At 40.9% G+C, this 221,917-nt stretch overlaps 1 protein-coding gene across 1 annotated transcript; it reads left to right on the forward strand.

Moving 5' to 3' along the window:
- The first annotated feature begins 2,752 nt into the window (after nucleotides 1-2,752).
- Nucleotides 2,753-122,951, forward strand: arhgef10la (Rho guanine nucleotide exchange factor (GEF) 10-like a). The gene is made up of 27 exons (XM_073468882.1): nucleotides 2,753-2,897; nucleotides 12,854-13,147; nucleotides 14,988-15,015; nucleotides 24,108-24,271; nucleotides 26,396-26,491; nucleotides 26,581-26,708; nucleotides 27,985-28,080; nucleotides 28,815-28,923; nucleotides 30,048-30,148; nucleotides 30,614-30,691; nucleotides 32,097-32,276; nucleotides 33,415-33,531; nucleotides 39,662-39,754; nucleotides 40,672-40,842; nucleotides 42,850-42,995; nucleotides 43,880-44,052; nucleotides 46,924-47,039; nucleotides 48,249-48,376; nucleotides 63,903-64,003; nucleotides 75,359-75,480; nucleotides 95,651-95,737; nucleotides 100,613-100,827; nucleotides 101,715-101,872; nucleotides 104,158-104,300; nucleotides 113,044-113,215; nucleotides 117,178-117,300; nucleotides 117,881-122,951. The coding sequence occupies exons 2-27, from the start codon at nucleotides 12,859-12,861 to the stop codon at nucleotides 118,429-118,431; spliced, it is 3,885 nt and encodes a 1,294-aa protein (XP_073324983.1). The 5' UTR covers nucleotides 2,753-2,897; nucleotides 12,854-12,858; the 3' UTR covers nucleotides 118,432-122,951.
- Nucleotides 122,952-221,917: the final 98,966 nt, after the last annotated feature.

Raw genomic sequence — 221,917 nt, forward strand, 5'->3', positions numbered from 1 at the left:
ATTCTCCCTTTCACACACACATTCATACACTCGTGGCAGAGGCTATCCCGCAAGATGCCACCTGCTCATCAGGAGCAATAACCATTCATACCCACACTTACCCACATGCATCGATGAAAGAACCACCAGCAAGAATTTGGGATTGACTGCAGGGGTCTGGGATCGAACCACCGACATGTACATTTAGTATATCTCTACATATTTGTAATACATTTTATTATGTGTTTTACCTGGGCATGAGACAATTTTGTAGACAAATGAAGTTAAAGAAAATTGAAGGTCATAGGCAGCTGTTGTGTCACTAAGGATAAAGTGACTTCATTGTTTTTGATTAAAGCTGCTGTTAAGTGATTTTTTATAAATTAAAATAAGTGTTAAATAGCTCTATATTCCAACAGTAACCCATGTTCAGTGTTTGATCAGTAACCGATGTCTCTCCTCGTCGTGCTCATGCGGTAAAAGAGAACATTTCTGGTAGTGATATCTATGGTTCATTGCCAGACCAATTTACTGCTTTCCAAAAACTGGTGCCTACATTACCCACAATGCAGCTTAGCCACTGAGTGACATCGCTGGAGAAAATGTATGCAATTACATGCAGCTTCCTCTGGAGCCACAAAAGGCTTTATACTGCTCTCTGCACATACTGTATGCAGTAGACCTGTAAACACAATTTAATCAAAGAATAAATTATGTGTAAAATTGGTGGAGTTGCCCTTTAAGTGATTGATGGAGCCTGTAGCTTGCTGTTCTGTCCGTCCTCCAGAAGACGCCCATTAATAAGTTTGACCGACAGAGGCGCGAAGGAACCAAATATGCGACTCAGTGAGAAAAACTTGCAGGCGAGCACCGGCTGATGAAATAATACCGTAGAAATAATTAATACATTTTCAAATGTGCGGCCCGAAGCAATAAAACAACCCCGAAGCAGAAGCAGAGTTAAACAGACAAACAGAACATTTCTCCTGGCTCAGCATCTTTCAGGCAGTGAGGGATACTTTCTTTTGCTTTTATTGCTATTTTTGCATCAGTGAAACCTGCAATTTAAGATAATGTAATCCTATCATTATACTTCTTTTCAAGTTGGAAACCAGAGTGCTTATTTAATGTTTTTCGGTACAATGTGGGCTCATTTACAGATAAAACTATAGACACAGTTTACACAGTCACCAAAAAGACGAATGCTTAAAGTTTGAGCTGTTTTTCCATTCAGCATAATTATTCCAGGTTTCTTTCATTATACTCAGACTTTTATTGTATTTTCTCAGAGTTCTCAACAGTTGTATTATTTCCTGAACAATATTTATCATACAGTGTATGATATATGATACGTTATGTAGCATAATGTATGTGTTGAATGAATGAATGAACACTGGTATTGTGGACTTCTATGCCCCCTGTGCCATGATCCTATCATTTCTGTCTCTTTTTATTTGTGTTTATGTGTTTTCTGTTGTCTCCTGCTCTCTTTCCTTCCTGTGTTGTTGACTTCCCGTGCTCCTCCCCAGCCTGCTTTCCCACCACACCTGTCTTACATCAGCTTTTGTCAACCCTGCTCTTCCCAGTGATCCTCCCAGCCCGTTAGCTCTTTTGTCTAGTCCAGTCATCAGTTCAGCCTTTGTTGAGTCATCTAAGTTAACCTGTTCCCTCTGCATCTGGGTCCACCTTCTGCTCTCAGTGTGACACCCTGCCCCTTATATCATATTGTAGAGCTGCAACGATTAGTGAAACTGAATCGTTTAATACCAAACATTTGCTCATTCCAGCTTCCTAAATGTGAAGATATGCTGCTTTTCTTTGTCGTTTCTGACAGTAAATGAAGAGTCTTTGGACAAAATAATGAATTTGAAGACATCACTTTGGGCGCTCTGACCGTGATTAGAATATTTTAAAATCTTTTGACATTTCGTCGTCTGAACAGTCGATCAACTAATCATGCAGATGATCTAAAATGAAAATAATTGTTACTTACGGCTGTATCACATTGTGCTGTGCGTGTGTTGTGTGTGAGTACAATGTATCTCCAGAGATTTAAATAGATTGGATTAAAACTGAAGGCTAAAAACTCTAATGCTGCCAGGTGCTTCTCACACACTGACAACAAACATTTTCATTAAAGCTAAATTCCTTTTTTTTCATACCAAATACTTAACATTTTATCAAATATATCACATGTATTGCTCAATTTGGTTTGGCCGCCTACCTCAAATCTCCTTTGTGTAAATAACCACAAATCTCAGCCAATAATGATAAACTCATACAGCTGACAGTTTGAACAGCCTCACACGGAAGTACTCTGACAGCATTGCCCCTAATTCCTTTTGTCCGGCCCACTTGTCCTGAAAAACCTGCCCTGATTGGTACAAACACAAACCCATAAGCTTCCCATTGGCCGCATGCTTGACTTTGCCACTCTGCTATTGGCCGGTTGTGTGTGAGAGCCCTCAGCCTGCTTTGTGCTGCTCGTCTGGGCAGCAGCAGGGGTCTGGATAGTGGGAGGAGGGAGGAAAGCAAAGAAAGGACAAAATGAGACCGGAGGGGCTGAGGGGGTGAAAGGACCCATCCAAAAAAAGAGAGGGACAGAGAGGGGAGATAGCGGGAGGAACACAACCACAGAGCCGAGAGAGGAAAAGGGGAGGGAGCAAGGGAGGGTTACCTCATCTAGAGCTGCTAGTGAACACGGTGCAGGAGAGAAGTTGTGGGAAAGTAAACAGCAGAGGAGAATTCCAATCTGCTTGCAGCCACTTGCAGCCCTCGCAGGAGACCATAAAGATGAGTGTGCTGGACCCGGCAGTGTGGTAAAAAAACTGTGAGTTTATGGGAGGTTACCAGGATTAAAGGTTCACCAGGGAGTGCCTGAAGCTTCTCGGAGGACACATCACTGAGAGGACGAGGAGGTGAGAGGCATATATATTACTGGAAACACTCTTTTCTTCCTTTCATTCTGTCTCTCCTCTTTCCTCCCTCCTCACTCTCAGCATGGTTAGCATGTTGCAAGGGCAGCAGCTTTGTCCAAAGGGGCTATTGATGGAGTGGAGATGGGGGGTGGGTGTGCTGGTTTGTGCCTCTCCGTCTCAGTCCAACAGCTATAGGGGCAGCTGAGAGGACAAGGGAAGGTGGAGGAGGAGGAGGAGAGGATGGGAATGGCAGATACCCGTGTGGCTCTTTGGCAGAGTACACACCATCACGGACGATTAAACCTGATTCGGAGAGCCGGCCGGAGCTACAGTGCATGAGGCCTTGTTATGATAGCAGCAGTTCCTGAGACAGGCACCAGGAAGGATGAGTGAGAGATTGGCGGCTCATTCCAGGCCCACACCTCTGGCCGGCTGCTATTCAGCAGCACTGCCCTGCTCTTCCACAGCCTCGGGCTATAATAAGAGATTCCCTGGCCCTGGCCCGGCCTTAACCATTCCAGTTTGACGGTTGCTTCCCGGAGTACAATAGCCCCTCCCTGGATGGATTTCACACTGCTTCTATACCCTGAGCAGAATAGAGAGGGGGAGACAGGGAGGAAAGGGGTGAGGGGGGTGCAAAGGGACCTCTGACCAAGTAATTTGCATTTTGAGCTAGGGCACTGTTTCAGCCCCACTTGCCGGATGTCCAAGTGCCTTTTTTTCCAAAGAAACTCCATGGACTCACTGTATCAGATTTTTTTCTCCTCAGTCACAGTCCAGCACTTCCAACAGACATTAACAATCCATGCATGCAGGCCTGAAGCCACCACAAAGACCTCACTATCAATGGGAACTTTCTCCTTTTGCCACACATTCACCCATGAAAACTTCTCTGCACTCACGCAATCATATGTACACATGCACGGCCTTGGTGCTCAACTACACACAATCAGTCACTTGATAGTGGTGACACGCCTGTCAAATGTTTCCCGGTACTGTATTACTCACTGACTTCTTTCCTGTGCGATAATCAGATAATTGACAGGATGGATGACTTCAGTGATGTTTGCAAGTTGAGACTTACCTGCTGTATGTTGTTGTGACACTCGCAACTCGTCACCAGAACATGACTCGTCGTATGTCTTTGAAACTCTTCCAGTCCAAGACCAAACACACTGGTTAGAGGGGTGACGCATAAGCACCGCCTAACATCTTGAGCTTGATCTTACATTTTATCGTTTTTAACTTGGCCAATATTAAAAGCGTTGTGTGTGCTACGTGTGCTGTAAGAAGTGCCGGGCCCAAACACATCTATTTATAGGGAGGTTACCAGTGTAAAACATCTGACACAGTGGTCAACATTTCTTCATTATCACTAACTCCATGACCTGCTGTATACAGCCGATGCTGTGCCAGAGGTTGGAATCTCCCAGAATTTCCTAGTTTCCTAGTCTCTTTGGCAAGTGAACCCTCAGCAGTGCAGCCTCCTCGCATATATGAACGAAACAGAGGAGGGAAAACAACATGAGGTCACAGACGTCATTATACGTTTTGTGTTACGGCACATGAAACGTATCTATATATTCCATTCACTAGCCTCATAGAAATACATCCTAGCATCTCCCCATGGGTGCTGCCATAGTTGTGTGACATCAGACGACTGCTCCCATGCGAGTTTACAAGTAGGGATTCTGGTGTCCCATTGTACTTTTCCTCGTAGGAGGTTATAAATATTTAAGTTCTGAGTTGTCTGGAACGCAGCATTTGAGTCCTGCTTCACACATACGCTCAGTGGACTTAACTTACTTAACCATCAAGCACACAATGCTACAAACATTTACACATTGAAGCTGCTCCTTAACGTCTTCTACACAACACAGAAACAGCACTGAACATGCTGCGCAGCGAGAAAGTTATTGTCAGTTCAATAAAAGTCACCTGGTCAGCTGACTGATTCAAAACACCACGTCAAACATTAAACTCTCTTTCCACTATCATTTGTACCCTTCTGCTGGCTGGGAAATACAGTAAAACAATCTTTACAGCCTGTTTCTACAGGTCTGACTTGGCTAGATGCCTGTTTTCTAGCAATCTTCTGACTTTATAACACTCTGAACACAAATTAGATCACCTACAAGACACAGTTGAATGCTATTAAAACTGCTGTAAGTGTTATTTTCTCATTAAAATAAGTGTTAAATAGCTCTATATTCAAACAGTAATCACTGTTATAGTGTTTGGTCAGTAACCCATGTCGCTCCCTCCCCCGCTCATGCAGTAAAAGAGAAAATAAATTATCTGGTATCCCTACCCACTTTATCCAATCAGGACAGAGAACTACATAAAGCGTTGGTAATGTCTTTTTGGGGAAGGCGCAGAGAGCAGGATCCTCCTCTACACCGGCGATGGTGTAGAGGAGTGAACCCCCGGTGACGGCTTATACCACCAAACAGGCCAAGCAATGAAAAATGCTTGAAGAAAAGAAAGAGGCAAAGAGAGCTGCCTTGGAAAATAGGAAGGAGTCGTGCAAGTGTGGCGACTTAGAGATGAGGGAGGGGGTTGGCTAACTGCAAAATGGACAGGAAGTTCACTTATAGCGGTTTTAACGGAACTGAAAAAGTAGCTAACTAACATTTAATGGACTTTACTAAATCAAAACAGCCGCTAGTGCTAACTGTTCACACTGTGAATTACCCAAGCTAATCGGTAACGCCAACTGCTAGCATGATTCACTTATAGTTCCAGCACATACACACGTCCTGGCCCCTCGTGTACATTCAAATTCCCATTGCGTCCAAACCAGTGTCGATAAGACAGTTCTTACCTTTGCACCTCTGAACGTCACCTTGTTCAGTGAAAGCGATGCGTGTTGGCAGCTAACCTCCGAGCTCCCTTTGCTGATGTTTTAGGCTGCCGTCCTAGCACTAGGGCTGCATCTGACATTTATTTTCATTATTCAGTGTTCTATTAAATTCCAGAAAAAGATGAAAAATGTCAGTAAGTGTTTACCAAAGCACAAGATGACGTCTTCAGTTGTCTTGTTTTGACTACAACACAAAGATATTCAGTTTACCTTCAAACAAGAATAAAGAAACCAGAACACATTCACATTTAGAAAGCTGGCATCAGAGAGTTTTGACTTGTTTCTTGAAATTACTCAAACTAATTAATAGATTATCAGAATAGCTGCATATTAATTCAATAGTTGACAACTGATAGATTCATCGTTGCAGATCTGTCCGTGTCTACAAACACATATCTTTATTTGCTTGCAGTGTCTGTGTTATGAAATGCTTTAGTGTTTTTGCTCCATATCCTGTTGAAACCCCTCGTGGACCACACGACACTTCCCGAAGAATAACTGAACACTTTGATTCAGGAGTATATTTTCATTTGTGATATCTGATTTGACTGACACATCAAAAGTTAACACGACGAATGATGCCAAAGGCAACAACCGAAAGTGGGAATCCAAGTGTTTGGTTTCCAAAAACTGAGTTGTTAGAATGTTTACAACAGACATTTTAGATCTAGTTCAAATAACTACTGGTGTTCTGTACTCTGTGGTCTCAGGTGTAGTTCTTGTTGTGATAGTGTTGTAAATATTGCAAGAACAAGCTGGATTTGGTAGAGGAGGAAGCTGAAGTCTTCTCAGCACTCAAAAAAACCTTCATCCGGGAAATAGATTCACCCCAATGTGAACTTTCATCCTCACCTTTACTATTTCTACTACGCACAAGCAACGACTCTATAGTACCGAATCATCACACAAACTACAGTCAATACTTCAAAAGTGAATGTCGGCAAAATATTCTGTCTTTCTGGTGAAATCTGACAGTTATTGAGCTATGAGTACACACTGGAGTCTGTGAAAGTGAGGCTGTCTATTAAAAGATTTCTGATGAAAACGATAAAATGTATGTAAACAAACAGAAAAAAACATCATCTATATCAGGAATGTCACTGATTTTGCACGTAAAGGTGACTTCATGTATTGTGAGGACAGCTAAGCCTGTGAAAACAGCTGTGTCGAGTCCTGTGTAGCTCTGGAGAAGCTGTGTCATGTCTGAGAAAATAACCATAATGACATCTCGGCCTGGGCATGGAACTTGGAAATGTGGAATTTGAAAGGCACGGGCAGGAAGTGTCTCACTACAGGGCTGAGGTTTTTAAAGTCTGACATCCCCAGATAAAATCAAGATCCCCCAACGTCCTTCGGGATCTGCATCATACTGTGGGCTATGACTTTTTTTTAGCCTATCTTTGTTGACATTTTGGCAAATTGGCACCATTGGGACCATGGTAAACCCTCCTGATGAAGGTCCAGAGGGGACGCTGTGAAGCTGAGAAGAAGCAGTGTGTGGGACCTTCTTTTCTTATAATTGCTACCATTAAAAGTCTGACAAATTAGCTATTAGCAGTTCTTGCTTGCAATGTATCAATGGATGTAATGAGAACTATCAATCCAATCGCAAGAATGAATGTTTTGAATTTCTTTATGTTGCAATATTACTTTTCTTTATGGTTATCTGCTTAAACTGGTTAGGTTTCGGCACAAAAACACTTGGTTATGGTTTGGAAAGATCATGTTTTGGTTTAAAATGCCTTTTTCTGTCAACACAAAAGTAACTGGAAATTGTCCCGATGTCTCCTTAATAATATCCATGCTCCCTTGTCAAAACTATCCCATGGTTTCACACATATGTTGAAATGCAGTCTTGAACTACAGTCACTGTCTGGGCAGCCTTCTCTCCTGTACCTCCGCCACCATCCCCTCCATCTCCTGATGAAAACCTCAGATCATAAACATAAAATATATAATTTAAACGTGAATTGACATGTTTTGTATAAATGTGAACATATCAGGGGCTCGCAAAAGCGTTAACTGCCAGCGATTCCTCCTATCCAGCACCTAGGCTGCAACCATCACTGGATTACTTTGATGGTGAAGAAAACTTGAAAGAGTAATGAGATCAAGATGGCGCCCAGCAGCTGGCAGCCTGTTGGAGCATCAACTGAATTGCCTCCGCAGGGCATCAATCAAGGTTTATCTTATTCTTTTCTCAGGCAAGTTAGGCGGCAAATCCAGAAATTCAGAGACACTGACACAAAGAAGTAATTATTGAGAAGTCGGCATTGATCAGCTTCCCAGTCAAGCCTCTGCAGATACGGCAGTCACTTTGTGTTACAGGATTTAGTTATTTTAAGCTTGTCATAGGCTGTAACGTGTCAAAATTACTCCAAAAAAATGACTTTGTACCGACTAATCTGGGCATATATTTATTTCACTGGTTTCACACGTCTGTTCCTTGATCAAATACAGCATTGTCTGGTCAACACATTCAGGACATTCTTATCTCTGTTCAGTATTTGTACACGGCAGCAAACACACACACAGGAGTCCAGTATGCTATTGTGCTGTGAGCACAAATGCCAGATGGGAGGTGGTGGTTACTCTCACTGTGTCCTTGAATTATGTGACACCACCAGCACATCACTGCTGTTGTGAAATGACATTACTGGTGCTGATCTCTACAGCAGAGGGCATGTGAAGGCCAGACCGGCTCCTAAACGAATATCATCCCTGAACGTCTTAGCAGTGGCAACACGACGGCAAACCTGGGGGAAAGGCAGGAATGAGACTACCTCAAATATGCATAGATAACCCTCTTACCATGTTGTGTTTACAGTGTGATATGATATTCCACATGGCCTTTGGCGCGCAGTCGTCAGAAATTCATTTTAAGTGAAATTTAAAATATTCATAATGTTCATGATATATAATGCAGTAGGCTTAGATTCTTCTGTGCTGTGAAATCACTGGTAGGGCAACGTAATGTTTCAGCGAATCCATGAAATCCACAAATGTCTGTGAAGAGCCTCCCACTCAGATTGTTATGTCTTTTGACAGCCAAAGAAAGACATATCCCGTCTGTTCTCAAGGAGCTGTTTGCAGTTCCTAAATTGGCAGAGTCACATTCGTATCTCTTGATAGGAAGTCCTCAGGGAAGCTGGAGACGGAAGGAGCGCCAGAGGCAGAATCGTCTCCGCCTGGCACTGTTTGTTGTTGTCAATGGACCGCTGGTCTCTCATTGTCTGCTGAGTGTTTGTGTGCCATTTTCTGCTGAGGAAAAGCCTTAAGTAGCGGTGACTCTCAGTGACTTTCTGTTACATTTTCAAATGCTGTTGATTCAGCCGTCACCAGCTGCTGTTTACTGCAATTGTCTATTGATATACCCGACTGCGACTGACCAATGGCTGTCTGCAGTGGGTCAAACACAGCACTCTGTAAAGCAGCAGCTAGAACTGAATATGCAGCAACTCAATCTTTGAATAGACTTACTGATCAGAAAACTTTTTTGTTTTTAAACCCTGTATTTCATTGCTGAAAGCAGATTACACATCACGACTGCTTTAGGGAAATGATTCACATTACTGTACAATAGGGAGCTGAGATTGACTCATCTGCTCTATTTAAAACAGCACATAATGTAACTTTGAAGCTTTTGAGTCAGAATAAACACTGCAAATGAGTGACCCGGTGCGCCGCGGATCACCCATGAAAAGTGTACACGTACCTCACTTTCCTCACACAACATCCCTCTACTCATTACCACATTTGGTACACAGCGGGAGAGTTTTCAGAGCTCTATGTAGGTCAGGGACAGGGTGTGTAGGAGTTGGTTTCATCTCTATTCTGTGATGTATCTTATTTTCCCCTCAAGAATAGCTTTCACACTGCACCACTCCCGGGGCTCTTTATTTTTCTAAGCTGGAGTTTGTTTGATGGCTTGTCCAAATGCCTTCCCTCAAAGAAAGTTGCTCAGCATACCTGTCATTTTGATTCTGAGGAGAGCCTTTCGAGAGAAAATCTTTGGGGTTTTTTGTCTCAACGCTTGCAAGCTGAACTTTTTTTCAAGGCGCCAGCCGTTAATTGCAATAAAGTGAAGATTTATTCAGTTATTCCAGTGAATGATCATGAATGGTTGTTCACTCAGCGTGGCTTTCATCCGTGGAGGTATAGCGGCAATAACTTTCAATTAAGTCTTACTCTTTCTATAACTTTCATTCAAAGAGGATGCTGCTTTCTTTTGACAAAATCCTCCATTTATTAAGTTATACAAGCCATACCATAGACTGCACAGCCATGGCCTAATGACCTGTGAGCTAATCAGTACTGCAGTGACGAATAAAGAAACAATGCTTTCTTAGACTCACCAGAAGTTTTTCCCTCCACAAAGGAGTCTTTGTTGATTTGACCAATGAGTAGGCCGACTGGAAAAACTGTGTTTGTGGTACAAAGGCTGCTGTGGCATATCATACTTGTAAACAGGCAGGGAGATGAGCTCAGAAAGCAGCGTTTCCCTCACATAACTTTGGTATTCACTGTCATTTAAAGACTTCTTTAGCACGCATGGTGGTGACTCCGAATTCTTAGCTATTACTGTTCCTGGACCACAGTGCTAACAAACATCACGTCAGCTGTCAGAACGCTGTAGTAAAAGATAATGAGAACCACAACCGACATCATGACAGCGCTTGTATCCAGGTTAGACAATAAGTGCTGACAATGAATTTTACAATCCGCAAGCAGCGTGTTTCAGGGCTGTACACCCCCCGCCCAGCCGGCCCACGTTCAGCTCCCTGTGCTCCATGCTGTCATTTTCCCAGAGGAGCTCGACAAACTGCCCTATCAAGCTCAAGAATGTTGGAAGCAGTTCTCTGCTCATCAAAATGCAAAGCAGATGCTGGGTTCAGGAGCGGTGCACTAACATGTACAGAAACAGTCTGTACGTCATAGAAAATCCCCCTGCTTTGTGAAATAATGCAACAATTACTGCATGCGGCAATTTAGTACCTCCAGGGCATGTGTGTCATGGAAAATGTACATCTTATTTTGACAATATGCTAACAACAAATCCAATTTCCATGATTACAGCTGACAATTTACACGCCCAGTTTTTTGTTGAGGAAGTACTGTGGGTCCAACGTCACTGTAAAACACACTGTGTGTTTGCAAATGCTGTATGTGTCGATAATCTTTCATTAAAGGGTAACTTCCAATGCTTGGGGAGTACTACTGCCTGTGTGAAAAAAAGTAGTAACAAGTCTTTTATTGTTATAGAGGAAGCTGCATGTAATCTGATACATTACCACCAATGATGTCACTCAGTTGCCTTGTGGGTAACTATTGCAGTGCCTGGTCAAAACATGCTGTTCGGCACAGATTATTTGGTAAATTGCAGGGTTTACAGACCCAGTCTTAAGCCTTAAACTACCCTGATAATATCAATCATGCTTGATATTTATGATTTAAAATCTGGATGATTTCCGAGCCAGACCACAACAACCAATGAGAGTGGAATCCCGGAGCAGCTGACAATGCTGCCAAAAAATATTCTAGCCCATTAGCCCTCGAAGCTAACATTAGCTAGCATATTACTGTTGACAGAAACTTAAAATCTCCCCTCCAATTCTTGCTGAAGAACAGAAAGCACGTGTTGACAGCATCTCCCCACTCACCCAGACAGGTTTAACTGGTGGCACCAGCTGATCTCCTTTTTGTTTATGTCTGCTTACCCATGAGATGAGCCCAGCTTCAGTCTGTAGAGGAATGAAGATAGAGCGCTGAAGCCCCGGCCACGCTGCTGCGTTCACACTGGACGTTTCAGGTGTCCAAATTGCACCTAATTCAACACTGCACTTTCTTAGGCCCTTGACAACAAACCTCAAAAGTGTGAAGAAGATCGGATGAACAGTTCTTGAGATATGTGAAGGACAGACGGACAGACAGACAGATACTTGTTGCTTTTTAGTTAGATGTGGGCGCCAGGTTTTGAAAATCATTCAACTGCAATGCTCACCAGAGATATCACCTTTTACATTCTGACAGTCTTCTTTCTTTTTAAAACCTGGCACCTTTATTGCTCACAATGCAACTTAGCCACCGTATGACAACACTGGAGGCAACTGGAGCCACAACAGACTTGATACAACCTTTTTTAACATATGCAGTGGTACTTCCTAAGACTTGTAAACACACTTTAACTTTGTAAATATGGCAGTTACTCTTTGATTTCTAATTAATTCCTAAAATGTATTGTCTGCCGTCATAACTGTTTCCATTGATAAGACAAGATTGAAATTAGCCTCTTAGATAATTGAGGTCTGTAAATGTTAGGGAACATGTTTTCATCAGTGAGTGTGTGGATATCTTAATTAATCTGCCACTAAGCCTCCCCAGACTCTTTGATTTAACTAACAGTCTTTCCAACGGCCATATGTCATGTTTACAGTGGTAGGATTACACTCTGTTTCTCTCTCCGTGCTCCACATATATGGAGCATTCGTTAAGTGCACATTACTTCAGTTGTATTTCATGTTTAGCAGTCAAACAGTTTGAAAAAGTTGCTAAATTTAGGGTGTTTTTATGCACTGCGAGGAAAAAAAACATAACACACTGTCTGCAGTCTCAACTTTAAGTTGTGAACACACTGCAGGGTTAAGAGTTCATTTCAGTCCAGTTCGCTGTTATTTAGTAGAGCACTGATTTCAATCAAGATATTTTGCGTGAGACTGTTTTTGCTAAGCAGCTTTGCAATGTTTATGAAGACCAGAGAACATTCCAATCCAGAGTCCATTTACCTTTGTCCGCCCTCATCCAAATAATACCTATCATATAAACGGTCCTGATGTCAGTACTCTGGAAATAGCACATTGAGGTGCAAGCTGTAACTCAAGAGTTCATATTAAGTGCAGCCTCTTATCAGATGCAGTAGAAAAGACTTCAGTGTGGATTAAAGCAATATTTTGAGGTATTGCAAATCCCTGGAGAAAGAATAAACATTATCTTGTTATATTGTTATTAAATTTATTATTAGAAGATAAGTGTGTCTTTTTCAAGACACCAAAATCCGGGACAAAGTATCTACAACTGAACTGTGTCTCTTTTTCAGGGATTATGTCTACTGTGATGCCTCAGCCACCGCCAAAGGAGGACGAAGAGGAGGAGGATGAAGAGCAAGGGGAAGAGTTCACATTTGAGGACACGGATGAGGAGAAACTTCAGGAGGACAGTAAAGGGATCAACTCTGATGCTATTGGATCCGTCCAGGTGTCCAAAAAGGAAGGCAGTGAGACATCAGACACGGTGTCAAAAACAGACATGGACAGCACACAACTGAAAACATCGCCTCCTGCTGGACAGGAGGGCGCTGACAATAAGCATGGGGCTTCGATTTCTACATCAGGTAACACGTTTTCAGGTTTATTTTTTTAAACTGGTGCTGAATCAGTTGTTCTTGTTCTGGGTCAGCTGTTCAGGACAATCTGAAAGTGACAAATTTGAACTGATATTCAGGCAGTGGGAGATGTGGTTATACCAATCCCATATGGTGTTACTGTGAACTACTGAAGGTAAAACTACATAATTAATATCAGGATGTATTTTTAAAGAGCAATTTACTCGACATATTTCACAAATTACTCATTACTTAGCCTACTGTTTGAAAAGTAGTAGTAGAAGTAGTAGTTTAAGTTAACTAAAAACTGTTAACAAACATAAAAAAACGTTTCATAAACATCTGCAACGTTACAGCTGCCACCCAAATAATGTTTATAGATGAACTACATAATCATTTACAAAGTATTGTAAACATTAGTTACAACTTTTCAATAAACAATAGCTAAATAAATGTGTTATAAACATTTGTGCCTCAACCAGAAGTAACATTAGCTATCCATTATGCAAGTCTTATTTCTAATATTATGTTATTACACACATCATATTTGTTGTAATATCAGATCATGATTTGTGATGATTAGTAACTAAAATGAAAGTAAAAAGTAAGATAAAGTAGAGTGGAGGAGAAGTAAGTTATAAAGTAGCATGAAACCGAAAAACTGGCAAAAATACAAGAGAATATCCTTCAACTTTAATGTGCACAAAGATGGAAGATGTCAATACACATGCAGTAAAATGTCTCAGGCCCATCTGGCAAATAAGGGAATATTGTGCACCTGGAAATTGAATAAAAGTACAGTGCATAAGTAAAAGGTTATTCTCTAACATTGCTGATAGGCATGAACAGTTTGAGACTATCTGGCTTTAATTAGTGTAACTTAAAGCATTTTGTTTATTGTAGAGTCACCACATAGTGATTAAAGTTTCTGTACCATAACCAAAACCCACTGACATCAAACTGTTCCTGGGAGTAAAACTACATATTGACTGTACAATAATCGGTCTCCGATAACAACAGTTTGGCTCTAATTTGTACATTTTATGTTTCTTCTTTCGTAAAATGTAATCTGATCAGTTTTCTTAAAGCCGTGCTCTGCCTGAGTGACTTCAGTCAGTTGTATTTGGTTTTAATCTCTACTTAACAGGATTTGAATTTTGCCTCAGGCAGACAGGCATAGAAGAGCACAGTTAACTTTCCCCTTAATTGGATGAAGTTATGTAGATATAAGTATGATATATTTACTACCTGGCAAACGTCGCCAAACAGCCCCGGTAATTACACGCCCAGATAAAGAGGGAGATTTAGGTCTCGGAGAAGTTCTGTTGGACAAAGTGAAGCGATTAGTGTTTAATTAAAAAGCTTTTTCACCAAGTCTGTGTGTGGTAATCCGTTAAGTGGGCTGAGGGGATGCATAAGGGAATTCTGGGCGTTGATAATAGTGTGTGGTGGGGGTCTGTTATATAATCGAGGGTTGAGAGCTGCTGAGACTCGGATGCCTCCCTCAGCAGATGACATGAGTTTACACGGTGGGGATCCACGTGGGTTCACCAGCACCTTTGTTGTTTTTACCTTTGCTGTGAAAATACATTACAACCGTGCAAATCAGTTTCTAGTTGTTACACCATCTGCCTAATTATCTCGACGTGATGTGAGCAAGTGTGATTAAGATCTTGAAGGTGACTTTTGAAAAGTTGTACTGTACACAAGAAGTTAAGAGAGAATAAGTTATTACAACACAAAGTCAAACTGTCTTTTTCGAAAGTTATATTCGTCACTTTCCAAGTAAGTTCTTCCTTTGCTTTGGAATAGTTTGTTTCACGGTTGCTGTTTTTCTTTCTTTTGACAGATGTTCCAGTTAATGACTCACCCAGCTGGTAAGTTTCCTCTGATTCCTATCACTGTACGGGGGAAAATTACGAAAGGGCGGTGGAGGAAAATTCAACATCACATCACATCAGTGTTGTGTCATTATGTCTGAGATAATGTCATGCTTACACTCCATCCGAACACACCGCCACAGTGGGTTTGAGATAGATGTGATGTTACGCCGCATCTATTTGTACAACTCGTAGGTGCCAGATGGCATGTCACACATTCGCACTGACAAGGGATAATGTCAAGTATAAAGTGATGTTGCTGATTCAATTCTAGAGGGAAATCAAAGGATTGACTAATTCATGATGATGCCTCCAGTACGATATCATTAGCTTTGTTTAGACTTTGTTATGCAGTGTTAGGATGAATTTTTTTCACTTCAGCTTCCATCAGTTTAACTCACATTTTTCCATTAACACTAGTGATATGTAGCCATGCAAAAAATGTTGTATTTTCTGCTTAAAGTGACACCCCAAAATCAAAAACACATATTTTTCCTCTCCCTGTAGTGCTGTTTATCCATCCAGATTGTTTTGGTGTGAGTTGCCGAGGCAGAGAGATGTGAGAGATCTGTCTTCTCTCTAATATAATGGCACTAGATGGCAGTCGGCCTGTGGTGCTCAAACCGCCCCAAAAAATACATTTGAAAAACTCAACAGCAATGTCTCTGCCTTCTATGTGGTGATACGGTTGCCAGGTCTTGTCTGGTAGAGAAAAAATTGTTCCTACAAGAAACTGCTCACAACAAGGTCTCTGGATTATCTTGAATAACTGGCTCATGAGTGTCCTCTAGTTCCATTTTATTCAAAGAAGTCCGACATCTCTATGACTAATATCTCCATAACTCAGCAACTAACACCAAGACCATCTAGATAGATAAATAACACCACAAGTAAGAGGATATATATTTATTTCCTCTGCTAAACCAAAACAGTGGAGGTAAACAGAAATCTGTGATCCTTAAAGCACCGAAGCATGACATTGGACATTCAATCTTTTTCACAGCAAACATTTAGAGTTTTAATTGCAGGAAAATAACACAAGTGTAACTAATAACATCGATGGCTTAATTCAGTTAAGTGTCTGTATATATAAGCCATTCCAGTATGCCAGCGTGCAGTAGAGTTGCTGTGACATGTGAAGATGATCGAAGAAAAGGCCTAGAACTCATATCGACAGGTGAAATAGTCCAAATATAAACTAATAATAGTGATGTGGGAATGGATTATCGTCTGGGAGATTGTTTTTGAAAGGACATGTTTGTCTTGAGAATTTCAAATGTCATCTTTCAGTGCTTTGGGTAGTAGAAATTACATTTTATTCATCTTAAATGTACAATCCAGATTTCAAAAATTCATGACGCTGCTGTAAAAAACAGTGATAAAACACTACTAATCAAATGAAAACAGTACATATACAATACATTGAATGTTTTACCACATCAACTTCACTGATTTTTGTAAATATGTGCTTATTCTGAATTTGATGCCAGCAACACCTTTAAAGAAGTTGGGACAGGGGAAATGAAAAGGAAGTTGTCGAAGCTCAAAAAACACCTGATTGGAACATTTCACAGGTAAACAGGTTCATTGGGGACAGGTGGTAATGTCATGATTGGGTATGAAAGGGGCATCCTTGAAAGGCTCAGTCGTTCACAAGCAAGGATGAGACGAGGTTCGCCACCTTGTGAAACACGTGATTTTGTCTGCAAATGAATGATTGCATTCTGTTTTCATTTATGTTTTACACAGCATTACATTTAAAAAAAAAAGTTGGGGGTTGAATTTGTATGGTGATGAAAGTTAAAGCCCTGCACACTTACCAAAAGCCCACACAGGTGATGTAAAGCATTCAGCTGATTAGCCCTTCTCTCACGACTGTGTTGGCGTTATGAGTGACAACTCTCTCCCTCTCCTGTTGGCTTTGCTGCACTAGTCAGGGTGGGACAAATTGCACCTTTATCATTGTGTGTAGAACATAAATGGAGTCTGGTGACCTCACATAATTCTCAGCACAGGTCCGCCTACCTGAGTCTAATCAGCTAGGATAAGTGAAAACACCTGTGTGGGTGTTCAGCGCCTTTAAGATGTAGATGTCTCAAAGACCTTGGCACATCAAACTGAAAACAGGCTGCATGAGGGTTAAATGTATGTTATTGTCTTGTTGCCTTTGAGTGAAATAGCTTTTGAAACTTGTGGAACTTATTAATGAGCACTTCTACATTCCAGCTAATCATAATAGGCTTTATTATTCATAATGTTTGTTGAACTGCAGTCTCAGAATACATTTATAGATGAGTAGGTGTACTGGATGAATGAAATGGCCCCGGCCCTGCTGCAGTCAGACCGCATCTTTCATACAATCAAGAAGGCAGTTTGCTTAAAGGCCTCAGCGCAGTACTAATAATAATGTGAGTTTATTGATTCCTCTGAGGCAACTGTCTTTTTGCCTGCCCGCCTCCACAGGGAGGTCGGCAGTCAAAGTCACCTACAGAGCAGCAGCCCTGTAGCAGACAGACAGAGTCGGACAGAGTTTTTTCTGAAGGATACTTTCGCTTGCTATCAGTGAATTTGAAAGACAGCCTTCCAATTTAATGCCCTAAGCAATCAAAATCCCATCAGTCGATATGAATTAAAGTGAAATAAACACTGAAAAATCGTGTCTAGCTTTATACAGCGGTATTATACTGTGTAAAAAGCCAATTAGAGTAATTTATTAAAAACATTTCCGTCTTACAACTGATGAATATGTGTTTTAAGGTGTATCAAACAGAGCAAAAATGAAGATTGCTTAATTCTAATTATTGCAATAACTCCATGAGACCTGATTTACTGAAGTGCTGATTTAATCACTATTTACGAACAAGTCAAAGATTGTTTTAATTCAGCTGCAACCCTGAAAATTAAAACAGAGTTACCTCCTATTCTCTCCTCGGATGCCAGTTTCAAAAAAGGTTGGAACTGTGCTACACCTGTCTGCAGGACGTTCATGATCGCTTCTCCAAAGAAAGTGAATATTATATGGAGAACGAGCTGCATCATTTCTCCCAGAATTAGATGGAAATTTCTGAGCTTTTGGACCGCTAATGAAGGCATCAACCAATCATGTTCTGTGCCATGTCACAACTAGAGAAATGGTGGACGAGTTGATATGAATATCCTTGATTGTTCCCTGCACAGACATATATGTGGGATTTACCGACAGGGAACCGAAGCAGTTACAACCTGTGCTCTCTTCAAATGCACCAGACTACTTTGATCAAAACAGTAATTTTACCTTGCAGAATATGGGAGTTGCTGGTCTGCCGCTGCCTCGATGGCTTTGTTTGTTTCATAACTTTGGTGTTTCAATCACATGATTGGTTGATCATTCGTGGTGTGGTTCTGCAAGAAATGATGTTGCTTTTTCACTGTGTAATATTTGCCTTCTGTGTGAAAGTATTCATGACAAAAATGAAACGAATGGTTATATGGTGATATTGTTATTAATCCCTTTTTTCACCATGTCTTGCCCTTAACATTTAAAATAGAGAATATTAGAAATGACATATGTATATACAGAGTAAAGTAGAAAGTATATATATGTATATATTAAAAAAAGGTTAAGTACCTTTATAAGAGTTGCCAATGAGTTGCCAATGTCACCGACCATTGTAATGTTTCACTGTGGACAGTTCAGTAGACATTGCCCAACCCTAATATATGCTACTTTTTTTTTTACATGTCCTGATTTTCTGCAACGTTCTCAGCTCAAACCAAACATAAAAGATATTTTCAAACACTCTTTGGTTTAGATCTTGTCAGAACCATCCCTCTCCAGCCTCTCATGCAGGGGCCCTTTTTTTCCGCGAGGCCCCCCACCTGCGCTTCTATAGGAAGTGTGCTGAGAAACCTCTACTGAGGGTTTAGATTCCTGTGGGCTTTCCTGTGTTGAAAAGAGGTGCCTGTACTTGCGTACAGGTGTGAGATTGTGTATACGTGTATTTGTCTGCTGTGCGAGTATGTGTGTGTGCATGAAAGACTGCGTATGTGTGTGCTTAGGTGCATTTGTGTGTGTTTGTGTGTGTGCAGCAGAGTCGCAGTGAGGTCTTGGCAATTTCTCATGCAGGGAGATTTCTGCTGAGTGCACATTTCCACTTTGGTTTAGTCAATAGTCGGCCTTTTAAAGAAGAGCTATCAATAGCATTTTCCGCCATCAAGGTGTTAAGACTGTCAGCACATCCAGCACATCTGTCAGCAGTTTTAGAATAATATTGCCAAAATTACTTTGCGATTGTTATTGCAAAGAAATATGTGTTTTTTTTGGTAACACTGCAATGACAGCACATCAGCGCGTTACAGCTATTAGGCTCAAGGCAGCATTTCTCTCCTGTGAGTTTGATTTGTGCTCCAGTGTTTGATGCCACCGCTTACTTCACTTTACCACTTGACAGATAGTTTTCATTAAGTGCGTCGCCTGGAACCCCAGCAATGAAAAGATTGACACAAAAGATACCATGACAACGTGGCTTGTGTGTGTCTTCTTTTTTGTGTACACAGACCTCTAACCTTAGAGAATAAAACTTTACTTCAGCTGTTTGGATTGAGTTCACCTTTTCCGCCTTTTTGCAGCCTTGCAGAACTTCACACTTTTGCCCTTGTGAAGAAAGTTACTTAATGTAGCCTCCAGAACACATTTATTTTTCACAGCCACTCACTGTTAAGACCCTTTCACCCTGTTGTACTTGCCTCAGTTGGATGTACTGTGAAGGCAAAAAAAAAAAGGTGATACTGTAAAAGCAATAAAAACAAACTTGTGTATGCAATTAAAACAAGAAGCCACGAGCCAAATGATTTGAGAGCTACCTAATTGGAGTCGGTCACGTACGGAGCAACTTCGGGCTGTAACAACTGGTGCATCGTGGGAATCGTTCGATGTTAGGAGTGGGCAGTTGTTTGTATGAGGAGATTTATGACCTGAGGACAAACAGAGCTCCATCAGTATGGTCGGCACAATGCTTGCGCAGTTATAAAGAACAGCTATGCTCGAGAGGGACCAGGGGGCAAAACAGGGAACGCTACGGCAGGTAGTGCTGCCCTGGCACAGTAGCTGAAGGGAATGAAAACAGATGGAAGTGTGAGATTTGCATTCAGGCAGCTTCTGCTTTAGGCTGTGCTCTGCCTCAGGCTGTGTCATTTGCATTGAAAAATGATTCCTGCTTCTCTCCTTGAGCTATATGACTCACTAGGGCTTATGGGCACAGATAAGTTGCAAAGGGGTATGCAAAGATACGCCGGGATCGATAGCTACACTGCTCGAATCACTCACAGCTGACATGAACGCATACAGTCAGGCAGAGGAGCAGTATACCGCTATTGTTCTGCCGCCATTCGTTTTCCACACAAGCAATTTTAATGACAAGGGATCAGTTTATCGTAAGCAATGCTTTGACAAGTAGCGCTTTATTTTGTTTTCGTGTGGGTTGAGATCATTTTTGTTCTTTAGATTGAGACGAATGATTCAGCATCATAGAGAATGCGGCAGAGTCATATTTTATAGTCTTTTTGCGGCTTGACAACGCTGCGAAGCCAAATGGCGACTATCAGTAGCTCTATGATATGACGTGTTGGCAGAGCATTACTGTACATCTATTTCCAGATATGTGGTGGGCATTTATAGCACAACGGGGAGAGCACGACACACACACAGCCAGAAATAGGACTGTATTTATATAATGCTTTATATAATTTATTTACAATGCTATACTTGCACTTGGTCATAATTGCATACGAGGGATCAATCAATTAATCAATTAGTCTAGACTGTACTCTTTAATTAATTTATTTACAGAGACCCAACATTTCCCCCCATGAACTTATCTTATATATATCGATTAAACGCTTCCCTCACTAGTCGACCACAGACATACTAGTCGGTTAAAACATGGATCTGTTACTAATTTTAAGATACTGGTTAACTGTTGGAAGGTGTTACGTAGCCACCTGCCACCTGTCATGTTGTTGCCTTGTTTTGGAGGATAATAATAATAATACACAATTTAGCAGCTTTCAAAATAGGTTATTTGGTTATTGAAGAATATGATCAACAGTTTCAAATGGCTCTGACAATATTTATGCAATATTATTTGGACTTTGTTTAATATTGTGCACAATTGAAACTGTTTTCTGAGTGTTGTATTAATTTAAGACAAGCCAACGATTGTAATTATAAACTTCTGTCTAAACATCAGGGAAATTAGTAGAAAGGAACTTTGGTCACACTTTATTTAAGTGGTTTCTTTGAGTCAAATTAGACAAAAACTAGACAAAAATTTGACAATAAGCAAATCCAGTTTTACCCTAATTATAAACCATGTATCTAAATCACACTCTAATTAATTATCCCCCTTTTAGATATGTCATACTTAGACACTATTATAACGAGTTATACTCTAATTAGAAACCAAACAGGAGATCCTACTACACAATTATGCACTATTCTACAAGATCATGCAATTGAAAATCAAATACAATGCCATATCCGATCCAAGATATATTAATTAGAGGCTATTTTGCTTTTTCTACATTATTCTCATGAATCCTGTCGATCACTATTCTGCCTATAGTAACACAGATGCTACAAACTATCTACTATCATTATTTGTAATCCTTGTCTGCTGTGGGCATGCTTTCCTTTCTTTCTGACTCGTAACACAGAGTTCACCTGGCACTGTGGCCTACAAGGGAAGATAATGGTTTGCAAGATTGTCAAATGCAGATAATTTTCTTCCGTTTCCACTTTGATGTAAAGTAAGAGTCTGCGAGGCTGCCTCCTGAACAGCTCCAAATTACAGTATTTTGTGCACAGTACTTTCCTGGCATGTCTTGTTTGCCTACGACTTGCCCGTCAGTCTGAGTGGCTGCTGCTGCTGCTGCTGCTGCTGGCTTTGCAAGCGTTGCTGAGGTGTTTAGCAGAGGGACAGATTTAATTAGTGTAGATGGGATTCTCCTACAAGCTGTGTCCTGTCATATTATCAGTCATGTGGGGGAGGACAATCCCTAACTGGCAGCATCAACACAGGCTATGTGATAGCTGTGTCAACAAGATTTTCCCCTGTGATGTCAGAGTCAGTTTTTAATAGCTGGTTCAGGGCATGTTTTCACTCAGAAAGCCAGCGGTGATTTTGGTAAGCCTGCAGGCATGACAGATAATGATTTGACAGTGCTCAGGGGCAAGTTAAGTAACTCAAGTGACAGGCAGTAGGCGTGATTATATATATATTTTTTAAACATATGCGGCTTTGCAATAGGTCTCCTGAATAAATTGATCAACACAACTTCTTCACACACAACTTCACCTCACACACAGCTGAATTGTCAATATTTAGTCATTTAGTTGTTTTGACAAATGTCAGAAATAATGACATAAAATAATCCACTGTATAATCCTGAATACTTTACTACTGTCAGTGCTACTGAAGATCCTGTGTGGGTGGAAAAGTGAAGCATGCATACAAGAAATCAAATAGGAAAATAAAGAAAGCACTTAAAAGAACCTCTCATTCCACCAACGCTGAGCAGCTCTCCATATGTGTTATTTGGTGATGAAAATGTTTATAAATCTTTATCTGTACTCAGATCTTGTACCAAAGTAGATACAGCAATACCACAGTGTAAAAATACTCTGTCAGGCTTTAAACTTTTTACCTAAGTCAAAAGTCAAATATACTTAAGTTACCAAAAGTAATATTATTCATTATGCAGAATGATGTATTTCAGAATAATGTATATTATATTATTGGATTATAATTATCGATGCATTAATGTGCTCATCACTTTAATGTTGACGCAGGTAAAGGTGGTTTAACTGCTTTATTTAGTTGATCCGGTGGGCGGTGTTTGAATTTCCCCTCGGGACTCAAATAAAGTTTTATCTTAATCTATAATGTTAAACACATCCTCACACAGAAGGACTGAACAGGTCGACTGCCACAAAGAAAAACCTCACCACGGCACGGCCGTTGCTATCTGTAAAATACCTGTTACTTCTGATACTTCAGCTACAAACGTGCCTACATTGTGTACGTAATAACATATGTAATTTCACACTGGACACCAACAGCATGATTCCTGGATGAAAGTCCTGTACTTGTTTAACTTCACTGTCCACTCAGACCTCCTCCTTATGTGTACTTTGTCGCTCTTTATACGACACTGTAATAATTACCACGGCCACAGAGGTCGCCACCTAACATGAAGCGTAATATTGCTCGAAATAAGCTGCTCTCATAGGCGACCTGTATGATTGTTTTCTGATGAGGATAGGCTAACTCAGTTACATTGTAATCAAGTTGTTGATTACATTTTGTTTTATTAAACTAAATCTGCAAAGTAACTACAGTTGTCAAATAAATGTATTGGAGTGAAAAGTACAATATTTGTCCCTGAATTCTAGCCGACTAAAGTATAAAGTAGCAAAAAATGGAAATACTCAAGTAAAGTTCCTTTAAGATTGTACTTAAGTTCAATACTTGAGTAAATGTATTTACTGACTGAAGTCTTGGATCCATACTGTGAATAGTAACTCTTAGTATAATTCTATCTAAAGATATTATTATGGTTTAACAATTATGTGAATGAGAAGTGGTACAAAGAAAAAGCACCCAAACATGCTCGAAAGACACATTATTCAATATACAAGATATCCATCTCAGATGACTGTTACTTCCTCCACAGACTGAATTGTCATGGAAAAATCACTTTCCTCCAAAGGTCTTTGAAATCTGTTGTTGTGTTTATCTCTGCAGTCAAATAAACAGACGTACAAAGGGAGAGAAAACACTGTGGTGGAAGTAAAAAGGCACAGCTGCCCATGTGAAAAAAAAAATAGTGGTCATACTTCCTCAAAAAATATCACAATGATTTGACAGCAGCAGTATGTGCTCTGTCAGCCTTCAGGGAGTGTGCTTTTGAATGCTTGGATAGCAAAGAACTATTTCAACCCCCACCTCCAATCCACCCTGCCTCCCCTTCCTCTCACTGAAATTAACTTGTAATGAGGCACCAGGCACTCAGTGTTGGTTTAACTGTGCTAACACTTTTGTACCTTGCAGGGTCTCAGCAGCAGCAGCCGAGCGCGGTAACTCAGCTCCTTGTGTGGGAAAGGAGCTCCAAGGGCTTCCTGTGGGGCCGTCAGCTGTGGAGACGCCGGCTAATTCAGGAGACCACGGCAAAGAAATCGTCAAGGAAAGCTCCGGCTCCAGGGACACCTCTGAAGGTACAGAACTAAATTATATTGACAGGGAAGTGATGCACCTTATATTGTAGATCAAGGGTTCAATTTCAGACCAAAAAGATTAAACCTGAGCTTGCCTTGGGATTCAGCCTCATTCCACCTCTGTATTATAGTGTTCACATCGCGGACAGATCTGTAAGAAAACCAATTGGGCCTCCAGAGTTGCGTAAACACCCCGTGGACCACACCATAATGACACAGGCAATACAAATTGTGTACAAGTATTTTGTTAGTACTGCACATTGCATCTCTTGACCTTGATCAAAGGTGGCAAGAACACCATATTACAGGCCGACGGTCATCTTACGGTTCATTGATTCCTACGGTGAAAGAGGCCAGACACACATATGTATAGACACGTGCACGTGTACAAGCGGCACACACTCCGTTCAAACACACGGCGACACAATATGCACACATATCTCGCGCGCACATATTCTCTGCCATGATTTGATTTCCACACAGACATGACATGAATCCAATTAATTCAGGATGAGGATCAATAGAGAACCATTTCCATGAGGGAAAATTGCTTTTGGATTTCGACTCAGTCAGCAGTGCTGCCGTTATTTGAAGGTGGCTCAGAAATGAGAGATGCAAAGGAGCCCTGCTATGCTGCCATTTTTTTACATCCCACCCTCTTGATGTGTTTTCTCACACGGGCCTCTTCTATCATCTCGAACGTGTACAGTCAATTTTAACTGATTGAATAGTAAATTATACTAAATCTCTCCTAGTTATCTAAATTATAAAGCAAGTTAAATGAATACTACTGTTCGACTGATTCTAATGAGAAGTCTGTTAAAATACCACATTTGGGTTTTTTTTGCATTTGGTACTTTTTACTTTCCTTTTTCAAACACCAGACTCCAGGAAACACTTTGCATATGCATGAACCTGCTGTGAAGTGCATAAATGTTTATTCTGTAAACAGACTGTGTTTTCATTTGACCATTGGATAATTATGAATAATTATTTCCTGTTTGTAGAACAGAACATGTCCCTTCGCTCCGCAGTTGTGGTCTTGACACGTTGTGATTGGATTACCTGACATTTATTTGAAAATACTTTGCCATGTTTCTTTCTTTTCACATTTTTAGCAACTAGGACATACTCATAACAACAGTGTATTTTTTTTTGATTGCCTGCAGTGTCATTGTGTTGCTGTAGAGAAAAGTTAAATAAAAGTAAGAAAACACAGTGAGGAACTTCTGGTTTACCGCGTTTGAAATAACAAGGCATGTTCCCAAGAGGCCCAGCCACTTTGCAGATATGCTGATAGTCAGACTGATAGCCCAAATCCAGTTGTTTTCTTCTCTATTCTGAATCCTTTCTGAATGCACAAGCGTAGGAAATGCGAGCGAGATATAAAGAACATTTGTGTAGCTAATCCTCTTTTGTAGAAAAACAGTTGCTCTTTGTTCATCTCCTGGATTCTGTCCAAGGTTATTTCGAATTTTAGACTGAACTCTGCTGAATAATCCATGCCAGAATACACATCTCCAATCAGATTAATTGAAAACAGTGATTGTTGCTGTTCGGGGCTTAGGAGAAAGTGTTGCAGACAAATCACAGTTTAAAACCAAATCAATAAAGCTCACTGAGCTAAATTAGGCTGAAACACTTTGAAAGCAGTTAATGACAAATCCTGCCAAGCGTGAAGATAGAATGGGTCAATAGCTCAAACGAGCTGGATACAATCATGTTGCGTCACATGGACAAAGCCATAATGGCAACATGTACAAGTGATGTGCCAGATCTCCCCGAGGATGAAGACCTTTAAATGCAAATGATACAATAAGTATGTAAATATTCAAAGGCAGTGTAAATTGTAGAAGGCTTTAAGATCCGGCGTCTTTTATCTATTCTGCGTTGCCAAAAGGTTTCAGGCGATGTAGTTTGGAGCTGTGTGTGTCTGTCTGTGTGTGTGTGCATGTCTTTGAGTGTGTTATTTTTTGGGGGGAGAAATGTAAATGAATGATTTAACAACAGGAGGTGCAGCTATCAAACAGAGAGGGAGGGGGAAAAAAAGATAGAAGACAGGAAGCACTCTTTTTCCCCTTTTTAAAAACAATCTAAATTTACTTTGATGGTTTCCTTTGCCAGCTGTACGTGCGGCTGAAGCCGAGCCACAGGCGGCGGACGCTTCAGAGGTGATCTACGATGACGTTCCTTGCGAGGACCCCCTCTCTCCTGATGACGGTCAGTAGCTGTGACAGAATCCGTCTGATCTGGATGTCTGTCCGCTCTACTAGAGCTTCTGATGTGTGATGTTTTCTTTTGTAAAGCAGATATGATATATGAGGATGTTCAGAGAGACAGTGGCCCTGTGGAAGCTGACAACGGATGGAGCTCCAGTGAGTTTGAAAGCTACGACGAGCAGTCCGATAACGAGACCAAAGTACCAACGAAGAGCAAGGTAGTTTTGGTGTGTGTGTGTGTGTGTGTGTGTGTGTCAATGCATGCCTAATGCGTGTCTTTATCTCACACAGAACATCCCCTCTGTTCATTTTATATAGCACCAGGGCCAGGTTGTTTTGGTTGCTTTCCAACACTTAAAAAATAATCAAGAGGAATATTTCATCCCCTGCTCCTCTAGCGCAGTCGTCTTTATTAATGTATAGAAGTGGAAGGAAACTATAAAGAACATGAAAAGTGTGTAACAGGCTGTCGAGGCTGTATACTTTCATTGTGCGTTGAAAGTAAACACCAGGCTTTTTTTCTATGTGAAAAGCCTCAGATCTCTTTGCCTCTTCTCTGCCAAGGATGCTGTTCATCAGTGTTGTGCTGCTTGGCTACACAGTGTCGGCCTTCCACATGATGGCACTGTGTGCACATTCACACTGTGCTGCATTTCCTTAATGCTTCACCAGCCTTTGGCGTGCATGCACCGTTGCAGGTATAAAGAAACTTTGGAGTCATACTAATAAAATAATAAAGTATTTTGCTGAGTTGAATCATTATTAATGTATAGATTTATACCTACCTTTACATATTTTTACATATCAGAGGTGTCTGTATGGGTGTAATCTCATTGTAATCCAAGAAAATCTTGGGATAAATCAATGCTTTGAGACCGAAGAGGGAGGAAAAAAAGTTTTTTGCGTCGGGAGTGAAAATTAGTTGCTCAGGTAATCACAGGAAGGTGCGGTGTGAAAAATCCGCCACAGTTCTCTCGGCACGCTTGTCCCAGGCCAGTGAACAAAAGAAAAGGATCCAGCCTCACTGGTTGAACGGTTAATGAAGAAACCTTGACTATTAGGGTTCGGTAACACTTTTCGGCTAGCGAAGCCTTCATCAAAAACACATTGTTTTTAATTAGTCTCGCCCGATTAACTTTTCACCAAGTGTACCTGAAGTTCTCCCCTTCCCAGTTCACTGCTTAATTCGAGCAGCTTGTGGGAGCTGTGACAGAATTTGCTTCTTTAATATTTTGCCCTAAACTGCCTGCACCCCTTCCCCCATCCCTCTATAAATCAAGTGTCCATTAATCTAATACAGCATAACCCCTTTGACCAAAGCAGTGCTTCACTCTCTATGCTTGTGATTAATTCCCGATGTTTCGTAGCTTGTTTTGCCTTGATCACTTTGCCTCCATTCCCTTTTTCTATTTCCTCTCCCCTACATTTACCTCCTCTCGTGGCTTAACGTGACGTGCCCCCCATGCCTCGCCTGTCCCTGTCCAACACCTGTAGCTCTCGCCTGAAGTGCGTCGGCTGAGGGATCGCTGTGCCAAGACCAAACGTGAGCTGGCCATGAGGCTGTCTGGCAAACACAACTATGACATCAAGGTACACCTCCAGCAGCAAAGTGAACAACACAGCCATATCACACTGTTTCTTCGCAGAGCTCAAATGACTCTGCTCGATGTTTGCTATTAGAATTGATGATCACCCAGAGCTGAAATGTGCTGTGTTATAGTCTCAGCTGACTCACAGGCTTTGCTGACTCTCTGCACCATCCTTCCCAGCTTTCCCTTGGACTTTGCTTTGAGAATGTCTGTCGGCCTCTCTTTCTCTCTCCCTGCCTGTTTTAATATCAAGATGCATTTATGGGACACATGAATTATTAAATAATATTCTGCGTATTTACTTCCATCAACACCAGTGCAGCTCGCCCCCAATTAATGACCTACTTTCCTGAAGTAGCATCATTTAAAAATACTACCACCCTGGGTGTATTCTCGGCCTGTGGAGTCTGGTTGCAGCCCCTCTGTGATGCTCAGGGTGGAGTTTGTGGTCAACCGAATTCTCCCACACTGAGCTCTGCAGCCCTTTTACTCTGATGTGGAGCTCACTCTGTTACCATAATCTCTCCATGATATGCTCATAGACTCTCTGATTAGAGGCTGTACAGCGACCCACAGGGAGTCGCAGATGGTGAGATTCATGATGAGCACACTGAGCGACACTTCTCTCCCTCTCTCTCTCCCGAGGAGCACCGTAGGTTATCGAATCTCCGCAGCATGGCACTTCCCTCGCGCTCTAACGCACCTTCGTTGTTTCTGTGTGCTTCTTCCAACCAGGTTCAGCAGCTCATGAAGGCGGCGAGGAGCGGAACAAAGGATGGGCTTGAAAAGACCAAAATAGCCGTGATGCGAAAAGTTTCCTTCCTGCAGAGAAAAGATCAATTGGGTAAAGCAGAGGAGTCTGAAAAAGTTTGTAAATGTTGGTCAGCTGGCTTTTTTAGATGAAAGTTATTCTATTTTTAGGTGCTAGTATTGGGTATGGAGTTTGGGTTTTTTAAACTACAGCTAACCCTTTGAATTATAGGCAGGTTCCTAAGCTAGCCAAGCCAAAGTAGTGTTTGAGGCAGATAGAGTACAAAGTCTTACTTTTTCTTTATACAAATCCCTTCGGGGAGAAATGAAAGCACTGTGAAAGAGAAAGATCTCACTGATTGTAACTATAATAAATAAAACAGACGGGCTTTCTCAGTTTTAAGACGGACGATGTGGTTCGAGTCAAGTTTTTGATGTGTGAGAAAGAGAGGGATGAAGCAACTCATGTGGCACCATATATAGGTTGAGTTATAGGAACCCCCTGCTGAACAATAGAGGGAGATTAGCATCCATTAATGGAGTATCGAGCAGCTCCATAAACCATAGATACCAGACCCACGCCTCAAACAAATCTGCGAGCCATCACAAAGAGGTAAAGAGGACAGTGCTGCTATTTTTAGGTGTTGATCGAGGGAAATCTGCACGGTATTATATTTCTTTTCCACCAATCCTCTGTTATCATTCCAAAGTCTTTAATTGGAACGGTGGAAGCTTCTGGTATCTTATGTCTTTATGGTTACAGCTGAACTGGGGATTTTTTTTTATTTGAGACTGTCGAATGTCTTTTGTGCCAATTCAGAGATGAGAATGTGTTGGATCGTGTTTTTGCAGACACACTTCTGTGTACCTCCTTTACTCCTACAGAGATACAGTATTGTTTTGAAATGTTTAGTTTTTTCTTCACGAAGGCCTCGCTGCTTCTCTCTTTCTTTCACTCCTTCCTCCATCGCTCTGTCTCTCTCTCTGTCTTTTTTTCAGAGTATAGAAGTCTTTTCGTATTTTGAGGTAATATACTTGTGTGTGTCGCAGTGTGTCTCCAGCTGCAGCGAGATCTGAAGGCTGCCTTTCTGTTGTTCCCTTTCTATCTCTACCGCACACACACACAAACACGCACAGACACACACACAAACACAGTTAGACACACACGCTTGTTTTAACCTTTCTGTATCTTTCCCTTCCATTTCCGAATGTCTGCAGAAGAGGAGGATGATGCAGGATACCTGGATGTGGCTATGTCGGAAGAGAGGCATCCTCCCCCGCAGCTGAGCCCCATGCCAGAGGGGCTGACCAGCCACCAGGTGCACCCGACAGTTTTTTTGCAAACATTTTGTTCTTATTTCTGTGGCTCGCAAATGTAGAAACACGCACTCTACTTAAAATCTTGCATTTAAGTGAACATAGTCTTTACCAAATAGCCTTGAGATAAAGCTCTAGGCTGTCATGTTAAAACTTCTTTTGTTATTTCAGTCGGTTTATACATCTCTTTGCTTTATTCTTTTTATCCTGTTTGGAGAAGCAGTGTGTTTTATAACGGCTCGAACAGCGGCTTTCACGTCATAGGAAGTTCAATGACTCAGCCCTCCGATGGAGGCCTTGTTCAAACAGACATACTCCTCTTTGAGTCTTTTTCCTCCTGTGACAAACACATGATTATAGTGCAATCCATCAGCCTGCGCTGTACTTAACTGTGAGCATACCGCACACTGCAGCCCCATCATGTCCTCTTAGTGCGACATTTCCTGACTGGTCTGTTGTCTGCACAGGTTGTCAGACGCCATATCCTCGGCTCCATCATTCAGAGCGAGCGGAGCTACCTGGAGTCTCTCAGGAGAATCCTGCAGGTGAGCTGTTTAGTCCCTGTTGTCTTCCTCTGCCACATGCAATATCTTCACCATTTAGCTGTTATGAATTACACTGGAAAGAGAAGCGGTGATATCCATCAAATTACCGAGGTGTCTGAGCATAAATAATCCTGATGAAACAGCCATCCTCGTTTCTGTTGCATTGTGCTGATGCTAAGACAGAGGGACGTTCGGGCTGGCGCAGGATGGGGTGCAGCCTCTCCTCTTTAATATCTCTTTAGTGGGGAAAAGGAGACTTGTTATCTCCTCATCACAGTAGAATAAGAGGAGTGCCTACTGAAATGGAATCAGCAGCAATCAATGACTGCGTTATACACTGCAAGATCCTTCACTGTCAAGATACAATGCGCTACCTTTGTTGTCGAGTGACATGATTGCGGGCGATACTTTGGGAGGTTTAGCTCTTTTGAAATCGCTCTTGGTATTCAGATAGTCCAGCCAAGTGGTAAATGCAGTGTCTCCAGACAGATAACATAAAAAGATGAAAGGCTAAAAGCACAATTAGACATTGAGGGTTGTAGCTTTCATTATTGCTGTAAAACAGATTTCACAGTTGTTCATGTTTTGCTGCCTGCTCATGTTCCCTCTGTCGATGACTCATTTGCTGTGAGGGATTTTGTGGATATAAAATGAACGAAACAGCAGAAGAAATTACCTCCACTGTTGCACAGATAGTTTGATTTTATTAAAGACATTTTTATCGGACAGAGTGAGGTGAAAAGGAAGACGGGAAGAGGGGGGGAGCGAAAGGGGCACGACGTGCAACGAACTGGCAAACGCTGCACTTGTATGGCATGTGCTCCCAAAAATGTGTGTTCATCGTTAATATTTGCCTTGTACACAATAATATGTATTCTTAGGGTTAGGGTTAGGGTTAGGGTTAGGTTAGCATTCAGACTCAAAGAAGTCATGTTTACTGACTTCCTCAAAGAATATTGCCCGCAAAGAATCTGTCAACTCATTTCTGTAGGCTATGTTAATATCCCCATGAGTGCTGACTGAAGAATCAATCAACGCCTTTTTCACCATGTTGTTCTTGCATCTGTAACTCTGCTGGGAGCTGTTTTTTTTGCCATTATTATTCTGGCTTTCATGATTACAAGTCACCTTGCGTTCTGAACATGTTTGCTCATGGCAAATGCTGTTTTATGGGTGAATCCGTTGGCTCGATGTGCTTCCAGGCATAATGACTACATTTCCTAGTTTTACTCGATTCATAGGATATCCGTCTGCTTCCCCTCAGTTGTCTTTTTATGCTGCTGAGAAGAAGAGAAGCTTAAGGCGGGCGGACTGCTGATTCATCTTAAGCACCCACCCACGCACACATACATAAGCACATATCAACAACAATAAAAAACCCAATTTTCTCTCACAATCTCACCAGGAATACCACAGACCGCTGATGGAAGCTGATCCACGCATCCTGAGTCCAAGGAAGATCCGGCCTATATTTTACCGAATCAGGGAGATCACACAGTGCCACTCCATGTTCCAGATTGCATTGGCGTCACGTGTGGCTGAATGGGACAGCAGTGAGAAAATCGGAGACTTATTTGTTGCATCGGTTAGTGTGCGTGCATGCGCATGTTTTTGGGACGATTCTTCGTATTTTTTGCGAAATAGAAAATGTAAACTGGAGGATGATTTGATGCCTTATATATGTGTGAGTGTTTGTGTGTGTGTGCATTGTTTGTTTGTTTCTGTCGCAATGAATTATAATACAATCAAAGGATTGCATTCTGGGTAAATGTACTCATATTTTTTTTTGGCATTTCCATCTAAAATGCTTCGCATGCTATCTCTGCTACCAGAATTATAATGAGCTACAGGTTTTTAGAGCAAACAGGGATAGTTTACCCCAAACATGAAATCAATTACAGTTGTGATGAATATCTCCACTGCGTTCACTGATCTCCAGGAGGCGTGTTTACAAATTTTGGCCCCAGAATAATAGTGTTCAGTAAGAGTATTCTTTTGTGAGTTTCTGCAATGTGCTCATCCATAAGGCCTGCTCATTATTTGCCTATTAGAGGGGCTTATTCGACCCTCTCCTCCTCTGCTGGCCATTATAGTGTTGTTCCATTCATATCCTCAGACCTACCAGCAAATAAGGCCACACTAGAAAAGGAAAGGGTTGGGACTGTGTACTCTTCATCTGAGAGTGTATCTCTACCTGCGGGGCTTGTAGTAATATCTGAGAGGCAGGGTCCTGAAGGAGGCTGCGAGCAAAGAGGGTTAATACCTTCATGCCATTTGCTAATTCCCCACCGCTCCTCAGACTGCCGCTGTCGGCTGCCCGGTGTGGATTTAATTGAGGAGAGAGAACAAATGTCTACCGCACAACAGACACACCCCCTCCCACGCACACACACTCTTTCACACACCGCCACCTCATTCCTCTTTCCCAACCTCTTAAATGGCTCGTGAAGGGTGTTGCGGTAGCCGTGCTAGTAAACAAACCAATTTTTTTAAGTACTATACTTAAATGGCCATTTTCTAGCCTCTCTTTACATTGAAATTACCCATGGGTTGCCCTGCAAAGTGGATGGTTAGCCAGACATTGAAGATGTCAAAAGAAATTACACAACAGTGTTTTGTGGATGCTGTCGTAAAGACGGAATAACAACACGACAGAGCACGCCCTTTTAGTGTAGGGCTTTCGTTACTAATTCAGATAAGTATTCCCGTTTCTGTTTCCACAGTTTTCCAAGTCCATGGTGCTGGATGTATACAGTGATTACGTGAACAACTTCACCAATGCCATGGCTCTCATTAAAAAGGCGTGCATGTCCAAGCCAGCTTTCCTGGAATTCCTAAAGGTGAGTTTCAACTCATGAAGTACAGTCAACCCAATATCCAGAATAAATGTTGGGCAATGGAATTTTTTGCAAACCACAGATATGCTGAAACATGTCTTTAGGTTAAATTTTCATGTTTAATGTTCATGACAGTGCTGGGCTTACGGTCTGGTTAGGTTTAAGCAAATAAGCCACTTGGTTAGGGTTAGGAAAATATCACGATTTGGCTTAAAATACCCAGTTTTGTCACCACAAACATGGCCGGAAGTAGGAACCAGTGTCTCATTAAAGATGTCCAGTGGTTTCACATACATCAGTATGTCAGCTCACATACAGTACATGTAATGTGAACGTGATATGAACACATGCTGTACAAATGTTGATATGATGTGTATGTTACTTTAAAATATATAATTATCTGTGGTTTGCAGAAACCAGAGATTTATTTTATTCTGACGTCTGGGCACAATATAGCTTTTATAAATGTTTTCTTAATTCTCAAATAAAAGTTGCTCATTTGTGTTAGCACCTCTGTTTTGTTTTCCTGTGTCGTGTTCAGCAGATGGTGAATCTAGCAAAGCCCCAAAGCTTAAGGCTTTAATAATGCATACTTCTCAGGTTTCCAAAGAGACAAACAGATAATTCATTGTGTTAACAGGTGGTTATTTATGCAAAAAACAGTCATTTACATTGGGTTAATGGATGTTATGAAAGTGTGTCCTGACTTTGTGAAATTGTGTTGTCTACCATCAGTATTATACACTTAAGGCTGCAATTAGATTGAAGTGCTGTATAAGCCACTGTGCTATTTTTAACTCTGGAAATGTACAAAGTTGTCCAGGTAGTGAACATGAATCGGATTAACATGTCCTGTATTCATGTTGTTATCACATAATTATTCTCAGAATCTGGCAATGTTTTCTATGTTCTCTATGCATTTGAAACTCCTTTAAGTGTATCTTGAAAAGCTCCTATGAGATTTATAATGAAACAAGGAGAAATCTACAAATGAATTAAAACCTCAACTAGAATAAAATCTGATTTGCAACAAAAAGAAAATGGAAATTACAAAACATCTGTGAAACAAAAGTGGAAATTGGACATCTTTCCACCACCCGACAATCAAGATGTGTTCTTCTGTTTACTTAATCTTTCAGATATTAATTTGGGATCATGAACAAGGAAAAATAGTGCCAGTGTGTGCATGGAGGGTGCCAAGCAATTATTTAAATGTGCTGAGTTTAACAATTCCCTGCGCGCCTAGCAGTCATGCATGAGTATGACCTGGATCATTGAGCTGTAATGCTGATTTACAGAACCAGATCACACAGCTGACAGCCCTGCATGTTACTCCAGATAACATGTGTCCCTTTCTCTTTGTTGAAAGGCTCCTCTCTCTGTTGAAGCTCTCACTGGCAATGTGAAGACAAACCAAATAATAAATTGGCTAGACACAGACTGGAAAATACACTGAATCAATGACAGACTTCATTACGTTGCTTTTAAAATATCGGTTGGGTGCACTGACTGCATGCACATTTGCACACCAGGGTATTTTATAGGTAGGGACTATATAATACAGAGATGGGACACAGTTTGCAGATATTAAAATGTAAAATGAGAGCTGCGTTTGTAGAGAAGCATCTCCGTGAGCTCAGTGTAAATCAGCTGTTTTTTGATATATTGGAATTTTTAAAGGTTAGAAAATTGATTCTCATTTTGTGGATAAATGTTACAAGTAAACCAGCAACATTTGTTAATTGTGTTCACAGAAAAAAGTAATGAAGGATAAATTGGACCAGACATGGGATTTCTGAATTATTGTGTACAATTAGGTTATTATTATTGATGTACGTCCAGTCTAGTGTAGTGGAGCATTATCCAGTTCACCGGATGCAGAAGCAGCTTGGATGACAGGACTTGCTATTGGACTTGCTGGAGGTGTCATCGGGCCTTTTCTATGGTAATTCACTTCAGCTGTGAGGGGAAATGTCCACTTGACAGGTCCAATGACATATAAAGTCTGGTCCTTTTCCCCTTTTTCTTGACATCAAACCTACGTGTCAAGTATTTTAACCCAAAATTAGCATAAGGGACAGCTCCATCAGTTCCAGGATACCGGTAAAGGCTGAGGCCTCTTGCTATGCAGTTAACGTTGCCTGGCAACAAATGCAGGTTTTCTCAGTCGGGTCGGTGACACTGCTGCAAATGTATTGTAAAGAACAAAGTGAAGTGTTCCCGATTTGGTATATCGCATCTAGATGTATGACGTTTGCATCGTACAGTGAGAATTGGTTACAACCCCTCTAAATATATGAAAAATGTTGACTAACAAAGTCACTCTGTGCTGTGTTAAGAAAAAAAAAAGAAAAATCACAGAGCCCCTGCTCTGTTGCACACAGGTTTCAACCACTAATGGGATCTTTAAAGCTCAACCACTTTCCTCCACAGAGCAGCAGACTGAAATTTGCAGCTACCTCCTCAGCCAGTCAGGGCTGATCTTTTCCAATGGTACTAGAATCCACTTTCATTAAGTAACTAAAAGGAAAACATGACATTGAGACAACTTACTTGGTGGTGAAGGAGAACCACTTCTCCAACTTGTGCTTTGTGGTGCTGCCCCACCTGCTGAAGTGTGGCTGATCCTCATTCTGAGCATGCCACTGCCTGCGTCCAGGGGGCTCTTGGATGCTTGGACTGCAGGCTGCCCACCTCATACTCAGAAGACAGCTGTTCGGACTAAAGGTTCACCAATAATTAATCTTTAAAGCTGGAATAATAAAGATTTGAGCTTAAAAGAAGGCCAAATATACAAAAGCACAGCAGTTTGTGATGTTTCCAGTCACAATGCTTTCTATTGCTTCTCTGTAAAAAGCTTTTGAGAACTTGACACTGGAATTTAACCTTCTTAAGTTTCCTGAAGAGTCTTTTCAGTGCTTTTTTTATACCAGGCTGGGGATATGTGCAGACCATGACAGGCTGCTCTGTAATGTTGATTCCCAGAAGCCCAAAATTGTTCACCTGCTCCATAAATAAATACATCTGGATAAATAAACATCAAATTGAAAGTAATAAATACATAAATCAGTGATGTAGGTCCCAGTGTGACAAGGGGAAGCCGCACAGCAATTGTCCACTGGTGGAGCCAAGAGTACTGATAGTTTATGAAACAATCGGTGAGCCCTAGTAAGGGCAACAATGGTGCAGACATCCCTGCATCAGTTTCTTTCACCAGCAAACTCAAGCATACTCTCCAGATGACAATAAGGTGTCATCCCTCTCTCGACAGAAGAGGTGTTCATGTGTCCAAAACTTTTGTCTCAACCTGAAATGGATACTTGGAAAACCTGGCATGCATAAAAAAAAAGACGCCAAGTCTGTCATCGGCTTGCTTGATCTCCCACCAGTGAACAAGCAGCTGCAGTTAAAAAACAGAAGGAGCGTAATTTTTCCTGCACTCCACAATTCACTTATGCGTCTTGCCTCAAGAAACTCATTTTTCTCCCTGTGATGATCATAACAAACCATGAGTTGATAGATAGTCCGCTCTGATCCATTCTGGTATCAGACACAAAGATCCAAGACCTGTGGCGATACAACAGGACTCCACCTAACCTGATTACAATGAATATAATTTGGACATACCCTGACTCAGGGTTTGATTGCTAAGAACTGAGTGCACCAGTAATTTGTCCTTCTTCAGAGCTTCCTCGGCGCTCATGTGAGCACCCTCGCTGGTCTATGGCACCTGTACATATTCCATTTTAACCCCAAGCTGCTGGCTGGTTATATCAGATAACCTGCCACTCCTTTCTTCCTCTGTGGAGAAATAGTGACAGCTTGGAGTTACCGATACATACTGCTGGTGACTTTCTCTACATGGTGGGAGTCCGACACCACCACCTCAAAAAGACAAATGATCCCTCTGTTGGTCCAGGCTCCAAAGTCTGATGGAAACATGACTGAGGTTGGTGATTATGACAGACAAGAGCTCTCTATCAACTGAGAAAATTCAGGTCATGTCCTGAGAGATCAGTCAGGTGAACTACAGCTGAATTCATATCATCTCCGGTAGTGTTACAGTGTTAGACACCATCTGTGTTAGATTTGACTGAACATGAATGCCTTCCAAAAAAAAAGGGACAAGAGAACTTCTCCTTAAAACCCTTCTCACCGACAAATGCCTCTCTACCTGACACCACTCAAGCATTTTCAGTGCATGAAGCAGGAAATCTCCCTCTCCACTGACCTGGTCAGGTGTGGTAAAAGATTTCACTTGGTGCTCCTCAAACTTTTGATAGCATCCACTCCGGGTTCACCTTTGGTTTTCAAGGTTCCCTGTAAAAAGTTATGTACTGTATCCATCCAGTTGCTGAACACTTTATCTGGCGGATAAGAGTAGCATCTTTGAGATTACTGCCTTCCTACCCTCACCTGTGATTTAATGGTTAGGTGGCTGCTGACTACTGAGCACTGGTGTCTCCTTATAGTGACTGTGTATATGATGTCTTCCACTTGATGTTGGTGTTTGCACTGTACTTAGCAAGGCTAACACTTTGTGATCTTGGGCTGACCCAGACCAAAGAGAAACGGGTGAAATCTTAGGGTGTCAATCAAAAACACAGTTCTTTGGTCCTGCTGTAGGACACATCCTCAAATTACTCGTATAAAGTCTTAGCTACCAACGACAGGCTGTGTCAGAAATTTAGGGCCCCTGACACACCAGGCTAGCTGTCTGCCATTGGACAATGTCGGGGGCCATCAGTGAGCGTCTGTGGCCCAGTTTTTGGACTGTGTCCCACACCATTGACACTAGTTGGCCCTTGTCATCAGCTTTTCGGCCGACTGAGCATATTGAATCGGTGGCGGTGGCTCTGATTGGCTCTTCAGCTAAGCAAATACATGCAGGAGTGGCGCCTGTGGCTGTAGTCTTTGTGGTGTGTTAAAATTTTTGGCTGAGACCAAGGTGATGGGAGGTGACACAACGATTCTTTGATGTCACTGTGTTGGAGTCCGGGCTCGAAGGACCAAAGATCCACAATGGTTCTGCTGTGACCAACGATTTAAAACCAACCAGTTGGAATACAGCATGAAATGATGCAGAATTCAATAAAAGTCGAGTGTTATCCTGCTAATTCTATCAAGGAAGATTGATTTTATTGCACAGTGTAAAGACACTTTTAATTCTGTTGACTGAAGAACAGATTTAAAATAATGTTTCTGGTCAGTTTGGGTGTGGCGGAGTGGTTCTTCCTAGTGAAATCCCTAGGTTTTGCCTGCTGGTGTGTCAAGCTGTTCAGCAGAGCTCAGAACAGGTTTTCATTTTGTGTCATCTCCTTCAAAAATGGTGGAACATTTTAAAATGAGAGTTCAGTACCAAGAAAACAAATGGTTTAAAATGCATCAATCTCATTTGATAATACTCTGTGTATGATGGCCAGTGACTGAATCCTCTGAGTCCTCTTTATTTATTTCATTCAGCTGGAAACATCAGATATTCTCAGATAATTGTGAATCTAATTTCAATATTAAAGGCTGGGAAGGCAAAAAAAAAATTAGGCTGGATCATGGTATTACAATTACCAATCTTTATTCTAATATCAGAATATCAATATCAATACATTTTTTTGTTATTGTACATGTGTGTACATGAAGTAATTGATATTCAGTTCTAGTGTACATGAAGGGAAAAACGTATTATTAGAGTAAAAAGGCGACAGATTATATGTTAACTACTGCACTTTGTAACAAATGATGTCAGTCTCAGCAACCCGTTTTCTCTATTTTTCTTATTTCTGTCTGACAGATCTTACATTTACCATCACACCATCTATTAAATGTGGCCAGTGACTTGCCTTTTTTCTACTGAAACAGACTTGACACGGCAATGTAAAACGATATCTTCTCCTGACCTACGCCCACAGCAATACATTAGACATAACACACTCAAACAATCTCCTCTTTCATCCTCTCATATGACGAAGAGACCTTGATTTTCATACCTTATTCTCCCACTCACACGCCTACACATGGTCTATAGAGATTTCTGACAAGCTGCATTTAAAGTAGGAATAGCATAGTTTCCTCTTAGTAGTCATTTTGTGCAAGAATATTTTTCCAACTTAATCTTTTTTTATCTTCATGTTTCCAGAAGAAGCAGGCGTCTAGTGTTGACCGCATCACCCTGTATGGCCTGATGGTTAAGCCCATCCAACGATTCCCGCAGTTCATTTTGCTCCTGCAGGTATGAAATATTTGCAAAGTGCTAGTCATTTCATTTGTTTTAATGATTTCCATCAAGTCATACTAGCTAAAACACTTCCAATATGAGAAACTGGAGTGGCATTAAAGATTCAGCAACACAGACACGAATAAAGATCCAAAGCCGCAAGGCCACACAATTGATTATGGATTTTAACTAAAGCACAAGTTGTACCTCACATACTTTTATACTGGGGTTAGATACTGGGCCAGAGCTTGAAAAGTAGCTAGCCACATCAGTTTTTCATACTGCTGGCTTCACATCCAGACTTCCACTCTCTATTCCGAGCAAAGATTTGGTTTTGAGCTTGACTTGCTGGATCTGCAGTAGCTCATTTCATCCCTCAGTAGGCATTGATTATCCATGAATTCAAAAAGATAAGTTATGAATGTGAATCAGGCATTTTCTTCCAGACTAAACTCACTATTCCAAAGAGGAAGTGTATGTTTTAAATCATACATTACAGGGAGCCAGAGCTCAAGGCACTGGGGGTACATCTCAGATGCATATCAAGACAACACCAAGCTTTCACTTGGTCAGAGATGCAGGACAAATATAGACATGCAAGCCGCACGTCCTACAAGTAGACAGTCTCTGATTATTTGGATACATTGTAAGTCGATGAGCTTTACAAAGTTTACATAACTCGTGAAAAGTCAGCGTGCTCACAGTTACCTAAATCCTCTGAAATCTGTGACAGTGACACACCTGAACGCAAGGAGAGTATTTGACCCAGATTTGAACTTTTCAAAGCGAAGACAACTCTCCTAACCAGAGCACATTAAGTTGTTACAATTCAGCATACTGCAGGAAACGGAGGAAAGTTTTGAATCATACCCAGAGAGTGGTTTTTAACTTGCACTGCCTTTACCAAAAACTTTCCTTGTGACCTTTTCTAGGACATGCTTAAGAATACACCGAAGGGCCACGTGGACCGTCTGCCCCTGCAGCTAGCTCTGACAGAGCTGGAGATGCTGGCTGAGAAGCTGAATGAACAGAAACGAGTAGCTGACCAGATTGCAGAGACTCAACAACTAGCCCGCAGCGTCAGTGATCGCCTGCTCAGTAAGGTGACTGGATGCACATGCACTCCCCCGTGCACATGTACGCGCCCTTGCACACGCACATATGCCCCAATCAAATCAACTGTGAGCCAGCCTCTGAGCCCTCTGTGTTGTTATCACTGTGTGCCAAACACCTATAAATTAAACTAGTATATGGCAATTGCTTATATCACTTTCCCACACATTAATCTGGGGAGGCATTTTTATTTAGAGAAATTATCTCCTAGAAATGATGCCCATTATCATCCCTAAACAGTACCAAATGCAATGGCAGAGGCGTTGCCTCTCCATTACCACACTGAAATTACAGTCCTGCCGCTGCAAATCTGAACAAATGCTGCTCTGAATAAGAAGAATTAGGGGGTAAATGAGACATTTAATTGGAAGCTGTAAGAGAGCTATCTCTTTCACCCTGTCGCTCTTCCTCTCCCTCTCCACTCTACCTCCCGTCTATCCCCCTCTTGCACTCCCTTGCTTACTCTCTTACTCCACTTATACACTCTTCTTCTCTTTCTCTAGTGTGACTGCATCTTCCTCTGTCTTCCTCTCTCTCGCCCTCCCCCCTCTCTTTATTTCTCTCTATCAGCCGTTGCTTTCCAGGACTGTGAGATGAGCTGATTCGGCCAATCTCCTCCACTCCACACAGAATTCCATTTGCAGCGGTGACACTGCAGAATTCCAATAGGAAACAGTCTCCTCTATTGCCCCCATAACCATCCAATGAAATATTCATTCTTTGTCTCAAAGTATCTAAGTCGCCGGAATAGGACAGATAACAATGTGAGTGAGAATGGGTTTCGTACACATTCACACACACACTCACACACACACACACACACACGCACCACACGTGGATGGTGCAATGCCCTCTGTGCCTACTGATGCTTGAAGACTTTAAGGGTGTATTCTTATGGCAGCCCACCTCTTGAGGGAGCTGTACAGTTTTGTGGTCATCAAAAGGCAGTCTCACTCGGACTAATGACGCATTTTGTGTGCTATCTGTGCCTCAGCCGAAAAGCAGCTACAGATTGCCCGCAGATAGGACATCCTACTCTCTGAAATATGGTCAGACGTGTTACTGCAGTGTGTGTCGTATAATGGACACAGCAGAGAGATCTATTATTCGCTGAAAATTGTGCCTTTTCTTCAAACACAAACATCAAAGTATCAGGATGTGAACTCCATGTTTGGACTCAGACAGCAGCTTGCGGTATAGTGGCTTCACTGAAATTGCAATGTGCCCAGCTTTGATTGGCGCAGTATGCATAAAACTAAAAGTATTGATTTAGCAGTCATAAAAGAAGCTGGACCAGAGTGATAAAAAAAAAAAAAGCTTTCTGGTGCTATTTCCCTTTGCCAAACATATGGATGACTGGAAAGCACAGCGTGTGCCAACATAGTGTAGCATAAATTGCATCTGTTATTGGATTCTTTAACTGTGTCTGTGTGTGTGTGTGTATGTGGGTGCATGTGTGTAAAGGTGTTCGTGCAGCAAACTGTTTATACATTTACTGTATATCCATGTGTAGTTGCCTAGTTGTGGCGGAGAGGATTGTGTGTCCCAGCGTTCATAAGCCAGTTTGGACTCTGCGCTAGTGTAGTGGCGTGGTGGATAGCATGGAACAGACAAAAAGACAGAGTGATCTGAAGCATGCGTTGGATTATTTATTTATTTAAAAAAAAGTTTCTGGCAGCTCCTGCAGCCTCGGTACGTTGACGAGAGACTCCTCTCATCATTGTAAACATGTGCGCAAGGCAAATGTGTATTCCCCTCTCGCTAAGTTTGCTGCATGAACAGGCTTGAGATGTGTGTGTGTGTGTGCCTGTGTGTGTGTGTATACATATGCCCACATTAAGCGACCTTCAGCAGCATGAATGTGTTGCTAATCCCTGATGAGACATCTGTTCCTCCAAGCCTGACTTCTGTGTCCTCCAGGCACTGAACTCTGGAGGACTGGCCCCTTTGTGATGCTGTCTCCTCCGCCTCTGATCTGATTGCTGTGTCCCTTTTAGCAACTCAACTCGGAGCAGGGGTCACTGGTCCTTTGTGAGACGCTTATTGAGACTGTGTATGGCGAGCGGGGACAAGTCCTGAAGTCGAAGGAGAGAAAGGTCTTCCTCTTTGATGATGTGCTCATCTGTGCCAACATAAATGTCAAGTAAGTCCCGAATGTAGAACAAGTTGAACGAAAATGCCCTTGCATTCAGAAATACTTTGCTAATGCGTTCATAATTTGTAGTTCTAGCATGAAGTTCTGTGCAAGTTTTGAAAGGGGAGTCTGCTAAACTGCACAGTTTGGAGAAATAGCTATTAGGTGGCACAGGGCTCTAATGTGATGCCCTAGGTTTTGCAAGGATATTTTGGCAAACTGCATAGGAAAGAGAAATAGCTGCTAGGGGTTTTGAGCACTATCTGGAGTTGCAGGAGCTTTATCAGCTTTAAACAAATGGTAGAATGCCTAACTACAGCTACAGGAGTCCTAGATTACTGACATAAAACATTTTTTGGTTTCTTTCCAATTTATCTTATGTGACAGCACCATTGATCACATCTCTCTCTCTCTCTCCTTGCCCCTCTCCCTCCTCCGCTCTCTCTCTTTCTCGCTCTCTCTGTCGAGAAGTAAACGGGAAAGGGATTTTGCACATTTTGCAAAGCTCCTGTCAAAGATGTCGCTTAAAGCCCTCTTCTTCAGCCTTCAAAGTAATTATCACTCTACGTCTCATTCAACTCAAGTGTCCCGAAGTTGACTTTGTCTGCCCTCCAGGATCTTGACAAACCGATCACAATGTTGATTGTCTGCGTGATTACAGGAATACATGAATAGCAATGAACTCCTCCTCACAGCCAGGGGTAGCGTTTTGGCGGGAAACATGGGTGATCATACAGATTCTAATTCCCACTCTCCGAGTCTTCTTCGTGACATTTCAAAGAGCGTCCCCTCCTATGGAGTGCAGGGTGCAGTGCTGTAAGGGAGGGAATTTCTCTCAGGTTGTTTTCCTTCTAAACTCTCAGATCTAATTTTTTTTTTCTTATCTCCACCAGAGGGCCTCCGGATATCAGCAGCCTGGTCCCTATCGGCCCCAAATACACCATGAAGTGGAGCGCCCCCTTACAGCAGGTGCAAGTCGTCGAGGTGGGGCAGGAGGGCTCTCAAAGCAAAGACACCCTCTTCCAACAGAGCGGAGCCAAGCGGCCGGGTAGTGTCTGCACTTCAGGTAAAAACAAAACAAATGTGAACCACTCCTATCTCATTCCTTTCCCCCATGTGTCATCCTCTAGTTAATCTCATCACTTGGACTGACTTTTAGTCTCAGCCCCTTACCCTGACTCAGCAAGGCTAATCTGTTTCTGTTCTCAAGTGTCCCGCAGAGGGCTGGAGATGCATCTGCGCTGCTTGTCACTCTGATTGAGGATGTGTTTGTGAGGAGGATAGTGATGACGGTCACTTGTTCCCATCTGCCTAGGGTGTTTTATCTTGGAGAGAGATGTGGGGGCAGAGAGCCCCCTGCTGCAGCATCCCTATAGTCTCATTTCACTCTCTGATAGACCACAAACACATCTAGAGTGGAGTCATCAATCTGCAAAGATTATTCCCTCCCTTTCTAGGCCCAATTAGAGAGCCAGTAGCAGTAGATAGGGATCTGTGGTTGAAACACTAGTTCTCCCACCACCCCTCACTAAACTCTGGTGTATACAGAGCTTGACGAGATCCCTGATAAATGCACCATGGGAAAAGGGAGATACAAAGCCTTATCAGGATGTAATGGTACAGGCTTTTTAAAGTTGCAGCTCCATGACTTAAATATTAATGGTGCCGTCTTCAGAGCTACCCGTGTCATGCTCGGCAAGCAGCGACTGTTTTGAGAGCTGGTTTGGATTCTCACTGGATTAAGTTCTCACTTTTGGCTCAGGTGGTGTATACTCACAACTTTGCTGCAAGGTTCTGGGAACATTTAAGGTGAGCTCTCAATGCGGCTTCCTCTCCTTGTTTTCTCGCGCCTAACAGAGGAGGCTGGATTCTGTCTCTGGCATTGTCTCTTTTCTTTTTCGCCGTTTCGACACGGTGCGGTCACCTTAATCACGTCTATCCAGAAACCTCCCGGAACATCTGTGGGGCCAATCCCCAAATTTTCATTCAGACAGGCTGTCCCATCTATTTATAGTTTCATCCCCTGTGATGTCATTCAGTGGTGTCTAGTCTAAATCCTGCGCTCCCTCAACGTGGCTCAAAATGGAGTCATTTTTCATCTTCTGCAGACCCTGGCGCCCCTCTTTATTGAAGAAAGCTGGCCTTTAGGGAAATGCATGCCCGTCTTTCTTACTCTCCCTCTTTGTCTCTTCTTATGTCTCTGTCAGGCTGTCTCCCTCTCAGTCTGATCAGCACACAGAAGTCCCACCGATGTATCTGTGTTTTTTTTTTTAATGCAGTGTTCCAGTTGTTTACCCTCACGCCGTCTCACCTCCTTCTGCCCTCGTCATACATCCCTTATTGCTGCTTATCTTTTGACCTGCTGCCAGGAGAGCAGTTTGCTGTCAGAAGTGTACCAGTGGGCTTTGGCTGCAGATCAGACAAGGGTTTTGATGCAGGTGTGGAAGCTGCATTGTCTTTAAATCCACTGGCTAGCGTCACTGGCACGGCAGCTGAGTGCTAGATTGCTGACTTATTCCATAGAAAGCAGGGATGGACCCCTCCGGGCTCTGGCCTTCCACACCAGTGAGCTACGTGCCTGGCGGCCGGTGTGGATGGCCGTGTCTGAGTGTGAAAACCATATCCTGCCTCACCAACGGGATTACGCTGGATTACAACTCAGCACATTCACCTCTCGGGCTGTAGCCAACAGCAGGCCCCAGAGGACTCAACGAACCTGTACAGGGGACTAGGCAATCCCTCCGGAGAGGACAGGAAGACATTGTTCTTGCAGCTTGCAGCCCTTTTATATTCAGATGTCTCACCTATTGATTTCCTTGCACAGATGACAGATGTCACTGGCTGCTTGTGACAAAGATCCCATTAAACCCCAGAAGCTACAATGGAGCTCTTTAAATGAACAATCCCAGCCCACCCCTCTCTTCTCCCCCCACTCCCGTTCCCCTTATGGGCTTCACTCTCACTCCGTTTATGCACGTGGATAGACAAAGGGTGTCAGGTCTCCTCGGAGCAGCATGCCTCACTAAGCCCGCCTACTGGCTCAGCTCTTCTGCTACTTTTCTATGTGGCAGCGGTGACAGTGCGGGACAGCTCTGTAGCAAAATCTACCTGCAGAATTTAATTAGGCAGTTCTCATAGAGGCTGCTGCTGGGAAGATGTGGGCCAGGGGAGCTAGGACGGAGGATGGCAGACAGGAGGAGACACAGCTATCGATTGCCGGCAGTAGGAGAGAGAGACTTTGAAGGTAGCGGGCTTCAAATCGATGCCGAATTTTGCGTCTAATGAGACACCTGCATTCCTTTTGGCCAGCAAAAGGGCATCATAGCTCCAAATAACAGTTTCTCCATCTGATTGTTTTTACTCATAAATTCACTCTCTGTAGTTCAACAAATAATGAAGATCGATCCATCCACACATCGAGCCTCTTTTATTAGTGCCACTAGAGTTTCAGCAAAAGCAACTTTTCTCTTTCTGCACTTTCACTTCTTCTCAGAGGCAAGGTCATTGTTTTCTCCGGGTGTGGATAACACTGTCTGCATCAGGGTAGTTGGTCCATATGCCATGTACTGTATGTATTTTGTCTTGTCTTGTCCTGTTCTGTCTTATCCATTGTTAACATTGTCTCCTTTTATTGATTAGCTGGTTGGCAGAAGATTAATTGCCAATCAATCTAGTCACTTGTGAAGTAAAAATTTCGAACATTCACTTCTCAAAAATGAGATTTCTCCAATTTATTCCAGTGTATATTGAATATCTCTGGGTTTTCGAGTGTTGGTCATACAAAATAAGCAATTAAAAACATGACCTCGAGCTTTTCATCCTATTTTCCATTCTTCTTTGACAATTTAGAGACTAGTTCTGGGCTCGTCCTTGTTCTTTTGGATAGAATTATGCAATATGTTGTTGACAAACCCTTTGCGTGTTGCCCACCTCTTAGGTAAAGCGATCCTGGGGCCGCCACGGCTCTACCAGGAGCTGCAGGAGCTCCAACATGACCTTTCCGTCGTGGAAGAAGTCACTCTCCTCGTGGGCACGCTGCAGGGGATGTACCAGGTACATGTCGCTTCATGTTACACTTTTCGTTGTGGCCGGATTGTCTCACGGGGAAAATGTTCATCACACAACATATATAATGCAACAAAGTCAGCCAAAAGGCATAGGTTTTCTCAGTCCAGCTGAGTCTACAGCCCAAACCACTGAAGTCACAGTTTGTTACATTTATCCCACCACTCTCAGGGTTTTCTTGAAATGCCTTAGTTCAAATTGGCCACGGACTGACCTTCAAACATGGTATTCTCCCCTCCAAAGACAGTATCACGGATTATTCATAAGCCAGTTTTCTCAAGATACAATATGTGCATTTATAATGTATGAAATATGGGATGTACTCTGTAAACTGCAGCTTACCTTACGATAGCTCTTAAACCCTGAGAACACTCCAAAGACTCACAGAGGCAGCAGAGACAGAACTGAAGTATGTACAGTTAATTTAAATTACTTATTTCAGTGCAAACGAAGAGATCAAGTTCGGATTGGAACACGAATAATCATTTGGGGAAATCTCTTTCTGCTATTCCTTTTGTAAAAGCATGAAGTCTCCCATCTATCTCCTCATCAACTGTGCCACAGTGGTGGGTATGAGATGTTCCCTCTGATATACCAGACAGAAGTGTCAGATTTTCCATGTTGCAAAAGAAAAAAACAGCAGCACCCCTCCTGTAGCGTTAAAATCAGGACACTTCCCAGTAGTCTGCCGCTAACACATTAAAAGTACCATACACTGCATAACACAGTCAGGGAGGTATACTCCAGCAATCACGAAGAGCCTCTCAGGCTAATGGTGGCACCTTTGCCTCCCTGCACTTAATGAGCACAATGTCCTCAGGAGGAGTGATATTAGGCTGGCAGTAAATGACTTATTTTCACTTTCCGCCCAGTTATAATATTGTCCACCGAACAAATAGACGAAATACTTCTGCACAGCTCATTGACTTCAGAAAATTGATTTGATTCTATTTGACTTGAGGGACTAGGGTTTACAGTAAAACGGATGCTGGTGTTGAAGTAAATTCACTGTTACATTTTAGGGGATAAAATGCCATAACCATGTGGCTTCGAATGATGAACTGCAGTTTTCTGTGAATGGATGTGTGGAAGAATATCAATGCTTCAGCCCCAACTACAGTATAACTCTGTGGTCAGTATGCATGAAATGCTACAGCTGAGAAACAAGTTTTAACTCTGTGCCTTTTTCCATCAAAGAACCTGAACACCACTGTGGCGCAGGACTGGTGTCTGGCTTTGCAGAGGCTTATTCGTATCAAAGAAGAACAGATCCAGAGTGCGAACAAATGTCGCTTACGCCTGCAGGTGCCTGGCAGGCCAGACAAGTGAGTAGTATCTCACATACAAATGTGCTCTAAGTGAAATGTAAAATGACCACAACAGCAACAGTAAAGACTAGAAATACATCAACGGGAACACAAAGGGTTTTCCTATGTTAGTAACTGATTTTAAAAGAACAAACAGGCAGAACCAGGCTGTCATATACACCACTAAAACATAGCTCTTGTATACAGTATACCCCCTTTTTTTATATCTTCCAGGAAGGTGATGTTTTTGGTTTGGTTTGTTTGTCTGGTATCAGCAGGATTATGGAAAAACTATTGGCCCAATTGTCATGAAATTTGGTGGAAGTGTATAGCAAATTCCATACATCTTAAAATCCAATAGATGGTTTTAAAGCTCAGTCGTGTCAAAACATATATAACTGTAGGAAAACGATGACTCCATATCACATTTCACATACATTCATTACAAGTAACGATGAAATTTAGGCGTAGCCGACACATGTAGCTGCTCAAACTTCATATACATTCATACGGTAAGCAAGTGTTATGGAGCATTCGGGTGACAAAAGTATTTCCTCAACCTAAGGTGTGGCTACAGACACCAAAAAAGGTTTTTTTCTAAATGCAAATTTAATTCCGATTCTTGATTTCTTAAAATGTCTTCCTTGTTGTTTGCATGTTTTTGATGAGACGCTGTCTGTATGTGAAGTATGTGAAACTACATTTTGACCTAATTCCAACACTTTTGAAATTGAATCCAGCAGTGTTGTCTCAATACTAGACTTCATAACTTCGATACAATACCTCAAGAAATATTTGATACCATTTTTGATACCACGAGGAAAAATCTGACACAGCATTGTGGGCATAAGATTTTCAGATGTTTATAACAAGGCTGTGACATGACAGCGAGATACAGCTTTTCTTTCCTTAGCCAGCAGAAGAGAGCGCTTTTTTTTATTATGACATTTTTTTCTTTTACATATGAAAACAAACCTCCCGCGGACGGCCCCCTAGTGGCCGGGAGGGATTTTTGTTTACATGATCCTGTTTAAATCAATCTAAAATAAAAAAAACAATAGCTAGCACATTCATTTGAGTGATTAAGTATTAAAATAGTTTCAATCATTCAGAATCGATATGTATCAATATTTTGATATTTTTGACATCACTAATATGCAGTAGGGGCGAGCGAGTACACCACTACCTGTATCTGTTCATCCAACGAAATTATTTGGATCGATACCTGTACTTGGGTGGGGTTTGTGGGTGGAGCTTCAATCTGAAGTGGGAGGGGTTTACTAGAAATTATAATATGCCTGAAATAGCGATATGTGTTGAGCAGAGCAGCTGCTACTGTATGTTTTATTATGTAAGAGAAAGCTATTTACAGAACAGCCCCAGAAGTGAACTTCAGCTCAATGTTTTTGATGACAAGAATAAGAGAACTATTTACAGAAGAAGCTTTTTATAAACTTGACTAAATAAACATCAGTCACCCAATGAGGATTTTCCTTCATCATGAGTACAGATATTGACATGTTGAGTACTTGAATGACACTAGTTCTTGTAAACCCTAATATCCAGACACATATATTGGTAGCACTTGCAGATTTGCTGATCATAGAAGAGTGGCCCATTAGACTTGGCAGAGGTATGTGCTCTCTGGGTACCCTTCTAGCAGTTTTCCCCTTTAGATAGTTGGCTAAATGAGTAACACTGGTTGTGGTCACATATATGCACTTAGATCCCTGGGCCAACTGGACACCCTGACTTTTTTTTGCAAATTAGAGGCAAGAACAGTTTATTCTGTCGCGAGTGGGTAATTACCTGACTCAAATAATTCATTTCCTTCAGTACTTGGATGGAATAATGAATAGCCTCCACAAAATGTTCCGTTAGTGGGATTTAATCAAAACACTTTCTGCTTCATCCTTTACCTAACATTGGACCTTTGTGCATGACTTTTCTGAATTACTTTATGTCTACACTGTCTGTGCTAAAAAAAGCCAAATATTAAGCATTTGGCATAGTAGCATATGCTTCTACACTCGAGCTATAATCCATCTCCTTGTATCTGTAGAAATGTTTTATTACATCAGTCCAAATGCAAAACAGCAGTTCTGTTGCTGAGCAGGTATTTAATCACAGCGGGTTAGCTTGTTATACTAAAGATGTTAAAAGTGGTTTTCTTAACATGTCAGAGTGGATCCAGTTGGGTGGAGTGACTTCTCAATGACTGAACGCCTACTCAGGGAAGAACAAAGATGGCAAGGAGCGAAACATATGAGTAGCTTAGAGTACTGCACAGGAACTGGGACTAGCAAATAATGGCAGATTATAATGGATCCCATTTCGTGGCTTCTGGTGGGGATAGGATAAGAAAGAGGCAGGAGGGGGGGAAAAATAGAAAGATTGCGATAAAGAAACCAGAGCCCTGCTGAGAGACACTAAGCAGGAGAAGGAGAGGAAGAAAGAAAGAGTGAGAGTGATGATCGACCTCCCCCATGAAAGACTTGGCTCGGTGCCGGCAGGGCAGCGGCAGTCAGAAGAGTGGGTCTAATGCTTCAGAGCCAGGGAGAATCTAACTGTGCCAAGCCAAGCTAAAGTGACAGCTTGAGCAGCGGAGTTGTGCAGATCAGTTCTCCCACATCTCCCAGCTTCCTCGTCGGCTGTCACACCAGGCCTGCAGGGCCAATCTGCTTACTCAGATGTTTGGTGGAGCCAGATGTCATGCTTACAAGAGAGTCCCCGAATTCCCCTTCAAGGGGTACCCTATTTGCTGAGTTCTTGTGATAACGTCATTAGCAACCATACTGACAAGGAGATTTCCCACCCCTACATATGTCCAAACTGTAGATTTGTATTTAAAACTTAAATAATTTAGGGCAGGACCTGCAATGAAGGAGTGCTTGGAGATGGCCACAGAGTTTTTATAGAGATAAGCTGAGAGAAAAAGAGCCAATCCTGGTTGTGTGATAGCAATCTAATTGAGGCTGGGCCTCGGTGTCAGGTGGCTGGACCGGCTCAAGCCTTAGGGCTGGGGTGACAGGTGGCACAGCGGGTGCCCAAACCATTCTGACACTACCCAGGGTGCATCAGTGGCAGATTGCAGGGGAGGGCAGCGGGCAAACTGGCTTTGTGTCTCTCAGAAACACAAACACATCCTTGCAATCGCACACACTCAAACATTGGTTTTCCCCAGTTGCTCTTTTCCATTTTGTAACTGAAATCTACAGGACAAAATGGTGCTTCCGAAGTCTGTGTGTGCGTGTTACATGTATTCACGTGTGCTTTTCTTACAAATGCACCAGCTCATAAGCAAGCATGCGTCGCAGACAAAGTGACGCACACAAACAGGAACAGAAACACACACTCGCGCGCAGAGCTGAGCCTTTGCTCTGCTGGTGAGTGAGTGAGCGAGTGCAGCAGGGACCCCTTGTACTGAGTTGGTCCCCTCCTGTCTGGCCGCAAGCGACTCTCTGCAGTCAGGCAGCACATCACAGCCTCCACACTGCAAACAGACTGAGTACGTGGAGAGAATCCTGACTGCTGCCTCAAAGGCACCAGCCTACGTGTGACAGCAGTTCATTAACATCCTTTTTTACTGCGTCTGCTGGAGCAACCACAGGCATAGATACAGGAGCCATACTGGCAAGCGATAGATACAGAGTTCAAATTTCATACTTTAACCAAATGTGTTTGTTGCTTCATTCTCCATTCCCACTAGTGGACATGAAGGAAAAGTATTGTAAGCCTGAAGCCTCTTTTTTTATGGCTCCTTTCACGGTGGGGGTGCGGGCTACCTGCAAGGCGAACGGCAAACCTTACATTCTCAGTCATATGACTGATTGAGGCTCAATCTGTTGTTCATCCTGGCTGAGAGTCTTGTCCAAACAGACGAGCTCCCACAGAGGCTCTGGAGAGGCCTTTGACCTTATCTCAGTGTATCGACAGCAGAGGGGGTTCTCTGATTGTTCCATGTGGAAGGAGAGGTGTGCTGTGGATAGGTGCATGGTTGAATCCCATTTAAAGGGTTGTGTAACCAAATTACAGAAAAAGATCATTTCTTACTTCCCCTTCGTGGCATCTTGGCTCATAATTTTAGTTTTGACACTTTTGACACAGACTGCTCTCACAGAGATTGACTCATCTAATCAAACTTGTGAACAGGGTGGAGTGTTTCTACAGTATAGCATCTGTCTCATCCTGTGTTTTCAGCCTTATTTATCCAGGGACAGTGTGCTTTTTTCTCCTTATCTTCACATTCACACATATAGACACATTCACACCTGGAAGCGACCAAGAATAACCACACCCGCCCCACGTTTAGCCGATTACCGGGTGCAGTGTGTCTGGAGCTGAAGGACACTTTAGGCACATTTTTTGATCAACTTAAGTGAAAAAGTTTATGGAGCTGCTTGAGTGGTCGAGACAAATTGAGGAAGTGTGCTCCTTAGCTCATAACTTAGGAGGTATTTTATCTAATCTTCAAGTACTGTTTGCATTAGATCCATTTTAATATATACTCAGCTTGCACCCTTTGTACTTAATGAGATTTCAGATCAAACTTGAATTTTCATGCTGTGGTAATGCAAGTCTTTGATGCCACATATTTTGAATTGGGTTTTTTTTTCAAAAGCTGTCCAAATCAAATAAAGCTGAAGCAATAAATGCTGCAAATCCACTATATTGTAACTGAAACCACACGTAGATATCGGCTGTCAGTTCTGCTCGACTCAGTCGTTGAACGGGATAAATGTGAGTCGCTGCATGAACTTTTCTTAATGTGAGCAGAAGAGAAATCCCACGCCAACACCAGGTCGAGGCCCTCTGGTAGCCATTTTCAGTATAAACACTACAGGGAGCACTTAAAATGGCATATAAATTCATGCAAGGTCTGGTATAATTCTATGGTTTAGCAGAGACGTGTATGTTACAAAAGGTGCAGACCTTCGTCTTGTATAAATGGTGACAACCAGGTATTTACTTGCGAACAACAGTATGAAAGGTCAAACCGGACTGAATACGTGTTCATTATCTCGAGTCATACACGGGAATAATGTGTTAAAGTGCTATTAGTGACTCCTTCAATGGCAGCATGTGGCAGCATATAGTTAGTTATCTGGAGGGGGCACTGATTGGAAACAACTGTCGAGTGTTCAGAAGAACCAAGAACCTTTAAGTCACAGTATGATTTTCAGAATATAGTAAATGCATTCCCTCTTCCACTTTTCACCTCACTTTACTCACACAAACAACCAGTGTGCTGACAGTGACTGTGTGTATGTGTTTATGTGCTCAGACTACACTGATCGATCACACATATTCACAGAAACTCCAGATGTTTTTCTTATCTTAAAGCTTAATTTTCTCTCTCTGTCTGTTTGTATAGACAGTGTAAATAGCGGACGGAGTGTCCCGGTCTGAAAAGTGAACTCAATGCAGGCGTGCTTTAATCCTGCATTCTTTTTAATGGCCAGCAGGGGGCGTCTCCACGACTTCAAAGTGAAAGAAAGAAAAGGAGAAAATGGCCCTACTTCTCCCTTGATTTATTACCTCAGTAAACAGTTTCCAAATGAGTCTACGGTCTCAATCGATGGTTTCAAGGTAAATTAAGGTCCCATTTAGAGTAAAATAGATTATAACGCATGGTATGCTTTAGAGCGGGGCTACCTTGTGATTGACATCTTGCTACCATAGCACATCCCTGGGATCACAGTCAGATCCAACAGTATATATAGGCAAAGTCCCTCCCCTTCCGATGGACCATCATGGGGCCTTATTTCAGAAAAAAATATGTACAGCAGTTAGCGTTTAGTTTGTCATAAAACAGTTGTCATAACCTTTTAGAGCCATTTCCCGCTAATTTTCAATATGGACAGACTTTTTTAATATGTTTTTAATAGTTATCTGTGACTAAGTGGCGGCCATGTTGGTGTTGGTGTCGTACATAGTGTGAGACGATGTAGTTCACAGGGTGGTTTCACACGTAACTAAATGGTACTTTCCTATCTTTTTCGACAAACTATGACTTTCTTGACTCGCAAAATATTCTTTCAGTTTGACCAACATATGTGTAATTAATGGCACCATTCAAATGGGATCAAGAGATTTTCTCTCACAATTAACCACCATACATGTTTTCTGAAAAAGGTCCCTTTGGGGATACAAGACAGGGAAGGGGTTTACATTTGTCGTGAACCCACTTTAAGTCCATTTCTTTTCATATATTTCTGTCACTGATTGTCAAATCCATCCAGAACTAGATCAACACACTCTTGTAAAGACTCTGAACCATGTCCTTTGACTTGTCTCGCTATTTGCAGAGCAGACTTAGTCTCGGACTGTTTATTTCTCTGGAGAGTGGAGGTGAACTGAAGGATGGGTGCATGACAGGTTGCCACTCAGCACTCACTCCTACATCTGTCCCGTCCTTGTGCATTAGTGTCACACGTGTGCTTCGGCACTGACCTGCTCCCATAAATCAGCCGGGCCGGCTCCTCGCTTCGCTCTCTCGCCCCTTCTCTGCCCTCTCTCCTCTCCCCTCCCTTTTTTTGACTCTCCTTACCTCTCAGCTCTCCTCATCTCTCCTCTGCCAGCGTACCCTAGACTAGTTCTCCATTCTGGCAGTGCACCACACCTGCACTGCGGCTGTCAATCAGCGGGCAGGAGGGAAGAGTCGGAGACTGCGCTCAGTTTAGCATGTTTGAGGCCGTGTGGGCATGAAGTGTTGCCTGAGGAATCCAACCAAGTGAGTAGTTGTATTCTCGTCACACTCCGTCTCCCCTTCTGTCTTCGGCAAATTGCCTCTGCTATATTTAAGCAGCGAATGGTATGAATTACACCTCCTTGTGAAAGCTCTACTTTTTCAACATGTCAAGGAAGTTTGAGGTCTTACTTACTTTATTCTGTTCCTGTCTGCAATCTCTCTCTCTCTTTTTCATTCTCTTTGTGTGTATGTGTCTCTCAGCCATTTTCTTCCCTCCTCTATGAAATGAAAATGAATTTGCAGCGGGCAGCGGCAGGTATGACAGAAGCTGCGCGCTGTTCTCCACTCTATTACCTTCTAATGATGTCTGAATGTGAAATTGTCTTCCTTACGTGTGCCTGAGACCCCAACAGCCCCCCATCCATTCCCCCTGTCTTCCCTCGTGCTCTCTTGCCAGTCCTGTTCTATGTCTCATCGCCTCAGAATCACTGTGAAATAATTGTGCAGGTGACTGAAGCAGGGCCATTATTTTGGAAAGCTGCTTAGTGCTTTAAAAAGATGTCTCATCCTTGGCCAGACAGCTTTCTTGTAGTTCCAATAAAGCCTGATCAATCCAGACAACAGAGCGACCCTGTCAATGGATAGACACCAGCTGAGTCATTGCAAACTCAGGGCCGATGCTTCCAGTCTGACTTTTAGACACCTCAGCATTAACAAGGTCTTTTATTTTAGTTGACAGGAGAGGGGGGCTAATATGTAAACACAGGCGTGGCTCGTGGTTTAACAAGCTGACGGAAATTTGACTGAATAGTAAAGACTTGGGAACTTCAGCTGGGAGAAGAGTTTGTGTGTTTTTTGAACCTTGCATGTAGCACAGGAGTACGTATACAGTACAGTTTATAAAGAGCCATTTGACGGCTTAAAGCATTGACTGTATATGAAGCTGGACGTATCTGCCGTTCCCATCTCGCGCTGGTGACATTATTTGGCGCCAGACTCTGGACAGTTGTGATTGGAGGTTGGAGCTTTCAAGTCTGATGTCTCACCCCTTTTTATAGCATCAAATAACTAAATAATAACAAAACATCAACTTGATAAGAAAATGACAGAAAGCACCACAGGGGCGGCCAGTAATGTAGGCTTGATAAGGCTAAGCCTTCCCTAAATGTACTGCTTTAGACTATTGTTCATATAAAGTGATGTGCGGATCGTAAAATAAGATTCTGATTATTAGCGAATGGGATGTGGATGGGTAAAATAATACATATTTAATGAGGAAAATATTAACTCCATTACCAGCAGCAGAACTGATGCGATGCATCCCCTGTGCGCATTTATGAATTAACGAGGCACAGAAGCTTAACTTCATTGATTATTGACATCCCTTGACAGACAGGCAGATCACATCAGTCAAAATCTAATGTTAATTAATGTTCTTCTCCAAAAAGCACAGATAGTCCAGATTCATAAAATCCTCCTGATAAATCTGGAGCTCTAAGCCTATTTGTATCAGAAAATAATAGTTTATTCTGGACAATCGCTGGAAGACGGCCCTTTTACGTGATTGGCCACCGGATCGTGACGTCGGCCTTTCCCCAAAAGTTGAGTCGGCTTCAACTTTTCTGCCGCAGCCGGCTGCGTTATTTTTCCGGAGCCCCCTGCAGCCAGCACCGCCGCAGCCAAAATAGACTGCCCTCATTAAGATGAATGGGAAAACCTGCGTTTTCACTGCACCTCCTGATCCAATGTGAATGCAGCCTAAGGGTACATGTGTAGTTACAGCACTGCCCACAGTAGTGAAATGGCAGAGGAGATCCGTTGATAAAGAGACGGATAAACAGACATCACTTGGTTCAGTTTCTTAGCCCGCTTGCGTTAAGTGGTTGTAAATAGAGCTCTGGGCATGGTGGTAATCCACAGACAGAAGGGAAATGACAGGAAAGTGAAGGGATCGTTAGAGAGAGAGAGAGAGAGAGACATAAAGAGATTACTGCAAACTGTAAAAAGCTGTTTTTACACGCCTCCCCAGTTGATTTTGAGCGGTTATTGCGAATGCTCCGATTAACAACAAATTAACAGCTTGTTTATGATGACGGTTTAGTCATGAACATTATACTAACATTATCGGTCTGTGGTTGTTGAAACAAGTATGATCAATCACCATTTATTTGCGTGTAGTATATGACCTACACTACAGCCGGCCACCAGGGGGTGATCAGGATGTTTTGGCTTTGTCGTCCATTTCTGTACACAGTCAGTGATTGTAAGCTATGGTTCTCAGTTGAGCCATGAAAGAGATAATCCACATGAAAAGTTTTTTTCTTGGGAGAGAGACCTTGATTTTCGGTATTGACATTGGTATTGACTTAAAGTGTGTTTTTAATTAGCTGAAGAAACTATCTGAAATCACTCTCGTAAGCACTACCCATGGTTATCTCTTGGTCATTTCCATGTTTTGATTCCCTTGGGATATTCAGGTGAGTTTGATTTTGGTTGTAAGGCGCTATGATGGCTGGTTTGTCACCGGGGTTATGACTGAACTCTTTGTCTCATGGAATCATACCCATTGTGTTTCATAGCATGTTTTTATATGCTGTTAAATTCAGCAGCATGTCTGTCTTTGGACAACTTCCTGCTATCACCAGATAAAAACACAACAGCTTGAATGATCAGATGACAGAGTGGTAAAAGTTACACGGTAAATGTGTCAAACCAGGAAAACATCACAGTCGCACTTTTTGTGGGCACAATACTGGATGAGAAACTTGAAACTGATTCTGACACGTCGGCACACATGCTGAGATACATGAAAAGAATAATCATTTTTGGGCTATCTTTGTGTAGAAAAACACTGTTTAGCTCATAATGTGCTCACAAATCTTAGCTCACAGCATGATTCATGACAGGCCTCCAGCGCCTGTTTGGCACTGTGAAGCAAGACATGATCCAACACGATCAAAATCTGTCTCAAACACTTGAGTGTTTAAGTTTGGAGCGTCATGAAGGATGAGACTAAAAACACCGTTTGACTAACTTGTATTTGTTTTCCGTACACTGCTTCCTGCTTTGTAGTCCAGTTCTAGCTAAATACACATCAGCTCATGAAGGGAAAGACCAGTGAAACTGATGTCTGTTGTCTTCACATGTGTGTCTAAATAACACAAATTTGATGTAAGAACCCATTTGATAAAAACCCAATTTGAAATAATAACTGAATAATAATCAGTTCAAACATTAAAGTCATTCACTTGGCTTTGAAATAATTGCCTTGACAGAACTAGAGAGAAAGGAAGTAGCAAAGGGGCCACTGCCCCTCACTTTACAGCCCTGGCCCATATTCATTTTAACAAGCTGATCTGTGTCACCCAGCTCTAGTGCAGCTGTTTTCGCCTTTTCTGTCCGTCTCTCTGTTTGTCTATGGACAGATTTTTGTCAGCACGATAGCGTCACAGCTATGCAAGATGCAATCACGAAACTTTACAGGTGTGTAGTTGAGATAAAAATAAAGGGGTGTGGACCATAAGTACTGAATCCTCATGTAATAATGTCGTAATGACTACTGACTACTGAGTAGTCATAGTGAACATGTTTACGGGCGTGGCGGCTGCTGTGATCCCATCACAAGATGCTCATTTAGCAACACTCATACGTTTTCTGTTTCAACAGTTCAATAACGGAGGATAATACATTTTATTTTAGGTACTTTAATACAGTCTCTACTGGCACCGATTTCTTGCCCAAGAAATGTTACATTTTGTTGTAAGGCACGAAAAGACAAACTGACCAAATGTATATAGATTTTACAGTGATCCGCCGTTTATATCGCTCAAGAAGCCGGGATCAGAATCAGTCCAATGCAAATACTGTTTAAATAATTAGCTTAGATGATATTAAGTACAGTGTTTGTGACTTTTCATACATGACGACAAGTGGAAAAAAACAATGTCTTCTTTTTTCTTGTCTGTCGGTCGGCTGCCTGTGGCTGGTGCTGTGTGCACATTGAAATCATGGCCGCGAAAAGAAAGTAGTTTTCTCTCACTGAAAAATGTAGTCTCCTCGAAGCCTACAACTGCCAAATACAAGCCAACAAGATGCAGCAGCGAACACTCGTGTTCCTCAGGCTACCCTGTGTGGTCTACTCACACAACGAGAAGAAGTCGATGTAGACAGAAAACTAATGTGCACGGAGAAAGAACTACAGTAATATTTTATATTCAGGACAGTCATATAGTGTATTTGGATTATACACAGGACAGTAATTTAATTCGAACAGTAATATGAGAAGTGTTTGAAGCAGCTGTTTTGTATTTTGTAACAGTCGTAAATTTCAGTAAGAGGCGCAGCTGTCCCTTTCATTACTTTGTTTTCATGTAATAAATATACAAATGTCAATTAGATGTTTATCTGCATGAGAAATGAAAAAAAATGCTCATAATAATCATCTGTTCATGGTAATCAATGTGACCCAGCTTCCACTGTATTTCTGCATTACCATCTGCAATCTTGTTTTAGTCAGAAGCAAATTAAATTCAGTGTTTAGTTTTGCTTTAATAGAAGTGTCTTTGGCTAATTAGCCGTGCGTTGTGTAAATCTACATAGAAATCACAAAGTCATATGCACTTTTTCACACCTGAGAGAAAATGACAACATATGAACCACTTATCAAAATCTCTCTAAATTAGCATATGGGGATGCAGGCAAAATGCAAATTCCAGTAAAAAGATGTGTGATCTGACACGTTTCAAAGCCTTCAGCAAACTAAATTCACATGATTTACATTGAAGAGGGAGAAAGGACATTTTTCAACTTTGTTTAGCTTTGAATTATGCGTTTATAATGGAAATACATGCATAGATCAGTAGACACAACATCTGTCTCTTGAGAACTTTTGGTAAATGATTCTGTTTTCATTTATTAAACTTTTCATTTATTTATGAACAGTAATCAACTTTTTTTTTTCCTTTGGTTTACTGGGATGTGTGTGTATTTGGAGGGTTAAAGGAGTGTTTCACCAAAAAGCCACATTTTGAATATCAAAAGCTCACCCCCTGCAGGCTTGAAAGGTGCCTATGAAAAGTTTGCAGAGGAAGGCAGGTGTAGTCAGCTTCAATTCATGACTTCTACAATGGATGCCAATGGTGACCCAGTTTCATGGTGAAAAAAAAAAAAAGATTCATGGAAACTCTCCATACCATTCGTGCAGAATAATGCTTCTCCTCTGTCCATTTGTATGTTCGGCATGTGTGCTTGTATAAGATGAAAGGTCTTTTTCAAGAAAGGCCAAGCAAATTGATATACACTACACAAAAAACAGCATAAACGATGTCCAGTTAATTGTTAAGTAAATTTGTCAAGCAATGGTTTGGATAATACACAGCTTCCACATGTCACTTCCATTATAAGGCTTGCTTTTAAGTTGTTTTTTTTTGGGAAGCACTGTAGAGTCAATCATTTCAACAGTTGCGTAACCCTACAAAGTTCAACCAGACACTCAACCTTGAGCGGGTAAGCCATTATGACACACGGTTGAGGGATTTCTCTCATTACATAACTTCACCCATACATTCACATCGTCTGTTTCTTTCTCTCTCTGTCTCTCTCTCTCTCTCTCACACACAAACACATCTAAGACCTGGTCTCCACTCGACTGTTTCCGAGCTTGAATTGGCACCAAATACCCCTCACTGATTATAGCCTGTACTGGTCGTGCCTGATCCCAGCCGATCCCACACATTAGCGGCACTTTGAGCGTCGAGGCTCACCTAGAAGCAATTTACTGTGACCGGGCTGTGTGGTCATTGCCCTGGATGTTGCCGTGCAGGCTGAAATCATAAAGCCGCAGCTTACAGGACTGAACCGCTGTAAAACTACAAGCAGGCAAGCAGCTGTTCTGACAGAAAAAAAAAATCTTGATGTATTAAACTTAAAGTCCCATGAAATGAAAAATTTCTCTTCCTTGTTGGCTTGTTGGTGCCCTGTTCCCTTGACTGTATTGTTCTGCTTTCTTTTTTTATGTAGCACATCTGCAGTATGTCAGAAATGTTTCTATAAACCAAAATCCTACACTTTTCATGCTATTTTGTGATGTCAACCTCCTTCTAGTAAATTCAGCCTGATGTTCAGGATACTGTTAGAGGTGATGGATAAGCTGTGTCCAAGTCGTCCTCCACGGCTACCGCCAATGTACATTTGGCATTTTAACCTGCCTACATTTGATCTCTGATAGACAAAAACACACTTACACCCACAAACATCTGGCTTTTGTCTTTTAAGGTGAAAGGATACAGTTAGGATTCAATCCTGAGACTTTTGCCACTTGTCAGGTGTGATGCTATGAGAAGGAGTTAAGGATCGCTCAGTCTTCAAAAGTTTTAAACTGCAAGTTTTTAACTTTTTTCTTTTGTAGTATATCTTCATCCTGTATCAGGTATGTGGGAATGCATGGATCATCGTTGTTTTCGTTTTTATCTAAGGTCATAACTGCTTGTTGTGTTTGCACTGGAAGAGAATCAACTGCATGCAGCACTCTTTTGCATTTGGAGGTCCACTTATTGAATGCCCATCTGCTGTCTTCTTGTGGGGATGGAGGTCTTAAGTATTTGTACCAACCTTTATTTTAGTACAGGTAAATAATTTGAAGAAACAGCACAGGCTGAAAATCAATCCAGATCCAGAACTGTAATAATTGTATTTCGAGGATGTACTTGGATGTTTAGCTATGACCTTTACAGTATCGTAGAAAGGGTACTCCACCATTTCTATTATTGCACTCCTCGAGCATTGTTGGATTTTAATGATTGACTGTTTTTAAAAGGAGCTTAAAATCAAAGCTGCAGAACCAGAGAAACAGTCTTCCTTGTCAAAACCTGCCGTCTAAATCACCCACAATGCGACTCGACCTCTGACAGTTCAGCTTCATTTTCGGATGTGCCCACGTTGCCTGAAGTAACATCACATCAGGCAACTTTGCGCAGCTCCCTCTGGAGCAACAAAAGGCTTCATGCAACTTTTTTTAAAATATGCAGTAGTACTCCTCCAGACCTGTAAATAAACTTTGATGTGTGAAATCCCCTTTTGCAGTGTGGTGAAGGTGGCTCTGTGTCATTATATACTGTCTGGTATAAGTTATAGTTTGCAACAGCACCTATGTTTTGAAGGAAATGTTTTAGTGGTTGGATTACATTACATTTGAGCATAACGACGACATGTAAAATCATGTTTGTTAATTGATTTTCAATTTATAGTTGATTATAGTTGAAATGTTTATTAACAACCTTATTACTATAATTTGTTTTTCCAACAAAATATCCAATCTCTTTTAAATACACTATCTGCTTGTACAGCGTTATTGTTCTAATTGTTTTTGCCACAAACAGGCTGAGGTTGTTATTCTGTTTGACAACATTACAGAAATGATTCCCGTAGAGACGAACTTTTCTGTTAAATAATAAGATCCTTTTTGTAACCAGAAACACAAGTCTCAAGGAGAAGTCTCGCTCTGAAATCTAAAACGTGTGTCAGAGTTGGAGAGAGGAATTTGGAGTTGACCGAGAGGAACTGCCAGCAAGAATTTAATTCCAAACTCACGGCTGAACTATTTAACTGATATTGACAATCTAGATGAGGCAACAATTGTAACAACTGGTCTCTTGAGATGTCAGAGCGTGACTTGTGTTTCTGGTTATATAAAGGATTTCAGACTTTGACAAAAGGTCGGTTTGAGTTGCCCCAAAGGATTTAACTGCAGCCGTTGCAGCTGTGTTGCGGCTGCCAGCTGAGGTGATCTACTGTACCGAGTCCAAAACTTTTGCAAAGTATGAATCATTACCGTACCCAAACATGTAAATATAGGGCTTAGGCTTAAAAATACTTAATTCCCCTTCAAGTTTAAGGAAAGGTGGTGGTGATTCAAATCTACAGTGACTTGAGCACTACCAACCTCTTTTTTCCCAAAACCATGATAATTTCTTTGCCTCAACTCAAGGTGATGTTGTTGCCAAACCTGACCACAGGATGTGAACTCTGGTCTCTGGTGTCCTGTGCTTCGTATTCCTGCCCTCCACTCCGACCACCTCCCTAAAACCAGAATGTGGTACATAAATGAAACACTAGAGCCCGACCAATATGCAATTTTGAGGGCCAATGTTGACACCCTTATTAGGGTGGGAAAAAAATCTGATATCGACACATATTTTTTGCAGTGATTCCTCAATTGTAGTTATTAAACACTTGTGACAAAGATATCTGATGGAGGCAGGATGTTTTACAAATTTACCAATAAACTTCCATCGTCTAAAATGACATGAGTGCACTGAAATGTGAAGTTAAATCATTTTAAATAACCCCACGCATGTTTTTCTGCATTATGTTTGGTAAAAATGAAAAGATTTCATATTGGGCAACATCGAAATAAGGTTGTCTGTGAACAGAGCGAACTATCTTCTTTGGAACATAAAAGTGAAAACACTTCTGTGATGCACTGTGTTAAGGTAATTTACAGGAGCCAGAGTTGTAAAAAAAGACGCCTGCACACACAGAGACACAATCACACAACCACGAATGATCAACATGGGTTCATAAACATAAACGGGGCTCCTGTGTTTCTTTCTTTCTACTAAAGAGAGTGCATTTTATTTCAAAGCTTTACTGTCATTACACAATACAGGATTTCGCAAGGAACTGTGGTCTGTTTGAGTGTCAAATCCTAGTGAATAACAGGATCACAATTTCAGCCCTTTAGCAACATAAACTCACCTATCGAATGATTAAATGAAACAAAACAAGACCGAACCAGCTATAGTGTTTATATTCTGTGTTGTTCACTGAAGACTTTGTGTCTGTGTTTCCCTCCAGGTCAGGGCGTCCTGTCAGCTTCATGGTGGTCCTCAACACTCCAAACCCCCTTAGTAAGATCTCCTGGGTAAACCGTCTGCACTTGGCCAAGATTGCACTACGTAAGCACAAACACACACACACACACACACAAACTTACACACACACACACTGGCACACACAGGCATGCAGACACAGAAAGGATTACTATGTCATTTTTTATTTAAACAGGATGATGTAATGCAATGAAATGTAATAACAATGTTTTAAGTCAGAGGCACAGACACACCAACAGTGTTTGCTTCACTTTCTGTCAGCTAAGCACACAACTGGTGTTACCACTTATATAATCAGCGGAGAAAAAAAACGAGACGCTCAACTGGGTCATCACAAGTTGACGTGCTGATTAACGAGGCAAACTGTTTGAGCAATGTTAAATTAATAACCTCCGTTCTGGAATACCGTCTATTTATTGTGAAAACAAACATTACTCGGCATTCAGGAGAGATTATGGTGCCATGTGAGGACTTTAGTTACGTACTAGGTCTTGAAAAAGCTATTTGAACTCCTTTAATTAAACTGTCCATTACCAGTCATTGCTAAAGCTAAGTCACCCGCTTTCCAATTCTGGATATCTCATTGACTGTGGAGGCTCAGCAGTGGTCAGTGTTCATGAAGGAAAAGAATGGCCAGACCCTCCCCAGCAGGGAGCAGCACAGTTCTTTTTTATCTTCCTAACCTCTTTCCTCCAACCCTCGCCTCGCCTCGCCTCGCCTCGCCTCTGCCCAGGCCTAAGCCTACTATGCAGTCCGACCACGCTGTCGCATAGGAGGTCTTCCTCTCTGGGCTTCATCAATGCGTGCTGTCATCCAGTGGCAAAAACAGAGACGGGACTACTGAGGACATTAATCTGCTTATTTGGCCATGATGGCACGCATATTCAACCCACTCACCACCCCAGTCCTCTTTACCCATCCTTTCCTATTCCCTGCGTCGCCTTGAGCGCTCTTCCTTGTCACACACACTTTATTCTGGGCTTGTTGTGCATGCAGTATGTCTCTCAACACTGCACTTGTGCGTTGCTCCAATCATAATGTTGAGGCTTCTTACATCCCAGCGGCCATTGCTGTGAGCGTCAGCATGGACACGTTCAAGGTTTCCGACAAAGTTATCGGTAGATAAAAGGACACTCCATTAAATGTCTTGTACAGAAGAGTGGGCTGAGATACCGCCGATGACTGAGATATATTTTTCAATTTTTTGAAGCCTAAGCATAGCCCTGAGACGATCAATAACACAGGTTTGGTGCAGGTCAAGAGGTTTTCATTTCACAGAAGTTTTCTATTTTTCTGCATCTTGAGGTTCTCCATATTTGCACATTACAAAAAAAAAAGGAAGAACACACAAGGACACACTGGATTCTTCTCCTGTGCTGCTGGCCTACCTTTCACAGTGGGGGTATGGGTGTGCATGAAGCACACAGTACATCTGTAGACTCTCCAGTAGAGCTTGCTGTATATATGGCTTGTGTCAGAGTGGCATCAAAAACATCAGGCTGAGCGCGAAGGATGCTGTGGCTGCAGTGAAGCGCAGCATCCCCAGCCTTCCCTTGTTGCTCACACCTTTATCAGCAACACAGCAGGCGTACTGATGAGGACAGTGGCATAGTTATAGCATGCAGCTCTCCTCCCCTGTGGCTGCTGTGCGGACATGGGTGATATTCAAAGCCAAATCATGCAAGTTATCCGTAGCTGTCATACGGACCAGGAGCTGCCAAGCTGCAATAATGTTTATGGAGACCATGAATTTCAAGTACGAGCCGAGGAGGATAAAATGAACAGAGGAGGGTCGAAAGTATGTCATTCTTTTTTTTACCTGGCATTCACTTTGAAAGAAAACATCAAATAAACATTTATTGAATTTTTTTCGCCCTCTTAGGATCTTACACCTACAGAAAACACACCCTGAACACCCTGAAGACAAGGGATAAAATGCTATCAAAATGGAAATATTGCTCAGTGCTTTCACACTCATATTGAGTGACTCTGTAATGGCACACCTGTCAGCACCAATCTGTCTTTGTCATGCTATCCTACTGCCTTGTAGCCTCGAGCGCAATGTCGCGGACATGATACTCCTGCGTGTTAAATCTTTCCCTTTCTTTGACTTAGAGAGAAGTTTCAGATCCGTCCACCAATCAGGGGAAATTGACACATCTAAAGGCTGTGAGGTTTTAGGCCTTCAGCCAACGCTGCTGTCCAGAGGGAGTTACAATAAGACCAACAGTAAAATAAGCTTCGATTCCTTCCATCAGCAGCATGACAAGCAGCCAAGTGTAAGGAGTACAAGCTTCGAAGTGCAAGGGAAAGTAATAAAATAGCAGAGCAAAGACATGAAATAAAATAAGAACCAGAGAGACGCACAGAACAGGGATCTTAGGGCATGTGGAATAAAGGGGGAGGCGATAGATTACAGAGAAACCCCCACTGCAGTCAAGACATTAAACAATTAGATGTTTTTTTTTATATATATCAAGCTCAAAACTCAGATTTGTGCAGAGAAGCTGCACAGAGGGAAAAAAAAGACCATCTTTATTATGAGTCCTTTATTGAAATGATTGACTGCAAGTGTTGATACAATTTTACGGTGCTTTCTTTACGCCTGATCATTTATTTACAAAGATGAGAATTTCTAGTAAGCTTTGTATGTTTTCGCACACTGATATACACATGAGACTTTAAACTTCTTGACAGTGTTCTGCTCTTCAGATGACGATTATAAATCTGCAGCAATACCTGACACATAATTATATATTATGTGTCACGTATTGCTGCAGCTAACTAAACGGAGATAGTACTGATTGGAATGCAACTTTGATTCGCAAAGAAAGAAAAAGAAGGTTGTGCTCTATTGCACTGCTTTTTCTTTTTTCAAGGCAATCGTCAAAGGCCCTTTCACTTTTACCTTCCTCATGAATGGCTTACAGGAATTCATATATGTATTCATAGTTGACAGCCCAAACGACGTCAATCCTTTATTGCGATCTCAAGTAGCCTCACAAACTGAGGTTAGTGGAAATGTTTATTGTGGATGCTAATAGGAGCGGGGAATTTAGTCAAGGTGAGGACACAAAAGTTATGTGTGTATGAAAAAAGTGTGGACTGAATGCAGACTGTCAGGAACATCCACCACGTTTTCTTTACCTTCCTACCCTGGAACCAGACACATTGGCGAGCTCATGTTTCATTTGCTCTGGCAGATGCTTCTGGCCACCCTCCATTCAAACAGTTTTCCCTCTGCCCTGATTTGTGCTGGGCCAAACATAACCATTTATCTAATATAGAGCGGGTTTGATGTGATGACCGGTGGAGCAGCGTCACAGATTTGAACGATCACACGTCACAATTTGGCTGCTCTGGTTGGTTGTAGGTTCGTCCAATCAGCAGGTTTGACGAAACTCAGATCGAACTGTTAAACTGGGCAGTGCTGATCAGTTTTTTTGTTTTGTTTTGTTTTTCTTTATTTCAAAGAGAAATGGACAAATGATCAGTCAAACCAGTTCAGACAGTTCAAACTAAAATATAGAGAGAATATGGAAAAAATTTTATAAAATAATAATTTTGCTCACAGAAGACTTTGGGCGTTGGTGACTTCTTCAGACAAAATTATGCTGAGTAAATTTTAGCTGATTTTTTAAAATTTTTTGTTTGTTACAAGTTTAAGAGACCCACAGTAACAATCACTTGAAATTAAAAGTAGCTTGAAGGATGAGGTTGAATCAAAACATTTAGCTGCCTAAATATGAAATTTCCCCTAAAAATTCCCCTAAATTGTTATTTTCACTCTCAAAATAAGTGATAACATTTCTCCCCTCAGTGATAATGTGTTGCTTTGCATAGTAATACAGTATGAGCTCGGCAGTACTGATCCAATGAAACAGAGACAGATTCTCATATTCTATTTAGCTGTAATTTGAGAACGTTTCTGACCAGGCCGCCGATTTTCTTCCTGCTAGAAGAACGACGGAGATCCACCCGAAGTTGCATGTGTCACTCAGCGCTTTGTCACACGTCGTTGCTCTGATTGTTTTTGTTCTGTCAAATTGGAGCCGGAGGCATTTTGCTCTGCGGCAGTTGATAACACCTCTTGGAAAATCGAAAATGAATTGAGAGGTTTGAGAGTAATATGCATTTGGCTTTAACTTTTCCACTTTTTAATGTGAAAATGCAACTATGTCATTGTTTTTTAATTACCAGCACATTTAAATTACAGAATGTAAATTAACTGCGTGATGAATGTAATATGTTTTGCCCTGTCTGTCACAATCTAGTCTTAAATGTTTAACATCGAGATGAATCATTTTGTAAGTTCTCTCATATTTAAAATGTGACATTAACATATTAGAATATGTGAATAACTGAGCTGTGATTTTTAAAGACATAAAGATCTACATAATCCCAAGTTATAGGCTGCTGCGTCTACAGTAGATCCCGTATGAAAGTCAGGACCACACATGCACAGCAGCTCTGTGACGTGCTGGTACTCGTCGAGTCGCTCATTTAAAAATAAATGGTAGAGATGAGGGCGGGTTGATGGATTTCATCGGATCCCATGGGGAAATAGATCAGCACCAACCTGGTCATGATGACAATTACATGTTAATTGTATTACACCCACACTTTGCCTTCCCATTTAACCAAATGTAATTACAATAAGCGAGTTGTTGATTTAATTTCACGGATGGTGTATTGTCACCGAGGCTTCCTCGTCATTGCGGGCGGAGGCAGGCCTGCCCTGTGCTCAGGGGAGACCTACAGTTGAATCAGCATTTCAAACGCGCCGAACCATGAGCTTGTTTAGTTTGAAATGGGTGCCGCGCTCTGAAATGTTCCTCAATGGTGGACACCACAAACAGCTAATGTTCTCATGCATGATTTAGTGAGTGATTAGACATCACAAAACCCATTTTCCCAGACCCATCGTCACACCAGTGTTTATCCTGTTACCTCCATTTAGAGGAAGCACAACAGTATCCCACTGCTGTTGCCTTGCCTGCGCCATGTGTGAATATCAGTGGCTTCCAGAGACACTCCTGAGTGCTGTATTAAATCAGCATTAAATCAGTATTGCCTATTAACAATGCCTTGTTAATGCTATGATGTGTTCTCCGTACCTGTTCGCACTCTGAGCATTTCCATAAAGTTTTGCAGCCCATATTTTGTGGTGGCCTTTTAAAAAGGTTCAACTGGAGAAGGTAGTGTTGCAGCTGCTCTGGTAGTCAGGCTATACATGATATAATATGGCAGCCAAGCTCAATGAGACACATTTCCAGTAAACAGCATTTGTCACTTTGTGAGTGCATGTGGTGTAGTTATGAGGCCTTGAAATAGAAAGTGAGAATTACCCCATGGTGGTGCTGCACCAGGAGCCCCGGGGTCCATTAATAACCTGGTGTTCCACTGCATCTTTTATGCCTCTGAGTGGCCCCACTGTTTCTGAAGGGTCTTCGTGAAATAGCCAGAAGCATTGCCTAATTAATGGACTTTCTCACTGCAGAATTAATTGCTTCCTACCATGCAGTCCCAGCCCTTTCAGACAGGGTTAAGGCTGCAGACTTTGATGGCCCTCACAAGAAGAACAAGAAACCGTCAAATCATGAGAGATTGCTGCTGAGGCTTCGGAGACAGAAGCAGAGGAATGAATGTGGGCAAAGTGAGGAAGATGTTGAGGGTGTGTGGGAGTGTGTGTTTATGTGTGTGTGTAAAAGGGGGAGAACGGGAGTGGTTTGCGAGGGAGGGGGGTGAAAGGATGATTGAGACAAGCAATCAGTCCCACTGCAGGGAACAGAGGGCAGGCAGGGGGCTGATGCCTGTGGTTACACTGCTAAGTGTGTCGGTCTCTCGCTTTTTCCCTCGCACGCGGATCAATAGATGAGTGGAGTGCGGCTTGGAGGTTCTGGCACACACTCTGACACGCCTTCTTAATCCACTGTGTGATAACCTGTGCCATGCCGATGTATACCGCACAGGAGATGAGCGACGGGAGAATGCAAAATTCACCCTGCTGCACGGGCTCCAGGGCAGACTGCGAGGGCTTTACTTTCATTAGCCCAGGGATTCAGATTGCTTGGTTGCTGTGGTAACGGATTTCTTTGCATCTGTTCAAAGAAACACGAGCTATACCACATGTGTTACTGTTGTCTGTTTGGTTTTGTGCTGTTAACGTATGTCTGTTCAACAAAGAAGCCGGAAAGATTCCCTTTTAATAACATTTTTTAATATAAACATTCAATAGAAGCCTCCCACTCTCAGAAAAAAGACGTTCGCTCCGTATGTGCTGGAAGGATTTTTCCCTCAGCCCGAAAATTAATCTGTCAGACAGCTAAGATTATCGCCCTATCTCTCTGTGCTCAAACATGGGAAATGTTTATGATAAGTAAACATTATCACAGATTTAATTAACAGATCCCACACTCGCATTGATCCATGGGAAATATCAATTGCACTGGTGTATTTAATTAGTTTATATCTTTGCCCTTTGTGTCACTGGGGTTGATAGAGCGCCATGCTCTGCAAATTAATCTTCATCAGCAGAAGACTTGAAACAAAAGCATGATTGGAATAAAGAAATTGAGAAACTGAACCTCCCTACTTAGTATTCCGACCCTACACCTTCACAGATGATGTTGTTATATTTAGTTATTGTACAGTAGCTGAGCCTGAGTACACAGCAGATAGACCTGACTTTAACCTTTAGCTTGTGGAATGTCATTATTGATAGCGATTGCCTCTAATTTACACTGTAGACGAATAAATTGCAGCAAAGTGGATCATTTTGTTGTCAAAACATTAAAAGTGATGTTGCCATGATGTTCTAAATATGACTATAAAGAGCCATAAATGTTAAATTGCTATCAAAAAATGTAGCTTTGACTGTAAGAAGACCTTAAATTGTGGTGGACATGGATGCAGAACTTGACTCAGATAAGTACCAACTGGACTCACTGTTTGTTCAGGTAAATTGCAATACTATCATGGGGGACTGTTAAGCATTTTAGAGGTCCGGCGTGGAGGATTTAGGGGGAATAATATTCATAATTATGTTTTCATTCGTGTGTAATCACCTGAAACTAAGCCGTAGTCCACACATACGCAGGTATTTTTGGAAATAAAAAGAAAATATCCGTCCAGTTGAGCGTTCAAGCACCGTTTCAGAAATGAGCTCCGTCCATAAAACACGCCATATCCCATGGCCAGTCACATACATAAGGCATATGTGTGCCATTTGAAACAGTAAGCAGATTGTAAACTCTGGTCAGCTGCTTAGCTACAGAAAATACCTTGAACGAGGCAGTGACTGCTCTTCACAGACTCTTCAAGGACAACCTGTCAGCAAAACATTGTAAGCACCCGGGTTTGTCTATTGTATTATCAATGTCTGTTTGTGTCTTTCTAAATATAACGTTACACAACATAACATCCATTCCGTCACCCTACAAATGTGTGTCTGAGTCATTGTTTCCAAAAATCTCTGTTTCTGCCCTTCCAGACGTAAACAACAGAGATTCACCCTGGAAGGAATTCTCTTTTGAAAAAGTCTGTTTTCAGCCACCTAAAGTGATTCGTACGTGTGTACGAAGGATCAAAACACATAGAAAAAGCTTTAAGAAGTACCTGTGTACGTGTGGAGAGGGCTTAAGAAATGTGTTGTCAATACCTCCGAATGAATTTTGTACAGCCGTGTCTCTGCAGTGGACCAGAATGGACAAACTAGTGAGGGCCTTTCTCGTTTTTAGTCACTGCCCTTGGAAGGGGAAGGTGAGATGAGATGTATTCGGTTGGTTGCAATCTGAACCTCACTGCAAGTCTGCACGTCTGTTCAATCAGGCTCAAGTGAAACTTCCCAGGTGAGCTCATGGTCCAGCCAGGTGTGTGTGTTTGTGTGTGTGTGTGTGTGTGATCGTTTGACCTTTAACAGTGAAATGACATTTCTGACTCCTGCATGTTTTCTGTTACTCTCTTCAGCTGTTTGCAGCACACTTGTTTTGCTGTAGAGAATAATATGATAAGGTTGTCCCCAGGTCTACAGTGAACTCAGGTGATGAACATGAGTCCTGTTTCTGGTACAACTCACTGTTATAAATGTTAAAAAGTGTGGGAACCAGACTTCACTGTTGCCTTGTGCCTCCTGTTTGTCAATTTAATGCAGTATAAACGACTTATAGATTGCTTCAGTGAAGATACAGTCACCTGTTACCTTTGACACCAGCCTGAAGCAATTTTAAGAACAGACACTTGTGGAAAATGTTTTTTAATTCTGTGAAATCTGAATATTTTGTGATTGTCTCCTGACAATGTTTTTGTATGAGGGTGTAGAGACGTGGAGAATATATTATCTGTGCTGTTGTTCTGTTTTTAGGGAATCTACTTTGTCAAAATGTCTCGGCAAGTGTTCAGATTTAATTTTCTCCAGCTCTTCTGTCATGAAGCTCTATCACGTTTGTTTTTTATCCGTTAAAGATGTTTATCTACACGCTGAAAATATGTGCATATTGTTTATTTTGCTTTGCTGTTTTCCTGCAGGCGGACTTTATATTGAAACAGGTACTTATGAATGAAATTAGGACTATATGCCACACTGCAGGCAGTGAAGACTGTTATTTATGTAGGTGTGTGTTTGTGTGTGTGTGTGTGTCATATCACTGCTTTCTTGGCAGAACTAGGCCTCATCATCCGGAGTACGTTTTGCAGTCCTCTGTATGTGGAAATTCATACTCCAAGCCTTTTTCATTTGACTAATTGACGGCCGACATGCAAAATAACCAGTTCATTGTATTGCCAGAAATATAACTTATGGTTTTGATTTTTATTTTATCCGACTTGCCGGCATTAGTGGCTTGGCTGCAGCCTGCTGCCTGTGTCGACAAACTTCCGCTTTTTGACACTAATTGGTATATATTGGGAGCCACAGTAAATCCCATGTCCCAGGCCCCTACTTGTAATTACCATTAGGGGGCTGACATGAAGCTTTTTTTCAATCTTTTAGTCGGTAAGTCCTATTTATGGTAAATTCAATATGATGTGAATAGGCAGAAATCAGAGGACAGTGTAACAGGAGAGACAAAGAATAAAACATGTACAGTTTTCTCTCCTGTCTTTCATTTTCTAGAATTAAAGAATGATGTATTATAGTGACTTTGACCCTAAAACTTGACTAAATGAAATAAATATTAAGATATTTTTAGGGTTATTTTCTACAATTTGTGACCAGCCAGACAAAAACAAAACAAACCGAGGCGGGAATGCAGTGTAGGAGTGTTATGTTTTCATGTGTTTAGGTTGGAATTATATTGTAAATGAAGAAGTCGAAATGTGTGTGTAGTCGTGTGCGTGTGTGTGGGTGGGTGGGTGTGTGTGTGTGCCTGTAGAGTCGAGTGGCCTCCGTGTCGGTTTTTTGGTGCCGTTTTCAATTTAAGTCTGTGCTTGTCATTTGTTCACCGTTATTCATCATCATTACGCCGTGGCAAAGACTGAAGGTTAAGGCTAATTTGTGTTCTCTCACATTCACTTTCTCTCTCTGTCCTTCTCCATGTATCCCGGTCCGTCTCTTAAATCAGTATCCAGATCCATTTTTACTGACTGACAAATTCAGCAGGAGAAGCCAGCATACCAAGACCGAACATTATTTATGCTAATCTAATAATTAGCTGAAGAAAGTTGATGATTACTCTGGGGTAGAGGAAACCACTGGACCTGCTGCCCCACCCCGCGGCAATCTGCCCTCAATTAAAGTCTTTTAATATGTGACCTCACACCTCTTTGTATCCTGGCAGGGGCTCGCTGAGGGATAGACAGCCCGCAGACAAACCCCCCCCACCTGAAAAAATGAATTATTAAAGAACACTCTACAACTTGAGATGACTGTAAATATAAATGACTGAATGATTTAAACTCTAATTATAATTATCTAGCCCATTCGTCGCAGTCACCTTGTTCAAAGCAGTCACTTTGGATGTACAAGAGGTCAAAACTATACAAAAAATTAGCAATATCTTGTATCTTTGATATAAAGCATCATCAGATTAAGGTTTCCTTAAAAAATGACTTGTGAAAAACGTAAACTGACAGTTTATTTCAGTTTATATACATGAAGCATAATTTGAAACATGTAATTTACCCTCTATTGTCAGTATTTTCGCAAAATGACATGAAATCTGTCCACTACAACGTACACATTTCACGTTTATTAAGACATTTCTTGACCCTGGAGGTATGTATCCATGCAGATTTGTCTCCTGGTGGGAAAACAATGTGTGTGAATGAAACTCTTTGTCGCAGTGCTCAAAAGATCAAAAGACAAAATATGAAAAACCGACACAGATGCAGTGCAAAAGCCAGTGATTTATGTAAAGACACAACACACTCCAAAGCTATTCATTCCCGTCCTTCATCATTTTCACAGCTTCTTGCTCCGTATAAACATGTTTTGTTTGTTCTAAACATTTCATTCAGATGCATTCATGCTTGAGGGTGCACTTAAGAGTAAAATGTATATCTTTTTTTTAAAACACAAGGTTATACCTTTTTTCCCCATTTCTCTTTAGAGGGGTGAGTAGGTAATGGAAAAAGGGTAATATCAGGCATCAGTGAAGTATCTTTGTGGCCAAAACAGACATATAAAATGTTCCAACCTTGCTGCTGTGTGTCAGTGCAAGCTCATATAACTGGGCCTTAATTGCACCCATCCCTGTTTGCTACAGAAAGAGGGAGCAAAAAGTACTCTAACAAACAAACCCTTCAATCCACTTCAGCTAGTCAGTCTGATGTATTTTGCCTTGGAGGAAAACTACACATATAAAGTGTTGCTTATTCCAACGTAACATATGCAAACAAACCAGGAAGCAAATTTTAGCAAGCTGTTAAATTTCATGCACAATTTAGTTTCTGTAAATTGAAATTTATGATTACAAAATTGCATAATGGGAGCACTTTGGCAGATTTGCCCGGCGCCTTGTCAGAGGTGCACCTGTTGTAAGGCTCAGAGATGTGAGTGCCGAGATGGCGCATACACCAGGCAAATCCATTATTATAACTCAAGCATTTTTCCTGCTGGGACTGACTCTCACTGCTGATTAAGTGCGGGTTTAATCACTGTTGAGACCCTGTGTTGGCAGTAGGCTACCTGGCCTCCCCTCCTACAACAGGGAATAAGCCTCTGGCTGATTATAACATTCTCATGCTAATAACACCATTCAAATTACATACCTGAGGTGGTGAAATGTATTTCTGATTAATTTGCATGGTTTTGACATAGCTTGAAGGAGAGTTTACAGCTGGGCTCAACTGTGGGGGTGAGATGCAGGCTGTCAATAAGCACAACAGCAAAACAAGTTGATAAACCACAGCGACATTAGGTCAGCACCCACCTTTTAGAAAAACACTCAAACAAGTCTCTCTTTTTTTTTTTTTTTCTATCAGGAGAGGAGAACTCACCAGGATGGTTATGGGGAGAGGACGAAGGAAAGACGATGGCCCCGCTTTGGTGTCCGCTGCTCGCCAGTCACATGCCTGTCTTTGCCACGAAGTCACCTGAGAGAAAGGTAAATAAGCCGCGACCGTTACATGAGCATTTCTTGATGAAATCAGTGCAATACTTAAAAAGCACTAGCTTCTTTTTTTACTCCTCACACTTCACAGACACTCTCTCACATAAGAAGGGAGACGTTAAAGGACTCATTCACTATAGATGATCAATGCAAAACAGCTAGTATAGTTTACTGTATATGTCAGTAAACACCAGAAGACTATACCTGGGCCTAGCGCTAATAGGAAATACAGTTACTGTTCAGCCTACTTGCAAAGAAAAAAATCCTTTATTGAATTAATGGACATGCCTTAATAAATGATTTTTAACTATATCAGAGTGCCTCAGACCTTCAGCCTACAGGTACCATGGACTTTCTTTGCAAGTAACGTGGACAGTCACCTGATACTTCATCGCTGCATCAATCCATTTCTTAATCCTGCAGCACTTGCCTTATTTTATTTTTATTTTTTTCCATTTTCTTCTATATACCTGGGCCTAGGTTTGGCCATATGGATACATTCAAGGCAATCAGAGTATATCATTTGTATCGCGGAGTTGCAATGTTGTTATATATTCTAATACAGTAATTCTTCTGTAAATTCAATAGAGAAACCACTTATATAAAAAACAACTAGGAAGGAATGTTTGTAAATAATGCAGCAAGTAAAATACTTAATCACCTTAATTCAAAAATCATGTACATTTGTTATAGCAGAAAGTAATCCTGCTGATTAACTTGTAAGAAATTTTAGGGGTACATATCTCACCGTAACTGGTATGGCAACACCTCTTATACACTGTAATCAGATTCCTGACCTTTTTGAAGTGAAGTCAATTTTTTTACATTTACGGTGTAGTTGACAAGTTCAAAACACTATCTGGTCCCAGCTTAGAAGAAAACCAACGCGTAATAAATTGAATGCAAAACCAAACACCGACTGCAAATAATCAAGATAAATTTATATATAAAAAATGTAAACATAAAATAAACTGTACGTTGACTCATGACTGATAGTGTGCCTTTCAGTGTTGAAGCACTACTGAAGGATTCGGTATAACCGTTTGAAGGAATTCTGCCTCTCAGTACTCTCGCTATGATCAGTGTCCTTCAGATGTATGCACAACATTAAAAGTAATATATCACTAATAATAACCGGTGAAGTATTTAAGAATAAACAAATGGATGACATTTTCAATTGGATAATCTTCCTGTTGCTGTCAGTTTAAGGTTTCAGATAATTGCGTCTCACTGAGCTCATTATCTGTACTCAAACTGCTAAGATTTGACGTGTTCATTGTTTATAAACTGGCAGTGTTTATACTCAGGAGGCAAAGTGCCTCCTTTTGGATTAATCTGTCAAAGCAATTTGACTTTCACTGACGATAACTTCTCCTCTGAAGGGGCCATTAGTCCATAGTGGAGGTGAAATCTTTATTTTAATGACGCTTTGGTTGAAAGGGATCAAAGTGCCATTTAACACAGTCCTTTCCCATTCAAAGCTATCAAAGCCCGCTTGCTTCGCCCTAACAGCTAAAAATACATTGTCTCAGTGATGATCTCACTCAAAAATACCTACACTAGTGGAATTACAAGGTGACATGAGAGCACCCCCTCAAGATGCTGGCTGAAGGCTTTCGATCAATACAAGCTGTTAAGACCTAGAAGCCTCCAATAGATCAAATGGTCAGCACAGGTGAGGGATAGACTAAAAGGGTTTCAGAAGTCAGTGGAAATGGTACAAAATCAATTTGCAGGGGCTGAAAGATGATATTTCCGAGCACATTTTCTAACACTATAATGTGGTTACGGGTCTTACTGAGCAAGGTGTGTGATGGGGGTAGCCAAATTACCATGGCCACCAGGGGAGGATGTTATAAAGTGATCATGCAATTATCTTAATGGGTGTAGGACACCCAAGCATAAATCAATGTTCCAACATTAGATTAAGACCCATACACCAACTCATAGTCTGTTAGCCATGCGGTCGAGAGAGGAAGGTGAGTCGAAAAAAACAGCAGCTGGAAGTGCGGAAATTGTAGCTTTGACACGGTGGGCAGGGCCGGTGGGGGGGCGGGGTATTTCCCAAAAGACTTTGCAGACGTTCTGGAGTATTCTGCAAAAGTGTGTTACACCTGGCTGGAAGTGGAGCCAAGTCAATTAATATATTTTGAGCCAGTGGGACCTTGCAGTCTCTGAGGGTCTCCTCATATTCTCCAAACAAATGAAGCACCTGAGCCCGCCAGTGAAGGGCATGGCGGCCATGTCAGTGAGGGATGTGGTCTACCACGAAATTGTTTGGCTTTTTTGTCTTCTGGAAACTCATCATGTGACTTTGCTGTAAAGAGCTGTGATAGTCGCTCTTGTTATTATGGCTAATGTGAGATTGTGGCAAGGGGAAATGTTTGGCTTGCATTGCTGTGTGTCCATGTGTGTTTTCCTGCTTATATGTATGTGCTTTAGTTGCATATTTCTCCGTATTTGTTTGACTATATACTGCAGTTGGGAATTTCTGTGCATCACAAAAATGGGTATTTGATAGGAATGGGGGCCTGGGTATCAGAAAGCTGAAGAGGTAAGCAGTAGTATTTCTTTCCCTTTTTTGACTAAAGAGAAGGTAGCATTAAATAGAGTGACTTTAAGTCCTTCATGCAGAGCAGACTGTGATTAGGGGCTTAACTCAGCAGCAGCCCCCCTCTCCCTCTCTGTGTCTCCATCTTCGCCTCAGCCACTGCCTTTGGGACACACACGCCTCTCTGTGCCAAAGCTCCGCAGCATCTCTTTCTCCAGCTCTTGCAGCTTCTCTTGGCAGTCTGAGTTACAGTGAGTAGAAAGGATGAAGAAAAGGAGGCAAAAAAAGAAATCCCAGATTAAAAGAGATGTGGCCGAAGGGGCCGAAGCCATTTCCTGCAGAAAATAAAGTTCTAAAGCAGCGTAGCATGAACAACACGCACAGGTCACCTAAGGGAGCTCAACCCACTGCTGGCTGCGTGCCGCTCTGTGCGCCCCGGTCCACTCGGTGGGAGCTGTGGAGGGCTACTGGGCGAACTCGTTAGGCACCGGAGATAAACCTTATCACAAGTCTGCTGAGTGAGAACAGCGGGGGCAGACTGAGTCCTCTCAATTTATCTCTTTCACTTTCTCCCCCGCTCTCTCTTTCTCTCTCTCTCTCTCTCTCTCTGCCACACACACACACACTCACAGAATCAGGTGCTATCTTGGTGAATAGACAAACCACATTCTGATGGTCCTTGTGTTTAAAGAGTCCGTGCACGCTCCTTTACGGTGCCCTCTCTGCCATCCTGAAAGATGAAACAGAGCAAGTTTGGCAGGTGGCCCAAAGGGAGGGTGTGAGGTAGTTGGGTTAAGGGATTAATAGGGGATACTATAGCAGAAAGGGTAACAGCTGAACCGTATCTCTATACAGTAAAGTCAGCTGTGAAATGGAAACGATAAATACCATTTTCTGCACAAGTGGCATGTTGATGTCGCATGATGTTGATGTGAGCAGGATTGATGCCTTTAATTGCTCAGAATTTGACTGAATCATTGACTGAAACGTTTTAACCATTTCGATCACTGGACAACCGTTTAAAATATTTCCTCAAGGATAAACGACAAACATTAACTCCACATATCTTTAATTTACTGGGTTATAAAAATTCAAATTAATACATTTGGGTTTTGTCACCTTGGGCTCTGCTCATCTGTGATGGATGTTTTATAGACTAACTAGGGTTGCAGCGATATACCAGTTTTAAGGTGTACAGTGTTATGAAATCTGTCGGTTATCATTATGTGTGCATTTGCTTATATGCGGTATTGAATTCTACTATATTAGTGGCGTAAAAATATATTTATTTAAAGATTCAAGCAAGTTTCATATCTGTCAGGACATGGCATTTTGTGACATTATAATAAAGTATATGTTTAACCAAAAAAAACCCTCTGGTTTAGTTCTGTTAAGGGCCACTGTAACTTCTACTCCGACTACTAGGTTTGCTATTGTACCGTAAGAATCTCACGCCGTTGCAACCCTACTTACTTAATTTTGACAATGCGCATTTCTACTAACCAGGGATATGTTGAAACTTTACATTCGACATGTTTAAACTTTGAGGTTCTTCATTTTCGTTTTCATATCGTGACAAAGCTGTGCTTATTGTCTGTTAGGCTTCAGCACAAAAACCAGTTGGTGAGAAAAGGAAATCATGAATTTTGATCTTGACGAAGGCCAGAGGGCTGAAACATTATCTAATTAAAGAAAACTGCGTGTGGAGTGTGAAATACTTTTTTCACTTTCTAGAGTGAGGAAAAGATCATAATTTGGCTTAGGTGGCTCTGTTGCCACTAACATGACTGTTAAATGTCCCGACATCTCCTCAAAAACATCCAATGATCTTGTGCGTACAAATGTTAAATCAGTGGTCTCTTGCTTGCCATCTCGACTAGCCGTCACGCCACAAACACACCGTCGCCCTCCTGACATGAAAGTCAGCTCGAATACATGTAATTTAACATCATGTGACACACTGTAGACATTTTGACATCTTATATATGAAGCCGTGAAACTTAAAACATATCCCTGGTTTGCAGAAACTTATGTATAAGTAGTTAGTTGCAGACCTAAATTAAACACCCGGTATTGTATTTTGTATGTCAACTCACTGTCCATAGTAGAAAAATAGAAGAATAATATTTACTTTTTCCACTAAAAGCTCTAGGCGTTTTGTCATCTTGGATTGAAACTGCAGACAATGCAGTTATCTAGAACTCAACAGCATCCACTGTTTCTTTCATCTCCCTGTTTGACTGTATGAGCCTAACAGAGTCTCAGCTGTTTCTCTCAGTTCTGTGGCTGTGTTAGTCTGAAGCCTGGAGACCAGTAATGGATGTATTTATGAAACCCAATAACCTGACAGCTGAGCAAGCTGTAAAACAACATTTGATGGCGTCACCTAGTGCATTGGGAACTGAAGGGCTTAAATTATGTGCCTCTCTCTGTCTAGGACACATATTTTCCTGTGTGCTATATTTCTTTAAAAGTGTTCATTCAGCAATACGAAGAAGAAGATCAATGCGGGGGTTCTGTCCCCGATCTAAACAGTCTCAAAGAGGTGCATGTGCATACTGTACGTGCTGTATTTTACAGTGAGGGGGACAGGAATCCCTTGGCCGCATAATGATTCACAAACGCCTCATATCTCCTCCAGTAGGAAAGCACCTCTTCCTCTGCAACTCTAAAAGGTTCTTAAAGATCCGAGGCTACAAAGACTTTTGAAATAGTAAAGGAACATGTTTCCAGACTCCAGTTTATGAGGCATTAGGCTAGGACAGGGTTGAGGATGGCTGCTATGCCAGAGCTCTTATAATACCTTGGGGGATTTCATCATGTATGCTTTGAAGTGCGGAATGACAAACTGGAAAAGGGTTTGGGCTGCATCAGGGTTAGCTTCCTTTCTCTTTTTCTGAGAGGATTAGCTTCTGTGTCTCAGCTCAGAAAAACCGCAAAGCCTGGCCACATCTCAGCCTAATACACTCAGGAAGTTTACACAGATCACACAGATCACCATAATTATTTATTTATGTACTTAGGGAGGTCTTTTTTTTCCCCATTTTTGGAGTGGCTGTGATTCGTTCTTAAAATCCATTAAACACGTTATAGGTCATTTCTGTCTTTGTCATCTGGTGAAATCACTCTGGGGTCTGTGCTTGTTTACTGGACTAGCGGGGGCTGTCGGGGTCATGTTGTGCATGTCCCCCTCGTTCGCTGTGCCATCCATCTTCCCTGCTGATGGAGTGATAAGAGAACCTCACTGTGCATTCAGCCGCCACATGAAAGTGAGCGCATGTACAGAAAATTAGCTGGTTTGAGTGCCAAACGCTGCATTCATAGTAGTCTGCTGAGTGACTGATTTACGGAACATAACGACTCAAAGCTCTTACAGCAAAGATGAAGGAAGGGCAACAATACAGATGAGATATATCTGATGAAATATGGATTAAATGGTAAAAGGACAGTGTGAAAAGGTGGCCTTCTCCTGATGCAACACCTTGATGATTTATTTCCTCTCCCTCCTCCAGCCAGTATTTTTATTCTAATTTTTTTTGAGGCAAAGTCATCAAGTTTACACCTTACGCAATGCTTCTCCCTTTGTTTTTCTTGAAGGTCGTTCGCTACCTTTCAGAGTAGCAGATATCAGCCACCTCTCTGATTTGTCGAGAATAGACGCAATAGCATGGATTAAAAGCTCGTTCTTACCACGAATCCACCGGGGTGTAGCAGCTCCCTTTCTAACTCTGCAGTAATATCCTTCTGGCAAACAGAAAAACACAAACAGCGGGATGGTGCATGTGCTTGAGACTGTTTGGAGAGTGCACGCAGTTCTCTCTCAGACCCTGTCCTCATCAAGATTAGTTTTCTTTGCTTACTAGAGAGTTTGGATAATCTACAGCATGAAGGCTTTTCTGTGACTATCAGGGTCAAATGAATCGTGATGATGACCAGCACTGCTGACTGTGCTATGCTCTGTTTCTACCATTTGGCTGTTTTGGCTCCATCATCATTTCCGCAAATGATGCTCAAATCTCTTGCCAGTGTGCCATTAGAGGCTACCCACCAGCTTCTTAATTTAGGGGACATGTTTTCTACTTTGCTTCGATTTAAATCCACAAAGTATGAGTTTATAGAAAGGAGTTTTTTCACAATGTTTGATTTCTGTTGCACGGCTGGCATTTTAGATTTTGGAGACTTCCTTTCATAGCAATAGATCCTCATCAAACATCAAACAAGTTTTCAGGAAGTTTTCAGGAATTGAGGCAGAATCTGATGTGGCGTTGTTAAAAAAAAGTCAATATCGATACTTTGACTTCAAAGCTGGTTCCTGAACAATATTTTTTTCGATCACCAATTTTAGGAAATCCGTTTTAACAAAAGATTGCATAACACACAAACATGGTGAGCCCAGTCTGTGACTGTAACTCAGTGTTTTTCCTGCATGCGTCAAGACAGCCAGTCAGCTGCACTATTCAATCTTGGCACAACAAGTATGCTGGATGCCTATTGGCTCACTGATGCTGATGAGATTAACTCCTGAGGTATTGAAATTTGGTATCGAATGAGAAGAAATCTTTCGATGCTCGATAGTATATGCCATAAGAGTATTGAATTTCGATACCCAGCCACAGTGGCATCCTCTACCAAAATCGACAGGTGCTGCCTCCAATATAAATTCATAAATACTTACATGCTAACACATCATGTCCTTTGTTTCTCTGCAGAGATGTATTTACTATGGAATTCAGCATAACATATCTCTTGATTAATTTTTATCTGATAAACTGTGTTTATGTCTGTGTTCAGACAAAAGTAACTAACCTCAAATCTAGTTGTAAGTTATGGAGCCGCTCAAAGAAGCTATTCAAACATCCCCGGTTCTCTCCACTGCAGCTCATCCCCTGAGTTCAGAGGGGGCAGACAAGCTTTTGGCATGCAGAATCAGAGAATGCAGGGGAAAGTGTCAATCTAATTTCTCTGTGTGAAGCTGGATCACAGCAGACCTGTCGCCGGAGCTGATACGGCATGGCCCTGCTGGTCAGCGCGGCTCAGCTCAGGAAAACCCAACTCCAGACACACCAAACCTGTCACTGTCACAAATACAGGGCGCAGTGACAGCACACAAGCTCTGACTGCTTAACACTCGCGATCAAAGAGGACCTCTCGCTGAGGTCAGGGCAGAAGTCAAACTTTGGCATTCGCCGAGTACAACTCTGAGGGAGTTGTGACAGTTTCCAACATCTTGGCTAATGTACCAGGAGTGTGCAGAGGTCAGGCTTTCTTCTTTGTAGATCTGGATCTGTGCTATGTGCTCTGCCAGGGCAAAGCAGCATCAGCAGCCAGGTTTATTGAACTCAAGTGATGGTTAGAAGATATTTTAAGCAAAAGGCAGCAACTGTTAGCTGTGCCGCCTCTCTTTGCAATAAATTCAAGTCCTTTGTCAGCCACAGACATCTTAAGCAGATGTTAAGACCAAAGATACAAATTGTTCAGATCTTTTTAGATATGTTTTTTTGTTAATAGTAGATGATGTTGTACATGAGAGCATAAGAGTTACACTTTGAACGGCTGCCATGCTTGCCAACAGTACAGTCCTTTTCTCTGTGGGACTTATTGGCTAGGACAGCAGAACTGATTGTGCTGGCAGCACAGTAGGCAGCAAGGTTGCTGCTGTGTGTGTATTGAAATGAAGAGAGTTGTATTGAAATAAATAGTGCAAACACCCAAGAGGCTGTGTTAGCATCAGCATGCTAATATAGTCATGTCATCATTACATCCTGTGTACCTAAGCTGTTAATTAATTTACCAAAAAGCCGGGTTGGGGACGGTGAAAAGGATTTGTTGCTGTAATGACAGGATCAAGGTGGTTTTACAACTGCCGAGCCTGGTTTTCACAGTCAAGTGTACTAAACACATCAATTTACTGGATGCAAGTTCAGTCTTGTTTTTGTAATTTACATGGTAATTACATAGTAGTTACATGCTCACACATAAGCCTGGCTTCCATCGTATGCACTTCCTTTTTCCCTCATTACTCTCCTTACCAATAGAGGGCAGCGCAGTGCCTGTGTATATATATTTATATATATATATGAACAGGGTAGACACACCCACCTCTTGACAGCGAGGTCATTCACAAAGGGCCTGACTGTTGCTGTGACAGTTAACATACTAATTACAGGGAATCATAGACACTCTAGCAATGCCTCAGAGTGGAGTCCTCCTTCTCTGGCCCTGGGTTTCTGTTCACTCTGTACTTGTCAAGATAGCATGCAGGAACAAATTATGTACCCAGAAGGGAAATCCTGCAGATCTGCTAAATGTGCTAATTCGGTCACATTCTTCCTCCGTGATTATACATCAATGTGTAGAGGACGATAGGCAAATACTGCATCAATTCAAAAGGAGAGGGAAGAAAGCCTTCTCTCTCCTTTGATTTCCTATTGTGCCAAAGCAATCCTGTGTGCTGCAGTGATATGTTCTCTCCTTATTCTCTCTTCTGCTAATTAGTCTTCCTGCTACTTGCTTTCAAGACATGGACGACCACCGCTCCGAACGCTGCCGAGTTTATTGTTGTTGATAAGATGATACGAGATTTAAGGACAGGCCGTCGTTACCTTTTGCTGTCTTTTAAAATAAAAAAAAAAAGTGTTTTTCACACGCTGAATGTTGGAACTTGTAAGTTGACTTCATCTTTGCTTTTTCAGTTCTGCTACGAAACGCCAACTCTTGGGTTGTTCTGTACAAGACAATTAAATCATAGCTAGAAAATAACACATTTCAAACAATATCAAAATACCAGCTTGAAACGAAGGGCCTAAAGTGCGGTTGTTGAACAACCAGATTAGTATTTGTGAAACAGTTGTTTGTTGTTTCTATGTCTGTCTTATGTTATGCCAAACAGGCCACCATAGAATTTGGATCCAAGCATTGTAAGGGGCAGATTCAAATTTGGGAGGTGCTCCTTGATGTGCAGAGCTTCCTTGGCAAAAGTAACTGCACCCACCACATGGCTCAGACTGAGTTGTGTCAGTTTGTGTCTTTGAGGTGGGTAAAGATCCGCCCTGTGCGGATGTCTCCTGTCCCTGGCAAAAAGGGAAGGGAAGATGGAGGAAGTGATTGACTACACAGAGAAGTTTTGGCCCGGAGTCCTTTTTTGAACCCATTAATGCAGGGGCAGTACACTGCTTTCATCCAGAGTTGGAACTGCCATGGCCGCAGGAGTCAGCGGTGTGTGGGGATCTGTGCGTGTGCGTGTGTGTGAAGAGGGGGCATAGCGACACAGCGAATTTGCATCACATTTGTTGGGCGTGTTGCAATCGTTCAGCTAGGAGCGGTGAAGGACACGAGGAAGAAAATCTCAGTCGAGTCATGAATATGAGTTTGTGATGTCCTACCAATGTCAGGCTGTGGCTCTGAGCAGTGATATGCAAAACCGCTCTCCAACTTCATTCCACTTATTGCTGATATGATCTGTGGCATAGCCAGAGGAGACAGGGAATCGTTACTGTACAGACAGTGGTTATTAAATTGAGGGGAAATGTCCTGAGCCGGTTTTAATAATAAGCTGATAGCCATATGGTTTTGCCGCAAGTCCCGAACACCTCTACAGGACCTGAAACGTGCCCATCAAGAGTTAAAAATCGGACTGTCTACTCAGCCCTCTCGCGCAGATGGTTTAATCTTATTGTCTTCAAATGACTTTGAATATTCCGAACGTAACGCGGGCCTGCGAGCACAGCAGGTGGTTGGCCCTTTGATCTCTGCTTGTAGATGCTGGTGGAATTTAAATCACAGGGTGACATCCGGCTCATGAAATCATAACATGAACAGCAAGTTTCAACTTTGATCTTGTTGTCATTTTGTATTTGGTTCATTAGAGAGGATGATGTATTGGAAAACAGATAATGAGCAAACAACATTTTGCTGTGCCCGTATGGCTGTGTGAGACTGTGGGTGTACACGAACAATGTGTGTATAAGGGCTTATATAGCATACTTGACTCCGTATATACACTCATTTTCCAGCTGCAGGATCATTTCGGAGGATGTGTTGCATTGCATTATACAGACAGGTGTTTCTGTGGCTCAGTCTACCCCTCATATGGGGCTTTTCCACACACGTGCTGGCTTGGCTTGAAGTCTGTGCATCGGCCCATTGCGGCAGGGATTTGCATGTCCATTACAACGGGGCTACCCGGTTGAATGTGTCTCTTTAACTAATGATGAGCTTGTCTTGAGTTGAAAAGGTTTTAAAGTATCGGACTCATCTGTAACTGTGATTAGTGATCAAAGGTGCATCCGTAAATACTCTTCCCATTTGCATTATTAGCTAGAAAATAGCCGCTAACAAAGCACTGCAAATCCGATGATAAACACATTTAATTTCCTATATTATTCCCTATTTAAAAGCTCGTGTTAGGTTTTCATCAGCAGAAACTTAAAACAACTCCTTTGCAGCTGAAAGCGAAGATGATGAAACGGTAAAATAAAGCTGATATCTGAAAGTACAAACAGGGACGCAGGAGAGAAACTAAACTTCAAACCACAGAGTGTCAGTTAGACGCTACAAAAGTACTGAGAGCTGAACACACAGAGACTTTTAAAAAAAACACCCTTCTTTGGTCTCCCGTGCACGCATAAGTTGAGTCTCACAACACATGCTCGTTAAAGGGGGAGAAGGGAGCCGATAAGGCCACAGTTGTGAGATGTCAGCGTGTCCCTCTCGGGGCTGCCAATGGAACAACCTCAATTGATAAACGGGATGGACAAAATAATCACCTACCACCAGCTCCAAATTGACCATAATCAACACCTGAATGAGAGTACGACAGAACTTTTGTAATAGATTACAAAGCCAGGTGTATTAAACTGGCAGCTGAATGTATAAGTATTGAGTGCCCACGTTACTTATAAAGTCATTCTGCATGCTATGATCTATGAAAAAGCCTTTGAGTTCTAATCAAGATCTATTTTTTTATTTCCCTTTTATCCATAAAAGGCCAACATGTTCTCTCTCCCACTTAGTCAAATACAGTATGGCAGCTTGGTCAGTGGCCTTAAGCTTCAAACTAAGATGCTCTACCTGCCCTTATAGAGCTAGTTTTGCATGTGAAGAGCTCTGCGGTCATATTTGCAATAATACGTAATGTGCAATGTCCGGTTAGACTTTCAAAATAAAGCTTGCGAACAACCAGTTCACGGTTTGGTTAGGTTTAGTCACAAAAACTAGCTTAGCTTTAAGAAAAGATCATTCTTTGGGTTGAAAATTACTGCGCTCAGTCGATGTAAGTTACGTAAGTTATGTAACGTAACTTGCATCATGTATGTATGTTAACTTTCTCACATAACATAACCTAAAAACAAATCGCCTCTGATTCTTGGTCACAAATGGAACGCAAATCCCTTGGAAGGAAAGTCCTTTGTATCACCGATCCGACTTCCCCAACCCAGTATATGTTTGTCAGTGGCAAAGACAAACCCGGTTAAAAAAGTATGAGACTGCCCTAATTGCCCAAAGTGTATACACTGTATTGTAGCCTCAGTATTTCCCACCTTACAACAAAACAGTTTTTGCATGTTCACTGCTTCTTGCTAAAAAAAGCCTTAATTGAATGTGCTGCCTTTGATAGACGACAGAAATTACCTTTCATGCACACTTCACCTGTCAGTCACGGTGCAAAGTAATGATGATGCAAGTGTGTGAAACCCTAATTTATTACTTAATGTAGAGCAATCACTCCCAACCTTTTTCACATGTGAACACTTAAAAATCACAGCCCTGAAATTGGTAAGACTCAGATTGGGAACAGCTTCTAGGTGTGTCATTTAAGCATAGTTTAGTCCGCTGTTAAGGTCTCATTTTAGGGCACTTAGCTTTTATTTCAGAGTCAGGTGTATTAACTCCGTAATCCTGGTAAAACTGTTGTATGCTTTTACCTTAAGCAGATGAAAACTCATGTCCCTGGCGGTCCTCCTCCTCCTTTTCAGTTACTCCGGTCTGTCATCCTAATTGAACTGATGCTAAATGTCACCTTCTTCTTTTGTTCCTTTCAGATCTCACCAACGGTTTTTCAGTTTTTACATAAATCTTTTTGTGCTCCAGTTGCATTGATTTTTCTTGACATTTCAGTGCCTTTAAGACAATGTATATAAATTATTTCTTCAGCTAGAATTTCTAAGTCGTTTGGGGAGAAATCCATAAGAAATCAAAGACGAAAAGTAGTAATTAGATCTCATATGATAGCAGTTTATGATAGCAGTTTACATAAAAGGTCAAATAAACCAAACGTGATTAACAAACTCAGAGCCCATTTATGTTTTAGCAATGAGGAAACGCCACTCTCCATCAGAGCTTGCCTTCTTGATAAACTGAGCAGCAACTGTGCAAAATCTCTCATGTTAGTACCTTGTTTAGTGTGCATTACCTGTAGCAGTGCACTGGATGTAAGTAATTTCAGGTTGACTGGCAATTCGCTCGGTGGGCCATCTTGCCTGTAGCCTTAGACAGAGGGGCTGCAGTGGGGAGAGAGCGCCAGCACCAGTCAATTACCAGTTAATAAACAGTGGAAGTTTTCTATTAGTGCTTGTTAGTGCGTGTAAAAGATTGTTGGTATGTGGAATTGGGGGAAGGCACTGTGACTATGGAATTAGAAAAAAATACAGCCATATTTTCCCTCCCTGGGTCTAATATACATCACCCGTTTCTCTGTGCGCGTTCCGTTTATGGAGATAATATTTGTGATTTGATTTTCAGCAGGCCATACAGTGCAATATATAGCATTTGCAAACTCATTTTTTCTTTTGAACAGCCCAGAAATGTGTGTGCTCAGGAGTTTCACCTAATGCAGTTCTTCATAAGTGGCTACAGAGCAGTTCTTCCAATAAAGAGAATCCATTACATAAGCATGGTGGAGGCCAAACAATGCAACGCTGGCTGCACTGTGTCTTGTCATTGATAACATTATAGCCCTCTGGTGGATGTGATGCATGGACCCTCTTTGGAGAGCGGTTGTCACAAATCGGATGCGCGGTAAATCCCCCATATATATATATCTGAGAGCAGATTTCACAGTGCTTACAGAGGAATATTGCTGTAAGGGAAAAACAGTGCACCTGAGTAGCCTTGAGAAGTAAAACAACATTAATTGGATTTGGGGAAGTCATCTTTACCAAGGGGACAGCGCACTGACAGCCTGACAGCAAAGAGCATGAATCATTAAAACCCAACTCTGTCATAGTACGCTGCTACCAATAACCGCTGCACCGCCGCATTTGTTGACATACAGAGCCAGGAGCTGTGTGTAACTAGGCAAAAAATTTTCACAGTCACAATAAATGGTCCCATCCATTCTATCCTGCAGGAATGGCTGTAATTACACACATTTTACATTTGTCATACAGAAAAGCAATGGATGCTCCTCTACTAACTATTGCCACCTGGAGCCAGCATATGGGCTGGCGCCCTCTTGGGGTAATGGGTGGGGCGGACTCTCTGTCGACCATTGGGTCATTGGTAACCAGCAGCTGGGAGGCCGCCCTCTCATCACATCAACAAATCTCGCTTTAATTAGCTCACCTGCCCGTTTCCTCCCTTTTCCTCCCCACGCTCCCCGAAGTCCTCCCATCAAACCCCCCCTCAGCCGACTCACCTTCCTCTCTCATCCTGCCTCCACCACCTGGGAATAGCTTCAGCCTCTCAACTTCATACCTACACCTCTGCAAACACACACACACACACACACACACACACACACACACACACACACACACACACACACACACACACACAGACCGTGCTATAAACGAGACTGACAATTGACTTCGAGAAAGCTCGGATCTCATTGATTTTTAAATGGTGCCTCACTGATACCTTATTAGCATTGGGATCACCACTGATATGGTCATTGCTGCAGACCCACATGTCTTTTGTGCCTGTCGATATAATTTGCACATTCACAGGTGGAGATGATCTCACAAGCTTTGTTGTTATGCTCACCCGGGTTCTTTCCATTGGCTGTTTAAAGAAGTTCAATAAGTGGACCAGTGGTTTACTGTATTGATCATAGTCACTGTCTGCACTTTAATGGGAACACAGTCTATCCTCACCTCGGTATCCTTGTGTGCTTCAAGGCCCGTGAGCCTTTTCTCATATAAGATGTTTTATTACAAATTGAAAATATGCCTCATTCTAATTATTGCATGATTGTGTGGATTTAAATGATTATCCTATACAGAAAGTGCTTGTTAATGTTTTAGGCATAATAGGATGTCGTTAGCAAACAGCTAATTACTTAAAGAAATATTCCAAAATGAGATTTCCTCTTTATAACAGCAGTCATTTTACAAAAGTAGACCTCAAATTTTTCAAATGGCTGATGTCTCATTAAGGAACACGCCTCTCCATTTACACATCAGCTCTTTCTCCGAATGATCCCAGTGCACATTCCTGCCTTTGAATACCTTATGAAGCTGTGATGCGACTGCTCTGATAGAGTGGATAGATCCCACTCGTATTGCCAGACCGACTCTGGAGAGTGCTAACATACAAAGCAATCTAGGCCTTGAAGATTGGCCCACGATGCTCGCCGGTCTCAGGTGGCTGATAAAATCCAACCACCATCGAACAACCAGCAAGGACCGTTATAGTGCTCCAGTCCCTCCGGCCCAACCGCCACTCTCTCTCTCTTAACCACAAGGCTTCCATATGGACACCTATTATGGCTGCCACTTAATTACCTATCAAAAAACATTTCACTGCACTTGACGGAGGGCTAGAAGGAGTGGAGAGGGAGGGAGGAAAAAACACAGGCATAAAAAAGAGTGAAAGACGGGAAAGAGAAATGGGAAAGTCGGACTGAGAGATTGATTGAGAGAGGACTAGCCATGCATCTGCGTAGTGAATTTGAATGGATGGGGACAGACACGGGGGGGGAGTGGGGGAATAGCCTTGCGGTGCAGATGGGGTGAGCAGTGATCTGGCCGGCATCCTGTTTTTTGTCTCGTGTTTACAAACCCACACAACAAGAGAGAAAAGGGGGAGGGTCCTGGCCAGGGGAGGCGATAAATTACCTGTGATTGATGCTTGCCGCCGTGGAGGACGACAGTTAAAGACGTGCAGTGCTCATCGCTGACCCTCTCTTCACTCCCCCCCTCCCCTACTCTCACCCGCTCCCAGCCTCTCCACCACCACCCCAACAACTCACAATTAGCTGTTCTGTCCGTCACATGGCCCACCCTTAGCGGTCATACACCAAAATGATAATCATTTTCTACCAGACGGAGCGCTGGTTAGAAGAGCAGCTCTCACCACAGGGGGTTTGATGCATTGGCCACAGGCTCTATGCTGTAAATGTCACCCTCCATCATTCCCTGTCAGGCAAACAAATCTGCTCTTTTTTTATTGATAATAAAAAGTCTGACTTAGTCTGCCTCGGTTCAGGACTTCAGTCTTCTGGACCCATATGAGCGGACAGCACGTCAACTTAAATAAGTAGAAGTGAAGGTAGCTCCAGAACTAGGCACATGAACAGATCTAATTACATGACATTAGGAACTGTGTACGGCCAACTGAAACTAGGCCAAAACCCTAATGCTTGCCTCCAATAATAACTGAAACATCAGACATTATTTTTAGGGTTTGTCTTTTGATCTTGGCACTGGTCATAGAAAATAGTTCATAATATAACACTTGCAGGTTATATACTAATATGAGCGCTGTCTGTCGTTTGTGTATATCGTCGTTCTTTAACATTCAACATATAAATTGTCCTCAGTTGTTTTGGACTCTGAGAATAGAACATACATACATACATACAAACAACCCAGATCCCAAAATCCTTGGGACGTTGTGGTTCTTGTCGCTTTGCATGTTGCAGAAATCAAGTTAAGAATGAGTATATAGTTACAAAGAACAATCAAGTTTATCAGTTCATACATTAAACATACATTGTACTGTATTCGGTTGAATAAGTCATTGCACTCTGTGTTTATTTACATTATACACAGATTCATAATTATTTTGGAATCGGGGTTGGAACATTACAATCACAGAAGACAGTATTCAAGGCCCGTCAATGTACATCTGATCTGGGACTGGCACTTGTTCCATGTAGTATTACGACACTGCAGAGCACTCATAATCACAGACGTAGGAGACAAAAGAATGTGTTCACTCGCCCCAAAAGACCAAAGGCAGCGTGGAAATAACTTCTTTGTTTTGTATTTTTGCAGACAAATTCAGTCTTTCCAGGATAACAGATGGTCTGTCATTACACCCAAGAATTTGCATGAAAATACCTGCTTGTTTTATTTCATTATGGATAACAATAGGAACGTTATGAGGGACAGATTGTGAAACAAATAAAACTTCTCCCATTTTCTTTGTGGTAATCTGAAGAGCATTATTATTGTTACTCGACCACCTTGGTGCAGCCCAGGGCTTCCTGACTTACTTAAACACACAATATGTCATTTCTGCTGCAAGGTGTCTTCCAATCAAAACAATAAACACAAAAGAAGGTGTGAAGTAGCGTGGGATCATGGGAGTTGTTGTCTTTATTGTCGCTGGTGATGATGATTAACTGATGAGGTAACGTGTGAAAGTTTTATTCACATTACACTTCGTCACGTTCACCAACTTCCTCAGTCTCTGAATTATCGTCTGATGTTTCCCCAGAAGTTGCCAGGCGACCGAATGAAACACACGGTTAGATGAATAAAAATGACAGTTGAAACGTTGTTGGATGAAATTCGGAATAAAGTAAGTGCACTTCTTGACGAAAGATAGAACAAAAGGTCCTCATTTTAATGTGGAAATGTTACATAAAAGTATAACAGAGATATTAGAGGGAGAAAAGAGAAAAGAATACTAATGAATCAAACGGGGATTCAGTTCCCGCTGGACCATTTTTGACACCAAAATGTCTGCTATACTGTTTTAAAGCCAAGGAATAATCTTAAAGGGGGCTCTTGCATAGGTGTTGGGTTTGTCTAAATCTTATAGATCTTTTGTTTTGTTGTACTAACACAATACTGAGGTAAGGCCTACTGGTCTGAAACCCTTATGTTTTTTTGGACGTGGGATTTTCAGGTAATGGTTGTTAAAAGATGTGCAGAGTTTTCCATGACAGAGGGACAGTTTGTGTGAGCTGAAGCCTGAAAGGTTGTTTGCCATACTGCAGTTAGAAAAGTGCTGCATTCACCAGCCCAGCAGCTTTCTCGATATTTGTTGTGCTCCTAACATCTTCACAGTTCTGTGTGGGGCTGCAGGTGTAACAGTTTTAAGTTTCCTTTGTGCTTAACAGAAGTATCTAGTCATTCAGATCTCGTGAAGAAAATGTTTAGATCATTGGCAAAATGAAAATTCATAATGTTCAATGTTCACAATAGGATGAGGAGATTAAATTCCTGTCAGAGTTTTCACATTTTTGAGGTTATTGGCTTTAAAGTCGACCTGCTTGCTATTGATTTTTGATTTGGTCAGCGCCAAACAAACATGTTTGCTTATATCTGAAGAACAAGATTTGTACAATGCTGTTTTGTCACACATTTAACCTTTATCAAAACAATGCAGCTTCTGTGATTTGGATATCACACTCACCCATATTACCATTTGATAGTAATAATTGTGCAGCCCTACTTTAAAGGCATCTTCCAGAAGCTGTCTGTGTGCCAGTTTTGATTCCATCATTCTGATTTTCATCTCTATTTCTGTCTATTTAAGTGATCCAGAATCTTTGTTTCTTAAAGCCACTTTCTTTGCATTTATAACTTTGTTATGTCCCTTGTCACACATGATTTATTATTTGAATATATTCTAATCTCCTTTGTGGGTTACAGTCAGCGTTACACAAAAAGTTAATGTAAGCTTTTGTGACAGTAGTCATTTTATCCAGTGAACCCTCCTGGACGATTTCCCAATTTGGCATTTTTTATCCCACTGACATTCGTCTTTGTCATTATCACTTTATTTTCTGGTTTACTTCTCTTGAGTGTTGTCTCATATACTAGGATCATGTGCACTTACTTAAATTAGTTAATACAGTATGCTGCTCCACTGCAAATACAGTATTTTATTTGCCAAGTTCTTTGTGACAAATAAATATACAGCTGCTGTATGTATTGTATATTTATTCTTTTGCACAGCAGCGTGCAGCGTGTTGGCTGCTGTCCCCCTCCTCCTCTCCTACACATCTCTCTTCATCACTACAGCTATCCCTTCCTGACCCGCTGCTTCAGTTGCCACAACAGCAGCACTGGTTGGAAATATTTGAAACAAAAAAAATTGAATAGGTAATCACACTGGTTGGACTGTTCAGCTTTCACACGTGTGTTTTCTAGCTATTCTGTTCTGCTAATACTTCTGGTGCAGACAGTCCTTGAGCCCTTTTGAGTCTTAAAAAATATTTGATAATTCAGCGAGTTATTAACATTAACATTGCTCAGCTGTGTTCTTAATAATCTAAAAATCAAAATTTTTGGTGGTCAGTGTTGAAATTGTGGCAGGCAGCCACAAGTAAATCAATGTAGGGGAAACACTGAGCATCTTTAACATTTGCAAACACTCGTCCAGGATATTGTTTTTGTTGTGGCTCTGAACATACTGTACGAGCCCAGGTAACGAAGTCCAGAGGGACACTGGTTCAAGGCCACTTGTGAAGCTTTGCCGTCGGGGTGCGTGTTTACAACACACAGCAAAATCAATCCAAATTCTCCTGGAAAATCCCACATTTGATCACAGATCTTAAATTTTACAGCATCATAGATCAATGGACGCAAGTACGGCCTTCCCTAGTTTTCCCCAAGTCTGCATCACTGTCTGCTTACACAAGGTTGAATCCAGGGACTTCAAAAAAAGAGCCGGGCATTGTAGATTGTAGCCAGCTCTCTGTGAAGCATGACAAAGATGCCGTACCAAATCTGCGATAGTACCTTGTGTGTGTCTGTATAATACCCACTTTGTTGCTAAATGAGCCTACGTTTGTAAGAACAATAGATGGAAGGGATGGCTGATTGAATCTTTGCCGTAGGCGTTTCCGAGTGCTCCCCTCCATCCTAGTTTCTTTCTCCTGTTAGTTCTGATCAGCTCCTGGGGGATGTTATTCAACATCTAACGGTAGAAGTGGCTTAATATCATCTCATGAGTCAGCTTGGGTTGCAGCTTCAGCAAAGTCACTCGCCGTGACTCCTCGCAATGCCTGTGCATGTTGCCACTCAGCTGTGCTGTTGGAAGTTGCTCTGACAGACACGGTCCGCAGAGGCCAATGATTTACAGAATCAGGAGCAGTAGTTCTCAGGACACTCATTCTCTTCTTACAGATGCGTCGAGTTAGACACGACCGAAAGACACGCAAACAAAAAGATGTAACGTGTGAGCAGCTGATGCTTCAAATCAGTGTTTTCCTACGCTTACATTTACAGTGTGTGATAATGCAGTCCTTGCAGATGGAAGAGGCGAGGCACTCTATTGTTTGCAAGAATTTTGATTTAACTTGTATCCTTGTGAAAAGGGACCAGCCAGGGCAAGAAGATATTTTTGAGACTACATCAAAAGAAAAAAGAAAAAAGATAAGGTTGCAGTATTGAGCCATGATGCATCTAAAATCAATATTCATTTTGTCTCTTGTAGCTTGAAGCTGCCCTCCACAATCCTGTTCACTGCGCATTGTTGGGCTTCTCTGCTGCGAGCACCTCCTTACCTCAAGGCTACCTCTGGGTAAGTGATCTGTTGCTTATACACACGCCTGCATGCATTCATATACTGTACACACACCCACACACTCAATTGAATGCTAAATAACTAGAAATAATAATAAATGACAAGGCAAAATAATGCATATTTTACAGTTGCTGATAGCTTCGCTTTTAACACAATAACCATAGCCATTTAAATGTCCCTGCTACCATATTCTCTCATTCATTCATTCAAAGAAAAGAAGAAGAAAAAAATGTATCTCAAGGCTAAAAATGGGACATGCACCATTTCTCTCTGCAAAATGTCGCCAGGAAACTGTGAATTAATACAGTGTAAAGGCTAGTGGTAGGTAACTGCTGCAGAGTGTTTTATGATGAGTGGGGCAAATTGTGCCGCCAGACCAGCACATCACAATCCCCGGACTTGTGGGAGTTTAGCTGGATCTGGAAAGGGGAGGGTGGGATTCAGAGAAAAAAAAATGATGCAAAGAATCTGCTATTAATCTTTAAGTTTCAATTTTTGTTCCCCCGTCCTTTTTGGAGATGGTGGGCCATTTATCAGGTAATCCTCTTTAAACCCAAAAGGTGCCTAAATCAAGTGTAGGCGCTTCAAGACACAGAGTGCGGCTCAGTGTCTGAGACTTAATTGCTTGTGCGATGCTATTCTAAAGAGGACTGGATGCTCGGATGGGGAAAAGGAGATATTGTGGAGCTGGCATTCAGGGCACTGAGATATCAGTGGTTGACCCTCAATTTCTCTGTGAGCACATACTATTACAGATGACTGTAATGTCCCTGACCTTGGCCTCCCACACCTTTTGGAGGAATAAAGGTAGCTTTTCCACATGCTGCGTGGTTAACTGGTACAGAATAAGTGTAGTGTAGCTAGTGAACACAAGACTGAAGTGCTGCATTAAAAGGTTTAAGTCCCTTATGCCCACATGCATTCATGCACAATAGGGCCATTAACAGCTGCTACGGAGGTTATATATGGTGGTGAAGTTCATTCATTTTTAAAGCATAGCAGCAAGGCATGCACCGAAGACCTCAGACCGAGTCAAGTCTCACGTCATTCAACAGGAATTCAAGTCACATCTCAGGTCAAGTCTCAGAGTCCAGGAGAGCAAATCATACGGCTCAATATAAATGGTCAAGATCAAGTCTTTCTGGTCTCTGAATGCTGATGATAACAGTAACATGGCTTCTAAACATGTTCATGTCCTTTAAATTAAAGGATAAGTGCACCCAAAAATGAAAATGATTTGTAGTTCACAAAATGCTTCTGGAGCTTCACTGTAAACAGTTTTGCAGCATTCTCCTAAACAACTGAAGTAGATGGGGACTCGCTTAAAACGTAAAAAAAAACACCAAAAAACAAAAGAAATGGCCTTAATACAACTCGTCTGGTGTAATCCAAAGCCAAGAGATGCCACATAGATTTGAAAAGACATTGTTTACACCCTTTTTAAGTTGATCTGTCCACTGTAGCTGCTAAGCTAAAAGGGTTAGCGCATACCCCATCTGAAGTGGGTGCACACGCTCGACCATGCATCTAGGGTGTAAACAATGTCTTATCCTTCAATATGCCTTGTTATGTACGTGACCATCTGAGGCTTTCTCATTTATTTAGTTTTGTTCCAGGATTATACCAGGTGAAAACTTACTAGAAAGTTTTCCATATCAAAGTCAGATCTTCAGGGAGTCGAGTCTTACGTACGTCAAGCTGAAGTTAAATTTCAAGTCACATTTTTGTGACATGCCTGACTTCAGTCCAAGTGATGTTTTCTTGGCAGTAATTTTCAAGAAATAGGTTTGCCTCAAAAGAAAAAAGAGTTTGGATCTGAATCTTTGGGAAAGAAAATGTCAGACGTTTCACTGTGATGGAGCATTGCTCAGTAAACAATGAAAATTCACCTCTTGATTGAATTATAATTGCATTTTTGGCTTTGGAGGCAGTCACAGTGGATATTTGGAATAAACTGGGGTACACTTATTGCATTTCAATAACTTGGAGATTTCTGCCTGTAGAAACCGAAGGGCTGTAGCGCCTTTATGGTGAATTCCATATATGAGGAAGTCTTCAAAGATATCCAGCAAAGAGGTCTTTCACTTAAAGGTCGAGTGTCTCGGACTTATTGCGGCGATGTTGAAGATTGCAACCAATTAAACACCCATTTCCTCTCCGACGGTGGCTGCTAAAAACGAGAAAGTCCCTCTCTAGAGCTAGTGTTTGATTTGTCCATTCTGGGCTGCTGTATTTAACAGCAGTTCAACATGGCATACTGCGTGGAAGAGCATCCTTCCCTCTGCAGATAAAAAAGGCTAATCCAAAGGTAACAAAAACACAATTCTTGGTTTCAGGCGATAATAAACTAATGATGTGATTATGATTATAAAAATGTCAGCAACCTTTTTCATTGTGAATGGAATTAAATTCTACAGAGTGAATTTTCTTCGCAGTGCCAGCCAAATCAGAAATTCTGGACCGACCTCACTAACAGAAAAAGGGGCACCTTGAGTTACTGAGCACATCTGACCTTCCTCCAGCACAGTCAGTGTTACATACTGTACAATGCAACATGTCAACAAAGCAAAAACAAACTGGTATCCACTGAAAAAATAATAGTGAAGGCCTGCGGATCCAGCAAGAATAATTAGTGGCTGAGCGTTCCCGCCCCCAGTTGGTTCTACCTCCCTGGCAGGCTTGTCAAATAAGGGATGACACTAATCATGTTAACGTGAGATGGGCTATGGGGATTTCTGTGTGCTTTGATCAGAGTAATGACATTGTGTCTAATCAGCCTGATACCCCAGTGTTTCCCTGTTTGCCTTCACCTTCTTTGTTCCACTTTCTCCAGCATCCTGCTACTACTAACGCTGCCATTACGCGTCTCCACTTATGTGCATATTCAGGAGGTTAGAAATTCATAGCAAATGTCAGGGATGGGAAATTTAAAATGCAGCCGTTTTGGAGTACATCAACAATCTGGTGACCCATGGTTTTGGCTGCTTAATGTGGCGAATGCAATTGAGCAGAGTGTGCTATCATGACCATTCTCCCACGCTTCCTCACTGCATCCAGAGCAATCTAATTATTGCTGGCAGAGCATTTACTGTTTGGGAAGTTTTTGTTTCTCCCGAGCTGAGCAGAGGAATCTGTCCAGGGCACGACTCCAGATATCTATTTCTCTAAATAAGTAGTGATGACTTTGTCAGGACACAGTATTTGCACTGGATATCGGGCGGGGAGAGAGAGGGAGAGAGAGAGAGAGAGAGAGAGAGGGGGACTGGGTGTAATTGAAAAGAGGAAGGGAATGTATTCATTGATGTGGATCGTGGTGATGGTGGTGTGTGTAGTTGTTTGTTAGGTACGGATGGACATGTGAATCTATAAATTATAAAGGAGTCTGGGCGAGGGGGGGCCTTGCCTCTGGTTCTGGTTACACAGATTCACTTGAAGCCGTCTTTTTTCGTGCTCCTCGCTGCAAGATAAGTCCCTGTCTTTTTTTTTTCCACCCTGTGCAACAGACCATTATTTGTTCTGGCTCATTCTCAAGAGCCCACAGGATCGCTCCTGTCCAGATTCTGCACGCTGATACAAATCAAACAAATGATTGCATGCAAATAAGGGTGAGTGTGGAGGAGAAGAGCTAAAGACTATATTTAGCTCGTGTCACATTCGCACGATGTGATTCATACAGAGAATAAATCTTCGGTGTCTAGCAGCGAGCAGCCGTGCTTCTTTTTTCGAGGAGGACGTTGTGTTTTGTCTGGACATCCACCGGGGCCTCACACAGGAGTAATGAATGAAATTGTGTTGAAAACCTACAGCGACACTTTAATTGTTTGGGAATGGAGGCAATGCCACCCTAATTGGAATTGTATCTGAAATAGGTTGGAGGGCTCCTGCTGTCTTCGTTTACTCGGCATTGGCTTTGACAGGCTTACATAAAGGCCAATGTGAATATGCTACAGAGGAAATGAAGACACTCAGACTTTGGGGTGTGTGTCGCTTCGGGGAGCTTGTTATGAGTAGTGGACCTTTGTTGATATCATCTAAGGCTGGTTTCTTGTTTGTTTACTGCGTGTTTTTTGGTTTTTTTTATAATGATTTGTGTTCTCTCTCTCTTCGAAAAGGTACAGACCACGAACACTGAATTGTAGAAACTTCCAATCAATTCAAATTGAGCCACCGAAAGCTCCCGGATTTCAAAGGCTCTCTTTGAATGCTTGTGTTCGAGTCTTTATTTGTACTGAGAGCTGCAGCTTAAAGTTCTTAGTGTGACCTTGGACATGTTAACATCAGATGTCAGCGTAATGAATAGAAAATTATTATATTTTCATTTTATCGTGAACTGACTCCCTCAATAGATCAGTCACTTGATCTCGTAAACTCATAATAAAAACCCCCTCATTGTTAAGCAACACGGAGTCTTTCAGAAACTTACGAGAGCCTCTCTGTTCTTTCAATGATGAAAAGATCGCAGGGGTTTAAGGATTGTTTGATGTTCTCGAGATGACATTGTGAATCCATTACATAATGTGTTTAAAATTCCAAGTGATATTCAAAAAAAAAAAGAGAGCAGTTGCTACAAACGACAAGGTCTGAAAGGATAATTGATTTGAACTTTTTTGAAATCTAAATTGCTGACAGGTAGAGAATGTTTAACCAAAGGCACATTATCCACTGGCCTCCACAATTTGATTAAGACACTGAACACACTGCAGGCACGATTTAAGCTAGACCGGCGTGGTTCTGCTCTCTGCTCTTCCTATCTCTTTTTTTCTTCTGTTTCAGCAGAATAGTTTATTACCCATGGCATTATGATTCAGTCCATTGGTACAGCTTAACATGGGGTCTTGACCTTTTCTCAACCGTGTTTTTTTCTCCCTACAGGTGGCTGGCGGAGGAGACGGCTCTCAGGGGCAGATAGAAATATTTTCCCTCAACAGACCCATGCCAAGAGCTGTAAAGAGCCTGCAGGTCGGCGCCGCCGTCCGATGTCTGGAGTATGTGCCAGAACCCTCTCCGAGTGAAGAAGTGGAAGCCGGAGTTCACAAGGCCCCCTCAGGGATCGGCGCCAACATTTGTGTTGGATCAGACGACGGGCGGTGAGAGACTGATATCACAGAAAACAGAGATGAACTACAAACAAGCCTTTGTGTTGAAATAGAATGATGTAAAATTATGAAATGAGATTTAACACACAAGTGTAAAGGTAAAAAGAGCAGAATGCTTCTCTTCTGTAGTGATATAATATCCTGTATTATCCTCTGTTACGGTCCCTTGAGATCACTTGCAGTATAGATTTGCTTGTCAATATTTCATCAAAGCAGGAAATCAGAGTTGATACCCTAACGCAGCATCAATACTGCTACTGCTGCAAAGATCACTGTTTCATTTTCAAATCCAATAAACCTTCTGATCCCCACTGTGTGTAACAGAGGATAGGTTTAATCTCGGTCTGCTGCCATAGTTCAGTGAATACGTTCTTCTGTTTGATTGTTTTTTTTTTCAAACTGAGAATATTCTTGGTTTTAAGATTCAGCTTTATGTTGCCGCTTTTCTGTAATTTTCATTTGTGGCAGTGTTTAGTCATTGCTATAAGAACCAGAATCATACGTCAGCAGTTTTTTTTTTTTATGCTGACTCATTCCCTTGTGGTGTTAGTGTCTGTCCAGGGAAACCGAAAGAAAGAAAAACGTAGAGTAAAATAAAAAAAAACAATTTCAGCATTTCAGCACACTCGAAGGACTGTCAGCCTCTTCTCAAACGGAGAGAAACAAACAGCGATGTGCATTTGTCATTCTGAAGAAGACAATAAGATGCAGCAAAGTTCAGATGGCATTTCAAACATGAGAAAGATAGAGTGGTTGCACATACACAATGCTTTGCTCCAAAGTGCACTGTTAAATCAAACTGCATGAAAACGAGGCACTCTGTCATTTCAAATGACACTCATTTATCATGCCGGCTTGTGCTGCTTTTGTTCTTCCAGCGTACTGGTCTACGGCAGTGTGGACACCGCAGCACAATGCCTATTGACCCTCCAGAACCCAGAGGGCTGCCCTGTGCTGTGCCTGAAGCACTCCTCTCGCTTCCTGTTTGCAGGCCTGCGGAACGGAACCATGATGGTTTATGGAAGAAGTAGCAGGGGTAAGGTCCCTCCAAGGTTGCTTTGTTTCCAGACGGATGGCTGTAGTTTCTGTTGCAGTTCTCAATGTGAGGTCTGTCGGGGAAGTGAAATGTACAAATGTCCCCGGTGCTTTTTTAAATCTCATGTCAGAAGAATATATGATGAAAGATGAAGTCACAGCTAATTCAAAATGCAAAACATATTTGTGATGACATCGACGACATTCTCTAAATACTATTTTCATAAACATGTAGCTACAGTAAATGAGGCATGTCATTGCTATTGTGTGCGAATTCCAGCCTTTACTGCGTTTCTACCAATTCAATACAAACACAATTAGACAAACAGGGTGCATTCATGTCACAGTAACATACATTTCTAATTCTGACATGAGGCTATCCAGTGTCTCATTCCCTTTTACTTTTGTAGATAGAAACCTGCATGCCAGCTACTCTCCTAATGAGATGTTATGTTAAATGGACTGAGACATCTTTTATCGTTAATTTCTAATGGCTGATGTTAATCAACAAAATATTTTTTCCTACAGTGAAATAATTAGTACAAATGAGTTTTACTGTTTTCATGCATTATAAATTTCTAAAACAGCTCTGTGGTAAACATCTTTTGTGTTCAATATCAGTGTTAAGTGTCATGTGTGACACATTTTTCAGGAAACCCATTTTCAGACCGAGAGTATTTGTAAAATTCAATTAATTTCAGACTGCCTTTCAAACTGCTGCCTTCGAATCACTTTCCCTTAATGCTATACCTTTCCATTCCTACTGATTTTCACACCCGCTGTAAGTATGAAAATAACACTTCGCCATGTGGTAGATGGCATGCCATGTTTAGTCAGGCAACGCACAAGGCCAGGGGGGGCTTAACATCATCACAGCAGTCGTATGCAGGCTTCACAGCCAGCGGGAGCACAATAGCTCTATCACCAGGCTTCTTCTTACCTGGCCACAGTATGTCAACGTGCTTGCCTTCCTCCTGTGCTCCTCTCTCCTCCCAAGCAGAAAGGATGATTAATTACACCAAGCTGCTGCATGCCGATTAAATATTACTATTCATGCTTTGTATATAAAAAAAAGGACAGGAGAAAAGCTCTGGAGGGTGCCGGGGAATGTTTGTGGATTCGGCACATCTGTTAAAGATTTATGCCCTTGACTAGTGTGCTACTGTCTAAAAACAAGTCTGCAGCAGCCAGGAAATGCCAAGGCTTCAGTCGAGACTTGTATCAAAAAGGGTTTAAATGCTCCAAACACATTGTTGCTCAGTGAGTAATGTGCTCCAGCTATCCTCACCGAGATATGCACATCATGTCAACTTGCAATGAAAATATTCTGCAAAACGAGGCAGAGAAGTTTGGTTTAGTGTGACAAGTCGGGGCCCCTCTGTGTTAAAGAGGGAGAAGCTTTGGTGTGGCCTTGCTTAGCGTGAGGGGCCGGAGGGACATTTACAAGAGTGAATTTTGAAAAGGTGGAAAAATGACCTTTATAACATGCCAAGCAATTAACCTGTGGAAGGCAGAAGGCATTGTAAAGCTATTCTGCTATGAAAGCCAGAAATAAACAACTCAAAATGTTAATTAAATGGCTGGGTGCACTCCCTTCCCTAATTTTGCTTCATTAACGCATAGCAAAGGAAATGCTTATGCAATTCACTTTATAATGTGCTTCTGTGGTAGCTGCAACGTGTGCCCCGTGATTAAAGCTCAGAGAATAAAGGTCTGCTTCATTTTCACACTGATGAAGCAAAATGGGAGTGCAAGACAGAGAGAGAGAGAACTGATGATAAAGTAGTTGGAAAGTGGATTAAAGCGTACACCGCTTATTAGCATGTGGGAGGCAGGGATGAAAACATCGCGCTGCACAGTGTGTGACGATTCAAATGGAAGTTCACAGTCGTTATTTAGTCAACCTGTGGTATATATTCTCTCACATGGCGTTTTTTTTTTATTAGAGTGAAAGAAAATGAGCCTTCACTGTGAGCCTTCTTCACTGATGCTTAGTAATTGCTCAGCAGTGTTAGATGGCTTTAGGAGTACTTTTAAAGTAAACACCAAGCTAACTTGCTGTGGTACAAGTGGGAAGAATTGAATTTAATTGCTTCGCTCAATGTGTTCAAATCGAAGCAGGGCATGTGTTCAGAGATTATTAATATAACTGTAGGCTTGCTGTGATAATAGCCATTGATTTGAAGGGTTTTTCTTACGTCCTTTTGATTTCTTGGTTGTAGTTTTTTTTTAGCAGTGCATCGTGTTTTTGTTCACAGTTATTTTTTTCCCTTTTTTTTCTCCCAGATGACCTCTGGGACCCTGACTCCTGCAGATGTGTAAGCCTGGGCTCAGAACCAGTGCGAACACTGTTGGTGTTAGATGACTCAGTGTGGGCGAGCTGTGGGAACTCGGTCACAGTCATGGACATCTCCAGTCTCACCACTCAGGTAAATAACTAAGTCATTGCTGGGCACATAATGTTGCACTTTACCTTTTACTAAAAAAAGAAACGGATATCGACTTTTCATGAAATCATCAAACGGCTACCATGTGGGAAAGTTCTGAACATTGTGCATTGTTTATTCCGATATTCCTTCCAAACACTTTGTACTTTCATCTACAACTTAAATACGCTGCTATTTTTGCTTATTGTGATGTTTTTTCTTGGAGAAATCTTCAAATGCTCAGTATGCTCACAACTACACAATACACTTTTTTATCAAAACTACAAAATATATTCAAATTGCTCAGAACTACTATTTCCCTCAATCTCTCTCTGACAGCTGTCAACCTGCCTTTCTGCTCCCTTCCTCCCACTCACTGGGGTGCGTTTACACCTCGTATTGCAACGTACATCCAGTGACATCATGACGTCATCATGCACATACAATCTAATTAAGCGGAAGATGAAAAAAGAATGAATGTTCTAGCTATTGATTTTTTATTTTAGATCAGGTCGAACAGGATCATGTGAACAACATTTCCTGCGGCCACTTTGAGGTAATCTTTTGGTGCCCAGGACCGTTTTTTCACCATATGTCACTTGACATGGTGACGTTTTTTGCATTGTTTATTTTCTTTGTCTCTATACTAGATTATGGGAGACGTTTGTGTACGTAAGGAAGTCTAAAAAATTAATAAAAGATAGTAATTTAGGTGGTCATGTCATATGGCATACATAGCAAGATGTCATATTACAAAATATTACATCCAAGCACCCATCCATCCATTTTCTGGGTCAGGGCAGCAGGCAAAGAGCAGGGAAGCATTTCTGAAGTCCCCAAACTGGACACTCTCATCCTGGTGGCTGCGCCTTGAGATCCTATCCATGAACATCATAAACAGACTGTGACAAGGGACAACCCCGGCGGAGCCCAACACCCATAAAACGTTTTTGACTTCCTGCCGAGAACAGTGTTTCACTCTGGTTATATAAGGACTGCATGGCCTGCAGCAAGGGCCTCAATACCTCATACTATCACTGTACCCACACAGGAATCCCTAAGGGAATGTAAGCAAACAAAACACATGTAGACTTGACGGGCAAACTCTCATGACTCCCACAATAAATGCATGGATAAAGAGCTGGTTCACTGTTCCATGACCAGGGTGGAATCTGCATTGCTTTTACAGAGAGGCTTAAAAACTGTCCCCTACTTCTACAACATTGAAAAGCTTATCAGTCGAGACAGCTCAACCTACCATATCTCAGGGTGGCTCTCATCCACATCTGGCGTCTTGCCTCTAAGGAGCATCTTAACTACCACAGAGACCTCTGTCCAGGGATATGGGTATGGTTTCATCTTCAGACTGTGCCTCCTCCACAGAGGACATGTTTGTCAAGTTCGGGAGTTCCTTAGAGTGCCGTTTCCACTGCTCAGTTCCTCCCATGCTGAACAAAGCCTTAGCCAACCCAGCTTTCCGTTTATGACTCACTCGTTTGCCAGAACTTCCTTGAGGCCAATCGGAAGTCTGTCTCCATAGCTTCACTGAACTCCCCCCACACTTGGGTTTTTGCTTCGGTGACCACTGACAACTCCTAGCAGCCACATCCACAATGGAGGCTTTGAACGTGGCCCTCTTGGATTCCATGTCCTCAACCTCTCTGGAGGAGAGAGTTAAAGAGCTCGTGGACAGGGAAGTCAGCCATACATTCCCAGTTCCCCCTCACTACACGTCTGGCTTTACAAGGCAATGCCGTCAGTCCTCCTTGCCATCTGATCCGACAGCTCTGCTCCTCTCTCCGCCAGAGTGTCCAAGACATACGGCCACAGATGTGACGATCATCAACCTTTGGCCAATAGTGTTCTGTTACCGAGTACACTTATGAATCACCCAATGCTCGATCACGGTGTTTGTTATGACCAATTCATGACATTGCACCTCATCTCAATATCTTTCTTTGCGGATGCTGGGCCCACAGGGCAGCACCTCCATGTAGGTCTTTCAGGCTGTGTCCAACCTGACATTTCTTTCCCAGCTTTGGCTCCAGGAGAGGGCCTCGGGTTTCAAAAATATTACAGTATAGGTTAACTACAATGTCCTTACCTTTAAAAGTTGTTTTAGAGCAAAAAAATAAATAAATGCAAAAAAACAATCAAAATTATAGAATGACACTCAGTTGAGCACATGCCTCAAGCCATACCAAGGCCAGACAGCCCCCTTTAATTTAATCAAGCATGACCCTAAATTTAAAACCACCCATTATTGGTTAACCATAATTAAAGCTCACCAGATGAAAGGATCCGCATCAGATTACATTCACTCTTAGATACCAGCCAACTGAATACGGCCGATTTCTTTCATCAATAGCCCTGCATTATTCCCTGAGAATTTAACAAAAATGTCAAAAAGCATCTTATCTCACCCAATGTTAAATAAAGTGAGAAAAAGCCCTCGGCCTGTACCTTTATCCAGATCTGTACCTAAAGTTAATGGGATCTGTTCTAGGCCGAGACAAATCCTCCATCCAAGTTTTGAGTAAATCTTTTCAGTAGTTTTTGTGTAATCCTGCTGACAAACCAACAAACAAACAAACTGACACGGGGGAAAACACAACATCCTTGGCGGAGGTAATAATGCAATTCAAAAGATCTTGTTTGAAAGGATTGTCTAACCAGTTAAAGAATGAGTTTGAAGGATATTTGTTTTGTTATGTGTCACTTCTTGCAAGGTCAACTCCACCCACCTTGCCAGCTGATAAATATTTTCAGTCTTCACTAAACCATGGTTCGAAAACCAAAATGGATGGCTTCATAAGTGAAAGTGCTAGACAAGGTGATTTTTTCTTTTTTTTATTTGTTCTGTCGCTTTTTGGAGCATTTGAGGAATTTTTACTCTCCTTTCATTTTCTGAAAAGATTTATGCACACAGCCTTAGAGAGCCGGCTTTCTAATCTGTGATGTCATCAAGATTTACTGCCTGGAGCTGCTGCGTGGACAACGAATCAAAGCCTGTGTAGTCATACAATGTTTGTTGGAGCTCTCCCACACAAATAAGCTTCATTTCGCTGTAGCGCTCTGAGTTATGGTACAGGAATGTGCACTGTTATCTCCAGAAAATCATCCTGGGTGTTGTCTCTGTCACGCTTTCTATTTTTGTGTACTCATTCTCCAAGGTGTTCATCTGTACAGTGTGTCATTAGAGGTGTACAGGGGGGCACTTCTCCGGCTGTGGTAGACAATAATGAATGACACAAAACAAACTCTTCTGGGTAATGTTAATATGGTATTCAGATGCCGAACTGCAAACCATTACCATTTAATTATAGCTCCCAGATGGGAGTGTGCGTCGCTGTGTAAATGGGTAGAGGGTTTTTGTGGAAAAGGAGCATGTGTGCAAAGCAATCCTGCCCTGGATGAATAAAAGTTGATGACATATAAAAAATATGATTCTGAATTTGAACAGCCACACAAACTAAAACACCAACAATAAACAAAATGCATGTGTCATTGCCCGCATTGTATAAATTTGTTTTTCATTTTCAATGTAAATGAGCTTCATTTCTAGAAAGAACTGAATTAAGAAAGTTGCAAATGCACAATCGTTATTTAACCACTTATTCCATTTGCAATTACAAATGTTTTCTAACCTCGTGTTAGATATGATATGAATATAAATATGCAGCACAGTTGCAAAAAAAAAAAACTTAATTGAAGTACAAATTGAATATGCACATGCATTTACATTTTCTTCTCTTAAAAGTTGCAGCAAATTAAAAGAGGCAGCTGACAAATCTGGACGATCAATACAGAGACAGCTGCTTATTGAGTCTGCCTCAAGATCCTCATAATCAGGTGTGAGCTGAGCCAAGGATGTCTCCTTTTATTCCTTCACCTATTTTCCATTGCCCGTTCCTCTAGAGACGCAAGCTTAATCAGCTGAATGGCCACGCAGCGGAGGCACAGTTCTGGTTCAGTGTATCTCCCACAGAGCTTAACAGGTCAGCTCTGGTTACTTCTTCGCTAACCTTGTCTTCCTCACTAATATGTACTCAAGAGGGCTGACTTCACAGGGGCTGTGATGCATATCTGGGATCTGAAGAAGCAGAGCTTGGCACCTGTAGCAAGAGATATGACTTGGAGCAAGGATAGAGGGTCAGGGACTCTTATTCACTTCACTTCTTTCCATTGTTTTCCCCAATGGATGTTGCCAGATTTGCAGCACTTTTAAATCATTTATCCATGACACTGCTGGACACTGTAGCCTGACTCGTTTGACTCATCCTTGCACCCTACTGCTTGGTTTAGTCTCTTTTTAAATCTTCACGGTCAATGACTTACAGCATTATTTGAATACAACCTTTTCACTCTATTTTTGTGTAAACATGGCTGTGCTCTTAGTCCAGGGTTAGAAATTCTCTCCGACAGAAACCCAAAGGATCTTCAACGCGTAAAAAATTGTTTATACTCTCAGCTTTGTACTATTTGATTATTTACACTCCACCCCAGAGGGGATACATTGAAAAAGTGCTGACGAAACCTCAGCAATAGAATGGCTACAAGGAAAAAGAGAGAAGAGGGCTGAAGGAATTTGAGGATTTAGAAGCTGTTTCATCAGTGATTAGATGCAGATGTCTTGTAACAAGCTCACAGGCCTGAAATGGCCAATAGTCAAAACTGTCAAACATATCGTATGTTTGACAGTTTTGAGTGAGTGTGAGTGTTACCAAGGTTACTACTGTTCATCTTGAATGTCAGAACTAAATTTCAGGGAAATGCATCCAACAGCTGTCTGAAACAAAAATGGGGACCTGCTGGTGGCACTAGTCATTGGTTCACCAAAGCCATTAGGACACATCACCAGGGAACCATGAATGTTCGTACCAAACTCTGCCAATCCATAACCAGATTTTGAGATATTTTACTAAATCAAGTCAGGCGATCACCAAAGTTACTAGGATTTATCTTCTGGGGACCATGAATAGCTGTACACATTTTCATGGCTATCATTAATGTTTATCAAAATGTTTTCCTCAGGACCAAAGTGGTGGAACTACTAATTTGGCTAGAAAGGTAAAGGAAATCTCGGAAATGCTGTAGTAGCATGGCTGCATGCATTATCACCTCGGTATAGGGTAAAAAAGGCTAATTCCCCACTAAAGAAAAGGTAACAGCTGCTTGCTTTTTACTTAGCTCTGAGGTTGTTGTTGTTTCACATAGTGTCAGGTATTTTAGATTCAGATAGTGGAAGGACAGGAAATCTTCAGATGAAGCTCTAGCAAACATTCAGACAGGAAGACTACTCTTTCGCATGCCCAGTCTTTTATAGTTTATTTCTGTTACCATCCTTTTGTTTACTCCTCTCACGCTCACTCTTAACTGCCTGTCATTATCTGGGGCTGTCAATTGATATCAGCTGCTCACATCGGCTGGGCACATCTGTCCAATAGCACAGCGACACAGCTTCACTGCTTCACTGCTTCATTTCGCTCCTGTCTTTTTCAATATGAATGTCTCCCCGCCTTTTGTTTATTCAAGTAGTCTTCCAATGGCAGTCATACACCAACAGTCTTATACCAGTGAGTCAGACTAGGTGAGGCAAGTCACTTATGCCCAGTGGCCAAAGAAGGTACTGCAACAAGAATCATCCCCCAATCCAAAACCCAAAGAGCAAGTTCATCAGCTCTTACTCCTTTTCCCCAAAATGTTTGCTTTCACAATTACTACAGACATGACCTGAGTGAACATGTGATCAGCGGTGTCCTCATTAAAGAGGGAACCACTGTCTGACATGTGACGACACGTAAAAATCAGTTTAAACTGATTAACTTCAAACAAAAGATAATCTGGATATATCAGTAACATTTCAAAATAACAAAACCTATTTACATTCCCATCAGGCCACCACAAAGGGGTTCAGTAGCAGCAGGGGTGGCGGCTCACAATGGGAATTTGAAACAACTTAATTGGGGAGAAAATTAGGAAAATCTCAGTCAACCAAATTATATTTTAGATAATCACACAGCAGGGGCTGAGTTGACTCTGATGATAATATAGTACTCACTTTGTTTGATTTTTACACAAATGTAATTTTGTTCGAACCTACTAACATTCGTGTCATGATTTCAGACAGTTCTCAGTTTTGTTTTTGGGTTTTCTTAAGGGCCGATCTCTGCCGTATTTTAGAAATCCACAAACTTCAGCACTTTGTAGAGGTGACTCTCTCCCGTGTAACCAACCCTTAACAAAGTAGGACATGCATGGACATACAGGCTTTGATCAATACTGACTGGCAGGCCTTGTTCCTTCCTCGTCCCATTACTGTTTCTTTTTCTACCTGCTTTCTCCCATCACTCACATGTCCGCTCGACTCCCCCGCCATAGCTCAGAGTGATATGTGGAGTTAGTGCTCAGCAAAGGACAAAGACACCTTGTCACCTAGTGTAATGAAGGACTAATGAGCTGTTCAGACCAGCTGTAGTGTTTGTGGCTTAAGCTCGGCTGTTATTTCCCACTGCTGGTGGAGGACTATAGGAGGGATGTTGCTGTTAGTGTGACACTGCCGATTTGAGTGGAAAGGGCACATTACTACTGTCAAGCTTCACCGACCACCACATCTCTGTAAGCAAGGCTGGATTCAGCAGACTAATGCCTGCCTGTAGGTTGGAGGCAACAGTTGTGGCTCTTACTTATCCTGTATTTGACACAGTGCAATGGGCCATCAACCTGTTTGGTCTTTATCCGTGGTAAAATGTTTGGAGTATACTTCGATACTGGCTTAAAATGTTAATTGATATTTGTGTGAAAGCATTGTTGTCTTACACATGTTAAATCAATGATGTAATCACATTTTCAGGCGATCTTTAAGATCCCTGTGTATCCCTATTGAATAAATGAGGCTATTGAACACATGTTGTTTCCCAGAATGCCTTCCAGGTGGTTTTGAACATATGGTAGGCAAGATGGCATCCAACAATTACAGCATGTCAGCCATTGATTAGCTGGACGTCCCTTTTAGAGCCACCACGCCTGATAATGATTAATGCGATAATTATTCCACACACACACACACACGCCACAGTGGGACTGTGTTTTTCTTTTGCAAACTTGTCAACTCATTTGAATTGCAATGGGTTGTTGAAGGTGAAATGTGCCTTTTTATTATGGATATCAAATTTTTTGATGGTTGCACTTGAAAAACCAAGAGATGCACTGCGTATCCTTTCCCAGGCGGAGCAGGCACCCACTGCTGAGGAGTCAATTAAAAGAAGAAAAAAAACACATCAAAGTCTTCTTTCCTTTTCCATAATTTCAAACAAAGGAGGACCCACTGGCAAGGGCACATAAACAGGTGGTAATCCCTGTCCGCCGGTGCACTCGGGTTGGGATGGGGGGGTGCATTCTCATCTTCAGTCACTCGCTCTCACTGACTAATTGCCTGGCCTCATGCAACTCATGCATTGACAGCGATATGAGTTCCAAGATGATGCCCAAACCAACCCTTGTCACGCCTTGGACCGCAGGGGCTGCATGTGTTGCTATGATAAGGCTCATTGCATTTATTTCAAGCTACTCATTAAGACTGTGTGCCTGAAACTCTCTTTTCCCATTGTGCTCTTAAAAAGATAGAAGCCAGGGGAATGATGCAAAAATATGCCCCGTGTGTCAGGGACTCTGCAAATTACAAAATTAGGAGCCACACTTAGAGTTTATTTACAGAAACGCAAGTTGTTGAGCAGCAACTGGATGTAAGATTCAGGGGGCTTCGACTGACCCCTTCATGTCGTGATTTAATCATGACAGTGATCTTGTAATGTTTTGATCTAATGAGCACTCTCATAAATCAGCTTTGAAATGACCGTCACAATAATTGGCATACCAGTTAAAAGCTTTCTCATTATCAAAGTGTGCTATGATGAAGCTCCATACAGTCAGCACAGTCAAGACTTCTCTTTGTCGCTTTCGTTTGTATGTTTTACATTTGTCATGTCAAAGCAATAAATGTCCTTCTCTCCTTCCACCTTCTTTCTTGTTCCTTTCTAACGTTCTTGTTCGTGTTGTTTGTGGATTCTACTGTTTAACCAAACTCCACACAGGTTTAAAAGAAGCATTTCCGTCTGGAAAGATGGACCTTGCATAAAACTGGGCTGTCTATGCAGAAGAGGGAAAAATATTTAAAACAGAGAAAAAAAGCTCTTGTATTCCTGTTCCTGAAAACTTGAATGCACCACACCACATCGGACCAATAAACAGTCCCGCTGACTGGTGGCGTGCTTAGAGTTGGCCATGAAAGCGGTGTGGAAGGTGGAGGAAGGGCTTTTTGTAGGTGAATCAGGTGCCACTGATTGGATGTGAGGAGTTAGTTTATTGGGGCCTTGTGAAACAAAGAACACAGGCCAAGCACCTGAAAAACGACATGAGTAATTTACTACCAACATTGCAGTGATAGAAGGCTGGTTGAAAATCTGCAAAGTTCCTGTTTAAATGATAAAGAAGAGAACAATTTTTGAAAAACTGCACTAAGGCTGCGGTGTTAGAAGTTAAAAGACTATGTCTGAAAAATCCCTCTAAAATGTCTGTTTCGTTTTAAAGACCAGACTCAGATTCCACAGAGATCTAACCTTTCAGTTGTAGAAATGTTACACTTTCCATCATGGAAATAATGTGCTTTGTGTGACAGTGTGGGTGATTGCATTCTCTCCTCATGTTGCCTTGATTCATAACAGTACCATTATTGTTCCCATTACAGAAGTTTGAAGTCCATCCAGACCCGATGGTCAGCGTGGCACACATGGCGCGTGCCGGTGGAGGCGTGTGGATGGCGTTCTCAGAGGGTTCCTCCATTCGTCTCTTTCACACCGAAACACTGGAGCTTCTGCAGGAAATCAACATCTCAACACGCTCGACACTGCTGAACACCGGTACACACTCATCACACATCACACTCGGTCCCCACCTCCACATGTAGAGGTCAAGCTGAAACTGAAACACATTTTTTTGTGTCTAACAAACACACAGTTGTTTATCTTTTGTGATATTCCATTTGTACTCGTCCCATTTTTGTCTTTCTTATACTCGAGCAATGAGATGGCATCAGTTTGACACTGACGTTACCTCTCCTCCCCAGAATGGTATTCTTGTCTTGTTCAAGTTGCTCCTTGGGTCTTGCACTCCGGGGACTGACCTGAATAAGTACCCATCTCAGGCCTTCACAAAGCCGTAATAGAGCTATGGGGTGAAAGATGGGAATTAATAAAAAAAAGAAATAAAGTCATTGAGGAGTAGTAAAATGGCAGCCTTAAAGATTTTCATACTAAGGGTTCCCATGGAAACGCTCTTGTCTGTCTTGAAGCGTCCGTGCTTCTGTGGCATCGTGCCCGTCTTACCTCTTTTCCTCTACACCTACCTCCCCACTTTTACTCCCTTTTGAGTTAATATTTTCCTTCATTTTTGTCCCACTTTCTCCCTCTCGCACTGTGTTTCATCTCATCCGCTCTGCTTTAAAATCCTCTCACCCCACGTTTCACTCCTCACTGCAGTCCGTTTAGGATGCCACAGATAGCCTATTACTTCCTGTGTGCCTTCTTTCATGATGGATGAAATATTTATCAGCCAGTGTGGGTGTTTTCGCTTTTTCTTTTTCTTTTTTTTTATGGGAAGAACTATGGTAAACAAATTAGATAGCAATGAAGCATACCTAAAGCTGTCTTGTGGCGATATCCACAGTTTGTGTGACTTAATGCCAGCTTGGCTCAAACATGTTCAGGCTGTCACATGTGGGCCATTAGCTCATTCAGTACATGTGAAGATCATTTTGAGCTTCGCGAGTGGTATGAATGTATTTGGATTTAGAAAATGTTCGTTGAGTCACACCAGACTGTGATTGATGTATTTAGAGCAATATTCAAATTTAAAAAAAAAAGGTTTTCTCTTGTGAGAAAGAAAGAAACAAGGAAAGAAAGAAAGAGCAAGGAATAAAAGCACAAAATATGTTTCAGAAACCAAACTTTTTTCTTCGATCAGAGTTCCTTTCTCTTGTTTGAGAGGAGACTTTAAGGAGAACAGACTCCTATGGCCATAGTACCAGGGGGGGGAATCTGGTGACCCAGAGGTCATTTTCACCCAGTGCCAGTGCTTCCGCTTGAAATATGCAGCAGATTCGATGAAGCGCAGCAGCCTCAAGGCACGGCCCTGAGGGAAGTTAGAGGGTGAAAAGAAAAAGAGTTGATCGGCTCATGTCTTCAGGGTCCACGAAAGGAAGAGGATCTTTGACTTAAGTTGTGATTTGTTGAGCTCACAAGAGAAAAGAGGATTCCCCAGACGCTCTACAACCAAAGATACTGCACATGAAATACTGATAGTTCCTCTCTATCAATGGGGTCTCTGCTCCCCTAGGTTTCTCCTTGACTTATGCTAGGACATGCAGTAATGATATACCCCCCTAATCCTTTCCCCTTAATGTGATTTATACTCAACAGGGAATTCCAGTTGCAGTAAACAACAGAGAAGTTTCTCCGGCAGAGGAAACTGCTGATCTCTTCTCCACTAATGCCTTTAATAGTTCTATCCTTGGGGTGAAAAAACAATATACCAAAATAAAGTCCTCAGTGACATATCACAGGGAAACATTTATCTTTGGAGACATCTTTTTTCAGGCAAATACCGGCTCCCGTGATAAACCCGCTTCCCACTGCAGTGTGTGCATTGCTGCAAAAATTGGAGGTGCAAGATTGCTCGAGGTTAAGCTATGCCTTCTTAATCTCGAGTGCCTTTGTCATTATCCACCTTTATCACTGTTCTTAAAGACAATGCCTGGGCGAACATCTTGCGACTAACTTCAGATTTCGTGGTAGCCTGAGAGTGGGTGTTCAGGAATGTCTCTCTCTTTCACTTAGGCTCTCTAACCAAAGTACAAATAGACTCCGAGGCAATGTGAGCAGGTGGCAGACAGTTTTCGAGATAAAGGCCATTTTTGCCGGAGCCTAACTCACTGCTGTGACCCTCCAAGGTCTCCACCTACAGGCTGCCGCTCTCTGTTTGCAGACTGTCCTCCTCTGCTCTGCCTCCACTTCCTCGTCTATGCGGAGCAGCTTTTTCTTACTTGGGATGAATCATCTCCGCGCAATAAAATGAACTAATCAATGGCACTGTCGGGCCACTCGGGCAAATCATCTGAGCATGACACAGAACAAACACGTAAATACATCTACACGTGTAAATCAGCATTTCCTTAGTTGAGATCACTTGAGTGCTGGTGTAATTCAATTATCATTGCCATGGATATTATGGTAAATTGTTCTATAGATAACTAGGCCACAATGGGAGCCAAGAGCTGAGGGACCACAGAAGGAATGCAAAAATAAATCCACAACAAACAATGTTTTTCACCCCTTTGTTAAGTGGAAACAAAGGGTGTGCATGTATAATAAGAGTGTGCAATTATTCTTTCTCCCTCTCTAATGCGGTGCTACAGGAACAGTTCTGCCATGGAAACCTCAAAACTGAAAACATATGTTGACTCTTGCATCATGCTCCATTACTATATGTAAAAAGTTAACTTTATGCAAAGAAAATTGCTGCTTAATGTCACCCTAGAGGTTATCAACACACTGTATAACAGAAAACAGCAACAAACACCCGTACCACCTCACTACATCTCATCAGATCTGATTAGCTACGGACAAGAATAAACAAACGTACAAGCAAATGAATGCAGCGTTGCTTTTGTTTGCATGTTTCACCAGCAGGTCAACGTCTTTTAGTCATTTTGATATATTCTGAAAACAGAATATATCAAAATATGTTAATATGATTATGTAAATATCTGACTTCAAATGCACAGTCTATTGTTTAAATAACAAGTCAGTGCCAAAGCTACTTACAGCCACATACAGCAGTGCTGGAAAGATGATCATAGACTGACAATGTGCAAGTACAGGGCTGAGCGATATGGCCCTAAAGTAATATTGTGACGTAGAAGCTATGTTACGATACAAAAATCTTGATATGTTGGAATCTCCTCAAAAGCCCTTGATTTTTAGTGTTTGCTAAGGACACTAAACTAGAACACATGAGAGAATACTGAGGTTGCACTTTGCTCTGCTGTAAAAGTTGCAATGAAAATAACAAAAAGGTCTGGAAATCAAAAAGTGCCTCTACATGCCCACACAAGCCTGTGATTGAAACGTCTCTGTGGGTGCACTCCGAGCATGGCCTTGCTTATTTGAAAGGATTATGAAGTCTGTACTTTAAGTACCTTTTAGGATGTTTGTCTTTTTACCAATAAAAGAAGAACTTCCCTGCATATCAGTTTTGCTTTCTGTACAGTAGGAGGTGAAAACTTTGAAGCTCAATATTTCAAACCCACTCAGATCTCAAACAGAGACGTATAATATCAAGTCTTGTTTCCTACCTTGTGCTTTTATGAGAGTTTTTCTTTCAACTGGGTCAGAGGCAAGTAGACAAATCCAATTTTTCTTAATCTTATGTAACCCAGAGCCCTAGGTGGCTGTGCTGTGCATGTGTTAAGCTTGTCAAATACAGATTGATCACAGAGCTTAAACCTTACCTCAAGCTAACACTGATAACCAACAATGAAAGTTTTTCTTTTTTTTTTTAAACTTTTTTCATCATGCTAGGACTGAACTGTTCATTTAATGCTGCCATTTTGAAAAAAAACCTCTGGTAATAATAAAATCAATGGAGGCTCATAATTCACTCTCTAAAAGACAGACCACCCAGTCTCTATCATTTTGTCAACACAGAGTTATCTACTATTCCTCCAAATGGCCCCATAATCTGTTATAGTTTCGAGCTATCTGTCTTTCTGTAGGTGGCGAAGAAAACTCAATTCAATTTTCTGACAATGTTTTCTATATTGCAGGTCAGAAGAGCATGCGAGTCACAAGTCTCCTGATTTGCCAGGGACTGTTATGGGTGGGCACGGCCCAAGGCTTAATTATCACTCTTCCAGTCCCCAAACTGGAGGGCATCCCCAAAATAACAGGTATGGATCAGAGGGAGGCGGCTGACTGTGATTGAGCAGCCTCTCGAGAGGTCAAAAGAGAAGCGAAGAGGTTTTTTCTAATGTTAGAAAATTACTCTGCACTGCCCATTATTGAGGCCACACTTCACATTTTTCTTGTAGCTCTGGAAATCAGTGCAGATATAACCAGGGAGGCAACACACAAATCATATATATATATATATATAAATATATATATTCATGCAGGGTGATTTAAAATTTGCCTGGAAGCATTTTTTTTTTAATTATGCCAAATTCCCACTTGCACTTGCCTTACTTTATGACCATCTTATTCGAAGACAGTTTATTAAATACGACGTAAATACAATACAAACTACAGTCACGAGTGTGACCGATACAGCAGCAGAAGTATGATAAATGAATATGTTTAACTGTTTGACATACAGTATGATCCAGGGTTGTTGAGTTCAAGTCATTTTCTGCCAACTCAGTTCAAACTGCAACTTACGTAATAAGCGATGCAACCTCAGCCCAGTATAGGAGCAGTATTTATTCTCTCTCTGGATGACATTTCAACATTGCGTCTACTTTTCTCCTGCAGGAAAAGGAATGGTCTCTCTAAATGCACACTGTGGGCCTGTGGACTTCCTGGTAGCCACCACCAGCACTCTGTCTCCTGAACTGCTGAAGAGGGATTCTGTTGTGGACGGCCCAGACTCGGCCTGTGGAGGCGAGGACCGCAGCGACACCTCCTCTCAGGAATCCCTGCAACAGTCCGGCTCCTACCACAGCGAAGGCAGAGGCAAAGGACGCGGCGTTCTGCTGCAGTACAAGCTGCGCTCCACGTCAGGACTACCTGGACGGCCGTTAACGGCGATGGCCGACGAGGCGTCGGACTCCTCCCTGGAGTCTTTGGAGCACAGTGTGGAAGATGGATCTATCTATGAGCTGAGTGATGACCCAGAAATGTGGGTTCGGGGACGTCCTTGTGAGAGGGATGGGGGACGCAGGGACAGAGTGATCTCTGCAGCGGTTATCTCTGGAGGCAAGGGCTTCCGTAGACTGAAGGAGGGAGCAGCAGTAGGTACGAGCACAAGTGGGGAGGGTTTAGAGAATATTCTAATGGTATGGCAGCTCCCACTCACAGTGTGACATGGAAAATATATGGCAAGGTGGTGTGTATTTATAGATGTCTCCCCATCTTAGCCTTGAACCACTTGTTCCATAAATCCAAGGCATTTAAATATATGATGAGAGGGTGTTACAGAGCTTATGATTTAGCCTGTGGAATAAAGAGGCTAAGACATGCTGTTTATTTGAGGTACTGTCATCCCATAGGTCGCTTTGAATGTTCAGGATTGTGCATCATCATCTTCCCAGCAGTGGCAGAGGCTGCCACAGATTAATTCCATGTGATTGTTTTGAACTGGTTCCTCTGACTGCCTTAGTTAAGATTGATATGCCTCAATTTAACCTCATCACTGCTGCGAGCGCTCTGCTACATTTATTTTCTGCGAGGGACTTCTGTGTGAGCACCCATGGACAGCATGCCTTTAAGAGGCAGCTTTTGTTGAATCTGCCATGCTCTGCAGCGTTCGAGATGGACATCTTTTATCTGATCCTGTGGGAAAGATCCCATCTGTTTAGAGCTCAAAGCCGGGGACTTCCACCGCATCACAAAGCACATTAGCATCACTTTATTAGCTTCGCCAGCTTTTCTGTCATCCCTTACAATGTGAATGTACCATACCTTCTATTGTGTCTCAAAATTGAATCTGTGCTCTCGTTAAAAGAGAGAGAATTTCGTTTTTCCTGTTTTGCTGCAGCTGTTGCAAAAAAAATATTTTTGGTTCCAAAAAAAGGAGTCGCTTTCCAGAACTCACCATGCCTTTGTTGAGGAGGGTCATGTTCGCACAGACTGGCTGGGAAAAGAAACAAAAAACGTATGAGACTCAAAGATGTTATCGCGCTACATTATACAATCTATATTTGCACTGTAGAAATCCTATAATTATTACAGGTTTATTTGAGGAGACTGAACTTCTCGGTGCCACATTTGAAAGTATTATCTTGCCCAAGCACTGAAAAAGCCAGCTATCTATTTCATTATCAACTGTCATCTACCAGCTCGATAAAACAAATGCGCACACAGGGTGAGCAATAAGTAAGTTACACATCAAAAGCTAAACTCTGAAGGCAAATGATGAAATAAAAAGTGCTGCAGCATCTCAAACTGCTCTCAGGCTTGTCTCATCAGAGGGAACCTGCCTAACGCAGACAACTATTATTACCTTTCAATAATATACAATTCAAATCTTATTAAGATGGTGTTTACAATGTGTAGCATGAGCCTGTATTACAATTACCAGACACTGATGTATATTATCTGTTTTATTAGCCAGGACACTAAGTCATGTAAACCTCACTCCTTCTCTTCTAGTCTTCATGCTAATATCTGGTAAATATTGTGACTTCAATGCTAATGTTATTATTTTATGATCCGGCTACGAGGATAGATGTAAACAAGCAGACATCCACGCTGGGTGGAAAACCTCACATCTCAGTTTCTGGTGGTTATCATGTCTTCAGATCAGTCGGAAGTCTTTAACCTGATAGGGATAATGAAATCCTTTTAACCGCATTGAATGATATAAAAAAAGCATTGTCAGCAGGATGTGTACAAGCTGTTCTCTTTTATTCACTTGTATAAAATGAGATTTTGGAAGTAAACAGTTTTTTTATTCAACGACAGTGAGCTGGTATGAGACGCACTCGGTGGTACTGCGTTTGTAATATTGTGATGTTTTTGCTTCATGACTTCAAAGTTACAGTGGCATCGGCAGGCTTGTAAACACCGACTATTGACATGGGCAGCTATTTTGCAGAAAATTAAGAAGTGCGTTCTTAACAGTGCACATTTTCCACAGCCTGTTGACAAAGGTTGCGGCCACGATAAACACAGCTTTGTGGATTTTGAATAAACCATGCGATGGTGAAGGTTAGAGTTTATCGTTTTTCTCCACCGGTACTTCGACTCAGCCTTTCCAGCACACGTGAATCCTCGTCTTATCCATTCATCACAGACGAGGCATACAGTTCATGTTGAGTATTTCCTTGAGGCACATTGTGGTTTATTTTCCCCTTTCTTCCCCTCCTCACAAATACAATTCAGAAGCATTTTAAACATCCTGCTTTCAGACAGAATCAGTCAAAAAAAAAAAAAATACGACGACGTAAACTGTCCTCCGATGCTGTCATCTAAATGTAAATCTCAATGTCATGTCAGAAACGTATACTCTAATTCATGTGAGACGCAATGCTGCTGCAGCCACAACGCCATAATGGTCACTATAGAGGTTGTTCGTTCAACCTCAACCGGAGGATGAGTGTGTTTTCCTGCTTCAGCAGCCTGATGAAATAAACATGATTCCTTCACAAAAGCTGCCGTAGAGTTGGCACTGTTGAACTGTTTTGCAAAAACGCTTGTCCGCTGACAACTGAGATTTAATCTCGAAAGTATAGCAACCTTTGATGGTGATGACATTGACTCATACATTTCATTTGCTTACACAACATGTGTACAGGAGTTATACATGCACTGAATATTAATACTCTTGAATGAACGTACTGTACTACTAATTAGAACTGTTATTGTACTAATTAAACCTGTATTCCCTTTTGTAAAGAGGACTCTGCAACAGTGTTGATGTTTTTGATGAGACTGTATAATGCACAATTTATTTTCCTGTGGTGTTTAAGGGTAAGTCCAGTGAATTACAAATCTTAATTTTTAGGTTTGGCCTTTGTTTTTGTTAACCAATTCGCAAATGTAAATTAGTCTGTCAACCTCTCATTTCATTTATGATTTCCAAGGGCAATATCAACAGCCGCAGAATGATATGCCCTCTGGACGCAGATGAGTCATAAAACCCGGAGATAATTTAGCATTTTTGCACTTCTAACTCCCTCGCCTTGAAGTCAATGGGTTTTTTTTTAATGGGTATTCAGTTAAATGCCTGAAATAAGGTCTGTGGTTAACAGAAACTGAAGAGATTTTCAGGTTTTATTCTAAGGCATAAAATACGTCAGTTGACACCTCACATTTGAATTATGGATATGTCTTCAAAAAGGCGGTTGCTAACAAGCAGCTACATGAGACTGCAGAGGTTGTCGGGGACATTAAACGTCATCATGGTGAACACGTTAACTCATCTACTCATTAGTCAGTCTTTAGTTACAAACTATTCTAACTCTAACTTTAAAAAACTTGTAGATTGATAAAATTTTAGTTAAGTGTGTATAGTATAGTGTAGTAAGATGTGTAGTGGTGGTGAAGTCATGTAGATGTAGTTTGTTTATAGCCTAACGTTGTGTTTTTTACATCTGGTCTTGCTTGTGTTTGCCACAGAGCTTATTTTAGGCAATAATCCAATTGAAAAATCCCATTGGCTTTTTTTCAAGGGAACCTTCTGGGTTAGACTACAAATACTGCTAGCCATAAGTTAGCCCTCCAGCACTATATTGGATGGACCTATAAATAACCAAACAGAGCAACATAAGCTGTGATATAGCACTGAGCAACATGACAGCAGAGCATGCAGAGGTTAAAGCACAGACGAAATGTAAGCTTGTTGGCTCCCACTGAATCGCTGGCTAGCTAATACTAACGTTAATACAAAGAGCAGCGTGAATCGCAGCGCGATGCTTTCTTTACACCACAACAATTAACAAGCTGCCTTCTTTCCAGGGTAATGACTGATGCATTCGACCAAAAGTCACCAGCTAACAGGGTCACTCATTTAGCCAGCACACTGAAGTGCTGTACTGCTGTCGCCTTAAGAATATCGGAACAAATTGTTAAATTCGGGCTTGTTGATCTAATATTAATTGGCTGCTTATTTGGTTGCCCGTTTCTCGCCTAAAATATGTTCAGAAACAGATTTCGTATCCAGAGCCCTCGTGTCGAGACAGTTGTGTCTTCTCCGTTCACTCCAATGGACCATTTTTTCACAGCGATGGCGGATTGTGGAGCCTCTCATTAGTTCCAGGAAGTGAGCTGCTAATTCTAACCAGTGCAATAGGGTTTCAGCAGAAAAGCATTTATGCTTTTATTGGCCACTAATTACCAAAAATCGCTGCTCTGTCTGTATATATTCACATATTCAAATTGCCCGCCAAATATTCCTGGAACTATCTGAGGTCCTTCTTAGCATTTTGAACTTCCATTATCGCGACTTTCTCTACTTAATGGCTCTGGTTGTATCAAACTGTGGACTGTCAAAGAGACATTATCACTGACATAATGCATGCGCTGACCTTTAGTTTTACCAACTCCTGGTTTTTTTTACAACCTATGTGATCATCTGATTGCTCGTGTCTTGACTCATCAGATATGATGTAACAACATTGCTACGTTCCCTTATCTCAGCGATTACTTTGGTGAATAGAAAAGTACAATGACTGACAGAAATGATGGCCAAACCTACAAAAGTAAGGTTACAAAAGTAAAGTAATAAACTGGAATTATACACTAAGCAAAAGTATTACACATTATGCCGTCGCAGGCATATTGAAACGCAGTGCTCATTTCCCTTTGGTACAATACTTAAATGTTAAATGTCTAAACATTGTCTAACAAGCGTATGCTAAATTAAAAACATCTTTAAACATGAGTTTTGAGTTTGATCTTTTTTTACTGATGCCTGATTTAGAATTATGATGACGGCTGCTGATGTAGTCAAGGTACAGTAGTTTGAGTTTTAGAGATGCACTGTACATCTGCAGCATTGTTATGCTAATGATCTCACACTTTGTGCTTCTGTATGACTCAGCAACACAAAATCCCGTCTTTGATGTATCATTTGGATTACGGTCTCACTTTTTTTTTTGCTGTTTGGATATTCAAATTACAATAAGCTTCCCTCAGCATCTGCTGAAAGCCAGTGCTTAAACACAAACACAATCTTTTTGTCTGGTAGTAGACTGTAATTCTGTAGGTAGAGTGGATTACACATGGATGGGACTGCAGCCTACAGTTATTTTGAATTGTAAAAAGATTGGACTCCAGTGTCACGTCCTGTGTCACTGTCTCCTCTGCTTAATTAAAGGCACCGTTGCACCACATTAAGCCACACAAGCTGGGTTTCCATTAACATATTCACATGACAATTAGATGGAAATACACCTAGAGTGGTGAGATTGATGCCTGAACTAGGAAGAGGCTTTAAGGATGAGGGCTAATGGAGGCTTACATACTGTTCCTCTAACACAGGGGTGCCCAAACTTCTTCAATTGTATTGTGTTACAGCCGCAGGCCAACATCCTCCTCATGTGTTTAACCCTTCCTGTAGTGTCTTGATAATTATGATTAGGAGGATGTGCACCGGATTGTATGCACCTGCTTCCTGTCTAACATCATGAGGATCCTGATTGGAGCAGCAACCGGTCCGGCCCTTCAATCCAGAAGAAGGAGTTTCGGTACTTGAAGCTATCAATGCCTACCCAGCTCGACAGCGTTTCTGTCATCGTCCTGCCAGATGGTTGTGTCCATTAGTGCAACAGCTCTTAGAGGGCTACACCTACGTATACTCATAGAATCTGGGGTTAAAGTGGGTAACCAACATTCTGCATGAACTAGTACCGAAGAAAGTGTTATCACATGTATTTAAACAGCACCCATTAGACCTCTCCTTTGTAGTTTGCCTTGCTTATTTTCATGTAATTAATTTTTAATTCAATGTAATTTAAATATATATATATATTTTTTTTTTTTACCAAAAACATCTAGTTTTATGTTGCTTGTTAAGAAGAAATAGTGCTTTGATCCCAAGTTCCCATAATTGACTGACTTCCTGTGCCAAGTGTCACTCCGCCGCTGTGCACAGTTAATAATTACTGATCCTACATCAAAGACCATTTTCAACTTGCAAATAATGTACCAGCATGAACAGTGAATCATGGTTTCATTTTTTAAAATACTTTTTAATATTTTTTTCCCCACTAGAAAATCTGTCAGGCCAAATCCAACCTCAAGGCCCAACTTCAGCCGGTCGTGCTGTAACTTGTGACTGCAGTTCCTTTAATGGCCACTAGGCTCCAAGAGCGATAAAACCCCATAAGAGCCCATGTTAAAACTTCACAGCAGAAATAAACATATTCACAGCCTGGTAGAAGAAACAGTTTTGATCTTTATAAATAATTTATCTCTTCATGACAACTGTTTGGGGTTGAATTTCTATATAACTCACTCGTGTTAATTATATTAAGGCTTAAAGTTATGCATAATTAGGGGCGTGGCCTCTTTGAGTGACAGGTAGTACTCCTGAGGCTAATTGAGGTCACTGAACTTGAGCTCCGCGGCGTATTTGTGGTGTTGATGGCTTTTTGGAGACACTTTTTTTTTGTTTTAAATGTCTTTCTGTGCGGTTAATTGGACTTAAAGACCGGAGTGGAGGGACAGAGGCCGGTGTTTTGGATTAACGAGCGACTCTGACAGCTGGCGGAGCTCCGGAGGAGGAAGCTTCTGGAGGGAAACGCCGAGAAGTCCAGGAGGGTACAGAGTTTGTTTCTTTAAACTTTTTAGATTAAAAACTCGGATTTATCTTCACTCTTGTCTGCCATAACGAGCCACGGAGGTGACAAAAAATCCACTGGAATGTACTCAAACTCTGTTATTTGACTGCTGAATGGAGGAGAAATGTAACGTTAATGTGTTTTAATGGACGCTTTCAGGAGCTTCCCGCGGCGATGTGACGCTACAGGCTAACAGAAAGAAAGGAGTATCCGGTGAGTGTTACTTTGCTCAGACACAAACACAAACGCACACCCTTGCTGCCAGTTGTTAGTCTATCTTGCGGCTAATGTACGAGATATTGTGGCTTTTTGTGACTAATAAACACCGCGGTCAACAAACCAAATTAGCATTGACCGCTTTGGCTCGTTGCTGCGATACGTCAACGTCGCCGCCATATTGGTGCGGCCAAGACTGGCCTGTAGACTGATAGAAGTAAGCGGGGGCTGGTGTTTGGATGAATAAAAAGCGCTATAACGTGAGTGAGTCGTTTTTATATAATCAAGGCTTTATGATGAAGCTACGTGGAGTAGCCCATCATTGAGAAAAATGAAAAAAAACCACAAACAAATACTGAGATACTTGCAGCCAGTCTGCTTTCTATATTGATCCAGAGATCAATATCCTTATTGATCCCCAGTGAGTGTTTTGTTGTACTACTTCTAGGACCTATTATATTTCATTTTATACTGTTTATATTCCAAGCGTTTCATTAAACTTCCTGGACATTTCGTGTACATTAAATTATACTAAATAAGGATGTCTCCACAACAATTAAATGAGGAAAATAAGTCAAATTGATGCTTGACATACATGGCTTTTTACAATTCCTTATGACAACGACTTAGTAATTCAGCACATGTAAGCCTGATGTTCAGACACACTGTAGCAGCGATTGTAGCCTAACAATCGAGATTATGAGCAACTGGAGATTTTTCTTTCCTTTTGACACGTAAGTCACAGACCCTTGAATATAAAATAACTCATTGAAATCAGTTGAGAAATTCAAACGTTACAGTGCTTCTTATCCAGAAAAACCACAGCTCTCCCATGTACTTTTTTTTGTATTTGTTTACTGGCGATACAGCACTTAGATTTACTGGCGAGTTTTGCCCGGTCCGATATGGTGGCAACGTTGACACACCATCCAGCGGCCAATGCGATGTCTCCGTGTGTATGTCTCTGGTAACAGAACTAAATTCTGGCTCGTCAGAAACCAATAGGTATACAGTCAATGATACTGCCTGATGTCGGTGTTCATCATTCTCTCAAAATTTAATTGAGTATTTTATTGACATTTTAGGTCTGTTTAGAGTGAGATATTACTGAGTTTATAGAGATTTTGCTGTTGTAAATATTACTGTTGCCGCTGCTCTACAGATGGTATAGTTTTATGTAAAATACTATTCTATTCCTGTTCTGAATTTTTTTTTTTTTTAAACAATAATATATTTTTTAAAAAGCAATTCTTTCATAATGAAAAATATCTGATAAGAATACTGATAAAGAACTGAACCGATAAGGAGTATCACGGAGTAGTAGTACAGATAAAATCCTAATGATACCCATCCCTCGTGTCAGATGGTTAGACTTAATGGGATTCTACCATATCAGCAGAGTCATAAGGTAATGCACAGCAGACTATAGGATTGTAGGTCGATTCTCGCTGCCTTTCACATCATTTGAATAAAATCACTTCCCGATGTCATAACTGAACTGTTGTCTCAGCTGTCTGGAGAAAAAACAGGTCCCTATACTGTACTCCAGGTGCAAAACAGTTATTGACTCATTCATCATGGAATTGGTTTCATTTTCTCCAATAATAAGATCAACTGTTTATTGGTGAAACCTGTAACTTCAACATCCCCCATTTGGCACATCAAAGACAGACTGCTCTAATCTGTTTAGTGCGACAGAGTAATAAAAGCTCACCTTTTTTTTCCTGAAATATGACTATTCTCATAATATTCCAATGTTTTCTCATTCAATTCTGACTGTATTCTCTTAATATTACTTTTGTTCTGGAAATTACGACTTTATTCTCGGAAATGATCAGACTCGATATCGCTATTCTTCCCTAAATGTGTCCCTAATGCTCTGTCGTAAAATACAGAGACTGAATAGTTTAAAGAATCAAATGTGATTTTGTTCTCAGTGGGGTTCTCTTTCCAATACACCACTTCACTATACAGCAGATTATATTCTATACAGAATATCTAATATAGCAGATATTATTTTCTTGTGTCTTTCTCAAAAGCAATCCTCACATAAAGTCGAAAGGAGCATTAGTTTAAGTATTGATTGCATGTCACAATAAAAGAACATTGATTAACGCTTGTTGTTAAGCTACAAAGCAGTAACATAATCGGGTAAGGAAAGAAGTTGAACCTCCTCGAATTTAGATTTTTTTCTTTCAATAAAACACAAATCTTTTCTACACATTATATTATATCTATTTCTGTAGTGGAGTCTCTCTTAGCCAGAGAATTTCACTCGAGTGTACTTGTACAACCAGAGTGATAATAAACATCTTGAATCTTGAATCCAATCTGTATGCACAAAACTTTTTCACACACACACACTACTGCATTTTTACTGCAGCAAGACTTAATTACACATTCACAACTTGAATTTTTTTAGAATTTTTCAGCATTCAGATATGTGCATGCAATTTTTTCACATGCACACAAAAGATGATAAACAGCTGCTGGCTGTGAAATAATTTGTGAACATCATATCACAAGCTCAAAATGTTAATGACCCATATTTACTTCCATACATTACAGGCAAACTGCAGTTTCCATGAGTGCAGTATTTGAGTAAAACCTCTTAGTTAAATGATCACCATTGAGACTTGGTTTTGTCAAATCCTTTATGCCTCTTCACCTTCATCCTAGCCGGAGTGCCAGTGGCTTATGTCGTTGCTGGCACACTACACTTCAGGGAGACAGGCAGGATTGTTACGAGCGAGCTCAAACTGCAGGTGAAAACACACTGGGGAACCCCTACCATATTCCTCCCTCCCCTCCTCCTCTTGCTCTCTCTCCTTGTCTTTATCTCTGTCTTTCTCCTTCACTGTGCTTCTTCATCCCCCTCTCTTTCTACATGTGTCAAAGAAATCCGCGTGGAATACAAATCCACTATCCATCATAGTAGGAAATGAAGCGGTGTGCCATTTCCTCATGACCAATCATCGGGTCAATGTGTGCTGTTGCTCTTTGACCTAAAAGTTACATTAATAGCCGCCTCTTCCCACTAACTCCACATGGAGGAGTCGGCCACATAAAGGCCCCCCCTCCGGGGCTGACAATGTCAGCTAAAGGGGAACAGGGCGGGTGGAGCGGGGCTGTACATCCACTGAAGTGAGCCAACAGGAAATGACCAGGAAAGGTCAAAGCTAAAAGAAACCATAAATGATGAGCTAAATGAGACGAGTCAGATAGGTTCAGGTGTGAAAAGCAACATTTAGATCACAGCCAGCTGAGGCTTTCAAACACACTGTAGTTTGATCTAAATCAACTTGAGGCTGCATATGAAGAAATTCTTTAGAAATACAGACAAGCAGTTATTATTTTTTTAGATGTATTGATGCCTTTTCCAGACATGCAATGATTCAGTTCTGTATGCATAATACAAAAAACGGGCATCAGGAAAAAATGCATTCTCTTCCATTAATATGCCTCCTCATCCTCTGTGGATGTGTATAATCTAGGCTTTGTTTACTTGTACTCTTTTCAGTTTTGCCGCGAGCTCTCATTTACCCAAAGTTTTGGGGCTCATGGGTGTTATCCTGGGAGCACCCAATACGCAAACCAGCATCCAGCAGCACAATGAGGATCACATCACCACAGGAAGCTCCTGAAAGCATCCATAAAACTCCGGTGAGAATTGAGAATGTAATACTGATCTGATAAAGCGCTGCGCCTTGTACCTGGGTCAGCGGTAGAACACATACTTGCCTTGAAGCAAAATGACAAACTGAGAGGCCAAAATGCTTCGCAAGCATTTCACTGTCAAAAGTCAAACTGTATGTGGCATAAATACGTGTGCTTTTTCTGTTGGGACTTCACAAACCCCCTTTTCTAAACCTTTCTATAGATATTTTCTGCCAATTAACCCTGCCTCAGGAGAGATTTGCCTATCTCAAGCCCCAGCTTTGCGCCTGTGCAGCTCGCGGCGTCACTCTCCCTACGTCTCAGGTATAATTTGCATGCCTCGGTCAAGGCTAAACTGAAGCGGATGAAGCGTTGCGGTTTGAAGGTCTCCCTGCTTTATCTGCCGACTCCTAAAAGCCAGACATATTTGCATTGCTTTTCATTTCCGCAGGCTTGGCAGTACGAATGATAAAGGAAGAGGAGCACACTGTACAAACCTTGCTCAACAAAGGAAGCTGTAGCTAATGATTTGCATACGGAGAATGCGAGGATAAGGCCCACACAGGGCTGCCTCGGATGTTATTATCGGCCTCCCATCATCGCTGGGAGCTGATGCCTGTCAACATCCAGTGCATAGCCCCAAAGAGAGGGTCTAGGTCACACCTTGGTGTCAGATGTGGCTGTCTCCTCTGGCAAAGTCAGTTTCACATGAACCACAAAAATCTATATTTCAATAGAGGATATTGTTTTCCAGTTCACCAAACTTGTAGATCTGACGACTGAACTCCCCCAGTGCCCGTTCAGGGCTCGGACCCATCAATCTCACAGCTTTATGTTGACCTGTCTTTTACAGTGCTCTTAGCCGTGCTCCCAGATATGTTTTATTTACAACATTTTAATCATGCAGAAGATTAATGAAAATTTGATCACTGTACATTATTCAACTTGTCCCCCTGGAGAGGGGTCTGCTTAATGGCATGACACGATGCCTGTATTGAATAGTTATCATCTGCCACAACATTTATCTCCTGTCCATCTGGTTGTATTGAGCTTTGGAAAAATAAATATCATGCTCCACAACGGTGGTATCTCTTTAACTCTTACTTATTCTGCACCTTCCTTTGGCTGTGACATTATCATGTCTGCATATCAGTCTGTAAAATCATAATAGGTGAAGTGCGGCTGAGGAGTTTTATAGGCAATTTCCTCGAAACATATTTATACAACGTCTCAGAGCCTGGAATCTTATCCCCACTTCTTATTTACTGTTATATGTATAAACATGCCGGTTTTACATGCTCCGCACTTCCCTCCGTTCAGCAATGTTTTATTTTCTCAGACTGTTTGGGCCTTTGAAGGGTGACCTTCAATTCATATATATTGCTATAACTCTCTGCTACTATCTCCATGGGACCTCTGTTGAGAAGATAAAATTTCTTTTATATGTCTCGCAGTGAATCAAGTCACTTTATGCCAACATTTCTTTGACTATTCAAACACAATGAGAATATTAGCATTCCACTCTTTCTCCTTTTTGCATCCCTGTTGATTTTGGACGCCAGCCAGAGAGCATTTCAGAGGTAAATAACGTGTTGAATGTGGCTCTAACCTGGCTGCATTTCACCACAGGAGCAAAATACGTCTTGAATCATTTTCGCCATCAAATACAACAACATCTCGTCTTTGCTTTCTCCTTCTGCCTGTTTGACGAGCTGATGCAGTGCTTGCATCACCTGCACCAGATGATTCACATGAATGCTGAGCAATATTCATTTCGAGCCTGTTGTTTTTAATGATAGCTATGTCTTCAACTATGTTTCCAGTGTTTTGACTCCCAGCAGTTTGGTCCAGTTGATTTTTTTGTCTTGCTTTGCTCTCAATCTGTCTTTCTTCACGCCTGCCTCTCTTCCCTCCTGGGGGAAAAGATGTAAAGTATCTTTAGTGCTGTGTCCCCATCGTGACAGATGGAGGCTATTAAAATACATTTTCATTGTATTATGGTAAATAACACCGCCATGTTTTGTGCCATATTACTGTTCCCAAGATAGTACTAGGACGCAAGAGCAAGTCATCTAACCATTTTTTGCGAGTGCGTGTACAGTAAACTATATCTGTGATTTAGTTATATACAGGGCTTTCAGTGAGCTGCATTTATTGTTTGATTGCACGAGTCAGTCCAGAGCGAAGTATAAAAACAGCTCTGACACCAGCTCATCAAGCCTGATTTCCAATCTCACAAAAAGCTAGGGTGACTGAGTAATGGATTTTTTCCACAAGGCACCAGCGCTGACAGCCACACAGACAGACTGGTTAAGATTCTTAGTTTTTCAAAAGCTATAGAAAATCAATATCAGTGGTGGCAGGTATGATATTTATTCAAAATGCACTCCCTCTCGTGATAAAAAGAGGTGGTTGGGCTTTGCAGAAGGCTTGGCAGCTTAAAAGCTGTCTGTTTTATAGGGTGGACATTCACAGTAACCAACGATGACAGTTTCTATTTTTACACACCTCACTCCTCTGAGAGCGATCGTGAAATCCAACGCTGTCACAGTTGTCCTGCTGGCACAGGGAGAATTTTTGTTTAAAATTACAGGATAGGAAAAATATTCGACTTTGACGTGAGCTCATAATTATCTGCAATCGGACAAATATTATTTGAGGATGTTAAATATTGTTTTACTGCAATGCCCAGAAGTGTGAAGTAAATAACCAAAAGTGTTGTCAAATTCTAAAGTGAAGTGGGAGGTTTATTTTGTGTGTTCTGTAGGACATACTTGCTGGGGACCACATTCATGAAACATGTTACAGTTGTTACCCAACATCCATTTGTATGGGACTAGTATTACCTGGAGACCTCTAGTATTTGGAAACGATTGCAGAGGACATCTGTGATCTTAATCCCGTGTGAATCTGCCATGTCCATAATCTGTGAAGCAAAAATTCCACCGCATATTACCTACCATATTTCACCAAAGACAGAGATGCGATGTTGATATTAGACCTGTAAATCCGCATGGCGGTGATCTCAGGTTGTATTTGTTTGTAAACATCTCTTTTATGTCGGCAGATAGCTGAACAAGTAAGAAATTCGATCGCAGCTCAAAATATGGATAACAGCAGTCAACAGCTGTGCTGTGAGAACAGCTGGTAACATTTCACTCACAAATTTCATGGCAAGTAGGTGGTAATTACCAAGTAAATTACATCTAAATTATCACCTCAAAATCAATTGAAAATAATGACATTAATGATGTATTAATAATATTCTGCTATTTTCCAATAAGCTGTTATTTCCAGGAAACTTCCAACTGATTTCTGCTAAACTTCTGCTGATCATGCCATTTTAGTTGCAACTTTTGCAGCTCAGTAAATTAAAGTCAGTTTTTTTTATGTGTTTACATTTTCATCAATTTCTATTACTTCAGCAGATTTTCCCAAATTTTACAGCCAACCGCCAGAAATCGCTAATAACCAACAAATGCAATTTTATAATCAACAATTAAGTGACTTATTTGTACAGAAATGTAATAAAGAAATGTGGTATTGTGGTATTTAGAAGTAATTTCAAAGAAACTTCAAATATGTTACCCGGCTATTACCATCTATATACCATGATATTTACAGAACTGTAAAATGAATTGTTACCGAACAGCTATGTTGACATTTGAAATTGATGACAGAGAAAATTAGGAGCAACAAAGGGTTTTCATATTCAAGTGCAGCCACAGAGCATCCGTTACTTGATCTAAATGAGCCGCAAATGTGTATTTATGCTTGCAACACATGCAGAAAGTGGGCAAATCAACTTCGGTGTGGTAAAAACACTATGCTTCTGACAGGCGATGTCGCACAGAGCCTTGACATCAGTAAATAAGTAAAAGTAAAATGCCAACTTCACTTATCCTGTGCGAATGCGCCACATGAAACAAAAACATGGTTTGGTAATTTCTCAGTCACATGTGGTCCCCTGGTAATACTAGTCCCGTGTGAATAGGCCTTTAGATGATGTCCCTTCAAATGACATCCATCACATACTGTGCACCAAACATGTTAAACTTGTAGTTACATCAGGAGTACTGGTCCCTAAAAAACAAAAACAAAAGAGAATTGACAGGAAGAAATGAGTGCCATGCTTATGAAAAGATCAGCTAATGGCTCAGTTTAGAGGTAATGTTAGGTTACAGGATTTGGCTACATTTTCGGATTAGTGGCACTGAATCACAGAGTCACTGCTGCTTTCTGGTACTGCAGCTCCCTCTGGGTCCATATTTGCAGCCCTATGCAGCTTTTTACTTTTAGCTCATTGGTTTGTTTTGGGTAAGTCACTTCAGCTTACATTACTCTCCCTGTAAGTCAGGGCAGCCATTCATAGCTCGCAAGCTCACATGAGCTCCCTGCCCTGCACAGTAAGAGCCTGTACTCCCTTTATTCAGATGTTGGTTGGTAACAGCCAGACAATAAGTATTACATTCTGAATTCTGACTGTGAATAAAAGAGACTATAGAGACATCACTAATGTTGAATTTATTAAAAACAAAGAGACAACCATTTTAATTAAAGTAAGTAAAAAGTTAATTAATTTGAGCTTTAGTGTGAGGTGCAATGAAGTCACCAGGTTGGGATGTCCTTAGTTCCTGGGTAGGATTTGACTTTTGTAGCTCTGCTGTGTCATCGCCTGACTCAGTTCGTGTTCTCTGTGTCCCCATTTGGAGCCAGGCCAAAATTATTTTAATGTTAATCTAACATTTCCAGAGCTGGTCCTGACCTCCCTGCGTCCCCAAAGCAAAATTCTGCTGAGGGGCCCTCCTACCTGACCCATAAGCCATGTTAACTGTTTGCCATTGCTACATAATCACACCTGGCACCCCAGTGCTCCCATTACAGTCCTTCCTGTGTGCTCGTGAACACGCAGAGAGCAGCATCCTCCTGCCTGGTTCTATGTCTGGCAATTACTGCTGCATGTTCATGTGGTGAGAATGGAGGGGATTGCTAACTGCAAAACAGACAGGAAGTTAGTTAAAACAGAGACAACGTTTACAGCAGCTTTAAGAAGACCATTGGATAATTTCCAGCCAAGTCTGTGGCGACAAAACCGGGATATTTTGACGAGAAGTTGTGACATCTCCGGTCATGTCGTGTCGTATTTTAAGCCAAAACATGATCTTTTCATAATGCTTACCAAGTTGTTTCTGTGCCTAAACCTAACCAGATTGTAAGCACTGCGCTGAATGTGAAGTTGCAACATGTGTGGTTTGCAGAAATGTACATTGCCAACCTTTGCAGTGGCGGTTGCGTTGCAGAGAAGAATGCCGGCATCATGTAAGTAGTGTCAATGTGCTAAAGAAAGTAAAATGCAGAGTTGCTTCGTGAGTACTCACTCCTACTCAGCTTCACCTCCTGAAGGATACTCCTCCTCAGCCATTGTGCTCTCTTAAAAGAGAAGGTCGCTCTCTGAATATACAAACAGGAATTCAGTCAGTGCTCTGCATTCATGAACATTTATCTATACTGTAGTTTGTAGCCAAAGTACAAACTGATGCTCATAATGCCCTTCATTTGGACACTTTGCATAATGGGATAGGTATGAAAACAGTATTAATGTCAGGCCAGCTGTCAACAAAACACATATAGCCCGTTGGTTTCATTTTTCTCTGGAGACATTAACACAATAAATACAAAGTGGGAGCATATCCGAGGAACATTCTTTGATACCCTTGTTTAGAAACAGATGGGACTGACTTAGTCCTTCTCATCGCTTGAGGTAGTTGTCACAGTCTACATCAAAATGGGCCATGCAGACAGATAAACCAGTGGTTATTTAAGCAATAATGTTGCTGTCACATTCTGAAGTGTTTCTGTGTTTGCCATTCTCTGTGTGACTTTTTTTTTTAGGTCAAATCACTAATACAGGATTACCCCATTGGCATGTGTAGCAAGTTTAACTAAACAGTTTACTGTGCTAGTGCCTGAGAATTACTATACAGCCGCGGGGGTTCCCTGCACACATTCATGAAATTAGGTGGCAAAATGTAATAAAGTCTTTACCCTGAGGGACTTTTATTGTGATATCAACAAACCAGGTGGCAGAAGGTAGAGGGTAATCTTACACAGTATAAATGCCAGAGACAGACAGAATGTGTAAACACTTCAAATTGGTTGGTCTTTCTAAGGTTCACTGCTCATAGAAGATGAAACGCTCAGCGAGGGGGTGTCAGGGACAGTTAAAGCATTTCAAAAACATTATTTAAGGCTCTCCATGGACAGAAATCCAATACTGTACTGTAGATGGAAACTCCACATGCTGAACAAGCCGGAGAGAGAACATTATCTATATTTTCCATCAGTCATTATTAAAGTTGAAACTTGCTCTTCTGTTTCCTGTGAGAGTAATATGAAGATGGACAGCTTAATTATCAGCGTTTTGTCAAAAGTTAGGATGCACTTGTTTATAAAGTAAGAAACAGCATGCACGTTTAGCAGAGCAGTAAATTGCCTGTTCAGTTTACTACTTTCTTTTTTAGAGTTATGAGTCAATCAATTTTTAGCTCTGTTGGCAGCATAGCTGTAGTAGTGGTGGAAACATTGGTCTGTGGGTCCACCACTGAAATGTATAAACAATACTGGATGTACTGGTGATCCCCTGACTCGAATCGAACCAAACACCACCAGCAGGTCAAATGTTCGACTTATCCTGTGAAATATGTCAATATTTGGTGCAGACATTCATGGTTTCCAGATTATTAATTTTAATGACTTTGGTGAGTCCCTGACTTCTCCTTCAAGCAACTTTATGTAGCACTTTGTATTTTGTGTTGTTGGGCGCACACCACCGTGTCTGAGTGCAATACAACTGCTGTAAATACAAATCCCAGGTTTCTGGAAGAATTTGTCAGATGTGATGTTACACTACGTGCTAACTACAAACAAAACTTGGCACACCATAACAATGTTAAACATGAATGCTCAGGCTTTTTTTGCCGTGCCGCTGTCAAAGTTTGCCTAAGCACTGCAAACAATTCAGAGCAATAACAGCACGCTAAGTTAACATAACCTAGACAAGAGACAATAACAACTTGCTTTTTACAAGCTACCAACTAAATCTCTGTTAAAAAGTTGTCTCGACCATTGTTTCTTTTCTCTTCTAAGCTTCCTCCGTCAACGTCCTCTCCGGTCTCTTTGCCTCTGTCATGAAGTCCGTAGAGGCTGCTTAGGCCAGTCCCTTTGCCCGCTCGCTTGGCTCCGGTTCTGGTGATAATTCAGGCCCCAGACCTGAAACCTCCTCCTCCCTGCAGTCCAAAACTCCAGTGATAGCAGCAACACCACCTCGCCCTGGCAGTGCTCCAAACAGATTCAACTAGCAGAGCTGATGTACAGCTACAGTTAGAGGTTGCCTTTAGGAAAGTCCAACCGCCAAAATAAGTCATAGTTGGTGCCGTGTGCGATGTACTGCTGTAAAGCGTAACACATCCTACCCACTAATAGAGTTACATAGCCTAGAAACGGGATGACTGAGACAGACACCCCATTCATCCTATTATAAGTCACTCTCACATTAATGATTTAAAAAGCTGTTATTTTGAGGTAAACTAGTTACATAATGTAACTGCTTCCTTTTTTTGGTATTCATTTTCATCATCTCAGCTGGCTGGATGGATTTGATTTGATTGGCTATATCGAAATAAGGTCTCCATTTTTGTTGACAGATACAGGAATGCTATTACATAGAAACGAGACCACAGTAGTTTACAGAGCAGATGCTGTAGCAGACAAAGAAAATGCTAATTCATTTTAGTTGGACTTGTCACATTGGACGAGCTCTTAACTGTTGTTGAAATGAGATGCATCCTTTTCACTGGTCAGTTTGTGTACATTAAGTGGCAGACAAGGTTTTAGGTGAAACTTCCTTGCTTACTAGCTACCCTATATTTCTTATTTCCTTGCATCAAACATCCATATTTAGGTACTTTAAACTGCCTCTAAATAAGTGATTTAACCATATTTACCATTTAACCCAACTGTTCTCACCAGGTCAGTGCAATTCGGCTCTGTGTCCTCACAGTGGAACCCACAAATTATTAACTGGTGGATAAGGTTACCTCATGTCCAAGAAAAAGGAAATAGGCTATTACCCTGCAGGCGGTTCTGGCTTGGAGACCTCTGATTTACTAGAAGCAATATTTTATTTTAGATATCTTATCACACACTCATTGTAGTACAACTGCAGGCTGTAGACCTTTAACATTAACAGCCTCTGAAGTGTGAATTCACCATGAAAGAAAGCCCTTTCCTTTTTTGTTCTGTAATTGAAATAAGGAAACTGTATTCTCAAAGTAAGAAAACGTGGAAATGCCATTGCGTTGTAAATGGAAATTATGTGTGATTGTAAAGCCTTTGACAACCAGGAATGTGTCAGACCACACAGGCCTACTGTATGAGGCTACTGTGCATATTACACACCACTTAAATGGCCAATATTGCAATAATATGCTTGACCTTTAATTGCTCCATGCAAAAGATTGTCGGACATTTTATCTGCTATCAATCACAGTGGAAGAAAACTGAATTTGTGGATGCTGCTTGGCAGCTGTAAACAGGCACACTGTTATTGTAAAAACTATTTTGACTATTTTATTTTTTAAAATATGCAGTGTTTAGCTCATGCTTCTGCGTTGTCACAATATAATAGAGCTGCTGTACTTCTCTTTATAGCTTCTCGTACTTCAGCTTACATGTCAAGGAAAAAACGCACTCGTTCTCAAGAGAAACTGCCTTTTTCAGTTGAAATCTTAAGCAATAACCTAGATTTATTCTGTCTTTCATTGTAATATTGATTAACTATTATGCAATGTTCAGACCGCATACTCATGGTCTATTTCATGTCTGTCCGTCCTGGGAGAGGGATCCCTTCTCTGTGGCTCTATTTCCCCCTGTCGTTCACTGTACAGTTTGTACCACTGAGGCAATGTGATTGTGAGTTTGATCATGGGGATATAAACGAAGATATTTCTCTGTGATCTCACAGCAATAAATGGATCAGAAGGACGCTGAAATAACAACATCATAATGCCATCTTGTAAATAGCCTGAACTCATGCTTCGTCAGGTCTGTCGGCCAAAATACAAGCAAACAACTTTTAAAATGCTTGTTCCCTGAATGGAGTTCAGCTCAATAAGAGCTATGCTGTGCAGTGCTGAGACGTATTTCCAAAACTTACCAGGTAGCCTGACATTCAAAATTTTCGCTTCAATATTTTCAACTCATGCGAACGCTCGCTTGACGCACATCATCACGTCATGGCTTCAATTGCGTTGTGTCAAATTGCGCCTTATCATTGACTTTGTATGTAATCTAGTCGCACAAATAATTTGCGCCGCGTTTGGTCTGAACACTGCATTACATATAAACAAAGTAGAAATACAATTTCAAGGATGTTACCCAGCAGCAATCTGACATGTTTCTGCATATTAACGATGCAGACAGAAAACAAATACAGCTGGAACTTTGACAACACAATGCATTACTAAAAACTATAATGCAAATCTGCATTACATTCTTTTTCTACAATGATTTCCCTTATGGACAAGCATATTTTGACAAATACTGAAAAATATAGTATATTAAAAAGCCACATGGCAGTATATCGCCATTTTGCTTCAAGAATATGTAACTATAAAGCAATGACTCTGTGTGTGAATATGAATAATATTGAATAAATGGTGAATACTGCTCTGTGCAGCAGAGGGAGCAGGGCTTCAGTGCTTTGGCTTCATGGCTCTGCAGACTGAAGCTGGGCTGAAGCAGACTTAAACAAGATGGAGATTAGCGTGGCGCCTCTCTTGCAGCAAGAAAAATCAAAGGCAGAAGGTTAAACAGGTCTGGATGAGTGGGGAAATGTGGTCAACACAGTTTTTCTGTTGTTAAGCGAGAAGAGAGGTGAGATTTTATGTTTCTGCAGTGGTAGACTTAAGGGCTAGAATGTTTATCAATGCTTGGCAGCACCGTCAGCTACTCGGGGATGCCTCTCTCTTTGGTTGTCGAGGTCCTGCTCAGAAAATACCGATGTTATCATCCAGATTGAAAATCGTAAATATCAAACATGTTTGATATTATCGGAGCTGGCATGATGAGTCCTTTAACAGTTCAGGAGGCTTAAGACTGGAGCTGTTAACCACTCATATTACCATCTAATCTGCCAAACGGCACACTTTGAACCTGCACTGCACTATTACAAAGTATAATGCAAGCAAATTTTGTTAATAAATTGGTAATATACTGATATGTAAATCTACGACTTAAAATATATTTTGTGTATATATAACATAACCAATATAATACTTTTTTTTTTTTTTTTTTTACAATATATATAAAACAGCAGTAATTGCAATATTTATCAGTATATAGACAATGTTACTTGATATATTCAATAATGCCTTGCAATGATTATTTTTGGGGCTTTTATTCAACAGGATAGCTTAGAGAGATACGGGTAATGGGGGAGAGAGAGTGGAGGAAGACATACGACAAAGGGCCACAGGCCAGATCAAAGCTGGGCTACTGCTGAGGACTCAGCCTCCAGTACATCGGTCAGCCTACCAGTTGAGCATCAGGGCGCCTGCACATGTGCTGCTTAGTTGAAAATTTTAGGAGCACATAAAGAACTTTAATAAAAAAAATATGACAGGGAAAAAAATGCTTCAGAGTGTATTCAATAGTAATGTAATGGTTTATATTTTAAACTCAGGGTTCCTGAACATTTTCAGTTGTAAATTCAAGTTCAAGCTGTGGCAAATTATATACACACAAAATCATTTTTTTGACTTAAGGTAAAGTTTCTAAAAAAAAGTTTAACAACAAAAAGTTTCATGTTTCTAAATCTGTCACCTGTCTGTAAGTAGACTTGGTATCCTTAATAACCTGACTGAACCTTTATAATATCATTATGGAAACAATGAAATGAGTGTTTGTCAGTTTCAATTTCAAAATGTTTCCTGCTACTGCTGCTAAAATTTGTCTTTCCTACCAGCAGCGGAGGATTAACTATCATTGCTTCTTCAGTTAAAGTTTTTAATTACACGTAATCCTAATTATATTTTACATTTCACACACAAGTGGCAAATGCAAGTGAAATACTGCTGAGCCCTCTTTAATTGACACAAATAAAAAAAAGAAAACCTAGAATGTTATTATATTAGATTTACCTTTTATGGGAAATGTATTTCATTGCAGGAGACTTACAGTAAGTTAAAAGGTTCTTACTGGCCTCGTTCTTTCAATAATTTATTCCCAGTACTCTGACACAATAGTATACCTCCTCAGTACCTACCGAGCTGTCTATTCCTGCATTGCTCTGTATAACCATGATATGCATTACTGCCGAAACATTATTGCAGGGCTGCACTTATCTTACATTGTCTGTCAGCTTAGGTTTTTGCACACTATCATACTTTCCAGCAGCAGGAATTATGTTCACGTTGTACAATCTTCCTAATCTGTTCCTCATTTTGCTCAACGTAACCCCATCACGGTGAACTGTCTGGTTGACTACACACTAACCATATAACCGTGATCACTCTATATTCAGTGCTATCTCAGTACAGTGACTGAATGTTCAGAGGGTGATATATGAAGTTCTGTCAGCTGTATATGCGTCTTGCATTGTTCCCTTCACCGCATGTTTGCATGTCGGTTTATTTACCCTGTAATTGTGATACCAACATGTAAAGAGGGGTGACAGGGCCTCCAGTAAAAGCCCTTTAATAACTCACGGTATCCTTCAAAGGCAACCATACATAATAATAAAATACACGTGGAATCTTCAGAGTAGGGGCTGTAACCTTGTTTCTAGCATCAAAGTGCCAGATGATACATTAGTTTGTTCTTTGCATTTTCCGAAACTTCTGAGGTGAAATCGGTTGAGGTCGCAAGATTTATCTGTTATCTTAATTTCCCTTCATCTCAAGGTTCAGGCTCAGTACACGTTAATAATTCTTCCCTGACCTCTCCTTGCACTGCGTTTGTTGATCACATGATTTTGATTTTAAGTGATTGCTCGCCCAACTCAACACATACATTATTCCTGCCTTTGTTTGAAGTCCCATGAACGATATCGGCATACATGGAGAATGGATTTCCATGTCTTGTCACATGAACACGTTAAATTATCAATTCACGCTCTTGTGCTCTCGTCCCTGATGTCGTTATCATTTACATGAATATCTGTTTGCTAATTAAAAACATGGTAGGTTAATATATTTTGCATGGAAAATAAGGGCCGAGTTTGTGTCAGTAAGTAGTAAATATTTTTGTATATGATAGTTTATTTTTTTAGAAACGGACATAGTGTTATACAGTTCATTGCTACCCTTCCCTGGATTTGCATTCGTGCTCTCTCCGACAGAGGTGGGGCAGGGTCACTGAGAGGACTGCACTCGCTCCCAGAACCTCCCCCGCAGAGTGAGAGGCAGTACCATGGTAATGCCCTTTATATATGTGTTGTACACCCTTGGACAAACAGGGCAAGTCGAACTGGGCAAAACAAAAACTGCTAGTGGTGCAGTGACCGATAAGGAAACAAAGGAAAAAAAAGTAAGTGAGTATTATTAAGTTTGCAAACAGTAGGTACACTTCTCAAGTCTACCCCAAACACCAATAATTCACTGTATGTAGCAGCTCACTAATAGCAAAAAAGACGTCATCAACACATCAATCCAGACACTAAAATGTATCAGGAAGAGAATATTAAACCGCATTTATTATAGTGGCTAATTCATTAAAAGGTCACCCATTTAAAAAGCCAACATGTTTCTACCACCATGTCTTCATCAGGGCCCCAGACAACTAACAACACGATGTGGCCTCACCTGTGCACTGCATGCACAATTATTAGGCAAGCAAGTATTCTGGCCTTACCATTATTACTATGGACATTTTCCAACTCCAAACCCTATAAACTTGAATGCTTATTTGATTTAAACATTTTCAGGTGATTATGTATTCGTGTAATGAGAGAGGATGTGGTTGTCACAGTCATAAGTTCTGTCCTCATGTGTCATGTTTTGCTTTATATTTCCTCCCTTTGTTTTCCTCTCTTCACTTGTGTTCTTTAGTTATGTTCTGCTTTGTCCTTGTGCTCCAGTATCTCCCTGTTCCATCTTTCCGTCGTGTATTTCTGGATTTTGGTTCAGATTCCGCGCATTATATCTGATTTGTATTTTGCTTTTTGGTCTGTACATTGCTTTTGCATCTGTTTTTGGATTTTGGATTATCAGCTTCATGTTAATAAGGCTGTTCAAGTCACTCGCCTGCCTGTGTGTCTTGCGGTTGAGTCCCCTGTGTTTAACCGTGACAGTGGCCTAAAGCGATTCACACAAAAAATATAAAGGTATGCATAATTATTAGGCAGCTTCATTACCTCAGGTAAAATGGGCCAAAGAAGAGATTTAACGACACTGAAAAGTCAAAAATTGTAAAATGCCTGTCAGATGAATGCAACACTCCCCAAATAGCTAATAGCTACTGAGGCGTGACACCCGGACAATCAAGCGTTTTGTTGCGGATAGTCAAGGTCGGAGCCTGGGCGCCAAACTCGATCCCTGTTTTGCAGCTGTAATAAACATTTAAAAGGTCTTCTGACTGAAATGTGCCATTTATCAGTGCCATCTTGTTTTCACCAAAAAAACACAAGACTGTATTGTGGTGTTATGGGAATGTAAATGGGGGACAAAGGGGAGACACACAGAGCTCAAGCTGTCCCAGTTGATGCGAATGGGAGGAGGAACGTGGCTGGGAGCAACAGAACCGAGCAGGAGGCAGATCGGAACCTTCAGTTGGTTTTGGGTGTTCTGGGCGAATTTGGATGTGAGCACATGTAGACCTGACTCTTGATTTGGATTCAGCAGCTGCCCCTCTTTGATTTATAGGTTTACCTTCCACCTTGTAATTGTACGGCTCTGCATGAGAGAAAAAACAGTCATTTTCATCTTCAGCCACTCCAATAAATATAATTAGAGGCCTAAGTGCTTTTGTGTTCAGAAAAATAAATGTAATTGATGGCTGTGAATATTAAAGGCTCAAGTTTCAAAATTGCAGAGTTATGCAAACATCTTATTAAGTTTTTAGAAAATTACAATTACATACAAGAGTGCATTTAAAGCCCACTGTGAAGGACTCAACTCTCATAATTGTTTTGTAAGTCGTTCAGAAAACTATTTTGGTTGATAATATAATATAATAATAGTACATGGTTATAACTATTGGAGGAATATTACATGAATAATATACATAGCTGTGAACTTAATTTGTATTTTTCAGCACTGGTTGACCCTGCGTTTGTTCTTCCAGCCTCATACATCTCCTGCTGATACTGAATTTATATCAGACAGCATAAATAACACATTTCTAGGTTTATATCTTTGCACAGAGAATTGGAATTGGACATCATTTTCACTAGAAATAGTTCCAACCTTAAGTTTATCTGAGCAAAGTAAGCAGCCGACACTAAGAATCCTAATGGCACATTAGACAGCGAGCAGATATTCAATTTCATGGCAGAACGTAGCTTTTTTTTTTGTCTGCACCTGTTCTGAAACTGTGCATGCAATCAAAGCACATTCAAACATCCTTTTGATACATGAGATGGCTCGGAGGACTTGGGAGTTGGTTCCCACAGGCAGACTGAAGCACCTTTGAGTCCTAATGATGTAAAGTGGTGGAAAAGTGTACAGTCTGCAGTGGCATCAAGATTTAATTGCTCTCTCTCAATGAGACTGCATTTAAAACTGTTCTCCTGCTCCAGGACTTAATGAGAGAGCTACCAGTGCGCTGCAGTCAACTCACCTCTTCATGTGTTACGGTTATGATAATTAGAAATCACTTGTGTGTGGACTGGTTTGGAGTAAATTCAAACCAACAGATCAACATCTGTGCACGCTGGTTGCGGCAATGAAGCTTGAAGAGAGGAGAGCCTGTGGTGAAGTAGGCAAAACATCAATTGCACTCTCTTCCACAACATACAGTATGTACACATATGTTAACATGCACCTGTGCACCACCGATGTTTTCTCTGTTTTTCTCTCCGTTTCTTATAAACACAAACAGATACATATATACATACTGGCAACATTTGTGCACAAAATGTATAAGGTGGCAGCTCTGCTTTAAGCGGGATTTATGGTTCTGCGTCGATTGTGCGCCTAGGCGTCGGCGAACATGATCGCCGTGATTTTTCATTTATAGTAGTGCGGCGGTGTCTATGCATCGCGTGGTAATTCACGCGACCCGGAAATGATGTAATGCGGACCAATCACAGCCCTCGAGGTCCGCGTCGCATGTCCCTGCTGTCTGCGCCGTTTCGACGCGTAGTTAGGATTTTTGGGAGGCGCGCGTCAAGTGACGCAGATGTTCGGCGTAGGGGTCTGCGTCGACGGCGTAGCTACGGCGTAGGTACGCCATCGACCTGACGCAGAACCATAAATCCCGCTTTAGTCCACACTGAGCACTGAGTGTAATACTAGTTCTAGCATTTAGTCATTTATTTATGAAGTCCAGCCCAGTTGTTAATATAAAATGTTGGCATGTAAATTTCTGCAAACCACTTATATGTTAAATGTTTATTTTTCATATAGATGATATAAATATTTCCACAGTAGGTATCATCCTCAGATTTCATGTAGAAGCAGTAAAGTATAATTTAAGCAATTATTGTGACATTTTGCCACCATCTTTCTGGCAACAAAACCTGCTATTTTTCAAGAAATTTCTCATTTTCCAGCCGTGCTTGTGATGAAAAGTCAAAAGCCAAACATGATTGTTTCCAAAACCTGTTTTTTTGTCATGTCTGTCATAAAGTCATAGAAACACAACACATCATTTGATGTGGGAAAGTGGAAGGCAAAAGTCTTTTTTGACTGTTAAATAGAGAACAAGTCTCAAAGAAGCAAATAGAATCGTTTTCCGACATTTTTGGAAGTTAGAATTCTTTATACTGTAGCCTTTGCTCTGGGTTATGAATGCAATTTGACAGCATTTAATACGAATGAGACATGAAGGTGAATGAAGTGAGATTTATTTCTAAAAATGATCCAAATTGCAGCATCACTCGAACATAATTATCCACTTGTTATTTTTTTCTCTCTTTCTGCGCACTAAGCAAGGTGCTTAAAGCAGGGTTACCAGGGGGAACAGGGTGGTGAGGTCCACGAAACAATTCAGAAAGTGTGAGACGCTGTTTTTCTTTTAAAGAAAAAAGAAATGTACTAATTGTCTCTGACGTATTTTCAAGTAATTATCTGGTATTTGCACACTGGTTGTAAGTGTGCTGAAAGGGATATGTTAATGTATTTGACTGAACAAGAGGGAGGAGGACCGAGTAAAAGGATTTGTTACGATCAGTTTATATGGAAAACTCACTAGAAACTAAAAGTGGTATTGAAATAAAATTCGTATATAAATAGAACAGAACACTGTAGGCCCTGAGCTGTTTGGTGAAGGTGTGATTTACAGTAATTAAGTAACAAAAAACAATGGATACTGCGAGTACGCAACAACATGCCATGAAGCTTTAACGATTTTTTCCTAGATAATATTGTCAAAATAATACTTCAACTCTATAATAGTTGATAATAATTTAGTGTGATTGTTCCCCTACATTAGTATTTTGAGTTAATTTTCCAAAAAACAGACCAAACACATTAAACAAAGATGAATTTGACTGATAGCATTATTATTATGTTTTAAAATTTTCTATAGATATTAAAATATTGTTATCATGAATTCTTTAGGCCATGATAATCGTCTAGTTGAATCTGATATCATGATATATACTCCTATAGTTTTAAGAAAATGTATGAATAATTGTATACTGTGTTTATTTGTATTAAAGCTGCTGTAAATGTTGTTGTAGTTTTAGCTAACTTCCTCTCTGTCTTGCTGTTAGGAATCCCCTCCCTCCTCTCTACGTCACCACACTTGCACAACTCCTTTCTTTTTGCCTCTTTTCTTTAAGCGTTTTTCATCGCTTTCCCTGTAAGTTAGTATCTGTGATCTCTGTGTGGTCCACAAGCAAACAGGACCGCCTCTCTATGGAGTTCTCTGTTCTCATTGGATGAATTAGGCAGGGATACCAGAAAATGTCTTTTTGCTTTTACTGCATGAACAGGAGGAGAGACACGGTTTACTGATCAAACATTCTATAACAGTGATTACTGTTGAAATACAGAGCTATCTAACACTGATTTTAGTGAGAAAAAATGTGTTTACAGCAACTTTAACTGCATTGTGGGGACAGCATTAAATGTCTATGCATATGTTTTTTTGTGTTTTTTTTTTTCAAAGAAAAGCTGGCAGGAATTATTTTCAGCTTCCAGTGAACAAAGACTTACAAAGTATTTTTGTCAACTTTTGCTATACAACTGTAAAGCGCAGTGATTACACTGTATTAATAGGATTAAGCAGCTCAGTCTATGGTGCTACAAGAAGCATTAAAGTTTTAAGTCTTTGGTCTTAAATAGAATAATCTAAAGTTTAATATGGGTTTAATGGAGAATTACTCTGAACAACTTTTTGACTGTCATTGAGGACACTCTATGCATTGTTACTGTTTTATGTTGTGTGTGTTTGTCTGCACCCATCATCACTGAGCTTATGTTTGAAGCCAGTAGCATAATCGAGCATCATCGCAACTGGTGGCTGGTAGTTCATGATCCAAAGCCACCGGTGCATTTTTCCTGTCTCCTTGTGATTACATTATCAGCGAATGAAATTTCATTATGTTTTGATCTGATCAGTCAGAGAGGGACCAAATTAGAAACAAAGCATCGCCGATCATTTATCCTTCAGAGCGTCAAGCTTTTTCAGCAGAGCTGTTAACACTGAAGTGTTTTCCTGTCTCAGCTCTCTGCAGATTGGTATGAACCCTCTCCATCTGACGACGTACTGTCAAAATACAGTCACTTTACTGATGTGCTTTGTGGATTTACACTCGAGAATTTATCACCTGACTAGCTAGCTCTGCATAATTCATGGAGCAGGGAGAGAGAGACCGCAATCTGAATGCAGACAATGTTGTACTCACACTCAGAGCCATATGACAGCACTGTCTTCACAACGCCCTTGTTAAAACTCTGCTTTGGGTAACAGGAGGCAAAGACAACCCGTAGCCTCATTACAGTCCTTGCTGCATTTGTTCAACACTAACAGTGGAAAAAAATGTGAACTGTCATTTTAATGCCCTTTGCAAGAGTTTCTCATTTATTTGCAACAAGTCAGCAACATGAAACTTTACTGAACGACCTTTGGGTCAATGAAAACCTGTTCCACTGCAGTAAAAATGTAAACAGTATTATCTGCTCATGACTCCAAACATGATTTTTGTTGAGTCAAAATATTTCCAATTAGTTAATACACTGTCTTACTGTCTATCGTATGTGTTCAGTAAGTCTCAGCTGACGGGATAAAAGGATGGGTTAAATACTGTTTTAACTGCTCAAAACAGCATTTATGTCGAACACAAACAGAGATCTGAGTGCAATGGCTATTATCCAAAAGTTTACTTGGTAGGCTACTGGGGAAATGATTATAGGTGAGACTTTCATTGCTCGGCGGAACCAGCATAAGTAATGAAGTATCATAATAACTCATGCACAGACAGCACTTTCAAGGTTTTAGAAGAGTTAGCTAGGTGGGCTAAGCAATGATAATAGTGTTGGTAGTATTCACTCGACAAAATGGCTAACCTAGAGCTTCTTGAATGAATAAAACACTTTTCACATCACTCTAAGAAAGAGGATTAGCAACCAAGGTATCATGGAGGCTGGGGATATAGTGCATATAATATTACAGCAGACAGAGAAAAATAGCAACTCTTACAATGAAAAAGATCAAAACTTGCACCAAGAAAGGGACATGAAGGAGAACACACACCATTAAGCAATACAGCAAAAGCAGCAGGCCACAGGAAGTGTTATTTTGTTGTCATATAATATACATGTAATCTAAGCAGAGCTGTAATCAAGCAGAACAAATGAAAACACCTGTGTGTGAGTGTGTGAGGGGCGTTTAAACAAAACAAATCCTTTCCACAGGGTTGGTAACTTACTGTTGTAAATCCTCCATCCCCTCTGCCCTGGTAACATCTGGTGGTTTGATCTTGCAGGTAGCCTGCAAGGCTTAACACCAACCCAATCACCAGAATAAATGTCAGCAATGTATGCCTCTGCAAACCTCTTCTTTATGTTGCAGCTTTACATTTCTTTAGGTTCAATTGTCTATTTTTATTTTGTGACAATGCTGTGCATATGACCTGGTTAGTAACCGCTTGGTAAGGGTTAGGAACAGATCATGTTTTGGCATAAAACACCCTTTTTTGTTCCTTGTTAAAACTACCCAGTGGTTTCACACTTCTAAGTGTTGAATCATGGGCACTGGGTTGGCAGCCTGGTCACCAACATGTAACTCCACCACGATCCCCTCCACCTCTGGACATGAAAGTAAGCTAATAAACACTTACTCTGAACATAAAAATGTGAAAATGCAAAAAAAAAAAAAAAAAAAAAAAAAAAAGCTGCCAACACTTTATTCTGGCGACTGGGCTGCGTATCATTTAGGGTAAGCGGGTGCACCTGAGCCCAATGTTCCCAGCAACCATCGCTGAGACTCTGTTGGCTACATGTTGTATTCGGGTTCTATGCATATTCTTTTCCAACCCATCAACACATTTCTTACACATCAACTCACTTAGACTGCCGATACTGTATTACTGATTTCCGCATCTTAACTTTCTGAACTAGTTATTGTAAGTTTTGCATAATTTAGTCTTTCTTCCGTTTTATTGCTAGTCATGAGAAGCCTTTATGTGGATTCATAATTTGAATGAAAAGCTCCATGTTTTGTCTTAAGATTTGACATCTGCAGTGCGGGCATTTTGAGCTATTTCATCCTTCTAAGGTTCTGTGTGATCTCTTTACATACCTAAAACATTATTCATGCAAGATATTTGGCTATTAGCTGTCACTCAGATTATATAACTGATTATCACATTTATTTTATTTGGATGTTACTTATAACTCCTCTGTATAGAATATTTATGAGACCACAACTTCTTTCAGAATACTCTGCTGGCATAAATTTTAATTTTTTAGAAATCTGAGCTGTCTAGATGTGTAGTGTATAACTCTCCCCCGCTTCTGTGTGTGTGTGTTGTAAAATGGATGAATGTGTTTATTTGCTTGTTTTATTGTTTATACTGCCTTTTCTTTTAAAAATGTCTCTTAGCCACACTATCGCAACAAAAACAAAGTTGATATTACTTGTGTGGTGCACAAGGTTAAAAGAACTAACTCTAATGCATAATCATCATCTGCAGTAATTATAATTTTAGAAGGCCTGTAATGGACTGTATCATTTTCAATGGTTTTGGAAATGCTTGTTGTTTTTATATAGTATGCAGGCTTTCGTGTTTTGGTCTTCATCAAAAGCACACTGAGAAACAGATCATAATCGTATCATATACGAGTTAAAGCTAACAGACAAGAACAGTCGTCAAGTTTTATCAGCAGTGACGGTCTGTGTAACGAGCGGACGCAGAACTTATCTTGTCTGAATATCTGGCTCGTTATACCTTTCCAGTATTCCCAGGGGATTCAAGGCTTTAGACCTGTGTACATCAATGAAGTATCAGCAGTCTACCGCAGTCTTGTTAAAATATAATTGGCTATTCTTGTAAGCTCTATTCATACACTCGCTCTCACTGTACCACCACAGCACCAACTGCCCTCCCAGAGTGCCTGACACACTAACCTTTTCATAGTTGTCTCTAAATGGCAAAAGATCAAAAAATAGAAGGAGCCACTGAGCAATCTACCCCTGGGTCTGATTTATATACTTGTACCAAAGATGCCTGCAGTCAATAAATCCATCTTAAGCCGTGATATCCAAAACAGTCAAGACCTAGGGTGTAATATGTATCCCCCAAAAAAAGACTCAGTGTATTGAGTGTTGTATTTAATTACAAGGAAACGACAAACCCTTTTAACTGTAACTGAAAAATAAAGGTGATAGACCCTGTGGACCAGTAAGGTATGTAATGAATAACTGTCAAGGACCCACCTTCGGGAAATATGGATGTTAATGATTTGAGCAGTCCTCAATTTATTATAGCAAACAGTTTGTGATGCTTTGTTTCTTTTATTTGACAGCACTGTGTTGTAAAAAGTTCTATTAAAGGACTCTCAAGACAATATTTGTGTCGAAGTAAATGCCAAAAACAGGCTAAAAGGGGGTGTAGGACAACTTAAGACCAAGACCAGAGCATGTGGAGTGAGACCACTGGCCTCATCACAGAGAAATGTCCTGAGTGCTCGTCCATTCTTAACTTACATTTCGAAGATAGGAAAAAATCCATTCCTATTACAATTCCTAAACTCATGGTCCTATCCTATCTCAGACGTTGTCGTTGTTGTCAGCTGTATCTTATCTTAAGTAATCCTAACTAGAACTGTAAAGTCAATTTTTCAATTGACACTCATCCAGTCACACCTGTGTCTGTGTTTAAAATGTAGGCTACACAACACTGCCTGTATCAATGAAAACAGCTGTTTGACGTCCCTTGTTTCTTGTACAACAGTGCTAGCTTCACCAACAGGCTAACATCAATGTTGGCTTCTTCAATAGGCTCACAACAGCGTTATCTTCTCCAACAGGCTAACATCAATGTTAGCTTCTTCAACTGGCTAGCATTGCTATTGGCTTCTTCAACAGGCTATCATCGCTGTTAACTTTTCAAACATATGGTTTCAGTAGCCTTTCAATCTTAATATTTCGGTGTTTGTGTTTTTCGCCATCTTCATTATCAACATAGCCTACGCCATCGACTAACCTATGAATACAAGACTAAAAACAGCGGTGAAGTGATGTGTGTTTCTCTTCTATTGTAAGTGCAAAAGACACCCCTTAAAAAAATGGGTTAAGACTTGTTGAAATCTACCTATACCGTATCAGCAAACATGCTAATTTCTACTCTTGAACATCCAACTAATCAATGCTAAAGAGTGAATTTATCAGCGCGGAGGCATTGTCAGGGATCTGCAGATGCAGTCGCTTAAACTGTTTGTTGTGCAACTCTAATCATCAACATCATTATCATAATAAATAGAAGTAGATGAGAATATATTTGAATAGCAGGGAAGACGTACAGAGAGAGAAGCCTTGTTCTGTGTCTGGTTTGTATCAGCTGAAAAAGACAAGCTGACGGACCATTTCAAGAACACCCATAGTTTCAGTCGGGCTAAGAGAAGATCAGCAGATTGTTCTTTTCTATTGTTGGATCATTATGACAGCTGTGGTCCCAGGCTGTTCGTGGCAAGGCTGACTGACAGGCTGAGCGCCGTGGAGCTGACAGGCTTAGCACGTCCATTGGCAGATACAGATGTCACATGCACCACAGGTCCGTCTTGCAGCTGGGAATGGAGAACAGGACGGGCGGTCATCACCAGGGGGCTGCGGGAGACACAGGGCAGCCTCACAGAAACGATACAAACTACTCAGTGACTTGAAAGGCAGATCACTCCCTCCTTTCTGAATCACCAAGTAGATCGTAATCCAACCAAAACACACAAAGTTTTAACTATTTTGCTGGCATGCTGCTGATAATCATATTTCATACGTTGCATTCTAAACAAGCCCACACCTGTTTTCTGTACATGCTGTAACAAGCTGTCATACCGAACGCATCTCGGCGCTGGAAATGCATAGGGACGCTGATTAAATCCAACAACGGGCAACCAATTATCAGGCATGTAATGGAGAAGTTGTAAAGGCTGTCTCAGTGTAGCTGACTCGTGCGACCTAATTAGATGTGACAAAGTTCAGCATCTCTTGGGGGTAGGATTAAGAACACATTGTGGAATGCAGACCGTTTGGACAAAATCGATTATGACACTAATCCTTGATGAATAATGAATACGGTCATTTACCAAGAACGCTGCAGGGGGAAGTCCATTGTGTGATAATAAAACGATGCTTGGAGGTAAGCTGGAATGGACCATTTACTCATACATGGTGGTAATGATAGAGACCTTCTCTATGATGATAATGTGCTGTGGCCTGAGGCGCCTGCTTAAGACCTTTTCAACCCATGGGTGAAAAGGCCAATGCAGAAAACCCCATTTAACTAATACAGCTGAATCTGTGTGAAATACGCAGTGACACAGGTAAGTTACCCGTTCCTCTGGGAGGATATAAACTCACTTCCCTCAAGCTGTGGCGCTTAAATAATTTAACACATAAAAGGCTACGTGAGGGATGTGTTGACTGAAAATCAATTGGATGTCCACAGCCTCATATGTCTCTTTCGCAGCGTTGGCACCAGCACTTCTTTAAAAGGTGCAATAGGTTTTTCCCTGCAGGGGCTCTACTCAGAAAGTACTTCAGGAATCCAGTGCATAACAACAGCATACTTTTCACAAAATTTTGAAAATATTTCGGAGACACCGCAGCATCGCTGAAGCAAGATATGCCTCTCTGTTACGCCAATCATTAAAATTTTATCTGCGAGTGTGGAAAACAGAGGTAACAAAGACACTCCTGTGTGCCTAGCCATGATCCAGCAGTGGATGTCTCTAACAAGAATTTAAATTTCACAAAGCGAGCCCTAAACTTTTGTTTTGTACGCTGTTGGGTAATCCTGTAGGATTTTAATTATGGAATAGGAAATCGTTTGAGAACAATTCTATTTTGGAACTTTACACTCCCTTTAGACACTACAACAGACTCATTATAATCCTAAAAGTCATAGAAGCTTTGCAGTAGGGACACAAAACTCCAAACAAAACACAAAGAAGTAGCCACACACTCATAACTCAGAGTGTTGACGCACAGTCTGGATGAAGACGGTTTGTCTGTCTCAACAAATAGATGAGAGATATTTTCAGATTTACAGATGAATCTTTCTCTGTCTCTGTTATGCTCAACGCTATGTATAATTAAAGGTCTAGTGTGATTCAGAGTTTTTTTTTTGCAGAAATTGAAAATATTACCATGATTATATGTTCATGATGCGAAATCACCTGAAACTAAGAATTGTGTTTTCTTTACCTTAGAATGAGCCTTTTGTATCTACAGAACCGAGCCGCACTGATTTGCTTTTCCATTAACAGTTTTGCTGCGCTGTCACAGCCTCCAAGTGGGCTGCGTTGACGTCTCGTGACTGCAGCCAACACATAACAAGCACCGTCACCCCCTCAAATCGATACTCAACTCATGTCTGTGCAAGAAACCTGTGAGAAAGACGTTCTTAAAAGTCAGTGTGTTCAGCTCTCAGTACTCATGTAGATTCTAACTGAATCTCTTTAGTTCCTCTCGTCCTGTTTGTACGAACAACCAAACATCTGCCGTGTTTTACTGTTTCATTGTGTTCACTTTCAGTCACTCGTTTAGTTACTGCTGGTGAAAACACGTTTCCTGTAATGCTTTATAATAAAAGCTTTTAAATGACAAAATAATGGGGGAAGTTATAGTAAGTTAAATGTGTTTGTAACTGAATTAGCAGAGCCAATTTGTTAGCGATGATGCTTTGATAGCACTGCGGGGATCAGGAAAAGCGCATCATTGATTTAAGACACATCCTCAAGCAGGTAGCCCAGTTGTGATGGAAATGCAAAACCCTGGCCCCACCGCACTGAATCAAACCGGACATAGCCAGGCTGGCAGATGTAATGGAAAACGGCTTTGGCATTGTTATTAAGGATGTCATTAATAACTTTTTGGGAAGTTATTAAAAGAAATGCACAAAAATCAAGAATATGTTTTACTTCAATACAATACAAGCAACAAAACATATCTGTTGTATCACCACAAAATGGATGTGCATGTGTGCGTCTGTGAACAAAGGGTGGATGCTCCATGTCCTAGTTTCAAGCTCAATTTTTCTTCTTTCCTTTCTGCTTTGTCACAAAATGTTGCCTGCTGAAAAGCATTCAGAGACCAGCGGGTAGAAGACTCTCTGTTCAGATATTAAAACGAAAAATCTGGCCTTCTTTATTCCATGTCTGGAAAACTGACAGAGAAAAATGACATGGAAACACTGTAGGCTCTCCTGTTTGTGTTTCCCCCCTCTCTCCTCCTACACTCAACTCAGAAGATTCATGGATACAGCAGCTTTGGCTAGATCACTCAATTTGTAATAGTGCCAGAGCTGAACTTCTGATTTATGAACAGTCAAGGGTCTACAAGAGCCCATTAACTATAGGGAACATGGAGGAGTGAGATGTATATAAATTAAATTAAAATCCAAGATTATAACTCTCTGTGATATCTAGGTTCTCTGTCAGGACGGTTTTTGCTCGTATGAGAAATATTCAAGGCTTGAAAGAACCGAAATTGTCGGGTATATTGCACATTGACAATGTCATTATTTTGCATTAGATTTATAATGTGACCTACATCTATTATAGTCATCGTGCATCGATGAAAACAACATAAATTAAAACAGTCATCAATGCAGCGTCCATTATGTTAATATACTGTATGATCTCTGATCATATGAGTGTGTGTTTGTGTTTCAGAGAGGAAGAATGCAACGCAGGCTTGTGCGTGTGTGTCTGTGCGCACTAGAGTCTGTGAATGTTTATGAAATACAGCCATGTTCCAATTCACTTTGTTGATTTTGATTCAGTTCCATGAGTTTGGACAGAGACATTTCACAGAGCATAATTCTGTTTTGCAAAGACACCAAAACCCAGCGAGGCATACTTTCAGAGGCCCTGGAAGTTCCACAACGTCAAAGCGCTGATCCAAGCATTTCCATCTCAACAATGGTTGTAGTAATTTAAATGATTTGACAGGTACATCCTCTCGCTTGACAGAGGCAGGCTATTACAAAGAGTCTGTGATTCACATATGGGCTGAGTTAAGACAGCTTCAGCAGGTACAGAGGCACACAATCCCATTCAGATTTATTCCCCTGAATCTGCAATTGAAGCCACCGTGTAAAATCTGTGCATGTGAAGGAACACACAGACAGAACAACAGATGTGCCAGCTGCTCAACGAAAATACCATGTTGGCCTAAGGATTCACATACCATATTGTAGTTGTCAGTTGAAAATCTGGCATCTCAAGTAGATAAAGTGGTAGAAAAATTCCTGCTAAAACCACCAGCATTTTTTGTGTTATCCCTGACAGCAAGATCATAATAATAGAGAGGTAGACTGAGAAACAGGGAAGCCATTTTGTTCAATAAGACTGTCGAAGGAACATGGGAATAATTTTTTTACCCAACATGAAGTATATTGAGAAGGGATCTGTACAAACACACTGAAGGGTACTGCCTGCTAATGTGAAAACCTGTTGTAATTGAGGTTAATTTTTGTCTACATGTGAAATCCTGTTATAATGGAGGTTAATTTTTGGCTACATGTGAAATCCTGTTGTAATTGAGGTTCATTTTTGACCACAGTAGCAGCACGACTCCAGGGATGGCAATGGTGGTCTGTCCAAATTCCCATCAGGATTATCTGTACTTTAATCTTTCTAAAACTATTACATAAAATGCAAAAATATTAAATTATGGTGAAATCACTCATAAGACATTGTTTTAATTTGGAGTTATTGATTGCAAAGAGGATGAAGTTGAGGTGAGTTGGGTACAGGGGGCCATTGTAGCACCATCTCCAGCTCAGTTAAAGGACCACCCATGGAACTATTTACAATGGGCTGGACGGGCCACAGGCTTAAACGGGATCTTTGCAAATTTCCAACCAGCTTTGTATCACTAGTGTTGGTTGTACTGTACTGCTCTGTTCATGTAGCACCAATTTAAAAAATAATTGCATCCTTCTACTGCATAGACAGCCCAGTTTTATGCAATGGCCAGTGAATTACTTATGTAATAACTATATGTACTTTAGAGTCAGGGTCAGAGAAAAATGGGATGTTACAGAGGTGAACATGTCAGAAGACTGGGATTCAGAAAAGCATGCACTGGAGAACGATGACGATTATTACCGTTGCCAAGGAAGTTATGTTTTGGTTTGTTTTTTTTGGTTGACTGTCAGCAGGAAAAACTCTGATTTTCATGACACTTGGTGAAAGAGTGTAGCATGGGCCAAGGAAGAGCTTGTTAACATTTAGAACAGATCTGAATCGTGGATAGCAGTCATTATGGAGCACTCGGGGACAGTGGTTTCATGGGGAGTACTGGTCCAATTCTAACATTGCGGCAATTGCTTTTTTCTCAAACTGAGGTCTCTATATGGAAATGCCAATACACACATATCACACAACTGATTATACTAATTTTTTCTTTCAGAAAATCGAAACAGTTTTTGATAACACTTCCACGTTTATGATGTCATTTCCGTCTAAGCCTTTGTTGTTTGTACACGTGTACATGATAAAGTGTTTTCTGGTTTTCACAAATGTCTGTTACTGTAAGTATGTGAAATATGTCCAACCTAGAAGTAAATAATAAATGCACAGCTGAGATGTGGAGACTTCAGCTAGGCACAACCATATTTTGACAAAATTCGAACAGTTTTGGAAATATATCCGGACATATGTAGTGGTTATATGGCAGCTTTGAATATCAGAGAAAAGTGGCCCATTCGCCTCGGCAGAAGTCTGCACTCTCTGAGTGCCCTTTCAGTTCACATTTGAAATAAGTTGGCTATTGAAAGTTTGATTGAGAGCTACACTCACCTTGGAGGGAACCTTTCCAGCAAAACCAAAGGCAGGGATGACTTCAGATATAATGCATGTGCCATCAGCTTCAGTTGCTACAGTATACACAAGGTGTCTAAAGAAATCCTCAGATGACGCCCAACCCAGTCGCCAGAATAAATGTCTGCAAAAACACAGATAAGTTAAAACTGGGCGTTTCTTTATGTTGCCACTTTCTATTTGTTTGGGTTGAATTGTCTATTTCTCTTTTGTCACAATGCTGTGCTTATCCTCTGTTTAGGTTTAGGCACAAAAACCACTTGGTTGGGTTAGAAAAGCATCCAGGTTTGGCTTTAAATACCTGTTTTGGACACTACGCTCAGCGATGGAGTCCGACTTCCCGTGAAAAATAGCCGGGTTGGTCGTCACAAAAACTGCTGGAAATGTCTCCAGGTGTCCTTAAAAACATCCAGTGGTGTGACTTGAACTCTAGACGTCCGTTTGGCAGCCTAGTTGGCTTTTTATCCTGTGATTCCCTTGTTGCAATTATTTGGGGATGTTTGCTGAGATTTAACATGTTCAGTCTGTGTTTGTCTGTGTTAAGTTTTAAGTTTTGGTCAGCTTGCCATGCTTTCAAATGGACAATCACCCAGACAGCATTTATATGGTATGTGTATCCATAGCAACGCAGCTTGTGCATGCTTAGCGTTGGTGTTAAACTCATTCATTTTGCCTACATACCAAAATGTTCCGCATTCAGAGATTGACCTGATTAAGCTTGCTCAAAGTGACCACGAGTCGCTGCCCTGGAGAGATGTAGTCCAGGTAATTAGTATTTTGACATTTAAGTCGTGTTACCTTTTTCATCAGCTTGTAGTCAACCAAATCTGTCCTCATTTTCCAGCTCATGACAAAGATGAAAAACTCCCTTGGGGTGTCTTCTTTATAACCACTGCTTGCTGCAGAGTTTCTTACAATATTTTTGATCATTCTTCCATGATCGAAAAGGTCTTGCTGCTTTAAAACACAGGAGTACAGTGTCTGGTTTAGATAGGTTTAATTAATGAGCCATTGGCAGTCCTTTTCTAAGGACAATTTAAGACAACTGCCAACACTTATGAACAGTCCCAAAAATAGTTTACAGGTCGACAGATGTAGACATACCAGTAAAAACACAACAGGCCTTACCGATCTACACCTCCCACGCACAAAGAGGTTAGCAAGAATAATCTATCAAAGAGCATGAGAGCACATGTCAAGGATTGTACTATAGTGAGACAGACAATAGCCTAAGGATAACTGTAGAGACAGTGTGTGGCCTCAGATAGTCTCACAGAGTTGAGAAGACAGGGTTGTAGGTCAAGGTAGAGAGATGACATTTGCTCCTGTCTGAAGTATGTCTCCTTTGTCGTGATCTCGGATGAGGGCACAAATGCGGACCTAGATATCTGCAGTGAGCTACTGGACTGTGATGCCCATCTCAAACACTTTAAAAGGTTTCTGAGGAGTTTGCAGAAAGTGTGAGAGATTCCCCCAAGGTTTCTCTCAGCTGATCGATCTTTTACGTGATGTAACACTAAGCGCTGCAAAATCCAAATACCTGTTTTATAGCAAGTGGTCATTGGAACGGCAGGAATCTTTTGATCAACTGAGAGAGAAAGTCCTTTGCTGCTGAACGATACTAATTTGTGAGAAGTGAGACTTGTGACAGCAGCTTAGATCTAAGTGCCGTTCTCTGCAAGCTGTAAGGAGGCAAGAAACATAGCACACAGCACGCCAGTAGGCTGAGAACAATGAAAATTTTAGCAGCCTGAAAGAGAACAAGGAGTTCCAGCCTTGTTCTCAAGTGGGATTGTCTTCGAAAAAATCCAGGGGATACCTGAACTGAAATTACAGACAACACATCCCTTGTGTCACCTTAACCAGGGGCATTTTTAACATAACTAGGTTGCCCAGATAGCTGCATTTGATTTTGATGTGGAGTACTGCAACATTGGGACTGACACTGTATCTAAACAGCTGTTAGCAGGGGAGACACCACCAGATGGGAATCACCATGAGTTTGATGGGTGTATATTCAACTGTAAGTCATCAGGAAAGGAAAATTTAGTCAGTGCATGTATCAAGTAGAGTGAGATGGATCTGTGTAACCTTAACTCAAGGCAGTTTTGGGATAAGAAGAAAACAGCCTAGTCGTCAGAATAAAAATGTTGGCAGTTAAAGTTCCTGTAACCCACTGATGCATTCAAATTTGTAGATGTCATAGGCTACGAACCACACTGACATTTCTGCAGTACGTGTCATACCTCGTTCTTGTTGTTTATGAACTGACTTTCATATTGGTGGACTTACAGGCAAGAAGGGTGCCAAGACAGCAACTGCCTTTCACAACTGTGTTTCAACATTTGTAAGTGTCATATCATTGAATATTTCTGAGGAGGACTTTTTTAGCCATGATTGTGGTGACCAAACCAAGTATTTGAAGCCAAATCATGATCTTTTTCTAACCCCAAGCGTTTTTTTATTCCAAAACCTAACCAGACCATGAGCACAATGTTTTGTCACGATGTAAAATTAACAATAGAACCGAAAGAAACGTAAAGTTGCAACATACAGAAATGTACATTTTCAACATATTTGTGGTTTGCAGAAAGGTGCAATGTCAACATTTATTGTGGCGATAAGATGGGAACAAATTTCCATTGCAAAAGCGGCCCCTCAGTGTTTATGCTGCTGACAAACCTCCCAGCTACGCTGACAGCGAACCAATGGGCACTAATGGAGAAGAAGGTGGAGGTTTTAGCTCCCTGGGTTGTGAGTGCTGACGTGGGTTGTGAGTGCAGAAGCTGCAACTACAGCTGATGTGATCCCTGCCTTAACAGTCCTGAAACGCGTCCTTTCTCGAGAGCAGACCACTGACCAGGGAAACAAGATGATGAAAAGCACTCCAAGAGGCGGTGGATATGCGCTTCAACCAGGTCGAGACTGACCCACTCTACTCAATTGCGACTTTGGTGCATCCCAGATACAAAGACAGGCAAGTCAAGTAAATAATGTACATTTTGAATGCCATGATTTTCTTTATAATGAATCCAATGCAAGTGAGATGGCTCTGTTAATGGTTGGATACTTTACAACATTTATCTATTTTCAGATATTTCACATATGTCAGACAACCTGAGGCCTGCTAAGGATGCGCTCATTCAAGAGATGGCGAAGATGGAGGGTAAGGAGGGCCGCCAGTGAAGTGTCAGAGGAGGCAGAGCCTGTGGAAAAGGCACCAAGTCAAAACACAGCAAGCAGCAGCCTGGGCAGTGTCTTTGACAAGATCATGGAGGAGGGCGAGATGGAGACAGGGTCTGTGAACAAATGCCACATGATTTCCCCTCACTGGCTGCTGTTGCTACCAAGTTTCTCGGTTCCCCCTGCACAAGTGTGGACAGTGAGAGACTCTTTAGTGCAGTCTCAAACATCATTGATGAGAAGAGGAACTGCCTGTCTGCTAACAGGGTAGAGATGCCGGTTTTCCTTAACAAGAACCTTTCCCTTCATTTTGAGAGTAAGAGGATAGATAACTGAATGAGACTGAGAAAGTTCTCATGTGCTGCTCCAATAGCACTTCAGGAAATTGCCTTCTGTGATAACAAGAGTGCCTCAAAATTTAATTTTGATATTCAGGTTTTATTGTTATGCTGTTTGAGAAACTGTTTTTTTTTTTTCATGTTCAGGTCAAGCTTCTTTTATCACGTTTAAGTGGAAGTGATTTATTGAATTTGATTTATTGAATTCATTTTTTTTTGTTGAATATTCAGGCAAAGCTGTTTACACCACTTTAAAGTGGAATTGAGTTTTCTGTTCAAGTATATTTGTCTGACTATAGTGCTGCACCAAGTGGAATTCTGATTTTGAGTTTTGTGACCGTGAATGTCAAAGTAACAATAAGTAATGTATTCCTGTCGCAATGGTTTATAGAAATTTTGGAAACAGTGGACCTTATTCACACGGCAGCATCAGCAGCCATTTCCAACGTCCTACTCAGGGTGGGAAACTTGAATGCTGGGATGATATTATTTGTGAAAAGCTGAAAAATAACTTCACACATCTGCGGTCTCCCGTTGGTTATGCTACAGGTTAAAACTTTGTTGAATTTTCCATGTGGGGAGTGAATTTGATGTCACTTTCGCTTTTCAGTGTTGTTCTTTGTAGACGGTCCCTGTGCACTCGACTGACAGCTGGCTGAACTGATCAAGCGTTAGTTGCTCCCAACCTTCTCTGTCATCTTTAAAACGTCAGTATAGCCCATCACATTGCACAGCAGTTGAGTATTGTTCAACATATTATGAGCAGCGATCAAGTTTCATGATTGCTCGGTTGTCTCACAGCAAAAAAACAGCAGTTTTAAAAGAAATACAACCCCAAATCACCGACATGCACATGGGACTATGTTATCACAAGACCTTCACGTTTGGGTGAAATATGGTAGGTAATATGCTGCGGAAATTTACAAATTATGGACGTGCTAGATGACCTGCGTTCTCCGCAATAATTACAAATTACCAGAGGTCCACAGGTGATTCTAGTCCACCGCAAATAGGGCTTTAACCTAACCACACACAGGACTCAGCATATGAACTCCAGTATCCGGTGTCAAAGTCCTGCACCATCCACTCCGACATCCTCCCTGCTTCTCTCATCAGACATAATCCAGGCAATGACACCATTTGCTACCACTATTTAATTGGGAAAGTAATTAAGTACTATATAAAAGTAATTTCTTGGAGACCAGGCTGTCTACTGTGGAGTCAAGTCAGCTTCTCCACCCTTGACACTTGCCACATAGAAATAAGATCCAAGATGATTGGGGTCCTTTTATTCACAGGGTAGTTGAGTTTCAGGACAACACACACGCAGCAGAGCCAATCAAAGGTAGCCCTGCTAACAAGGTCCACAGAGCTAATCTGAAGTCTTCTGTCATTCCTGTCCCTGATCCCAGGGGAGCAACAGGAAGTCCCTTAAATTAACACCAGTCTCTTCTTGGAGCTCGGAGAATTTAAATACCCAAGTCGAGACCAAAGGGAAGAAGGAGTGAGAGACGGACTCTGATCATGATTCACAGCCGAACCTCTTGATGTGGTTTGGGTTTGAATGTACAGTCCTGATGTACTTCATGCTCCGATGGCAGCTTCACGCCGAAACGCATTAGCGGATTTGTCAGCTTGTTGTTGTTGTAGATGAAATGACCACAAAATGATGATGACATGGGGTGACCTTTCTCATCACTACTGACGCACTGTCTCAGATGGGCGCTGTGTTCCTCAATAAGGGCTGTGAATGAACGAAAGTATGAACTAAGTCAGTTTAATTACCGTCAGTGCTTCCGCTGTCTGTTTTCTGAGTCATCGCCGCACGCAAATCTTTATGAATATGCACAAAAGAGTCGACTGATGTTTTGGACAAATGCAGATTTCATAGGGCAATTATCATTTTGTTTTTAAGTTGTTTTACATTTGCATCATCAGCGACAAAGGTACTATTATCCCCGTGATGATGCTGCAAAGGAGTCGGTTGTTTGATGAGAAGTATTGTCTCCTCACCAGTCATTGTTTTGTCAAAATGGTGGTTTTCTCATCTAAATAGCCTCAAAAAAGAATGTGCCTCACATAATTGCAAGACACAAAAAAATTCTTATGGTATTCATTAATGAGCAGAGAACATAATAATGCACATGTAAATACAGAGAGCGTGGGGAATAGCAAAGTGGGCGGTTGAATCGGCAGCTGTGATTATTGATTGTGCGGTGGAAGTTGAAAGATTATTAACACATTGTCATTAGCTCAGGCGCAAATTAATATTTTCAGTTTCTGCTCGCACGAGAAGTCACTTTAGATATTGTCTGATGTCAATTGGCAATCCACTAACTTAATAGTGTGTGTTCGTGTGTGTTTACAGCAGCCCGAGCCAACAGTAATTAAGCTTTTAATGTCGAAGTATCAATTACCACCATAACAGACTTTGGCAAATAAAAAGTTATGTTGCTATATGCTCAACTGCTTTGACCTCTCTGGTGATGTGAACTGATCTATAAATGTAACAGCTTAAACAACCTATGAATATTTTAAATATTGTAGCATGTAGAGTCATGGAATGAGGCATATGGTTAAATTATGCATCCTTGAGTAGTGAGCTCATTAGCCCCCGGGAGGTCCCTCTAAATAGACCACAGGCCTCATCTAGGCCTCCCTTTAGAGACAATAGAAAGAAAATAGCTTTGGAAGGCGCGATAAAGGTTCAGAACCTGACAAAAGCAACCTGATAATGGCACAATAGTCGCATAATGAAATCAAATTAGAGGCCTCCATCTCATATTGTGCTGTCCATTTCTAACTGCAGGCTAAGCATCCATCTGTAAGTGATTCATAACAGCTTTTTATGAGTCATCCCCCCAAAGATTGTGTGCAATAAAGACTGCTGAGGAGAATAAAAGTGTTTGATCACGCATCCGTCCGGTGGGATGACAGTCTAATCCAATAACAGCTCCTTAAGGAGGTCACGCTGAAAACTTCAGGCTAGTCGCAGGCAACACAGAAAAATTATGGATGGTTATTTCCCTTATTCACCATTACAGTTATGACTACTGTTAGCGGGAGGCAGATATGTCATTCCATAACTGGTAAGAAATTTCATCTCTCGACACACAGCATGACCCGCCTTTGGGGGGCTGCTGACATGAACAATCTGTATGATGTAATAAGCAGCAAGAATCCTCAAGTCTACCCCGATAAATACTCATTCATAGTAGGCTATTGTATAACAACAATCCCACTGCTTCCTGTAGGTGCTGCCAGGAAAGGCTGCATGTTACTTCCTAACTGAAAGAGACGCACACTCAGTGGAGGTGGAGAGTCCCTCTGGGAGCCCTGTTACTCGTAACAATGCCACAATCCCTGCGTCTCACTACTCAGAGGGCAGACGCCTGGCGTGATATACACCTTCACATTAGCCGCTGACAAGAAAGGGTTGTTTTTGATGAAGTGCAGTTCTTTGGTGACAGCCTCCTCTCTCATGAAGAATATTTACACAGCCACAAGTGGAGGGCTGTAAATAAATTGCCTTGTGGTGAACCACAAAGTCGCCAGACCTTTTCCTGCAGGGAAGGCAGAGATCAGGGAGATGACAATCTTTCTCCTGGCTGTCTTACAGTAACTGCAGCCATGGATCAATTACATTCAATGTCCTGAATAAAATACATTGCAGTTTAGCATATTTATGGCTTCTTGTCTCCAGCTCGAGTCCAGCTCACTATAAAAACAACAACCTCATGCTGTGTGGCCAACTCTTTTTGAATAAAAGTTACTCTGGCTGCTTAGAAAGTTTATACAGAGGGCCAGATGTCAGACTGAATATTTTTTTTAAAAGTCACTGCCGATATTTCAAGTTATTAAATACTGGTGCAAAGTTGCCATGTTGGCAAGAGCATGTTGCCTTTTCACAGAAATCATATCAGGTCTTTACCAGGCAGTATTTTAACAAACAAAACAGTGTCAACAAAGGTCCACTTGCTTGTTCCAGGGATTTTAAGAATTTCGAAGACTTGCCCAGACTTTTGGAGGATTTTAACATCTAAAGTTCCATAGCAATAGCGCAGTTTCCTTTTGCTCATTAGGGCTGTGTAATAAAATAGAAAACTGCACGAAGTTGGGTTTGGGTCGCTGAAAGTGATGCATTCTCTGTCAGAGTCGAGCTGATTTTGTATTGAAATGTGATGGTGTGAGAAAGTACTATTTAATTTTTTTTAAATTTTTTTTTATAATACTCAGACAAGTATGGTGGATAAACTTGTAGCACACCCAACTCTCATGCAGGAGATCCCCCTCCTGTCACACATCTGCAAATTAATTCACATTTTAATTTACCCTCACCGTGAATTTTTTCTAACCTTGTAAAGGTGCCCTGTGGAGAAATATTCTTGTAAACAAACCACGTTCCTGTTCACAGTCAGTGTTACTTATCAAAACACTGTGTGTGTGTGTGTGTGTGTGTGTGTGTGTGTGTATATCCTTGAGGTCTGACAAAAGTGCTGATGCATTTCTTTCCTCATAAAACATTTATAAAGCATAATGTTTGATAATTTTGAATACTGCATTGTCCACATCCATGTTTACTTGCTTGCAGTCCTTTACTTCTTTGCATTCAGTTGCTGCAATTCCTGGCAAGTCACTGCCATCTTTAAATCAGTGAAAGAAAGTCAAATTATTCAAATGTGAAGCGCGTCACCTGTGCACGGGTGTCATTTCCACTCGGGACACTGGGGACACGTTCCCACCACTTTTTGAAATGGCAAATATTGTCCCCGTTATTTTCTGGTCTATATTTGCTGAGAACCAAGCGTGTCGCGGCAAAAATAGGTGAGACTTCTAGACGAAGCGCCGCTGCAGCCACGGTTGACACGCGCCTCAGAAGCTAGACTCACAATTTTTCTTTACATAATAAGATAGTGACTTACAGTACAGTGCTGCTTGCTACAGTCATTTCCAGTCACTCCATCATGTTTGCTAGGACATCATGCAATATTTAGTTAGCTGCCAGACTTTGCCTATAATTAAATTCCCAGTGGCTGCCCTGAATGTAGATTGACAGGGGAATTATTTTGAGTTTTTAATTGTGTGAAATGTATGAACTAACATTGGTTCATGATTGGTTGAACTTGACTCACAAACTCTTGAGAAGTCTTAAGTTTCTCTAACTTTAAAAAAGTATGCATGATGTCTGTTACTTGTGCAGTCAAGTTTGCGTTTTACTTTGGTTTCGTTTGCTCTGTAGTGGCCTATAGGTGAGCCCTTTTACTGCACCGTCATGCAAGTTTATTCCGTTACACAGCCTAAAATCAAGTGTTGAAGACGGTTTTCAATACAATGTGACGCCCTTGTACCTGTGTGGTTGTACACATGCACCACAACAAACAGAACAATGACCCACTTGTTAAAACACCAGTTTTTGCTCCATAGCGGCACTAGTGATGAAAAACCCTGCAGAGTATCTTTTAATCTTTTAAATGGTCTAACCCAGACCACACCATAACCGTAATTTCTTTGCTATAACCTCAGTCTTTTCCTAAACATACCCGTAGTGTAGCTTTCATGTGCGGACACTGCAAAAAGATGGTTCTGAAGAATTAATTAATATTGACATTCTTGTCCAGTGAAACGGTTTATATACTGTATGTACTAGTCTTACAGAGATGTATAGATGTATGTTTGTATGCATAGATGTTGGTGATGATATAATATGTTGCTACTCCTACCAAGCCAAAATGCTTAACATTGCAGTGTGCTCAACAGAGGATATGATGGAAGTAGATAAATCAGATTTCAATCTTTTCACAGATACTGTAGGTCTCAAGGGACTCTTGACACGTTGTTACTTTTTATCTCACAGATTTATGCATAATTTTATCTTAAACCTCTCATGTATAAGGAGATAGGCACACAAATTCAAATAATTAAAGATTTTTTTGGACAACCTCCTAAGAAAAAAAAAAAATCTTGTTTATGACCTCACATCTTTCATACTCCCAGAATTTTTCAATTTTGATGGGAACCCAGTGCAATTAATATTGTATGACAGCAATTTGAATTCACCCGCTGCCATGGCATTCCAATAAAATGAGCATCATATTGCTCAAACTGTGAGGATTAAAAAAACAGGTGCTTGAGGCATCCTGAGTGCATTACATCTGATCGCCACATTGAGAATGTCTGTGCCAGTTACACATTTTGAAAGCTCCTGGCTCAGCGTGATAAAATATGCATTAGGTGCATGATACATTATACACTGAGTATCCTAAGCCAGGTGTCACGCTGTTGGAGTTTACTAAAAAAAAAGAAATCCTTTCTTGTTTGTGCTTTCAGCTCTCGTTTGTGCTTTTCTGTGAGCTGAGATCAGGTTTGTTTTGTTTTTGTGATTATGCAATTGGATTTCATACTTCACAGATAAAGGAAATTAAAATGGTCTCCCTGATTGTTCAAAATAGTCATCAACACTGTAATTCTGACAACCAGACGTTAGAAAGATAGTCACAGTCACGCAAAAATAGGCACGCTCTAAAACACAACAATCATCCCCGACTTTTGATTTACAGATTGATAAAATATGTCAACCAGGCCATGTGGGATGTGTGTGTGTGTGTGTGCTTGTGTGGATTTACTATCATCATTATCGCATTCTAACTCTTAATTAATCAGACAGCCTATTTTCCTGCCAGCCGCCTTTTTTTTTATTTGCTGGATTGCTGTAGGCCCTCTGTATCAGCACAATAATGTTAATAGACTACACTATCTCACATATAAATCTTTTAAATAAAACACGGCCTCAGTGGTGTTCAAATGAGCACATGCTGCTATAAACAACTTACTACTTCTGGTCCCCCCAAAACGTTGTGGTTTTGAAAATGCCCGAACACAACGCTGCACTCAAGCTGAAGGAACCTTTTTATTTTGTTAAAGTTCAGATAAGAACAGCCAGATAAGAAGAAAACTTACTTCAGGCTGGTTGAGTCGAAGATGTGATGAGAAGCATACTGTGTCTGTTTTGGAGCTTGTGCTCAACAGAAAACAGTGGTCCCCATTTGACTTGACAGAAGTGTTTTTGGAAGTTTCACCCTCGAGCAGCATTTTCATGGCAGGTGGTATTTTGTGATATCAAGAAGAAAATATGTATTTCTTAGGGGAGCAGTAAGGGTATTGAGTTTTAATGTGTACGCTTATAAATTGAGTGGAATAATTGCAGGCACCTGACATTAATGGTGATTCACTTTGCTTTTTCACCCGCAGCTGTTTTTTTTTCTTTCTCTCCTCTCTTTCAGTGGTGCAGTGAGCCGTCCCCCCTGAATGCCAGGGCTGTAGTTGACAGGGGCATTTAGAGTTGTCACCCTGAAAGTACCATCTTGAATGAAACACTCTCCTTGCCTTAAAAGTGTCCGCCATTGTGTTGCGGCTTATTAGCAGACGCTGATGCTGCCTTGCGTGAAGCAGATCTTCCAGACACAAGTTCCACACTCTTTAATTAAACATAAAGTTACTTATTGGGGGAGAAAGTAATGTGCTGACAATCACACACTGTTTACTTCAATCAGGCAGGTTCTCTTGTGCTACTGTGCACATTGTAATTAAACTCTGCCCAGACCCACTGTAGAGTAGATTAGGACATCTGTTCATTTAATTTCATTCAGGAGGAACTCGGGGTGCAGGAAGTTACTGTGAAATATCCACATGTCGAGGAATACTGACTAATACAGTGTATATAATCGATGTATAATTATAAGCTTGCAATATGTAAGACATTATAGAGGGGAAATTGACACATCATTCATTTTTCTTTTTTTAACCAGCAGGGTACTACTTGATGATGCCTCGATTTAAAGCTGCTACAAGGAACTTTCATTTTGTGTTGATTCTGGCGCCCCCTGTGGACAAAAGTGGTACGCGCACTGCCGCATCCTGTGAAAAAGATCTTGATCTGGCTAGAGCAAGGGTGTTACTTTGTGTTGGAAAGTGGTGGGCATGGGCGTAGGTTTCTATATAGATGGTCGTGACATGTCACAACCAATGTTCGAGGATTGCAAAATAGTCACTACCAATATTTGTCTGCTGCTGAGCCAGTAGTAACGTTAGTGAGTGGTAGTAGTGAGCATCTTCCAAACTGTGTCCGCTACTTGAAATGGATAAGAGGAAGAAACAGCTGAGAAACAGCGATTAAAAAGTTGAAGTCTCTGGAGGTGGAGGCTGCTAAATGTGCGAAGTTGACGGAGCTTTTTGGTGCCGGGACCAGTGACACCGACCCGCCAGCAGCCACAGGTGCTGCTGCGCCGGGAGACGAGGCAGGAGGACCTGACGATGATGAGCGAGTGGAGGCAGACAGGGTCAGTAACGTCAGCCTGGGGCTGGCTCGGCTAAATGTTTGAGACATGTCCAAAACAAAGTAAAAAAACGTTTTTACATTGAATGTGATGCGACCTCACTAACATACTGATGAATGCAGCTGCCGCTAATGCTAACGTAGCTGCCGCTAATGCTAACGTAGCTCCTCAGGGACTGAAGTCGTTATTTTCTAACTTTGACAATCTAACATGTGGCAGCACATCAGCCCAGAGTTAAAGGGCTGTGACTGTTGGTAGTTGTGGTTGATTTTGTTCAAATACGCCGAATTGTGATATTATGGGTTATTATTGTTCAGATGATTTAGCTAAGCTAGCTAACAGATGCTAACGTCAGCGGTCTCTTGTTGCCATAGCAACAGTAAACATTCACGTGGCCTGATGAGCTGTAAACAGAGATACAAAACACAAGTAAACCTATAGCAAATAATAAATTTAATTTGCAATATTTACCATTGAATTTATTGTAATCTTTCAATTCATTTATTGTTTACTGAGGTGATAACTATCTAATAGGTATAATTTGTGTGTAAATGTGTTACTTTTACTGTAGTTTTCAAATGGCTGTGTATAGTGTTAGTGTATAGTCTTGAGCATTTTCAGGTCACAAAGATCTGGCTTTTTTGCATTGGGAAACACTAGTAAAGTGTCCTAATGAAAACACGACAAAGCCATTTGACTACCTTGTTCATAAATGATGGTGTCAGGACTTTTTTTTATGACACACACACTTTCATTGATAGGAATACTTGGTTTTGAGGAATGACCTCTATTTTGAGCATGTGACATGCTTTTGCAGGTTATCAACAAGGTTTTGCAGTTTGTACTAATTGTTTTGAGAAATGCACCAACTGTTGTGCAAATGTAAGTAATGATGTGAGAAAAACTCCACCCCGTCTCTGGTTTTGGGTTCTTCCCGTTAGTCTCGTCCCACCCCTGGTCATAACATAACTTCTGTTGTGATTTGACACTATAATGAACAAAGATTGATTGGTTGATTGCTATAGCTGTCAGTTTTAGTCCTTGAGTTCATAGCTACGTGCTTTATTTGTTAACTGCTATCAAGGAATATGACTCTCCTTTGTAGTATGTGTGAGAAAGGACGCCACGAGATTTGTGGACTTCTTCGTGGTGTCCGCTGATAATATAGTGGGCTGGTCTGGACAGAAAATGCCAGAGCTGAATTTTTGTCCCAGTCCACCCCTGGTAATGTCACTACCAAAGCTGAGACCAAACCTACGCCCTTGGTGGTGGGGGATATAAGATTAAGATGAAAAAACTTTTTTGAAACTTTTGTCAACATAGGTGATTTTGGCCAATGTAATGGGGAGATCATATGAAGCCAGAGCAGACACCAAATTGACTTATTCTAAGCATGAGGTGTAAATATCCATATGTGAGAACATGAAGCGGGAGCAGGGAGCAGATTATTTCTATGTTTTAATCCGTATTAATTTTATAACGAGCACAAATGATTGATTTCATTCATTCGAAGTCTACACAGTGAATTTGAACATTTCACACAAACTTACAAACTTTCATTCTGATTTTATGATATCTTCTATCGATATAGCTAGCTATAATCTAATGAACAATAACCATTTCCTTGCATATATTATGTGTTTAGCCTGTGTCCCCAGTGTATATGACACGTATGGGCTTGCATGTGCGTTTGTTGTAGAAGCGAGCTAAAGAAAGAAACACAGCTGTCTGCAGAATGCATAGTGATGAGGCCACATATCTATTTGTGATTATGTAAGATTAGTAACTGTGATACGATGACGATGAATCAAAGTAAACTGTCTTCTTTCCTCAGATTGCGCGACCCTTCAATTCATCCTCAGCAATCCGCCATAAAAAATAGTTGGTTCTGGAACAGTGGCAATAAAAACAACAACCCAGGGTGAGACAAGATAAAAAAAAACATGTGATTAGCTGCAAATAATACAAAAAATGCATTAAAAACATGAGTAACAGTGAACACATGAAGTGCAAAAGTTACACTAAGGAGGGAGAAACAGGCGCGGTTGGAAATGCACTGATGCTACCTTTTACTTTACAGAGCTCAGCAGTAAAATGGAAGAGGGTACGAAAGGTAATTTATGTATGTTAGTTTTGGCTGATGGTTGTCTGAGGTGGGAACCAGAGGGCAGGAACTCAAAATTCTTAGTGCAGGGGAAGGTACTGTCGGATGGGATGAATTCTGCCTTATTTATCACATATACTGATATTAGTTATTTTATATGGCCAAATTTCACATCAAATAGATATTATATTGATATTTATGGCATCATACACCACGGTGATCATGGTATTGTATATTATACAATATCTTTGTCTCGTCTTTAATGTTCACCATTACTGTATCTCATGATTCTTTGTGTCTCTGTTTCTTTACGCTCCTCTCATCCAGAGCTGTTGTCCTTCCTCTCACATCAGCAGCATCAGACCATGAATACTGTGTACATACCAACACAAGGTTATATGCAAACAAATTTTCTACGTTAAATTGCTAATTATTCAGCAGAAATGTTGTATTTAGCATTGAGGAAACATCAGACAAACACCGTACATCTGCTCAATGTATAACTTAACAAAAGGGAAGCCTAATTGAGGAACAACACCACAATTATTCTATACATCTATTCACAAGGCACCAGATAAACACATAACAGTAATCGAGTGCTTTCTGTGTGGCGAATGCAGTGTGGATGATGGGACCCCATGGTGAGTTTGTCTTCATCTGGCCCAGCAGGGGTGCCACTGGTCATCCTTCCCATTCTCTGAACCTCTTGTCAGAGCACCACTTATCTATTCACCCAGAATAGTGGCTGGCTTCTGTCTAGGTTCATCCTCTTCGTCCCCTCACGTTGTTCGGCGGCATTCCTTTGTGAAGACGAGGGCAGGCTAATACCTGTGCTATTTTGCAATGCTCAGGAGCATCTTATCGCATGCAGGCAAAAATCCCTGGCCTAGGAAGGGAGCAACTAGGCCAGTCTTGTTGGGAAGGGGCTGATGCTGTGGTAACCAGTGGCAGGGAAGGCAGCCTTATCTCAGTGTGAGCAGCCATGGCACCCCTCCCCTATCCGTCTAAACTCCACACAAGCCTCTCAGATTAACAACACCCTTTTTCTCCCTCCACCACTCATGCCCCTTATCCACCTCCCTAGTTCCCCAGCGCCCTTGAACAGACATCATTACAGTGATTATTACTGTTTATCAGGCTGATGTACACAGAACAAAGCACCGGCCTGTTCAGGAGTTGCTTTGTTCTGGTTTTTTGTGTCTGTCGGTTCATGGCTTTGTCATGGAGGTAACGAGAAGGCCTCTCAAGTGTGTGTTAACAGGCCTTCTGGGGAGAGTGCTTCCGTGGACAATGAGTAGGAAGTGGGATCATCTACAACACCCTTGATTTAGTGCAGCTTACTGTTTTACCTTTATCCCCTGCGTGTGAGTCACTGCTCTCCTGAAGCTTCCTGCTCTGTGGTTTATCTTGTAGTCCTCTGTGTATTGTCCCAGCATGACACACAAACACACACACATACACGCACGCTAACAAATATTCACCAGCTTTTTTTTTTTATATGTTTATTTTCATCCGCTTTGTTGCTTTGTTGGTCTGTAAAGAATTTTACAATGACCCCCTGTGTTAAAAGCACCTTACAAATAAATTTGGATGGCCTTGAATTGACTTGATATGCTTACGGCTCCCACAACACTGTATGCACAGTGGAAAAATCCATTTTTCATTTTTGAGAAATCTGATTTGGGTTTTCATTACTCAATTATTCTCCACTGAAACTTAACCTAAGGGCTGTCTGTCATCAGAATGCGCGCTACTCTCCTGGCAGCAAGACACACTCAGTAACATTGGATTTCCCCTGTCCCAAATATTAAAATATGCAATTATATATTTATTGCTGAGGAGGGAAATGTAATGCCAAAGGTTAAGGATTTATGTAGTGTGTCTACACACCTTCTCAGCAACAAACTTTGTAATCCAGGAAAGCCAGACTCTTTTTGTTTTCTCTTTCTGGCTCGCAAAACTCATTTTGAACTAAGACTGGGGCATCTGTTGATGTGGGAAGACAAACAGTCGTCTTAATTAAATTCAAAGTGGTTTATGTGAAGGCATTATTTAAATCACACCGTCTGAGAAATTAAGTTGGAATGCATTTGAAAACGTGAAGTCAAATATACTGGAAGGGGGAGGAAAATCGTTTAATTAAATCCCTATAGTTGTCATTAGCATGCGCGCTTCTGGAGCCCTGGTCACAGATTACATGTGATGTGCTAAAAAGCTGACGAGCACTTTTATTCAAAAGTTATTAACTTTTTAAGCACCCAATTACGTCTGCTGGATTGCAAGCACACAACTTATAATCTTCTAAGGCAACTTTGGCTTAGGATCATTGTCCCTCTGAAGTATGGCCAATTAAGCCGTGTTGGGGCTGACAGAGGAAACACAGAGCGTGTAATGTCAATATGATGCTATTTTTTCCCTCCGAAGGTTAGACAACAACTGTTCATACAGGAATATATATATACCTTCCCTCAGCTTATACACAATTAACATGCACAGCAAAGTGGAAGAATGTGGCGGCACGATCGCACAATTAGCGAAACTGATTATTCAGCCTTTCCTCGCTGCTTCTTGCGAGGCACAGTGTATGAAAGCAAATCATAGCTGAAACTGTGGAGGTAATTTACAACCACTATCAGAGCTTCACCATCACGACACAGAGGATAGAATAAAAGGAAAAAGCCAGATTCACCTAAAAAAAATGAGTTTGTTTTTGACTTACCTTTCACTCCACATAGGACTCACATCTGTCCCTGTACTTATCTTTTTGCTATCACTTTATTTACTGACTCCTTTCAGAGCTTTTTGTATTTTTCTCTACTTCACCCGAGCTCCTTAAAAAACATGGAAACCTTTTTGGTGTTTGTAAGAGGAATGTGTTGACTTATGACAAAAGACTGCTGTTTGCAAAGTCTGATTTGGGGCTTTTCATACCCTGAGTGAGCACCGACATGCTTTACGAAGCTTTCAAAGACAAACAAAAAGTAAGTAATTCTCAGAGAAGGTACAACATTGTTTTCCACCATCAACAAATGAGAAGAAGCTTTCAATTTCAGGGATGCCATGCTGCAAAACTCTCGCTTACATAAAAACCAGCACACAGTGCTTGTTTACACATGCAGGGTTGTGTTTGTTTGCATGAGAAACTGTTCATGGAAGCGCTGTGCACGCATGACATGTTCACCTGCCACAGCATTTTTACAGAGGTCAGTCTCGGTATTTGTCAACTCATTTGGATTCTGTGAGCCAGGTGGGAGAGGAAGCTCATGGCGTGAAATTGTCATCGCGGTGACTGCAGAGGACTTGAGGGACGTGGGTCAGTTGTCAACCAAATGACAGGGTAGTCCAAACCTTGACTGCCTCTCAGGGCGTACGTCTCGGTGCGCACACACTTCTCTGCCAGGAGACAGTGTAGCACAGCCGACCTAAGCTGTTGTGGCTTATGTTGGGATCTATCCAGCCGCCTGTTGTGACATCTCTCTCAACTTTTTAACCCGGTCGCAGTCTCTTCCCTGTAAGTCAAAAGCCCTGACACTGATATCACTTCAAGTTTGATAAAGGCTGCACTGTAACTGGCTGGATAGATGCACATGTGAGGCAAGACAACCTGTGCCTAAGTGCACTTCAGACAGGTCGCAGTGTTTTATTCTTATCCACTTTGATGACCAAATAAAGAAAACATTTGGAGTGAAAAATGAACTTAAACGCACTACAAGGAACCTTTAACCGGTTATAAAACAGTCTGAATTCAATACTAAACCCTCTATATGACCCACACAAGCAAACTGAACCATCAGCGAGAAGATTTGTTAATTCCATATTATTATTATATCTATTCTTAGTGCCTGTCACCTGATCAGAACTTTGCAGGTTGGATGAGTCATAAAATCAGACAATTTTTTTATGGTGGAGTCTGCTTTCTTTAACTTGCTTCCAAAGCAAATGCAGATGCTCGCCAGATCAAGATTGTAACGGTAGCGATGGTGCTCAATCCACATTATATCCACACATAATGTAAACAATTTAAAGCCACTCTCCTCAGACTTTGAAAACTAGTTCATTAACACGTGAGATTAACTTTTTATATATTCACTAGCTAAAGCAGGGCATTTAGCATAGCATTGCAAGATGATAACTATGAAATTATAAAATGATCTTTTCACAAAAACTTTCACAATCAACAGTGAAATAGCCCACATAACACTCAAATTACAGCAGCAGTGGCGTCTGCCGGGGTACAGCAACAGCACTTGGACCAACTACATGCAGAACATAAGTACACAATAACACTGACACATTTAGTGTTAATAATGGCAATTTTTCAAAACAACATTATGTAGAAATTGGCATTTTGTGCAATTTGACACCCCCAACAGTTTCTGAGTGCAACCACTATCAAAAATACAAATCCCAGGTTTGTAATAATTTGTCAGATGTAATGTAGGTGCAAAACTCATTATGTCATAACAATGTGATGTGTTGAAAAATTGTATCTTGAAGTAAACATGTATGTAACACTGGTCCTACCCTCTCACTGAAGGTACAGTGCAGAAACAAGTGATAGGTGGGCGGAGTGGCTGAGACAGAGACACTGTTCTCCATATTACAAGACAAGGGTGGGAGTGGGGGGAATTTGGAGCATATTTGAATATATTTGGCAAAAATAATATGTTGTCTGTGTGAGCACAGCCATGCCAAATATATCTGAGTTTATTGTAGCTACAGAATAGTGGTCACAACTTTTGTGCCAACCTACTTTCCTCATCCCCCTGCTCGCACTTTTGCGTTGATTTGAAATAACACAGAGCTTGCTCGGTTAAAAGATCCTGGACCAAAAGACACTTAAATCCCCCCAACACGCTACAGTAGCAACCAGGCCTGACAGCAAATCTTCGACTTAAAGCTGACGTGAAAGTGAATAGCTCTCACCCGAGCCGCTGGTTTGACAAAACTATATTTGCTTTTAATCTTCTTATTGAGTTCAATGCTGGCCTTTTAAAGACCAATTGAAAAAATGTAAATCACATACAAATGAGGAGTAATTCTGATTTCCTCAGTCTGCTTGTCCCTCAGTGACCATATCCAATTTTCAGAGTTATATTATCAAGCCTGGTGAAGTGGTCAGCGCACTAAAAGGAGCTAATATCTGCCAGACCAGCTGCTCTGCCAGGGCACGGAGAAAGCTTGAATCATACTCTGCTCTGTTACCCCATTTAAATGGACAGACTGAAGCTAATTTTAAATAAAGTCTAATTACGGACATGCTTTTGAAACGAAGAGAAACATAAGCTGGAGCGACCATCTAGTAGCAATTATTCTGCGGCATTATGTGTCTTAGAAAATGGGGTGAAACAGACTGCAATGCATTAATCTTTCTTTTAACTTCCTACGCTCCATATGAAGTCAAAGTTCATGGGTCATATAATCATTTTCCCCCTTTTGAAATTTTTATCTTGTACGTTGTGCGACTGTGAAACAATGATTTCAAAGTATGTGCATGTCCTCCATCATAAAGCACTGTCAAAGAATAAACCAACCTCCTGCCAAGTAGCCCCAAAATTAAATATTGAACCACTGAAATGGGAATAATTCAAATGTATATGATTTATATAATATATTCCGCTCAGTGAATGAGAGCGGAGCACGGATGACTGATTAGGCTTTTATCTTCACCAGTTCCCACTGATTATACTCAGTGTGGTAGTAAAGAATCCAAAGCAGAGTGGTAACAATAGATGGAAAAAGTGTATAGGATGGCTTCCAGCAGCAGCACGCAAAAAATAGTGCAGTTTCGATTATATGTTCCCGTTTGATTGAAAGTTTTTCAAAAATCTTATTTATTCAAATGTCCCGACCTTCCACCCAGCAGTTGTTACTTTCAGGCATGTCAGTCCTTCAGCTCATTGAAGCAGGATGTGTGGGTGGTATTGTTATCCTCTGCTCTCACACAGTAAAATCCATGCACCTCAAAGGCTATTCGAATGTTACAGGCGAGGAAGGAAAAGCTGTGCTGCCAAAAGCATTGACCACTGTGAACCGTGAGATATAGGTTCTCAATGACATCTAAAAATATGATGCAGTCTATTGTAGGAACATGTTTGTATTAAACTGACGAATTTCCACTTGGACAGTGTAGTTTGACGCATATCAGCTTTACAAACTGTACGACCTGTTGCTTCCGGTGCCAGCTCTACAGTATACGTCTATAGTTATCTCAGTGCTTTTTCATCCCTAACTTAGTTAAAATACACAAAACTCAAAATTAGTTAGGGATATTGGGATATGGGTGCATATATGCATGTGCATGGAAATTTCGTATTTCACTTTTCACAGTTCACTTTTTATATATCGTTTATAGTTTACCGTTCGTTTAAAGGGGCTGTATGTAATGTTCAACATTTAACCAACAGGATGTTAATAAATGGTGGTTTTGATGTTATAACGTCTATATTTTCTGTTGCAGAGATATCTACCAAAGTAAGCAAGCTATCCAGCTGGCCTCAGCTATCTCACCTGTCTAAAGCTAATGTGCTAGTGGTGTAAACACTAACACTCCCCTGGTCCCGGAGCTCCCAGTCTGAACCGCTAGCTGCATGGCTAACTTAGCTAACTAGCAATTGGCAGCTACAGTTAGCAGTAGTAAGTGGTTACTATATGTGCTATTTGTTTTGAGTTTGATGGGTAGCCAATTCTTAGTTATTGCAGCAGTAAGCATATTGTGTGTTTTTGATCCTTTAGATAAATAGATCACCGTAGGCAATGTTAGCTAGCCACATTAACACACACAGCTACACTAACATTAGGTCGTTATGGCGTTTCTTTGCACTTGGTGCCAAAAATGAAAGTGATTGACATCCACCATCTTGTGAAAGTGAGCAGTAAAGTTCCGATGTCATTGCTGGATAAGGGATTTATATCACAAGTCAAATAGAGGGGTGACTGGTTCAATTATTATGTAGAGCTTATAGGAAGCTACCAAGGCTAGCTGACAGGCTAACCTCACTAATTAAAAACACCTCCAAGATTTTCTTAACGATCAAAAATGTTAAAAACACTTGTATATAAAAAAAGTATTTTAACTAAGTTAGGGGTGTAACTATAGACAGACACAGTGGATAGACAGATAACTTTTAGTGATGTTAGCTAGCCACACACACAATGTTCTCAATGGCTTGTTTTTACACTTGGAGTTTGGAAGAGCTGCCAAGAATGAAATTGAAAATGAATAGTAAAGCTCTGATCTCATTGCTGGATTAAGGATTTAAATCACAAAACAAAGAACTGATACAAAAAGGAACAGAAAACTGTTCACAATATAGGGTTATTCCATGCCAACTCACCCAAAATACAGAAATCTTCCCAGTTCACATTGTGGATTTCCTGGAAAAAAAAAAAAAAAAACTGAAGTAATGGATGAAAAAGCACTGAGATAGCTGTAGATTTGGCACCGGAAGCAAAAGGACGTGTAGTTCGTGAAGTGGATAGAAATGCAGAAGTGTGAAAAGGGAAATGTGTTTTGTTCTCGCAGGGAAACAACATAATAGCCTTTAACATCATTTTTCCATGAATAGGTTTAATGTGGTAAATCTTTAAATAAAAGATAAAAGCATTGACTTGACCGCAGTGTACTTTCCCATTAAGCTGCAAATGTCCTGCCACTCACGGCATGCTGTGTATTGAAAGCCCACATAATGGTCGTCTTTAATTATATGTGATTTTGGTGCATAACTGCTTGTTTCTCCCTTTGGGCTTTTTGAAACGCTTCCCGCTGTGACGACGGCCGAGTCAGAGCCGTATGTATCGACGCAAAAAATAAACTGTGACCTCTGTCAAAAGGAAAGGTCAGAGTCCCAAATGCTCCTTCCCAAAGGCGTCCTGTCAGCTGCTATCACAAACAGTATTAACCCAGCTTGGTGGCACTCCTGTGGAAATCCCACCAGCAATTTTCACCATCTAAATGAACTGTCATTCTCTTGTCATAGTTAACTCTAACTGATTCTCAGCCACTAATCTCCTTAGCAGATATCCCCAAAAGGACACGGAGATAAAAAAAATAAAATAAATAAAAAAAGAGAGAAATCTCGTAGAATGATTTCATAACAAATTCACATTTAGGTCATTTGACAGTCATTGTAGTTCATCTCTGAGGGTTGAGGCTCACGACAGTAATGTTATTCATCATTCTGCGCAGTGTTTAATGGACATGTTGACATAATCTGCATTAACCAAGGATTTTAAATACACGGAGCACTTAAGTGCCGGACACTGACGGCCATATTCCCCCGGTATTCAACTGTCATTCAACTTTAATGCGCTGGTCTACTTCACTGTGTTCCTCGTTACTAACTTGCTTAACAGTTTAAAATGTCCAATTACACAGTTGGATGACCATTATGACTACATAAGCGAGCAACATGACTGAGCCATTGAAATTGCTTTTGCTGTGTGAAATAATCTGAAATCCAAATGGTGTTATGCAAATGATGATAAATATTAAGACAAAGAAAGCGATGCCGACTTGCTTGTAGCTCTGCCACATTTAAGCTCTTGCCACAAACATGATGTATTAACTGTAAAACATGTGAGATGAAATCCCTCTGAGCAACATCTAGACTGCAGCTGGAAACAAAAACTTTCTTTTTTCCCCCCCCGTTTGGCTGTCACAATCATTCAACTTCTTTGTCAAGCTCATTTTCATCGCCACATCTTGTCAGGAGTCTATTCATCACAGTCCACATCTGTGCCATGTGAGATTGATGCATGTGTTTGATGGCAGCCAACTGCAAAATACCTGCATCAAAAGTGAGGGTGCTCTTCTTCAGATCGCCTTTACTTTTCGTCTCATCTGTGTTTTGCTTGCACAAGCAGTCTCTCCCCTCCTCGCATGCCTGCATCAGTCATATCAGAGCAGCCTCTCTCTGGCGATGGCTCTGTAAATGATATCCTTTCACGTAAGGTAAACAACTTTCCACACCCATCACCAACTGTATTATTTGTTTTTTTTCTTTTGCATCGCTACCATTAACCGTCTTCTAAGTTCTATTCAGCGTCACGTTGTATGTTCTTGCAGCATGATCATCAGCATCCAGGGTTAAACTGAAATACAAGCAGCCGAGAGCACAAAAACACAAGCAGACAAACATTTAAATGAGTGTCTTCCAGCCCCATTTTGCCAATGCAAAATAGTTGCTTAGAAACATAATTCACAAGAGATAAGGCTGCCGCCTCCTGCTATGTGTTCCAGCATTCCATTTTGACTCCATTTGAAGCGGTTCATTCCAGGCAAGTTCTTTGAAGCTCAAATATGCTTTATTCTGCGGAAGGTGGAAAAAGGTCATCCTGTACCGGGTTCTCCCAACACCTGCAAAGCACAAATAAATACATCGAAAGCTTAAATCTTAAACTCCATCCTATACCGATATCTGCAGATGGTAACGCCTGGTGCAGGTGCTGATAAGAGGCTGTTAACAGGTGCAATAAGTAAGGGTTTTTACCGCTCCACAGAACAAAAAACATCTTAAAAACATCTCCGGTGGTTTGATTGGGGTGTTGATCAATACCCATGACACAATGATTGCTCTGCTGGTTTCAAAACACACTTTTTCAACCAGTGCTCACCGGCATGTTTTAAAAAATGAAATGACCATCTGACATCCTGTTTTGATTTCTGCTCTAAATAGCTCACTTGCTTCATCTCAATTGCAAAAACATTTTTTGTTTATGTCAGTTAAAGGTAAGCAGTGCTGTAGAGCTGTCACTGTTGTCGCTTTTCCCTGTCATTGATAGAGGCTGCTGGTCTTTGACCACTTATTGCCCTAATTAATCAAACCTTAATTACAGCATGTCATATCATTCCACTTCTAACGCTTTACATGTACCTCCCACCAAGGGCAGGAGAGACAGCTGGATTTATCTCTGCCATGTTTTTGTCTCACTGCAGCTTGTTTTCAGCTGGCGTGACACCACTCACCTATTCTCGCAACGAAGACATTGGAGCGCAGACATTTTTTCCGTGTCCTATTAGTGAGTGATACAAGTGTTCCTCAATTAAGGATCTCATTAATGACATTTGATAAGTCTCCCTGTCCCTGGGGGATATCAAGAAACTCACTAAAATCCCAAGCTAGGATATAAACTCAGGGTTGTGTGGGGAGAGGCAAAATGAGGCAGCACAGACGCGACATGCTGTGTACTGTGGTAGTGATTAGTCCTTACGGTGCAGGATTTAATAGTGTGGATACAGACTTTGTGCAGGCAGGGTCCGCTCACCCTCCTTGACCTTCTCTAACAGAGGCGCTTGACTAAAACAAATGATGAGCATCTGCTTTGGAGTCAGCGTAGGTAGGAGAAAAACACAAACTCGTCAGGCATCCTGGATCAGCGACATATTTCACCCCGGTGCACAATACTCAGCAGACCCCTCAGCGCCTGTTCTGATCCAATAGATTGTAAAAGAAACTCACCACAAAAGTACTGACCTTGGTTCGATAATTCCCTGGTTACCATTGAAATATTTGGGGGCACAAAAAGTAGAGCTAGGCCAAAAGCTAACCATATTTATCTCCCTCACTGTTTACACTGTTCTATTTATACTTAAGCTCCTGTTTTCACTTAATTAATAAGCAAACCTTCACCTAGAAAGCAAGATGTGAGTGCATTAGGTTGACCTCCTTAATATTTCTTTTATTATTCCTCATAATCCCAGGTGTGCATGTAATTTCTGTATTTGCTCTTGCATTTGGCAATATTTCATGGTGATGTATATTTTCACAGCAAGAAGCTAAAAACATAATTTAGTCATAATCAGACTGAAGGTCGGAGTGCTGCACATTTTGGGATCTGAGAATTCATCCTGAAACATGTGGTAGACACAGTAGTACTCACTGAATTTATTTACTACGGAGAGCTGCTGATTATTCAGCCATCACAGACCATAACACGGTGAGAATTGCTGGTAAATATTTCTGAGTGCTAGAAATAGAAATGAGATTTCCTTCCTATTAGTCAACAGCCATATAATCTTTCCAGAGAAAATGGATGGCTGCCAGTTTCATCACCAAACACCTGCTGATTTTCTGAATACATCCCAAATAGTTTTTACGAAAATTGTCCATCTCGAAAAAACTTAATACATTGTATTTCATCTGCTGCAATCAGCGAAGTGAAATGATTTTCCATGATTCTAAACCACAGAAGAAACTCAAGAAAGAAGTGTTTCAGACCATGTGGGTGCCGTCCTCTAACAACACTTAGAGCGCAGCCATAAAATGTGGACATAAGTTCCATAGAGGAAACTGTGGCCCAAAGCTTTTCCACTTAAAACATCAACCACATTTAGTTTTAACGAGATGAAAAGTCTTCAGCTAATAGAGACCTCACTGTTCATTACATCTGATTCCAGACCACAACACACAATATGAAAATGTTGTTTGCCGTAAACAACGTAACAGATCTTTTTTTATTTCTACAGTCTTGCCATTGTTAGAAGAAAGTCTTCTTTTGTTGTCCCAAGACATAATGAACAATTACGTATCTCGTGTGCAAATGGAAATCTTTGTGTGAAAGGCAACTAGATAATCAGCTGAATTCGTCAACTGATTATCCCAGATAATTAATTGGATTCATCCTCTAGGATCCAGGAATATCCACAGCATATGTCTCGGCAGTCCAGCAATTAGACAAAGACAATTGTCTAATTGTCAATTAGACAGTTGTACCTGCGGGTGGTGCAAGAGAAAACTAATGCTGATTTCAACATTGAAAGGGTTAATCCACTGGGGAGCATGACTGCATTTAAAGAATGTAATGGGAACCTGCACAATATGAGATTTCTCGCACAGCTTGCATAAGAATGAGACATCAGCTGGTCAAACAGATATTTCATAAGGTAGCGGGGGCCGTGTGGGGTTTTCCAATTTCTATTCAAGATGTGCTTGAGAAACAACATGAATGTATGAAGGATATTACTACATGGGCTCAGGAACACTTTGGTAAGCAGTTGTAGGTAAACACAGTTTGTGTGTAAATGTTTGCATTCTGTTTTTAAATTACGATTTACACAGCGTTGGATTTGTAATTAAAGCACGATATAGCCTGATTGTGCTATACAGCAGTCGAGGAGTTTAAGTGAATGGTGTTAATTATAACATTCAGACACTAAATGATGCATTCCATCTCACTTGTTTCATTGCATTCATGTTACAACACCGCCAGTGATCGAATCATCTGCCCCCTCAAGTGGTTGCCAGTTTGTGCACTAGCTGAGGTTGCTAATGATAGCTGACATTAGGAACGCTAGTGAGCAAACGTTAATGTTGCTGACGCTAGCTAGCTAACCTTAGGGCTTACTTTTTTCTCCCCACAACCTGGCAACTACCAAGACTGCTGATCGCTGACGAAACACAATACCACATGATTCTGTCGGCGTTATGCTTTTGACTGACAAACGTTGCTGGAACCAGCTTTCAGGATTATTACACAGACATAAACAAAACAATCATTTTTAAATTATTAATTCACAACTAAAATAATGTTTTTAAAGAAAAGAGAAACTTTTATTCTGCACCTTTCTACAAGCTCTGTAGATGTGTTTGCTTTTGTTTTCTTACATGGCTCTGGAAAAGGTATTTTACACATTTGAATGAGACAGTTGCTTATAGAAGTGTGTTTGGAAATGATTACCTCGTATTGAAGAAAGAAATACAGGGAAGGAAAGGAGAAAAGAAGGAAAGAAAACTCTGTTTGCAAACCTCTTTTGTTCCAAGTAGAGCAGTATTTTCAAATAAGAAATGGCATTATCATTTTAGAAGAGCTTTGTTTTTGAACATTACGCAGTTTTACATAACAAAAAGCCCAAATAGATTCATTCTAACAGACAGTCACATTATTCTGAGCTACTAGCTGGCACTACGTCCACCAGGATGCATTTGCTTTGTGCTGTTTGGAGAAGTTGAAATGCAAATATGAATATAATATGCATCATCACAAAACACCTGCTTCATAAATCACCTTTGGTAATGCATTTTGTGGCTTAGTTCAAGCCTATATTCGAAATAACTCGTGGACAGAGACTTAAAGCAATAGATAATGAGGATTAGACATATGTAATTATAATTGTAATGCTACAGTGAGTGAGCATATTCATGAATATCTAAATGCCTCCACAAAGCAGCTATTCTGTCAGGGCACTGGTACAGAGTAGCTATTGTCTGATTCATGTGACGTGTTTTAAGCTGCAGGAAAAGACGTTAGATAGTCTGACACAAACAAGAGCTAAGATGTAGCAGGTGTCGCTTATGGTATGAAAATACAATCTGAACCAACAACAGAGAGAGATTGAGAAAAAAGAGATTGTAATAGTTTCTCTAATCTGTGATGGCTGTTTTAAATACTGTAACACAAGTCCAATGATTAACCGGAGTCATTCAAAGCCTGAAGGCTAAGCAATCGGCCATTTAGACAAGTAGGTCAAACGCATGTTAAGTAAAGTCATGCAGAGGACTGCTCAGTGCAAAAAAGTCCGCCAGACTTTATTGGTTTAATTAGTCGTTCTTAATGCTATTGACCTGTTCTCTAATGTTGCTCTGTAGCTATTTAACGTCAAACAATGTGATAAAAAAAAGCAACAGGATGGCAGAGACACAGCCAGGGCAATGAATTGCTCCAAGGCTGAATAAGCGGGAGTGTAATTAGCACTTTGTTGATAATTTCCCAAGCATCAATCTAACATTCACATCTAATTACACTTGAAGTTGCTGGTCATCTAACTTCCTCTTAGGTGTTAGACTTCATGAAATGTAATAACAAGCGTGTATAGATCTCTGTGACCTTCGGGAACAGAGCAGTTGTTTCATTTCAGATTCACTAACGGGCGACAAAAGGAGGAGCAATTGTCAAGGAAAATGAAGTTATCCTACGTGAAGTTATCCATAAGTCAAACCCAGTATTCAGATTCTCAGCTCACCCGAGATCCTCTCGTCTCTGCATACCTCAACTCAACTCTATACCGTTTCCATCCACTGCAGCCCATGCATTTAAATAGGATATTTAACTGAACTGCAGCAGCATTTTGGCATATATGGTGGTCACTTGTACAATTCTGGAAAGTCAACCTCACATTTTTAGCCCCAGGATATCACATTTTAATTTATTTATGCCTGATTCCAAGTACATATCATGTGTCAGTGAAATATTGTGTATCTCTTATGCGGTAGAAAAAATATGTTGAGACCAAAGTTGCATTCTGGGAGAGAATGTGCTGTATTAGCAGTTTAAGTACTGTAAATGGGCACCATGTTTAATTCTGGGCCATCCGATTCCATGTCTGTATTTTGTGGTCCACTGTTTCTAATTGCTTTAATGAGTCCTTGGTGAAGCACTAAGCCACAAAATTAATGCAGAACAATATATGTGGATATTGTTAGTAACAAATTACCTCACATTTGTTGTTGTGTGTTGTATAACTGCCTCAGGGTTTAAGGTCATGCTCTTCAGTCGTCTGGTAGAAAAAGCCTGGATATAGTTTGACAGCTGTAGCGAAAAAAATAAATAAAAAAAAACTCCCAGGCTCTGCGGAGAGAGCCATGACTGAGCAGAGGAAATTACTTTTTTACTAATACCCAGCCTGGACAAAGGCAGACAGAACACAGTTTGATTTGGGTACACATCTGGGAACTCAGGTTGGATGGATTTGGCCTTGCGAGTACATATACCTGCAACAATTACCACAAGCTAGATGCTTCATATATTGATTTAAACAACCTCCGCTTCATTCGAGCCATTAACATAATAGTTATTTTATTGCTAATGCATCATAATAACTACACTGAAAATGCTAAAACCAGTCTTGAGTCTTATTGTCTGAGCATTTACTTGCACATACATTGATTCAGAAAGTATGAAACAAAAATGTATATCCATGGAGGGTACTGTGAATTTGTGAGTTCCTGAAAGACTATCAATTGCTGCAAAACAGATGATGGGTAATACCAGTAGCCTTGTAAAGCTGACTCTAATGAATTCAGTTGAGCCATGCAGCTGGAGGGTTGAACAATCAGTTTAGTATAAGGGAGTTTTTTTAGACGACAGCTAAAATCAGTACTGTATTTTTTAATCTAACGTAATTTCTAGAGCGCCTTTCATGTCACATTGAAGGTTTCGTAGTTACGGGTTTGTGATTTGGAAACGGTGTTGTTGGATCTTGACAAGGGCTTTCACGATATCAGATTTTCACAACAGGACTTTTGTGGCCAAACAAATCCACGTTGATGATATTATTGTGATTTTTTTATATTAAAAAATGCTGCAATCAAATCCATCTTTAACTTTTTTTACTGTGTGTTTTGTGTCTTTTTTTGGCAAATAAATTACCCTCAAAATACTAGTTTAGGGAGGTAGAGAGAGTCTGTAACTATAGAGAAAGCTCACAGAATGAACAATTTCTTGATAACTTGAATCTTGAAATGAACACGTACGTAAAGCTGTGATCCTACCCTCTCGCTGAAGTTAGAAACAAGTGATAGAGGGGAGAAGTTGCTAAAACAGAGACACCGTTCACCCTATAACAAGACACTGCACCATCAAAATAATTTTCAAGCTGTTATTTTCAAGTAAAAAGGTTACACAAATGCTTAAAATCCATAGGTTCAAGGCTATGTTTCTTGAGAAGTGGTAGCACTCCTGCATGCTTCAGTCTGAATCAATAAAGTATCTATCTATCTGAAGGCAGGAAGGAACACAGCCAGTGGACAGAGAACTATTTACTGCTATACAGAAGGAGCACTTTCCTTCAGAAATCAGACAGGCATAATATGTGAAGGACTTGATGAAAGCGAAAGTTTGGCCATTGTGTCCTCGTAGGTGCACAATGAAAGGGCCTCAATAAGACTGAGCAAAGCAGAAGTGCAGAGACGGGTCAGCGGTGACTTGATCATCTGGAGTTTGATTTCATTTACAGAAATTCAACTCTGAGATCATGGGGCAAGCTTCAGTTTGTTGACTGGGTGGAGGGTAAATTGTGGCGTCTGTGGGGTTGTGACATTTTGTTGCAATGATAGAAGGACCTGGCTTTTTTTTTGCTCCATTTTTCACCAAGAGAATATTCGTTTTTTAAGAATTTCATTTGACACCACCAGACTGTCCTTTTCAACTGCTGTTCTGCTTGTCTGCATTTTGTCTTTATTTCTCTGGAGTAGGGACTTATGCAAGGCATTGGTTTGACAAGCCTGACTTTTGCAAGCGGTATAGAATCAAGTACAACTTTACAGGTATTGCTGAAGTTATTTAGTAAATCATATGTTGACACATTTGGTTTTAAGTCATTGCTATGTGCAGATGCATTGGTGAAGGACTTCTAAAAGTTGTCAGCAGGTTGCTATTAAGGACATAACAAGATATATAAGTAGACGAGTAGCAAAATGAAATATTTTCGTTCCTTACATCCGTTTACTCTCTACTGTCGTGCCTTTCACTTTAATTCATACAGGTCAGCTTTGGTTATTTTTAAATGTGCTATAAATAACCTTGACTTGACTTGAAAATCCCCGACAGGTAAAACGCAATGACTTCATAGCCATTGGAGTAATAGTTGATGCCAGACTGCCAGCTAACGAATAGTCTACAGATCCTGGAAAAGGTGCTAGGCACCACTCATTGTGCACAAATGGAAGCGCCAATCAAAGAAACCATGCCCTCACACTGACCTGCTCAATGCTTCATCAGCCACCCAGTGGGACAAACTCGGCAAAAACAGACACTGTCACACTGGGCTGTAGAAAGTTGGCATGACGGTCTTGAGTCTCATTTAATAAGAAGCTATGTTGCAGTAGCCAAACAGAAAATTAGCTGGAAAGAGTGACCAGTGCAAATATATGGCCCCCAGATAAACTATTATCAGCCCACAGATATCACAAATCAGAAAGAAAGGTGGGAGGCAACAGTATCTGGCACATTGATTAATGTATTTATATTACACATTTATAAAAGAATGGATTTCCGTCCCAAAAAATTGCGTAGGAAATGTTTTAATGGGTTCTTATTAACATGTGAACACAGCTGCGGAACAATTGTGCGTGGGAAAAAATATTCAGACGGACCGCTTCACCAGTAAAATCCTTTGTTTCAGCTGATGTCCAGGTTGAAATGGGAGAGAACTTTGGTACCAAAACTTTTGGTTACCAAGTCTTATCGCACTGGTGAGAAAAGACTTTAAGGCTCAGCAGAACTGACCATCATTAGCGTTTTACCTGATTCTCAGTCTCTACCATTCTCCTCCTTTTCCTCCAGCCTCTTTAAGACCTTGGTGGTGCAGGCCACTGTTGGGATTAATCAGAGCTGGCACAAACGGGGGAAACGGGGATTAAAGAACCCCATCTCATGGATTTGGACAAATGTCATCTACCACAGAAGAGTCTGGTGATCATACACCAGAGCAAGGAAATCCTGGATAAATAGAGGTAGCAGAGCATCACTGACAACAGCGAGGGTGAAATGCGAAGGTCAGGCAGCTTTAAAGTCAAACAGAGGCAACATGAGACCACGTTGTGTCGTTAGGATCTCGCATGCTAATAGAATTTGGTGAAGAGTTTTAACATGGGCTAAGGAACAAGTGGAATTTTGCCTGAACTGAAAACTACAGCACTTTTCTAAGTAGACACATGCATTACATCATATTTCCTGTCATCAAAATAACACCTTTTTGAAGGATTGTGCAGCCTTGGCAGTGGTATGGCTCACTGAGTTCTTGCTAGTTCAGCTTATATCACTACATTTGTTTCCTTCCTCATGTGAGTGCACATTGTTTTACCTGTGTTAAGGTCTTTTTGTACAGGCTCCAACATTGGGCTCAAAGGAGCAGTCAGTGCTCTCACTCATTTAATTACGCCCATGTGATGTACTGGCTGAGAGCTACACCTCGCCTGGCTTCCCTAATCTGATGGCAAATAAGGGTGACATCCATCTCACCATGTCAGAAATAGTAATGGCCACACTTTCTCTTCTCTCTTTGGTCTACATTGATGCAAGACAGCCATTCAGCCTCCACTCCCCTCTCATCCTTCCTTTACTCTTACCATTCATCACAGGAAGTCTCAACAGATGAGATCGTTTAACAGTGGGCGTGAATGGAGATGTGCACTCTCTCCTTCTGTTAAAGAAGAGCCTCTGCGATTTGGAGTTCAGAGCCCGGCTTCAAAGGAATTTGTCACCTGGACGGACATTTTAATTGGACCATTAACTTTTGGAAAGACTCCTCCAGATATCTTGATGAGTTGATTTTTCTCCCCTATCCAAAACTCAAACTCAGTCCTTTACACACACCTCAGACAACATCTTCATACGCACCATTTCCACCTATTACTGTCACAGACTTTTTCTCCCAAGTGCATTACACACTGGCCCCGTCTCAGTCCTTGTAGCTCAATAAAAGAGATAGGGAAAGATTGGTGAAGATTATTGTGAAAAAGTGGACAATGCTATGAGACTGCCTTCTCACAGTACCTGTTCTGAGCCCATTGTATGTTCTTTGGAAGGTCTGTGTGAAGTACCTGAGTGTCAGACTACAATTATGTACTTCAACAGACATGTAGGTCAGTTTGCACTGACCTACATGTCTGTCGAACAATAAGTTATGTTCTTAAAATTTTCCTTTAGTTGTCTCAAAAGATATATTGCACTTTGTCATTCTAGGCATACAATGGAATTATTTTTGGTAATTCCACTGTGTGGCTAGAAAAATAGTTGATTGAGTCTCATTTGCTCGTCGTTGAATACTGACCCTTTCAGTCAGAATTCAGGCCGCATATCGACCCAAAGCGTCATTATTCAACAAAATGGAAATGAGACTCAATCATCTTTCTTTCTCAGAAATCGCCCTCTCTACCTTTAATTTGCCAATCAAGAGGTCCCGGTCACAGAGAGGCTGCTGTTCCTGTGGAACAGGGGGAGAGAAAACCCATCAGAAATCCATATTGGAAAGAGCCTGCTCCTTGCTGTTTCTACAAAACAAAACAGCTGTTTATGGTTTGCTGCTCTCTCCCTCTCCGTTTTGTTGACTTTTCAACATAATTGCCAGAATATATGTTGCATGCAAAATCACTTTTCTTTGGGTTCAATTTTCTTTTCTCATCTTGTCACAATTATGCTCTGGTTAGGTTTAGGTGCAAAAAAACACTTGGTTAGGGTTAGGAAAACATCATGGCTTGGCTTAAAATATCTGTTTTGGTTGTCACAAACACGGCTGTAAATGTCCAAAGGTCCCCTTAAAGATATCGGGCTTTATCACCACAAAAATGGCTGGAGATGGCCACAAACATGGCGGAGATGGCCTGCAATTCCCTTCAAAAATATCTTTTTTTTGTCGCCACAAACACTGCTGGAAATTGTCCCGAGGTCACCTTAAAAATATCCACTCATATTTAAAAATGTTGAAACGCTGTGGTCCCTCGTCAGAAATGTCCAGTGGTTTCACACTTACAAATGCCCTCCGGACGTATCTGTGGTTTGCAGAAACATTAACTGCTAACATCTTATCCTGGCGCCTGGGCTGGACTGTCCCTTCACTTCCCTGTTGTCTCCCTTCTGCCTGTGGATTGCTACAATGGGAAGAAATGGAATCAGGGCCAAAGTTAACAACAAAGAAAAGTTAAATTGGCCAAAGAAACCAAACTAAGCGATCTGTCTGCCTATCGATTGGTCTTCTCCACTCTGTTTCAGAGTTATGGACAGTATCACACCTACACTCGCACTCCCTAAATTAACCATACTCATTTCACCATTTCACAGCCCAAACGCCTACTTGCTTGTTGGACTTATGGTAATAATCATATGCCAAAATATTTAGACACCAGAATAGTGTTAAACCACATGCCAGCATTGCTAATGTGACATGCATGAAACTCAAACGCTTCAGTTGTCTCTCTTTTTAAATTTGATTTCCATGCAAAATAGGCAAACAAGCGATTTTACGAGGTAACTTCAATGGGAAATAAATGAAGAACATTCAATATTAAACAACATTTATTTACAGATTTGGATGGTGACAAAGGACGTGCCAGATGGAGACCAGCAGCAATAGAAAAACAAGATGAAAATAAGATAATAAACAAGATAAAGTGCTGTAGTGCACGACAAAATTATTCATTTGTGATCCTTAAATGTGCTGTTGTCATTTAATATTAGAAATGAACCGTTATATAAGTTTAATATCATACCACCCGACGTTATTGTGGTTTCTTCATTGTTTTTTATGGATGAGGTGTTAATATAGTAAATAGAAAATGGTTAAACTCTCGCATGTTGTATCATGAACCCAATTCTGATCACGCCGAAGCACTTTTATGTCTCCTACTGCAGCGTTTCTCACAAATGTGTTGATTGCAATGCAGCCGAGGCAAACGCAAGAAAGAACAGAACTTATGCACCTGGACTTTAAAACACTGCCACACAGCAAGCAATGAAAATAAGGAAGGGGAGTAGAAGAGACAGTGCCAATTCTCAATACCTATTGAAAATAACTCTCTCCAGACGGATGAGGTGAGAATGAAAATAGAAGCATACAATAGAGGAAAGACTTTCGCTTCTTTCTTTTGCCTGTGATCAGTAATCACTGAGGCAGACAGGAGAGAGTAATCTCAGAGAGGGTTCAACAATTCTGCCCATCCTGAGATTACATTATTTTCCCAAATTGCAAGTGAAGCCTCTCAATCCACCCGCCAATGAATCAACAGTGAAGGCAGGGAGGGGAGAGCAGCATGCAGTGTCGCCTAAGACAAGGCATGTGTGAGGCATCCCATTAAGGAAAGAAAACAACTGGGAATACTCTGTGTGCAACATAATAGCAAAGCAGTGCAATGGAAGAAGCAAATAATCTCAGTGAAGCCTATTGAAAAGTTTCCTGAGGAGGAGTTCTTATCTGTTGGACATAAATAAATGATGTGGATGTGCAGACATGCATCTAATATAAATAATGATTATTCTGAAAAATATTGACAAACCTAACTTTAATAAAAAGCCTGTAGTTGAGGTGACACTAACATTGTTATATGGAAAAACATGGACATTTAAATAAATACAGAACTAAAGGTTTGGTGTGGTTGTACTAAAAAGTCTCCTGAATGCATTTCTTGACTTTAGACCTCTATTCATGACCTGTCATGAAGCATGAGTGGAAACTAAGGCTTGAAAACAGACAATCTCAGCTCTGCGGTGGCTCAGCCTTCATAAGTGTTAACTTTACTTGGTAAGATCTAGCTCAACATTCACCAGCCTCTGCCATCCTCTTTATCTACTTTGTCAGGCTCAGCTGCACTTCACCAGACTCTGTTGGGTTCCTGTACCTTCATTAGTATTCCCTACATTAAACACAGGCAATGTAGTTGAATTTTTTTTTTGTCTTTATTTTTTAGTACAATATCCACCGTCTTGCTGCCACAAAATCCCACAAGAGCAGTGAGTTCCCAACCAGGGGTACTTGTACTGTTGCCAAGGGGTACATGGAGGAATTGTAGCATAACTGAACTAATTTGTTTTTTGATTTATAAAATATATCCACATATTGAGTCAGTTATGACAGGTGATTTAAGTGTTATTGCAATTAAGAGTGCGTGAAAACTAGTTAGCAAGCAAGCAGAAGTCCAAACATTCACTGTACATTTCTGCAAACTACAGATATGCTGTAACTTTACATTTCCTTTACATTTGTTGTAACTTTATTTCTCTTTTCAATGCTATCGTCTCACAGCGCTCTGTTTCTGCTCTTAGATTTAGGCACGAACACCGCTTGGTTAGGGTTAGAAAAAGATCATGTTTGGCCTAAAATACCTGTTTAGGTCGCCATAAACAGAGCTGGAAATCGTCCCGAGGTCTCTTTAAAAATGTCCTGTGTTTTCAGGATCACAAATGTTTTTCACATTCACATCACACTGTCTTCTCTTGTCAAAAATATTCAGTGGTTTCTCACTTAAAAAATGTATTTTCTGGCATTCACTGGCTTGGCAGCCTTCTCGTCTGTAACTCTACCACCATCCCCTCCACCTCCTGATATGGCAGTCGGATTATAAACATGCAATGTAAATGTGATATGTCGTGCTTTGTAGAAATGTTGATATAGTGCGTAGCCTGTGACACGTGAACTCAATCATTGGTTTGCAGGAACGTTAACTGCCAACCGTCTATCCTGGTGACTTGGCTTAACATCCACTTCTGTAACCACTTTCATATGATTAATGCTTAAGTAACAGAAAGTTTGAAATGAATTTAAATTACCACGTTTGGAAAATAAAATGGTGGCCTTGATGAAGGGGTACTTGAGTTCACTAGACTGGGCTTTGGGGGAATGTCTTACAAAAAAAGGCTGGGAACCACTACATTGAAGTACCGAATATTCATGAAAACAGTCCCTGAAAAGCGCACTCCACTCCTGTCTGACTAATGTTTGCCCCGGTTTTCAAAAATACAAATACATGAAACAAAAGTGCCCTCTTGGTTGTGGGTAGATAGAAATTGAACAAAGCCCCAGGTATGGTGGCCCAGTGTGCAAGAAAACCTGATGAGGTGCCCTCCCCCGAACGTTGGAGAGATCCTGATTTAGAGCCATATACGTAGGCGGCCTTTCTCTTACTAGATAATTACTATGCATTCATCGACATGCTTTTAAATGATGAGATAATGGTGTGTGTTTTTATTACAGAGGTGTAATAGTTCGACTTTAAATCACAGTCACAAGTTGTTAAGTTTTTTTCACCATAAATGCATCACAGCTATCTGTGCACTGGTAAATACAAGTTTTGAATGATGAGGTGGGGGCTAATTCATGTAACAAGAGTTCATAAATACACACACACAATACAATACACCCTTAAAACTATATAAAAACATGTCTGTGTACCGCAGTAATGCTTTATCTAATAATTAAAAAGAAAACTTCTATTTCAAGGAATCTATTTCAGTTTAGCTCTGTTGGGGATGACAGGCTTAAACCAGCATGTTTGGTTGGCAAATCAATGAGTGTGAACCACCAAGGAAAAATACTCTACAGTACTATTGATTCTGAAAATCTGTGGCACCTTTCACAATCTCTAGAGAGACCCTTAAGCACATCTTACTGTGAGGCCTGTTAAAGATATCCATGATACTGATTTTTATTTTCTGGCTGAACTAGGAGCCTTTTCATACTCATATCCTTGCGGTAATTAACTCAAGTCAGGTTTCATAACAATACACTGTAAACCAATTAATAATCAAAGAGACTGGACTAACATGAATCGTGTTTTTAAAGCCATAGTCGACAAATATGTATTTGCATAATTAACATAATTCACGTTTAATGTTCTGTTTAACACGGAAGGACTCTCCATGTGCAGAGCTACAGTACAAACCGTCTGTGTTACAATGCCACAGAAAGAAAAAAAAATGATAAACAAACACCAGGTGCAGTGCATGCACAACCTTAGGGTGTTTTTATAAATAATTTAATTTTCATATATTTGCTGTTCTCTCTGTTCATTATTGGCTTTTCATAGGAGTTACGAAAATGACTAGCCTAATTCAGTAAAACATGACCCGAGGGAAAAAAAAGCAAACATATTACCTTTACTTGATCATACCAATTAGCATTTTTTTCAAACATTGTACTCTCTGGGTAAATAAAGGATAAAAGATTTTCATGACATACAGTAAGAACATGAGCTTAGTCTTCATATACGAATAGATATTTGTGCTTTTATTCAGTTTGATTGACCTTGATCTGAGCACTATGTTTATTTATGTATTTCTGTCAGTGAAAGCAAAAGCAACAGTCATTCATAAAATTATGGACCAGTTATTTACCAGGATTTTCCTCGCTGATGAAGCCGACATAATATACTACTATTACCAACCTTAATAGTAGGGTTTTTGCACACTAAAAAATCCAACCCTAACAAAGCCTAGCTCAATAACATGCCATGCAGTTCAGTCTATTTGTCTAGACAGGGATGAGATGGTTAAAATATGTGATGTAATAGTGTTGTTTATTATTGTATAAAGTCAGTTAAACCCCAGTCAAGTGCTTGAGGTATTGCACCATGATGCAAACATTATATCTATCATCTAGGGAATAAGATTTACTCCTAAAATAACTAGTGCTGTAGTACTTGAGATTGCTCTTGGTCCCAAGACCTCTTTTTGAAGGTCTTCTGAAATCTTGTCTCGGTCTCAGAATTTATTGATGTTAAGACTAGTCAAGACCACAACTTAAGGGATCTCACTGTATTGAATAATTTCAATACATTCTGCACTAAATGATGGTTTCTATGTGAACGCATGCATGCACAAAAATTGCACTGTGTTAAGGGGATGGTAAAACGTGTTCAGTAGCGATGGTTAAGTTGATTTCAGCTGCTTACTGTTACTGTTGCTCCTAGAGCTCCCTAATTCCCACATATGAAATTCAACCCTTCAGTGCCTTTTGATTTACTTTATCAAGACATTTCTCATATTACACTTATGCACACATATTTACTGTAAATAGAAGTAAAAGAGGCGAATAAAGAGGAATCTTCATTTGTTTTCTGTGATTGTTTTTTATGGGAGTGTAGATATTTCAGACGATTTTGAAGACTTCTTATGTACGACATTTTAGTGTAAGTGTGTCATGGATTTTGGGACTCATACTGGTCTACTCTCCCTTGGTCTTGTCTTGGTTTTGGTTTAGGTGGTCTTCACTACAACACTGAAAATAATATATGTCGTTATTTACAAAATAATCCCATAGTTTTCTCTTTTTTTTAGCTGTTAGTTACTGATTGTTTTCGTAATTTATCAGGTGTTTGTGTAACTTTATAAAGTATGAGCCATAACTTTTATGGCGCCTTACTGCTGTGTTACATTCCTCTTTGTTAACAACAATGAAATTGATAACAATATTTTTGTATTTGTTACACTGGGTACAAATAAAAAAATGTATAAAATTATAAGCTTGAAAAACTCAAAATGTGAAAATAAAGAGAGGAAAAGAAAATCTTATCTGACTTGAACTCCTCTGCTCGGTCATGTCCACAGCAGGTATAGACATCGAAACAAATGGGCATTACAGTGACCTTCATTGTAATTGGAGTTCAGCATCAAGTAAATGGTCTGAAAAGTTGGTGGTGATCCTGTCTTAATGCACAACTGACCGCGATAAGTCACACTGATTGCATTTTAATGCTGTGTGGAAAAAACAACAACGTTAATGGTCCGGTGTTGGCACATGGTACCGAACGTTGACAGAGACTTATCTCACCCACTGTGGAGACAAGTCAATCAGTGCGAGGGGCCGCTGCCAAGTACTTGTTGTCGCTTTGTGTCGCTGCTGGAAGGGTCACACTCATCACGCTTTCCACTAATACATCCCGTCCTTCACATCCCCTAATACCTCACACCTTGGACGTGTCCACTGATCAGCACCTGTGACTCATCTACTGCATATGTTGCACAAACAGCGGCTGCCTCATAACACTATAATTGCTGCCCTGGACATTGTATTTAAAGTGTAGGTTAGAATAATGAGATATGATCTCTGCAGCCCTGTTGCACAAAATGACCGTAATAAGTCTCCCGGGGGTTGATCAGGTTGTTGATTAATGGCAATGACTTACTGATTACTTTGGCAGGTTCTCAGACTGCCGGCTTTCAAAACTCATTTTCCAGCTCATATTCTGTGATGGAGGAATCACAGCTCTCAAAACTTCAGGATACTCTTGGGTTCATGTAAGAAGAGATAAAATCTGTGACATAGAATTTCAGTATTATCAGTAGATGTATCGTTTTTCCCTTTCCTTCAGTGTTTTATATATGTTCTTGTGCATGTAAAAAGATCTTAAAAGTCTGCACAATCAGAAGCTCCTATCTCCCACAGAAAACCTGCCACTGAAACGCCTCGCCAATAGTCCTGCCTTAAATTCTGTGACTTTGTGGCATCACACTACGTTGCAGAATCACACATTTGCATAATTTATGCCAAGAGGCTAGTTTGGTATGTAAGGATTGATTTAGCACAGCGGCTCTGTTGTTGCTAGCCGTGCTGGGTCAGGCATGAGTGAGCTGACCAATCAGAGGAGACTGGGTATTCGGGAGGGGGGCCTTAGAGACGGGAGATAAAACAAAGCCTTTCAGACAGATGGGAAATAAACTGCTGCAGCACTGGACAGTATGAGAAAAGTAATGTGTTTTTTGAGCAGTAAAGCATGTAAACCTATTCTAGTAGTAACACAGAATACAATTATAAACCTTAAAATTACCAAAATATGTCTCCCATTAATACCCACCACCACCCCAGCATCCACCTGTAGGCTCTGACTGGGGGGTTCAAAATGTTTTGCCCATCACTCCCCAATATCTCTGCAGTATGTGAACATATCCTCTGGGAGTGACGCCTAGACGCCAAACTCTAGCCATGTTTTGCTGCTCTAATAAACATTTCAAACGTGAGTTGTCTGACTGAAATAAAATGATCAGCCTGGAAATGAGCATGATCTGTCTCCTCTAATACCCCGACAGAAAACTTCTATATCCTGTATTGTCAGCCAGCAAGTTGTGAATTTGTTCTCAGCAACTTTTCCAACCCCTGAGGTCAAAGTCCAGTGTGTGCTTCTCAGCTTGCAGAGGTGAATTTTCCTGAGATGACATAAGGTCACAGAAAACCTAGGGTTCTAATGGTGGTGAGAAGCTAGTTTCCACTACAGAGCAGAAAATGAAGAAGCTGTCTTTACTGCAGCTCTGCATGGGCAGCGCTGCACAAGTCATCAGTCACATAGGTGCAAAGGGGTAAGGGTGGGCACATCAAGACCAGGATTGAAGGCTGACTGATGGGTAATTGCAGTAAAGCTGTGCCACTGAGACTAGCCATCTATTAATGTCAGTCCTTCCAACTGAGCCCTGGGTCAGGGGTCTGGACAGTGTTGCCGTGAAGCATTTGATTTCACGGCACATTTAGTAGTTGGACCCAAAATAAGAACTACAGCAGCTCCTCTTAGATTTGCAATTTAAAAGTGTTCAAAATTATAGGAAGCATACTGTAATTATGGCGCGGAAGAGAAAGAGAGAGTAATAGAGAGGCAGACCCTTCTTGCTACACCCAAAAGTACCGCTCTCTGCAATTTTAAACATCAATAACTCTGTCCGTCCGGTTTTATGCTAGAACCATGCTGATTGCAGCCAGATGAAAATTGAAGTGATTTTCTACATCGGATTCATTATGTGTGATGACAGCATGTGAAAAGTGAATCTGAAGTTGCATCAGGCTGCACTCAATAGATGTCACCTGACATGTTCTTTTCATGTTTCCTGTGGCTTCTACATATAACACAGACATTGAGACTTCCTCCTTTATGACGCATGGAGGTTGTCGAGTTTGCTTACATGAGTTAGAGCCTCTTAGAGCAGCAAATGCAAAAATAACTCTGCCAAAGTGGCCCTTATTTGAGTAAATTTGAGTTAAGGGAGCCAACGTCAAGCTATAACTAGTGCCTCAAATGTGGAGCACACACAGATTAGAGCTTTTACCGGCATTTGGTTGTATTTAACTTCTAAAGACACTTGAAATTGAAGCATATGCTGGATGGAATGTAATTTTTTTACTGTTTTACTATCTTTAAAAATTGTTAAATATGTATTTTGTATTGATACTAAATGCTGTATTTCATTCCAATGACTTGTTTTCCTACCTTCTTTCCGTCTTTGTTCTTTTTAAGCTCATTGCTCTTCTTTGCTTTGAATGCAAATTCTCAAAAAGTCTTCCCACCAACAATTATGTAACACAGATGTATGAGAGGCCATTTAGGCTGTATTTCCTACTTTCTGAAACAAACTCTAAGACACTAACATTGACACAACTATACCCTCTTCCATGCATCAAACTCTTTCACACATTGTCTGGGCCATAAATCATGATTTACACTGACACGTACACTGTAAGACTCTGGAAGAGCTTACAAGATAGTGGTGTTAATGAGAGAGAATAATGTCCGCAAGAAAGAAATTATACGATACTCAAGAGAGCGTAGTAGTGTGTGTAAGCATGAATGATAGTGTAAGTGAGAGACAATGGTTCTGTGAATTAGTATGATGATGTGTTACAGCATGAGCGTAGGACTTAATCGGGACGAGGAGCGATGGACTCTGTGTTTACGTCATTGATGCTTGGTGCTCAAACCCATTCAAAATTGATGGACAGCCTTTACCTGATGTCACACTTTTTTTGTAAAGATGAAGCCACATTGCCGTCACCATCTTGTTGTCACTGTTAACATTCACGCTGATGCAAATTCTAATAATACGCTACAGGATTATGTCCTGGATGTGTACATGTTTATGTATATATGTATATAACATAACTGTATATAAGTTCTACGTTTGTGAAGATAAAGAAATTAGAATCTTCCATTTCGTTATGCAACCCTTTGTTGTATAGTGACAGAAAAATTACCTTGATTTGAATGACCCTGAATGATATATGTAAGACAATGATTGTGCCTGGCAAAGAATAGCAATGCATGTGAAAAGAAAGGATGCAAGTATTGAACAGAGTAAGATAATCTAAGCGAGGGACAATGATTATTTTTTTCTTAATATGATGGTTTATGTTACAGTGAATCGTGTTACTGTGTGTGAGCGATAATGATTATAAAGAAAGTTAGTTTGAGCAAACAGGAAGAAAGTCTGACTCCTCGTTTCATCATTGGCTTGCCTTGAAAACGAAGCCTGTACCTGGCCGGAGCACTTCTTATTAAACTGGAGATAAATTCATGTGAAAAACTAAGATCAGCAAGAAGGTAGACAACATTTCATTTAAGAGTAACTCAAACAATCAGAACTGGACTCCCTCAGTACAACTTACTGGAGAATTACCCACTGTTTGTCTGTTGGAATGAGTTGGCAAGAACTAGCTGTATGCTTTGGAATCAGCAGGAGGACATTGCATGGGCACGGACAGCAGCTTGAATCTGGCCCACTGACCAATAGGCAAAAGGTTTCAGGTTCTCTGCACCAAATGAAACATCCTCATTACAACATAATGTTCTGCAGTTATTCCCTTTCTAAACCTTGTGTGTACCCTAAGGCAAAGTCCAAGCTCTCCGTGAAATTCCAGAGCAGTGGTAAATTGATGCAGTTGATACGTGTGTTCCCCGGGCAAATAGTGTCCAGCGGAAGGAATGATCATGCAGGAAATCAATTGATGGCTGAGCGGAGAAGCTAACCGCAGGGATGACACTTTTACCTGGATTTTACCTGGCTGTGATGATTCCTCTTTCTCTAACACAGTAACAAAAGCAAGCAAACAACAAGAAAACAATTCAAATTTACAGCAATCATACTAGAAAGTTACAAATAGCATGTAGAAAAAGAAAAAGAGTGAGGAAAGTGAAAGAAGGGAATGGAAAAGGCAAGGAAATAGGAAGATCTCTTATGAACACAGCAAGCAATGTAGGGCGAGAAAGGTATTAAAACAAAGAAAGGAGGGAATGGAAAAGAAATAAAGAAAGGAAAAAAAAAATTAAGACAACACATGGAAGCAGAAGGTGTTGATGAATTGGCCAGAGGGTCCCCGCAGTTGTGATGCAAATGTGACATTAGTCGTCCAAATATTTTCTCTTGGATCAACGTTGTGTACACTCGGTGTGACCAACATTAAGAGAAACAATGCCACACAGCAATATATCCTGCAGATAAACCCCTCCAAAATGGTTCCTCTGCCCTTTTCTTGTAGCTTCCCTCTTCAGACAGACAGATGTGGAAAAGGTGAGCCATTAAGGGCCCTTGTCGACACAACAGAAGGATGACTACACAAACAACAACAAGCTTACAAAGCATGGGGTGATAAAAGCAAAGCACTCACCAGCGGCACTCAGTGTTGATCGACAAATGGGCTACACTGTCTCTGTTATGATGTCTGTCTGATAAAGCTCAGGATTAACAGACACAGCCAGAACAAGGGTGACGGATGACAGATCCCGCCCAATCTAATATAAGAGGGTAGATGACGAGCCCAGCGCCTTTTCCTGAAAAGTTCAGAGATTTTTACCTGAAAGAAAAAAACAAAAAAAGCCTCTCTAGGAGGCCGCATGCCACACTCTCTCCTCACTGGGAGCAACTGAAAAGAGATGCGACACTATGTTGACAGAGGCCCGAAGTCAGCAACAACTTAAACAAAAATTAAGTACGTCTGTATCAAATTGGGATGATTATCAGTTAGGCAGCATGGGGCAAAGAGCTGACTTGCATCACCAATATAGAATACGAGAAACTAGATCAGAATATGGGATGAAATCTGGGCTAAAAAGACATCAAAACAAAAAAACATACCACTATATGATATGTATTGTGCTGTAACCATCTGGCTGTAGCCATCACACATAAAATGCATTCAGGATTTGCATATGTACAATGTGAATAACTAACCTTCTCATACAGGTTAGCATCAGCAGTGTTTTCCAATAAAGAAAGTGTTGGTGCAAAGAATCCTGGTGGAGGATCATCATGAAAAAGGCTTACAGCGATGGCCCTGTTAGCGATGAAATACAGATCTTAAAGCTGGAGAAAATAGAAAATTGAGGACAGGATAAAATGGATGGGGCAAAACAAGGGCAAAGATTATGGGTAATCTTAAGAAATCAATACATTGGGACCAAAAACGTAGCACTTACCAGAACTGTCCAGAGCCAGATTTAAATTGCTGTCCCTTTCTCCAAACATTGGTGACAGTTCCAGAACTAGAAAACTAAGGAAGAATAAAAAGTACATCTCCAAAATGACCGTCCTGCAGTCGCACATTTTCCACATTTCAAAGGCAAACTACCCAATTATGGATACGGTAGTAGTGTGACATCCCAGTTTAAGGTAGGGTGATGTGGGGTAGACCCAAAAGAGAATTTACTATAAATTAGCATTATTATAACCATACAGTTCTTCTTCTTCTTCTTCTTCTTCTCCTGCTCCTCCTCCTCTTCCTCCTCCTCCGTATAATTATAATTAGGCAAAAAAAAGGTGACTTAATTTAGATAGCACAAAAACAGAGTCAATTGGAAGTGCTTTACATAGACTGAGAAAACCATTAGAATGACATTTAAAAAAACAATTAACAATAAAACCAGAAATTAAAACAAAGACCGAAGCTAAACTGTTCGCAGCTCATGGCTCATGGGTTGGTTGAAACACTATTGACTAGCTGTTACATCAGTTAAGTAACCATTCAACTGCCATTAAAGCAAACTGTTATTTTTAAATGTGGTACACACAAAAAATGTCATCAGAAACACTTTTGTGTTTATTTTAATTTAAATAGCTGGAAAGTCATTTCCTTTGATCTTCAGGGTTTAATATTATCCCTAAAAAAATCATATACATCACAGTCATGTCATTCTATTCTTGGTATGTATTGTGAGGAAACACGGTAAATGTAAGCAGCACCCAGGTGGAACATTTGTCACGGGAGCAGTTGCGCCCCGGGTTGTTTCAGGTGGAAAATTCCACCCACATCTCAGATGCAATCTGGATGACGAACTGAGCAGCTCTGCGCCTTCATTGCTGCTGAAAATTATCTGTATTTTACAGGTTAGTAGCTGGTGAAAATAACCAGTTTCAACCTCTTAAAGCCAAACCTTATGTGGGCAAGTGTTATAAAGGTGATTTGATATTGATTTCAGCATCTCTGTGAACTTTCAAAAAAGACTTTGAAATCCCGCCACTGTCTGAGGCAGGAGGTACACATGCGGCATCGCGGGTGATTGGGCTATTTTGCCCTGAATATGGTTTTGCAGGCAAGTTGCTAATGTCAATTTACTGTGCACAGTGTTATTCATTTAGGCTCCCACACATGTAGTAGCTTAGAGAAAAACAGGTACTTTATTAAGATAGCTGTTAAATGCTACAGAGTTCTATGTTGTGGAAAATGTTAATATTGTAAATATGCAGTAAAATGGTTCTGTGGAACTCAATTACAACCAAATGGTTTTGCATTCAAAGTGCTTTGTGTTTCTCTATGAGTGTTAGTACGTGTGTATGTCCAGAATCATTGCAGATATGATGTTGTTGATCTTCACACAGTTTATTATTGCTGTAATCTGCACTTTATCATGATAGTAGCCTTGATTCACTTTTACAGAGGTGATGAAGTGTACTAGAAGATTGCTTTAAATAAGAAAGCTGTAAGCAGTACACCAGAAATGTGAAGTATCTATAACTGTGAATACATTTTATGATGTGATGGACTGTGAAATATCAAGGACGTTTAGTTTCTGCAAATCTAGATATAAGTTTAAACTCTACGTTTCTTTAGGTTTAAATTTCTATTTCTCTTTTGTGACAGCGCTCTGGTTAGGTTTACGCACAAAAGCCACTTGGTTAGGGTCAGGAAAACTTCATGGTTTGGCTTGAAGTACCTGTTTCGGTCGCCACAAGCATGGCTGAAGATGGTCCGACTTCCTATCATAAATATCTTGTTTTTTGTCGCCACAAACGCGGCTGGAAATTGTCCGGAGGTCTCCTTAAATATATTTGGTGGTGTCACCTTTACAGATGTTGAAATACAGTGGTCCCTCATCAAAAATATCCAGTGGTTTCAGATTTCTAAATGCTGAAACCAGGACTTGAGCTGCAGTCATCGTCGCCTCAGTCCATCTCTCTCTCCTCCACTTCCTGATATTAAAGTCCAGAAATAACCCATGCAATGTGTGTGATATGACATGTTTTGTACACATATCAATATGGTACGCAGCCTACAACACGCACCTATGGACGTACATGTGGTTTGCAGAAACATTACCTGCGAACATTTTATCCTGGAGACTGGGCTGAGTTGTGTGTGAGAGCAGTTGTGAATTATCGCTCACAGTGGAGATTGCCTACTTGCTCCTGCTATTTACAGGCTGCTAAAAAATAAAAATAAAAAATAAAAAATCTTCCCCACCATAGTCTTTCAATAGTAACATGCACCTACAGCTCTGGCGCTAACTCTCCCACCCACGCAACCCAGAGAAAGTCCTGCTGACACTCTGTTAATGTTGAAACTCTGCACGTAAATTTAAATTACAGCTTGTCAGAGGTAAATGCAAGCAATGCGAGAGATGCCTAAGTAAGTATTATTTACGTTTCGTTGTCGTGTTACATTTGTGGATCAAAAGTTTAAACAGTAATGGACTTAGAAGTGAAGCCAGAACGAAGCTGGACTATAGTGAATTGTCAGCAGCTGTGTTGCTCACAGAGAAACTGCATGCTGGTGGAAAAAAGAAAAAAAAAACATGCTGAAGAAAAATATTAGACACTGTTTATTGAATTGACTTTTTTCCCTCATGTCCCCTAAGCCGTCCTGCTTTACAAACCCAGGCATGCACAGGAAAAGTATTGTGGGTGGTGTTTTTTTTATTTTTGTATTTTTTTATTATTGAGACGTTTTTCCCAAGGGACGTATGGGAAGATGAAAAATGCAAACTTCTAGTATATGAGATTTTTTCATTCAAGTGAAATAAATAAATAAAGGAAATGGTATCCTCACGAGTTAAAGGTTGGGAGAAAGAATAAGAGAGGTCGGGTCCACGCTGCCTCTGCCTGTTGGCAAAGATTCACTAGAAAACTAGACGTGTTATTTGTTAGTATAATGAAAAGATAACCGGACTACGCGATATATATTCATCAAGTCCTCGGTGTGTCAAGGCCTTAACACAGCTGAAAAAAGTCCAGATGCCTCTTTAAAAATATCCAGTGATTTCGCGTTTACATTTGTTGAAATGTCAGCTCGAACAGCGGTCTGTTAATTGACTTACGTCTCACCCAGCCGTCATGCCACCACCATCCGCTCCTCCTCCTGACATGAAAGTCATATTATTTACACTGAACATGACATGACTCATTTTGCAGAAATGTTGACACGATACGTATAAAATCTACAAATTTATCGTATCTGTGGTTTGTAGAAATGTTAAATTCCAAAAAAAAAAAAAAAAAAAATGCTTGTACCTGGGCTGAACATAACACATAATTCAATAAAGCACCAAATGGTTTTGGCTCTCCCTTTTAGGCTGCTGTCAGAGTATTTTATTCCAGACTTATGATGACTCAAATTTATTCAGTGTAGCTCGCTGGCCTTTCCCTCCTTTTTCTTCTCTGTATTAAGGACCTCATGCTCTTTTTGCTGCTTTTTATTTAACTTTGCCTGCAGACTATCTGTCTCGCTGTGATTTTCATATCCACCTCTTGCAGTCTCTTGCAAGTATTTGCTCTTTTCTATTGACTCTTGACTCCATCTCGGCGTGTCCTTTGTTGTCCCGTCAAAGACTTGGTGCTTAATTGTTTTGATTAAAGCCCTTTCTAATTAAATGTACAGGAACTTCGTCTGTAAGAGGCATTTTGATTATATAGCGGTGGCCTGTATAATTCAAGGTCTTCAAAAGGAAATGGATTCTCTGACCGACTACCCCAACCTGTTTTATTCAATACATCTCAAGAGAGAAAAGAAAAAAATTGAAAAACAAATGAGAAGAAAAGAGCTACCATGACGTTCAGCACACTGATTATATCTCCCCCTGCCGTGAGTCTGTCTGTACGGTACAGCATGCTGTAAAATAAAGTTGTTGTAACCTATTGTATGTCTCAGGCTCACTTTGAGACCTCTTTATACGCAAGTTAAACCTTCAAGTTGGAGTGAAAAATAACATGTTTTTCTTGGATGTTTGTGGCTCATTACACTTAAGCCTGGGGACAGTAATCTATGAGATTACAAATAAGTGGGCCCTACTGCTGGAAGGCAGGATCTGTGCATTTTTGCGTGGGGAGAGGGAATTTGGCAGGCTGCTGTCAAGCCAGTGGATCAAAGTCCTTTTCCCACTGCAGTGGCTCATCACAACAACAGAGAATGAGGGAGAGAGAGGGAGAGACGAGGGGAGGGAGAGCGAGATAAAGGGAGACAGAGATCTTGGAGGAAGACAGCTTACGCCACTCATGGTTGGCTTACTGTGCACACTTGCTTCACATTTTAGATCCAAAGCCCATACTGAGCATAGCTCAATAAAGCACTCAAGTCAGCAGGGGAGACTAGATGTGCTGTCAGTGTCAGTACATCCAAATGGATTGTGACAGTGACACATGAGCGCGTACAGAAGAAATGTCTCCATGCAAAATATGAAAAGGATGTCAACATTTGGAAATATTATGGTTACGAAAACTGTACCAAACTTGAAAGATCTATCCCTGCAGAGAAAATTGGAGCCGGCTATACTGCTGTAAACATACTGTAGCCATCATTGAAGACTGAAAACATGAGTTGATGTTTGTATTTTAGGGGACAGAGTCAGTAATTTGAGGAATTGTACTAGATACTATCATTAAAAAAACAAACCCTCTCGTATTTCTCATCTCATTCTATTCAATCCTTTGCTCAAAGGGAGGAACACATGTAATCCATGTGCTCTCCATCACACTGCAGCAGCCTCTGTTGCACCAAGGAGTGCATGTAAGCATAAAATCCTGTGTCTGGCTACAGGCGTTTTCCATGTGACTTGATATCTGCGGACATTAGAATAATGCCACAGCCTGGGAAGGAAAACAGATTTGTGCAAACAAAAACAGAACTTCAATTAAACCAGGCTTTTGGGATTTCAACCACTACAACTAGAGGTGCCCTTGAGCAAACTACTTCATCCCCAGTTGGAGCTGCACAGTGGCGAGACCACAATCCCTTGCAAACAGCAGTGGGGATGCCTGCTGTGGCTGATTATCCAGCCACGAATCCTTAATAGAAAGGAGAGGGGACGGGCTAGGGTGAAAACATCCAACACAGGAGCGCTGGAAATAATGCATCAGAGAATAATGGCCTTGTTGCATATTGCAACAGATTATATATGTTTAAACACTCCTCTCACACACACCTATATTTGTACATTCAATCGAGAAGTTAAGTAATATCTGCAGTGGCTGTCACAGTTAGGAAGATCTCTCTCTCTCTCTCTCTCTCTCTCTCTCTCTCTCTCTCTCTCCGTGTCTCTATCTCTGTCTCAGCCTTCATTATTAATCAGAGAATGTTCTTTTTGGTTTCATGATCGCTTTGATAATCAAGGTTGCTGATGGGAGAGCACACATTCAAAATTGATAGTTTGAGCATGGACTACTCAAGGGACAAAAGTGTTAATTAATTAAGCAGTAAGGTGAGCAGAAAGTGCTCAGAATTCTGGAGCCCCTCGAGAATTTACCCCAGACTTCCTCCCCCCCCTAGAAGCATCAGTCATAATACATTATCAGTATGCGCCACCAAAAAGCGATTCATGTCTCTTTTTAGGCTTTGTTTTTATTGTCTCAGGAAACCACACACTCAGTGATTCAAAATCTCAATGAGCAAGGCCTCCAATATGAAGCAGCTCATATTGTCTCACAGAACATTAAGCCACAACAACCAAAAAGGGTGATATAACAGTTGATGATGTGTGTGCTGTTTACCACGGTTATCTTAGTACTTCAGAGCAAAAAAGGGAATGATGGAATTTTTGGTGCAGATATTTGCTCACAAACCAAAGTTCCCGGACAAATTGAAATTTTGACCAGACGTTGGCATGTGATGGGAAATCAGGGGGATTACATTTAATCCAATTAGGACCATCCGTGTCTGTTCCAAATGTCATGGCAATCTGTCCAATATGTCAACCTCATGGTGGCGCTAAACGGAAAAGTCACCGGGTCACCGTAGTCGTGAGGCTGCATCATGTGGGAGACAAATATATGCTCAACATTTGTGCCAATCCCTCAAAAAAATGTTTGACGGAATAAATGAAAACTTTGACCAGTTGGTGGCCCGAGATGAAAAGTCAGCTTAGGTCACCAAAGTTACTGGGATTAATCCACTTTAACGTTAATGTCTGTTCTATATTTCATAGCAATCCATCACGTATTGGCTAAGATATTCCAGTCTAACTCTAATGAAGGATATACAGCCGCCGCCACGTTCGGTTCATTTATCCAAACCTAAACCTCCTTTGTATAAGTTAGAATCTAAGGCAACATCACGGAGGAAAAGAAGGAATGGAGGCCTGCCATTACTTAGGCCAATTAGGTTTTGATTCTAGAAGAGCAAAACCAAAAAAACCCCACACATCCTCTGACCAAAGGACTGAACAGGTGAATTATCACCGTTCCCAAAACAACATGGTTGTTGCAGCTGAACAGCAACACATGGTATGTGTATTTACACTGGGCGTGAACAGCAGTCTCCTGAAATAAAATCCTGTCGTTGTTTAATCTGCCCACCGTCCCTGACCGCCCTCATGGAGTTATCGCTCTTCATACTACTTCTTCTCAGTTCCTCCTCTACAGCTGTACTACCTACTGCAGTTACTAAAGGTTACCTCTTTGGTCATTTTCTGAGGAGAACAGACTCGAAAATAAACATAGTTGCAACCTATCCTCAGACATAAAGGACTGACTAGATCGATTGCCAGTCACTCCCAAAATGACATCACACTTCCCACAACAACACGACTGTTGTAGCGTACCAGAGACAGGCGTGTCAGACCTTCCTCGTACACTCGCTGTGTGGTTAGGGTTAGCCGTTAAAACTACTTGGTTAGGTTTTGATAAACATTGTTGTTCTGGGTAACTTATGTACCTACCTTACCTACTTAACTGTGTTAGTAAGTTAAAATAACTTTTCACAATGGACATAAGCAGCGGTCTCCTGGGTGAAAAGTCCTGTGCTTGTTCGACCAACCATCCATCCTCGACCTTCTCCCTATGTGGACTTTCTCCCTCTTTATACTACTTTTCTTGACTTCCTCCTATACTGCTGTAATGATTACTACGGCCACCAGAGGGTGCTGCCTCACAAGAAATGTCATCGTAGGAGTAATAAGCTGCTTTCACAGTCGACCTATATGGTTGTTTTTCTGATGACAGCCTGTTGATTTAATATATTCTTACATAATTTATTATTTAACTCTTCTTTTCATATAAATCATACAACCGATATCCAATAAAATCTGAGAGCCTACCTACTCATTGTGTCCATAAATGAAAAAATCTTTCATAGAAATAAACAGAATTACAATGACAACTGGGAATCAGTGTCATTAATTAAATGAAACGTGCATGTTAATTAAAAACTGCCCACCAGAGATTACACAGCTTTTCTTCTCAATAAACCTTCAATATATGACGTTGAGGTAAACGGTGCTTCTAGAGAACCCTAGAGAATAGAGGTCAACTGAGTGTAATACCTGTAAGTAACCAAAGCAGCATCATTGTAGTTGGGTCCATGAAATACAAAACTCAATTCTCGTTGAAAAAGAAAACAAACTCTATTGTCTAATAAGAGTCTAAATCCAGAAAGTGAGAATGCACTTGAAACAAAACAGACACGAGTTTTGAACAAGCTTGTATACTCGACTGGCAAACTGCATCCTGTAATGTGCTACTTCACGTCCTGAACTCCTTTTCTAGTGTACCTGCTGTTCTGGCATCAAGGTGTAAATTACATTCAGCTAATGGGACATGGCTTCTGATGAAAAGTCTCGTCGTGGGCGTTGGGCCTAAAGAGGCTGCAGTTGGAGTCGCAACTGGCAATGATGATGTAGCAAGGACAGCAGGGGTGAACCATTAAAAGCAGAAAGAGGTCATAACAGAAAAAGCCTACACAGCAACTGAAAGCCAAGTTGATGTATTTCATGAGCAGTGGGAGAGACGCCTTTGGGCACAAACAGATAAAGAAAGCCGTGAGATTGCACCAAATGTGTGATCGATGGAAGAGAAGCCAATTTCATGGGTGCCATGAATGCCTGGCAAAGTACGCTGCATGCAGCCATTTTATGAATAAAGGGGAAAAAAATAAGCTGTGAACATGGCAAGAACCAGAACAGCGTTTACTTGGTAAGTAAATGGAGTATGTGTGACCGAATATTACATTTCAGTTCCATGCAGGAATCAGGGACTTCTAGTTCTATACAGCAACATTAGAGAGGAACCTTTAACCCTGTCCAAGATTAGACTTCCTGCTCAAAGCGGCAAGAGACTGATGTCCTTGGTCAAGCTGAATGCCAGAGCCTGCAAGCTCGGTTACAGAGATGATGGTGTGTCCAATGCCTCGAATGATTGCAGGAAGGATGCCATTCCAATGAAAGATTAAGGAGAAAGTACATGTCAAGGATGTTGTACAGGCGCTGCAGCCTTGACAAAGCTGAATGAAGTTGTGTGTACAAAATGTCATATTTGGTAATCAGTGGAGCACTTCTAGTTGCTTACATGTCCAGGGTGGACCCCGTCCCACTCCTGATGTTGGCTCGGATCAGCTCCGGCTCCCAGCAGCCCTCCAAAGGATAAACGAAATAGCTAATCGGTCGATAGTTTGACAACTGTAGGTGTTTTTGTAGGCAGAGGACATCTGCCATGTGTCGTGAGTTCGTTGACTTTTTAAATACTGAATCTTCACAGCTTGAACACATTTAGAGGGAGCCATTTGTCCTGCAGAGGATGTACTCAACAGGAGACAGATGAAGACCACTATAATCACAGACTGAATGTAGCAATAAGGAACATGAATGGAATGATGCAAGATTCAGGAAAAAAGTAGGTCTGTATTTTAGAGTTTGCGGTTATATGTTCGGCTTGAAATCTGCTTCCCATGCAAGGACATTGTGCTACAAGATGCAGGATACTGACAACACTAGGAACTCTAGGAACTCCAGTACTTTATCTTTGTTTACCGATTACCAACAAAATAGCTTTATGAGAGCAAAAGCAGAGTAGTTGTGAGAAAAATGGAAAAGAGGCTGGAGAAGCTTAAACCGAAGCTGCATTCAGAAAGTCAGAAGCAAAAAAAAACCAAGAAAACAATCAAAAAGATCTGTTTGCAGTAAAGGATAAAAGATATGAGGTTCTTTTTCTTAAAATGTTCTGCGTAAGGGGAAAAAACACGCCGATGTTGCTGCTCCTCAAATCGTTTGTAGTGAATGATAAAAGATAAAATAGTACACCTCGCTCGCATGCATGTGTTTTTAATAATAAAGGATAGCAGGTGCTGCTGCTCCTCTGTATCCTTTCTCAGCGTGTGAAGCAGCATAAAGTTTTCACGTCCTTTCAGAAGAGAACAAAAGGGAGCTCATAAAACATGAGAAAACTCATAACCCTGAAGAAAAGATAGCCAGACTGACTCTGTTCCAAAAGGGGCCGGACCCACAGTCCTCGCAGGCTGGTTCTTTTTGGCAGGGGAACAGTTAAAATGACCAGAAACTTAGTGAAATACTGCGAGTGCAACTTTTTTCTTCAAATTGTGACAGTTTGACTTTCAGCATGATTTCTAGCAAGTAACGGGAGAACAATGGACGACAGCTCCTACAGCTTCAAAAGCACAGACCGCAGAGTAAAGTCTGAGGAATCCACTGATCCACTGAGTTTACTCTTAACTGATATAAATGCCTGATTATGAGGCGACCACATGGCCGTGAACTCACGCATCAGGGGTGCTTATTTGCATGAGTTTCTTGCAAATGAGCACTCTTGCACTCCAGAATGCAGAATCACGCAGCACCATTTTTATTTTGCATAAACATTTCGACTGTTTGTACGGCGGGACACTGTTTTTAGATATTCAGGAAAGAAGATGAAAATGAGGTGATGGCCTCCCGTAGTTGCCTGGATATCAGATTTGATTGGATGACAGTCCCTCACTATTTATGTTGTAGGTGTTCGGGATAAGTGAAGAACAGTGGAATTAGAGGATATTAAATTTGTGTCAGGGGTATTAAAAAGTTAGTCTTCTGAATTTTAAATCACAAAACAATGAAGCGAATTCAAGTTGAAGCATGCACAATTTATTATTACATTTATTTAATTAATCTCTTTTAGTGTACGAGCAGCATGGAGAAGAGGCTGACACCTAATCAAGACTGCTGGGTCCATGAAAGTCCTGAATTTATCTGTTATTATGCTGCAGTCATGTTATATGTATGTGATGTAATGTATATATTATGTGGAGCTGGAAATGAGGGGAGAGACAGATGAGGAGTGACGTGCAAAAAAAAAGGGGCTCAGGGCCGGACATGAGCCATAGTTCATGGTCGGCACTTCTAGCCCGAGGCCACCGGGCTGCCTGTCTAACAAAGAAATAGTTCCCCGAAAAACTGCTGACGGTGTGTTCATAAAGTGGAGCCACATCAGTAAAGATGAGGGAGATTAAGGCTGTCGAATGCAGAAGTCTCACATTTTAAAGTGTTGCCTGTACAAGCCAGGGTTCTTCAAGCTTTGTAAAAGTCGTCATGGGAAATAACTGTGCTGTGAGTGAGGGATGGGTGACAGCAGAGTCCCAACATTCTTTACTCAAGTAGAAGTACAGAAACTTAAAAAAAAAGTTTTAAAAAAGTAAAAAAAAAAAAAAAAAGGACTGATAAAAGTAGAAGTGCTGATTCTTCCTTACCCAAGTAAAAGTAAGAAAGTACAGGCTCTTAAATGTACTCAAAGTATGAAAGTGAAGTATCCCTCTGAAGGTTATTTCTACCAGCCACTTCTGTGCAAAACTAACTGAGCCTCACGTCATATTAATAGAATTCAAAGACTATTAAACTTAAAGGTGTAATCAGTGGGATTTGTCCGAGCTGTTCCTAAAGGCACCACAAAGATAGTTGATTGATAAGGATTACTCCATAAACAGATGACACACAGCTATTATTTATTTGTATTAAATATTGATTAATGAGTAGTATACTATTTCACCTCACGTTACTGTTTATTTTGTCACAGTGGTTGCTCTCCAGTCGCCACCAGGGGAGAATATGGTAATGAGCAGATGCTTAGGTGTGCCTGGGTGACGGCACGACAGTAAGATATGTGTATGTCAACATGTAGCTTCAATAAAATTGGCCTCCAACTGTTACCACGTCTTGGGCCTTGTGACTAATTGATGTATGACTAACAAAGCCTTCAGCTTGAGATCTCATGAAAGAGCTCCCCACAGCTAATGGTGCTGCGCTGCGTTTATGAGAATATTTCTGCTGATCTAGGAAACTGAGACTGTGACAGAGGATTCCACTTGGAGTAACCATGGGACGGCCTGCTTCTGCTATTATGAGAGGGAGGAGAAGAGATGGGGAGCGAGAGCACAGGAATATTAGAGAACTGAGCTTCTGAGAAATATTTAGATCAGTGCAAGCTGCACGATAGCGGTCCTGTCAACGGCAAAAGTTTGCAAGACTTTCATATTTTACTTGCTTATGGAAGGAAAAATATATAATCTGTATACTTCAGTGACATTTTCCAGACATGTCACTTTCCTGTTGCCAGAACAACCATGTCTGCCTTTGGCTGAACACAAACGCTGTGAAATCACCAGCACCAAACAGAAAACGGCTGGTATCAAGATGTCTAAAAGCTGCTGTGTAGCATTTTTTCCACATCAAACAATAAAGAATCCCAAAGGTTGTGATTTTGCTTATTTTCCCAAAGAACGACGGACAGCAAGAGAAGAGATCTGTGGCTTTAGGCCGTCCACAGAGAGGGTGAAAGTGGTTGACTTATTGGGACCTGACCGGTCAATATGTGTTCTTTGGTGACAAATTCTTCATCACAGGTTAGTTAATGTTACTGAGTAAATGACGTGTTCGGATTGTGTCTGTAGATCAAAGTGAATGAAAAAAGATCCTTGTAAATTGTAACTACAGTTTTTACTATGAAAAAAATATGGCCCGACCATAAAACACCTGCTTTTAGAATGAAGTTTGGTCTAATAGCTTCTCCGCTCGACAGACGGCCAGGAGCAGAGGGTGTTTTAGCGTTAATAATTCACATAAATTGAGCTGACCTACCTTCTAATAATGAACCTTGTAAACAGCCTAAAGTAACATTGGAAGTGAAGCTAAAACTTTTTTTCTACTCGTCTCGTCTCGTAGTAAACGGTCGCCTAATAAAAGTAGAGACAGTGGTTCTGCTTCACCACTGCAAGGTAATTAGTTAATGACACACTGAACAGGTGACAAAACAGCAAAATAAAGTGTCTTAATGGACATTTAATAAGGTAGTTGTGTATGTCAGGTTCATCCACTTTGATGAAGAAGGACACTTATCAACCCCTATTTCTTCAACCTCTTTATTTTTTTTCTATATTATGATGCCGAACATAGATTAGACAACAACATAATATGAGTGTTTGCCTGTCTGGCCATTAGATTTGGGCTCAAAATGGCTAAAAATCCATACAGTATTCTTATTTTAAGCTATTAAAATGGAAAAGCCGGTGGAATTTGCATTTACCAACAGTCAAATTATAGTTATAGTTTTCATCTATCAGGGGGATGACGTATTGACGCAAGGACAAAGTACCTGGATGTTTCTTTTCCAAATAAAATAAAAGCTTTTGTGAGTTTATGTTTGCAAATACTGTAGACGTTTGAAACTGTGTTTTTACATCCTCAGTCATTCCGTAAAAATGTCCCACTTGTCTAAAGTGTTAGTGTTTATGTGTTAAAAGCATGACGCCAAGACGTGTTTGTCACAACATATGCAAATGGTAAAAAAGGGCACAGCTAAGTTTCTGAAACATTACAATTACTCAGACAGGAAGCCAAGAGGGAATTCAATCTATTTAGACAACTACCAGTCTTCATCTCATCTGCAAAATGCACAGTATCTCAGCCCAGCTATTTTTACAATCAGCTATTTTTATGCTAATGACTTCCTTGTGATATAACAAATCTGTCTATATGGATTTCAAGCTCACAGCATGCTTCCATACAACACTGTGCTGATCCTCTGACAAGCTGCGGGTCTTATGTTGCACTGCAGTTATCGATTTTGTTTCTGTACGTGGTGGTTCTCAGGCCCTTCCGTGGTAAAGTTGCTCAAAAAGGTCATACCCCCTTCAAGATATATAGAATCCAGACTCCTCACCCGCCAGAAAACAAACCAGCACACACTCGACAAGGTTGGAAAAGTTCAGACTTTCCACCTCCTGAGTGTCTACTCTCTGGAAATCCTGATATTTGACTTGGTTGTTTTTCGGCTTATTTGCTTTCATTATGTGTTTGCAGTCATGTTTATGACACTATTGACAGTCCCTGTAGCAACCCTGTCACTCAATTGATTGCTTGGCAGTTATGTGCAGTATGTTGCCGGCACTGACTCATCACTCTCTCTCTCAGACTTCATTTATTTTTGCACAGGCCATAAAGAATTACATCAAACAGAAATTAGCAAGGCATTTCTGTTGCATTTGCAGTCCTAAGTGACAGCATACGGGAGTGGGTGAAGAAGGTGGGAAGGAGAATTGATTTGATGCATGTGAGACTCCCCGGGAAAATCAATATGCTCACCACAGCCCACGATTGACTTAACAGCACATGCCAGCCACCTCAGAGCGGAGCTGAGAGCAAATGTCGGCACAGTTTGTTATAGACCCTCTGAGCCGATATGATCTCGGAGCCCTGCTTTTTAGTTCAGCACATCACTTGCCTGTAGGACACTCAGTCAACTCCTCCCCAGTTGGGTTGGAATAATATTATTGAGGTGGGTGGCTAAGATATCACACTCCCCGCTATTTCATTGCTGTCAGGCTGCAGCAAGTGTCAGACTAAGCTCCGTCTGTGGGCTTTCGGTGAGGGCAACTCACCTTCACTACATGGTGAGACAGAGACGATCAGATAGCACTTCTCAGGATTTGATCTGGTTTAGTTGTGCATTGATTCTTTCTTCTGTTTTTGTTAGTTGTTTATTTTCTGGGTAAATAAATTGTATATGAATGATTTCATCTAGCATCACTGCTTATACTATGAAAACCATAATCTGTATGATGTCTCTACCAGATGTCAACATGAAGACATATCACACCACAGTTCTAAACTATATGCCTTCTGAATTTAAAATGATATTTTGTGAAACTTCAAGTCTCTGACAAGTTAAATCATGATAAAATTACAGAAAAATAACTTGTTTGTTACTTGTTTACAGTTCATCCCAAAATCAAGTATGCATATTTTTCCTCTTGCCTGCAGTGCTGTTTATCCATCTAGGTTGTTTTGGTTACCAAACTTATTGAGATATTGCCCATAGAGATGTCTGCCTTTTCTTGAATATAATAATATAATATAATATAATTAGATGGCACTCAGCTTGTGGTGCACACAGCAACAACAACAAAAAGTTTAAAAACTCAACAGCAACGGGTTACTCAATAAAATCCACAGGCCTTGTTGTGAGCAATTTTATGTAGGAACTTTTTTTTCTCACACCACTGAGCATGCATCTATTAATGGACAAGAGCTAACTAAGCTGACTTAGCTAGCTATTGTTACAGCTCAGCCGAGGAGGAAGTCAATAATGTTTCAATCCTGCACTCTTACGAGCCTCTTGTCCATAAATGGGTGCATGTGGCCTTCTGTGTGGCGATACCGTGCAGTTCTTTATGTCTGTGGATTCTTTCTTTCTTTTCTGTTGCTTTGGGCACCACAAGCCGAGTGCCATTTGGTTTCATTATGTTGGAGAGAAGGCAGACATCTCTACAGCTGGTATCTCTGCAACACATGCCAAAACAATCTAGACGGATAAATAGCACCACAGGTAAATAGGAAATTGTGTCGCTCAAATGTCTAACTCGTCAAAGATATCAATATTTATTGAAACAGTAGCAAAGTAAGTCTCAATAAAAGAGGACAGAAAAAAACAATCATTAAATGAAACCACAGAAAACTGTGACAGACAAGACAACAATATACCAGTTTATAATGACTTAAAATGTTTTTCAAACTTTATTATGGCATGAAATCTGCAATTTCATTATAGATTTTTGGTCAGTGTCGTTGATGCCAAAGTTCAAATCGCTCTAATTTCAGCAATATATTAAAAACATTTAACAGTTGGCAGTTTTGGCTTGGGCCTCATTTAAAACAAAAATAAGATAAGACTTCCCTCAGTGGGGAAATTCACCTGTTACAACAGCTCCACAGGCAGAGGGAAGAGAACAACAGTTACTGAGTTATAGATAAAAATGTAAAACAGAACAAGCAAGACAAAAATAGAACAACATAAAGATTAAGTGAAAAAGTAATAATAATAATAAATAAATGTGATTCTACATGAGTTGCATTTAAATTTCCATACACTAAACTAAAAGAACTAAACAGGTAACATCCCTAAAATATGAGAATAAAATGGTTAGTTACTTTCTGTATTTCAAAGCGCCTCAGTTTGACTGTTAAGTGAACTGCAGGAAGCACCTGTCAGTCTTTGCCCTCATAACTGACAGCGCTGTTTATCTGAGCGTTCGGCTTCTGTCGTCTCGAAATTAAAACCCTGCCAGGACAAAGTGGCTTTATACAAAATGTGTGCTATAATTGCTTTTTAGGGATGAAATGAACGTTACACTTTGTAATAAAATGAATCTTCTTAGTTATGGCAGCACTTTGGAAAATGTTAATGGACAGCACAAACCCCCTGGGATGTTAACTCCAGGCAAGCAATTCAGAGAAGCCACAAAAGTCAGAGCAGAGCAGAACTGCAGCACATTTAAAGTGCAAACCTGGAGGTGATCGTCTGCGTGGTAGTTCGTAACCCCTTCCCCAAGAAAAATCGACTTTGAAGAGGACAGTCTAATTTAACTTTTTCACATTTATACCAGATAAAAACACCTAGACAACCGATGTTTTAACATTAAACACACACGAGACATTTGAAAAGCTGCTGGAACCAAAAGTGAAAGAAACGTGTGAACTTGCCAATACAAAAAATATCCACTTCTTCGTGCCTACATGTTTAGATTCAAAGGCATTCATGTCTGATATGAAAAGGATTTCTCATCAGGGGATGAGATGGGGTGACGCTGGGGTGCAAAACTCCACCTGCAGCGGGTACAATCCTTTTTAAAACAACATTAGGAGCCCCGTCCTTTCAGCACTACACTTCTCAAATGTATATAAGCTTTCATCTGTTTCCATAGTGCAAAACCTTTCTTCTCATATCAGAGAGAGGCTCCCTCCACTTCCTCCTCATTACCACACCATTTGAGCAAATGCTCTGTTCTCTTTAAATACATGCAATCATTATCAGCTTCAAACTAGCCAAAAACAGCTCATCAACCATTTTGCAGAATATAGAATCCCCTGAGTCGTAGCTACATTTACTAATTGCTTAAGATTTAAGGCTAATGATGGGGATTTTTGCTCTGGAGCCCTGTCAGATCTATTTTCTTCACTTGCCAGTCGAGTCTCAGTTTCTCGTGGAGCTTGTTCTTACTGTCACAGTGCACACTGAAAGCGGGAGAAATAGCACTGTGTGTGTGGAAATAGGGCCGCAAAAGTGTTGACAAAGCCATTACAGATCATATTACAAATATTTGATTCAGATGCAGAAGAACTGAAATATAATCTCTCTTAAATTCTGTGACTATAACAATTTGACATCTCTGTTGGATATACAAACAATTTAATTCAAAAGCATAAACTATATTTTTCTATAATGAAATATTTGATGCCAATGTTGATGAAGGTTCTCAGTCATCCATGTCATGGTAATTCCAAGTGCTGTATCGTAGGCAACTGGATGTGTTTCAGTTTCTTGAAGACCGATCCAAGAGGCTTCTTCACTTCTAACTAACTGGAGGGGAGTTTGCAGGCTTTTTGATTTGATGTCAATGTAAAATTAAACCCCATACTGCAAGCGTATAAACAATTCATAAAGTCTGTCGGTGTAAAGCTGTACAGGGCGACACGCTTGATGTAAAATGCATCTTTCTTTTCATTTTGAATGACAACGTGACACTGCGACAGCGCCGTGCGTCCCACTTATCTCAGATGTCATGTTGCCCGCTTTGTGCGTGTACTTTCAAATCAGTCACCGTGCTGGACTCTGGGAGAACCAAATAATTAAGCTGCCCGTTGCAGCAGTGGACATTGTTGCCATAAACATTTCAGATGAGGTTTTTGCATAAAATAAGTGGAGGTGCATTTAGAAGTTTGAATCCTGCAATTTCTGTGTCGTGTAAATGGGACAGACTCCGTGAGCGCTTGGAAAACAACTAATATCCATTAAAAAGGAGGTACTATCGCTATGGAAACAACATAAATCGGCTTGTTTGCACACTTTAGTCAACTCTAGTCAAGACATTTGAGTATTAAAGGGAAATATTTACACTTATCTGTTCAGTGCGCAGTGGCCTCTTCACTCTCCTCCTTGTAGCCTCAGATCTGCTGCCAGTAAATAAGTGTATCCCTGCCACCCGCCTTTTTTCATGCCAACCGATGTAACCCAGAGTGACCAGCTTGCAGTGAGGATCTGCTTAGTAGCGAGACTGACAGTAGCCAGACAGAGAGAGATGATGCCACCATAATTTGCTGTTGGGCCTGAAACAAGACAGTAAAGGCTGAATTTCTTCCCTGCTCTGTTGGATGAACAAATTCCCTAGTTTGTGGGTTTGGGTCACTAATTTGTTGTATCCACAGATGCCAGCGAAGGAGCTCCAGAGGGACGTATGTCTCTGGTGGTTTTGTTGATGGCAGTTTGCAAACAGGATTGGAAGAGCCTGGACTGGACTATTGGTTTATGAGCGCTTGGTGGTTTCAATTTTTCATTTGCTTTTCCTCAGGTTTAACAATTAAGCCTCCGCTGGGCTATCATTTCATCTCTTTCAACAATACTGAATAATCATCCAGTGATTTTTTTGTTTTGTTTTGTTTATGAAACTAAAGATTTGAGAGTGTTCATGTTAGAATGGCTCAAGATCACTATTTAACATACTTCTTGCTTCTGCCCAGTCGACAGAATGAATGCTGGCAATGTATGTTTCTGCAAACGGGAATGTTGCAACTTTATGTTTCTTATGGTTCAGATTTCATTTTTATGTTGTGATAGTGCTGTGCTTATAGTCTGGTTAGGTTAAGCACAAAAAGCACGTGGTTAGGGTTAGGAAAAGATCATGTTTAGGCTCAACATATCTGTTTTTTTCGACACAAACATGGCTGGAAATTATCCTGAAATCTGCTTTAAAATATCCCGTGGTGTCAGGCTTACAGATGTTGAAACCTCGTTTCATACTGCCTTCTTGCCTGTAACTCCACCACCATCCCCTCCGCCTCCCGGTATTAAAGTGAGGACATAAACATGAATGTGAATGTGACGTGACACGTCCAAATGCGACTGTGCTGCTTGTTTAACATATGACATTTACAAAGATGTCTTGTTTACCTTTGTTTTCAGGTATCAGGCTAACAGTAAAGCACTTTTGATTACAGTAATCAGCATATGAGAGCACAGAGTCTAACAAACAAAGCTCGTCCAGCTGAACCTGGAAGCTGTGATTCTCTGAGCAGCAGGATTTAAATATTGGGTTCAGTTTGGCCTGCAGCAATTAGCAACTTGGACACACCTACACACAGTCAAGCTGCTAAACCAGTCAGTTTACTTAATGGCTAAAAAAAAATGTTTAGCATTTGCTGCGAACTCACCACGCAAAGTCTTTTCACCCCTTCAGTAAAATATTCTAATAGAGATGACTCTGAAACTAAATGATTTTGGTTTGGGATTTCCATATTGTAAATGCCGGTGTGACCTTGGCCTTACACTATTACAGTTGCAAGCCAAGTAGTTGCAGCAAAAAAATGAAATTGAACGCACCTAGAAATTTGTGCCTGAATCGTGCTGCAAAAACTCAAGTCATAGTATCCAACTTTCACTGACTTGACCTAAATTTTAAAGACTTAGACTTAGACTTAGACTTCACTTTATTGATCCCGTTGGGATGACTCCCTCAGGGAAATTGAATAAAGCAGGTGAGATTCATGTGGCAGAGTAAAAAGCCAGCAGACGCTGATGTATTCACCTGCGGTTTGTAGTGCGTTTCATGTACAGTCAGAGCCCGGTGGTGCCGAAGTGTTGAACTTCAGATTGTGATTGTTTCTCTCAGTTGTGCAAATTCTGAAGAAATGTACACCGCGCCCATCTGTCCTGCATACCTTAGTCTATACTTCTAAGAGGTTTATATAGATATAAATAGGAAAAGTATATTTTGCTGAGACAATGCGTTCCCTTCATGCAGTCTGTTTCAGGTTAGTTTCCTGTTTGTCTATCCACGATTAGGCTTTGAATGGCTGGATACGCGTTTGATCATAGTGCCAACTGTTTGTCTGTAAGACTGTTTGTCGCAGGGCTTTGTTGTTCGTTAGCTGAAACACAAAGAGAGAAAAGCTGTCAAAGAGCAGAGGAAATATTTTCTTGCCACATCCTTTCATAGCCACCAGATAAATACAAATAAAATGCTGATTCATGTCTTTTTTTTTCTTTTCTTTTCTGTTGCAGTAAGTCAATTCTGGCTTTGTAACTGGACCTTGCAGGTTTAGACCTTGAGGTAAAAAAGCTTATTTAATGAAAAGTGATCACTGTTTACTTACTTGAGGATTTAGCATTCACATATTCAGATTTTTAGAGACTAAGTCAAAACAACGTGGGAGTCTGATAATGTATTGTTCAATGATTCAAAAAGCATTTGAAAATGTGTTGTTTGAGGTAACAGTTTTTGAGGTAAAATTTTATCAATGGGAAACAAATCGAAATGCTAATTTAGACATCCTGGAAATACAGAAACCTTTTCATACAGTTCTCGTAATCTTTTCTATTGAAATCAGTTTCTTAAGTACATTAAAAAAAAACCTCTTAGAAAAGACAGAAATCTCTGACTCAGATAATTAATAAATGGTTATCACTTTGTGTATCTGTGCTTTTGAGCGTTTAACACCCAAACGAGAGTCATTCCATGGTAGCGCTTAGTGCTCTGAACCAGAAAATGCAACCATATCCCTGGAAAATCGGCCTGGGTTCTGTGCCATGGTGTCCACAAAGCCAACCCAGCACTCACTGCAATTAAGACCCCGGAAGTGTTTTTCATTGCCATATTGAACACTTTCCTCCAGTCTTTGCGGAAAAATGGAAAACACATATGTCTGGACTAACTGTTCATGGTTTATTGCTGATTTATTTCTGTGTTGTTTGAAAGTAGAATCTTTTTACACTTCAGAATACAATGGTGCTTATGGTAGTACATCCAGAATACACATCCCAAAACTATGCAGGATATATACATTCAGCATCTTCTTTCTGTGTTAATTCAGCCTGTTTTCACTCCCAATATGTCAAAAACAGCAGCCTGGTCAGTGGCCCTTTGCCTCTAAGTTTGACGCTGTCTTTACCCCTGTAGCATCACTTCTTGAATCGCCCCAATATTATAAAGAGCGAGAAAAGTCAGAGTCAGGGTGGTTGAATGGGTCGTTCACAGGACTGTCCCTTCAAGACTGAGGTGTGCGTCCCATTTGTGACCAAGAGTGATTTGTTTTAAATTTATGTAATGTAAGTCAGTTTCGTTTATAAATGACGCAACTTGTGTCACTTATGTGAGTGGCGTCAAGTACATTACCTGTCCAATTAGTTTTGGAGCCAAAACCTAACTAAGTAGTGTTGGAGCCTAAACCTGACCAAATAGTTTTGGAGCCTAAACCTAACCAAATAGTTGTGGAGCCTATACTTAACCAGGTAGCTTTGGAGCCTAAACCTAATCAATTTGTTTTTGAGCCTAAA

The sequence above is a fragment of the Pagrus major genome, chromosome 6 (assembly GCF_040436345.1).
Source record: "Pagrus major chromosome 6, Pma_NU_1.0".
Lineage (NCBI taxonomy): Eukaryota > Metazoa > Chordata > Actinopteri > Spariformes > Sparidae > Pagrus > Pagrus major.

What these genes read in the sequence shown, in the direction of transcription:
- arhgef10la (XM_073468882.1), top strand. Translation starts at nt 12,859, where the DNA reads ATGTCTACTGTGATGCCTCAGCCACCGCCAAAGGAGGACGAAGAGGAG. An exon ending in GTTAATGACTCACCCAGCTG is followed by an intron (nt 15,016 to 24,107) that starts GTAAGTTTCCTC and finishes TGTACCTTGCAG; the next exon opens with GGTCTCAGCAGCAGCAGCCG. An exon ending in CTCCAGGGACACCTCTGAAG is followed by an intron (nt 24,272 to 26,395) that starts GTACAGAACTAA and finishes TTCCTTTGCCAG; the next exon opens with CTGTACGTGCGGCTGAAGCC.